The following is a 288,358-nucleotide window of genomic DNA, read 5'->3' as shown; positions in this document are numbered from 1 at the left end:
ATCTGTGCCGTAAAGGTGGCGCATTGCTGGAGTTGTATCGCAGGTGTGATGAAGCTCCAGCAAGGGTCGGGGGTGCCCCTGTCGCAGGGTTTCTGTTCTCACACAGAACTGTGGACAGAGGATTGGAACCTCGGCGAATTAGGGTGTCCCAAAACTCACCTTAGTAATCAAAAACCCCTTAGCAAGCTAGGTACAGTGTCACATTGGATATAACAAACTCTCAATGTTTAGCCAATCCAGAATATGAACTTATAGTACCTCAGGATACGTGGAACTCATGAACAGTCGGTCGTTATATATTTCTTAGAAACCAGAACATGGAGTTAAGAAGAACACATGTGTATTTGAAATGTTTATTTACTAATGCCGTCTTCTCAGGCGTAGTATCTTAGATAATACAAGTACACATATTATCAGTAGCAAAATTACCAGCATAGTTACTAGTACATAAAAAGCGAATGGTGACAGTATGTTAACATGCTGTAAATGAATAAGAGTTAGCAACACTTATAAGCAGCCGCGGGCCGTGGAGGGAGTTACGGTGGGGCAGGGAGGCGGGGAGGGGGAGGGGCAGGGTGGAGAGGGCTCCACCCTGCTTCTCCCCCTCCCCGCCTCCCTGCCTCACCGTAACTCCCTCCACGGCCCGCGGCTGCTTATATCTCACCCTCCCTAATACACATATTATATTATTTGCTAAGAAGGTCTCTTTGTGTTGGTTTAGGGCGTGCCCATACTTTAGTGTCTTAGATTTGAAGGAATCACATCAGCATACACCAGCTCTCTCTTCATGTGAACCGCATCAAGTGTTGTGTATGTGTGTTCGGCAAAGCAATATAAAACCCGCCTCATGCCCAGAATTGGCAGAAGTTGCACTTATGTTATGAGTATGAAGTCGTGGAGATCAGACCTCATAACAATTCTGTATCGTGTTGTTCTTGAAACTTTAGCACTCGCTGTACAGATATAGTTTAACAAGCAAAGCAGATAGTAGAGCAATAACATATTATTCTCATGTAAACCATGATGAACTACTAGGTTGAAAGCTAAAGCAACAACTAAGTGTCGTGTGCAGAAGTTGCAAAAAAGGAAAAATGGCGTTTAAACCGGTAATGAGCCCATGCTAACTTAACACGGTGTAAAGATATCCAGGACCTAGATGACACCTCCCCATGATCCGGAAACGAACTGAATAAGATAATAGAAGTGCCATCTCATGAGAGCAGATTGCAAGTTTATATGTGGACGGTCCGCAAGGTAAAGCATTAAAAACTAGGAAAATTTAATGCTAAAGAAAAATAAAACAGCCAAGTACTTTATCGAGTCTTAAGCCAATAGGCAAGGTAAATAATAAAAACTTGACAAATAAGTCAATGAATTGTCAATGAAATGCTAGTACTCAGCATATCAAACATGAAAAAGGTCTATGACATAACTGTGTATGCAAAATAAGCTGCAACAGCCTCCAATAGGAAGTCACCGTCTTCATCCGAAAACAGTTCAGCCATCCAATTTAAAAGCGGAAAAGAACATACGTGCTCTCCCAGCACCGGATCCTCTATCACCATCAGAGGACAGCTCAGTGGGTTTTCAAGAAAGCTCTGTTCCAAGAAAGACTGTGTTGCCGCCAGTAAATTCCAGGGACCAATTAGTCCATGCATCAATGCCACAGCCATAATCCTTTCGCCAGGACAAACCAACTCGTGAGTAATGATAGGAGTCATCAGCTGATTAAAGTCGACGTCAGGAGAAACCGGTCCGCAGAGACACAAATCAATGGCCCAATCGAAATCACAGGTCAGGCAGTGAAATACAGGCTGGACACAGGTGAAGTAGGAGAATCGAAAAGATAATCCATATGCCGTGCTTAATATCGCCAACGGCATTGTGCCATAATATTCTAGCATGCGATTGCGGAACAGTGACAGCAGCTGCAGGGCGGGAGGTTGCATAGGAGGGACATCCATATTTAAAAATGTAAAAAAGCACAAGAGCGTCCGCTGGTAATGCAAGTAAAAATGGCAATCCACGAAGCAGAGTGGAAAAAATAGAATGAAAGAAAGCAGGGATGACTCCAAAGATTTTCTCAAATGAAGTCACGAGACCACTGGTAACAACTTTAAAAAAGTGCGCCAGGGCCTTTGTGGAGGATGCGTTAAAGATAGTCCGAACCATCTTGCTGAAATGGAAAGGCAAATCTGAATTGAAAAGGGTCTGCACCTCTGTACGGGTGTTCGCTATGTGAAGCACGAAAGTTTCATGGGCCGAACTCAAGGCCACCTCTCTCTGAGACAAAAGAGCTCTTATTCTTGCCATGCCGTTGAAATCTGCTCCCAAGGTTGGTATTTGTGGCGAGATTGAAAACTCCCTATGTTCATGTGTGGGAGGAAATAGAACATTTCTGCAGCAAATAACCCGTTCACTTACTGTTACGATAAAAGGAATACTTTTAATTAACCCAGAACAATCTTCATTATTGAGCATCAAATAACTACCATTTTCCAACAACTTGAACGTGGGGATGATAGCAGGAACTGGCGTGCCTTGCAACACGCAAGCCATATTTGGTCGGTGTTTGTTGCATGAACCGTGTAACTGTATGTGCCTACACATTAGTGAATGATCTGGCGTCTCAGTGCATTCCTCTCCATTCAGATAAACTTCTTGATCATCTTTGAAACATCTGTATGTGTATGGAAGCGACCAGACCTCATGAAGAAAAGCACTACCTAAAGGTTCATAACAACCTATTGGTATATATTTCATACAATTTGAAAACTTATATAAAGCAAAAGGCAGCGTTATTAAACCGTGGATAAGGCACGTTGCCAAAAAACCCGCAATCCTCTGCTGATGATGTCACTGAGCATGTCATGAATGATGTAATATGTGACATCATCAGCAGTGGATTACGGGTAATAGTATCTCTAGTTTACTCCCCTATAGCTGTCTTTCTTTTAACATAAGTGTCTGTTTCCTTCCCTTATACTTACTGTTTTTGGTTCGCTTCCGGTTCGCGTACCGGCGAGCGAACTGGGAAGCGAACTAAGAGAAATAGAGGTTGGCACAGTTCCAAATATTGTACCAATTTTTTAATAACGGGGAGGTAGTTCTGAAAAGAACTTTTTTTTTTATTGTTTTTGTTGTTTTATATTTTTTTTATTATTTTTCGGAACATTTTTTTACTTTTTTTGAATTTTTCTGAACAGTTTTATATATTTTTGGGTTTTTCTTGGAGGGGGCAATGAAAACGATTCATTGTAAAGGGCTCAACAGGAGCAACAAAACAAAAAAAAAGTATTTATTATTTTGGGCGTTTCGTACAAACTTGCATATGATAGTCAATAGCTCTGTTGATCAGAGTGATGCTTCTTTCTCCGTAGCAAATGAATCCATCGCAAAATACGCAGATGTGTTTTACTTCACCAAATCTCATTTGTATATTTGGCACCATCTCCCTGCCCTCTGGTCCCGTTACTTCCGGTACAACAGATCTTCTGGCCATAATAGGGAGATTATCTAGGTCGTTCCGAAACTGTGCAGCACTGTAGTTGTTAGGATGCCACCTAGTCATATGGCGATGCATTGTGTAGTTTCCGAAACTGTATTTTTTCTCGGTTCCTCTGGACAGTCTATCTTGACATATAAGGCAAGTTACGTATCTTGCATTTACTTTTTTCTGACCTTTGGGAATTTTAAAAAATTGCCAAATGAAGTTTTCTTTCCGGTGAGACGTCCTGGGCTCCTCAGGCAAAAACTGCCTCTCTTCGTGCTCGTCGTTCTGTTCCTCTTCTTCCTCTTCTTGTTGAATTATAACTTGAGCAGGTGGTCCACTCTTCCTTGGATGTGGTGGAGGTGGTGGGGAAGCACCAGCTGAAGCTACTAAAGAAGCCATTGCTCAGTGATCACAAAGGGTCTTTCTCTCACAATGATGAAAGTCAGAGTGAGGAAAGAAGGAGGGATTTTCATCATTTGGGAAAAACAAGAGTTCTCAACCAATGAAAAGTGTTCATTTTAGATTATATGACCTAGTCTTACATCATTAGGAAACCAAAAGTGAAATGAACCAATGAAAAGTGTTATTACCAAGTCACATGACCTGCTGTGTTTACGTTAAGCGCTTTGCAGGGCCTCCCGGTTTGCTTCCAGAAACCTGCGCTTTGCGACTCGCTTCGCGTACCAGTTCGCTAACGTAGCACGTCATATGACGTATCACGCGACAACGCGAAACGTCATGCGGACGGGAGGCGTCACGATGTTGTTTTCTAACGCGGCAGTTGCTGTAAAGAAACGTTTACCGGCTCGCGGTCTATTTCGCGGCATCAAGGTCAGCTAACGGGAAGCTTCCCGATTCGCGAAGCGGGAACGAAGAAAAAAAAATATTTAAAAAAATAATTATTCATAAACATATAAAATATATTTTTGGATTTAAAGAAGAATACATTTTACAGCTACAGATATTAGCTGTTAAAAAAACAATGAAATTCACTGAAAAAACCATAGGTTATAGACCATATATAGTTAGGAATTAGCATTTACAAAACCTTGAAAATTCACTGAAAAAACCATAGGTTATAGACCATATATAGTTAGGAATTAGCATTTACAAAACCTTATTTTACTCACACAAAACCATTGAAATTCCATATATACTTAGTTGCACTAACTATATATCGCGCACCCGCAATCCACTGCTGATGATGTCACATATTACATCATTCATGACATGGTCAGTGACATCACTGATGACATCACTGATGACATCTCAAATGACATCACTGATGACATCACTGATGACATCTCAAATGACATCACTGATGACATCATGACACACCAATACCAGTTACTACATACGCACTCACTGATTCCTACGTCTACACACACATTCACTCATTCACCCATACAATCACTCATACATACAGTCACTCATTATTACAACACTATCATATGCACTCATACACCTATGCAGACACTCACACACTGCCACTCATCCATGGAGTTACTCACACACCTAGTCAGTCCTGTAAAGAATCAATCACACTTCCATTTCCTCATCTATACAGTTAAACACAGAACACCATACTTCAGTGACATCACTGATGACATCACTGATGACACCTCAAATGACATCACTGATGACATCTCAAATGACATCACTGATGACATCATGACACACCAATACCAGTTACTACATACGCACTCACTGATTCCTACGTCTACACACACATTCACTCATTCACCCATGCAATCACTCATACATACAGTCACTCATTATTACAACACTATCATATGCACTCATACACCTAGTCAGTCCTGTGAAGAATCAATCACACTTCGATTTCCTCATCTATACAGTTAAACACAGAACACCATACTTTTTCACACATATACTAACACATACTTACTCTCTTATACAATCACTGATACAAGTACACATTGATATGCACAGAGTCACACACCTCCCAGCCAGCCACACACACACTCAGTCTTCCATACATCCACTCATTCTTCAATATGTAAAACATATTTAAACTTTACAAAAACACACAGACAGTAGATGATGTCATTTGAGATGTCATCAGTGATGTCATCAGTGATGTCATTTGAGATGTCATCAGTGATGTCATCAGTGATGTCACTGACCATGTCATGAATGATGTAATATGTGACATCATCAGCAGTGGATTGCGGGTGCGCGATATATAGTTAGTGCAACTAACTATATATGGAATTTCAATGGTTTTGTGTGAGTAAAATAAGGTTTTGTAAATGCTAATTCCTAACTATATATGGTCTATAACCTATGGTTTTTTCAGTGAATTTTCAAGGTTTTGTAAATGCTAATTCCTAACTATATATGGTCTATAACCTATGGTTTTTTCAGTGAATATATATATATATATATATTCACTGAAAAAACCATAGGTTTCACACCAGTTATAGTTAGGAATTAGCATTTAAAAAACCTATTAAATTCACTGAAAAAAACCATAGGTTTCACACCAGTTATAGTTGGGTGGAAATTCTACTCGCATAAAACCATTGAAATTCCCACGTTATAGTTAGTTGGACTCACTATAACTTGCGCGTGCAATGCACTGCTGATGACGTCACATATTACATCACTCATGACATGGTCAGTGACATCACTGATGACATCTCAAATGACATCACTGATGACATCATCCAGTGAATGTGTATCTTTCTGAAAAATAAATATTTTTATATATGTATATCTAAAGGTTGATGGAAGAATAAATGGGTAAATAAATGTCTAAAATTGTGTAAAATTGATTGGTTAACTGACTTATTAAATGTATCTTAGTGAATACATATATTAGCGAGTAATGTTTAAATATTTAAATATCTGTATCTGTGTCTCACTTTGTGTATAAGTGGCTGCATGGGTTGGTGAGTACCTACATGAGAAAATGATTATCGTGCAGGGAGAGTCTATACCTATGCTAAGCGATTTGACTATTTGATGAGTAAACCCACTAAAACCAAACCAACAGGCAGTATCACACCCCCCAGTGAAATAGAAGCCTCTTCTAGCAATGTGTCAAGTGACGAAAATGAGGAAACACCAGTTACCACTGCAACATTAGAAAATAATTTTTTAGAAGAGGTTCAACGCCTGCGAAGGGGGAACCGAGACACAGAGAGAAATCGCATTACTACTGTAAGATGACAAGGAGGGGCAGGAGAGGAAGTAGGAGACCCAGGATCCAGAATAAAGAGGAGCCTGAGATCCTGGAAACAGCCCTAGATGATGATGCTAATGTAAGTGACATTGAAGTTATTAACTTATCTGACTTTCAACTTTCACATGACATGATTAATGTACTTAAAAAAGGTTTAGGTTTCTGTCCAGCAAGGAGGCAAGACTGGGTAATGACAAAAATAGACCTTTTCAAATTTATTAGAAGACTTAAACTTAAAAAATACTTTGCAAATATTCCAAATAAAGTGGCTGCTCCAACAAAAAGAGGGATCAGTAATCTCACGATACAAGAATTGAAATACACACAACTCCTTCTGTCTCTGACAGAGAGTGAAGAAGACCCTGTTACACTATCAAGACTACTTGAAGATCTAGAAGTAGAACGTTTTTTGACTAAAGGTAGTGGTCTGAAATTACGATCAAAATGGACCCCTAGATTGGCACTAGACAATACGATAGATGTGTTTTTTAAGGCAGTAAGTACCGATATAGACAAAGAACTAGATCGGCAATTACCTAGGTATCTTAAGTCAAGAGAAGATAACCTATCACCTGGAGAGAGGAAAGCTCTAATTGAACTTATGAATAATAAGGATGTTACAATACATAGAGCAGATAAAGGTGGTAACCTTGTTATTCAGAATACTATAGACTATAAAAGTGAGGTTCTCTCTCAACTTAATGACAGACATTATTACATTAAACTTGAGACTAACCCAATGAATGACCTTATAGAGACCATCAACACGAAAGTTAAGGAATGGTATAATTTATCCCTAATAGATCGTGACCAGTACCTATACCTTCAAACTACTTATCCAAGATCACCATGTCTTTACACGCTTCCCAAAGTCCACAAATGCCGAGACAGACCGCCAGGTAGGCCGATTGTCTCTGGCATTTGTGGACCTACAGAACATCTCTCTGAATATATAGATACATTTCTCAGAGAATATGTTTACAATTTGCCCTCTTTTGTTGAAGACAGCAAGTTTATATTGAATATACTAAATGACATGCCATGGGAGGAAGGGATGATATTAGCTACACTAGATGTAGTATCCCTATACTCAAATATAGATCATGATATGGGAATCAAGGCACTTGATTTTTTTCTGAGCAGAAGAACTGCTGAACTCTATGATCATACACAAATGTTACTTAAAATGACAGAGCTTGTACTCAAGAATAATGTCTTTTTATTTGATGGTAGCTGGTACCGGCAACAACTCGGGACCGCGATGGGAGCCAGATTCGCTCCGTCTTTCGCTAACCTATTCATGGGTTGGTTCGAAGCGGAGCGAATCTGGGGACCAAGCAACAATGAATGGATCCAGTATGTACACTACTGGGGTCGATTCATTGACGACTGCCTCTTAGTATGGACAGGATCAGTTGAGCAACTTAAAGGATTCTTCGATTACCTTAATGACAACTCTTACAATTTAAAATTCACCACCCAATATGACTACAACAAGATTACATTTCTAGATATAGAGCTTTTTGTAGAAGGAGGTCATCTCAAGAGTAAGATGTACAGGAAACCAACAAGCTGCAATGCAGTACTTCTCGCCGAAAGTTGTCATCCAAAAAGTCAACTGAAAGCTATACCATATGGAGAAATGGCAAGAGCCCGACGTAATTGCTCTCTAGACAAAGACTTTGAAACTAACCTTAGGGATATTTCAATGCGCTTTAAAAGGAGAGGTTATGAGAAACGACGAATAGAATCAGCAGTTACAAGAGTTAAGAAACTGAAACGTGAAAATACACTTACAGATAAATCTAAGAAACCCGCCCCAGATTCAGAAGCTAAAGTGAGACTAATCACACATTATAGCACAGAGAGTGCCAAATTGTACACAATTCTTAAGAAACATTGGTCTCTGTTACAATTAGACCATGATATTAAACCATTCATTTCTTGTAACCCTTCCATAACATTTAAAAAAGGGCTGACACTTGCTAACATGCTTAGCCCTAGTTACCCCAAGAAAACTGTAAACAAAGACTGGCTATCAAAATTCAAAGGGTTCCACAAATGTGGAAAATGCCCATCATGTAGGTGGGCTAAGAAAAAAGTAACTAGTTTTACTTACAATGATACGGGAGTTCACACAATTGAGAAATTTATAAACTGTGATACAACTTTTGTTGTGTATGTTATTGCATGCAGCTGTGGTAAAATATACGTTGGAAGTACCAAAAGAAGACTCAGAGACCGGATGTCTGAGCACTTTAGAGCAATCAAGCAGGGTGATACTCGGTACCCAACAGCATCTCATCTGATTAGAAACTCCTCTGATGGTACTAAACACAGTTTTAGTTATCATGGTATTGATTACATAGAACCAGACCCCAGAGGAGGGAACAGAATTCTGACACTCAGGAGGAAGGAAGTAACTTGGTTAATTAAACTTAAAGCGGTAGAAAAGGGCCTTAATGTGGATAATGAATATGAGTTCTTCCTGGGAAATGAATAAATGTATATTGATCAGATGATCTATTTAACTATGGCTCTTTAACTGTGAAGTAACGTAAGATATATGATAATCGTTTCAACGAATCAGAATTACTGTATAATGATCAGATGATGTTTTAGACTATGACCTTTTTACTCTGATGTCAACTTAGATTTATTAATACTGTGTATTCAGAATAATAACAAATGTATACTGATGAGATGACAAATTCTATTGTTAAGCCTGAGGAAGTCTTAGTCGAACCTTACTCTCTGGACTACTGTTAAAATCTTGCCAGCCACATATACTGTATATATGTTATATCTTGGTTGTTAATTAACTCTGACAAACTATGTCTTTTTTGAAACTCAGTATAACTTGACATATTATTGAGATACATGTACCCGCAACCTCTAACCTTAACCTCCTATCCTACTACAAATGTACTCTTATACTAATAATTCATAGACCAGATAGCAGGGCAAACTACTATTATCCCCCCTCTATGTTTTACATATGTACTCATCAATACAGGGTATGCAAGCGATGTAACCGCACAGACGATAGCAGATATTAGTATCCTGCACAATATTAATTACCACTCTAAGATGGCGACGAGATCTACTATGTATTTCATTTATATAAGTGCATGACAACACCACTAACATACAATCCTCCAACTGGTAATTTTCGGCAACAATTAAGTGGTAAAAAACTATAACTGATAAAACTTATGAGTTAGCGTGTACTATTACACCTTTACTCGGAGTTTACTATAAAGCGATACAAGTTCATAATAGTTAGCGTGTACTATTACACCTTTACTCGGAGTTTACTATAAAGCGATACAAGTTCATAATAACTAGAAACATACTGAATAATGACTGTTTCGCTATTTATTTATTAATGGAATTGATGAAAACTCGGGAACGAGTATCATCGATATAACCATACTACTTCGGTTTAACCAACATGGCGCTCTGTGATCTTATAGTTAGTATAAAAAGGATTACCAAGATGGCGCCCATACAGGACGCCACCGCAGAGACACGCGCTTCTAAGTGCAGGACATAGCACTAGAGGTAAGATCGACTAGCGTAACTTTAAAAAAACTACACAATTCTAATCTTAACATTATCGCTAATACGGTCCTCCGCTGTTTTAGGTGAAAGAGCAAGATATCACCTACACCATTACTTGATAAAGATGGGAAACCTGGACGATATATAAACCGACGAGTGTAAAAAGTCACGCGCCTCTGTATGTGAGGTGAGAATTCCCTCAACTACTATTTAGTATTAACGATTTGTTCTTCTTGCTTAGTACATTTATAGAACTGCCGGTAATATGGAATCTCGTCCTTACAGGTGATGGGACGGGATAGATCTATCGTTACGTGAAATAACAGGGAAACCTGGATGATAATTTGAGATATTCGTTTCTTAACGCAAGAACTCATATGAAAGGTGAGAAACCCCCTCAACTACTACACAGTATCGTAAAGTTGTGTCTCTCGCTTAGTACCCATATAGGACTGTTGCTAATATGGAATTTCGTCCCAACAGGTAATAGGACACGACAAAATCATAATATTATACGCTGTTTATGGGAGAGTTACAGAACACCAATAAATAGGTAAGATTACGCTATACCACAGGGATACTAACAATCAGCTGACTGTAACGTATAAGATTTGGAATTTAGAATGACAAACATATTATCTCTATAGGTCCGTGAGATATATTTAGGACCACCCACTACCTTACTTCGGAGGAATATAGGTATGAAACCCTGCGACATGGTCTCTTTACTCATACTAACTCACTATTAATTAACAAACTCTATCTTTTAACTCAATAATAATATCTTGATTAATGATATCCAACTTGGTTACTTATTAATTTTCACAAGGGTATCTCTAGCTTTTTCTTGGTGGTGAGCCTGTACAAACATTGTACTTACTCGCTATATATGTACACAAATTAGGGAGTCTTCCCTTCTAACTTTACTATTTAGTTGCAATTTATTATCTTAAATTGTTATAACATTAATATACTGGTTTGTTATATTCTGTTTGGGTTGCAGCCCTGAGGAAGTCATAGGTCATATATGACCAGACGAAACACGTGTTGGCTGCATGGAATTATGTTAACCGAAGATTATACTGAAAAATGGGATTGCTTCCAATGAAGAAGATAATTGGAAATTCATAAGAATAAAATCGCAATAATATAAAATTGATATGACATGTTATTGAGTGCTCGTTGAAAATATTATTTATGTCTGAGCTACATGTTAGCATTTATAATTGGTCGTGGTAACCGACTCAATCTCGACTGAGCACCACGTTTACTGTACTTAACTTGTTAATTTTGATATTCCTTTACCTGCAGTGCGCTCTTAGCTTAACAGTTACCGTAATTATTATTTAGCTACATGAGTGTGTATATGGGTTATTAGTTGTTTTTTTGAGTATCAGTATCAGGGTCTGTATGGTTCGGTGGGGGATATTACTTAGAGCACAGATGCATGAATGAGTGACTCACTATTTGCATGTATTTTGAAGACAGCATGTGTGCAAGACTGTATGGGTGGATGATTGTGTGTATGGGTGGGTTAGTGAGCATGTGTTTTTATAACTGATTGTTTAAGAGAGTAAATATGTTTCCGTTTCTGTAGAAGTATGTGTAGTGGTGTGTATATAGCAGTATAATCAAGTAAATGTTTTTTTGATAGTTTATTTGCATGTGTGAATTTGTGTGTGAGTAACTATATGGATGAGTATTAGTGTGTAACAGGATGTATAGGTGTATAAGTACATATGATGAGTAAGTACATGCATGAGTGACTATATAGAACTGTTGGTGAATGAGTGGATGTGTATGTAGATGTTGGAATTACCTAATAAGTTGTTGTAATTGGTATTGATTTCTCCTTTTTTAAGAAAATGTTAGTTTCTATTTTTGAATGTGTGTGTCAAAGGTTATTTTATGCTGATAGGAGGTCTGCCACTTTGTCACAAGGATGTTGTCATCAGTGATGTCATTTGAGATGTCATCAGTGATGTCATGAGTGATGTCACTGACCATGTCATGAGTGATGTAATATGTGACGTCATCAGCAGTGCATTGCACGCGCAAGTTATAGTGAGTCCAACTAACTATAACGTGGGAATTTCAATGGTTTTATGCGAGTAAAATTTCCACCTAACTATAACTGGTGTGAAACCTATGGTTTTTTCAGTGAATATATATATGTATATATATATATATTACCTACTGGCGGTCGCCAGTAGGTATATATAGTTAGGATTTTTTCCCTATGGGATTTTTGAAAATTCTATGTCTAATAACTTTGGCGTTTGTGGACGGAATTGGCTGAAATTTTCTGGAAAATGGAACATTTTGTTTCTGAGCAGCCCCTGAAAATTTGGGGGGGGTTCGTCAAGGGGGGGCCGAGAAAAAAGGGGGGTCCCAAAACGTGTTTTTAACATTGAGTTTTCCATAAGCGGTTGGCCTCACTTTTAGCCCGAACGGCTGAATGGATTTCCACGAAACTTGGCAAAATTGTAGGGACTGGTAGCCCGATGTGCCTTTGCTAGGTCTCAATATATGTGCTTCAGTGGATTTTGAGAAATTAACGTTCAAAAAAAGATATATATCTGTAACAGCGGACCGGGCAGCGCTCCGGTTCGCGGACTTTACGTGTAACGGAACTTCGCGTAGCGAAGCTGATTGGCTCTCCGGTGTCTGTCAACATTATAAACAGTCCGGAGCGGCCGCCATCTTGTCTCTCGGTAGGATTGAGAGATAAGAGGAGGCCAAAACAAAGGGGGAAATGACCATAAGGGGGCATAGTAGATCCTCCCTGACCCCCTAGGTTTAATGTGGAGGCTTTAAAAGGGCCCAGCGGGGCAAAAAAAATAAAACATTTTTTTTGTTTTTTTGCGTGGGTAGCGCCCGGTTCGCGAACCGGGAAGCGTTCTGGGCAGCGTACTATAAGGAAAAAAGAATGATAGACTTTTCAAATACTGTATGTTAATTGATTGTTGGTTTTGTTGATTATTTTTTAATTTTTTTATTTTTTAAGCAATTATTTATTATTGTGATTGTGTTTGAAAATTTAATAACATTTCTAACATTTAACTAGTTTATGAATTACATATAAAAATGATTAAAGACTCAAACAATTTTTTAATATTACATACAATTTTATTTTTCGGATTGTTTTTCAAAATTTAGTAGAACGTCTAGCATTTGACTGTCCAATATGTCCTCTTGTTGAGTGAACATAAGTTCCCACATTTGACCGTCATCATAATGAAGTAAATGATCCACAGATTCTACACATTGAACTAATTCATGGTCCCGTGATTCATCCATGAAATCTGAGTCATCATTGTCCTCAATATCTTTTTCTGTGTTGTTCTCCAGAAAAATTTCGAAGGAAACATTCTGCTCACCTTCCATTTTATTGCTGTAATTTGCATAAAAAATAAATATATCAGTAGAGATAGGGCACTGTTGGGTTTAAGTTCAGACAGGTACTTGTGAGTTTATAACAGAGAAGTATTCTATGGGCACTGTATGGTTTCAGGCGTGAAGTAGTACTATTAAAAAGTGCCTGTGAAGAAGCCTAAGTAAATTCATAATTATACCACAGAAACCTAAATCAATCCATAATTATAATAAAGAAGCCTTTCTCAATGTCTAACTCTTACAGAGGGATAGTATATAACTATCTGAAAATGTTTTCAAATTTATAAAATAATATCTCACCTTCTAAAAACAAGTTTAAGTTGTGAGTGAAAATGATCTTGCAATGTAGTTCAGGAAGTAGTAGTCAAAATGGCTGTGTTTCTCTCTCTTCCTTTATATATATTCAGGTACATAGCCAATCAAATGTCAGGTAAAAAAAGTAGAAAATGAAAGTAACATTTTAATTGGTTGTCAATTCCAACACTTCAGATGTGTTTTGTGAAGTAATTTACCTCAGGGTATTTAGAGAGGTCTACAGGCTAAATGGTTAAATGGAATTTCAATCAAATTTGTGAAAATGGTAGGCATTGGTATGTAGTATGAGCTAATCTATATTTGGTGAAATTGTCTCCAGTCGCTTTTCTGTAAACTACTTTCCCACCTTTTTTGATGGTGCGCTTCCCAGGGAGCGACCCGGTACGCGAACTGGCGAGCGCCCTGGTTCGCGAACCTTAAGCGTTACGGGAGTCCACCATTTTGTGTTTCGGTCGAATTAAGATACAAGATGGAGGGCAAATAATGTTCAGAATGGGTAGAAGGGGGCACGCTAGACTTATCTTGACCCCCTAGGTTTTCTGAGGGTGGCTGAGGAGGCCCATATGTGCGAAAAAAAAACATTTTTTAAAAAATTTAGCGAGGTTAGCTCCCGGTTCGCGTACCGGGTAGCGCCCCAGGGAGCGTACTTTGTTGAAAATTAGTGAAAAATGTTAGAGTAAAATAATAATTGTGAGTGATCAGATGTAGGGTAGCTCTGAGAAGAGCTTTTGGGTTTATGGTACATTTAGGTACTTATAAGTAGGTACCAATGCACAGTCTTAAATTCAGAATGAAAATTCTGTTGCCCTCATCTGAGAAGTGAACTCCATCTCCTCTGTAGATATCTTGCATGTAGTAACGCAAGTTATTGTTGTACAGGGAGCCCATTCCATGGTCTCTCATGTAAGCTGAAACAGATTTGTTTACATGCTTCCTCGACTTCTCAATTTGTGGACAAAATTGGTTTGACCACCTCCATTTCTGTCTTTGGCATATATTTGAATATACCAAGGCAGTCTGAGGAAAAAGTGCCATTAATTGCTCAAAGGTGTCCTTTAAAAGCATTTCCAGACCTACCCCAGTCAAAGTGCCCAAATCATTACCTCCACAGTGCACAATTAACAGGTCAGGTTTTGGCAAATGCATAAAGGTTTTCACCAATGGTATCAATTGGTGACATTTTAATCCTCTGTGGCCAAACCACTTAATTTCCACATCTTGTAAATTGAGGTTAGGTAAATTCCTGTTCTCAGCATACCTCTGAGCCCAATAGATGTAACTATGTCCAACAATCCAGACAGAAAACATGGTGAGAGAAGGTTCTCCTGCAGTCAGATGAAGTGTGGCAATGAAATGGCAGTTGAAAAAATAAGAGTTTAAAATGAAAAAAACTGTTGAGTTTCTTTGTTAATGAAGCAGTAACAGTGATTGGTGGATTTTGATTGCTGAAAACAGAAAGTTAGGGTGCATGGATGAGTTCTTTGAAAGATGTATTTTGAGTGGTCAAGAAAAAATCATTAAATGAAAGAATGCACTGGATATGAGGTGCACTGAGAGTTCAGAGTTCAATTGCAACATTGTTGTGTGAACTTGCAAACACCAGAGGCCTTCAAGGAGGTGGTTGCTATGCAAAAAAGGCAGAAAGGGCAGAGGGGGGAAGGGTTTTGATTTGAAAAAAAGTGAGGGAAGAGTTTTGATTGGGTGACATGAGAGATATGTGTGAAGAATTACAGCATTTCTGTGCTTTTGATAGCTGCAGACTCTGGAGTGCATACCTTTTGCTCTGCTGAAGACAAATTGGTGTGTTTCTGAGACTGTTTTGAAACTCAAAGTATTTGCTAAGGTGAGAAAAGATTTCTTTAATTTAGATAGAGAATAGTGTGCTTTAAGGAGAACATTATGAAGAAAGTTGTGTTTTTCAAATGTTGCTTTGTCTCAAGTGTTTTACAAATAGATTTTGTTTCTTTGAGAAAATGTAATTGGAGAAAATGTGAAGTATTAGTACTGACAGGGTGTTATTGTGCATAGGAGCTGTGGAGTCTTTTCAAATTATGACTTGAAAATCGTTTTTGAGGAAAATGAATGGTTATAATATTTATGACAAGGACATAATGGTGTATGCTTCTTTATAAGGCAATTGAGTGTCTCTGATGTTATTTTTCCCATTTTAATGTAAGACCTTTCTCTGTGGAGCAAATTGCTTGTAAATATGCTCCCACCTGTGCATGGCAAATTTAGATTTTGAATGTTTGCGTTACATAGCCATGTTAAAAGTGACACAACCATGCTGGAAAGGCAATCAAAAAACGCTTTCATGTGTCTTAAGGACATTTTAAGTCATTTCTTAATGTGCAGTGTTTTGAAATTATGATTTGAAAATCGTTTTTGGGGAAAAGGAATGGTTTTAAAATTTATGACAAGGACATAATGGTGTATGCTTCTTTATAAGGCATTTCAGTGTCTCTGATGTCATTTTTCCCATATTACATTAAAAGACCTTTCCCCGTGGGGCACATTCCTTGTAAATATGCTCCCACCTGTGCATGGCAAATTTAGATTTTGAATGTTTGTGTTACATAGCCATGTTAAAAGTGACCCAACCATGCTGGAAAGGCAATCAAAAAACGCTTTCATGTGTCTTAAGGACATTTTAAGTCATTTCCTCATGTGCAGTGTTTTCAAATTATGATTTGAAAATCGTTTTTGGGGAAAAGGAATGGTTTGTAAATTTATGACAAGGATATAATGGTGTATGCTTCTTTATAAGGCATTTCAGTGTCTCTGATGTCATTTTTCCCATATTACATTAAAAGACCTTTCCCCGTGGGGCACATTCCTTGTAAATATGGTCCCACCTGTGCATGGTAAATTTAGATTTTGACTGTTTGAGTTACATAGCCATGTTAAAAGTGACCCAAAAACTTGCAAAGGCTTTAAAAAAACACTTTCATGTGTCTTTAGGACATTTTAAGTCATTTCCCCGTGGGCAGTGTTTTCAAATTATGACTTGAAAATCGTTTTTGAGGTAAAGGAATGTTGTTAAAATTTATGTGCGCCATATGCCCCCAAATTTCTTTTTCAGGGGTGCAGCAGGGTGTTCTTGAGACACCCCTGCACCTTTGGAAAAATTCCTAATTTGCGATGAGCTAATTGCTAATCGCAAATTGCACCTTCATTCCTATGGGCCTCCTGGCCCATGGAAATGAATGGGTAATTTGCAATTAGCAATTTGCTCATCGCAAATTAGGAATGTTAAAGAATCGCTATTTATTCCTTAAAATTCGCTATTTTGGAAATGCAAAATAGTTTGATGATACATATGGCGGTTCATCTCTAACAAGATAAGAAGCTTAGGGATACATTTATGATGACTGGCGCAATGAAGTGGACATCACTTACTTCATTGGTAGAGCTTTACATGTATTATCTCCTCTGTATTCTTCATCAAGCGTAACTTTCATCTGCAATCCTGAGTAGGCCTCACCTTAAACAAACCTCTGGATAGGGCACACCTTATCGTCATCCTGAATTAATCATTTAAAATGCTAGGGACAGATTTATGATAGGTGTATGCCTCTTTTGCGCCACTGTGCGTCACTTTTGTGATGCAGCGGCGGTGCAAAAGATTTGCTATGAGGCGACAAAATTACAAATTGATGCATTTAGGCAGATGTGTCATGGTGTAAAAAACACCGTGCCACATGAAACCGATGCAGCAGTGATGCAAAAGATGCACCATGTTGCAAGACAGGCCTCACTTGGGGCCATATGTATGAAGCTAATTAGCATTTGCAAAGGCCGAAGTTCTGTGAATTTCGGCCTTTGCGAATGCTAATTAGACAAATGGTATGTATCAAACAAGTTTGATGCAAAATAAGGAATAGCAAAATTTGCTATTCTTTATTTTGCGATTGCACTGAAGGATTTGAAAATTTTGTGATTTCTTAAATGCAATGTATCAAACAAAAAATATGCAAAAAATGCCATTAAGGATTTGCAAATTACCACCAACTTCTAGTTGGTGGTAATTTGCGAATTCTTTTCAAAAAGCTTTTTTTCCAAAAAACAAAAGGTGACATATGACGCCCATACATGCCCTTAGGGCATGTATGTGCGCCATATGCCCCCAAATTTCTTTTTCAGGGGGTGCAGCAGGGTGTTCTTGAGACACCCATGCACCCTTGGAAAAATTCCTAATTTGCGATGAGCTAATTGCTAATCGCAAATTGCACCTTCATTCCTATGGGCCTCCTGGCCCATGGAAATGAATGAGTAATTTGCAATTAGCAATTTGCTCATTGCAAATTAGGAATGGTAAAGAATCGCTATTTATTCCTTAAAATTCGCTATTTAGGAAATGCAAAATAGTTTGATGATACATATGGCAGTTCATCTCTAACAAGATAAGAAGCATAGGGATAGATTTATGATGACTGGCACAATGAAGTGGACATAACTTACTTCATTGGTAGGCCTTTACATGTATATATATAAAATCTTTATTCGGCTTGTTCACAGTGGAAAAACCATAAAAGTACACAAAATAGCAAACACAGTAAAAATACACTTGTTACATATATTTCTGATAAAATTCATTTCATTGTTAAAAGCAGAAAAGTTGATCAAAAATGTGCAAAGTACCGCTTATTCTCACACTGACAAGATTTTTAAAGATTCATTCTGTGTTTCATGATACACTTTAAGAAACTACTAATAAAATAACAGACATTTGGTGTTTCCAACATTTGCAGTCTTAAAAGAGCAGGTCTGCATTGTCGCAATCCCCAAGATTTTAAAATCGGTAAAAGCCAGATCTTTCTGTGGGCTTGGTGGTATTTACAAAGCAAGATCACGTGCAAATTTGACTGCAGTGATATACCGTCACACGGACAAGGCGGGAGTATAGCCTCCCAGCAGTTTTGTGACGGAAAAGTGACCATCCTAAAGAATATATTTAGCCTGAATCTTGTAATGAGCATTCTCTCGTAAGTTGGCATTTGAAGTTCTAAGTACGGATGAATGACAAAGGCTACTTGGATCATATTTGAATGGATCACTGCCGTTTTTGTCGAGTTGGAAGCGAGTCTTAACGACTCCAAATGGCATAATGCTTGTCGTTTAAGAACTTTTTTTGGGATGTCCGTTATAGATGTCGGGTCTGAATAGTAGTTCTCAAGGCCTAAATCAGTAAAAAAGTTCCTAACATATAGGAGCCACTTTATTTTTACAGAATTGTCCATATTCATTGAATCTGTGATGATGGCTTGAGTCAAAGCGTTTTTGGTTGATTTCCAAATGCGGCGCCACAGCATCAGAGGTTCGATTTTAATTAAATCCTCTAGATATGGTATGGCTAATTCTAGGTGCATTGCATAAATTGAGGTGCCTTTGGGGGTGGCTAACAAGAATCTTAAAAAGGTGTTTTCCGCCCTCTGAATAGGGCTCACATCAGTATACCCCCAGACTCCTGCACCATATGTTGCTATTGCCTGACATTTGGCGTGGTAAATCTTAAGGAGCTCTACTGGAGGCCTCTTGCCTAATTTCTGGGAGAAAGTTATTAATGCTGCAATTGATCTCCTAAATAAAAGTGCCCTTGTGCTCACTGCTTGCTTCCAGCCGAGTTGGTCATCTATCATAACCCCCAAGTAGGGATAGTGTGAGGTAGGTTCAAGTTTTTGCTTATTGAGGATTATTGGATAAGTTCTTTTTTTGTGTCTGCCAACAGTCATTACGAACGTTTTTTTTACGTTCACTTTTAGATCTAAGTTGCCCATAAAGGACGTGTATCTGTTCACTGCGTTCTGCAGTTCTTTGGGTGTTCGCGCTAAGATGACAGCGTCATCCGCGTAGAGCAGGGCTGGGATCAGGCGGCGATTTATGCGTGGGAGGTCCTGGGCCCCCCTCAACATCTCCTCCTCCAAGCCGTTGGTATAGAGTGAGAAGAGGAAGGGGGCCAGGACGCATCCCTGCCTGACCCCACGCCCTACGCTAAACGGGGACGTCAGCTCACCATTGACGCCGAAGCGTACTCTGGCTGTGGCCCCAGTGTAAAGCTCTTTGAGAAAATCTAAAAGGGGTGGATCTACTCCCAATTCAGCCAAGACCCTCCACAGCTTTCTGTGCGAGACGCAGTCGAAAGCTGCGGAGAGGTCGACAAAGACCATATATATCTTAGTAGGGATGGCCTGTGTATATTTCCCCATTATTAAGGTAAGGTTAAGGACCTGCTCTAGGGTACCAAAACCTTCCCGGAAACCGAATTGGATATCCGAAATTATGCCCCGGTCCTCAGTCCACTGCTGGAGGTGCTCGAGAATCACTCTCCCCACCACTTTCCCGAGAGAATCCAGCAGTGAAATGGGCCGGTAGCATTTTGCATCTTGTCGGTCCCCCTTTTTAAAAATGGGGACCATTATTGATTTTGTCCAGGATGTTAGGATTCCCTCACTTGCTGCTGCTGTACATACTCTAGTTAAAATGGGGGCCCAGAGATCTTGATTACTTTTAAAAAGATCCACCGGGACCCCATCGGGTCCTGGTGCCTTGCCTGTTTTACTACTCTGCAGAGCGTCTAAAAGGTCTGAGATATCAAAAGGGACCAGGATTGGGTAATTTACCTTGGGAAGGGGGGATTCTGTTGGATGGGTATTCTTAAAAATTTCCTCAAAGTGGGAGACCCAGGTGTTTTCGTCGATAGCGACTTCTATTTTTGGGGTCTCTCTGTCTGTGAGGTATGGGGTTCTAACCGTGCGCCAGAAAAGCTCACTGTTTTGTGAGACTGCACCATGGTGAAGATCATCCCATAGCTTTTGCTTTAGTTGTGCAGTTCGCAGCTTTCTTTCCCTTGTATATTGGCGCCTGAGCAAGTGGATCTGAGCCGCATCACGTGGATTATTTTTGAGAGCGGTTTTCAGCTTTGATAGGGCCGCTGTGCAGTTATGATTAAACCACTTTGGTTTTGAGGGGCGGTTTATTTTAGGTTTTGTAGTAAGCAGATCTTTTATAGCTTCTAATATTAGATTAAAATTTCTCAAGACTTCTTTGTGGCTAGTTGTGAGATCCAGGCATTTCATTATGTTTGAGTAGGACTGCGTTACTAATTTTTTCATTATGTCAGATGGGTTAATTTTAGCCCATCTGATTGTTAGTCCATTACGTTTACCGACCTCTATCTTGTTCTGCCTGAGAGTGGTCGCCATCTCTGATTTACGTGAAAGGTTGGCAGGCATGGGCATGGTTAGTCTTAAAGCTGCGTGATCGCTAAGGGGGGTGACAATGACTTCAAAATTTTTAAATGTCGACATTAGGGTTTGGGAGAGAAATATGAAGTCTACTGTTGTCCTATGTCCTCTACCCACATAGGTCGGTATGAATTCGTTTGGATCTGCTTTTGCATGATTTGCAATCTGGAGATCCAGATCTGATAGGGCGATGTTAATTAAATTTCCCAGTTTAGAGTGTGCGAGGTGTGCTAGTGGAACATTAAAGTCGTCCACGATTCCACAACACAGTAAATTGGGGGCTGTGCAAGGATGAAGATTGAAATCGCCTCCCCACATTAAATGGGTTGCTTTATTTGCAGGGCTCTGATGGAGTACTTGTTTTAGTTTATCGGTTATGGTAGTAAGAAGAATTATAAAGTTTTCTTCCGATAGATTATTATATATGTTAGTCAGGATAATAGTGTCTTTGTTAGGAAAAGTGAGTGATAAGATTTGATGGTTAGTGCCCTGAGAAAGTGTGGCCACTTTATTAAGAGATAAGGAATTTGAGATATAGATGGCTAACCCACCTTTTGGTCTGCCCATTGTACTAGTTAGGGCTGGAACATTATAAGTTTTATAACCTTGTAGATGGAGTTCTTCTACGGACCATGTCTCCTGGAGACAAATTATTTGACATGGGGCTAAAAACTTCTGCGCAGAGCCATCCTCGATTTTATTTCGGAGGCCCGCGATGTTCCAATAAGAAGCTATGAGAAATGAAGGGTCATCGATAAATTCTGCTTCTGAAATTATTGTGTTATTGCTACTAGTAGGCAAGACGGTGAAATTGGGCTGCAAAGGGGGAGATAATTCGATATCAATGGGAGGAATTTCTATTAGTGGTCAGTCGACCATTTCAAGGCCGCTGAACCTATTGCTTAGTGGGATGTTTTGCCATGGGTCCCATCGTGTTTGATCTCTATGTGGGGGCCAATGTGTATAAGGTCTTCTGTCGTCCCACCTTCCTCCCTGGCGGCGCTGTCTCACTGGGTGCCAGGAGTAGTCTGGCTCGTATTGGTTATGGGGGCCATTATAAGTAGAATTTGGAAAGTCAACCTGCCTGGGAAATGGGACGGACCAAGGGGGTTCTTGCTCCTGTATATAGGTGTCTATTTGCCTGAAGGGATAGAAAAAGGGGAGGGACTTGATCTTGATTCCTCCATTTGGTGTGATGTCTTCCCAGGCACAGACATAATCCGCTGTTCGAGAGTCCTCGAAAGTGATTGTAATGCAGTCACCGGGAATGGTTTTTCGGGTATTGCCCACCCATGGTACCCTGGCTACGGATCTGATTCTACCGCGCCAGGAGGATGGAATTGGGCGGTTGGTCTGGAGCCAGTGCTGAACTTTATTTTTCAGGGACCAGACCGGTTCAGGGGTAAGATCTATTAGTTCTGGCACTCCAGCCATGACTGCCACATAGGGTGAGGCCTCTGGAGGGAAATCTGCTGAGAATCTTGGTGGACCAGGATTCCCCGCAGTGTTTCTCTTGGGCCTGCCCGCAGGTGTTTTTGGTGGTGCAGGCGGGGGGGGTATGGTTTTTGTTGTTGCATTATGCGTGGTTTTCCCTGAGGTTTGGTTGGCCATACTGCTCGGTACCTTTGGAGTAGCGGCAGTAATAGCAGGCACAGTTATCACAGGCACAGCTGGGGAAATCAAAACGGTGGTCTGCTGTAGGTTGCTAGTAGAGCTTTGAGCTACTACAGTTTTAGTTGTTTTGGTTGAGTTTGAGGTATTATTATTAGTCAACATATTTGAAGTAGTTATCCTGAGGGTCTTATGTTGTGGATTGGGTACAGGTGAATTGGTGATTGATGCATTGGAGCTTATTGGTTTTTTGCTATTGTTTTGTGATGGATTTTAGGGACATGATGGTAGAGATGACTGATTATTTTTTAGAAGCTTGGAAATTTGTAGTTCTAGGGTTGCTAACCGATGTTCTAAAGGTTGTAGCGCATGTTTTACTACATTAGCTATGCTGGAGAGTGTTAGTTCCTGAGCCTCAACAGCGTTCAGATCCACTGGGGTTTGTTTTGTGGCGTAAGGGTCCAAAACTATCAGGGAGGATGGGTCCTTCTCTACCTGATGGACTGACGCTAGGATCTCGACATGTGGCGGACTATCATCCTGGATTTGTGGGATACTTGATGTTATTACCAGGTTTTCTGGGGTAGTTGGATTTCTTAGTACCCTTTTCTTACTAATTGCTCCCTCCCTCCTACCCCTTTCTAATCTTTTTTCTGACGAAGAGATTTCTGGAGGAGTTGTTGGAAGCAGTTCGGGGGTTTTTTCTAGGTCGAAGCTGAGTTGGGAGTCCGCTAGCTGAGATACCGACAGATCTACTGTATTTGGTAGACTGCGTCTCTCTCTAGCTGGAACCAACTCAGCGTTTGGGGCTCCTCGCCTTGGAGATCTGGCTTCCGCCAGAGATCCTAATGAGGATCTTTTAGCGAATGCCAGATCTAAAGAGACCCTTTCTTCAATGAGTGTTATGCTTTCGTCTATGAGCGTGTTTGCCTTTGCTAGGAAGTCATCCATGGGACCAAGCAGTTTACCTGCAGCGCTGGGGACTTTAGCTTTAGATTTATTCCCTCTCGTAAGAACCATTGCTATTCGATTTAGGTTGTGGGGATAAGGCAAGTCATAAGAATATTACTATTAATAACAGTGGATCGAAGAATAATATTGGGGTCAAGGGGGATGGCCCAGTCCGGTCTCTACCAGCCTCTAACGGCCTAAAACGGCCCAGTCTTTGCCCGGGTCTTCGCCCCGGGCTGCGACCCGCGGCGCGACCCGCGGCGCGTTAGGGACTGGCTAGATATGGAGGACGGAAGGAGGGCGTGGCCGCCGGGGGAAGAGGCGCCGGCTTCAAGGAGCGGTGGTTTCTGGGCCTCGCAGTCCCCCGGTGGGCTGTTCGTGGACACAGCCAATGCACTGCTACCTGGGCGGGTCGCGCTGAGAGCGAGATGGTGAACTGCCGATTGCAGTAGCGCTCCCACCAGCCGACCTCAGCTCCAGGGAGTGCGGGTCAAGATTTGGGCAGATAAGCAGTTCCTCGTTTATGGCACAGAGAGCAGGTCAGTGAGCGGCACCCGCGCAGCGGGTGTCGCGAAAGGTTATAAGGCAGGGATCCAATCAGTGGGCGTGGCCGCCGGGGGAAGAGGCGCCGGCTTCAAGGAGCGGTGGTTTCTGGGCCTCGCAGTCCCCCGGTGGGCTGTTCGTGGACACAGCCAATGCACTGCTACCTGGGCGGGTCGCGCTGAGAGCGAGATGGTGAACTGCCGATTGCAGTAACGCTCCCACCAGCCGACCTCAGCTCCAGGGAGTGCGGGTCAAGATTTGGGCAGATAAGCAGTTCCTCGTTTATGGCACAGAGAGCAGGTCAGTGAGCGGCACCCGCGCAGCGGGTGTCGCGAAAGGTTATAAGGCAGGGATCCAATCAGTGGGCGTGGCCGCCGGGGGAAGAGGCGCCGGCTTCAAGGAGCGGTGGTTTCTGGGCCTCGCAGTCCCCCGGTGGGCTGTTCGTGGACACAGCCAATGCACTGCTACCTGGGCGGGTCGCGCTGAGAGCGAGATGGTGAACTGCCGATTGCAGTAACGCTCCCACCAGCCGACCTCAGCTCCAGGGAGTGCGGGTCAAGATTTGGGCAGATAAGCAGTTCCTCGTTTATGGCACAGAGAGCAGGTCAGTGAGCGGCACCCGCGCAGCGGGTGTCGCGAAAGGTTATAAGGCAGGGATCCAATCAGTGGGCGTGGCCGCCGGGGGAAGAGGCGCCGGCTTCAAGGAGCGGTGGTTTCTGGGCCTCGCAGTCCCCCGGTGGGCTGTTCGTGGACACAGCCAATGCACTGCTACCTGGGCGGGTCGCGCTGAGAGCGAGATGGTGAACTGCCGATTGCAGTAACGCTCCCACCAGCCGACCTCAGCTCCAGGGAGTGCGGGTCAAGATTTGGGCAGATAAGCAGTTCCTCGTTTATGGCACAGAGAGCAGGTCAGTGTATTATCTCCTCTGTATTGTTCATCAAGTGTAACTTTGATCTGCAATCCTGAGTAGGCCTCACCTTAAACAAACCTCTGGATAGGCCACACCTTATCGTCATCCTGAATTAATCATTTAAAATGCTAGGGACAGATTTATGATAGGTGTATGCCTCTTTTGCGCCACTGTGCGTCACTTTTCTGATGCAGCGGCGGTGCAAAAGATTTGCTATGAGGCGACAAAATTACAAATTGATGCATTTAGGCAGATGTGTCATGGTGTAAAAAACACCGTGCCACATGAAACTGATGCAGCAGTGATGCAAAAGATGCACCATGTTGCAAGACAGGCCTCACTTGGGGCCATATGTATGAAGCTAATTAGCATTTGCAAAGGCCGAAGTTCTGTGAATTTCGGCCTTTGCGAATGCTAATTAGACAAATGGTATGTATCAAACAAGTTTGATGCAAAATAAGGAATAGCAAAATTTGCTATTCTTTATTTTGCGATTGCATTGAAGGATTTGCAAATTTTGTGATTTCTTAAATGCAATGTATCAAACAAAAAATATGCAAAAAATGCCATTAAGGATTTGCAAATTACCACCAACTTCTAGTTGGTGGTAATTTGCGAATTCTTTTCAAAAAGCTTTTTTTCCAAAAAACAAAAGGTGACATATGACGCCCATACATGCCCTTAGGGCATGTATGTGCGCCATATGCCCCCAAATTTCTTTTTCAGGGGGTGCAGCAGGGTGTTCTTGAGACACCCATGCACCCTTGGAAAAATTCCTAATTTGCGATGAGCTAATTGCTAATCGGAAATTGCAATTTCATTCCTATGGGCCTCCTGGCCCATGGAAATGAATGAGTAATTTGCAATTAGCAATTTGCTCATTGCAAATTAGGAATGGTAAAGAATCGCTATTTATTCCTTAAAATTCGCTATTTAGGAAATGCAAAATAGTTTGATGATACATATGGCAGTTCATCTCTTACAAGATAAGAAGCATAGGGATAGATTTATGATGACTGGCACAATGAAGTGGACATAACTTACTTCATTGGTAGGCCTTTACATGTATTATCTCCTCTGTATTGTTCATCAAGTGTAACTTTGATCTGCAATCCTGAGTAGGCCTCACCTTAAACAAACCTCTGGATAGGCCACACCTTATCGTCATCCTGAATTAATCATTTAAAATGCTAGGGACAGATTTATGATAGGTGTATGCCTCTTTTGCGCCACTGTGCGTCACTTTTCTGATGCAGCGGCGGTGCAAAAGATTTGCTATGAGGCGACAAAATTACAAATTGATGCATTTAGGCAGATGTGTCATGGTGTAAAAAACACCGTGCCACATGAAACTGATGCAGCAGTGATGCAAAAGATGCACCATGTTGCAAGACAGGCCTCACTTGGGGCCATATGTATGAAGCTAATTAGCATTTGCAAAGGCCGAAGTTCTGTGAATTTCGGCCTTTGCGAATGCTAATTAGACAAATGGTATGTATCAAACAAGTTTGATGCAAAATAAGGAATAGCAAAATTTGCTATTCTTTATTTTGCGATTGCACTGAAGGATTTGCAAATTTTGTGATTTCTTAAATGCAATGTATCAAACAAAAAATATGCAAAAAATGCCATTAAGGATTTGCAAATTACCACCAACTTCTAGTTGGTGGTAATTTGCGAATTCTTTTCAAAAAGCTTTTTTTCCAAAAAACAAAAGGTGACATATGACGCCCATACATGCCCTTAGGGCATGTATGTGCGCCATATGCCCCCAAATTTCTTTTTCAGGGGGTGCAGCAGGGTGTTCTTGAGACACCCATGCACCCTTGGAAAAATTCCTAATTTGCGATGAGCTAATTGCTAATCGCAAATTGCAATTTCATTCCTATGGGCCTCCTGGCCCATGGAAATGAATGAGTAATTTGCAATTAGCAATTTGCTCATTGCAAATTAGGAATGGTAAAGAATCGCTATTTATTCCTTAAAATTCGCTATTTAGGAAATGCAAAATAGTTTGATGATACATATGGCAGTTCATCTCTTACAAGATAAGAAGCATAGGGATAGATTTATGATGACTGGCACAATGAAGTGGACATAACTTACTTCATTGGTAGGCCTTTACATGTATTATCTCCTCTGTATTGTTCATCAAGTGTAACTTTGATCTGCAATCCTGAGTAGGCCTCACCTTAAACAAACCTCTGGATAGGCCACACCTTATCGTCATCCTGAATTAATCATTTAAAATGCTAGGGACAGATTTATGATAGGTGTATGCCTCTTTTGCGCCACTGTGCGTCACTTTTCTGATGCAGCGGCGGTGCAAAAGATTTGCTATGAGGCGACAAAATTACAAATTGATGCATTTAGGCAGATGTGTCATGGTGTAAAAAACACCGTGCCACATGAAACTGATGCAGCAGTGATGCAAAAGATGCACCATGTTGCAAGACAGGCCTCACTTGGGGCCATATGTATGAAGCTAATTAGCATTTGCAAAGGCCGAAGTTCTGTGAATTTCGGCCTTTGCGAATGCTAATTAGACAAATGGTATGTATCAAACAAGTTTGATGCAAAATAAGGAATAGCAAAATTTGCTATTCTTTATTTTGCGATTGCACTGAAGGATTTGCAAATTTTGTGATTTCTTAAATGCAATGTATCAAACAAAAAATATGCAAAAAATGCCATTAAGGATTTGCAAATTACCACCAACTTCTAGTTGGTGGTAATTTGCGAATTCTTTTCAAAAAGCTTTTTTTCCAAAAAACAAAAGGTGACATATGACGCCCATACATGCCCTTAGGGCATGTATGTGCGCCATATGCCCCCAAATTTCTTTTTCAGGGGGTGCAGCAGGGTGTTCTTGAGACACCCATGCACCCTTGGAAAAATTCCTAATTTGCGATGAGCTAATTGCTAATCGCAAATTGCAATTTCATTCCTATGGGCCTCCTGGCCCATGGAAATGAATGAGTAATTTGCAATTAGCAATTTGCTCATTGCAAATTAGGAATGGTAAAGAATCGCTATTTATTCCTTAAAATTCGCTATTTAGGAAATGCAAAATAGTTTGATGATACATATGGCAGTTCATCTCTAACAAGATAAGAAGCATAGGGATAGATTTATGATGACTGGCACAATGAAGTGGACATAACTTACTTCATTGGTAGGCCTTTACATGTATTATCTCCTCTGTATTGTTCATCAAGTGTAACTTTGATCTGCAATCCTGAGTAGGCCTCACCTTAAACAAACCTCTGGATAGGCCACACCTTATCGTCATCCTGAATTAATCATTTAAAATGCTAGGGACAGATTTATGATAGGTGTATGCCTCTTTTGCGCCACTGTGCGTCACTTTTCTGATGCAGCGGCGGTGCAAAAGATTTGCTATGATGCGACAAAATTACAAATTGATGCATTTAGGCAGATGTGTCATGGTGTAAAAAAACCGTGCCACATGAAACCGATGCAGCAGTGATGCAAAAGATGCACCATGTTGCAAGACAGGCCTCACTTGGGGCCATATGTATCAAGCTAATTAGCATTCGCAAAGGCCAAAATTCTGTGAATTTCAGCCTTTGCGAATGCTAATTAGACAAATGGTATGTATCAAACAAGTTTGATGCAAAATAAGGAATAGCAAAATTTGCTATTCCTTATTTTGCGATTGCAATGAAGGATTTGCAAATTTTGCGATTCCTTAAATGCAATGTATCAAACAAAAAATATGCAAAAAATGCCATTAAGGATTTGCAAATTACCACCAACTTCTAGTTGGTGGTAATTTGCGAATTCTTTTCAAAAAGTTTTTTTTCCAAAAAACAAAAGGTGCCATATGACGCCCATACATGCCCTTAGGGCATGTATGTGCGCCATATGCCCCCAAATTTCTTTTTCAGGGGGTGCAGCAGGGTGTTCTTGAGACACCCCTGCACCTTTGGAAAAATTCCTAATTTGCGATGAGCTAATTGCTAATCGCAAATTGCACCTTCATTCCTATGGGCCTCCTGGCCCATGGACATGAATGGGTAATTTGCAATTAGCAATTTGCTCATCGCAAATTAGGAATGGTAAAGAATCGCTATTTATCCCTTAAAATTCGCTATTTAGGAAATGCAAAATAGTTTGATGATACATATGGCGGTTCATCTCTAACAAGATAAGAAGCTTAGGGATAGATTTATGATGACTGGCGCATCACCAGGGATGTGCCAGTCATCCTGCGCTGCTGTTCCGCCACCCATGGTGTGCTGCATTTACAATGCGGCGCAGCATGGGGCAAAAATGGCACAGATGCGTGACGCATCTGTGCCGTAAAGGTGGCGCATTGCTGGAGTTGTATTGCAAGTGTGATGCAGCTCCAGCAAGGCTCAGGGGTGCCCCATCTCCACAATGTTGCGTCAAGACCTATGCCTGCTTCAAGCAGGCGCAGGGTTTTGACGTAGCTTTCTCCTATCTGATTGTAAATGCGGCACACCATGGGTGGCAGAGCAGCGGTGCACGTTAACTGGTGCATGCCTGGGGATGTGCCATTTAACATAAATCTGCCCCTTTACATTTAAGTATGTGCAGGGGACACAGAGTCGGTGAGGCTTATCCAAGGTTAAGAAGAGATGAGTCCTGTTCACTGAAAAATTAGACATAGGCTTCACCTGCTCAGCATCGCTGGACATGGCTATATAATAGCTGCAAAATGTTACTCTTGTTAAACAATTTTACTATTATAATCTCTGCGATTTGTCTCTTACTCTGCAACATCTCATTGTTGTTATCTTTCTTTAAAGATAAAGACAACATCAACATGAGCGACAATCAGCAATCAGTTGATTTTGACCTCATCATTGAACTCGTAATTGAAACATCAGTGGATGTTGATCCCTTGGATGATTTAAATCCTGAGGATGAAGAAGAACGTGATGAGGATGCAGATTTGTCCGAATTATATGACATAGGATGGGAAGATGACGTGCTTGAGCCTATGGAACTATAAACATTTATTTTAAAAATTTATAATAAATAAAAAGTAAAAATGTAAACCGTTTAATTTAAAAATAAAGACACCTTCAAAAACAGGTTATGTGTAGTGTCTTCAATAAAATATTAAAATATGCTCATAAAATTAGATCAGATTCACATATAAAATAGCACAGGTAACATGAATATAAATTCCATTTCTTTTCTGCTATTTCTGTATTCTAAATTTGCCAAGCACTAAAAAATCTTCTATGTAAAAATGTCAAGTAGTGTTTTAAGTTTTTGATTACTGTTATTGATTTACTGTTGGGTAATAGTGGTTAATAACATTTTTTAATATATTTTACCACAGATTCAACTGCAGATCATTTCAAGATTTCACCATGCCAACGAAAGAAAGACTGAGAAAGGCTGCAAAACGTCAAAGACAGCAGGTGAATGAAAAAAAGCAGCAGTCCTCTAATAAAAATATTTGTCAAGTCACCAAGAAAGCACCGGGTAAGAGTACAAAAAAATTCATAAGAAATATTTGTAGTAAAAAAAATATTACTACAGAAAATGTTTCAGTCCAGAAAAAGAGAAGCAATTCAAACGGAAAGGAAAGGCCAATGAAAAATGTTACTGCTAGAGCAAGAGATAACTCTGTGCATGATATTAGAAGGAAACAACAGTTTAGGGACATTCGTAAACGAATGTTCCGCAACAGGATAATTGGCAATTTGTTAAAAAATATTAAGAAAGGTCAACAGAAAGTGGTTTTTTATAAGAGAAAAAAAAAAGTTGAGAAAGTTATTGATCAGGCATTTGAAATTAAACGTAAGTTATTTATTTTGATAATCAATAGAATTAGGAAGCTAAACAAGGCAATTTATGATTTCAAAAGAAATAGTAGATGGAAGAGAATAGTTAATCGTAGTAATTTTTGTGAAGTTTTTTCTGGAGAATGGATGCATAGTTCAAGCTGTGAGGCATTTTTTAATGGGGAGAGTTATTTCCAGGATAATGATTTGGTGCATGCAGTTGACACCAGTGGTCGTGCTTATGAAGTGAAAGATGGTTGTCCAGTTGAAAAAGAAAAACTTGTGACAACAGAGGCAGAAGAGGTGTTAGGTAATGAGGTTTTAGGAAGACGTGCTAAGGGTCCTGTGTACACCTGGAAGTGTAGTAGTATTTGCAGTGTGCGACAGGATTCCATCAATTTGCTTTGTGATTTTGTACGGTCATTTAATAAGAAAAGTTTGAAGCAGAAAATGAGGTTGTTGCAAGAATTAGATCCTTGCAGAGTGAGAGAAGTGACAGGTTTGTATGGTCATTCACTGGCTTGTCTTTCCAGGAGAGTATGCCAGAGTGTTTTTCATCATTTCAGGATGCTAGCAGTGCATCATAATAAAGTGAGGAAATTAGTTAGAATGTTGTATTATGCTAAGAGTCCAGCAATTATGCTTAAACAATTATGCGCTGCTCTTTTGCATGGTTCTGAAATAGATGTGAAGAATATATGTGAAGAAATTGAGTTTTGTTACTTTGGAAGTAAAGAGGAGAATGTTGAAATTGACCAAGAAGAAGCGGGTAATGTGGAAGATAGTGTACAGGTTTCCAGTACAGATAATTTCCAGAGGGAAATTGCGACGTTTCAGGTCAAATCAAGTGAGAGGCCAAATTTCACTTGTGTGTGTTGTCGACGCACTTATTATAAGAATCAGACTAAGTCAGTGGATTTATATGCAAAAAGTGAAAGGGAAAATAATAGTGAATGGAAGGATTTCACAACATACTTGATGGCAGAAAATTGTTTTGATTTGGGATTGGATCAACGTGTGTGTACTTATTGTTGTTGCAAATTAAATCAAAACCAGATGCCTGCTAGAGCAGTTCATAATAATCTGGAATTGGTTGAGATTCCTTCTGAATTGAAGGATTTAAATACTTATGAATCTATTTTGATTCAAAGTATCCATCCCTTTCAGGCTATTGTAAGAATGGAGCCAAAGACAGGGAAATTGCCTCCATCAGATTTGCAGAGAGGATTAAAGGGAAGAGTTGTTTATTTGCCTCTAGATTTGAAGAAAAACATTAACACAATTGGAGTAGAAAAAGTGGAAGAGGAACCTCTGGTTATCTTAGTTAATGGGGTTCCGACAAAGAATAAGAAAATATGGCAAGATTTAGTGGATGTTAGGAAAGTTAAAAAGGCAACATTGTATTTGAAAAAAAATAATAAATACTATAAGAATGTATATGTTGCAGAAGAGGAAGTAAGTGAGGAAGAGGATAGCGATTTGTGTGCTGGTCAAATTGAGAAAGTAGAAACCTCTACTAGTGAAGAAATTTATGAACATTATAGTGTTCATCCTTTGCATTCCAAGGAAGTCATGGGGAATGCTATTGAGTTGTTTCAAATGAAACAAGCCAAAGGGAGTCCCATTAGTGTTTGGGAGGAAAGTTTGGAAGCTCGGTGTTTCCCACAGCTTTTTCCAACAGGTCAGGGAGGAAGATATGATGAGCGACCTCATCAAATTCCTGCTTCTGAATACCGGACTTTGCGATTGTATGCAGGAGATGCTAGGTTTCGACAATGCATTCCTTATTTGTTTCATCTCCTGTTTGAAAGCGATCTGTCTGGACTGTCATATGCAGTGAACCACATCTTGAAAAGTGGTATACACATGCAAAACATCTCAGCAAGTGACTTTATGGATAAAGTCAATGTCCAAGACAGTATTTTGGATTCTCACCTGATTAATCTCATGGCGTGTCAGCGTGGTACTAATGAGTACTGGTACCGTCGTCATGGTGATTTAAAATGTATGCTGAGGAACTTAGGAACTCCCACATGGTTCCTCACTCTGAGCTGTGCCGAGTATGGCTGGGAAGACTTACTTGAATTTCTACGAGAGGCAAATGCTAACGTAGAAAACATCGAATTCAAGACACCCGGAGAACTGTGCTCTTTGGATCCAGTCAATGTATGTAGGTACTTCAATCATAGATTTGAAGCTATGATGTCTTTCATCATGAATAAGAAGAATCCACCTCTTGGAGAGGTGTTGGATTTCTTCTGGAGAAAGGAGTACCAAGCAAGAGGTGCTCCTCATATACATATGTTGCTGTGGATCAAGGATGCACCTAAATTTGGAACGGATCCAGAAGACTCAGTGATGAGTTTTATACAACAGTATTCTACGTGTGCTGTTCCAAACGCAAAGGAGAAGAAAAGCCTAAGAGAAAAAGTTCTGCGTTTCCAAAGCCATCGATGTGGAAAGTACTGTCGTCGTAAATTCCGAAACAAGGACAAGTTCTACACCAAATGTCGTTTTGGCTTTCCACGACCGGTGATTTCTAAAGGAAGAGTAAACAGTTTGATGTCTTCGCTGCGACATAATGTGATGAAGAAATCACCTAAAACACATACAATTTGAAGAGGAACGAAGAGTCCAAGTACATCAACGACTACAACCCGGTGATTTTGTCCATGTGGAATGCTAACATGGATATACAGTTTGTGGCTGATAACTGTATGGCTGTGGCTCGGTATGTGACATCTTACATCACCAAAAAAGAGAATACAGAATTGAAGGATATGTGGGAGGACATTTCCCATGAAAAGAGCCTCAGCAAGAAGTTGTACAGTTTCAGTCTGAAGATGTTGTCGCATCGAGAAATCGGAGCGTACGAATGTTCTGACCGGTTGTCTTCAGCAAGTCTCTATGCCAAGTCCAGGAGTATTGTTTGGGCGAGTCTTGGTCTTGCTGCAACGCGTAATCGAGTTCTCAAACCTGTGCGGGAAATTGAGTATTTGGCGGAAAAGGAGCCAAACAGTACCGACATTTTGAAGACCAACATGTTGGATACATATTATCCAAATCGAAGCATTCACCTCGAGAATGTTTGTCTGTATGAGGTTCTTCAAAATTACATATTCAAGAGGAACATCAAAGAAGATACTGAGAAAGGAGTGTATGCTGTAATAGGAAGTGAGGGATGTCTGGTCAAGCAAAGAAAATGCCACTTGGTAAACCATCGAAAATTGAGTGGCGAATCTCCTGAAAAGAAGGAGTTTTTCTATTTAGCACTTTTGCAACTTTTCAAGCCTTGGCGTGCAGAAGAGGAACTGCTTGGAGATTTTCTCTGTTACGAAGACTCTTTCAATGCCGCCAAGGAGACCATAGAATGTCCTGCTTTTCCCAAATATGTAGAAATGTTGAATGCGGAAATTGAGCAGGAAGCAATGATTGCAGCCGAGATTGCCAGAGACAGTTCTCAGGACAGTCAGAGTTCTGCTTCATTGAGTCAGGATCCACTAGGAGGACCTGTTATCGAAAATGAAGCTGCCACTGCTATGAATGAAGTGGAAAGAGCCATGGCACATGCTCAGGAGGATGCGGTTAACTTAGAAGAGTTGGAAAGACAACTCAACGTTGAGCAGAGGAAAATATATGACGAAGTTACCATGCAAATTGATCATGGATTAAGTCATGACAAGAAAGAGTGCTCATGTATGTCGTTGAAGCCTGTCCGACTGTACGTGAGTGGAGAAGCGGGAACTGGAAAAAGTTTCCTTATTAAAGCAATTTCATGTTATTTGCAGGAAAGGACAGAGTCATCGCTGTCTTGTGTTGTCACCGCTCCAACTGGACTGGCAGCACATAACATTAAAGGGATTACTTTACATCGTTTACTGATGCTGCCAGTGGAGCATGACAACAAATTACAATATCACAAGCTATCTGGAGATGCTTGTTTTGAAGTTTCAAGAATCTTGAGGAAAATGAAACTTCTTATCATTGACGAAGTAAGCATGGTTTCCAATGTCATGCTTGCCTTTGTGCATTTGAGAATGCAAGAAGTTCTCAAAACAGAGTATGATGTGTTATTTGGTGGCAAACACATCATTGTTTTCGGAGATCTTCTGCAGCTGACACCAGTGAAAGGGCAACCTGTGTTCAAAATGCTCACGCATGAAGATACCAGGAAGTGCCTAGGCAGCATTGGCAACGTCAATATATGGTTAAACTTCAATTATGCTGAACTGCATGAAAATATGCGTCAGGCGAAGGATGAAGTTTACAAGACTATTCTACAAGATGTTAGAATTGGAAAAGTGACCGAGCATGGGAAAGAAGCTTTACATGCACAATTACTGTCAAATTTATATGCAGAACAAGATGTTGTGCCTGAGAATATTTTTCAGAAAATTACTGAGAAGAAATCTGGAATATGTTTGATGCCAACTCTTGCAGAATGTGCCAAATTCAACAACAAAATGTTGCATTTAGAAAAGCAAGAGATTGTGAAACTGGAAGCTATTGACAGAGTAGAGCATATGGGATCAACAATTATTTTGTCTGAGAATCTGAAAACAAAATTGGATTCATTAGAGAAGAGTATATCTAAAACTGCAGGTTTTGAAAAGACTCTGAATGTGTGCTTGAACTGCCGTATAATTTTAAGAAGGAATTTACATGTTGAAAGAGGTCTGGTAAATGGATCAATGGGTAATGTTGTTGATTTTGTAAAATACAGAAATAGAGATGGAATTGAATTTTTAAAAATTACATTTGATGGCATTGAGGAAGTACAGCTAATTGGTCGTTGTTCTGCTAGATTTTTGCTTGTAAAAGACTTATATGTTCGCCGTAAGCAGTTTCCTGTTTGCTTGGCATATGCGGTGACAATCCATAAATCGCAAGGTTTAAGTGTAGACAGTGCATTGGTGAATATTGGCAGTTCTGTGTTCAAGGAGGGTATGGCATATGTGGCATTGTCACGAGTTAGAACTTTATCGGGATTGTACTTGATTGAGTGTGATGTCACAAGCATTTGTGCGGATCTAGATTGTGTTAAGGAATACAATAGGTTAAGAAGAGAGTATGCGCCACATTTGCCTCAATATCCTTTGTTTGAGAAACGTGTGGTAGGCCGGAAACGAAGAAATGTGACCAATACTGGGGAGGTTGTAGCAAAAAGACGAAAAGTCGATGAACCTGAAATTATAAGCAGAAACAAAAAGGATTCTGTTGAAGATGTTGTTGGTTTTCAATTTGAAAACAGTTCTGGTGTCAACTGCTATGCTAATGTAGTGGTTAATGTTTTGTTTTCTCTAGAAAATGTAAAAGAAGAGATTGTGGTCAATTCTGATCAAAGATTTTGCAGTTTGTTAAATTCTGTCTTAGAAAAATGTAGCACTGATAGAACAAACATAGAAAGTGTGTCTGAAATTCGAAATCTGTTAGACAGATGTTCAGGCCAAACACAATTCTCTCAAAATATTCAGCAAGATTGTCAGGAGTTTTTAATGTATATGATTGATGTATTGCATGCTGAAGGTGTAGATGTAGATCAGCTGTTTGGGCTTTCTTATCAATGGCAGCATGACTGCGAGAACTGTAGGGTATCAAGTACTACTAGTGTAGACTCAGAAAGATTTATATATTTAACTTTGCCAGACAGTAAATCAGTCTCCTTTAATAAGCTAGTAAAAGCAGCTGATCACAACATGGAGTGTAGCCAATGTAAATCTGAAATGATGTCCACATTATTTATACGAACATATGGCCAGTATGTCATTTTAATGTTCCAACGATGTAGGCCTGATGGAACAAAATTGACAACTTTAATTAAAAATGTTGTGGCTTCACAGTTGTCAATATCAGGAAGGACTTTTGTAACTGCAGCAATTATATATCATGACGGTCCTTCAATAACATCAGGACATTACACAGCTTATTTAAAGTTTAGAAATGGATGGTCATTCTGCAATGATTCTGTTTTAATTTTCAAAAAAAATTGCCGTATGACCTTAAAAACTCTTACCTGGTGTTTTTAAAACCAAAATTTTAGGGAAAGAATCTCGGGATGTGCTCTGAGGAATTTCAAGAAGTTCTAATGGCTCCTACACGATTTGGCCTTGAGGATAAGTGTAGTTCAGAGACATAACTTCTAACTATAAGACTGGACGTCATGGAGAAATAAGTGCACTTTTAATGAGTTCAGAAAAACTGTTTCTTTTTATAAGCTAATTGAAGCAGCCAATCAAAACATAGAGTAGAGGGAATGTAAGTCTGCAATGCTGTCTACTGTTTTACATTGCTTTGTGATTAAAAGTGATGTAGAGAATTAAATAATTGTAGTAGTCATAGAGGTAGTGTAAGTCTGCTTCATAGTAAGCAGTATCAGTGTCATAGGAAATGTAGAACATGACTGAGCAAGAAGGGGAAGATATTACTAGTCCAGGATTGTGAAAATGATCTTCAACATTTTAATTGTGAAAGTTGCGGAAATACAACATGACGGGATTGGCTTACAAGAATTCCAAGAGTTATAAATGGCTCTGACACGATTTGGCCTTGTGGAAACGTGTGGTAGAGAGCGAGAAGTCATTTATTGTATGTAACATGTTTTTCAAAACGATGGAGGTTTTCTTTCAGAAAGTGGTGGGCTGAAAGTAATAACAGCACAACAGAGTGTAAGCTGTTCATAGGACATCCTTCGCCGTCATGGAAAGTAAGTTAACTTTAAGGAGTTCTGAATTCTGATTTGTTATGTTGTATGGGTTTTTTAAACACAATCATTTTGATTGTGTTTTTTTTTCCCCGCTGTTATATGATGAATACCTTCAAGTCACTGTTTTTAGTGAAATTTGATACATTCTGAGAACAGCAAAAATAAACCATTTAACATGTATAATTAATTCTGTACTGTTTCCATTTATGATGTACATTTAGAACTGTGTAGGAGGCATGGAGAAGGAGAGGCTTCTGTAAGTGTCAAAGTTCTTGCATACAGTGCTCATATTCTAAGTAGTCTTTCATATGATAGACTACATTTCCACAATGAGATACCTAAGCAAAGGAAACACAGGTCATATGATTGTGGAATGAGCAAAAAAATGTGCATGTTTTTCAATTATATTACCTGTGTTTCCTAACATTACACACCACATTGTGTAGATGAGGTTTAGGCCTGTTCCTGGAGACAGAGGAGGTCTGACATTTGTTCAAGAGTGCAGTGGACATTACTCACTTCGTTGGTAGGCCTCCACATGTATTATCTTCTCTGTATTCTTCAACAAACCTAAATTCCATCTGCAACCCTGAGTAGGACTTACCTGAAACAAATCTGTGGATAGGTTACACCTTATTGGCATCTTGAAACAATCATTTAAAATGTTAGGGTCAGATTTATGGTGGCCGTGCGCCTCTTTTGCTCCATTGTGGGTCACTTTTGTGTAAAAGATGCACCATGTTGCAAGATAGGTTTCAGTTCATCTCCAGCAAGATACCATCAGTTTAAAATGTATATAATTAGCATTGTGTAGGGGGCATGCAGAAGCAAAAGCTTTTATAAGTGTCAAAGTTGTTGCATGCAGTGCTGCACTTCTAGGTACTGTTTAATATGCTGGACTACATCTGCACTATGAGATACCTAAGCAAAGGCAACACAGGTGATGTGATTGTGAAATGAGGAAAAGAAACTCCACATTTTTCAATTACATCACCTGTGTTTCCTAAGTTTATGAATGACATTGTGCAGATGAAGTTTAGGTCTGTCCACGGACACAGAGAGGTCTGGCCTTTGTTCAAGAGTGAAGTGGACATGACTTACTTCATTGGTAGGCCTTCACATGTATTATGTCCTCTGTTCTCTTCAAACAACTCGAAATTTCATTTGGAACCCTGAGTAGGTCTCACCTCAAACAAACCTCTGGATAGGACACATCTTATTGGCATCCTGAAGCAATCATTTAAAATGTTAGTGGATTGCGACACTTTTCTGAGACAACAGCAGTGCAAAAGATGCACCATGTTTTAAGATAGGCCTCACTTCATCTGCATCAAGATACTGTTAGTTTAAAATGTATATCTTTAGGACTGTGTAGGGGTCCTGGAGAAGCAGAAGCTTCTGTCAGTGTCAAAGTTGTTGAAAAACTGTTTGTCCTTCAATCTTTTCCCTTGTCTTTTGTAATTTTTAAATACATGTTTTAATATTTTTCAAATGTTTGTTCTCTCTTTCACAGATTGAAAGTATAAAAACAAAAAGTGAGTAATTTAACGACAATTATAAGGTAAATGTTTTGTATTCTTTTCGTTACATTTCTATCACATTCACCTACTATTAGTTCCACAGCTTCATTTCTTTAACCCTCAGTTTCCTGCCTTTGCTACTTTCCTCATTCCTTTCTCTATTTCCTACTTACTCAACTCCTTCCACTCTTTTTCTCAGTCCCTCTCTTCTCATAGTTCCTCACTCTTGTTCACTCACTCCGTCTCTATTACTCTTAGTGTCTTTGACTGATCACTCTTTCACTACTTGTTCATAATGCTTTCTCTGTGTAGTTGAAGCACACTAAGGGGCATATTATGAACACAGCCAATAAAATTATTGCTGTTTTTATTGGCAGAAAACTGGTGCAAAAGTGGTTTTAGCGGCAGTTTTCTGCTGCAAAAGCGGCTTTGGTGACATATTTCTGCCGATAAAAGATGCAAAATTTTTATTGCCTATGTTGATGATATGGCTCTATGTTATTTACATTTCTTTGCTGTTTCAATTAATCTTTTTCTGTTACTTCTTCTTTTCTGTTTTCTATTTTTTCTCTCTGTTATTCCCCATGTTTTAATCTTATTTTGAACATTCACTCACATTCTCCAAGAAAGTCTTCTTTGTTATTGTTCTACTCTCTTTTTTTTCTTTCACTGCCTTATCTATTTTGTTTTTCACAATTATACCCTCTTCCGTCTTTTCTTCGGTAAATAGATCTATTAAACAGTATCTCTGGTTTACTCCCTATAGCTGTCTTTCTTTTAACATCACTCTCTGTTTACTTTCCTTATACTTACTCTTCTTTTTTTTTTTTTTTGTTTTTTTTTGGGTTAGCTCCCGGTTCGCCAACCGGGAAGCGAACTGGGAAGCGAACTAAAAGAAATAGAGCTTGCCAGAGTGCTAAACATTCTAGCAATTTTTTTTGAAAGGGGAGGTAGTTCTGAAAATAACTTTTTTTTTAATGTTTTTGTTGTTTTATATTTTTTTTTATTTTTTGAATTTTTTTTGTTTTTTTTGTATTTTTTGAACAATTTTATATATTTTTTGGTTTTTTTGGGGGGGAAACAACAAAAAACAGGCATTGAAAAGGGCTCAACAGGAGCAAAAAAAAAATTACTGTCTGGGGCGGTTAGGACAATTGTGATTGTTATAAGCTAGGTTGATTGAATTAATGCTCATGTTACCACATGATATCAATGCACCGCAGTGCAGACAAGTATATTTCATATGCCCAAAATTCTCCTGGATGTTTAGCACGGTTTCCCGTGCCTCTGCTGCTGTCAATGATATTAACGATGTTGACCTGGCCACAGGAGTTGCTGTTGGGTTTTCTTCCATGTCACGTATCTCCGCCCGGCTGTAATTCAATGGATGCCACCTGTTCATGTGCCGATGCATGGTATAGTTCCCATAGCTATACTTTTTATCAGTCCCTCTTGATAATTTCTCTTTGCAAATGAGGCAGGTGACATACCTCGCATTTACTTTTTTCTGCCCTGGAGGGATTGAAAAAAACTGCCAAATGAAACTGGCTTTCCTATGGGAAACCCGGGGCACCTCTTCCAAGAACTGTGGTCCTTCTCTCTCCTCTTCCTCTAGTTCTTCCTCTTCCTCCTCTGTGTTGGTGATGACCTGGGGAGGTGGTCCTCTCTTCCCATGAGGAGGTGGAGGTGGTGGTGGGGGTGCACCAGCTGAAGCAACTACTGAAGCCATTGCTCTACTATGAATAAAGGTCTTCCTCTCACAATGATGAAAGTCAGAGTGAGGAAAGAAGGAGGGGTTTTCATCATTTGGGAAAAACAATAGTTCTAAACCAATGAAAAGTGTTATTTTTAGGTCACCTGACCTAGCCTTACATGATTATGAAACCAAAAGTTAAATGAACCAATGAAAAGTTTTATTAACAAGTCACATGACCTCTCACGCTTATGTTACGCGCTGCGGAACGCGCCCCGGATCGCTTCCGGTTCGCTGCGCTTCGCGCCTCGGTTTGCGCTCCGGAGCACTTCCGGGTGCGCTAACGCGGCGCGTCATAAGATGCATTACGCGGCAACGCGATACGTCGCGCTTTCGCGACGCGCCGCGGATCGCTTCCGGGGAGCTGCGCTTCGCGTCTCAGTTCGCGTACCGGAGCACTTCCGGGTGCGCTAACGCGGCGCGTCATAAGACGCATTACGCGACAACGTGATACGTCGCGCTTCCGCGACGCGTCACGATGTTGATTTCTAACGCGGCAGTTGCGCTAACGGAACGTTTACCGGTTCGCGGACCGGGTCGCGGCATCAAATTGAGCTAACGGAAAGCTTCCCGGTTCGCGAACCGGGAGCGAAACAAAAAAAATATAAAAAAAAAAAATTATTAATAAACATATAAAATATATTTTTGGATTTAAAGAAGAATACATTTTACAGCTATAGATATTAGCTTTTAAAAAACCAATGAAATTCACTGAAAAAACCATAGGTTATAGACCATATATAGTTAGGAATTAGCATTTAAAAAACCTTGAAAATTCACTGAAAAAACCATAGGTTATAGACCATATATAGTTAGGAATTCGCATTTAAAAAACCTTATTTTACTCACACAAAACCATTGAAATTCCATATATAGTTAGTTGTACTAACTATATATCGCGCACCCGCAATCCACTGCTGATCATGTCACATATTACATCATTCATGACATGGTCAGTGACATCACTGATGACATCACTGATGACATCTCAAATGACATCACTGATGACATCACTGATGACATCTCAAATGACATCACTGATGACATCACTGATGACATCATCCAGTGACTGTGTGTTTCTGTAAAGTTTAAATATGTTTTACATATTGAAGAATGAGTAGATGTAGAAGTGTCTGGATGAAGGATTTAGTAGGTGCGTGACTGACTGTATGAGTGAGTGATTAAATGTGTCTCACTGAATGCATGGGTTAGTGACTAAACTGTCTTAATTTGTGCATCATTATGTCTGTTGTTCTGTAAACTGCTTCATGTGTTGATCAGTAGCTATATGAGTAACTATATGGGTTATTGATTGGTTGCCCAAGCATTTGTATGGGAGACTGAGTGTGTGTGTGGGTGGCTGGGAGGTGTATGACTCTGTGCATATATGTGTGAGCAGTTGATTCACTAGATGTATGGGTTCAAAAGTGCATGTGGAAACAGCTGTATGGGCGGTTGACTGTGTGCATGAGTGTATTGGTGAGTGAATGGATATCTCAGTGCTACATGTCAAAGTAAGTACATATGTAAAATACAGTACATGTGAGAGTTGACATATATAAATAACTGTGCATAGGAGCCAGTGAATGTGTGAGTGGCTGTATGCATCATTGTGAACTTGTATCCAGGATTGTATAAGAGAGTAAATATGTTTTAGTATATGTTTGAATAAGTAAGGTGTGTATAACTGTATAGTTGAGAAAATGGAGGTGTGATTGATTCTTTGCATGACTGACTAGGTGTCTGAGTAACTCCATGGATGAGTGACAGTCTGTGAGTGTATGTTTACACTGAGTGTATCTAAGGTTATATTAGAGTCTGAAGAGGTTCATTGAATTATCACATGAATGATGTCATCAGTGATGTGATCAGTAATGTCAAATGAGATGTCATCAGTGATGTCATCAGTGATGTCATTTGAGATGTCATCAGTGATGTCATTTGAGATGTCATCAGTGATGTCATCAGTGATGTCATTTGAGATGTCATCAGTGATGTCATCAGTGATGTCACTGACCATGTCATGAATGATGTAATATGTGACATGATCAGCAGTGGATTGTGGGTGCGCGATATATAGTTAGTACAACTAACTATATATGGAATTTCAATGGTTTTGTGTGAGTAAAATAAGGTTTTTTAAATGCTAATTCCTAACTATATATGGTCTATAACCTATGGTTTTTTCAGTGAATATATATATATATATATATTCACTGAAAAAACCATAGGTTATAGACCATATATAGTTAGGAATTAGCATTTACAAAACCTTGAAAATTCACTGAAAAAACCATAGGTTATAGACCATATATAGTTAGGAATTAGCATTTAAAAAACCTTATTTTACTCACACAAAACCATTGAAATTCCATATATAGTTAGTTGCACTAACTATATATTGCGCACCCGCAATCCACTGCTGATGATGTCACATATTACATCATTCATGACATGGTCAGTGACATCACTGATGACATCACTGATGACATCTCAAATGACATCACTGATGACATCACTGATGACAACATCCAGTGACTATGTTTCTGTAAAGTTAAAATATGTCTTACATATTGAAGAATGAGTGGATGTATAAGTGTCTGGACGAAGGATTTAGTAGGTGCATGACTGAATGTATGAGTGAGTGATTAAATGTGTCTCACTGAGTGCATGGGTTAGTGACTAAACTGTCTTAATTTGTGCATCATTATGTCTGTTGTTCTGTAAACTGCTGCATGTGTTGATCAGTAGCTATATGAGTAACTATATGGGTTATTGATTGATTGCCCAAGTATTTGCATGGGAGACTGAGTGTGTGTGTGGCTGGATGGGAGGTGTGTGACTCTGTACAGATCAATGTGTACTTGTATCAATGATTGTATAAGAGAGTAAGTATGTGTTAGTATATGGTTGAAAACGTAAGGTGCTCTATGTTTAACTGTATAGAGTAGAAAATGGAAGTGTGATTGATTCTTTACAGGACTGACTAGGTGTGTGAGTAACTCCATGGATGAGTGGCAGAGTGTGAGTGTCTGTATAGGTGTATGAGTGCATATGATTGTGTTGTAAACATGAGTGATTGTATGTATGAATGATTGTATGGGTGAATGAGTGAATGTGTGTGTAGACGTAGGAATCAGTGAGTACGTATGTAGTAACTAGTATTGGTGTGTCAATGGTTTCAAAAATTATACTCTGTTTTTAACACTGGGTGAAACAGAGGTTATATTAAAATGTGAGGAGATACATTGTATTGTCACATGAATGATATCATCAGTGATGTGATCATTGATGTCAAGTGAGATGTCATCAGTGATGTCATTTGAGATGTCATCAGTGATGTCATCAGTGATGTCACTGACCATGTCATGAATGATGTAATATGTGACATCATCAGCAGTGGATTGCGGGTGCGCAATATATAGTTAGTGCAACTAACTATATATGGAATTTCAATGGTTTTGTGTGAGTAAAATAAGGTTTTTTAAATGCTAATTCCTAACTATATATGGTCTATAACCTATGGTTTTTTCAGTGAATTTTCAAGGTTTTGTAAATGCTAATTCCTAACTATATATGGTCTATAACCTATGGTTTTTTCAGTGAATTTCAATGGTTTTTTAATAGCAAATATCATAAGCTGTCGAATGTCAAGTACGTGGTAAGAATTTTTTTTTTCGTGTTTATGCACACTGATCTGCTTTGATTGCTGCCCCCCACCCCTCATTTCTATTAGGAGTACTCTCTCTTTGCAGATAGTGAAGGGTAGTTAACGCAGCCCTTTCCCCCTTTGTAATCCGTCGTGCCTGCTTCTCTCTCCATTTGATTGATTGTTCTCTTTGGTTCATTCTCTATTTACAAACAAGCACAGAGTCGCAATACTCTGTTTAGTCTTTGCAGATAGCGAAAAATCGTGTAAAAAAACAAAAGGAATCGAGCAAAATCAGTAGGCCACTAATGGGATCTCTTTTGACCTCGCTAAAATAGAAACATTAGGAACAACCTGTTGAAAATAGCAATGCGTATGTATATAAGCGGCGTTCATTTGTGTTCACAGTACCCCTTGTTGATTGTTTCAATCGAGCATTGAATTGTTCGAAGTTAATTCTCTTAACGATCTTCTCTACCTGCAAACGAGGAAGAATAGGAATATTCTATCTCCCTTTGCAGATAGTGAAGGGTAGGTAACGCAAGCCTTTAACACGTCGTACCTATTTCATTCCTCATTGATTGATTGATTGTCCGAACATTGACTGTTTGGGAATTAGTTCTTTTTGGAGGTATTCCCTGTTTGCAAATAAACGTAGGAAAATCTTTGCAAGTAGTGAAAGGGTACGTAATGCGGACCGTTCTCCCCCGTTGTAATCTGTCATGCCTATCTACTCCCCACTGATTGATGCACCTTTTTCACCCGGACCATTTACTAGAGATACGTCATCTGGCCCGACCAGAGAGCACCCCTAGTGAAAAGGACATATGCAATAATAACGAAGTGATCACTGTATCCTGTTAACAGAAACTTTACCATGAAACAACCTGGAAAGAAAAAAATAGGAAAACGAAAATCAGTAGGCCACTGATGAACATGAACTTTTATTAAACAACGAACAAAGAAACGATAACATAACGTAATGATAAAACCTATTAATGTCCTAGAAACAAGAAAACGTTAAAATATGCCAGTGGTGAGAGACCAGAAAAACAATAAGAGAAACCAAATCACCCCTCGCTGTCCCACCGCCTGCCACGCCAAAAAAATCGATAGACTAGGGAAAATGCAAGTCAGTAGAACATCCACCCCCACTCTGGAAACTTCCAAGGTGGGGCAGGGTTCCGGCTACGCCCAGCCGGGAGCAGCCCATATAAGGCAGGTCCTGCTGCCACGCCTCGGCCAGGAGATCCTAACGTAGGGTGTAGCCGGAGGAGAGGCCGAGACCAGCGGGACCCGGCCAGGGGATTGCCTTTACAACGCTGAACAGTTGCAGGGGGGGGGAATGTCTCCTCGACCCTCCCCTCTCTCTCCCAGTCCGGCCGCGGTGGCCCTTGAGAGTTGCAGGTAGTCCCGCCACATGCTCTTCCGGTCCGACCACCAACGGTCGGGGGGCCGAGGCCGACGGGATCCGGCTGCAGCCGATAAACCAAGAAACCCGTTCATGGGGCCAGAGCCAGGGGCGTCCGGCCGACATCCACCGGAAGCCCGGCCCGAAGACGGACGGGACACTTCTTTCTTTTATAATGGCTGCGACAACACTGGAGGGGGATGTCTTGCACATGCCTCCGACCCCCCCCTCGTCCTCATCGCCTGGTCCGGCCATAACAAATCTCAAGCGAGACGCCGTGGGGTGCACTGGGAGGGAGAGACGGTGCGAACAGGCCTCTCCCGCCTCCCCAGGTGGAGGCTTCCCAGCTGCACCCTCAGCGCTCCAGGCGGTGGCATCCTAACAACTACAGTGCTGCACAGTTTCGGAACGACCTAGATAACGGTTCTTCCACTGTGGCCATGCTGCAACGTCTCGCCCGGCAGGGTGGAGCCCGTCCACTCATGTGACCCCGCGATCGCCAGTAGCTGCCGAACTCTCAAAATGGCGGTCGACCTGGCAAGAGCGGGCCCAACATAAAGAAATGGCCCGGTCACTGGTTGACTCCACCACCGTAGTCCTCCACGACCTTGAAGATTCTAGAGGAGCCGCGGGAGTCTCCGACCCCCGATGGGGAATGACTGCCATGATCGCCCGTGGAGTGACGAAACTGTATCCGCGGGACGTCGGCGCTCCCATGCTGGCGCCAGCCTCACTTTGAATTACTAGAATCCTGCAGACCTCACTTCCGGTGAAAGCACAGTGTGACCCGGTAGGAAAAATTATTGCACCCCCTCCCCTTTTTGACTGATAGTTCAAACCACCGATCCTTTCCTTTGCCCTTTTAACGGAACTTTGGACTGCCTCCCCCTCTTTTACATTTTCTAGAGAAAACAAAACATTAACCACTACATTAGCATAGCAGTTGACACCAGAACTGTTTTCAAATTGAAAACCAACAACATCTTCAACAGAATCCTTTTTGTTTCTGCTGTGACCCTGCTACAGCACAGGCATTGTCCCCAGCAGTAATTCTGCAATGCCGGTAAGAATAGCTGTGGTGCCTACTGGACTCACTCACCCCCGCGGCGCCCCACGCCGTTTTTTGCTGGGCGGCAACTTACTAGACATCACTTTCGTGCCATCTAGATTTCAGCGCGTTCTGCTGCCTTGGAACTATTCGCACAACAGACCGCTACTGACAAGAATATTTCATTATTGGTGCTGTCAATTTCAATAAATCTATTGGATAATTAAAAAGAAATTGCCACGGTCTCTTCGTTGTTTAAATGTTTTTACTGTTTTTGTTTTGTTGTATATATTTATATGTTATTAAAGTTTTATATTCCTACTACTTTGTTGGAGTGCTATATATTTTTAATGTGACACATAATTGTAAAAACTTTGATGTACAAAGAGTCATTCCTGGAATCTTCCGCTTCAGGCTCGGTCCCCTCCCCAATCACAATACAGGATGGTTTTCAGATAGTAGGAACACGTGTGGTGTGACGGATCTCATCGGGTGTGGGCCTTGATCTACTATAACTCCTTTGAAGAGGGGTGATTCTTTACAGCTGGGGCCATAAACTACATCTGCAGGGCTAGCTGATAGCCTGGACAATCGGACACAGAGGAAGAGGAGTGTCAGAGGGTGCGGTAGTGAATAGGGCGAAAGGGAGGTGTCGGGCGGGCACAGAGTGTGATTCTCAGGGAAGAGCAGCGCAGATGGGGGAAGGTTTATTGCCCATGCATAAGACAGAGAGCGGTGGTGACCAGTGCCTGGGGGAGATGCTTACGAGGGTGAGGAGCCATGCTACGAATCGACAGCGTGCAGAGAGTGGGTCTGGTCAAGACATCTAAAATGGCTGCCGTGCACGACAAAAGTGTGGCATTTCAAAAAAGGCAAGATGGCGCAGACAATGTTTTTCAACACTTCCTCATTTCCTTCGAATCGAACGTTAACAGACGTTGGGGCATATTACCAAAGTTAAGCGATATTTATCGCTAACGATGCTTACCAACCAATTTTTTACCACTAAGCATCGTCAGAAATTATCGAAGATAAACCTTACTATTATCAAGGTTTATCGCAAATGCGATAATAAACGGCCGCAATGCATGAATATCGCTAAAAACTCAGCGATATTCATGCATTACCGAGCTAATACTCTTAGCCATGTTATCCACCTCCCATTGGATAACATGGCTAAGAACTGCTCAGGGCAGGTGTTACTTTTTGGAGATAGATATCTTGCATGTTGTAATGCAAGTTATTGTGGTATATGGAACTCATACCATAATCTCTCAGGAAAGCAGAAACTGATCCTTTTGGGACCGCCTAAAAAGGCCTAGGGGGTGAGGAGTACTCTACTTTGCCCCCTTTTCACGTTCCGAACTATTTTATTTTACTCTCTTCTGTAATTACACAAAATACCAGCGATAAGATGCATCGGAGACACACAGTGAGAGAAAGGAGGCCGGAGATGAAGAAGACATGTCAAATACACATTGGAGATAATATAGTGGCAGAAGGGAAGTAAATATGAGTAAACTTACCATGTAACATAAAAATGTTGCACTCTATACTATAAGTCTCATTTTATACTACAATCACTTCGCTACAACCTCATAAATTAAAAATAAAAATAAATAATGTCTCAAACAATTTTTGATTTCTAAATATAAATTTATTCTTCAGAATTTTCTAAATTTGAAACAACTAGTAACATGTCCTCATCAGTAATTTCCTCTTCAATCATCTCATCTGGAATCTCCTCATTAAAAGTCTGCAATGATGATTCTTGTAACTCTATGGTCTCCAAACACTCGATAAATTCGCCATCAAGAGATTGATCAAAAAAATCATTCAAGTCATCTCCTCCTTCTGACAATATTTCATTATTGGTGCTGTCCATTTCAATCAATGTAGTGGAATCATTCAAGTCATCTCCTCGTGACAATATTTCATTATTGGTGCTCTCAATTTCAATCAATGTAGTGGAATCATTCAAGTCATCTCCTCCTTGTGACAATATTTCATTATTGGTGCTGTCCATTTCAATCAATCTAATGGAATCATACAAGCCATCTCCTCCTTGTGACAATATTTCATTATTGGTGCTCTCAATTTCAATCAATGTAGTGGAATCATTCAAGTCATCTCCTTGTGACAATATTTCATTCTTGGTGCTGTCCATTTCAATCAATCTAATGGAATCATACAAGTCATGTCCTCCTTGTGACAATATTTCATTATTGGTGCTCTCAATTTCAATCAATGTAGTGGACAATTCAAAAGAAATTGCCACGGTCTCTTCATTGTGAGCCATTTTATTTTGAAATTGCTTGCTGTAAATTGCAGAAAAAAATAATCACTTTCATTTATCGTTTTTAGTAATACATAATATAAAACTAACTTCATCAAGTATTTAGTATAACAGAAGGACTGCAAATAAATAACAGAAAACATTTTTCAAATTATCTTCAAGTGTACAACATAGTTCCCCTTACAAATTAACAACTCACCTTTTTAAAAGTAGCAGAAGTGTTAGTACTGTGTAAATCAAACACCAGAAATTCACCACCAAAAATTCCTCACAAATGTACCTCAGACAGTAGTATCACAAAATGGCTGTGGTTTCCTCTCATTTGACATATATACATAACCAATTAACTTTCATCACACACAAATACAAAACCAAAGTAACATTTTAATTGGTTCTAAATTTCAACACTTTCAAATGTGTTTTCCCCATGCAATTTTCCATAGGACATTTACATACGTCTACAGCCTGAATGGCTGAACGGAATTACACCAAACTTGGCAAAATGGTACATCAAACCTAAGAGGTCAGGAAGGATCTACTATGCCCCCTTATGGTCATTTCCCCCTTCGCTTTGGCCTCCTCTTGTCTCTCAATCCTACCGAGGGACAAGATGGCGGCCGCTACGGACTGTTTGGAATGTTGACAGACGCCGGAGAACCAATCAGCTTCGCAAAGCTCCGTAACGCGAAAAGTACGCGAAGCGGAGCGCTGTTACAGATATATATCTTTTTTTCAACGTTAATTTCTCAAAATCCACTGGAGCACATATATTGAGACCTAGCAAAGGCACATCGGGCTACCAGTCCCTAATATTTTGCCAAGTTTCGTGCAAATCCATTCAGCCGTTCGATTATTATTATTTTGTTTTTTTTTTGCCCCGCGGGGCCCTTTTAAAACCTCCACATCAAACCTAGGGGGTCAGCGAGGATCTACTATGCCCCCTTATAGTTATTTCCCCCTTTGTTTTGACCTCCTCTTGTCTCTCGATCCTACCGAGAGACAAGATGGCGGCCGCTACGGACTGTTTGGAATGTTGACAGACGCCGGAGAACCAATCAGCTTCGCTTCACAAAGCTCCGTTGCGCGAAAAGTCCGCGAACCAGAGCGCTAACCGGTCCGCTGTTACAGATATATATCTTTTTTTAAACGTTAATTTCTCAAAATCCACTGGAGCACATATATTGAGACCTACAAAAGGCACATCGGGCTACCAGTCCCTACAATTTTGCCAAGTTTCGTGCAAATCCATTCAGCCGTTCGGGCTAAAAGTGAGGCCAACCGCCCTATGGAAAACTCAATGTTAAAAACACGTTTTGGGACCCCCCTTTTTTCTCGGCCCCCACTGGACGAACCCCCCCCAAATTTTCAAGGGCTGCTCAGAAACAAAATGTGCCATTTTCCTGAAAATTTCAGCCGATTCCGTCCACAAACGCCAAAGTTATTAGACATAGAATTTTCAAAAAACCCATAGAGAAAAAATCCTAACTATATATACCTACTGGCGACCGCCAGTAGGTAATATATATGTACACAAAGAGATAGCTGTTCCCAAGCCTCGGTATCGGCGGGCTCACGGCAGGGGTAGCCACCCCCTAAAATCAATCACGTCAACCACCAGCGTTCTCCTTCCCGATATGGAGGAAAGAAATACACAGGAGCCGCGGCCTCGGTTGCAGTGCAGGTTTATTTTCAGACACAACGTCCTACGCGTTTCGGAGTCAACAATACTCCTTCATCACGGGCAGAGAATGTGCATTTCAACAACACTAATAAAGTAAAGTAAAGTGTCACGTGGTAAAACAATATAGATAAAATGTTTACTCCTTGTACTTTTGTCACCGATGATGTTTGTAGATACATAGTATATTATACGTTTTTTAATGTTGCGACCAGAAATTAATTAAACATTCACAATGTCACAAACCTCAAAAATTACCGTCCGTAATTTTCAGGTTAGAATACATGTGCGCATCAGATACAATTGTTATATTTGCCCTGCGTTTTCTGCAAAATAAAGTAAATTAAAATGAGACCACCATGAGTAAATAAAAATTTCTTACTCAGATAACGTCAGACTCGAACCCTCAGTCCCAAAAGTCAAAAGACACCCTGACGGCCTGATAACCGCTTGTGCTACACCGTTCGGCACTGTTAAATGTCGAACTGTTGGGATAACTCATTGAGAATCTTATTCCCACAATTCAAAAAATAAAGCCCAAGTGGGCTAACGAATCATTTTCCACATTTCAAAATAAAGCCCAAGTGGGCTAACGTAACTCATAGGTCTGATCCAAACAACAGGTTCATATTTTTGGCAAAACAAAGCCCCCAATGTCCATTATCATATTGTGACACCGAACGGTGTAGCACAAGCGGTTATCAGGCCGTCAGGGTGTCTTTTGACTTTTGGGACTGAGGGTTCGAGTCTGACGTTATCTGAGTAAGAAATTTTTATTTACTCATGGTGGTCTCATTTTAATTTACTTTATTTTGCAGAAAACGCAGGGCAAATATAACAATTGTATCTGATGCGCACATGTATTCTAACCTGAAAATTACGGACGGTAATTTTTGAGGTTTGTGACATTTTGAATGTTTAATTAATTTCTGGTCGCAACATTAGAAAACGTATAATATACTATGTATCTACAAACATCATCGGTGACAAAAGTACAAGGAGTAAACATTTTATCTATATTGTTTTACCACGTGACACTTTACTTTACTTTATTAGTGTTGTTGAAATGCACATTCTCTGCCCGTGATGAAGGAGTATTGTTGACTCGGAAACGCGTAGGACGTTGTGTCTGAAAATAAACCTGCACTGCAACCGAGGCCGCGGCTCCTGTGTATTTCTTTCCTCTATATCGGGAAGGAGAACGCTGGTGGTGACGTGATTGATATATATATATATATATATTCACTGAAAAAACCATAGGTTATAGACCATATATAGTGTCTATAACCTATAGTTTTTTCAGTGAATATATATATATATATATATATATATTCACTGAAAAAACCATAGGTTATAGACCATATATAGTTAGGAATTAGCATTTACAAAACCTTGAAAATTCACTGAAAAAACCATAGGTTATAGACCATATATAGTTAGGAATTAGCATTTAAAAAACATTTTTTTACTCACACAAAACCATTATAATTCCATATATAGTTAGTACTACTAACTATATATCGCGCACCCGCAATCCAGACTCCCTACCGAAGAATGGGCCAGGATCCTAAAAACGACCACCCCGGTATACGCCGTAGACCCGGCTGTTGCAGACAAAAAATTTAGAGAATGGATCACCACCTCCCTGAACACAGTGCTCCCACTTAGAACTAGGGAGGACAAAAACGGTAAACCCGGCTCTGCCCCGTGGTACACCTCGGACCTCCGACTACTTCGCAAAAATTGCAAAAAGGCCGAACGGCTTTGGAGAAAAGACTGGCAGCACACCAGCAAGGAAGCATACCATAACACAGTCAAACTCTATAAAGAGGCCATCAGGCACGCCAAAGCCTCCCATTACGACACGCGGATAAAAGAGTCCTCCAATTCCGCCAGGGAATCCTTCTTAATTGTAAAAGAGCTGCTCAAAGTACCTGACACCCCTCCCTCCATCACCCCCCGGGTTGACCGAAGTAATGAACTAGCCTCTTATTTCAATGACAAAATCTCCCGCATCCTGGCTGCCCTCCCACCGCCGGGCCCCCCTAGCCACCTGGCCAGCCAGGCATCCCTCTGCCACACCGAAAGCAATTCCTGCCCCATATTTGCGACATTCCGGCCAGTAACCCGCATAGAGGTAGAGCGAACTCTGACTAAAATGAAAAGCGGATCTCCTCTGGACCCAGCACCCATCAGATTCCTCAAAACCGTGGCCCCTGTCATCATTCCCACGGCCACGGAGCTTATCAACAGCTCGCTCGCCCAGGGATCTGTCCCTGACAGCTGGAAAAGTGCGGTGGTAAAGGCACTTTTAAAAAAACCCCAGCTTGATCCAGCGGACATGTCAAACTATCGTCCAATATCACTACTCCCCGGAATCAGCAAGGTAGCCGAGAAATTGGTCAACGAACAATTATCTCAGTACTTTGAGACCAACAACATACTACGGCGATCCCAGACTGGATTCCGCCCGGGTCATGGCACAGACACCGCCCTTCTTGCCGTTATCGAGGAGGCAAGGCGCATCCTGGATTCAGGAGGGTCAGTGGCAGTGATCCTCCTGGATCTCAGCGCAGCCTTCGACACAGTCAACCACCGTGTCCTCCTCCATCGACTTGCAGCAGCAGGGCTCACCGGGACGGCACTCAGCTGGATTGAATCCTTCCTCACTGGGCGCACGTTCCAGGTATGGGACGACAATCACCATTCATCCACCCTTCCCCTCACAAGCGGGGTCCCTCAGGGTTCTTCCCTGAGCCCGACGCTTTTTAATGCATATATGGCCCCCCTTGAGGACGTGGTGACACCATTTGACATAAAAATGGTAAGCTACGCTGATGACACTCAACTGGTCGTCTCCTTATCCCAACTAGTCGACCACCCAGAGAACCTGACCAACTGCCTCACAGACATCCACAGTTGGATGAGTGACTCATCCTTAAAACTAAATGGGTCAAAGACGGAAGTGATGCTCCTGGGGAAACAATGGACGACCATCCCTCCAGCACTCTGGCCCGATGTATTCGGAGAAATCCCCCCCCCAAAGCGTGAAATCAAGACCCTCGGCGTATGGCTCGAACCAGAGCTTTCTATGAAGATGCAAGCAGCCAAAACCTCGGGTACCTGTTTCGGGCTCATGCGCACGACCCGCAAAATTCTCCCCTTACTACCACCTGCTTCCAGGAAATTGCTTATCCAGGGGCTAGTATTGTCTCGCCTGGACTATAGCAACATGGTCTACCTGGGAGCCCCTGAGGCCACCTTGACGAGACTGCAGCGTACACAGAACGCTGCAGCACGTCTGCTCACCAACCTTCCCCCTAGAGTGTCCGCCAGACCTGCCCTCAGGGATCTGCACTGGCTCCCTGTGCGCCAAAGGGTGCATTTCAAAGCCATGTGCACGACACACAAGCTGATCAACGGATCCGGTCCCGCGATACTCAGCAGCATGATCACTCACTACAAAGCACCCAGATCCCTACGATCCGAGAATGAGCACCTGGCTAACATCCCCAGATTCAAAAAGACACGCACAGGAGGACGACGCTTTTCTGTCCAAGCAGCCACTGGATGGAACGCCCTTCCACGTTCCCTCAGACTTGAACCCAACTACCTGGTATTCCGAAAAAAACTGAAAACACACCTATTTCCCAATTAATCGTCCTTCCTCCCTCCTTCTCCCTCAACTGGATTACAACTCCTATAGCGCGGGGATGCCCTTGGGTCACCAGGCGCTTTACAAATCGCTATTAAATTTAATTTTAAAAATTAAATTAATCCACTGCTGATCATGTCACATATTACATCATTCATGACATGGTCAGTGACATCACTGATGACATCACTGATGACATCTCAAATGACATCACTGATGACATCACTGATGACATCTCAAATGACATCACTGATGACATCACTGATGTAATCTCAAATGACATCACTGATGACATCACTGATGACAACATCCAGTGACTGTGTATTTCTGTAAAGTTAAAATATGTCTTACATATTGAAGAATGAGTGGATGTAGAATTGTCTGGATGAAGGATTTAGTAGGTGCATGACTGACTGTATGAGTGAGTGGTTAAATGTGTCTCACTGAGTGCATGGGTTAGTGACTGAACTGTGTTAATTTGTGCATCATTATGTTTGTTGTACTGTAAACTGCTGCATGTGTTGATCAGTAGCTATATGAGTAAGTATATGGGTTATTGATTGGTTGCTCAAGTATTTGTATGGGAGACTGAGTGTGTGTGTGGGTGGCTGGGAAGTGTATGACTCTGTGCATAGATGTGTGAGCAGTTGATTCACTAGATGTATGGGTTCAAAAGTGCACGTGGAAACCGCTGTATGGGTGGTTGACTGTGTGCATCAGTGTATTGGTGAGTGAATGGATATCTCAGTGCTACATGTCAAAGTAAGTACATATGTAAAACACAGTACATGTGAGAGTTGGCATATATAAATAACTGTGCATAAGAGCCAGTGAATGTGTGAGTGGCTGTATGGATGATTGTGAACTTGTATCAGGGATTGTAAAAGAGAGTAAATATGTGTTAGTATATGTTTGAATAAGTAAGGTGTGTATAACTGTATAGTTGAGGAAATGGAAGTGTGATTGATTCTTTGCATGACTGACTAGGTGTATAAGTAACTCCATGGATGAGTGACAGTCTGTGAGTGTCTGTTTACACTGAGTGTATCTAAGGTTATATTAGAGTCTGAAGAGGTTCATCGTATTATCACATGAATGATGTCATCAGTGATGTGATCAGTAATGTCAAATGAGATGTCATCAGTGATGTCATCAGTGATGTCATTTGAGATGTCATCAGTGATGTCATCAGTGATGTCATTTGAGATGTCATCAGTGATGTCATTTGAGATGTCATCAGTGATGTCATCAGTGATGTCACTGACCATGTCATGAATGATGTAATATGTGACATGATCAGCAGTGGATTGCGGGTGCGCGATATATAGTTAGTACTACTAACTATATATGGAATTTCAATGGTTTTGTGTGAGTAAAAAAAGGTTTTTTAAATGCTAATTCCTAACTATATATGGTCTATAACCTATGGTTTTTTCAGTGAATTTTCAAGGTTTTGTAAATGCTAATTCCTAACTATATATGGTCTATAACCTATGGTTTTTTCAGTGAATTTCAATGGTTTTTTAATAGCAAATATCATAAGCTGTCGAATGTCAAGTACGTGGTAAGAAAAAACATTTTCGTGTTTATGCACACTGATCTGCTTTGAATGCTGCCCCCCCCCCTCATTTCTATTAGGAGTACTCTCTCTTTGCAGATAGTGAAGGGTAGTTAACGCAGGCCTTTGCCCCCGTTGTAATCCGTCGTGCCTGCTTCTCTCTCCATTTGATTGATTGTTATCCAAGCATTTACTGTTTTAGAATTGGTTCTCTTTGGTTCATTCTCTATTTACAAACAAGCACAGAGTCGCAATACTCTGTTTAGTCTTTGCAGATAGCGAAAAATCGTGTAAAAAAACAAAAGGAATCGAGCAAAATCAGTAGGCCACTAATGGGATCTCTTTTTGACCTCGCTAAAATAGAAACATTAGGAACAACCCCTCATGAGAAATACGAAACTAGTGACATGAACTGAACTCCACACCATGATGGCTGCAAGACAGCTCGGCTCCGCCACCCACCCCGCCCAAAATAACGATAAACTCTATGCAAATATTACAAATATATACAACACACCAGCAAAGTAACAGGGTAAAACATTTTATTAAATAACTATTTACATAACTATTTTATACTTTTTGTTGCCCGATCCGGCTAGCTCAATCGATCGAGCATGAAACTCATGCACTCTGATGGTTCAAAGTTTTGAGGAGTGCTTGTAACACTGTCTGAAGCCTATTTGCACTTGCTTCAGCTTCACTATTCTTAATGTAAGTGGGGGTTGTTTGAGGACGTGACTGCATTTGAAAACAATGTGATGCGGTACCACCCTGAACCGCTTGACGGAGGCCCCCGAGGGACGGTGTCATGGCGCGGACTCGGAGGGGGCGCTTGGCTCCGGCCCCCTCCCCAAGTCGTGTTGCCCTGGTGTGGCCTGAGATCGCCCCCGACATAGGTGGCCGGCTCCCGGGGTCAAGCGGAACTTTTTGCCTTTTGGTGACTCTTCCATTCTTCACCTTGTCCCACAATCCGTTTCACCTAAAGACACGCTGTAGTGGGGCGCCCCTTTTCCGTTTCAGTTGCCATTCAGCCCGCTTTTGCTACACTGTGCCTCTTCCGCTATTCAGCTGTTTACCGCCCGCTCTTTCGACTACAGCGTCTCGCTCACCATGTACTTGAGTTGCTCCCGCTCTTGCGGTGCAGCGATAGGCGGCTGCCACAGGACTCTCAAAATGGCGGCCGGCTCTTCAGATTTGGGCGTGGTCCACTAAAATGGGCCTGCGACACCTTGGAACTCGGACGCTTGTCTGCTAGAGCTTGGGCTCCATTCTCGAAAGCGTTCCCTCAGCCTTGAAGATTCTACAAAAGTCTTGGGGGCCCCCGACTCCCGCAGGCTTCTGGTGGGGAGCGCCTAGCATGATTGCTCGTGGAATGGCCACGAAGGAGCTACGAAATGGTGGTGCTCTCATGCTAACGCCAGCTTCAGTCTGAAACATCCAGAAACACTGTAGACTACCAATTCGATCAGTTCCGGTAGCGCCCCAACGTGACCCGGTAGAGAAGAACTTGCCCTCCCCTCTTTGACTGATGGTTCTTGTTGCCTGTCCCTCCTGTTGTCATTTAACAGAACTATTTAGCCTGCTGAAAGGGGTTGTGTTCCGACCGCTGGTTGGTGGAGACATTTTGACTATATTCTGGACCTGCATTGTCGCGTAATGCGTCATATGACGCGCCGCGTTAGCGCACCCGGAAGTGCTCCGGTGCGCGAAGCGCAGCTTCCCGGAAGCGATCCGGGACGCGGCGCGCAGCGCGTAACGTAAGCATAACAGGTCATGTGACTTGTTAATAAAACTTTTCATTGGTTCATTTTACTTTTCTTATTCTAATGATGAAAGGCTTGGTCATATGACCTAAAAATCACGCTTTTTATTACTTTCGAACATTATTTTTTCTTAAACATATGTTATAATGTTCCAGGCTAATGTACTTTCCTGGAAAATTTACAACTGTCCTGCAAGTAAAATATATTCCTTTTTCGAGAAAAAGGGCGTTTCTTCGTCCCATGACGGAGCCGTTGAGCAAAAGAGGCTCGGCCTGCTGTCTTAGTCGCCGATACGCCTGAATATCAGATTCTTATCGATCACTTTATGTTGCAGGAGTAGAAAACACAACAGCCCTCGACCATTTATCTTTACTGCGTTCCTGCGTATTATACCTTTTACCCTTCATGTAATTGGACTGCTTTATTTCACTTGCCTTTTACTGATTCTAAAACAGTGACTATTATTAAAAACTTTACCAATGTAAAAACTACTACCATGTTTTCTTTTAAAAACCTTTATTGTGAAAACGTCAGTATACAAATACGGGCCTATAACCACGTGGGCCAGCCACGGAGCAAACTGTAATCGTATATGATGAGTAGACATTTACACTGTAGAGGAACGTAACGGGCGGGCCATTAGGTTGCAAGAACTAAGGTGTCTAACAGTTGCGGAATCGGTGGACGTACATTTAATAATTAAAATACGACAGAGCCAGTTACAATAAAATTATCTAGATATACATTTGCGGGCAAGTACCATGGGTGACGTTAATTCGAACTTTCAATAGTACAGTAATCAATAACACATCAGAACTTAATATCAATAGGGATGTCGAAATATTCAATCAATTCTCGTCCCCGCCCGCCATGTGCTTCAAAACTGCATACGTATCTCGTGATTTCAAGGTTCTGCAACCAGTACACAACAAGGAGTTACGAGTCCCATTTATTCCGGCGCCATTTTGGGCGAGGACGGGCAGGTCCAGGATATAGTCAAAATGTCTCTACCAACCATCGACTATGATGATGTTCATATGCTGTATTTATTAGAGTAACACTCATCTGTCCACATGAAATTAATTTGCCACAATCTAAACATGTCATTTTAATCTTTCCAAAGTTCTTCTAAATATTTGGGACCGTTTCCCTTGCCTCTGATGCTGTCAGTGCCACTTCTTTGGTGAATGTACTGGCAGATCGGGGGTTCTCCTCCAAATCTCTCTTTTATGCAGCACTATAATTAATCGGTGCCACCTCTCCATATGACGATGCATGGTATAGTTACCATAACTATATTTTTTTTCGGTTCCTCTGGAGAGTACATCGTGGCAGATGAGGCGTGTAACGTACCGGGCATTTACCTTTTTTTGCATGTAGAGGAAAGGAAAAAAAATTTGAGCGTCCGAGTTCTAAGGTGTCCCAGGGCCATTTTAGTGGACCAGGCCCAAATCCAAAGAACAGGCGGCCATTTTGAGAGTCCTGTTGCAGCCGCCTGTCGCTGTAGCATCAAGAGCGGCCGAAACTCAGCTGAATGGCAACTGAAACGGTAAAGGGGCGCCCCACTACAGCAGACGAGCCTCCACCTGGGAAGGCCCGTTCACGCCGCCTCCTCCTCCCCCCCCTTCGGGCACCCCACGCCGTTATTCGGAGCAGGATTGTAGGATGGCCACACCAGTGCGGCAACTTGCTAGACACCACCTCGGTGCCAACCGAATCTCAGCGCCTTGTGGTGTCTTCTATTCAGAAAATATTGTTGTGCTGCCTTCGACCTATTCGCCGCAAGTGCGCACGCAACTCAGCTGCATAGCGAGTGAAACACCAAGGGGCACCCCACTGCAGCCGAGGAACCTTCATCTTGGGGGCGACGCACAGCATCACATTGCTTTCCAATGCAGTCAGATCCTCAAACAACCCCCACTGACTGACGCGAACTCACAGGCCAACGGAGCGCCCCACGCCGACTTTCGGCGCAGCATTGTAGGATGGCCACACCAGTGCGGCAACTTGCTAGACACCACCTCGGTGCCATCCGGATCTTGGCGCGTTGCGCTGCCTTTGGCCCTATTCGCACATCGGTCCGCTACTGATGCCACCTCACAGGCCAACGGGGCACCCCACGCCGACTTTCAGCATTGTAGGATGGCCACACCAGTGCGGCAACTTGCTAGACACCACCTCGGTGCCATCCGGATCTTGGCGCGTTCTGCTGCCTTCGGCCTATTCGCACATCGGTCCGCTACTGACGCCGCCTCACGTGCCAACGGATTTTCTACGCTTTTTATACCCTATGCCGCATAACAGGTCATGTGACTTGTTTATAAAACTTTTCATTGGTTCATTTTACTTTTGGTTTCCTAATGATGGAAGGCTTGCTCATATGACCTAAAAACAACACTTTTCATTGGATGAAAACTTTTTTTTTTCCCAAACGATGAAAGCCCCACCTAGTTTCTGGATGTTTCAGACTGAAGCTGGCGTCAGCATGAGAGCACCACCATCTCGTGGCTCCGTCGTGATCATTCCGCGAGCAATCATGGCAGCCGCTCCCCACCGGAAGCCTGCAGGAGTCGGGGGCCCCCAAGACTTTTGTAGAATCCTCAAGGCTGAGGGGACGCTTTCGAGAATGGGGTCCAAGACCTAGCAGACAAGCATCCGATTTCCAAGGTGTCCCAGGGCCATTTCAGTGGACCAGGCCCAAAAAGGAAAGAGCCTGCCGCCATTTTGAGAGTCCTGTGGCAGCCGCCTATCGCTGCACCGCAAGAGTGGGCGCAACTCAGCTGAATGGCGGATTTTGACACAGTGTACCAAAAGCGGACGGAATGGCAACTGAAACGGTAAAGGGGCGCCCCACTACAGCAGACGAGCCTCCACCTGGGGAGGCCCGTTCACGCCGCCTCACCCCCCCGGGCGCCCCACGCCGTTATTCGGAGCAGCATTGTAGGATACCAAAACCAGTGCGGCAACTTACTGGACATCACCTGGGTGCCATCCACATCTCAGCGCGTTCTGCTGCCTTGGGACTATTCGCACAACAGACCGCTACTGACGACCCACCCCCGGGACGCCCCACGCCGTTATTCGGAGCAGCATTGTAGGATACCCAAAACCAGTGCGGCACCCAGGCAACATCACCTGGGTGCCATCCAGAACTCAGGACGTTGTGCTGCCTTGGGACTATTCGCACAACCGACCGCTACTGACCATTGTTCCTTCTTTTTTCCTAAAAATGTTTAAATGTTTTTACTGTTTTTGTTGCGTTGTATATATTTATAAGTTATTAAAGTTTTATAATCCTACTACTTTGTTGGAGTGCTATATATTTTTAATGTGACACATAATTGTAAAAACTTTGATGTACAAAGAGGCATCCCTGGAATCTTCCGCTTCAGGCTCGGTCCCCTCCCCAATCACAATGCAGGATGGTTTTCAGATAGTAGGAACGCGTGTGGTGTGACGGATCTCATCGGGTGTGTGCCTTGATCTACTATAACTCCTTTGAAGAGGGGTGATTCTTTACAGCTGGGGCCATAAACTACATCTGTAGGGCTACCTGATAGCCTGGGACCGGCCTGGACAATCGGACACAGAGGAAGAGGAGTGTCAGAGGGTGCGGTAGTGAATAGGGCGAAAGGGAGGTGTCGGGCGGGCACAGGGTGTGATTCTCAGGGAAGAACAGCGCAGATGGGGGGAGGTTTATTGCCCATGCATAAGACAGAGAGCGGGGGTGACCAGTGCCTGGGGGAGATGCTTGCGAGGGTGGGGAGCCATGCTAAGGATCGACAGCGTGCAGAGAGTGGGTCTGGTCAAGGCATCTAAAATGGCTGCCGTGCACGACAAAAGTGTGGCATTTGAAAAAAGGCAAGATGGCGCAGACAATGTTTTTCAACACTTCCTGATTTCCTTCGAATCGAACGTTAACAGACGTTATCTCTCCCACACTACCGGTCCCCCTGGGCTTAAACGCCGAGATGGTAGGGACTGCATCCCGTGGAGATAGGCCGAGACGTCCCTCAGCAGAAAAAAAAGAAAAAAAAAGTCTATAAACATACAATAAGTTAAAAGTCAATCATTCTTGTTTCCTTGTAGTACGCTCCCCAGTCCGCTTCCCGTTACGCTAACCGGGCGCACCCCACCAAAAAAAACGATTTTTTTTTTTTTTGCCCCACGGAGCCCTTTTAAAGCCTCCACATCAAACCTATAGGGTCAGGAAGGATCTACTATGCCCCCTTATGGTCATTTGCCCCTTCGCTTTGGCCTCCTCTTGTCTCTCGATCCTACCGAGAGACAAGATGGCGGCCGCTCCGTACTGTTTAGAATGTTTACAGACACCGGAGAGCCAATCAGCTTCGCTTCGCAAAGCTCCGTAACGCGAAAAGTACGCGAAACGGAGCGCTACCCGGGACACTGTCACAGATATATATCTTTTTTTGAACGTTATTTTCTCAAAATCCACTGCAGCACATATATTGAGACCCAGCAAAGGCACATCGGGCTACCGGTCCCTACAATTTTGCCAAGTTTCATGCAAATCCATTCACCCGTTCGTTTTTTTATTTTTTTTATTTTTTTGCCCCGCGGGGCCATTTTAAAACCTCCACATCAAACCTAGGGGGTCAGGGAGGATCTACTATGCCCCCTTATGGTCATTTGCCCCTTCGCTTTGGCCTCCTCTTGTCTCTCGATCCTACCGAGAGACAAGATGGCGGCCGCTACGGACTGTTTGGAATGTTTACAGACGCGGGAGAACCAATCAGCTTCGCTTCGCAAAGCTCCGTAACGCGAAAAGTACGCGAACCGGAGCGCTACCCGGAGCGCTGTTACAGATATATATCTTTTTTTGAACGTTAATTTCTCAAAATCCACTGGAGCACATATATTGAGACCTAGCAAAGGCACATAACAGTCCCTACAATTTTGCCAAGTTTCGTGCAAATCCATTCAGCCGTTCGGGCTAAAAGTGAGGCCAACCGCCCTATGGAAATTAACATGGGAAAAACGCGTTTTGGGACCCCCCTTTTTTCTCGGCCCCCCTTGACAAACCCCCCCCAAATTTTCAGGGGCTGCCCAGAAACAAAATGTTCCATTTTCCTGAAAATTTCAGCCAATTCCGTCCACAAACGCCAAAGTTATTAGACATAGAATTTTCAAAAATCCCATAGGGAAAAAATCCTAACTATATATACCTACTGGCGACCGCCAGTAGGTAATATATATATATATATATATATATGTATATATTTACATATCTATGTATGTTTATTGTTAAATATTAAATGTCTTGTAAATCTACACAGAACAACTGTATTTATATAATATATCTACTGAGTTTATGAGGCTTACCGTTGATTTACCATCTCCATTTGTCTTCAATTTAATATATAACTAACAGTATCTGTAAGTTAAAAGTTAGCTAGAATATTCAGCTCTTTATTATAATGAAATAGTTCTTACAAGAATTTTTATTTCTTCTTTTTCTTTTCTTTTTTCTCATTAATTTTAGGTAAATTGGACTAACTTTGAAACAAAACAAAAACGTTCTCAACAGGGCGCCAAAAAAACCTGCACCAAAAAAAAAAAAAACATTAAACAAAACTACAGGTTTTGGGGAGGACAGAGGTGACAATGACAAGTTCATGATGAATATGTAACTCACTCTCCCCTGCGACGATACCTGTTTGGCAGTATAAACAGCAAGTCACAGTCCCCACATAGGGCTCCACAATGTTCTGCTGGGGAGCCAGCTCACAGCAACTTGCAACCCAGCTGCTGGTATGGTAGGTGGAGCTGAAGTACGAGCTTGTGGTCTTGGTTCAGTGGGCACGCCAGAAGTAAAAGGCACAGCAGCAGTGAGGAAAATTGAATTTTGCCCTGTCATGTGTCCCTACGTGTTCCCCATTATATGTTATTTGTGCATGATCGACATGCATATGTTCCCCCTCTCCAGATTAAAGACGCAATTATAGTTGTGTCCAACGTTAGTATGCCAGTTATCCAGTTCTCGTGAAAGCAACGAGTATTAGGCCTATGTTGCCAACGTTTTACATTGTACACGTTAATTCATCGAGTTGTCCCCGTTTTTAGGCCTCATAGGGCCCGGACACCAGATTCAAGCTCCAGTCTCCTGAGATCACTCCGAGGAGCGATACAGCTCCGCCCGCATCCCTGACTCTTCACTTACTTTCTGCCAAGCAGCGCGGTGCCCGGCCTGGCCTGCCTGCCTGTCTGCCAAGAATATGTTATGCCTCTAGTTATCAGTTCAGCTCCCCGGCTTCACATTCCTAAGCTAACGAACCGTATAAACATCTTCAGCTATAGTCTAGTCTTTCTGTCTCCATGCAAGAGAATTACTGAATTAATATCCATAGAAGATTCATAGCACACGCAATACACTAAGAAATATATGCATGCACTAGCCTTAGTGACAAGTAGCCTTTGCCCCAATGACATTTAGATTCAAGCAACATGTTCTCCAAACACCAGATATCAGATATGCTATAGGTACATGTCGTCCTGACATCCCAGACTTTAGTCTCCTCTTCTAGTGCCAGAAGTCAGAGCCCCCAGCTCTCCCCAGTTACACGTCATGGCCCGTTTGCGCGCACCAGTAGGTTAAAGGTTCCAGCTGCCCAGGTAGCCCCCTCCATGTATCCACCCATTTATGACACTTCTGTGACGTTTACATCACATGTCTTTGTGCACGCCTTCTTTTTACGCCCATGTGTTCTTATCTTTCGTTTGTCACTTGTTACGCCTACTGTATTCAATGCAATTGTACTGTTTTACTATATATACTATGTAATGTTGATGAGACGTTGCAGCTGCCATTCCATTCCATTGCATGCCACATCATGGTCTTTAGGCTCGAGCCATCTGATTAAAGCCTATTCGACTCAGATACCACGGATCCTGCCTCTTATTTATTGAGCTATCTGTTTCAGTTAATGAATAGAAAAATAGTACCGGTAATTAATTATTTATTTACCACAAAATGGCGCCCGAATAGGGACGAGCCCCTTCCCCACACGCCGGCGATGTAACGCAGGCCCCCTGACCCTTCTACAGCCGTGACGGACCCCTACTGTGCACGTGCAGATATTTCTGCTTCAAGTCTCCCTCAGGCCCACGGAGGAGACGGAGACTGCGGTCCGGCATAAAGACGAGGCGGTGAGGAAGGCGGGTCGTCCCGACCAGAGCCCAAGCCGAGAGAGCAAGGTCCGAGGTATCCGGAGGCCCACCTGTAACCGAAGCCCGAAGCCCGAAGCGCATGCGTAGTGCGTAGCAGTAACCAGACGTCGTAGCAGTCCAGTCCAGTCCGAGGCCTTCAGTTTGCTTCCCGGTGAGTACCGTTACTGGGGGTATCTAGACGGGTTCATTAATTTGTCCCCGGTCCGACGGGTTTGGGTACACAGATCCGGTCCGACGTGTTCACCTAGGTGGATACGGTATGACGTGTCTCTTCAGGAGACCGGTATGTTCTGTACTGTTTTAGCAGTGCATCTAGTAATTCTAGTAAGTCTGTTCTCGAGAAATTCAAGCATTATGTTTTCAATGTATTAGGTGGTATTCTGTTCGAACTGTTATTAATGTGTTCTTGATGTCGTGGTATGAGTGATTGTTTTGCTATTTCATTACTGTGTTCATTGTGTATTGTGTTCAAGTTCAAGTACGGTTCAAATATGCCGCTGTTTTCGAAGTTACGTCAGATAAGAACCAGAAAAGGGTTACTCGAAGAATCAGTTCCTGTCCCTCCTAGGGACAGTCCTGGACATTTCATGTATCATAAGCATGGCTTAGATGCCATACTGTATCTAGATTTATGGGTGGACTACACCAAACATCTTGAAGAGAAATATAGATGGCCTGTTTCAGGAACATGGGATGCCGAGTGCATCATGAGAGTAGAAGAAGCATTATGGAAAAAGAAAGCCAGACAATCCCAGAAAGATGCCATAGAATTATGGCATAAAGAATCGCATAAAAGAACAGAAAAGGAATTCAGAAAAGCCGAATTAAGTAGGGAATTCTCCGAAAAAGCCCAAGAAAGGGAATTACTAGAAGAAGGTGAACGAGTTAGAGCAGAAAAATCAGACAGACAGAGAAATGCCCTTATTAAGGGTATGTATCCTCTTCTCGCCGAGGGTTTGCCTAAAGCGACCCCGGAAACGTCCTGTAATTTACCGCCACCCTTGGTCCCGACTAAGCTACGTCATAAACCGACTGCAGCTGAAATTTTTCTTTCTTCCTATTTAGACGACACTGTTCCAGAATATGCAAATACGAATCCTACCCCGCCTGTTCAACCTCAGCACCCTGTTAATAATGTAATTACTGTGCCTCCAGCCGTTGGTCCCGGGAATCCTGTCCATGTGCCAGTACCCCAGGACCAACCCACTTTACGTACGCCTGCTTTAGCAGTCACGTTACCAGTAGCCGCACATTCAGTATTAATTGACGATTCCAGTTCAGGAGGGGCAGGGGGAGGTATTCCTATCACCCCGCCCCAAACAAAACGCTTGACGCTGAGAGATGCAGCGTTACAACGTACCCCGAAAGTGACTACGTACGAAGCCCTCAGAAAGTATTTCAATGAGTGCGGATCTGATTGTAGATATGATCCAGTACCAGGTGAAGATAGTATGATAATATATTCCATACGCTTACGACGAGTTGCAAGCTTCTTGGTTACCATATCAAATATGAAAGAACATCTAGACAGAATATATCATTTCATCCGAACAGGGGAGAAACCAGAAAGTATTCACGAAGCTATGGTACACAGAAAAGTCGAGATTCAAGGTATGATTTTGCAATTTTTAATAAATTGTTTAATAAGAGAACAGGATCATCCTGATAAAAATCCAGAAGAGATGAGAGTCCTGACCAGATGGAGTGACAATATAGCAGAAGGAAAACACAAGACACAGAATAGTATAGAAACCATGTACAGAAAGATTCGTAAAGAAATTATAAGTATACACGAGAGGGAGAAAGCAAGAATAGTAGCCGAGAAAGAGAATGACTCTTCAGACGAAGAGGTAGACACCGAGAATCCCACCAGAATAGCGTATGTAGGTAGGACGAGACCTTCTGATAGACACACACGCCTAGACTACAAGAAAGCTTTTCCTCCTCCCGTGCCGGAACAGTGTTCTCTTGAACAATTATTCCAGGCTACCGATAAAGTTCTGAAACTACGAATAGGTTACAGTGAGCTTAGTACCATGCATGAACAAGAACTCGCCCGATCAGCAGTCCGATGGACTAATGATTCTACCACGTTTCCAGACGAAGTAGTGGCTCAAATGTTTCTGAAACTACCGCCAGCCGAGCAGCGACTGGTGGGTATGTACATGATCCAGCACCTTATTACACTGTACGAGAATCAGCACTCTGATCCAGGTCCCTTATATAATGTACTGAACGAGTTACTCCTAAACAGATGGAAAGGTCTAGGTACCGATTTGATTTGCGTCATTTTAGAACAACGCCACAAATACAGAACGTTCCTGACTCCGCATTTTGTTTCTGTTTCACCCCCATTCTACATAGATAGACAGAATCCGTTGCGAGAAGTAAATCCTGTTAAAGGAACGGGGGGTGAGCTCGAACGAGTATTTGTTTACACCCCTATAACGAAAATAGAACTACTAGAAATTAAAAAGTTAGTGCCCTGTCACGATAAAGATCCAGCAGGGTTCCAACGAGAGTTAAAAGACATGCTCCGTATGGGAGAATACACGTATCCTGATATCTTCAAAATGTTAAAGGTCCTGTTGCCTGCGGGCATATATGAAAAACTTAAAGAAAAAGAATGGGAGGTGGGAGAGAAAAAGATTGATTGGACAGCGTTAGAGAACGAAGATAATACACGAGTCCCAGGTACTGGTCTTGGGGATAAAGCCAAAGAATTGCCCGAACTGTTAATACAAGTCTTGCCAAGATTACTAGCCACGAAAAAGGAAGACTGGGACGCCATCTCAGCCTGTAAACAGAAGCAAGACGAAGACACTAGTGATTTCTATTCCAGATTTGAGAAATGTTTCATTATTAATAGCGGTCTGAAAACAAGTAGTGAGTCGTATCCACATCTTTTTGTTACCAAACTAGTTGAGAATTCTTTACCACAAGTTAAGAATCGAGTATTGAAAGTCGAGAGTACATGGCAAGCTAATACCCCGTCCCAAATGCTACAGATGTTACAGTATCACCAGAACAGAATCAGGGAAGAGCAAGAACACGAAAGAAGACGTATGAAAGACACGAAAATGAAAGTACTAGTTGCACAGTCCGTTCCACAAGATAGTCAGAAGAGGGGTACGAATCAAACTAGTCATTCTGCAGCTCCCGTTAAAGGGACATGCAATTACTGTAAACAGCCAGGTCATTATATAAACGAATGTGCAGTTCTGAAACATAACATAGCTACAGGTAAGACGAAAGAGAGACCGCGCCCTCCTAGACAAGAACATGTTCCGCAAAATACACAACCACCGCAGAACGCACAACAGACAGTTACAGTACCGCAGCCTATAGCTGCCACACAACACGTTACACAACAAATGTACCAGTACGCACAGTCTGATTATCCAGAATATCAGCAGTATTCATGAAACAGCCTAGAGAGGGAGGTTGGCTTGCCTCTCATCGAGATTCCTGTAGATCAAGAGGGTCCCTATGTACACAGTCAAGTATTAGGGAAAGACAGAAAGTTTCTGATTGATACAGGGGCAAGTAGGACTACCATCAGTCATGACGAGGTTCCAGGGGCTCCACTCTCAGGCTCAAGAAATGTTTCCCTGGGATTTTCAGGAAAGCCGATTGTTAATGAAATATCGAAACCAGTTTCCCTAGAAGTTGGTCCATTGTCCCGAACTACAGACTTGTTACTCACGAAATCCTGTCCTGAAAATTTACTTGGTATTAAAACATTGAAAGAATTAGGAGCCGTAATATGCTGCTCTCCGGAAGGAGTGAGATTGTTTTTACGTGATTTTAAAGGACATTATGTGTTACGAGATTTTGACCCAAGATTATTGAATGTACCACAGCATTTATGGGCGCAAGGTCCAACTGATGTAGGTTGTATGCACATTACACCATATCGTGTTACTCTGAAACAAGGTGTTGTATTACCACGAATCCGACAGTACAAGTTGCCACCTGAGGCTGTAGCAGCCTTATCGAAAATTATTGACGAGCTCATTGCTCAAGGAGTAGTTGTAGAAACTGACTCCAATGTATGTAATTCTCCTATCATTCCGATTCTTAAACGTACTGATCCAAATGCACCTCCAGTTTATCGATTAGTGATTGACCTTCGAGAACTTAATAAATGTATCATACCCCAGTACCCTGTGGTTCCAGATATCTCTTCCCTATTGACTGCCATTGATTCTGAAGCTATGTTCTTTACTGTTATTGATCTGAAGAACGCATTCTTTAGTGTCCCCATTCATCCAGACAGCCAGTTCCTTTTCGGATTCTGTTTAAATGGAAGAAGCTATAAATTCACACGAGCACCTCAAGGTTTCACAGAAAGTCCTAGTATTTACAGTCAAGCACTTAAAAGACAACTAGACAGTATTCACATGCCAACTGACACTGCCCTGCTCCAGTATATCGATGATCTATTGATCACAGCCCGTACAGAACGTGACTGCGAACGTGCGTCACTGACGGTCTTGTATTTCCTGGCAGACATGGGGCACAAGGTGTCCCCTTCCAAACTGCAATTCTGTGTCCAGCAAGTGGTATACCTTGGACACTTACTGTCCAAGAGGGGTAGACAGTTGACACCAGACCGTATCCAGTTAATAGCACATCTTCCACAGCCCAAGACACAGAAGGAGGTACGAGCTTTCATCGGCCTCACTTCTTACTGCAGACAATGGATTCCTCAGTACGCATATCTAGCCAAACCACTGATACAGTTAACGACACAGGAGGCAGCCACATCGACTGTCCTCCCTTGGACCCAGGAACATACACTTGTTTTCAATGAGTTAAAGCAAGCTTTATGTAATGCACCTGTTTTAGCGACACCAAACTACAGTAAGCCTTTTACACTTTTTATTACTGAACGTGATGGTACAGCATTGTCTGTTCTCACACAAGATCAAGCAGGACAACACAAGCCTTGTGCTTATTTTTCTAGCACATTAGATCCAGTAGCCCAGGCTTTGCCTGCGTGCCTCAAGTCAGTTGCAGCCACAGCTTTAGCTATCAGACAAAGTGATTCCATAGTGTTAGGACACTCCCTGACAGTACAAGTTCCACACTCCGTGGAAGTTCTTTTAAACCGAACACAGACTCAGCACTTGACAATTGCACGTTTAACAGGATATGAATTGACACTATTTCAGCCACACATAGAAATCAGACGCTGCAACATTTTAAATCCTGCTACACTGTTACCCTCGAATACATCAAATCCTGCCACACATGACTGTGTGGAAGTTATCAACACCATGACAAAGCCAAGACAAGACTTGACGGACATTGCATTACCTGATCCAGACCTGACACTTTACGTGGATGGTTCATGTATGAGAACAAGTACAGGAGAGTTAGTAGCCGCGTATGCAGTGACTACTGAAACTGAAGTTACAGAAACAAATCGTATTGACACCCTGTCTGCTCAAGCAGCAGAGCTTATCGCTCTGACCCAAGCCTGCATACGAGCCAAGAACCTGAAAGTAAACATATATACAGATTCACGTTATGCATTCGGAGTCGTTCACGACTTTGGAGTCCTTTGGCAAGAAAGAGGTTTCATGACCTCTCATGGAGCCAAGATTCAGCATGGCCCCCTCATTCAAGCTCTTTTAGAAGCAGTACATTTACCGAAAGCCATTGCCATTATGAAGTGCAAAGCACATACGAAAGCCACTGACACCATTTCCCAGGGTAACGATCTAGCGGACCGAACAGCCAAGCTTACAGCTCAGATTCCAGTCATTCCAGTTAACATGACAAAGACAGACGTTTCAGTTCTGACAACTTGCATGACAGTTAAGGACCCTACACAAGACGTACTAGACATACAGTCACATGCTACCCCAGACGAAATCAAGAAATGGTCTGAACAAGGAGGGGTCCCGACAGATCAGGGATGGTTGACGAAGGGAAAAGCCACATGGTTTCTCCCCGACTCTATGGTTCAAGTCATTATTAATACAGCACATAGTCCAGCACATTTAGGAGAAAAAGCCATGTTAGACAGCATCCAGAACCTTTGGTTTAACAAGCATTTACGAGCAGCAGCCAAACAGAAAGTACGTACCTGCATGATCTGTTGTCAGTTCAATCCAGGTAAAGGTGTTCTGGTGGAACAAGGTGGATTTCATCCTCCTGACCACCCTTTTGAAGTCCTCCAGATGGATTATATTCAGATGGATCGATGTCGAGGTTTCAAGTATGTCCTCGTAGTTGTATGCGCCTTGTCCAGATGGACAGAAGCTTATCCAATTCCAGATTACACTGCCGCGACCACTGCCAGGCAGTTGGTTCGTGAGTTTTTCCCACGCTATGGTTTGCCCAGGTCGTGTATTCAGACAACGGTCAGCCATTCTCATCCGAACTCATGAAACAAGTATCTCTACTGTTAGGGTACCAGTGGAAGTTCCACTGTGTGCGACATCCCGAGGCAGCTGGCCTCGTCGAGAGACATAATCAAACTCTGAAAATCCGCATTGCAAAAGTTTGCGCAGAGAAAGGCGTCGATTGGATGGTAGCCCTGCCAGTCGCCCTTTTTTACATGAGAATGGTCGCTCACTCCCGTTCAGGTCTGTCCCCTTTCGAGGTTGTATTCGGTCGTCCCCCAAACATGTGGGGTACACCTATGCCAGGTAAAATTACTGATGTTGACAGTAATATGCTGACAGATTACCTAGCTTCCTTGATGTCTGCACTACTCTCTTGTCGTTCACAGGTCGCGGCTGCTTTTCCAGACAACACCCAGGTGAAACCGCACGAGGTCATTCCAGGTGACCTCGTTCTAGTGAGGAACTTTGATCGTTCAAGTCCGCTGGAGCCCCGCTGGAAAGAGCCGAAGCTTGTTCTGATGACCACAAGGACTGCCGTCAAAGTGGAGGGCCGCAAGGGATGGCTCCACTCCAGTCACGTTAAGCGTTTTCATGGACTCCATCCAAAGACTTTTTTCAAGGACTGCCCAGATACTGACTTTAAACTCCCCCTGTTAGAGAAAACTCCGCAGCAGGAGTATAAAATGAAATTGAGGTCTAGCAAGTCAGACAGTTTAATTGTTTAAGTCCCTCTCGGGTGAAGCGGTTAGACAGGTTCCTGACATGTATGAGATAGACCCCCATAGTGAGAGAGTTAGACGAAACTCCAAGAAAACACGTTATTGTAAAAACCTGCGAAGCAGATGTATTATTACGTTATTGTTTATGTTATTTCTGAGTCTTACGATCACATGTATAAGTTACGTTTTACATGTATTTTTTCCCCCTCTTGATTCGCATGTACACACTTCTTCTAATGATACAGTAGAGCACACTTTTAGTGAACTACCTCCACACGAGTTATCCTATCGACTTGCCATGCGCAACAATACTTTTATCCGAATGTTACGCTATTCACACCAGACTAACAATGCCACTAATTGTTGGGGGTGTGGTCGACTCCCCCCTTTCCAGACACCGAAGGGAGTTCTGCCACTCTTTCCCTATCCGTTTTCACACAATGGTTCGTGTGGAGCATGGTTTACGTTAACATCATCCCTAGACGATAAGTCCCTTTTGAATAGAACATGTTTCCCAGACAAGGAAGGTCTTTCCCATAGGACAGGGTTAGATCTAGAAAATGAAGTATATGATCTAGGTAATTATTCCTCCAATTTCATGGTTTTGAATGTTCAGTCCGAGACTACTCCAGATTTGCCTGCTATAACAGTTCTACCAGTGGAAGGCGAATTATGTGTTAGACAGAATGGTTCAGTACATCTAGGACACAGTGATTGTACTACTGTGGTCGAGTATAGTGACAGTGGGAAATCTACTTTCAAAGCCTCACGTCATTCATATTTTGTATGTGGTCAAACCGCATATGTACGTCTGCCCCTAGATTGGGATGGAACATGTTACATTGCCTTCCTACTGCCACCAGTTTTTCTAGCCCCATCCGATTATCACAGAAATACACATCTAGTACACATCAGACATAGAAGGGAGATTGAGTCCCCAATTGTCGATCAAACTGAAACTGCCTTAGAACAGTATACAGATTTCAATAAAGGTTTCTTTTTCTTCATAGGACCTATCCAGAATAGTAAGCTAATACGTAGGTTAACCAGAACCCTTGAAGCAGTAGTGAATGAGACTACTTCCGCTCTAGGTAACTTAACAGAAGAGCAATCTGCTATGAGATTTGTTGTTCTTCAGAACCGCCTTGTTCTTGACGTCATACTGGCCGATAGGGGCGGAGCTTGTAGAGTCATCGGATCTAGTTGTTGCATTTTCATTCCTAATAACGCACCGTCTGTTTATTCAGCTATAACCAGACTTCACAAGATAGCCCATCAGTTGCACCAGAATCCAGGCACCTGGACATGGTCCGATTGGCTCTGGAGTATAATATCTGCATGGGGATGGAAAGTACTGTCATTCCTGGGAATAGTAGTAATGATCATATTCAGTTGTTGTCTCTGTTTACAATGTGGCCCTGCGATTTGCGGCTTGTGCGCTACCTCTTGTATTCCGAATCCTAAGTCCCATTCCAAGAAGATTCGAGACGAGCAAATGATGCTGTATGAACAGATAGAGGGTATCATGAATATTGATGTTTCCTGAAGGAAACGTAGGGCACAAGGAGGGAATGAGGAAAATTGAATTTTGCCCTGTCATGTGTCCCTACGTGTTCCCCATTATATGTTATTTGTGCATGATCGACATGCATATGTTCCCCCTCTCCAGATTAAAGACGCAATTATAGTTGTGTCCAACGTTAGTATGCCAGTTATCCAGTTCTCGTGAAAGCAACGAGTATTAGGCCTATGTTGCCAACGTTTTACATTGTACACGTTAATTCATCGAGTTGTCCCCGTTTTTAGGCCTCATAGGGCCCGGACACCAGATTCAAGCTCCAGTCTCCTGAGATCACTCCGAGGAGCGATACAGCTCCGCCCGCATCCCTGACTCTTCACTTACTTTCTGCCAAGCAGCGCGGTGCCCGGCCTGGCCTGCCTGCCTGTCTGCCAAGAATATGTTATGCCTCTAGTTATCAGTTCAGCTCCCCGGCTTCACATTCCTAAGCTAACGAACCGTATAAACATCTTCAGCTATAGTCTAGTTTTTCTGTCTCCATGCAAGAGAATTACTGAATTAATATCCATAGAAGATTCATAGCACACGCAATACACTAAGAAATATATGCATGCACTAGCCTTAGTGACAAGTAGCCATGGAGAAAGTCACACTCAGAGGACAACAAGAAGGCACATCGTGCAGCCCAAACCAATTATTACAAACATATCAAAGCTGCCCGCAAAAATAACATTGCCCAACAGCTCGCGGAAGCCGGCAATTCCGCCAAAGAACTCTATAGAATCCTTGAAACTTTTGTCAAGCCTACAGCCTGCGTAAGTCCAGATGACTTCTCACAAAGTCTGTGCGAAGAAGTCTCTCTATACTTCGAAAATAAAATAGATTCCATTTATGACAAAATCTTAGCTTCCCAAATAGGCAATGATACTCTGACTGTTGTCCCCTCCACCGACAGCACTAACCTCACGTTGACCACATTCCCTCCTATCAATATTGAAGAGCTATCCACACTAAAGACCCATGTAAAATCTGGGTCTCCGGACGACCTCATCCCTGTTAAAACCCTAACTTCCCTCAGCACCTTGCTAGGTCCATACATCCAAGATGTAATTAATCAGTCTCTGAAGAAGGGATATGTTCCAACTGAATGGAAAAGAGCGGTGGTGAACCCCATCCGCAAGAATGCGGCCCTCCCCTGGACGGAGCTTTCCAACCTCCGGCCCATCTCCCTCCTACCGTACATCAGCAAGCTGGCTGAGAAACATGTCAACGCACACCTTTCCAACTACATCGAGACAGCGGGCGGCCTAGACCATTCACAATCTGGTTTTAGGCCCAACCATAGCACCGAATCAGCCCTCCTGTCAGTGACAGATAACATCAGAATGTCACTTGACAGGGGGAGCTCAGTGATTCTGGTGCTATTGGATTTGTCCGCTGCCTTCGACACGGTGTCGCACAAAATTCTTCTCGACCACTTGAAAGGAGTGGGGGTAAAAGGGACCGCCCTTGCATGGCTTGATAGCTTTCTTACAGATAGACAACAGGGTGTCAAATTAGGCTCCCACAAATCTATCTGTAGGCAGCTCACTAAGGGAGTGCCACAGGGCTCATGCCTGAGCCCCACGTTATTCAACGTATATGTGGCCCCCTTAGCGGAAATCATAAGATCTTACGGGTTCTCCCCAATCTCCTACGCTGACGATACTCAGCTGTTATTTCCCTTCCAAACTATTACACCTGCAGTCATGCAATCTTTTCAAAATGGCATGAGAGCCGTGGCAGGTTGGATGGCCCAGAACTTCCTCCAATGCAACGTGACTAAAACCGAAGTCATGTTGTTTGGAGGGGCCACCCTGCTCTGGTCTCCGGATTGGTGGCCACTTGAGCTAGGACCTGTTCCTGTGCCCAAACAGACCATCAAAAATTTGGGAGTACGCCTGGACCAAACACTGATTTTAAAAGACCATGTCAGTCAAGTCACGGGAACATGTTTCCGAATAATTGGTCTCGTACGGCGCATTTTCCCCTTCCTGCCAGACATCCACAGGAAAACGCTGGTACAGGCACTAGTACTCGGGCGGATAGACTATTGCAATGGTCTACTCATCTCCGCTAATCAAGAACAACTTTGTAAACTGCAGGTGGTACAGAACACCGCTGCTAGACTCATCTTGAATGCTCCCCCCCGTACCCCGTCACGCCCCCTCCTTTCGTACCTTCACTGGCTTCCAGTGCAAAAACGGGTCAATTTCAAACTTTGCTGCATAATGCATAAATGCATCTATGGGTCCGGTCCTAAATACTTAAAAGACATTTTTGCTCTCTACTCTCCTGGACGTGCTTTGCGCTCCAGTAATACCATGTTGATGCATGTACCCAAAATCACCAGAGCGAGACAAGGTGGCCGAGCACCATCTTTCAAAGGCCCCCTACTATGGAACTCCCTCCCTCCACAACTGAGATACATCTCCAATTTACTCTCTTTTAGGAAAAAATTAAAAACATTCCTATTTACCCAAGATTAACTCACTTTGCCCCTCACTTTGCCTGCCCTTTCAATAAGCATTCGACTCATTCAGAAGCTACGCGCGGAGATACCCCTTCGGGGCTGATTCAGGCGCGCTACAAGAATATAAATAAATAAATAGCCTTTGCCCCGATGACATTTAGATTCAAGCAACATGTTCTCCAAACACCAGATATCAGATATGCTATAGGTACATGTCGTCCTGACATCCCAGACTTTAGTCTCCTCTTCTAGTGCCAGAAGTCAGAGCCCCCAGCTCTCCCCAGTTACACGTCATGGCCCGTTTGCGCGCACCAGTAGGTTAAAGGTTCCAGCTGCCCAGGTAGCCCCCTCCATGTATCCACCCATTTATGACACTTCTGTGACGTTTACATCACATGTCTTTGTGCACGCCTTCTTTTTACGCCCATGTGTTCTTATCTTTCGTTTGTCACTTGTTACGCCTACTGTATTCAATGCAATTGTACTGTTTTACTATATATACTATGTAATGTTGATGAGACGTTGCAGCTGCCATTCCATTCCATTGCATGCCACATCATGGTCTTTAGGCTCGAGCCATCTGATTAAAGCCTATTCGACTCGGATACCACGGATCCTGCCTCTTATTTATTGAGCTATCTGTTTCAGTTAATGAATAGAAAAATAGTACCGGTAATTAATTATTTATTTACCACAGCAGGTGGAACATCACCAAGTGCAGCAGAGGTTCCCTGTTCCAGTGGACCAAATCCAAAGTGTGCCTCCTTTCTGCAGGCACCAATGGTTGGCCTGCATGGCGCTCAGGTGCTTTCTCATTCCCATTGTTCCTAGGCAGTACTGCTGATCAGTTACACACAAGATGACTTTACTACACAAACAACAAGTCACCTGGCAGGCACTGACTTTTTTCCCTGGTGTAATAGTGAAGAGTTGCCAAAAGACAGACTCCATTAGTTTTTTACGGCACTCCAACTCCTGCTCCTCCATAGCAATGTCCTCCTCTTCATCCTCCAATGTGTGCTGAGCAGCAACAGCTGGTTGACCTCCTTCAGCTTTGTCAGCAAAATCTCCACCAACAAGGCAGAAGCAGCAGCAGGCTTATTTGAGTCCCGAACAGCTCGAAACTACAACAGAAACGGGCCAAAATATAAACAACTTTTCTATTGGCTGGAAATATATGTTTCCTGCCCTGCCTATCAGATTCTTTATTACTATCACAGAGTACCATGGTACTCCCAAGATACTACATCAGTACCGGCAGAAACCCTGAAAAAAAGATATTGCTGCCTAATGTCACTAAACAATATATACCCTGCTTACTAGTACTACTTTTTACTTACAAAATCCAAGATTATTATAGCTATAGAGTGTAAACACAGAGAGTAATGTGGGTTACACAACTATAGGGTCAGTTCTACCTCAAAAGAAAAATCCTGAATTACAGTAAAATTTTAAAATAACATTGAACACAATGTATTACATAGACACATAACTTTACAAATTTGTCACTTCTAAAACACAAGTAAATGGAAAAAACAAAGGATACATATTAGTTATAGTTAAGGATTATTACATTATAAAACAAGACATTTAAACTACAAAATATTATAACTACCATAATAATAGTTTTCTTTTTAAGGCTTTCATTAAAACTTTATCTATACAAATGATACTATGGTCCATAATCAAACATTACATCTATACATCACTGATACAGTTGAACAACTATAACTCCAAATATATATAGCTATTGAAAATTAAATGTGTGCATCTCCTTATTGGAGGACAAGGCGAGCTTATCGAAAAGAGCTCATGCCTGGATGACCCTTAACTCCTACAAAGCACTCGCCCCACAATCGTACTTTAACCAGGGCTATCCTAGGGCCATAAAAATGAACTTCCTAAGGTACAGACTGGAGATTGTTCCATGCACCCAGCATCTACCACCATGGCTGAGGACATAAGGACAAAATACTTGCAGACTGTGTAACATCAACAATGGCGACATTCTTCATTTAATCTGCTTATGCGAAGAACTGCACCAAGTACGGCAACAGTTCCTAAAAGAACCCCTTAAAAAGAAAGGCATCCACACCAGAAGGCAAGCAGTGCTGGCCTGCTTAAACCCAGCAAATATCCAACTAAATTGCAGATTGGTAAAATTCCTGACGGTGGCTAAACAAAAAGTGCCAAAAAAAAAAAACGCTCCACAAAGCCCGCTGCCGCAAGCTGACCAGCAGACGGGTAAAAAGGACTAAGCGGAACCTTATTAAGGATGCCTGCTAGCAGCAGAGGGACAAATCTCGCAATAAGCAGAGTCCATTTGAAAGATGCGTCAAATGGGCAAGCAGGGCTGGAATAGGGAAACTCTAAGAGAAGCACCTTACTGCAGCCAGCGACTCAATGACTTTCTTTAACTAGCACAACCGAACTGTGATTTTAAATTGTAATGAATTTTCTTTCTTTGGCTTTTTATTGGTTTTAAACAAGGATGTTTTAGTAATTTTGTAGTGTTATTATTACAACGGTTTTAATTAACTATGCAAAAATAAATAAACATGGGGCGAAACTTGATATCACAATGTGTAGATGATTGCTACATTAATATATGTATTAAGAAGCCATTATTTAATGGTGTAAAGAATGCATATACAATTGGAGAGTTATAGTTTTCGACTGTTTCAGTGACATATATATGTTATGTTCTAATATGGACCGTAGTATAATTTGCATAAGTAATGTTTTAATGTGAAGCCTTAAAAACAAAACTATAATTATGGTATTTCTAATGTTTGTGTAGTTTAAATGTCTTCTTGTTGTAATGTAAGAACCCCTAATATAACTAAGTTATATATATATATATATATATATATATATATATATATATATTCACAGAAAAAACAAAACATTACAGGGACGGTATAGTTAGACTGTCATTTTGCTGATACAAAACCAGAGAAATTCAACAGTTATAGTTAGCTGATCTAACATCTCAAATTACATCACTGATGACATCAGCCACAGAATCTCTGACGCCTCCACTCACATCCCAACATAACCTTTCATACACCCACTCCAAATGTTACACTATCATCAAAAACATTGACTCACCCATGCCATTTCTTGCACACCCACTCACTGATTCATAGGTGTAAACACAAATACACTCAGTTACCCATGCAGCCACTCATACAACAACTCGCTCACTAATGCATTGACTGATATATCTTTATTTTAATTTATTTTATTTATTTTGAAGGTTTTATATAGCGCGAACAAGACCCTTGCGAGTATCAGAGCGCTTTTAAAGTCATATGTAGAAAACAAGACATAGCACACAAAGATATAGGTTAAACAGCTATACAAAGCTCACAAACATAAGAATAAGCTAGCGCAAAAACAAAAGGACACTATGGAGCACAAAAACAGAAATAGTAATAAAATACAGTAATAAGACAGAGAGTTCACGTGAATTTAGCCATGAGGATCGCTTTCACTTCTTTTTTGAAGGAGGCAGTGGAAGAGTTCATTCTTGTTTCAATGGGCAAAGTGTTCCAGATCCTAGGAACCATACCATAGAAGGATCGGTTATAGGTTTTTCTCTTGGCAAATCGTTGTCGTTTTAGAAGAAGAGTCTTGGCACACCTGGAGGCTCTGAGAGCACCAGTTTCTGAGCTAGGTAGGGCGGGGAGTTGTGGTGTAGGGCCTTGTGCGTCAAACAAGTGATTTTCAAATGAATTCTTGCCTCCAACGGTAGCCAGTTGAGGGCTCTCAGGTCTGAGGATATTTGAGAGTTTCTCTTTGAACCCGTGATGAGTCTTGCAGCTGAGTTGATAGTGGCTCTTAGCGGGGATGTCGATGAACTTGGGAGGCCGCATAAGGTTACCGCCCCATATTCCACTCTAGGGATTACTAGGGCTTAGCCTGCTTGTTTGAAATCGTAGGCTGGCAGAAAGGGTTTCAGTTTCCGCAGGGTCTTCATGTGGAAGTTAGCTCCTTTTGTGGAGGCACTGATATGCTTCTGCATCTTTAGGTTACTGTCCAGAGTTACACCTAGCAATTTCGCTCTGTCGACGATGAGAGGTTGTCCTTTGAGAGCTGTTAAGTGCTTCAGCCAATCCAGGATAGTGGGTGTTTTGTTAGGGGGAGCAATTAAGAGGAATTCCGTTTTGAGGGAGTTTAGTTTCAAATGGTTTTCGGCCAGCCAGGTTTGGGTTTTTTGTAGTGTGGTGTTGAGCGATTTGATGTCATCAAGAGAGTGCATCTTGATGTAGATTTGGGTGTCCTCTGCATACATATGGAAGTGATTCTTGGCGAGGCTGAGAAGTTCGGTAAGCGGTTCCATAAAAAAGTTGAAAAGGGTGGGTGAGAGGGAGGAGCCTTGCAGAACTCCTAACGTGACTGGAATGGGGTTGGACAGGGATTGGTTGCCCTTGAATCTTTGGGATCTATTTTGGAGGAAAGAGGCGAACCAGTTAAATACAGTTCCAGACATTCCCATTCTGTGTTTCAGGAGTTCAAGCAGGTTGCCGTGTTTGACGGTGTCAAATGCTGATGACAGGTCGAGTAGGATTAGTAAACAGGCTTCGTTTTAGTCCAGGATTTTTAGAGCATCGTCTATTACATGTGTCATGGCTGATTCTGTACTGTGACCTGCTCGGAAGCCTGATTGAAATTGGTTAAGCAGGTTGAATTGATCAATGTGACTGTTCAGCTGCACGTTAACACATTTTTCCAGGTGTTTGGCTAGCATAGGTATGTTAGAAATCGGAAGATAGTTATTTAGGTCTGAAGGATCAGCTGTTGCTTTCTTTAGGATAGGCGATAACTGGCCTGTTTTCAGGATGTCTAAAATGGATCCTTGAAGGAGGGAAGTGTTAGACCTGTCAGCTTTTGGGTGGTCTCCCACTATTTTTTTCTCTCTTTCTGCCTCAATTTTTTTGCACCAATTTTTTCCATGTGGCCTTAGGTCTCCAAGTGCCTCACCACTGCCAATCAGTGCTGAGGCACAGGTGCGCATTCCTAAAATGGTGGGATGGGAGAGTTTCCTAAGATGGACGCCTGCAAGAAATTACCTCAGAGCTCTGGGCCATTGGATAGCTTTAGGGGGTTCCAGAACCTTCCAGTCCACTCTAGTGACCTGGGCACAGGCAATATAAGGGAGGACACAGGGCGGCCATTTTGTCACTGCTGGGATGTCTGGAGTGCAGACTACAGCGTCAGGGGGATTGTGTCTCAGGCTAATCTGACTGCTCCTAGGGGCTGTGAGTTAGTTTGTGGGTGCTGCCCTCCTTCCTGTTGATCTGGCCCTGCCTGTGAGAAGTTCTGCGAGCACCACGTCCCAGTGTGGCCACCCATCAAGAAGACTAATTCATCGTTGACAGCTGGTGAGAGTGACTTTGCCCCACCCCCAGGAACCTTGGAGGGTGGTGCTGTGGGCTAATAAGGCAACGTGGAACAAGGGACCTTCAACACGACCCCTGGAGTGAAGCTTGGTCTTAACCTTTGCCATTGCCCTGTTTGGCCTTGTTGAGGCGCGCTGCTTTTGCCTGCTCTGAATGCTGCCTAGTTCTCCCAGCGCTGTATCAATCAGAGCCCCCCCATTTTGCCTTTTCGCCCTCTCCAGAGCGATGTGTGTCCGAGGTTGCCAGGTGATTCTACGTCGCTGGCCTGGGTGCTGAGTAGGGCTGAGCGGTTCCAGCGCCAGACGTGAGGAAAAAACCACAAGGAGCGAAGCGAGGCTCCGAGAGAGACGCTGGGCGGGGTCGCTGAGCAACCGGACTCCCGCCTAGCGCGTCACCTCTCTCAGACGAGCCGGAGCTCCTCACAGTAGCGGAAGCTGCTGCGGCCCCTCAGAAGGCCAAGTTGACCCTCAGTTTGACTCTCCCGAGGGTCGGGAGAGGGCGCACAAGGAGGCCGACACGCTTTGGGGCCTCGAGGTGTTCACGTCGTGGCTTGGCTGCGGCCCTTGTCCCGCCTCAGAAGAAGTCTCAAAAGACCTGAGTGGGAGGACGGGGAAAGTTCAGCCTCGTAACTCGCTCCAGAGAAGGTGGAACAGAGGCGCCGGACGGGCGCAGAGGTATCTGGGGACAATACAATGGAGAAAGGGGCTGAAGGGAAGAAGCCATTCAGGGAGGGGGGACTGTAATGATCGGGGGTGCCAAGAACCAAGCCCCTAAGATAATCTGCTCTCTGGTAACAACGTGACTGACCTAAATTAAGAGAGTGGGTTCCAGATTTCACTTTCCCCCTCTGAAGTAAAGTCTCCTTAAGCTCTTTCTTGCACAGGAGTGAGGAAGAAACAGCGCACTCAGAATAAGAAACCATTGCTGTTCTAATCTTAATGTATTTACCAGCTTAATTTAAATTAATGCCAAAACCTGCTAAATCAAAATTTCATTTATTTACATGCTTGCTCCAAATGGATATTTATATCTACTAGACCAGTATTCAAAGTACCTACCCGATATGCTTAAACTGTAACATGATCCTATTTATCTATGTGTGATATGCTTACCTGCTGATTACCTAGCTAAATGTATTTAGGAACCTGGTGCTTTGACAACTGTGAAGAATGCAATGTACTGTTTAATTAATGTAATTAATCCCAAAATGAAATGGCCAAAGTCCTAATTGATTCAACATTGGAACCTTTATTCCCCCTTTTCAATACAAAGAGATAAAGTCTCCCTATTTTGTATTTAACCAAGATGGTGTGGTGTCATTTTTGGTGGGTTTGCGATGGGGTGTTGTAGTGAGTGTTGCGCAAGTACGTCACAATTGCCTTCTGGATCTAGCCTTCCCACTCTGTGCCATGCTACCCTAAATGGGCCGGTAGTCCCGGTTCCAACATTTGGTGCTCAGCGGTGGGATAGGATTTGTGCTTGCGTACACCCTACAGCAACTTAGTGTGCTCCAGGCACCCTAAACCTAATTGTTGTTCTTTCTCTGTCTGGCAATATTGTTTTCCTAGGGTTAGTCTCTTCACTTGACATTTTTGGTTTTTCCGAAATTCTCCTTGAAGTGGTGGTTATAGGTAGCTCCTATTTAACGCCTTTCTATTAAGTGTCCCATCAGTCTCATGCTAATGTCTGAGGGCCCATCTGGCAAGGTGGAGTTTGAGCCGGCTGAGATGGAAACTTACTCAGTGACGCAGCTTAGAGAATTTTGCCAGGAAAAAGGGATGTTCTTTAAGCGTGGTGCAAAGAAGGCGGAACTTCAAACCAGCGTGAGGGCATGGGTAGCAGCTCACCCGGATGGGGGGAAGGACGGGGAAAGAATGGAGCCTAACACCACTGAAGAATTACACCCACTGTTTCAAACTGAAGGCGGCAACCTGCTAGCAGTGCCTGGGACACCTTCTAGGGCGGGCAGTAGTGTTTCTGGAAGGAGCCTGTCCTCAGTAGAATTAACTGACAGGAGGGAGAAGAGACAACTAAAATTGGGGATAGTACGGTTGGAGAAAGAGCGGGAGGAGAGGGGGTTTATCCATGAGCTTACTTTAAGGGAACTGGATCTTAAAGCATTGCAGATAGGGACCCCCAGCAATCCCATTGGTGGCAGCGTACCTAAGGAAGTTACCAGGGAGCCCAGAATCTACCTGCCCAAAGATGTAGTAGCCAGTTTTAGCGTAGGGGATGACATTGGCAAGTGGTTGGCTGCCTATGAGGTCTCATTGAGAGCCCATGGGGTTCCTGAAAGTCATTGGGGGGTGACCTGTATAAGTACATGCCCCCGGTGGGGAGGGATGCCCTTCTAGCTCTAGAACAGGAGGAACAGACCAATTACCCCACAATGAAGATTGCCTTAGTTAGGAAATCGGGCTGACCCCTGAAAAATAAGTCACAAGCTTCCCACGCAAAACTGGGTAGATTTCTTGGACTACGCTGGTAAGGCATTAGAGGGCTGGGTGCGGGGCAGTGAGGTTACTGATTACGAGGGGTTGTACAATCAGTTCCTAAGGGAGCACCTCCTCAAGAAATGTTTTCTGTAGCTGCGCCAACACCTGGTGGACAGCCAGCTGACTAGACCTAGGAAGCTTGCAGAGGAGGTGGACACCTGGGTTAGTACCAGGGTGTCTTCTAAGGGATCTGGGGAGACTCCCAAAAAGCTGGTCAGGCTTCTTCCCAGAAGAAAGAGGGGGGAGATAAAAAGAAGGAGTTCCACAGAGGCCCCCAAAAATAGCTCGCAAGGGCAGGAGTCAGGTTCCCCAGCCAAATCTGGAAACCAAAAACCCATTTAACCTGACCGTAGTCAGCAGCCCAGAATTGACCGGTGCTACGAGTGCGGCGAAGTTGGACTCTATAAAGGAGATCCCAAGTGTCCAAAGAGAGCGCACCCTCCCACTGGAGGAAAAACACTCGGAGTGGCAAGTGTAGTGCTTGGGGAGGAGCTGCCCCTAGACAAGGGGGGTGAGTGGGCAGGGCAGACCCTAGTGTCCCTGGGAGACAGTGAGATGGTTCCTAAGATCCATGTGCCCCAAATACCACAAAGTATAGGCAATGGGTCACCATCAACGGCCAGAGGGGGGAGGCTCTGAGGGACACAGGTGCCAGTATGACGATGGTAAGAAGACAGCTGGTGTCCCCAGAGCAGGTGATTCCCAACGTACTCCACCCAGGTGTGATGGCTGATGGCAGCGTGGGTCACTAGCCAGTGGCTGAAATTCCCTTTGAGTGGGGACGAGTCACAGGCCTTCTACGAGTTGCGGTGAGCCCTGCCGTGCCAGTCGACTGTTTGTTGGGAAATGACCTTGAGCACAATGCCTGGAAAGAGGTAGAGTTCAAGACACATACGGAAATGTTGGGATCACCTGACTGGACCTGTGCGAGCACGCGGTCTGTGACTGCCCGGAGAGGAAGTTCACAAGGGCTAGAGCCTGGAACAAAGACCCAGCCAGCTACCAGAAAGGGGAAGATCCAGGGACGGGGGAAACCTGTCCCGGCATCCACACCCCGTGAGATGGATGGGGCATCTGAGGTGGTGGTCCCGGAGTCCACGTAGGGGCATGTTGTCTCACTGGAGGACTTACCTACCCCTGCGGAGTGGCAGGTGGAGGGAGGACCTACCAGGGAGGAGTTTTTTCGGGCGCAGAAGGAGTGCCCTACCCTTGAGGGCCTGAGGTGACAGGCTGAAGTAGGGGCAGCAGGTAATACTTCAGGGAGCTTTCATATCTACTGGGTGGATGGCCTCCTCTACAGTGAGCCCTAGGCTCCGGTGCACGGTTCCTCCCGGGCCTTGGTAGTACCCCAGTCTTACCGAGCCTTCATTTTGGAGTTGGCTCACGAAATTCCGTTGGCAGGACACCTGGGCCAGGACAAGACCTTTGCCTGGCTTGTTCCACACTTTTATTGGCCTCAGTTGAGGGTCGCGTCCGACACTTTTAGTAGGACGTGTGTGTCCTGTCAAGGCAGTGGGAAAACAGGGGTTAAGCTGAAGGCTCCCCCGGAACCACTAGCCATCGTTAGCACCCCCTTTGAAAGGGTGGGCATCGACATCGTTGGGCCATTGGATCCACCAACTTCTGCCGGTCACAGGTTTATCCTGGTTCTGGTGGATCATCCCACCCGGTACCAAGAGGATATTCCTCTGAGGACCATCACTGCAACTGCGGTGGCCCGGGCCCTGATGGGGATTTTTACCCGAGTGGGTTTCCCCAAAAAAGTTGTGTCCGACAGGGGTGCCAACTTCATGTCGGCATACATGCTGGCTATGTGGAAAGAGTGTGGAGTTACTTACAGGTACTCCACCCCTTACCACCCCCAGACCAATGGTCTGGTGGAAAGGTTTAACAAAACCCTGAAGGGCATCAGAAGTCTGCCTGAGAGCCTGTTGAGGAAATGGGACATCCTCCTACCCTGCTTGTTGTTCTCCTACAGGGAAGTGCCGCAGAAGGGGGTGGGCTTCAGCCCCTTCGAGCTTCTGTATGGGCACCCTGTTAGAGGACCTCTTAGCCTGGTGAAAGACGGATGGGAAAAGACTCCCAGGAGGCTTCCCCAGGATGTGGTGAGTTACATGCTGGCCTTCCGTAGACAAATGGCTAAGTTGTAGGAGCAAGCTTCTGACAACCTCGAAGCCAGCCAGGCAGTCATGAAAGAGTGGCATGACCACAACGCTCACCCAGTGGAGCTGGAGCCTGGACAGAAGGTGTGGGTCATGGAGCCTGGAGAGCTTAATGCCCTCCAGGATCGTTGGACAGGTCCCTTTGAAGTGGTTGAGAAGAAGGGCAAGGTCACTTATTTGATAGACCTTAAGACCCCCAGGCAGCCCCACCGGGTGCTCCATGTCAACCGCCTCAAGCCCTACCATGAGAGGTCCGAAGTCACTTTGATGAGGGTGACTGATGGGGCAGAGAAAGAGGAAAGCGAGCCTCTCCCTGACCTGTTTGTGTCCCAGGAGAAGGATGGTTCAGTGGAAGGAGTGTTCCTCTCACAATCCCTGACTTCCGAGCAGCAGAAGGACTGCTGCCACATCTTGGAGCAGTACTCCTCGCTGTTCTCCCTTATCCCGGGGAGGACCCACCTGTGCACCCACGATGTGGACACAGGGGACAGCCCACCTGTGAAGTCCAAGTCCTACCGGCTGTCAGATAAGTTGAAGGCTAGCATCCACAGTGAGGTAACCAAGATGCTGGAGTTGGGAGTTATTTAACCTTCCGACAGCCCCTGGTCCAGTCCGGTGGTACTGGTACCAAAAGCTGCCCCACCGGGCACCATACCGGAATTGAGGTTCTGTGTGGATTACAGGGGGCTGAACTCAGTGACAAAGACTGACACTCATCCCATCCCAAGGGCGGATGAGCTCATTGACCGGCTGGGAGCTGCCCGATACCTGAGTACCTTCGACCTCACGTCGGGGTACTGGCGGATCTCTCTGACAGATGGGGTGAAGGAAAGGTCTGTCTTCTCCACCCCTGAGGGCCACTACCAGTTCCGAGTGATGCCCTTTGGGCTCAAGAACGCCCCTGCTACCTTCCATCTGCTGGTGAACCAGGTCCTCTCCGGTTTGGAGGCCTTTTCTGCTGCCTACCTTGATGACATCGCTGTCTTCAGCAGCAGCTGGGAGGACCATCTGTGTCACCTTCGGGAAGTACTTCAGGCCCTACAGCAGGCAGGCCTGACGATCAAGGCCAGCAAGTGCCAGATCGGGCAGGGGTCGGTAGTGTACCTAGGCCACTTGGTGGGTCGGGGTAAGGTGCAACCCCTCCAGGTCAAGATTGAAACCATCATGGCCTGGAAACGCCCCGAGACACAGACTGAGGTCCGAGCTTTTCTGGGCCTCACCGGCTACTACCCCAGGTTTGTCAAGGGATATGCTACCATCGTGGCTCCCTTGACTGAGCTTACATCCAAGAAACACCATCGACAGGTAGTCTGGACCGAGGCGTGCCAACGAGCCTTTGACACCTTAAAGCAAGCCATGTGCATGGCTCCTGTGCTCAGGGCACCAGACTTTTCCAAAGAATTCATCGTCCAAACAGACGCGTCTGAACATGGCATTAGGGCGGTGCTATCGCAACTCAACGAAGAGGGTCTGGAACAACCTGTGGTTTTCCTTTCGTTTGGGCCCTGAAAAAGTTGCGGCCATACCTGTTTGGTTCGCACTTCCTTGTTCAAACCGACCACCGACCCCTCCGGTGGCTTATGCAAATGAGGGGCGAGAATTCCAAGTTGCTAAAGAGGTCCATCTCCCTACAGGGAATGGACTATAGGGTGGAACACCGGCCTGGAGTGGACCACGCCAATGCTGATGGTCTCTCGAGGTTTTTCCGCCTTAGTGACGAGAACTCCCAAGGGATTGGGTAGCTCTCCCCACTTTCAGCCGGGGGGGGGGGGACGCGTGTTAGACCTGTCAGCTTTTGGGTGGTCTCCCCCTATTTTTTCTCTCTTTCTGCCTCACATTTTTACCACAATTTTTTTTCGTGTGGCCTTAGGTCTCGGAGTGCCTCACCACTGCCAATCATTGCTGAGGCACAGGTGCGCCTTCCTAAAATGGTGGGATGTGAGAGTTTCCTAAGATGGACACCTGCTAGGAATTACCTCAGAGCTCTGGGCCATTGGATAGCATTAGGGGGTTCCAGAACCTTCCGGTCCACTCTAGTGACCTGGGCCCAGGCTATATAAGGGAGGACACTGGGCCGCCATTTTGTCACTGTTGGGCTGGCTGGAGTGCAGACGACAGCGTCACGGGGATTGTGTCTCAGGCTAATTTCACTGCTCCTAGGGGCCGGCGAGTTAGTTAGTGGGTGCTGCCCTCCTTCCTAATGATCTGGCCCTGCCTGTGAGAAGTTCTGCGAGCACCACGTCCCAGTGTGTTCACCCATCAAGAAGACTAATTCATCGTTGATAGCTGGTGAGAGTGACTTTGCCCCACCCCTAGGAACCTTGGAGGGTGGCGCTGTGGGCTATTAAGGCAATGTGGAACAAGGGACCTTCAACACGACCCCTGGAGTGAAGCTGGGTCTTAAACCTTTGCCCTTGCCCTGTTTGGCCTTGTTGAGGCGCGCTGCTTTTTCCTGCGCTAAATGCTGCCTAGTTATCCCAGCGCTGTATCAATCAGAGCTCCCCCCTTTTCCCCTTTTCGCCCTCTCTGGAGCGCTGTGTGGCAGAGGCTGCCAGGCGATTCTACGTCGCTGGCCTGGGTGCTTGGTAGGGCTGAGCAGTTCCAGCGCCAGGCGTGAGGAAAAAACCACAAGGAGCGAAGCGAGGCTCCAGAGAGACGCTGGGTGGGGTCGCTGTGCAACCGGACTCCCGCCTAGTGCGTCACCTCTCTCAGACAAGCCGGGGCTCCTCACAGTAGCGGAAGCTGCCGCAGCCCTTCAGAAGGCCAAGTTGACCCTCAGTTTGACTCTCTCGAGGGTCGGGAGAGGGTGCACAAGGAGGCCAACATGTTTTGGGGCCTTGGGGGTGTTCACGTCGTGGCTTGGCTGCAGCCCCCGCCCCGCCTCAGGAGAAGTGTCAAAAGACCTGAGCGGGAGGATGGGGAAAGTTCAGCCTTGTAACTCGCTCCAGAGAAGGTGGAACAGAGGCGCCGGACGGGCGCAGAGGTATCTGGGGACAATACAATATAGAAAGGGGCTGACGGGAAGAAGCCATTCAGGGAGGAGGCACTGTAATGATCGGGGTGCCAAGAACCAAGCCCCTAAGGTAATCTACTCTCTGGTAACAACATGACTGACCTAAATTAAGAGAGTGGGTTCCAGATTTCACTTTCCCCCTCTGAAGTAAAGTCTCCTTAAGCGCTTTCTTGCACAGGAGTGAGAAAGAGACAGCGCACTCTGAGTAGTAAACCATTGCTGTTCTAATCTTAATGTATTTACCAGCTTAATTTAAATGAATGCCAAAACCTGCTAAATCAAAATTTCATTTATTTACATGCTTGCTCAAAATGGATATTTATATCTACTAGACCAGTATTTAAAGTACCTACCCGATTGGTTTAAACTGCGACATGATCCTATTTATCTATGTGTGACATGCTTACCTGCTGATTACCTAGCTAAATGTATTTAGGAACCTGGTGCTTTGACAACTGTGAAGAATGCACTGTACTGTTTAATTAATGTAATTAATCCCAAAATGAAATGTCCAAAATCCTAATTGATTCAACATTGGAACCGTCATTCCCCCTTTTCAATACAAAGAAATAAAGTCTCCCTATTTTCTATTTAACCAAGATGGTGTGGTGTCATTTTTGGTGGGTTTGTGCTGGGGTGTTGTAGTGTGTGTTGCGCAAGTACGTCAGAATTGCCTTCTGGATCTAGCCTTCCCACTCTGTGCCATGCTATCCTAAGTGGGCCGGTAGTCCAGGTTCCAACAGGAAGTATTTATTATCTTGGTCCAGAGAGGTAGTAACAGATAGATGGAGTCTTTTAAGTAATTATCCGGGAGCAGGTCTGTGAAATGGTTGGAGGGTTTCAGATCGATTAGCGTATTTAATATGGTATCTTCACTGTAAGTGTTGAAGTGGGACCAAGTTACGTTGTTTTTGAGTTTGAATTTTGGGAGGTCATTAGATTGGGCACCAGCCTAGGGCATTGATGAATACTTTTTCAGGTCTGAGAGGGATAAGAGGTCCTTGAGTAGATCTGATTTCATGGATTCTGTTTTAGAAGCGAAGAAGTAGGCAAATTCATCACAATTGGGTAGAGTAAGTGGGATAGCCTTAGGGAGAATGGGTGCACTCTTGGTTTGGGCTTTGATAAGATCGAATAGCTTTTTGGCGCGGTTCTTGGCTTGGTCTAGTTGAGTCCTGACAAAGTCGGTTTTAGATTTTATGATCTTTCTAAAATAGAAGTTTCTGGAGGTTCTTAGAAGCTGAGGGTGCGGCTCTCCAACCTCGTTCAATTACTCTAAGAGAGCGTCTGTCTTCATTTAGCCTCTGATCATACCAAGGTTTTGAGTCTTTAGTGGAAGTTCTTTTCAGTTGAAACGGGGCTATTTTGTCTAGTAGGTTGTTCATGGAGTGAAAGTAGTGATTGGTCAGCCCCTGGACATCGGCTTGGTCTACCGGGGGACATAGAAGGTTTGAATTAGATGATGCTAGAAGGTCAGAGCTGATGTTTTTCAGGTTTCTGTTCCAGATCTTAGTTCTCAGGGGTTGTGTTGGGAGTTGTTTAACCATTTCCAAAACTTGGAATGTAATGATGTGATGGTCAGACCAGTCGCAGGGGAGGATCGAGTCGAGCTGTGTGGAGTGCACTTTAGAGATTACTAGGTCGAGAATTGCGCCTTTGTCGTGTGTTGAGCTGTTACATATTTGGTTAAGATTAAGGTCAGCGAGGAAAGCTTTGAGGCTGTTTACCCCTGGGTCGTTCTTGTCATCCCAGTGAAGGTTGAAGTCCCCCAGGAATATTTGCTTATTTTGTTGGTTGTCATTTGACGCTAGAATATCCATGAAGTGTTCTATGAATGTGAGGTTATCTCCAGGAGGGTGGCAGAAAGTGTGTAAAGAACATATTTGTTTGTTATTACTGCCGATGTTTAAGCAGACGTATTCACATGAGGATAAAGCGGGGTCATTGGAGTTGGTCACTGTTAGGCTGATCAGATGTATGCAGGCTATCCCACCACCTGGCCTGTCCATTCTGTCTAGTCTGGTGATGTAATAGTTTGGGGGGTAGCAAGATGTCCATGATGGGGGTAGATGCTTCATTTAACCAAGTTTCCGTCAGGATCAGAATGTCTGGTTTGTTAGTGAGTAGTAGGTCAGCTATATCGGCTGCAGATCTTCAGTTTAGGAGAATACAATTTAGCTGCATCTTGTCGGATACTGTGGTGGGTTCGATTATGAGGGGATTCTACTGAGGTTATTTTCAACTATGCCTCTGGAGTTGTGCCTGGTGGCTCTGTATGTGTTGATCGGGATAGATTGTATTCAGAAGTCTGTATGTGAGTTAACTGGATGCCCAGCGTTATTTGGAGGGTGAGGTGGCTCGTAAGAATGAAGGAGGGCCCCTAATTCTTTAGCAGATAGAGGGTTTATCATCCTGATAGGGCGGGATATGGCATTATGGTGAGGAACTGTGCTCCAACGTGAAGACCCCTGAGCTTGGGAGCTTGCAAGTAGACTAGAGTTCTTGGAGTGTGGGAAAGATATGTATTCCTGTTTAGTGTGAGTGAACTTGGGTTGCTGTAAAATAAGGTAGTGTAGGGTTCGGATGTCAGTTTTGACTTGCTGAAGGGCTGATAATATCTGTTCAAGTCTGGGGTCAGGCGCGAGAGTAACCTCATTGGAAGGATGGACTGAGGGAGTAGGCAGGGTAGTAGCATCTTTAGTGTCGGTTGAGGGGGAGTCATGGTCGGGGACAATGCAAAGATCTCTTTCTGTGTGTGTGTCAATGGAGTGGGGAGGTGAGGAAGCAGGATGGGGAGGGGACTGAGAGATGGCTATGTGGGGGTGTAGGTGTGGCTGATGGGCTGATGGGAGGTGGTGGCTATAAGTGGGGTTAGAGCTGAATGATTAGTGATGGAGTTGGGGAGAGGTAGGCGAAAGGGAGGTGAGTGGCTTTGAGAGCTAGGCTAAGGGGGGTGAGTGGGGTGCTGGGAGTAATGGTGAGGGGGAGGGGGAGGGAGGTAGTGCAGGGTGAGGGGGATAGTGAGTGTATTGATAGTGTTAAGGAGTGAGGCGGTTATTAGGTGGAATGAGTTGTTAGGTGGAGTGTCGTTGAGGTCTAGAGTTAGTGACGGAGCAGGTGGGGACCGCTGGGAATCCTGAATTACTTCAGGATCTGGATGGGAGTTGAAAATTTCGGAGCGATTGGATGGAGAGGAGGGGTGTGTTAAAGTGACTCTTTCCTTGATGAGCGGAAATATGTGATCTATCATATTTAGGTTGTGGTTGGTTGATTGGATGAGGATGATTCCATTATGCTAGATATTAATGGTGGCTGCTGCATTGAAGAATAGGGATGGTAGGATAGATAGCGTGAATCCATGGACTGCTTTCTTCATAAGAGAGACCTTAAAGAGAGCGAGAAAGGCTTTTCTCCATTGAGCTCTTCTTTTAGTATAGAAGATTATGCCATTCTTAATGAGCCCTTTGTTCATTGAGAAGTTAGGGTCAGAGATTGGGGTTTCAGGATGAGATTTTAATAGGTTGTGTTTAAAACCTTTAGCTGCTTTTTTTTTTACGGTTTGGGGGGTAAGGGATGGAATAAGTGAAGTTACCGGTGCTCTCCATAGTGTAGGTAACACTTGATTAGCTGGGGGTCGACAGATGGGAAGATGTATATGCAAAGTGCTGCCCTTTAGGGGGAAAGTATAACAAGGTTGTGGGTGATGTCAGTCCAAGATGGCTGCTCTGTTAACTGACTAGAACAGTGCTAGCAAGGAAGTCCTCTGTCTATTTCGGTTAAAGGGAAGCAGTCCTTTTTCTATGTTAATCTACTGATCTATTGCGGCCATTTTGTGTGAGCTGTAGAGGCAGCTGAGTTTTTCCCCTTTCCAGGAATTCGAGTTCTTGGGAGGGATTCCTAGATTATAGCTATCTGGTTGAGATGATCTGCTTGCCTTAGTCAGGAGTAGACCAAGTGGCCCCTAGAGTGAACGTGGCAATGTGGCAAGCCTGTGGCAAGGGAGTGGAGAAAGAGGGTAAAGCCTGGGATGCCATGCAGACCCCAGCTGAAGTGATAAGGGCTGGGGGTCCCGCCTGGGCCCCTCAATCACACTCAGGCTGAGTACATGACAAGTTTTAAGATTTGAAAGTATACTTTTAGCATGAGTCCCGGTGTGTCTCGGTATGTGCCTGCCTCCTTCAGCAATACCTAGGGGTGGAGGTGAGCTCAGACTATGCCTGCTATGTCTACTCAGACACCTATACAGCCACTCACACACAGTCAGTCACTCATAGAGCTACTCACACACCTATAGAGTCAATAACACAACCATTTACTCACCTGTACAATTCTACACATACTCACCCACCTATACAGTCACTGACACAAGAAGACTCTCACCCATATGGCCACTCTTACAATCAGTCAGTCACACATACATTCCCTCATATACTCCAACATTCACCTATACTGCCTTTCACATATGCACATTCTGCTTTTGTCTCCTCATGCACAACCCTATTTTGTCAAGAGTCTCCATTCTGTTTAGAACCAAAATGAAAAGCTTTCTCTTCCAAGCAAAACCCTATCAACTACTCTCTCAACTCATTCTTTCTGTTTAACTGCATCTCTCCTTCTTTTTAAAATTTCTCACTAAATTTACAACCACTCTAAAACAAAAAATCCTGGCTCTGATTACCTTAAACTGCTTCTGTCTCCTGGTTATGTTGCACCCATCTTTAGTACAATCTTTTTTGTTCTTCCATAGTAGACTTTGTCCAATCTTGTTGTTACTCATAGTCATAATTGTATTTTCTTTATTTTGTAATCTTTGCAAACGTCCACATATATTTTAAAGAAATGACTTTGTCCTCTTACCAGCACCTCTTTTTCTGCATTTTGTCTCTTTTGTAACTCAATTCTGCAGAGATACTGTAGTTGCATCTGTTGTTTTTTCCTCTGAGCTTTTGTAGGCATTTTAACTGTATGTTGTTATGAATATATTGGTCTGTAAAAATAAGTATATTTTATTTATATCCCCACCTGACCTACAAACTACTTTACTACTGACTTACACATAATACAAAAACAGTTTTTATGGTATGTTGTGGTTTTAAATCTACAGATGAACCTAGCTATATTACTACATACACTTACTTCAATATAGCAATCCCAAAGCAAAACACAAAACTTTATTTATTAGTTACCTTTTAACATTTTAGCACCCTGTGCAACAACATAGCTGCACAATATCTCACTTCTAACTTATACATGGTGAAAGACCAGTTTATCCCTTCTCTAGTACATTTTAAAAATCAAGCCAAGGGAGCATATTTAGAAGCCCCATGCACCACAAAAGCCTCACTTTTTTGACACAACATTGTCATAGTGTGGTGCTCGGTATTTACAAGGCCACGTAAAGCCATTCTGTATGGCTCTTTGTGGTCTAGCACATACGGGCCCTTTTCACATGGCACTTAACATGAAAGGAGCATGCCATGGGTGTTGCTGTAGGTGTTCCCAAACAAAACCCCTGCATTTTGCCACATTTCCAGATTTATAACGATTTGTACACCTGGGAATGTGTCAAAATTCTAAGCCTCCCAGGGGATGTGTAGGGAGGTACAACAAGGAGAAATACTTTTATTTATCCTCGTTTTTCCTCTTTCTATGCCTGCTGCAGCACACATCAAAAGAGAAAACACCTCTCATGATTGTTTTTTGTGCAGGAAGGTATGCTATCCTGCACAAAAACAATCATCCCCGCAACACAGGCATCCTTACACCATGGTGCAAGAGTGCCTCCATTGAAGCATGTCAGTCAGTTGTGCACCAACGCAGAGGAGAGCACAGGGATCCATCATATTGTTGTTAATATGATGCACCCCTGAGCTTTGAAAGTACTGCAGCACATGCAGCCAAATGGCTTACCCAAGTGTAGAAGTACATACAGTGTCTCAACACTGTAAATCCAAAAACCCACCATAAGAGCTTTTTGCGTGCCTCTCTACCACTGCATCACTGGGGTATTTAGTATCTTAGTACTTTTCTACTTAAATGTATCAGATTTACATTTTGGGAAACGGTGCATATAAAATTCTGCACATTAATCTATATCCAAACACATAGCTTACTAATTCTTCCCCGTACCTGCAAAGAGTGTGGGACGGATTGTTGATATCATTCTCCACATGGTTCTAAAAGACTACATATTTCTCAGTAAAACTTGTAAATACAAGGGTTTGTGGTTGAACACATCAATACTCCCTGGATGATTGAGTGCATAACTAGTGCCTCGGTGATTCCCTGAGGATACAGGTAGTGGCTAGATGATTCCCTGATTGTGTCATAACTCTATGGGTCACTCCATATCTGCATAGTTACTGCCTGCATGTTTGCATGAGTATACGTTACTATCTGGGTGTTTGGATGAGTGCATGAGTAGAGCCTGAATGCTTAGACAAGTGTGTGACTACTGCTTCAATAATTCACTAGATGCATAGATACTGGTGGGATGATTAAATGAGGGCAACTCTAGTTGTTGGATGATTGCAGGAGTGCATACATTGTATTTGGTGATTTATAGAGTCCATCGATAGTGCATACATGATTGTTTAAGTCCATGCAAAGCACCTAGCCTATTGAATGAGTGCATGAATAGAGTTTCAGCGATTGGATGCAGCATATTTGTTTTTGGTTGAATGAACATGTAGTAGCTAGATGTTCAGATACCTACAGGGGTAGTACCTGGATAATTGAAGAGGTGGAACAGAAGTGCCTGGCTAATTAGATGAGTGCATGACTCGTGTCTGAGTGACTGCATGAGTCCATTGTTAAAGCTTGAGAGATTGGATGAAAGGTTACTGCTGGTGTGAATGTATTAGTGGAAGAGTATTGCCACAGTACTTAACCCCTTCGACGCTGATGACGAGCTGGGCTCGTCATGAGGTAGCCTCCTGCTACGCTGATGACGAGCCCAGCTCGTCACGTAACATGCGCTTTTAAATATCTCAGCGTGCGAGCGGAATTCCGCCCGCACGCATGCGGTTAAATGACTGCATAGGTACTGGATGGGTAATGGGTTTTCTATAATGGTACTCTCTATGTAATTAAATGAGATCATGAGTAGTACCTGAGTGTTTCATGAGTGCAGGAGTGTGCCAAAGTATTTCAATGACTGCATGGGTTATACGTGGGAGTTTAGGTGACTGCATACGTTCTGTGCACATTTTATAATGATTGCATGGGTACAGCCTTGTTAATTTCAAAAGTAAATAGTTAGTACCTAGGTTATTAGTAGACTACATAATTTCTGCCTGCCTGATTGTAAGAGTACATGCGTAGTGCCTGGGTAATTAAATAATTCCATGGATAGTAAACCACTGATTTGATGTCTGCCTGACTAGCGGCTGGGTGATTGCATGAGTTCCTGAATACTACCCGACTGACTGTGAAAGCATCTTCATTGCTTTTAGATGCATTACAGTTGTGACTATATCTCTGACTCCTTTGTTATCTCCTTCTGTCAGTATCAAACTTCCTGTTTTACTGTATATATGCGTTTATTTTGAGCTATGAGTGAGTGAAGCCTAGATATCACACTTGATATAAAAAGTGCCTACATGTCTCTCTAGAAACATACATTGCTTTGTTAATGAGAGTACACATGCATCAGTAAGTGTAATGGAAAACAACATTTTGAAAGTTTTCAAAGCACAAAACCTTTTGTGAATGACATGCCTACATCATTTCTCAAATACTTCTGCTTCTAAAACATATATTCAGCATATTTCAAGAGCAAGTTACACTTGAGATGAATCTAGCACAAGAACTCCTGAGTCATTCTGCAATATTAATTCTCCTCAATTTTAAACAATTATTAAAGAAAAACACTACCCTCAGTATATACATTAAATTTTCATCAGCCTTATTGAACATAGATCACTGTTTAAACATATATGCAAACTCTTAATAGATGTACACCTTCATACCATCTTTCCAAAAATATATACCTCTCTGCATCTTTAAGTAAACTCAAAAGTCCCACTGTGTATATAGCTGTGATAAAAACCACATTGACAAATACTTCCAAATACATACCTTACAAGTATTACTTCTTTCTAATTCATATAGAGGCGGACAACATATTCTCATCTTTTATTGCTGACTACACTATTCCTGTTTAATAATGTTACTAAAATTACTACAACTCCCAGAATGCAAATAACAACTGTATCTATTCTGCACATGATGTTTAGACATTTAAAACATTCTCAGTGCCTCATTTCAACTTTCCACAGTACTATGCTGTTTTTTTCAATAATATACACAATTTAATAAAGAGGCACTAATTCATTTTTCTCTTACTTCTGAAAGCATTCACCACTAACCTCTTAAACACATACACTCTAGTAGATACAGTTCATCTCATATATTTTTTCACATCACAGTGATACTCTTTTTTTTATCAAACTCGTATATACATCTTCATAACTAATGTTGTTTTTTAAAGGATTAAAAAGTTATGTACATACCAGTAAATTGAGTTCGTAGATTATATTGTTATTGTAGTTCTCTGTGGATACTTTTGACACTGTTAGGGTTTGTAGAAACTAAGCACAAGAACAGTACACCACTCTCTCACAAAGCAACTCCAAAATGGAAACCTCTTCAACTTTCCACTCGATCATCATGAGAAAGGCAGCAAATGAAATGATGTCTTTAATTTTAGACTACTGCATCTCCACTTGTGAATGGTTAGCATGTGTTAACCCTTTCCCTCTCATTCAAAACGAGGTTCCTGTTGGCACATTTTCCCGATGTTTTTGCGATCATCGCTGAGTAATCGTCAGAAAAAAATGGAAGTTCAAACCTCTAGCTAGCTTCAATTATTTTTTATTTAAATACTACACAACAGTTTATTACATAGTCCTGAGTTGGAAATTAAAACTTGCCACTACTTAAATTGTGTCATCACTCCTCAACTTTTAAAGAAATGGTCCATCTCTTTACAACCCCCTAATACACTCTTAGCTCAGTGTACCTAGCAACCCAGTGGAACCAGTAGCTCACAAGTTCATAGCACATTCTAAAAGGAACATGCTACTTCCAAATAAGATACTGTTGTGTGCTTTACTCCACAGATTCAAAAGCATATCCATGTCTTTATTACATTTAGTTTTTTAAACCATAGCCAATAATTAGACTTCTTACTAAGGCATCCAACACACTACCTAATTGTATTCACTTTCATGCTGACAACATCCAATAATATATATATATATTTTTTAAACACCTATATTTTAACTGTTTTTCCTTAGGACATTCAGCTCCAGTCTTCTCCTGACTACTATTGCTCCTTGACTTCAAAATGCTTAGAGTATGGATTGTGGGCCACAGCTATATCTATTGGGCTTAATAGGCTGCAAAAAAGAGAGGTATTGACAGAGACTTGGGTTTGCCAAATGTGCAGATTACTTGGTTTGGCCAGAGAGGGGTGAAGTTCCATCAGTTGCTATTTTGGTTAAATCCATTGTGGATTCCCAAGCTCCTCACCTCATTAACTCCTCGCCAGACCTCACTGTCACAGTCCAAACCACATGAGAATAGCTCCTCCCCCCAGAACTTCCAAGCAAAACTCTTTAGCCCATCCCTTCCCTCCAGGCTACTCCCACATCCTATGGCATTTAACCTATGACCCCCCATCCACATCTTGTTGTTTTTTCTGCTGGAACTATTGCAGGCAAGACTCACCAAGGGGGTGCCTGATGCCTCCGCATGGTAAGTGTGCGGCAGTCTAAGTTAGTAGCCGCTGGAATACCTGGGTTCCTGCCTGGGGGTGTTTTCAAGTCCCTGCTATAGCTAGACTGGGGTTTATGGGCCGGAATATGTAGCTGATTGGGGTAGTGGTGGGCCTGCTGCGGGTTCCTCTCTTCCAGGTTCATCCCCTGCTCTAGTGGGAATACCCAGGAAAGGGAGGGGAGGTTGATCAGCACGGCATTGTCTATCTCAGCACGCCAGGGTCGTGGGGGACGGCTCCTCTTAGGAGGTCTACTGCACGGGGGCTCTGAGGTCGAGTTGCGAGATGGCGTTGCCCTCTGTCTTGTTCAGAGCCGGTCAGAGTGGCGTATACTCCGTCGGACCCTCGGCATGGTATGTGCATTTGTTTATTTATTACGGCCGTGCTGGGGTGCCGGTTAGCACTGCGTTCTACTGACGCGTTCTCTTTGACTTTGGTCTCTGGTGCGGGGGCGGGGTGTGAGCCCGCTTGTTAAGGATCATGCAGGCTGGTCTCCCCTCTCTATGGCATCATACTGTTTGGGGTAGTGCTAGGGTTCCTGTTCTCCCCGCTCAGTGATGTGGGTCCCTGTGGCCTAGTGGTAGCATTCTCTGGCTCCATAGATGCGAGGTGACGGGAGTTGCTTGGGAGCCTTACCTGGGCGTTCTCTGGTTCATGGTTGGGGAGACTTTGGTGGCTCAGATGGGAACCCTTGAAGCAGGAGCCTGGTCCGGGCGTTGGTGTTATTGGGTTGGCGAAGTCTCTGATTGGACTGTTTTTAAGCCGGCCTTCGGTCCTGTTGGTAATTGGCTGTGGGTCCTGGAGGCTTTGGGGGTATTGGTTGATTGGTCAGGGGTATTTTCTGAGGGTGTGGGTACTCTTCTGTCCTGATCCATCATGGAGGGTAGACATTCTGAGATTAGTGAGGTCAGATGTGAGGAGGACGTGGTGGTTGCTCGGTCTTCCACTGCTCCTTCCCTGGCTGATGTGCAGAAGATGAATGAAGCCGCAGTGGCTGCGGCCTTTTTGGCTAGAGAGTACATGGGCATAAGAGGCAGAAGTTGAATGTCTCGGCAGACGTTGATCCAGACTGGGAGTTGAATGAGGAGGTTAAGGGCTGTTTTGTCCAAGGGTGAAGTGCCATTGCAGTGTTCTGCAACATGTTCGGGACAATTTGTGGTTCCCTTGTCTTTTGGAGGGTGTGTAGTCGAAAGACTTTTTTGCAAATTACCAGAAAAGGGAGCCTTAGTGCCGTCCTCTTCATAAGTCTGCAAGCAATGTGCTGGGAGGGGGATGGAAGAATATTGACAAACATACCTTTCCCCAATTTCTGGCTAAAAGATATCCTTTACAGAAGTTCGCTGAGGAATTTCCATCTGTGGTAAAGGTGGATTCCCTGCTGGCAGGTATGGCGTCTCAGAGCCTGGTGCTGTCCGAGGATGCAGTTCCCTCTGATCCTGCGGACAAACGGGCTCAAGTGGCATTGAAGCGATCCTTTGCTGCCACTTACCTTACAGTTTGGTCTGCAGCTTACACTAGCTACCTGGTTTAGTCGCTTCTGAAAGACTCAGGGTATTTCTGAGCAGTTCTTTCAGGATGAAGAGCCCTCTGAATCTTTGTCAATGTTAGAGCAGCAGTTGCGCTTCCTGGTGGATTTTTCCTCTGATTCCCTTGGTGCTGCAGCGGCGGCTGCTGGGGCCTCGGTTGCTGCCAGGAGACAGTGTGGCTTAAGCCTTGGAAGCCGGACACGGCTCAGAAGGCTGCAGTAATTCAGCTTCCTTTCACAGGCTCTAAACTGTTTGTGGAACTGTTGGAGACCTTGATTAAGAAAATGTCAGAAGACAAAAAATTGTCGGCTCCATTCCGCTCTTCGCCGAGAGGGAAGTTTACTGGTTAGAAGAGGGCTTTTGGGCAGGCATTTCAATCCAAAATGGCAGGCCAGTCCTTTCATGGTAGGGGACCTGGCTGGGGTACCCCTCCTTCCAAAAATTCTGGGTTCAACAGGGTGCCTCCTCTTTTTCAGGACCCTCGAAGTCGTGACTATGGGAGGGGTTCAATGATGACGCTGGTTGGAGGTTGCCTGATGTTTTTTTCCCAGTCTGGGAGCACTTTGTTCGAGATCAATGGGTCCTGCGGGTTGTCATACTGGGATACAGGATTGAATTTGGGGTTCCTCCAGTGGATGTGTTCAGAGCTACCACTGTTCCCAGATCTCGGGTCAAGTGTCGGGCTCTATTGGATGGGGTTCAGGACCTGGTTTCCAAAGAGGCTGTGGTGAGGGTGCCTGTGAGTCAACAGGGTAGGGGGTTTACTCAATCCTGTTTCTGATCCAGAAACCAAATGGAGACTTCCGTCCAATCCTGGATCTAAAGGCTGTAAACTTGTGTAGCCCTAATTGGTCCTTCAAAATGGTATCTCTGCAGTTGATTCTACCCTTCCTGTCAGTGGGGGATTTCCTGGCTTCTCTGGATCTCTGGGACACCTACTTTCATGTGCCAGTACACCAAGTTGGGGAAGGTTTTCCTGTCGGAACCCCGCAAACTGACTCTGTTGCGCGAACTGGGGAAGGTATTGGGGGCTCAGTCTTCCACGGCTCTGCAGTGGTTGTGTGTTCAAGCACTAATGTCTGCTACTGCAATGATTGTTCCTTGGGCCCGTTTGCACTTGTACCTCCTGGTGAATCATGTTCTGGGGTATTGGAATCCGGGGTCTCAGGATTACAAGCTGTTGAATCCGGGGGGTGTGGCCATCGCCCAGGAGTTGTCCTGGTGGCTGAAGGAGCAGAACCTCTTGCAGGGCTCACCCTTTGTCCCAGGAGAGGTTGGTATTGATGACCGAATTCAGCAAACTGTTTTAGGGGGGAAGTGTTGGCTCAGGAGTCTTTTCAGGAGATTTGGTCTGTTCAGGGTGTAGGGATGTCTTCGAATTGGAGGGAGTTGAAGGTAGTTCAGTTGTCCTTGACTCATTGGTGCGGTCAGAAAACAAGGTGGTGTTGTCTTATGTCAACCGTCAAGGGAGTGCGAAGTTGGCTTCCCTCAATTTGTTGGCTCAGCAGATCTGAAAGTGGGCAGAGTTGAACTTGTTATCTCTGAGGGCTTTGATCGCCCTGTCCGTATGTGTCTGATGCAGGAGGTGTTTGGGTGCCTGATGGACCAGTTCGGAGTCCCGGTGGTGGACCTGTTAGCGGCCCCGGGAAATGCCTTGCAGGAGAAGATTTGTTCTCTGGTTTTGTCGGGCTCAGTTTGGAGGGTGGATGTGCTGTCCTTCAGGTGGGAGGGGGACCTGATGTATGCACTGATTCGGCTGGTCCTGCTGATGGTCAAGTTGGATAGGGCCTCAGTTGTCCTGGTGCCTCCTGCTTGGTCCTGGAGGCCTTGGTTCCCTTTGTTGTTGAGGTTGGTGTTGGGTCCTTGCTGGCAGTTGCTGGTTGTTCCTTGTCCCCTGTCATTTTCCCCTCTGTCCCGGGATTGTCTGATCCACTTGTGGCTGGCTGATTGGATGTTGAGAGGCTAAATCTGGTGGCTTTGGGGTGTTCTACTTCTGTGGCTGAGTTTCTTCAGAGGTCCAGGCGCCATCCGACTCCCAAGTCCTATGCCAGACATTGGGTGTCATTTCTGGGTTGGTGTACGGTTTGGGGTTGTTCTGCTTTGGAGATGGATCCCATGCATATCTTGGATTTCCTGAAGGATGGCTTCGACTTAGGGCTGGCTGTGTCCTCCCCGAGGGCTCAGTGGGTGGCTGTAAGGACTTTTAAGGGTTAGGACTACAAGCCTGTGGTTCCCTTGGTGTCCTGGTTGTTGAGGAGTTGTTTTCTCCAAAAACCCGTCATTAAGTCCTTTGCTCCTAGTTGGGATCTTCCTTTGGTTTTGAGGGCCTTGCAGGGGGCTCCTTTCTGAGACTTTGAGTGAGGTGTCTTTGCAATTTTCGACAATCACAGTGCTTTTCCTTGTCACTATTACCTCGGCTCAGAGGATTTGGGAGTTGAGTTCCTTGCTTTGTTCAGAGCCCTTTTTGCGCCTTTTTCCGGATTGGGTTGTTCTGCTGCCTGATCCTTCCTTTGTCGCCAAGGTCCCATCCTCGTTTCACCGCTCGGAGGATCTGGTTTTACATGTTCTGTCCGGATCCTCTTTCAGAGGTTGAGGTGCGGCTGCCCTGTATGGGCACTAGGCGGGCTCTGGAGGTGTACTTGCTGCGCACTAAACCTTTTCGTAAGGTGGATTAGCTTTTTATGACCTTTGGGCTTGCTGGTCAAGGCCTGAAGCCTTCTGGGGCTACTCTCAGTCGGTGGCTGAGGTGGGCTGTGGGGGCTGCGTATGGTGCTTTTGGTGTTATGGCACCTGGTTCCGTTCAGGGGAGATGGACTCAGGTGGCTGCTTCCTGGGCTTGTTTTCAAGGGGCTTCCATGGCCCAGATTTGCAGGGCTGCTACTTGGAGTTCTCCTCACACCTTCATGTCCCATTATAGTATTGTGGTGGGTGGGACTGAGCCTGCTGGGTTTGGGGACGTAGTGATGCATTCTGTTCAAGTGGTGTGACTTTCTCCTTGTGCTAATAAAGTCTTGTTGCTACTGAGTGAAGCTGATTATTGATTTGGTATCTGCTCATGTGGATTGGGAGGTCTGACAAGGAGGTATTGTCCGGTTACTTACCGGTAATATTCATTACTCCTAGTCATAGACCTCCCCATCACAGTCCTGATTTCCATCTCTCCCTTCTTGTGCCTGGGGCTACAGGATGTGGATAGGGTGGGTCATAGGTTATATGCCACAGGATGTGGGAGTAGCCTGGAGGGAAAGGATGGACTAAAGAGTTTTACTTGGAGGTTCTGGGGGAGGGAGCTATGCTCATGTGGTTTGGACTGTGACGGGGAGGTCTACGACCCGGAGTAATGAATATTACCATAAGTAAACAGACATGATTGTGCATGGTTATGGTAATGACCTAGGCACATTGACTGGAGTAGGGCTGCATATCCTAATGAAAGAAATCTTTGCAGAACTGATATCGCTTTTCCCTTACACTGTCTTAGTGTACTCTAATATAATCCAAAAACAGAAATGGAAGTGGTCAAATCAATTCTTTCCACAGATTGACAAAGCCAGGAAACATTTTAATAAAACTATTTCTTCATTCCTCAGAGACCTTCGCATAGGCTGTTTCTATAATGTTTTGAAATGCATGGAACTTATAGAAATGATGGAGTGCACTTTACAGATGAAGGCAACAGGGTGTTTCTAAGTAACCTGAAACTCTGCATCTGGTCTTATGTGTAGCAGCCATATACACACAACCAACAAAACAGCTCTTGTCAGAGCCACCCTAGTACTCAAAATAATAAGAATATTTCTTGAACGTTTTTTTTTATTTGGACAATCTTCGCAACGACGTTGCAATCATCCAAAACACATCACGAAAACAAAAGCAGACATTCAATGACCACCAACACATCTAAAAATAATGTGTAAAATAATCCATTATGAACATTGCACTACACATATTGCTACATGCATACTTCTTTCAAAGCATGTTTAAACTATTTTTTCACTAACTTTCTTTAAAAAACATCTTTCAGACCTATTTTTCATTTTTGTAGTTATTTGAGACGTCGTGATGATGCCATTAACAGTGATAGCCGCACCTATTCCATAAAGTCTAAAACACATATATCCACACATACTACAGTATTTTACACACCAAGGGTGTCATACACCATTCTCTAAAGTCATGTATTTCTAGAGAGTTTCTATAAAAATCATCTCCATAACCTATTTCATATTTTCGCAGTGAATCCTCAGACAGCGATGACGTTGGTCATCGCGATCGCCCCGGACATGTCACGAAAGCGGAAAACAAAAGCAGACATTCAATGGCCACCAACATATCCCAAAAAAAATTAAGAATTTAAACTATATAATTAATTCTAACCATCACAGTAGATAACTCACTATATAAATAACTCTTTAAAAACATTTATCAGAATCTCACTATCTCCACAACAATGTGTCTTAATGATTCACTGATATATTTTTTAATATTTCCACCAATATTCGCTACAACGTTGGTAGTCGTGACATACACGCAACAGTACATGGGGGCTGCACTGGCGGTTGTGTCGGTGTCGCAAATGTCACAAGTGTTTAAAAAAAACAATTTTGTACTCATAACTTGTGTCACTAACACCCTCATTTCCCAACCATTGGGTTAGAGTATCTAAAATGGCAGCTGCAACTTTCTGTTCAGGTTGTGTCCAGCCTATCAGAGCATTCCCATTGGCATGTGCATGCCCAATTAATATCCTCAGCCAGAGATTTTGCTATGATTTTCAGTTTAAATTTCTCAAAAAGTTTCCTATGGGAATTAACATTACAAACACACCCTTATTTAATGTCCAAAATTCTCAGTACCCGCTGCACGGATCACCCTCAAACTGACCATGACAACCAGAACCTACCTTGACACTTTTTTTGGTAAATTTAATGAAGATTGGTTAAATGACGGTGATGTTATAGGCAAGTCAAAAAATACTATTCCTATGGAAACTTTGTCCTAACTATAAGTACCTACTGGTGACCGCCAGTAGCTAATATATTTATCTTCAAACCAAGAAGTGTTGCAAGCCATCTGGGGACCCAGCTTGAGCTGAGTCCCACAAAAAAACATAAAAAAATAAATGAGGAGGGGGTAAGGTAGGAATACCGGTGCAAGAAGCATTTTTTTTTTAAATGTTGAAAAGTTGCACTGGATCCATGGCTTTTTCTACAACATAAAAAGAAGTTTGGGCTCACGTAATTTGGAGCCCTCGGGTGGGCGAGTCCTTGGGACATGAGCAAATATATAAAGTAGAGGGCACATAGAGCTCCCTCCTACAGCTTATAAAAGCCACAGTGACTTCCACCTTCCTGAGGCAACCACCTCTCAGGGAGAAAGGAAGTTAAATTAATCCAGGGGGCCCGCCGAAACCTCACCACAGCCCTGAGAACCGTCACCTCACTGGGTCACTATGAAAATATATATGCGGGCCCACCGACACCCTGGGGACTGACAACTCCTCGGAGCAAAACATAAAACCAATGCGGGGGGCCACACTGACCCCCCCACTCCCCCGAGGGCTGCCACCACCCCAGAGAAATGTATTGAATTTAAAGGTAAGCCACATGCCCCTCCTCTCAGTCCCGGGGACCACCACCTCTGCGAGGCAAAGATTTATGATGTAGGGGGACCAAACAGCCATTCTCATTTATTTATTTATTTATTTATGCGATTTTCTATAGCACGAACTTTACCCGAAGGTGTCAGAGCGCTTTACATAAGCACCAGTTGAAAAACATAAGGACTTAGGATTACATGCGTTACAAAGAGGATACACACAGAAAAAATTGCAAATGTACAAGATATAAAGTCACACAAGGAGGAGATACAAGTGGATATACTCTAACAGTCACATATGAATGGTAGATAGTATAAAGGTCTACTGCATATACTAGTGATTAGAGTTATCTCTATATACATAGGGAAGGGATACGAGTGGATATACTCTAAGAGTCACATAGAAATGGAAGAGAGCACAACGGTCTACTACATATTCTAGTGATTAGAGTGATCTCTATATACATAGGGAAGGGATATGACTGGATATGCTATAAGAATCACATAGGAACGGTAGATGGTACAAAGGTCTACTGCATATACTAGTGATTAGAGTTATCCCTATATACATATATATACACACATAGTAGATTTCCTCAGGCAGAGTACCCTTAAGTGGGGTCGTAGGGGGGACGTGGTCTCATGGAGCAGTGCCCCTCCTCTCAGTCCCAGGAACCACCACCTCTGTGTAGCAAAGATTTATGATGGAGGGTGACCGCACATCCCTCCTCATGGAGCCATTTCTTGCCCTGGGGACTGCTACCACCCAGAGCCGGCTCCTGCTTCGTCCCGAGGTACCCACCCTCAGGAGGTAGCTGTTTGCTGTTTCTTGGTGGGAGCTAAACATAACTCTGCGTTCTGCAAGCCAGAGAGGTCAATCAGCTCCAGCTTGCAGAAAGCAGAGTTCTAATCTTCCTCCCATGTGTCCTCCCCTAATAAAAATGAGAAAATAAAGGTCAGAAGGGAGCAGAAAGAGGCACAATAAAGGACAGCAAATGAGCAGAAAGAGGGAAGATAAAGGAGAGAAACGAGCGGAAAGAGGTAAAATAGAGGCAAGAAATGAGTAGAAGGAGACAAAGTAAAATTGAGACACGAGCAGTAAGAGGCAAACTAGATGTCAGAAATTAGCAAAATGAGGCAAAATAAAAGTCAGAAACAAGGACAAAGAGGCAAAATAGGGGTCAGAAGTAAGCAGAAAGAGGCAAGATAAAGGTCAGAAATGAGCAGAGAGAGGCAAAATAGAGGTCAGAAAGGAGCAGAAAAAGGGCAAATAAAGGTCAGAAACAAGTAGAAAAAGGCAAAATAAAGGCCAGCAATCAGCAAATATCAGCAAAATAGAGATCAGAAAAGAGAAGAATTGGCAAAATAAAGCCCAGCAAGAAGCACAACAAGGTAAAATAGAGATCAGAAATGTGTTGAAAGAGAAACAATAATGGTTAGAAACAAGCAGAAGGAGGCAAAATAGAAGTCAGAAATGAAAAGAAAGAGGCAATATAAAGGTCACAAACAGGCAGAAATAAGCCAGAGAATTAGCTGATAATGAGCAAAAAACCACTCAGGCACTCGTAACCACTCACAGAGCAACTCAGGCACTTTCACAGCCACTCACAGACCTATTCAAACACCCATGTATCCACTCACAAATGAACTGAGATGCGTACACCAACTCACAAACCCAGGCAGACACTCACGTACCCACTTACTCATGCACAGACTTGCACACCCACTCACAGAGCCACTCAGAGGCTCATGCACCCACTCACAGACTCACTCAAAAACTCACACACCCACTCACACTCACTCAGACGCACACTTACCGACTCACTTAGACACAAACACATCTAATAAAAGACCCACTCATACACTCACACATCTAGCCAGCTACCCATTAAGACACTCACAAACTCAGTCACACACTGCTGCACTCATTCACACACTTAGTTTCAAAGGTTACAATTAGGAAATAGAATTTGAAAAAACGTAGAAATTCACTGAAAAAAACAAAGGTTACAGGAACTTTATAGTTACGAAATTGAATTTAGAAAACCTTAGAAATTCATTGAAAAAAACAAAGGCTACAGAGACATTATAGTTAGTCTAAAATATCACACACAACAAGTGAAATTCAGCAGTTATATAGTTACCTGCGCTAACTATAACTTAGGCCCCCGCAATGCACTGCTTATGACTTCACATATTACATCACTTATTACATGGTCAGTAACATCACTGGTGACATCCAGATGCTACAGTAACCCCAGGTCTCAGCTGGCTGAAAGGTTCACTGCTGACTGGATGTTGTAGTGGGGGAGCAAGATGTACGTACTAGACATTGAAATAGGACTGTGACTAGCATAGAGACATGAGATAAGGACAAGATGAGAAAAGGACAGCTGGGCTCTTGGTCGCCACTGACATAAAGCTCTCCTGTTGCTAGCTAAACCTCGACACTAGATGCAATCTTACCAAAAGAAGCCAACTTATCTTTAGTCATCACTCTAATTATATTTGAAGTATACAGTCATTCTGAAGACGAGTTGTCATAGATATGCAAAATATTCTTCTTGACCCCCGTGCGCCCCCACATTCCTGTGCGTGCCTTCTCGCCCGCCTGCACTCCCGTTTCCAATGCAATAGGTCTCGCGTAAAGGCGAGTCCTATTAAATTGCAAATGCTTGTTTTCTTTTGCCTCAGCTTTCCTGTTCCAAGCACTGCTGCTATCATGGAGGCCATCTGTGTTGACTTTGTGGCTGCCACCCTCCCGCTGTAGATTGTGTTGTCTTTAGTCCCAGAACCGTTGTCAGTGCAACTTTCTTCGTTGTCCGTGTTAACTTTTTTCTTGACCCCTCCCGTTGTCGTGTTACCTTTTTTCCCGCCTCACTTTCATTGTCTGTGTTAACTTTTTTCCTGTCCCCCGTCTCGTTGTCCTTGTTAATTTTTTTCCCGTCCTCCTCCCGTTGTCCGTGTTAACTCCCCTCCTCCTGTTGTCTGTGTTAACTTTGTTCCCGCCCCCCTCCTGTCCTCCATATTAAGTCCTGGGCTTCAATGGGGCTACCAAATTCTTGCCACCCTGCGCAGCTGGCTACCTGGAAGATGCAGAAGCAATGCTGCAGGGCAAAAGCGAGAGAGACCTACTAAACAACACCAACATTTATGGCATCAGCGCACGTCATCAGGTAAGGGACGTCATGGCCTGAAAAACTAAGTGACAGTCCACCACAGATGCAAAATCATTCCCTGAGCAACCATTTTCCTGTTCTCCTGCACATATGGATGTATAATAAAGTTATCAAAAAACAATGGGAGAGTAAGGGTTTCTCCACAGGAGTGGAGGGGGGTACTCCTGGTCCCCTAGACCAATTCTATATAAACAAAAGGGAGGAGTATCACCACAGGACCGGGAGGTGGCCCTACTGGAGATGGGGAAATTTATGAAGACTCAAGGAAAATTGTTCCTTGTTTTTAGAAACCCCTCACTCACCAACCTGGTTGGTGACATGCTTCATCATTGGGGCCCACCCGGATTGCCGAGGGCCGTCCGGGTGTGCTGCGACACCTGAATTACAGTGGAGCTGGTAATTTTTTTTTTTTTGTGTGGGGGGGGGTTTAAAGAAACAGAAAAAAGTGATTTAAAAATTGGCACAGTATACCTTCAATGAAACTTTAATCTGAAGGTACTGGACAATAATAAAAACAAAGTGTAAGATATTAAAGAGGGTTACAATGGCCGACTATATCTATGTGAAAAAGGGGGTCTACATGTTTCAACCTCTGAGCGGGATTGCCAGGTTTTCGTCAGGACCATAAAAAGCCTGGGCGGTCTGCGCACGCTAAGGCGCACCCAACCCTCGGCTAAGTGAAAGAAAAATTATTTGAATGTAAAATCACAATCAAATATGGGCTGACTCACAAAAATGTTTGGTCAGAAAAAACACTCGAAGTCGAGTGAGCAATGAATTATAGGAAATCGGGGAAAGGTTTCGTTCCAGAATCTGTTGCGACCTGGTTAGGAAAAGGGAGTTATGCTTAGACCCGTCCGCCGACTCCTCGAAGATGCAGCCGGGTCGGCGTTTCCATTAAGAACAGCTTGCTTCCGGGCACTCGGCAATCCGGGTGGGCCCCGATGATGAAGCATGTCACCAACCAGGTTGGTGAGTGAGGGGTTTCTAAAAACAAGGAACAATTTTCCTTGAGTCTTCATAAATTTCCCCATCTCCAGTAGGGCCACCTCCCGGTCCTGTGGTGATACTCCTCCCTTTTATTTATATGTATAATAAAGTTATCAAGAACCATCCTCGCACCCCTTATGTTCTCTGGTCTTTACTGTCTTGCAGGCAAGCATTTTAGTTTCAGGGTCCAAGTGACGTGGCCAAGTCCCTGGTCTCCCTGTTTATTTACCAACACTTGTGAGCGCGGAAGAGGCACAGGTAAATGAAATTATGTGCTTCATCGATCTTTCGAACTGGGGATACTTTTTGATTATTTTTTATCCTTTTGTTATTTTGATGCACACAATTTGTCCTGAGAAGTGCATTGTACCATTTCGCAGGGAAATATAAATAAACTAAGCTACTACTTATTTTACTCTTTTAACAAAAATACTCTCGGTGTGTATGTGCAGAGAATCCACAACCATTTTACTGTCCCAACAGGCTCAGTCTCTGCATGGGTTGATCGCATTCCAAATTAAGCTGCCACGCATCATGCCATTGATAAATTATTTTTTTCTAAAAGGTACTACAGAAAGCTTTTATCTAGGAACAATAGTCATTCCTATTACTTTCTTTTGATCCTTGAATGTTTTTGAGGATCTGAATACCGAATCTCCTTAGGCGTAGCGCCCAGAGTGTTAATGTTTTATCAGGCACCTCGACTTGTTCAGGCTTTTCTATTATTTTTTTCTCTTTGTTTTCAGTTTAATTTCTGAAGACGTCTGGACGCCATTGATGACATCCCAGCAGCAAATGTGCGCACAATTTAAATGCAATACCGTTTCTAAAACAGTGTAATGAAACCTTTATTTCCTTGGTATTGTAATATAACTTCCATTGTTTTACCATTCGTGCACTGCGGCAAGGCCCTCTGTTATCTGTCCTGGTACAAATAAAGCTAGATGGTGGAAAAAAGCAAGCATGATTTCAGGGAAATATGGTTCTCCATTACTCTTTTATTGTTCAGTTGTAAATTCCAGTGGGATATTCTAGGCTACAGGCTAGAGCATTGGAGTTATGTAGCAGGAGATGACCACATTATGCGGGAAGGTTAACTATATCATGCAGCAAGAAAAGCTAATATTCCTCAGATTTCGTTAGTATTACTTAGTTTTATTATTTTTGCACATGTTAACACTTTCTGAGTAAAGCTTTCACCTAACTAATACCAGTTTAACACCCAAGTACATGAACAAGTTATGGAATGGTGACCAGTAAACCTTTGTGAAGGGCCTTCCACTGTACAGAAACACTATGTTTGCACTAGAAACAAAACATTTCTTGTCAAAATCTGCAGATGATGGTTTAAGTGGCAAATACAGCAAATATATAATTGTGCTGGAAAACACACTGGCTGCAGAATTGCTACAGGTAATGAGTGAAGACATTCTCACTATTCTGAAGAAAATAGCCCAAGGGTAGACCTGCAACCTCAATCACATTTTTGGGCTTTCTATTTGCTCACTCTATTTGTATTCCTAAATCAGACTACATGATCCAGTGTAAAGTAATGGTAGAGCTATTCAAACCCTGGAGGCACATCACCCAGGATAGTGCGCTGCATGGCTAAAAGCTTATAAGGTCCCAAAGGCGAAAGCTATTGGCTATGCCAATGCTTGTTTTTTCAGTTAGGTGTAAAATGTATTAAGCATAGCTTTCCAGTGACTCTCATTGTGAAAGTGTTACCTTTATTTTTAATGCTAACGAAAAACAGATTGTTTGTGGCAGTTACAAACAATGACGTAATTAATTTTAATACCCCGTTCTGCAGACCAATCACCCCATAGCTTGTGTGGTTTTTATAACCATGACTTTTCAGCCACCAGACCAAAGCGTCTAGTTTGTATACCTGTTCCTGCATTTAAACTTTGAAACCTCCCTGCATGCTTAGTGCAGTGTATTGCAACCCAGGAGTAAAAGCCACCATTATCACATGGGGCGCGTTGGCAGCTATACTTTTATTTTTTTATTTTTTGTTACGTAATTTATTTGCATTTTGTAAAACAAACATACAGATTATCTAATCAATAAACAATTGAATGGATACTTGGACAGTCCCAAGTCCCAACTGGAGCTGAATAGTTCTACTCAATTCAATATGGTGAATACTTGTCATTTTAGGGTTTGTTGGTGAGGCACCATCTTGTCGGTCCATGATCACTGTAAAATCATGTTATCATGCATATAAAAGAAGATCCAGAGTAGGAGAACGAGTAAGTTTATTCCCAGTACAAAGGTCCCATCCATCCAGCAGGCTGTGTAAGCTCAACTAATCTCCATACCAAGATGAGAGAACCAGGTTCCATCACATTGTGCTACTCAAAAGAATACACAGTATGTAATGCCCACGAAGATACAGGGAAATAAAGCACATTACTACACACCTTCCCTATTTATACTAAAAGTACAAACTACAAAAACAAGAAAATAAAGTTAAATACGTTGATAAAGATGAGGGTCTCATCTCCAAGATTGCTTCATGACAAAGTCTTTGAATCTTGAGGGTTGTCTTGCCAACCTTTTTTCTCTTTCTGGTGTCACATTTTTGCTTCCTTCGCGTGGAGCTGAAACTGTTGGACGTGATGAGGTTGAGTCCGAGGACTGACCATTACACTCATTATGTACTAACACATTGTTCTTAATAACAACCACTCTATTGAGATTCCATATGTGTGAATCTTCAATTTTTATGGCATTGTTTAACAGTATAATTACTTTATGCGGTTTCTGAAACAAACTGGACGTCTTTCTACCAAAAGGAGCTCTGATCAAAACCCAATCAACAACTTTCACGGGAGTACCGTAACAGCTTTTCTAGAGTCAAAAGTTAACTTCTGTGCATCAATTCTTTCAGCCTCTTTGAGCTTCCACTGACCATCAGAAACTGTTAGACCTTTTTTAGATTGAGCTTTGTTAACTCAATAAGGTGCAATCAATGTGTTAGGGTATCTTCCCTTAAACAACTCAAAGGGAGTTCACCCAGTGGTGGCATGAGGCGAAGCTCAATGAATTTCCACCTTTTTGTTTATTTCTTCTTTCCAATTTAACTTATTGTGTTTGGCCATGGCAATGGTTTCTTTTAAGACACGGTTAAAGCGTTCCACCATACCATTCGTCTCGGGATGATATAAGGAAAATGTTTTGTGTTCGATGGAACAACTTTGTAAAAACCCTTCCCTGTTATTGAGACCAATTGGACTCCATTATCTGTTAGCAAAACCCCAGGTAGTCCTTCTCTTCCAAAAACCTCTTTAAGAAATGAGATGAAATGTCTTGTGTCAATCCCCTTGGTGAGTTTAATTTCTGGCCACCTGGAATACATGTCAATGAGCCCAAACACATAACTATCACATCCATTGACTTGTATAGGTCCCAAAATATCAAGCGCTTTCTTTTACCATGGTCCTTTAGGACGCTCTCGGAGGACCATAGGTTGTACTATGGGCTTACGGCACTTTTCACTCATGGCACAAGGTACACATTCTCTTACTAGGCGTTCGACCTGCAGATCCATTCCAGACCCCAGTAGTTAAGCCTAAACCTTTCCTTTGTTTTTGACATCCCTTGATGTCCTTGATGGGCTAATTCCAACAACTCTTGATGAAGCAATACAGAGGAACCAGCCTGGTCCCTCTAAATATAAGTTCCTCACACTCAGAAAGTTCATGCCTTACATTCCAATACTTGTTCCACCGTTCCTTGAGGAACGAAGACACCTCTTCAAATTCTTTGTCTGAGGCGCACTCTTGACGCCACCTGCTTTTTTTCATGCCGTCAATCTCAGCACCTCGAGTAAACGAGAACGAGCCATCGGAATCGCTTTGTAGCAGAGAGCTCACCAAGGAAAGACTGCCGTACTACGCCAGCAGCCTTTAAGCCTTCCATGAAGCCTGCCCACAAACAACAAGTCCCAGGCATCCTTTTCTTGAATGGTTTCATGTGGAGTCACACACCATAATGTTAAGCGTCGAGTTCTACAATAAGAGTTCGAAACGCGTAGACCCGTTTTTGTTGAAATCATAAGACTATATGAGTGGTGATTTGTAAAAAAAAACGCTCCAAATTTCAAAACATATTGTATTGATTAAGAGTCTATGGTATTATATGAATATTTGTAAATGAAAAGTTCTATGTAAATAGATTGTATAAGTTGTTTTGTTTGTGTGTGATTGGATGTAAGATGAGTGTAATCACTGTCAGTATGGTATGTAAATGTATGAGTGGAGGCGTTGTTTTGATATGTGAATAGTTTTTTGTATTATATGTAAAGATATTTATATAAAATGTGTTGAATACAAAATTGTTGAAAATTAACCAAATAAGAAATACAAAATTAAGCAATAAAAAAACAGATTGACTCTGTCCAAACAAGTGTGGTTCTACTTGTTGTTAAAATCACAAGTATTCAAAAATAGGTTTTAGAAAGCAATTGTGCAGTATTGGCTTTTTGTTTCATTTTCTATTGATTAGTGGCTTGGCCTTACTGTGGAGAGCCCAAACCCTGTGGCGGCTTTCAGTCACTCTCAACACTGCACACCCATTTGTTTAGTTTGTCCTCCTCATGACTCAAATTATCTTCACTATGTGAAATTAGTCTTGAAAGAGTATCTGCTATTTTATTACGGGCTCCAGGTAGGTATTTCACTTCAAAATCATATCCCTGAAGCGCAACCACCCACTTGGATATTCTTCCTGAAATCGCAACAATGCCTTTTTTCTTAAAGACCTCATATAAAGGTTTGTGGCCCTTGCGTACAACGAACACAGGAGGTTTTGAAGTTTCTATACGGCCCAGTCTACAGCAAGGGCCTCCCTCTCTATGACCGAATAACCTAATTCAGCCGTTCGGAGACTCCGCGAGAGGAACAGAATAACATTTTCAGTATCACTATCTTGCCCCAGAACGGCACCCAAACCCTTCATGCTAGCATCAGTGATTAGTACTGATTTCTTGGAGGGGTCACACCTCCTCAAGTTAGGGGTCCTTTTTAGCGTTTCCTTGATTTCCTTAAACTCAGCCTCACACTTATCAGATCATACAAAATCCACACCTTTACGCAAAAGCATTTGCATGTTGACACACTTTTCAGCAAAGCCCTTCACAAATTTGCTGTAGTATTTCGCCATGCCAAGAAACTTCATGAATTCCTCTCTGTTTGTGGGAGAGGCTAACTTTTGTATGGCATCAACCAAATCACTCTTGGGTTCTACATCTTGACCAGATATGGTGTGGCCTAGGTAATCAATCGCAGGTTTCTTGAACTTGTACTTGTCTAATCTAACTGCGAGGTTGAGTTGATGAAACTTCTCTAGTACTTGTCTAAGTCTCATGTCATGTTCTTGCTCATCTCTCCCATAAATCAGAACATCATCCTGATAGATATTAACCCCAAACTGTCCTCTCAAAACGTTTTCTAAAGCTCTTTGGAATACTGAGGCTGCCAACAACAATCCAAAGGGCAACCTTATGAATCTGTACGTCCCAAAAGGCGTTATGAAGGCGGTGAGGTCTTTGGACTCTTCATCAAACATTATTTGGTGATACGCAGATTTAAGATCCACACTGGAAAATACTTTAGCCCCCTGTAACAGCATAAGCATGTCTGAGATTTTGGGAAGGGGATATTTGTCCACTATGACCTGTTTATTGAGCTCCCTCAAGTCAATGCATAAGCGTAGACTTCCATTGGCGCTCCTGGCGGGTACCACAGGTGCCAACCATTGGGTACCTTCCACTTCCTCAATAATCCCTTCAGCCTTGAGCATTTGTAATTCTGATTTAATTCGGTCTCTCTCCGCAAGAGACACACCACACACTTTGCCTGCAACAGGCACAGCCCCAGAAATCAGTCGTATTTCATGCACATAATCACGCAGACAACCCAACTCATTTCCAAATACATTGGGGAATTCCCTTCTTAAAATTGGTGTGCATTCGTTGCTACTGTCTTGTGTGCTGACTTCACTTATGGGAAAATGTACCTTTAAAATTATATGGGGGTCATTATTTTGATCTAATATCACCCCTAAATCTCTCTGGTGGAACCAGCTTAGGATACTATCTCCTTTTTGTGAAACATAAATTTTACCTGAAAGATACCTTCCTTTGTATTCTATCAAACACCAAAAATATCCTAAAAGCTTTATGGGAACTCCACCGTAGGCACTGAGCTTGATGCCAGCCCTCAGAATTTTTGCTCTATTTTACAAATTAATTTACAACAAGGGGTGGTGATGGACAGAGTCTCTGAATTAAGCAGAGTACTCTCACCCAGTCAAGAGATCAGGGCTAGATCCAACACCGTTTTTTAGCTCATTGCACCATCCCAGTTTCAGAACCTGGCTGTATGCAAATTAGTCTGTCCCTGGCCCAGTGCATTATGGGAACAGGGCAGACCAGACTACAAAAGCCAATTCTTACACTGGGAAGGAAACAAGCTTCCGGGGACCGGTTTCTGCCATTTCAGGCGTCTTCGGCCCAGCTTGCTTGAATCCTGATGGTGCAATGAGCAAGGAACTCACATCTGAGTATACCCTTCCACGCTTAGGGTGGACAAAATAATTTACAACAAGGGGTGGTGATGGACAGAGTCTCTGAATTAAGCAGAGTACTCTCACCCAGTCAAGAGATCAGGGCTAGATCCAACACCGTTTTTTAGCTCATTGCACCATCCCAGTTTCAGAACCTGGCTGTATGCAAATTAGTCTGTCCCTGGCCCAGTGCATTATGGGAACAGGGCAGACCAGACTACAAAAGCCAATTCTTACACTGGGAAGGAAACAAGCTTCCGGGGACCGGTTTCTGCCATTTCAGGCGTCTTCGGCCCAGCTTGCTTGAATCCTGATGGTGCAATGAGCAAGGAACTCACATCTGAGTATACCCTTCCACGCTTAGGGTGGACAAAATAATTTACAACAAGGGGTGGTGATGGACAGAGTCTCTGAATTAAGCAGAGTACTCTCACCCAGTCAAGAGATCAGGGCTAGATCCAACACCGTTTTTTAGCTCATTGCACCATCCCAGTTTCAGAACCTGGCTGTATGCAAATTAGTCTGTCCCTGGCCCAGTGCATTATGGGAACAGGGCAGACCAGACTACAAAAGCCAATTCTTACACTGGGAAGGAAACAAGCTTCCGGGGACCGGTTTCTGCCATTTCAGGCGTCTTCGGCCCAGCTTGCTTGAATCCTGATGGTGCAATGAGCAAGGAACTCACATCTGAGTATACCCTTCCACGCTTAGGGTGGACAAAATAATTTACAACAAGGGGTGGTGATGGACAGAGTCTCTGAATTAAGCAGAGTACTCTCACCCAGTCAAGAGATCAGGGCTAGATCCAACACCGTTTTTTAGCTCATTGCACCATCCCAGTTTCAGAACCTGGCTGTATGCAAATTAGTCTGTCCCTGGCCCAGTGCATTATGGGAACAGGGCAGACCAGACTACAAAAGCCAATTCTTACACTGGGAAGGAAACAAGCTTCCGGGGACCGGTTTCTGCCATTTCAGGCGTCTTCGGCCCAGCTTGCTTGAATCCTGATGGTGCAATGAGCAAGGAACTCACATCTGAGTATACCCTTCCACGCTTAGGGTGGACAAAATAATTTACAACAAGGGGTGGTGATGGACAGAGTCTCTGAATTAAGCAGAGTACTCTCACCCAGTCAAGAGATCAGGGCTAGATCCAACACCGTTTTTTAGCTCATTGCACCATCCCAGTTTCAGAACCTGGCTGTATGCAAATTAGTCTGTCCCTGGCCCAGTGCATTATGGGAACAGGGCAGACCAGACTACAAAAGCCAATTCTTACACTGGGAAGGAAACAAGCTTCCGGGGACCGGTTTCTGCCATTTCAGGCGTCTTCGGCCCAGCTTGCTTGAATCCTGATGGTGCAATGAGCAAGGAACTCACATCTGAGTATACCCTTCCACGCTTAGGGTGGACAAAATAATTTACAACAAGGGGTGGTGATGGACAGAGTCTCTGAATTAAGCAGAGTACTCTCACCCAGTCAAGAGATCAGGGCTAGATCCAACACCGTTTTTTAGCTCATTGCACCATCCCAGTTTCAGAACCTGGCTGTATGCAAATTAGTCTGTCCCTGGCCCAGTGCATTATGGGAACAGGGCAGACCAGACTACAAAAGCCAATTCTTACACTGGGAAGGAAACAAGCTTCCGGGGACCGGTTTCTGCCATTTCAGGCGTCTTCGGCCCAGCTTGCTTGAATCCTGATGGTGCAATGAGCAAGGAACTCACATCTGAGTATACCCTTCCACGCTTAGGGTGGACAAAATAATTTACAACAAGGGGTGGTGATGGACAGAGTCTCTGAATTAAGCAGAGTACTCTCACCCAGTCAAGAGATCAGGGCTAGATCCAACACCGTTTTTTGGCTCATTGCACCATCCCAGTTTCAGAACCTGGCTGTATGCAAATTAGTCTGTCCCTGGCCCAGTGCATTATGGGAACAGGGCAGACCAGACTACAAAAGCCAATTCTTACACTGGGAAGGAAACAAGCTTCCGGGGACCGGTTTCTGCCATTTCAGGCGTCTTCGGCCCAGCTTGCTTGAATCCTGATGGTGCAATGAGCAAGGAACTCACATCTGAGTATACCCTTCCACGCTTAGGGTGGACAAAATAATTTACAACAAGGGGTGGTGATGGACAGAGTCTCTGAATTAAGCAGAGTACTCTCACCCAGTCAAGAGATCAGGGCTAGATCCAACACCGTTTTTTAGCTCATTGCACCATCCCAGTTTCAGAACCTGGCTGTATGCAAATTAGTCTGTCCCTGGCCCAGTGCATTATGGGAACAGGGCAGACCAGACTACAAAAGCCAATTCTTACACTGGGAAGGAAACAAGCTTCCGGGGACCGGTTTCTGCCATTTCAGGCGTCTTCGGCCCAGCTTGCTTGAATCCTGATGGTGCAATGAGCAAGGAACTCACATCTGAGTATACCCTTCCACGCTTAGGGTGGACAAAATAATTTACAACAAGGGGTGGTGATGGACAGAGTCTCTGAATTAAGCAGAGTACTCTCACCCAGTCAAGAGATCAGGGCTAGATCCAACACCGTTTTTTAGCTCATTGCACCATCCCAGTTTCAGAACCTGGCTGTATGCAAATTAGTCTGTCCCTGGCCCAGTGCATTATGGGAACAGGGCAGACCAGACTACAAAAGCCAATTCTTACACTGGGAAGGAAACAAGCTTCCGGGGACCGGTTTCTGCCATTTCAGGCGTCTTCGGCCCAGCTTGCTTGAATCCTGATGGTGCAATGAGCAAGGAACTCACATCTGAGTATACCCTTCCACGCTTAGGGTGGACAAAATAATTTACAACAAGGGGTGGTGATGGACAGAGTCTCTGAATTAAGCAGAGTACTCTCACCCAGTCAAGAGATCAGGGCTAGATCCAACACCGTTTTTTAGCTCATTGCACCATCCCAGTTTCAGAACCTGGCTGTATGCAAATTAGTCTGTCCCTGGCCCAGTGCATTATGGGAACAGGGCAGACCAGACTACAAAAGCCAATTCTTACACTGGGAAGGAAACAAGCTTCCGGGGACCGGTTTCTGCCATTTCAGGCGTCTTCGGCCCAGCTTGCTTGAATCCTGATGGTGCAATGAGCAAGGAACTCACATCTGAGTATACCCTTCCACGCTTAGGGTGGACAAAATAATTTACAACAAGGGGTGGTGATGGACAGAGTCTCTGAATTAAGCAGAGTACTCTCACCCAGTCAAGAGATCAGGGCTAGATCCAACACCGTTTTTTAGCTCATTGCACCATCCCAGTTTCAGAACCTGGCTGTATGCAAATTAGTCTGTCCCTGGCCCAGTGCATTATGGGAACAGGGCAGACCAGACTACAAAAGCCAATTCTTACACTGGGAAGGAAACAAGCTTCCGGGGACCGGTTTCTGCCATTTCAGGCGTCTTCGGCCCAGCTTGCTTGAATCCTGATGGTGCAATGAGCAAGGAACTCACATCTGAGTATACCCTTCCACGCTTAGGGTGGACAAAATAATTTACAACAAGGGGTGGTGATGGACAGAGTCTCTGAATTAAGCAGAGTACTCTCACCCAGTCAAGAGATCAGGGCTAGATCCAACACCGTTTTTTAGCTCATTGCACCATCCCAGTTTCAGAACCTGGCTGTATGCAAATTAGTCTGTCCCTGGCCCAGTGCATTATGGGAACAGGGCAGACCAGACTACAAAAGCCAATTCTTACACTGGGAAGGAAACAAGCTTCCGGGGACCGGTTTCTGCCATTTCAGGCGTCTTCGGCCCAGCTTGCTTGAATCCTGATGGTGCAATGAGCAAGGAACTCACATCTGAGTATACCCTTCCACGCTTAGGGTGGACAAAATAATTTACAACAAGGGGTGGTGATGGACAGAGTCTCTGAATTAAGCAGAGTACTCTCACCCAGTCAAGAGATCAGGGCTAGATCCAACACCGTTTTTTAGCTCATTGCACCATCCCAGTTTCAGAACCTGGCTGTATGCAAATTAGTCTGTCCCTGGCCCAGTGCATTATGGGAACAGGGCAGACCAGACTACAAAAGCCAATTCTTACACTGGGAAGGAAACAAGCTTCCGGGGACCGGTTTCTGCCATTTCAGGCGTCTTCGGCCCAGCTTGCTTGAATCCTGATGGTGCAATGAGCAAGGAACTCACATCTGAGTATACCCTTCCACGCTTAGGGTGGACAAAATAATTTACAACAAGGGGTGGTGATGGACAGAGTCTCTGAATTAAGCAGAGTACTCTCACCCAGTCAAGAGATCAGGGCTAGATCCAACACCGTTTTTTAGCTCATTGCACCATCCCAGTTTCAGAACCTGGCTGTATGCAAATTAGTCTGTCCCTGGCCCAGTGCATTATGGGAACAGGGCAGACCAGACTACAAAAGCCAATTCTTACACTGGGAAGGAAACAAGCTTCCGGGGACCGGTTTCTGCCATTTCAGGCGTCTTCGGCCCAGCTTGCTTGAATCCTGATGGTGCAATGAGCAAGGAACTCACATCTGAGTATACCCTTCCACGCTTAGGGTGGACAAAATAATGGATAAATAAATAAAGATAAATAACGGTGATGGATCAAGCCCTGATCTTTGGACTGGGTAAGAGTGGTCTGCTTAATTCAGACACTCTGTTCATCACCACCCCCTTTTCTGTATCGTTTTTGGCCACTATAGGTGTGGCAGGGTATACTCAGACATGAGTCCCTTTCTCACTGCTCCATCAGGATTCAAGCAAGCCGGGCCGAAGAGGCTGAAATGCCAGAAACCGGTCCCCGGTAGCTTGTCTCCTTTCTGGTGAAGAATTGGCTTTGTAGTTTGGTCTGCCCTGTTCCCATGATGCACTGGGCCAGGGACATACTAATTTGCATACAGCCAGGTTCTGAGCTGGGATGGGGCAGTGAGATAAATAACGGTGATGGATCAAGCCCTGATCTTTGGACTGGGTAAGAGTGGTCTGCTTAATTCAGACACTCTGTTCATCACCACCCCCCTTTTCTGTATCGTTTTTGGCCACTATAGGTGTGGCAGGGTATACTCAGACATGAGTCCCTTTCTCACTGCTCCATCAGGATTCAAGCAAGCCGGGCCGAAGAGGCTGAAATGCCAGAAACCGGTCCCCGGTAGCTTGTCTCCTTTCTGGTGAAGAATTGGCTTTGTAGTTTGGTCTGCCCTGTTCCCATGATGCACTGGGCCAGGGACATACTAATTTGCATACAGCCAGGTTCTGAGCTGGGATGGGGCAGTGAGATAAATAACGGTGATGGATCAAGCCCTGATCTTTGGACTGGGTAAGAGTGGTCTGCTTAATTCAGACACTCTGTTCATCACCACCCCCTTTTCTGTATCGTTTTTGGCCACTATAGGTGTGGCAGGGTATACTCAGACATGAGTCCCTTTCTCACTGCTCCATCAGGATTCAAGCAAGCCGGGCCGAAGAGGCTGAAATGCCAGAAACCGGTCCCCGGTAGCTTGTCTCCTTTCTGGTGAAGAATTGGCTTTGTAGTTTGGTCTGCCCTGTTCCCATGATGCACTGGGCCAGGGACATACTAATTTGCATACAGCCAGGTTCTGAGCTGGGATGGGGCAGTGAGATAAATAACGGTGATGGATCAAGCCCTGATCTTTGGACTGGGTAAGAGTGGTCTGCTTAATTCAGACACTCTGTTCATCACCACCCCCTTTTCTGTATCGTTTTTGGCCACTATAGGTGTGGCAGGGTATACTCAGACATGAGTCCCTTTCTCACTGCTCCATCAGGATTCAAGCAAGCCGGGCCGAAGAGGCTGAAATGCCAGAAACCGGTCCCCGGTAGCTTGTCTCCTTTCTGGTGAAGAATTGGCTTTGTAGTTTGGTCTGCCCTGTTCCCATGATGCACTGGGCCAGGGACATACTAATTTGCATACAGCCAGGTTCTGAGCTGGGATGGGGCAGTGAGATAAATAACGGTGATGGATCAAGCCCTGATCTTTGGACTGGGTAAGAGTGGTCTGCTTAATTCAGACACTCTGTTCATCACCACCCCCTTTTCTGTATCGTTTTTGGCCACTATAGGTGTGGCAGGGTATACTCAGACATGAGTCCCTTTCTCACTGCTCCATCAGGATTCAAGCAAGCCGGGCCGAAGAGGCTGAAATGCCAGAAACCGGTCCCCGGTAGCTTGTCTCCTTTCTGGTGAAGAATTGGCTTTGTAGTTTGGTCTGCCCTGTTCCCATGATGCACTGGGCCAGGGACATACTAATTTGCATACAGCCAGGTTCTGAGCTGGGATGGGGCAGTGAGATAAATAACGGTGATGGATCAAGCCCTGATCTTTGGACTGGGTAAGAGTGGTCTGCTTAATTCAGACACTCTGTTCATCACCACCCCCTTTTCTGTATCGTTTTTGGCCACTATAGGTGTGGCAGGGTATACTCAGACATGAGTCCCTTTCTCACTGCTCCATCAGGATTCAAGCAAGCCGGGCCGAAGAGGCTGAAATGCCAGAAACCGGTCCCCGGTAGCTTGTCTCCTTTCTGGTGAAGAATTGGCTTTGTAGTTTGGTCTGCCCTGTTCCCATGATGCACTGGGCCAGGGACATACTAATTTGCATACAGCCAGGTTCTGAGCTGGGATGGGGCAGTGAGATAAATAACGGTGATGGATCAAGCCCTGATCTTTGGACTGGGTAAGAGTGGTCTGCTTAATTCAGACACTCTGTTCATCACCACCCCCTTTTCTGTATCGTTTTTGGCCACTATAGGTGTGGCAGGGTATACTCAGACATGAGTCCCTTTCTCACTGCTCCATCAGGATTCAAGCAAGCCGGGCCGAAGAGGCTGAAATGCCAGAAACCGGTCCCCGGTAGCTTGTCTCCTTTCTGGTGAAGAATTGGCTTTGTAGTTTGGTCTGCCCTGTTCCCATGATGCACTGGGCCAGGGACATACTAATTTGCATACAGCCAGGTTCTGAGCTGGGATGGGGCAGTGAGATAAATAACGGTGATGGATCAAGCCCTGATCTTTGGACTGGGTAAGAGTGGTCTGCTTAATTCAGACACTCTGTTCATCACCACCCCCTTTTCTGTATCGTTTTTGGCCACTATAGGTGTGGCAGGGTATACTCAGACATGAGTCCCTTTCTCACTGCTCCATCAGGATTCAAGCAAGCCGGGCCGAAGAGGCTGAAATGCCAGAAACCGGTCCCCGGTAGCTTGTCTCCTTTCTGGTGAAGAATTGGCTTTGTAGTTTGGTCTGCCCTGTTCCCATGATGCACTGGGCCAGGGACATACTAATTTGCATACAGCCAGGTTCTGAGCTGGGATGGGGCAGTGAGATAAATAACGGTGATGGATCAAGCCCTGATCTTTGGACTGGGTAAGAGTGGTCTGCTTAATTCAGACACTCTGTTCATCACCACCCCCTTTTCTGTATCGTTTTTGGCCACTATAGGTGTGGCAGGGTATACTCAGACATGAGTCCCTTTCTCACTGCTCCATCAGGATTCAAGCAAGCCGGGCCGAAGAGGCTGAAATGCCAGAAACCGGTCCCCGGTAGCTTGTCTCCTTTCTGGTGAAGAATTGGCTTTGTAGTTTGGTCTGCCCTGTTCCCATGATGCACTGGGCCAGGGACATACTAATTTGCATACAGCCAGGTTCTGAGCTGGGATGGGGCAGTGAGATAAATAACGGTGATGGATCAAGCCCTGATCTTTGGACTGGGTAAGAGTGGTCTGCTTAATTCAGACACTCTGTTCATCACCACCCCCTTTTCTGTATCGTTTTTGGCCACTATAGGTGTGGCAGGGTATACTCAGACATGAGTCCCTTTCTCACTGCTCCATCAGGATTCAAGCAAGCCGGGCCGAAGAGGCTGAAATGCCAGAAACCGGTCCCCGGTAGCTTGTCTCCTTTCTGGTGAAGAATTGGCTTTGTAGTTTGGTCTGCCCTGTTCCCATGATGCACTGGGCCAGGGACATACTAATTTGCATACAGCCAGGTTCTGAGCTGGGATGGGGCAGTGAGATAAATAACGGTGATGGATCAAGCCCTGATCTTTGGACTGGGTAAGAGTGGTCTGCTTAATTCAGACACTCTGTTCATCACCACCCCCTTTTCTGTATCGTTTTTGGCCACTATAGGTGTGGCAGGGTATACTCAGACATGAGTCCCTTTCTCACTGCTCCATCAGGATTCAAGCAAGCCGGGCCGAAGAGGCTGAAATGCCAGAAACCGGTCCCCGGTAGCTTGTCTCCTTTCTGGTGAAGAATTGGCTTTGTAGTTTGGTCTGCCCTGTTCCCATGATGCACTGGGCCAGGGACATACTAATTTGCATACAGCCAGGTTCTGAGCTGGGATGGGGCAGTGAGATAAATAACGGTGATGGATCAAGCCCTGATCTTTGGACTGGGTAAGAGTGGTCTGCTTAATTCAGACACTCTGTTCATCACCACCCCCTTTTCTGTATCGTTTTTGGCCACTATAGGTGTGGCAGGGTATACTCAGACATGAGTCCCTTTCTCACTGCTCCATCAGGATTCAAGCAAGCCGGGCCGAAGAGGCTGAAATGCCAGAAACCGGTCCCCGGTAGCTTGTCTCCTTTCTGGTGAAGAATTGGCTTTGTAGTTTGGTCTGCCCTGTTCCCATGATGCACTGGGCCAGGGACATACTAATTTGCATACAGCCAGGTTCTGAGCTGGGATGGGGCAGTGAGATAAATAACGGTGATGGATCAAGCCCTGATCTTTGGACTGGGTAAGAGTGGTCTGCTTAATTCAGACACTCTGTTCATCACCACCCCCTTTTCTGTATCGTTTTTGGCCACTATAGGTGTGGCAGGGTATACTCAGACATGAGTCCCTTTCTCACTGCTCCATCAGGATTCAAGCAAGCCGGGCCGAAGAGGCTGAAATGCCAGAAACCGGTCCCCGGTAGCTTGTCTCCTTTCTGGTGAAGAATTGGCTTTGTAGTTTGGTCTGCCCTGTTCCCATGATGCACTGGGCCAGGGACATACTAATTTGCATACAGCCAGGTTCTGAGCTGGGATGGGGCAGTGAGATAAATAACGGTGATGGATCAAGCCCTGATCTTTGGACTGGGTAAGAGTGGTCTGCTTAATTCAGACACTCTGTTCATCACCACCCCCTTTTCTGTATCGTTTTTGGCCACTATAGGTGTGGCAGGGTATACTCAGACATGAGTCCCTTTCTCACTGCTCCATCAGGATTCAAGCAAGCCGGGCCGAAGAGGCTGAAATGCCAGAAACCGGTCCCCGGTAGCTTGTCTCCTTTCTGGTGAAGAATTGGCTTTGTAGTTTGGTCTGCCCTGTTCCCATGATGCACTGGGCCAGGGACATACTAATTTGCATACAGCCAGGTTCTGAGCTGGGATGGGGCAGTGAGATAAATAACGGTGATGGATCAAGCCCTGATCTTTGGACTGGGTAAGAGTGGTCTGCTTAATTCAGACACTCTGTTCATCACCACCCCCTTTTCTGTATCGTTTTTGGCCACTATAGGTGTGGCAGGGTATACTCAGACATGAGTCCCTTTCTCACTGCTCCATCAGGATTCAAGCAAGCCGGGCCGAAGAGGCTGAAATGCCAGAAACCGGTCCCCGGTAGCTTGTCTCCTTTCTGGTGAAGAATTGGCTTTGTAGTTTGGTCTGCCCTGTTCCCATGATGCACTGGGCCAGGGACATACTAATTTGCATACAGCCAGGTTCTGAGCTGGGATGGGGCAGTGAGATAAATAACGGTGATGGATCAAGCCCTGATCTTTGGACTGGGTAAGAGTGGTCTGCTTAATTCAGACACTCTGTTCATCACCACCCCCTTTTCTGTATCGTTTTTGGCCACTATAGGTGTGGCAGGGTATACTCAGACATGAGTCCCTTTCTCACTGCTCCATCAGGATTCAAGCAAGCCGGGCCGAAGAGGCTGAAATGCCAGAAACCGGTCCCCGGTAGCTTGTCTCCTTTCTGGTGAAGAATTGGCTTTGTAGTTTGGTCTGCCCTGTTCCCATGATGCACTGGGCCAGGGACATACTAATTTGCATACAGCCAGGTTCTGAGCTGGGATGGGGCAGTGAGATAAATAACGGTGATGGATCAAGCCCTGATCTTTGGACTGGGTAAGAGTGGTCTGCTTAATTCAGACACTCTGTTCATCACCACCCCCTTTTCTGTATCGTTTTTGGCCACTATAGGTGTGGCAGGGTATACTCAGACATGAGTCCCTTTCTCACTGCTCCATCAGGATTCAAGCAAGCCGGGCCGAAGAGGCTGAAATGCCAGAAACCGGTCCCCGGTAGCTTGTCTCCTTTCTGGTGAAGAATTGGCTTTGTAGTTTGGTCTGCCCTGTTCCCATGATGCACTGGGCCAGGGACATACTAATTTGCATACAGCCAGGTTCTGAGCTGGGATGGGGCAGTGAGATAAATAACGGTGATGGATCAAGCCCTGATCTTTGGACTGGGTAAGAGTGGTCTGCTTAATTCAGACACTCTGTTCATCACCACCCCCTTTTCTGTATCGTTTTTGGCCACTATAGGTGTGGCAGGGTATACTCAGACATGAGTCCCTTTCTCACTGCTCCATCAGGATTCAAGCAAGCCGGGCCGAAGAGGCTGAAATGCCAGAAACCGGTCCCCGGTAGCTTGTCTCCTTTCTGGTGAAGAATTGGCTTTGTAGTTTGGTCTGCCCTGTTCCCATGATGCACTGGGCCAGGGACATACTAATTTGCATACAGCCAGGTTCTGAGCTGGGATGGGGCAGTGAGATAAATAACGGTGATGGATCAAGCCCTGATCTTTGGACTGGGTAAGAGTGGTCTGCTTAATTCAGACACTCTGTTCATCACCACCCCCTTTTCTGTATCGTTTTTGGCCACTATAGGTGTGGCAGGGTATACTCAGACATGAGTCCCTTTCTCACTGCTCCATCAGGATTCAAGCAAGCCGGGCCGAAGAGGCTGAAATGCCAGAAACCGGTCCCCGGTAGCTTGTCTCCTTTCTGGTGAAGAATTGGCTTTGTAGTTTGGTCTGCCCTGTTCCCATGATGCACTGGGCCAGGGACATACTAATTTGCATACAGCCAGGTTCTGAGCTGGGATGGGGCAGTGAGATAAATAACGGTGATGGATCAAGCCCTGATCTTTGGACTGGGTAAGAGTGGTCTGCTTAATTCAGACACTCTGTTCATCACCACCCCCTTTTCTGTATCGTTTTTGGCCACTATAGGTGTGGCAGGGTATACTCAGACATGAGTCCCTTTCTCACTGCTCCATCAGGATTCAAGCAAGCCGGGCCGAAGAGGCTGAAATGCCAGAAACCGGTCCCCGGTAGCTTGTCTCCTTTCTGGTGAAGAATTGGCTTTGTAGTTTGGTCTGCCCTGTTCCCATGATGCACTGGGCCAGGGACATACTAATTTGCATACAGCCAGGTTCTGAGCTGGGATGGGGCAGTGAGATAAATAACGGTGATGGATCAAGCCCTGATCTTTGGACTGGGTAAGAGTGGTCTGCTTAATTCAGACACTCTGTTCATCACCACCCCCTTTTCTGTATCGTTTTTGGCCACTATAGGTGTGGCAGGGTATACTCAGACATGAGTCCCTTTCTCACTGCTCCATCAGGATTCAAGCAAGCCGGGCCGAAGAGGCTGAAATGCCAGAAACCGGTCCCCGGTAGCTTGTCTCCTTTCTGGTGAAGAATTGGCTTTGTAGTTTGGTCTGCCCTGTTCCCATGATGCACTGGGCCAGGGACATACTAATTTGCATACAGCCAGGTTCTGAGCTGGGATGGGGCAGTGAGATAAATAACGGTGATGGATCAAGCCCTGATCTTTGGACTGGGTAAGAGTGGTCTGCTTAATTCAGACACTCTGTTCATCACCACCCCCTTTTCTGTATCGTTTTTGGCCACTATAGGTGTGGCAGGGTATACTCAGACATGAGTCCCTTTCTCACTGCTCCATCAGGATTCAAGCAAGCCGGGCCGAAGAGGCTGAAATGCCAGAAACCGGTCCCCGGTAGCTTGTCTCCTTTCTGGTGAAGAATTGGCTTTGTAGTTTGGTCTGCCCTGTTCCCATGATGCACTGGGCCAGGGACATACTAATTTGCATACAGCCAGGTTCTGAGCTGGGATGGGGCAGTGAGATAAATAACGGTGATGGATCAAGCCCTGATCTTTGGACTGGGTAAGAGTGGTCTGCTTAATTCAGACACTCTGTTCATCACCACCCCCTTTTCTGTATCGTTTTTGGCCACTATAGGTGTGGCAGGGTATACTCAGACATGAGTCCCTTTCTCACTGCTCCATCAGGATTCAAGCAAGCCGGGCCGAAGAGGCTGAAATGCCAGAAACCGGTCCCCGGTAGCTTGTCTCCTTTCTGGTGAAGAATTGGCTTTGTAGTTTGGTCTGCCCTGTTCCCATGATGCACTGGGCCAGGGACATACTAATTTGCATACAGCCAGGTTCTGAGCTGGGATGGGGCAGTGAGATAAATAACGGTGATGGATCAAGCCCTGATCTTTGGACTGGGTAAGAGTGGTCTGCTTAATTCAGACACTCTGTTCATCACCACCCCCTTTTCTGTATCGTTTTTGGCCACTATAGGTGTGGCAGGGTATACTCAGACATGAGTCCCTTTCTCACTGCTCCATCAGGATTCAAGCAAGCCGGGCCGAAGAGGCTGAAATGCCAGAAACCGGTCCCCGGTAGCTTGTCTCCTTTCTGGTGAAGAATTGGCTTTGTAGTTTGGTCTGCCCTGTTCCCATGATGCACTGGGCCAGGGACATACTAATTTGCATACAGCCAGGTTCTGAGCTGGGATGGGGCAGTGAGATAAATAACGGTGATGGATCAAGCCCTGATCTTTGGACTGGGTAAGAGTGGTCTGCTTAATTCAGACACTCTGTTCATCACCACCCCCTTTTCTGTATCGTTTTTGGCCACTATAGGTGTGGCAGGGTATACTCAGACATGAGTCCCTTTCTCACTGCTCCATCAGGATTCAAGCAAGCCGGGCCGAAGAGGCTGAAATGCCAGAAACCGGTCCCCGGTAGCTTGTCTCCTTTCTGGTGAAGAATTGGCTTTGTAGTTTGGTCTGCCCTGTTCCCATGATGCACTGGGCCAGGGACATACTAATTTGCATACAGCCAGGTTCTGAGCTGGGATGGGGCAGTGAGATAAATAACGGTGATGGATCAAGCCCTGATCTTTGGACTGGGTAAGAGTGGTCTGCTTAATTCAGACACTCTGTTCATCACCACCCCCTTTTCTGTATCGTTTTTGGCCACTATAGGTGTGGCAGGGTATACTCAGACATGAGTCCCTTTCTCACTGCTCCATCAGGATTCAAGCAAGCCGGGCCGAAGAGGCTGAAATGCCAGAAACCGGTCCCCGGTAGCTTGTCTCCTTTCTGGTGAAGAATTGGCTTTGTAGTTTGGTCTGCCCTGTTCCCATGATGCACTGGGCCAGGGACATACTAATTTGCATACAGCCAGGTTCTGAGCTGGGATGGGGCAGTGAGATAAATAACGGTGATGGATCAAGCCCTGATCTTTGGACTGGGTAAGAGTGGTCTGCTTAATTCAGACACTCTGTTCATCACCACCCCCTTTTCTGTATCGTTTTTGGCCACTATAGGTGTGGCAGGGTATACTCAGACATGAGTCCCTTTCTCACTGCTCCATCAGGATTCAAGCAAGCCGGGCCGAAGAGGCTGAAATGCCAGAAACCGGTCCCCGGTAGCTTGTCTCCTTTCTGGTGAAGAATTGGCTTTGTAGTTTGGTCTGCCCTGTTCCCATGATGCACTGGGCCAGGGACATACTAATTTGCATACAGCCAGGTTCTGAGCTGGGATGGGGCAGTGAGATAAATAACGGTGATGGATCAAGCCCTGATCTTTGGACTGGGTAAGAGTGGTCTGCTTAATTCAGACACTCTGTTCATCACCACCCCCTTTTCTGTATCGTTTTTGGCCACTATAGGTGTGGCAGGGTATACTCAGACATGAGTCCCTTTCTCACTGCTCCATCAGGATTCAAGCAAGCCGGGCCGAAGAGGCTGAAATGCCAGAAACCGGTCCCCGGTAGCTTGTCTCCTTTCTGGTGAAGAATTGGCTTTGTAGTTTGGTCTGCCCTGTTCCCATGATGCACTGGGCCAGGGACATACTAATTTGCATACAGCCAGGTTCTGAGCTGGGATGGGGCAGTGAGATAAATAACGGTGATGGATCAAGCCCTGATCTTTGGACTGGGTAAGAGTGGTCTGCTTAATTCAGACACTCTGTTCATCACCACCCCCTTTTCTGTATCGTTTTTGGCCACTATAGGTGTGGCAGGGTATACTCAGACATGAGTCCCTTTCTCACTGCTCCATCAGGATTCAAGCAAGCCGGGCCGAAGAGGCTGAAATGCCAGAAACCGGTCCCCGGTAGCTTGTCTCCTTTCTGGTGAAGAATTGGCTTTGTAGTTTGGTCTGCCCTGTTCCCATGATGCACTGGGCCAGGGACATACTAATTTGCATACAGCCAGGTTCTGAGCTGGGATGGGGCAGTGAGATAAATAACGGTGATGGATCAAGCCCTGATCTTTGGACTGGGTAAGAGTGGTCTGCTTAATTCAGACACTCTGTTCATCACCACCCCCTTTTCTGTATCGTTTTTGGCCACTATAGGTGTGGCAGGGTATACTCAGACATGAGTCCCTTTCTCACTGCTCCATCAGGATTCAAGCAAGCCGGGCCGAAGAGGCTGAAATGCCAGAAACCGGTCCCCGGTAGCTTGTCTCCTTTCTGGTGAAGAATTGGCTTTGTAGTTTGGTCTGCCCTGTTCCCATGATGCACTGGGCCAGGGACATACTAATTTGCATACAGCCAGGTTCTGAGCTGGGATGGGGCAGTGAGATAAATAACGGTGATGGATCAAGCCCTGATCTTTGGACTGGGTAAGAGTGGTCTGCTTAATTCAGACACTCTGTTCATCACCACCCCCTTTTCTGTATCGTTTTTGGCCACTATAGGTGTGGCAGGGTATACTCAGACATGAGTCCCTTTCTCACTGCTCCATCAGGATTCAAGCAAGCCGGGCCGAAGAGGCTGAAATGCCAGAAACCGGTCCCCGGTAGCTTGTCTCCTTTCTGGTGAAGAATTGGCTTTGTAGTTTGGTCTGCCCTGTTCCCATGATGCACTGGGCCAGGGACATACTAATTTGCATACAGCCAGGTTCTGAGCTGGGATGGGGCAGTGAGATAAATAACGGTGATGGATCAAGCCCTGATCTTTGGACTGGGTAAGAGTGGTCTGCTTAATTCAGACACTCTGTTCATCACCACCCCCTTTTCTGTATCGTTTTTGGCCACTATAGGTGTGGCAGGGTATACTCAGACATGAGTCCCTTTCTCACTGCTCCATCAGGATTCAAGCAAGCCGGGCCGAAGAGGCTGAAATGCCAGAAACCGGTCCCCGGTAGCTTGTCTCCTTTCTGGTGAAGAATTGGCTTTGTAGTTTGGTCTGCCCTGTTCCCATGATGCACTGGGCCAGGGACATACTAATTTGCATACAGCCAGGTTCTGAGCTGGGATGGGGCAGTGAGATAAATAACGGTGATGGATCAAGCCCTGATCTTTGGACTGGGTAAGAGTGGTCTGCTTAATTCAGACACTCTGTTCATCACCACCCCCTTTTCTGTATCGTTTTTGGCCACTATAGGTGTGGCAGGGTATACTCAGACATGAGTCCCTTTCTCACTGCTCCATCAGGATTCAAGCAAGCCGGGCCGAAGAGGCTGAAATGCCAGAAACCGGTCCCCGGTAGCTTGTCTCCTTTCTGGTGAAGAATTGGCTTTGTAGTTTGGTCTGCCCTGTTCCCATGATGCACTGGGCCAGGGACATACTAATTTGCATACAGCCAGGTTCTGAGCTGGGATGGGGCAGTGAGATAAATAACGGTGATGGATCAAGCCCTGATCTTTGGACTGGGTAAGAGTGGTCTGCTTAATTCAGACACTCTGTTCATCACCACCCCCTTTTCTGTATCGTTTTTGGCCACTATAGGTGTGGCAGGGTATACTCAGACATGAGTCCCTTTCTCACTGCTCCATCAGGATTCAAGCAAGCCGGGCCGAAGAGGCTGAAATGCCAGAAACCGGTCCCCGGTAGCTTGTCTCCTTTCTGGTGAAGAATTGGCTTTGTAGTTTGGTCTGCCCTGTTCCCATGATGCACTGGGCCAGGGACATACTAATTTGCATACAGCCAGGTTCTGAGCTGGGATGGGGCAGTGAGATAAATAACGGTGATGGATCAAGCCCTGATCTTTGGACTGGGTAAGAGTGGTCTGCTTAATTCAGACACTCTGTTCATCACCACCCCCTTTTCTGTATCGTTTTTGGCCACTATAGGTGTGGCAGGGTATACTCAGACATGAGTCCCTTTCTCACTGCTCCATCAGGATTCAAGCAAGCCGGGCCGAAGAGGCTGAAATGCCAGAAACCGGTCCCCGGTAGCTTGTCTCCTTTCTGGTGAAGAATTGGCTTTGTAGTTTGGTCTGCCCTGTTCCCATGATGCACTGGGCCAGGGACATACTAATTTGCATACAGCCAGGTTCTGAGCTGGGATGGGGCAGTGAGATAAATAACGGTGATGGATCAAGCCCTGATCTTTGGACTGGGTAAGAGTGGTCTGCTTAATTCAGACACTCTGTTCATCACCACCCCCTTTTCTGTATCGTTTTTGGCCACTATAGGTGTGGCAGGGTATACTCAGACATGAGTCCCTTTCTCACTGCTCCATCAGGATTCAAGCAAGCCGGGCCGAAGAGGCTGAAATGCCAGAAACCGGTCCCCGGTAGCTTGTCTCCTTTCTGGTGAAGAATTGGCTTTGTAGTTTGGTCTGCCCTGTTCCCATGATGCACTGGGCCAGGGACATACTAATTTGCATACAGCCAGGTTCTGAGCTGGGATGGGGCAGTGAGATAAATAACGGTGATGGATCAAGCCCTGATCTTTGGACTGGGTAAGAGTGGTCTGCTTAATTCAGACACTCTGTTCATCACCACCCCCTTTTCTGTACTATTTTACAAATGGCACATGTAAAACTGTTTGGAGATTATGGTGATTTTTGCTCCTGAATCAAAAAGTACTCTAGTACTTCTACCTTCAACAAACACTTCATCTAAAGGACCTTTCTTGCTAATGTCTGTCACCTGTGACACAATTTGACCACAGTTAAACCCGGAGCAGTCATCACTATCGCTATTGCTGTCATGTGAGATAGTGTTTACCTTCCCTTGGTTTCACTTAGCCTTACACATAGCAATAAAGTGTCCAACTTTTTTACAATTTGAGCAAGTCATCTTTAGTGCAGGTCACCTCTTGTCATTAGCAAGATGTCCTACATTCCCAAACCTGTAACACTTGGGTTGGAAAGTGCGAGAATTTCTCATTTCAGCATTTTTCATTTGAGGTTTAACATTATACCCTTTCTTCACATATTTCTCTTTGGAAGAACCTTTTACCAAGTGGACAAAATTGACCTTATCCTCGTGCTTAGTTATAATTTCCACACACTTTTGTGAATGTTCTATTTGTTTAGCAATAGTGAGAACTTCATCCAAAAAGGGATCATCTTTCTGCCATAAATCATCTCGGACCTTCTCTACATTGCAACCCAACATGAACTGATCCCTTATTCTTTCTTCCAATAATGCTCCAAACTTACACGACGACCCCCAACTTCCTTAGAGCAGTAACGTAATTCTCCACAGACTCGCCTTCATTCTGCGTCCTGCAACCAAGATGATAGTGTTCCAGGATTGTGCTTACTTTGGGTAAATAATGCCTGTCGAAGTCTCTAGGCCGAGTTACGGTTACACAAAAATGGCCGTCACGTTACAGACGTAACTTGTAGAGATCAGCATTGTAATGTCAGGTTGGATGTCAGAGAAGACAGAGAGAAGTGTGCGCAGTCACATGCGCAGAGCACCTCAGAATTCCTTGAGAGCTTGGGAAGCCGATGAGAAGAAACAACGTCGGAAGCGTAATGCTAGGAAACAAAGGTGAGAGAGTGCACGCCAGTGAATGACGGTGAGATGAAACAGCGGGTGATGTTATCTTTTAAAATGTAGTGGCTCGCAGAGAAGCGCGTGTTGTTGACCTTTGATATGGTAGTGGCTCACACAGCGGCACATGTTAAGACTCCCAGTTGAATTACAAAAATGGTTAGGAAGACGCCACTTGGGTAAAGAGATTTTCCAGTAGCCAATTAATGTATGAAACAGTTAATAAGGGTGCACTTAGGTGGAGTGTGCTCCAAACAAAGCAACAAGAATGAGCCTTTGGGTGCTGAGTTCAAACTACCGCTTCTCCAAAGTAGCAAACAAGAGGGTGTCAAAGACTCAAGAAGACACACTGTCCAACATGTGAATGAGCCCGCACTAAAACCTCCCAGCCCAAAAGCCTCAAGAGTGCGACGTGCAGCACATGCTCCCAAAACACAACAGGACAGGCCTTGCCAAAATTAACATTCAGGAGAACAGAGCATGTGGATGAGCTTGTGCTGAAATCTCCCAACACAACCAGGCTTGAATAAGGGAGAGATGTGCGCCGAAAGCTCCCAATCCACGGTGGGAAATAATAGCCCCATAGAAAAAGAAAACGAAGAGGTTTAAAACAAAACAACTCATGTGGCACTTGAGAACTACTAGAATAGAGATGATGCTCCTTGAAAGAGATCTTGAAGGAAATCTTGAAGATGTTGGGACCACACTTCTTCTCTCTTAAAATAGTTAAATGTTCAAATCCATGTAGATGCACTGGGGTTGGTCTTCTTTGCTCGTCGCCAGAAATCATGTTATCATAAATAAAAGAAGATCCAGAGTAGGAGAAGGAGTATGTTTATTCCAAGTACATAGGTCCCATCCATACAGCAGCCTGTGTAAGCTCAACTCGTCTCCACAACAATCTGAGAGCACCAGGTTCCATCACCATGGTTCTACTCAAAGGAATACACAGTGTGTATTGCCCACGAGGATACAGGTAAATAAAGCACATTACTACAATCACCCTTGGCACAGCTCCATCACCTTCCTTATTCTGGGCCTGCTTGTCACCCCAGCAACCCAGGGTTGTTGTTAGCTCTTTCTTCATTGGACACTCTCTTCCCTTGAATACCAACCTTTCCCTGATGTAGCACATGTTCACTTTCCTTACACAGTTCCACAATCACGGATTAGTAGTGCTCCCCCATTGAAGTGCAATCTCTTTTTCTGCCAGCAGACAGCCTAGGTTACCAGCAATTTTCTTAAGTTGGGCCTAGCAGGTACATGATGCTCTGCGAGTTGTGCTGTATTCATTTCTACGGGCTTTGGCCACACCCTTGCTGCCAATTGGTTAAGAGGAGCGTCACTCACAAACGATTGCTTCTCAATGTTTAATTTGCCTTCTATGACCCACCTTCTTGTATCGTGCTCCTCCCCTGGTGTATTGGCCTATTATGGTATCCTTTCACGAAGGGATTTTTCCCTTTGTGTTTCCGCACTCTTTGCACAGGTTTTCCTGTCTCAGCACGGTGCTCCCATAATGGACGATGCCCACTTCATGGACAGAAAGCGACCCCTTACTCGCACGCACCATTGTTCTCCCTCCCCTGTCCATACCCCTTGTGTTGCTTGGCCACGCATTATTTTAATTTCATTAAGGGGCTTTGCTCATTCTTCTTCCCATGCATCACGCCAATCAAACACAGCCGTGCAGCAGCTCACTCGCACGCACCATTGTTTCCCCATCATACCCTTCCCGTTGCCCCACCCATGTTATTTTATTTATTCATCACCACAGCTTCCTATGTGTTAATGGTGATTAAAGTGTTATGGCATTAAACAAACGTGTATCATTTTTATACAAGGCCGCTTTCTGCTTCAGTTTTTCTAAGAGCTGCAAAGTTATTAGTGGAGGGATGCCTGTGCTGCACGCTCATAACTAGGATCAAAGTGGTGATCAGTGGACCAGGAGTTAAAATCAAACAGCGCCGACTCTGCCATTCTCCTGAACCTCAATAAACCAAGTACCTGCGTAAGGATGATATATACAGAACATGAAGCGCAGGGACTCTGCTGTATTTTTCTAAAGGATGTAAAACTATCTGTTGGCATACACTAGGGCTGGATTGATGACTTGAATGCTCGTTACTTCGACCAAACTGCCTGAGTAGCTCTGTGAGTGGTTACATGAGTGCCTGAGTGGTTCTGGTTATGAACAGATCACAAGTTCAAATCCCTGTAGCACCAACTTTGTCATCCTCTAGATAAATTAGGTACACATTGTTTGCTTGCTCCTAGTGACTCTAGCTCATATGTTAAGGAGCACATTAGAAATGCAAAACATAAGCACACATGAAATAATATCATCTAATATTTGCAGTGTGTGAAATGCTAAATATAAAGACAAGTTACCATTGGTATAAATAAATTGTTCAGAGGTACAACTGTCAATCTGGATAAATTTATATGCTTTAAGTATCAGACCAACACTCCTTTCTTTTAGCCTCGGAGAGACCAATTGGCATTGATAATGTTTGTTTAAAATAGATTTTATGTACAGATTAAGGATACCTGTATAGTAGCTTTCTTTGCTTCAAATGTAGTTGTGCTCCACGTGAACAATTTAGAAAAACAATTCAGTGCAAGCAAAAACGTGGTAGCAGGTGCAAGGAACGAAGTGGTTGCATTCCATCGAAAGAATATATTTGAAAATACAAACACACAAATATATTCCTTGATGTTCCTTGCACCTGCTACCACGTCTTTGCTGGCATTGCTATCTTGGTAAAAAAGGAAATAAGTGTATATTTCTGTGTCTCCCTATGCCGCACGCCTCACCCCAACACTTGCCCGTCCCCACCACCCCTCTGAGATCGCTGCTTGTCATTCTTATGCTGTCCTTCCTGATATGGTATGTGTAGGAAGCTGACTCTGTATATACAATACCAAAATAAGGTAAAGTGTGCACAGAGTCCAGTGGAACCCCGAAGGTAGGCAGGGGTAAAAGTAGATAGCACCTTACTCTCTATTTGTGGTAGTGTGGGCGAGCAGTAAGGCTGTATCAGAGGGTAGTGGTATGCATTTGCTGTACGCACTCAAACAGCAAATGATGTCACACACTCAAAGACTATACTCAGACCAATTTTGTTTGTGTAAAAATATTGTTTAGTTATTTTATTTCTAGAACCAAGCCAAGCCTGGCACAGGCAAGTTAAATAAATGCTTTGCAATATATTATGCAATATTTACAATTGAATGCAAGTTCAAATGCAGTTGTTTGAAATACAGGTAAGTCAAGGTATTGACATTATTACACAGATTACTTTTTAGATTACTTTTTCTACTCAGTGTGAAGTGCCTCGATATCTCACTGTGACATTTCCTAGAGAAAAGGTAAGTTAATCAGTTTTTCACAATTGTAACGTTTCAGGTTTTCTATACAAACCAACTCCAACAGTCAATAGGTTCTATAATTTCACACTACCTTTCTCAGCCATATGAGAATGAGGTCTGACATTCCCAGTAAAATATGTACTTCCAATAGGAGCAGCCTGTCAGTAGACTCTGTTCTATTGGAGCCTCCCACAGTGTTGTAAAGAACAACTAGAGCACTAAGGGCCCGATGTAGGTAGGCTTTTACCGGTCGGTAACGGCCGAAATCGGCCATTACCGACCGGTAAAAGCCTTTTCCTATGTAGGAGGCTATTTTACCGATTCGGTAAATAACGAATCGGTATTTACCGATTCGGTATTTACCGAATCATCATTTACCAATTCGGTATATCGGTAAAAGAGTTGCAGGAAGTACTGTAAACAGTGCTTCTGGGCTTTAAGAATTCGTTATTTACCACCAACTATTAGTTGGTGGTAAATAAGGAATTCCTATGTAAATTCCTAAATGTGCATTTACACCTGTGCCATGTGACAGACATACATACCCTTAGGGTATGTATGTGCGCCACATGTGCACACCAGCTCTAATCAGGGGTGCAACAGGGTGTCAAAGTGACACCCTGCCACCCTTGAATTTTTCCCAATTTTACCGAATCGGTAATTACCGATACGGTAATTGACATTCAATCCTACGGGCCTCCAGGCCCATAGGAATGAATGGCAAATACTGAATCGGTAATTACTGATTCGGTAAATACCGAATCTTAACGATTCGGTATTTTTTACCGATTCATTACCTACATAGGATTTACCGATTCTAAAATACCGAATCAGTAAAATTCGGTATTTTAAAATCGGTAAAACCTATTTACCTACATCTAGCCCTAAAAGTCTTAATTATGATAAAAGTATGGCACAACTGAAGCCATCTTGAGTGAATCAAACTGGTAAAACTTGAAAGCTTTAATTTAGATGGGAACAAAATGAGGGGATTCCTTTTGTCATAAAATTATGGTTAGTGCTGTCAAAAGAAACATTGGGTCACATTTTATTTGACTACTCAAATATCTTCCTCTTCTGTTTCATTAAAGCATTCTGACATGCAGACTGAAATATGCCCTTTCAACATCAGCAGCAGACTGCCAGTTACCTCCCTGGTAATCAGCAGCTTTACTACAGTGTTCTAATGAGCAACTAATGTGCTAACATTCTGAATTTATGCCAAAAGTGTGACACATTTTCTACTGAGTATTCTGCAGTTAATAAGGAAAGTAGGGAGCTTCATAACAAATAAGTCTCCCAAGATGGCCACCGAGTGAAAAAGGAGCCCAATATAGCACTAATATGAAGCAAATGTAGTACAAGTATACTCAATAACAGAGAAGTGCAAAACACTCATTTTGTTTTTTGCAGTTTTATATAGAGCAGACTAAGCAGACAAAGATTCTGGAGGGCTTTACATTAGTATCTGTTACATTACACAAGGACACATTCATTTTGGTTTAAGGCATGGGGAGATTAAGTGATTTGCCCAATATCACCGGATGTCGATCTGACGCTGAAACTAAAACCTGGTATCCCCAGTCATAAAGTCTGCAGCTCCGGCCGCAACGCCACAGCCTCTCCCCTACATGTAGAAGATCAAATAGATAAAAAAAAAAAGATAGCAAATAATTTAAAAGTGCTTTGTCGCTATTTGAGAACTCCGAAAATATGTCCTCATTTTTATAGGAACAATGCCCTCTCATTTTTATAATTTCTAAAGCAAATGCTTTGGGCATTACAGTTTTGATTACATCAAGATGACGTCAGGCGTGCCACACTTTTAATACATATGCAGGCACATGCATCAATAAATGAGTTTGCGATTCCTTATCTGCGATTTTAAGGAATCGCAAATAAGGAATCGCAAAACGCGATGCATCACAAATTCTGCGAATAAATAAGGAATCAGTAAAAATCGCAGAAAATATTGCGATTTCTTGTGTTTGCGAACTCGCAAATTGCGATTTCGCAAATTGCGATTTCGCAATTTCCAGGGCCGCACAATGATGCATGTTGATGACATCAGAACCAGGAAGTGTGCACTCCAAGCCTCATTTTCAGTGCTGAGGCTCAGGGAGAGGAGGGAGCTGGCTCTGGGAGCAGAGGAGTCTGAGAGTGAGAGATTGAGAACACCTGCAAACAACTGAAAATGGAACCTGCAAAAACAGCAGTGAACAGCCAAAGTTCCAGGAAAAGAAAAGTTAAATTCTCAGAAAAAAAAATTGAAACTTTGATTGAGGGAGTAGTGCACAGCAACGATAAGCTGTTTGGAAAAGCTTCCCTGAAGGTACCTGAGCAGGAGAAAAGGAAGATATGGATCCGGATTCAGAACAGAGTCAATGCCATTGGGGTGACTCACCGTACCATTGAAGAACTAAAAAAGAGATGGTACGATCTGCGCAGTCGGGCCAAGGCACGCATTGCAGACCGGTTGAAGGAGGCACATAAAACAGGAGGGTGTACACCACCAGACACTGGAAACACTCCCATGGAGGATTTGGTGGAGTCAACAATCCAGCCTGAAGCTGTTGTTGGTGTGACGCAGCTGGACACCTCAGGAGCTGCACACACGTCTGAAGGTAAGAGGGATGCATGTTTACATTGTCCCAATTACTGAAGTCAGAATGTCAGCTCAGCACAGCGTAAGCGCACACTGTAAAGCATGTACTACAATTCCATTACTATGGGAAGTGCATCATGGGAGATGTAGTCAGGGCAAGCACTTACAATGACAAACACACACATATGTCAAAAACGATTTCAAATAGTGTAGCAGATGTTCAAAAGAATATGAAATTTAATAATTGTCAACTGTGACATAACCTCCCAAGCATACATTAATGCTGTTTTGCACCGTTTAACCTCACAGATGCAGAACGTGATGAGGCCGGGGATAGTGAGGTTCTGGAAATGCAACACAGCAGCGCTTCAGAACCTGAGGACACACCAGCTCTGCCAACTACATAGTCATGTGTACCTCATTCCCGTAGGTCACCTGTTCCAACACTGGTTCCCATGGCGTCAGATGATGAGGCCAATGCAGCACCTGCGGTCAGCATTCATCAAAGTATTAGCGCCACAACTACACCAACACAGACCCGGAGAGGCAATCGCAGAGTGCAACGGAGAAGACACAGAGCACGCAGACCACAGCAGGTGGAGCAGACAAATCCGGTCTGGGGTGGCTTGGAGGGACAGATGCCCCGTTCACATCGCCTGCAGGGCAAGAACACTCGATTAGTCAAGGAGGAAATAGCAAAGATGTCTGGCAACATAGCCGTACTGGCCAGTAGTGTGCAGGAACTGACAAAGGTCATGCTGGAGGGGCATGCATCACACAATAGACAGCATTGGCAACTCATGCAGCAGCTCAAACTGCAAGGAAAGTCTAACAATAGGCTGGCCACAGCAACAGCACTGCTGGTTCGTACATCTGTGACAATGCAGACCCAAATGTGCCATTGGAGCGGAGATGTTGCCAAAGCACTAGATCAAGTAACAAATGCGGTTGAGCTGATGAATGCATCTACTAGTGGAGGCAACATGTCTGCACAGGAAGAAAGTAGTGAGTGTGCCTCAAGCATGAGCAGTACAACAATGCCAGTTGCAAGTGCAGTGAGACGTAATACACGCAGCGCCACCTCATCCACTACCAACGTAAGGCAAGAAGATGCTGCCGCAGACAGGCATTTGGGGGTTCGTGGGAAAAAGTGCTAGGCTCCCATGCACAATATTTGCCTGAGATGGTGATTTAACCATTGTTACGATGTGACCTAATCACTGACTTTCAAGTAATAGTTATTTTCAATCTTCAAATGTTTTTGGGCAAGACTCTTGTGCCACTAGTCACTTTGGAAGTGTGCTTCAGTTTCCTGGTCACAATTCCTTTACATAAAGCTTACTTTTCATTTCATGTACTGTGTTTGTGTCATCATTATTCACCTTATAAGTAATTCTGTGTAATCTCCAATCTGCGCCTGCACCCTTCTGCTGCGCCTGATCCTTGTAGGGCAGGGTGGTGTTGCACTTGCTGGTTCCCATCCTCCGAGTCACTGTCAGACAGCTCCATTTCCAAACCTCCCTTTGTCGCAATGTTGTGCAGCATGGCACATGCTGCCACTATCTTGCAGCATTGTTCAGGCTTGTATTTCATTGCTTCTCCGGTCTTATGAAGGCGTCTAAATCGGCTCTTCAGCAGCCCAAATGTTCGCTCTATCACGTTCCTTGTTGAGATATGTGCTGCATTGTAGCTCCTTTGGGCAGCAGTCGTAGGATTCAGATAAGGTGTCATCAGGTAATTTCGCAAGGTGTATGCGCTGTCACCTACATGTGAGGGATCAAAGGCTGTTAGTTGTTGTTTGACATCAACATTTGAACAATGAATGGAATGCTGTATTGCACATATTTACCTAGCAAATGTCCCTCTCCAAAATCTCCCCTTGCCAGACGGGTCTGAATGCCACTTTGCCTGAAGATATATGAATCATGTGCACTGCCAGGAAATTGTGAAACAATGTCCGTTATGATGTTTTTGGCATTACACACAACCTGAATATTGAGGGAATGATAACATTTCCTATTCCTATACAAATATTCCTGTGCTGCAGGGGGACATATTGCCACATCGGTGCAATCAATACAACCCAGTACTTGGGGGAAGCTTGCAATTTGGTAAAACTCCTGCTTGCTCTTAGCAATTTCATGGGCTGTGGTAGGGAAACTTATGTGTGAGTGTATCCGGACCATCATGGCATCAAGGAACGCTTTGAATATTCGTGACAATGCTCTTTGCGACACACCTCCTGCTACTGAAATTACTCCCTGAAAACTGCCCGACGCCTGTAGATGTAGGCAACATAAAATCTGTACATGCGTTGGAATTGCATTGGTCCTAGGAGTCTGTCGTTGCAGGATGGGGTCCAATTCATTGATTAGATAATGTATCATTTGGGCATTCAGCCTATACTTATCATATATCTCGTCCTCCTGCTGTCCTAGCACAGTTTTGCGGACTCTGAAGATGCGCTCATTGATTCGCCTCCCTCTCTGTCGAGCAGCTTGCAGCCTCATCCTCCTCGCCATCAGGTACAGCCCTGCCATTTTGACTTCTGGGACCTCATTGTGGGTGTGTTTAAATCAATTTCTGTTGCTTTTCAGCTGTTTCAGATTTGCACTCATGATTACCACCTGGTTGTGTCCCTTCTTAAATTGCGATAGCAATTTTGCGATTTCTATGAAAATCACTATTTGCCATTTTTTATGCATTTCAGTTGCGATTCCTTATTTGCGGTTCTGTATTTGAGAATCGCAAATAAGCAATCACAAGTGTTTTCTCAGAATTATTTTGCGATTCCTTATTTTTGCGAAAAATAAAAAAAATTCGCAAAAATAAGGTTAATGCATTGGGACACTGTTATTTGCGATCGCAATTGCTCTTTTTTAGCGATTCGCACGGTTTGCGATTTCTTAATCGCTTGATGCATGTGCTTGTTAGGGTCTTATTTATGAGCCCTTGCGTCACTTTTTCGCCGCTGGTGCGTCACTTTTTGTGACACACCAGCGGCATAAAAAATGCACCATGTTGTGTCATATTTACAAGGTGACGCATCTAGGTAGATGCGTCACTTTGCAAACATCTGCGCCACATTATACCTGTGCCAGGTATAATGTTTGCAGGGTGGGCATTCCGACGCAAGTACGCCTCGTAGAAGTGACGCACCACTTCTAGGACACAAATGTGTCAATATCTTACGCCTGCCTCACAGCAGGCATACGACTGACGCAGGCACATTTGAAATGGGACTTGGCCATGTGAAATGACCCATTGCTGAAGTTGCGTCACTTTTGTGACACATTCCAGCAATGCGTCATTTTTTGCCCCTACAGATACGTCAGAAATACTGCTGTATCTGTAACTCGTTCCGACATGATGCGTCATACTGTAAATATGAGCATGTCGCAAAGAGGGTGCAATAAAAAGTGCTACATCGCTGTTTTCATGCAGCGATGCGTCACTTTTCATAAATTAGACCCATAGAACATTTGCACTCTAGTTGTTCATTAGAATACTGTGCGAGGCTGGGGTACGGACTCAGATAGTTGAGGGCATTGAGTACGGTGCAGAGGCAACAAGTTGATGAGACTGGGTAGGCGGAAGGGGCAGTGGCTCCCTTTCTGATTTAACAGAAAGAGTGTTCTATAATCATGAGTAGTCTGCACTCACATATATTCTGTGTAACTAATATGTGAACAAGCAGAAAGAGTAGTATCAGATGTTAAAGTATCCTCATGATTAACATAATCACATGTGTACTCTAGAAATGTAACTGACAGGATTTTGCATTAATAGTTAGTTAAGGGATAACAAACTAAACATGTTTGCTAATGTGGTTTAATATCATATTCATGCTACTGATATTGTAAGATTTGTCCTTTGTAACTTTTAGAGTCTATATCGAAAGTATGGCTTATTTGCTTGTAGAATGACGCACATAATGTAACCTGTGCGTTTGTTAACTTAGCTAAACTATAGGCCTAAAATGTCTTTCCAATTTATTTTCGTTCTAACGTTTGAATTCACATTTTGCTGGCATTGTGGAATATATCTTGATTTCCCACTGCAGGTGGGCAAGGTTTTATTAGTTGAGGGAAAGAGTTATTGTTCACGGTAGATAGAGAGGTGAGAAGAAGAAATGTGATAACGGATGAGTGACGAGTTCTCCTTCTGGAATGAGATGGCACCAAGTATGTCTGAAATATTTCAATGTGTGAACGGGGAGGCGGAGAAAGGAAGCTGGAGGATGCTGGAATAATGGGAAAATGCTAGTAGAATAGTGGGAGGTGCCTTAATTCAGCATTTGGTTATATTGTAACGTAGTTAGGGACAGCTGACACTTTTGCTTTCGGATGCCCTGAGGTATAGACCTCTTCTATGGCTTGACTGACTTTATGCTACATGATTGTGGTTGGTGTTATTTCTCTGGATGGCTCTGACGGATGACACCTTTTCCCATCTTTACTGAAACTTGTCTTAGACTAGGATTTCCACTTTAGGGTGGTGTAGGGACAGTTAGAGACTTGTAGGGATCTGATACCGGTTCAGGAGATTCAGCTTCATCCTATTTACTTTGTACTTCTATACTATTATGCTTAGATTGGTGAACAGTAATCTGTTTCAGAGTTTGCAATACACAAACTAAAATGAGTTTAGTTGTTGACCTGAGTTATTGCATAGCAGTTTGTACACTCTGAAATGTGGATATTGTGGAAAGGAGTTTTTACTTTACCCCTTTAGCTACAGAACAAGAACCACTGACCAAGTTGCTGAAGGGACGGGTTCCAGCTTTCTCAGCAGTGGCAGCACAACGAACCACGGAGGGCAGAGGAAAGGGAGGCAGGGGCAACAAACCAACCATGCAGGACGGGCAAGACAGGCTGTGGCAATATAACAGAACATTGGGTGCAGAAGGAATAGGCAGTGGCACTACAACCATACATGCGAACAGACCTGATTCAGGCAGTAGGCTCCTGATGTTTTTAAGCCCAAAGGGGCTTCATATTATCTGTCTCCTGCCTGAAATCAATGTAAGTCAATGAGAAAAATCAATTCCCCAGGTTTTATTGATCAAAATCTCCCTCTTACCAAGTTTTAAATGTTGCCAAGAATGGCGCATTGAATCACAGAGGGCGGGAGAAATGGGGTAGGGACACAGACTTGGATAACAGACAGCAGGAGGGATATGGGCAGGTGCACCAAACTGACCTTACAAAGCAGGTGTCAGGGGTTGCAGCAGCACAATACATGACACAGGGCAAGTGGGACAGCTGTGCAGCACAACAGACCATGGAAGTAATGGGCAGGAGTCAGAGCCATGCACAAGGACAACAGAGAGAAGAAGGAAAAGGGCCAAGGGCAGCAAGTTGACCATACCAGTCAGACAGGAGGGTCAGTTGCAGTGTAATGTACTATGAAGGGCATGAGCAAGGGGAAAGGGGCACGCATATGGAAATCAGAGGGCCGGGACAAGGGGGCAGGGCAGCAGCAGCAAACTGACTATGGAGGACAGTCACGATGGGCACTGGAAGCCCAACACACCATCAAGAGCAATAGTGAGACTATAATGGAATACACATAGAGGAAAGGTGGGAAGGGGTCAGGGGCAGCAAGCTGAACACACAGGGCTGGTGAGAGGGACTGTGGCAGCACAAAGTACCAGGCATGGCAAGTGGTAGATTTAGTGGCAGCACAACAGCTGTGGTGGGCAAGAGGGATAGGGCAGAGGACCATGAAAGAGGTGGGCAAGAGGGATAGGGCAGAGGACCATGAAAGACTCCTGCAAGATAGGGAGCTTCTCAATGGAGCAAGCAGGGCAGGCATGAGGACCAGTTACAGCACAACAGAGCATGGAGGGCAGAAGGGAGTGGCAGCAAAATGGACCATGGGGCAGGGGCCATAGGATAGGGGCATGGAATTGGAACAGGCAGGGTGGAAGTGGCAGAGACAGGCAGTAGCCATCTGACCATGGTAGACAGGCTGTAGGAGCTGCGTCCGCTCAACAGAACAGAGTCAATTGGAGGGGCAGTGGCATGTCCATGGAACATGGCTGGCAAAAAGTAGGGAGCAGGGGCATGCACACAGACATCGTAGGGCAGGGGGGAGGAGGGGAGGGGCAGCAATCTAATCACAGAGGCAAAGCAAGAAGGAAATGATGGGGCATAGAATTGGGCAATGGAGAGCAGGAGGAGTGGGCAGGTATATCAAGATAAAAGGAGGGCAGTGGCAGCACAACGTACCATGCTGGGCAGGAGAGAGGGGCCTGGTGCATTAACTTAGTAACAAAGGGTAGGGAGGAGGTGTACGTGGCAGAAAGCTAACTGTTCAGACCAGGCAGGAATGGGAGTGGCAGAACAACGGCCACGCTGGTCTGTAATGAGTGAGCAGGGGCATGAATTTCGACAATGTATGGCAAGAAGGAGGGGGCAAGAGCAGCAAGCTTTGGTGTGGCCAGCACAATGCCAGGCCAGGCCTTGTGTCTAACCCCCCTTCACTGTGCATTGCAATGGCATCTTACTTAACATTCAAAAACCCTAGAAATTCTCTGAAAAAAGCTAAGGTTACTGGGACGTTACAGTTAGGAAACAGAACTTTTAAAAAACTTACAGGGACATTAGAGTTAGGTTCAGATTTTACATGCACAAAACCATAGAAATTCAGCTGTTATAGTTATTTCAGGTAACTACAACTCGTGCCCTAAGGTAGCTATAACTCGTGCCCTTGTCATGCAGTGCTAATTACCCCCGATATTACATCACTCATGACATCTTCTATGACATCATTTACAATATCAGTGTAATATTTGCAGTAAATTAATTGATAAAAAAACTGTGCATGCTTCGAGCACGAATTATAATTACCTTGGAGCACAAGTTATAGTTACTTGAATAATTCTAAGTATAACATAAGTGAATTTCTATGGTATTGTGCATGTAAAATCTGAACCAAGCTGTAAAAATTTAAAGTAGTTAAAAGTGAACTTCACAGAGTCAGGACACATTCATATTCATTTATAAACATGAATAAAGTTCTTAGTCATTGTTCATTTTCTGTGGGAAAATTGAACCAGGGGGTAATCGGCTATCTGCTTTATGCAGGCTGGAATCACAGTTGATTCAACAGATCAACTGTGATTCCAGCCTGCATAAAGCAGATAGCCGATTACCCCCTCTTTTGTGTCTGGGAACCATGTCCAGGCCAAAATATTTACTCAGTGTCCAGTCACTTCAATGGGTTTCCTTGAAATGTTTAGCCATACTATAACTGAAATCTGTATCTGCTATAGCTCTCCAGTGTTCGAGAATGCGTTTTTTTTTACTGGAAATGTAGTGGAACCTATATACCATCTATCACATGGGCATATTATGGTGCAAACAACAAATTCAGTTCTGCAGGTGATCACTTTGGGAATTCTCCATTTCTTATGGATCCTCTGAAGAGTGACTTCATTACCATTCTTACTAAATTTGCATACCTTACAGTGTCCCCTATTGCAAAAGTGTTGTAAATAACTTTATTGTGTTCAGTCTGCTTTCTCTGTCTACCACTTAGAATTCCTAGTGGGTTCCAATGTTATGATTCCTGGAGGAAATGCTGCAAGGAGGGATTATTGAGCCGGTTGAAGCATCCCCGTGGATTTCTCCTGTGGTCATTTCCCAGAAGCCCGATAACAAAATTAGATTTTGTGTGGACCTTAGGTCACTAAATAAATGTGTAGTGGCAGATGTTTTTCCTTTGCCAAATATTGGGGAACTAGTTTCTACCCTGAAAGGAGCTAAATATTTCAGCAAACTTGATTTGAAGCATGCTTATCACCAGATTCGACTGGAGGAAGAGTCTAAACATTTAACTGCTTTTATTACAGGAGAAGGAACATTTCAGTTCACAAGATTACCCTTTGGGCTGATTTCAGCCGCGAGCGTCTTTCAGAGAATGGTCTCTGAAGTATTTAAAGGTTTGGAAAAAGTAATCTATTTCCAAGATGATATTTTGATTTTTGGAGACTCGATTGATGAACATAACAATGTTCTTCAAAAGGTCCTACGCAGGATAGATGAAGCTGGTCTCACCTTGCGGAAGGAGAAATGTGCATTTTTTGTTTCTGAGATTGAATATTTAGGTTTTTCTCTTTCAGCTGAAGGCGTTAAACCTAAAAGAAATTTGTTAGAGGCAATAGATCTTGCTCCCCCACCTGTAGACAAGGACCAATTACGATCCTTCATGGGTTTAATTGAATTTTATTCCAAATCTGTGAGGGACTTTTCTAGTAAGACTGCTCCCTTAAGAAGCTTACTTAAGAAGGGAGTAAAGTTCTCGTTGTCCAGTGAGCAAGAAGTGTGTTTTAAAACAATCAAGAGAGAACTCTCTTCTGCCAATGTTCTCACTCCTTTCGATACCAAGCGTTCGTCAATCTTAATGGTTGACGCTAGTGGAATTGGGCTGGGTGCTGTACTTTTACAAAGACATGGGAATGATGAAAAGACTATTGCATTTGCCTCCAGACTGTTAACTGAGTCAGAATCCAATTATTCAGTTATTGAACGCAAGGCTTTAGCTGCTGTGTGGGGCATTTATTATTTCAGGACGTACTTATGGGGTTCTAGGTTTGTATTGCGCTCTAACCATAAACCTCTAGTGAATATCCTGGCTCCTGGTGGCACTGGCAAAGGATCACCCAGATTGGCAAGGTTGGCTTCACGCCTACAAGACTTTCAGTTTGATGTACAATTTGTTCAAGGGTGGAAGAACATTCAGGCCGATTGCTTGTCACGTTTACCCATAAAATCCAGTGAATGTGGGAAGTCTTTAGCGATACCCCAGGATGACTCTGCGATTGCTTTTACACAAGACGTTTTGTTTCTATGTGCAGAGTCGTTTACGCTCGATGAGTGGTCTACGGGTATGGAAATGGATGTCGTCTTGAGTCAGGTTGTAAATCTTATTGTCAAGGGGTCAAGAAGGGAGAGTACCGTTGAACCCTCTGTCAGACCTTACATTAGAGTTCTGGATGAATTGTCCGTGTCTGACAACAACGTGTTGATGCGTGGTGACAGGTTTATTCCTCCTTTTTCTCTTAGGAAAAAATTACTTGAGTTAGCACATGAGGGTCACTTAGGCCAGACTCTCACCCAATGAAGAGTTAAAGAGAATTTTTGGTGGCCTTCCATTGACGCTGATGCTGTGGACTGTGTGGTGCAATGTTGTTTTTGCAAAGAGGGTGAAAAACGCTTGAAAGTGATTGGTTCTCAGAAGGAGAATAATATTTTATTTGAGGATTTTCCATGGCACACTGTGTCACTAGACTTTATTGGACCCATGAATGAGTTGCCGTTCAACCAACGCTTTGCCATCGTAATCATTGATTGTTTTTCTAAGTGGCTTACAGTTCGGTTTGTTAGGGATATTAATACTGACTCTACCATCAACTTTTTGAATAGTGTGTTCTTAGAAGAGGGTTTTCCCTCTGTGTTAATAACCGATAACGGCACACAGCTGACTTCTGAAAAAATTATTTCATTTTTAAAAGAGTGTGGGATTCGTCATCACCGAACCAGTTTATATAACCCACCGGGTAATGGGATGTGTGAGAGGGTCAACAGATTGATTAAAGGGATCATACAAATGTCTGTTAAGTTTGGGTGTTTTTCTAATGATAAAGTTCAAGAACTTGTTTGGGCGTACCGTTCAACTCCACACAAGCAAGGGTGTAAGTCCCCTTTTGAGTTGATGCGTGGTCGTCCTCCTGTATCTAAACTGACACCTTCTTGGTTAAAAAATCTGGACAAAGTTTCCCCAATGAAACCTCCTTTAGGTGGCACTTCTGTGTCAATAAGTGTAGGAGATTTAGTCAAAGTTAAACCAGGGAGGTTCTCTAAGGGTCTCTCAAAATTTAGGGGTCCTTTTTCTGTCAAATGTGTTTGCCCTCACAGTGTTCTTCTTGACAATGGCGAATGGTGGAATTTTAGGAGGGTAGCTTTGTACAAGAAACTTTGTGAAATCGACATGAAAACCACTCTACCTTCTCCTGTTCCTTCCAACAATGGTTACATGTTGTCTGCTCATTGTGATGGGATTTCTAGTTCACTAACCAATATAAGGGGGGAGGTAGGTAGTGGTGATTCTTCCTTTTCTTCGTTTACTGTCAATGATGTGGCTGTTCCCATTTCTACACCTTCTTGCTCTGGAGACTCTCTTTCTTCTTCTACAACTTTGCTTTCCAATGAATCTGTTTCTACAAGTGAGACTACATCCAGAAATGTTAGATTTCGTCGCCCGCCTACTTATCTTAGTGATTATATTCAATAGCTGTTTTATTTGTTATCTTTATGGGTTTTGGGAGGGGATTTCTTTTGGGTTTAAGGGAGGGAGATATGTTGTAAATAGCTTTATTGTGTTCAGTCTGCTTTCTCTGTCTATCACTTAGAATTCCTAGTGGGTTCCAATGTTATGATTCCAGTTAAGAATCATAGGTACATCAGTTGATGCTTGGCCAGATGGTGTAAAGCTGTTTATCCTGTGCTGCGAATAAACCTCCTACATACAAGCTTCATCTTGCTTCAGTCATCATTGCAACAAAAAGCCTTTACCCTGCTTTAACCATGTAATCTCTTATGGAGTAAGGTGACTTTGGACCAGGATGTCCTTTAGTGAGAGCTTTCTTTGGTATGTGATCGACCCCTACTTTGTATCTAAGGATCAGGTCTTGTCTCAATATGCTCCATCTTTGTTTTAAGATCTTCCTCAATATCCATGCTTGACTATTGTGCTTAGTTACAAATATGATGGGACCTCTTTCCCCTTCGTCCCTTCTCTTTGCGGTGAGGGGGTTGAATTAGGACATCCTCGCTCTTCACAGACTTCACTCTTATTGGTTTATTGTAGGGCTCTATGAGGGTAATTTTGTGCTTTCATCTTCTAATCATCTTGCTTTCGGTTTTCTGGTATGTTTCATCCGAGTTGCAGTTACGTTTGGCTCGTATGAACTCACTGAACGGGATACTCTACTCGGATGGCAGCTAGCAGCATGTAGTATGGAGTTTCCCGCTGTTCCTTTCCTGTAATGTTCAGTGGTTAGGGTCCCATTGACTATTGTTAATCTCAAATCAAGGAAATGTATTGCTTGCTGGCTATGTTGCATTGTGACTTAGATTAATGTTATGATCGTTCAATGCTGTCACAAATGTTTTCAGGTCAAGTTGAGTGCCTTCCACACAAAAATAGACATCATCAATATATCTGTGCAAGATATTGACTTTGCTAGTCCAAAATTCCATCTCAGCACTCCAGGGCACCCGCTTCTCCCACCAGCCAACCGTAAGATTGGCGTAGCTCAGTGCAAATCAGGTGCCCATGGAGGTCCCCTCTATCTGTTTGAAACATTCATTTTCAAACATAAACACATTTTCAGTGAAACAAGTCGCAATCATTTTCAAGATCATGTGTGTGTGCTCTAACATGTGGATACAATTTGTATTATTTTTTTTTACATGCTTCTACACCATTAGAGTGTCATATACATCTTATACTCCACATCACGGCATACCATCCAGTGTTCGCTGCCCAAATATAGATTCTATATTGTTTTTAGAAAATCTTTAGTGTCCCTCAAAAAGAGTTCATGTCTTTCACATAGGCAAAAAAGGAAGTGGGCAACAAAGATTTAAGTTTTTTCAAATAAGCTGTTCTTAGAGGAGACTATAGGGCGACCAGTGGGATCTAGAGGATTTTTATGTACCTTCGGTAGGAGGTAAAATGTGGGTGCCATGGGTGTTTCATTCCAGAAAAAGGGTTGTTTATCCCAGTTCCAAGTTGTCTATTGAACCAACCCTGTACCAGAATGAAGTATTATCCTTGTAGACTGGTAAGATGTGTTTTCGCTACTCTCCTGCAGAATGACAATGTCGATGGGCTTCTCTGATTATATCCCTACTTATCAGGACTGCATTGCCTCCTTTGTCTGAAGGTTTAATGATGAGATTAGTGCCCCTATGTAATATATTCACTGCCTCCCATGAGTTTGAGCAGATCGTGTGCTACAGTATCACAGAAAATATCTATGTGATCTTTAGCTATTTGTGGTATGAATCTTGGAGGTGCCCTGAATCTGGTCTCTACAGATTCTCCTACATTTACCGCAAATGTATCTGGAAGTTCACTTAAGTGGGCCTGATCAAAGAGATCCTGCTGCTGATTGCTGATATCAACAAGTAAGCGTACTGTGACAATATCTTCAATGGATAAATGTGACCTGTCTTTAGCAAGTCTGTTCAGGATGTGACATGGTGTATTGCCTTCTCGTAATGTGTTTACCTTGTACAATTTCAGTTTACGTGCAAACTAGTACAGATCAATACATGTTTGCACATAATCAAGTGGTTTATCAGGACAAAATGACAAACCCAATTTTAACACTTTCTCTTCACTGTCGGATATTATTCTATCAGATAAATGTATTACATTTAGTTGATGTGTTGTGTCTTCCATTATTGTTTCTTCATTCCCTGGCTGCATGTTCCCATACCAATGTTGTTTTTTTCTTCGTTATCATCTTCTTTGGTTTTGCCTTTTCCTCCTATTCCCCTTCCTCTCAGTTTTCTTCTGAGGGAATGTTTGTTGTTTCTTTGGAGGAGGCGTAAATCCTCGGAAAAAGACATCTTTTCTTCTGGATTTGAGGACACAATATCAATGAGTTCCTGGTCTGAGCTTAGATCTGTGCCGGATTCCCATCTGCCTTTGTTCATACGCCCAATGATCCTAACTTTTGCTAATTCTGTCCTTGCTTTATCAAACTTCCCTGTGAAAGTTAATATTCGACCTGTTGCATAGTCTCACTCATCATGTAAGAACTTATATTGTTTTAATGCAATTACTTCTTTCTTGTGTATCTTAATCTTATTGTCCACTTATTTTAACACTTTGTTGGTCTCATCCTGGTCTTCTTCTTTCTTGAACTCTTCCATTATGTTCTGGATTTGGAGCATGAGTTCTTTATGCTCTTCTCATGCGTTTGTTATGAGGATGTGGAACATCTTCTTAGAACAGGCATTTGTATTCTCTGCAAACACAAGGAGATGATAGACAGAGCGCTGAATCTTTTCAGACACTCATTCCCAGTCAAAGATCTGGGTTGAATCCATCATCGTTCTTTAGCTCACTTTGCCACCCCTGTCCAGACCCAGCCATATGCAAATCAGTCTTGACCCTGTGCCTCATGGCTTACACAGCCACTCACTGATTCATAGATGCTTAACATATACATCCACTCACTCACCCATACAGCCATTCATACACCCACTCTCTCACTAATACAGCCATTTACATATTCACTCATACACCCAGAAAGCCAGTTACATATGGAGTTAGTCACCCATGAAGCTGCCAGCACATCTATTCACTCACCCATACAGTTAATCACACAGCCACCTACTCACCCTTACAGTTACACACACACTCACTCACATATAGATACAAACGTGTGCTCACTCACCTATACAGTCACTGACACAGGCAAATACTCACCCATACATCCACTCTCACATTCAATCACTCACCCATACAGTCACTTATATATTCCATTACTCACCTATACTGCTTTTAACATACCCAATTACTCACCCATATATTTTATTTTATTTAAATTGTATTTAATGCAATTTTACATAGCGCGAACAATACCCGAAGGTGTCAGAGCGCTTTAGAACCAGTTGCGTTACTTAAGGACTTTGGATTACATGACTTACATAAGATATACAAACAGAAAAAAAGCAAATGTACAAGTTGTAAAGTCACTCAAGTAAAAGATTCAAACAGATAAACTCTAAGATCACATAGGAGTGGTAGTAAGTACAAAGGTCTAATACATATACTAGTGGTTAGAGTTATATATATACAAATTGCAAATTCACTCAGGATTACATTTTAACAGTGATTAAGCTTGGACAATTATATATTACATATTTATACCAACATATCCCACTGACACATGCATTCACTCACTAACACAGCCATACGTACACTCACTCACCCATACAGCCCCACACACATGCACTCAGTAACTCATACAGCCACTGACTCACTCAGTCACTTATTACCCACCCTCCCAGACACTATATATATATATATATATTACCTACTGGCGGTCGCCAGTAGGTAGTTATAGTTAGGATTGATTTCCATAGGGAAATCGCAACATTCTATTTGGAATAACTTTGGCGCCGGTTGAGGAATCAGCCTGAATTTTTCAGCAACTTTGCCTCGCGGCTCTCCGCTCCTTCCCTGAAAGTGGGGGGGATTCGTGAAGCGGGGGCCGAGATAAAAGGGGGGTCCCAAAACGTGTTTTCCCCATGTTAATTTCCATAGGGCGGTCGGTCGCACTTTTAGCTCGAACGGCTGAATGGATTTTCACCAAACTTGGCAAAATTGTAGGGACTGGTAGCCCGATGTGCCTTTGCTATGTCTCAAGATATGTGCTCCAGAGGATTTTGAGTAATTTAGGTTAAAAAAATGTATATATCTATAAGCGCGCCCCGGTACGCGTACCGGGGAGCGCTCCGGGCGCGCCACGCGACTTGCGCACGGGAAGCTGATTGGCTCTCGGGTGTCTGTAAACATTCGAAACAGTCCGGAGCGGCCGCCATCTTGTGTCTCGGTAGGATCGAGACACAAGAGGTGGCAAAAATCAAAGGGGGAAATGACCAAAAGGGGGCAGGGTAGACCCCCCCCCCCCGACCCCCTAGGTTTGATGTGGGGGCCATAAAAGAGGCCCGCGGGGCGACCATTTTTTTATTTGTTTTTCGATTTTCGCGGGGGGAGCGCCCGGTACGCACACCGGGGTGCGTACCGGGGAGCGTACCCTGGAGAAAAAAGAATGAGTTTTAAAAAAAAAGTAGCATTTTTTTATAAATTAGAGGTAGTTCTGAAAAGAACTGTTTTTTTATTCTTTTTGTTGTTTTATATTTTTTTATTGTTTTTTGAAATTATTTTACTTTTTTTTGCTTTTCTTAACAATTTTATATTTTTTTTGTATTTTTTCTGGGGGGCAAACAAAACACAGGGAATTGCAAACAGCTCAACTGGAGCAAAAAAAAAATAGAAAAAAATTAAGGTCGCTTGCTGCAGTGATGGTTGTCTGCAGCTCGATTGAGTAAAGTGATGCTTTGCTCACCATATGAAATTGATTTGTTGCAATATTTGCAAACAAATGTATAATCCCCAAACTTAGTTTGTACATTAGGGACCATCTGCCTAGCCTCTGCATCCAATAGAGTGGGTTGATTGGAGGCGCTTGAAGAAGAAGGATGGGAAGGGTTCTTGGTCAGTTCCCTGACCTCTGCTGCTGAATAATTGTTTGGGTGCTTCCTCTGCATATGCCTAATCATCGTGTGGTTCCCAAAAGAATACTTCTTCTTTGGGTTCCCTCTTGACAGTTCTTGGCCACAGATGAGGCAAGTCACCTTAGCTGCATTCACCTTTTTAGCACCCCTTGGCATCTTGAAAAAGTTCCAAATAAAATGTTCCTTGGGTCTGTATGGGGGATTGTCCTCAGGCAAAAAGTCCCTCTCCACCTCCTCCTCTCCGTCCTCCTCTTCTTGTTGACCACCAATGTGGTCTTGTGGTGGTCCTTGTGGTGGTGGTGGAGGTGGTGGTGGTGCAGATGCACCTGCAGCTGCTACTAGTGAAGCCATTTCTCACAGAATGAATGCAGGTCTTCTTCACTCAAACAAGAAAGTGAAAATGAGGAAAAAAGGTGGGGTCTTTCATCATTTATTAAACAAAACTGTTGTGAACCAATCAAAAGTGTTATTTTCAGGTCACATGACCCGACGCGCTTACGCTACGCGCCCGGGGGCGCGCCCGTAGTCGCGCACCGGGGCGCGCCCCGGGGCGCATTGCGTAAGCGTGTCAAGACGTTGCTCGATCGTATGCGCTCGCGTGCTTCCGGGTGCGCTTACGCAGTGCGTGATATGACGCATCACGCGGCTACGCGATATGTTGTTTTCGTTCGCGGCAATAGCGCTAACAGGACGCTCACCGGTACGCGCCCCGGGGCGCGCCGAAACACTGCGCTTACCGGTGAGCGCATCGGTACGCGCCCCGGGAGCGCTCCAGCAAAAAATTTAAATAAATAAATAAATAAAAAATAAAAAAACTATTACATAATTATACAATATAAAATTTGTTATAAAAAAATATTACTTTTCATACCTATAGAGATTTGCTATTAAAAAACCATTGAAATTCACTGAAAAAACCATAGGTTTCACACCAGTTATAGTTAGGAATTAGCCTCTAAAAAACCTATTAAATTCACTGAAAAAACCATAGGTTTCACACCTGTTATAGTTAGCTGGAAGTTTTACTCGCATAAAACCATTGAAATTCCCACGTTATAGTTAGTTGGACTCACCATAACTTGCGCGTGCAATGCACTGCTGATGACGTCACATATTACATCACTCATGACATGGTCAGTGACATCACACACACACGCACACACAGATACCTCGGAGACACACCCCACACATCCCACACACACACCTCCCTCCCCCCACACACACACACACCTCACAGACACACCCACACATCCCACACATACACACACATCCTACACACATACCCCCCACACTCACACACCTCCCACACAAACCTCACACACCCACACCTCCACCTACACTCAAACACCCCACACACCCACACCCACACAGACACCTTACACACCTACACCTACACCGCCACCCACATACCCCACACACCTACACACACCTATACACCTCACCCCCCCAGACACACACACACTTCACAGAGACACCCCACCATCCCCCACACACACACCCCCCACACATGGGGAAAACTCAGTGAAACAGTACAATAATAATTTAAAGTGCTTAGAGGTAGGGTAGCTCTGAATAGAGTTTGTTGTGTTGTGTGGGTGATTTAAGTACCCACATGTAGGTACCAATGCAAAGTCTTAAATTCAATGTACATCTTTTTATCTGTAGATGTCTTGTAAGTTGTTACAGAAGTTATTGTGGTATATGGAATCCATATTATAGTCTGTCAGGAAAGCAGAAAGAACATGGAGGCAGGAGATGAAAAAGAGATGTTAAATACACATTGGAGATAATATAGTGGGAGAAAGGAAGTAACTATGAGCAAAATTACTATGTAACATAAAAAAGTTGCATAGTATACTATAAGTCTGAATTTACATTATAATCAATTTGGTACTAGTTTATGAATTACATATAAAAATGCATAATGTCTTGAACAATTTTATAAATTTATTTTTCTGATTCTTCTTCCAAATTTAACTTCTAACAACACATTGTCGGAAATGTCCTCATTTTCAATCAGAGGATCTACTGCTTCTACACATTGAACTAATTCATAGTCCCGTGATTCATCCATGAAATCTAAGTCATCATTGTCTTCAATAACTTTTTCAGCGTTGTTCTCCAGAACAATTTTGAAGGAAATATTCTGCTCTCCTTCCATTTTCTTGCTGTAATTTGCATAAAAAATAAATATATCAGTAGAGATAGGGCACTGTTGGGTTTAAGTTCAGACAGGTAGTTCTGATTTTTTAACAGTGAAGTTATCTTTGGGCAGTGTATGGTATCAGGCTGGAAGTAGAAATATAAAAAAGTGTATATCATAAAGCCTAAGTAAATGCATAATTATAGAAGACAAGCCTAACTCCATCCATAACTATCTCAATCTATAACTATTACAGAGGGATAGTATATAACTATCAGAAAATGTTTTCCAAATCAACTTAAAGTGCACAACATACTTCAGTTTTCAAAATAACATCTTACCTTTGAAAAAGAAGTTTAAGTTCTCAGTGAAAATCCTTTTGAAATGTACTTCAGGAAGTAGTAGTCAAAATGGCTGTGTTTCCCTCACTTTCTTTATATATATTCATGTACATAACCAATCAAATGTCATGAAATAATAGTAGAAAATGGAAGTAACATTTTAATTGGTTGTAAATTCTAGCACTTCAGATGTGTTTTTGTCAAGTAATTCACCTCAGGATATTTAGAGAGGGCTACAGGCCAAATGGCTCAATGGAATTCCACCAAATTTGGGAAAATGGTAGGGACTGGTATGTAGTATGGCCTATTCTATATTTGGTGAAAGTGTCTCCAGTGGTTTTTATGTAAATTAACTTTTAAAATTTTTGGGAGCGCTTCCCGGTGCGCGCCCCGGTACGCTTACCGGCAGCGCTACGGGAGTCCTCCATTTTGTGTTTCGGTAGATTTGAGACAGAAAATGGAGGACAAACAACGTTGGGAATGGGTATAAGGGGGCATGGTAGGCACTCCCTGACCCTCTAGGTTTTCTGAGGGGGTCTTAGGAGGCCCATATAGGCGAAAAAAAATAATAATAATTTTTCGCAGGGGGAGCGCCCGGTACGCGCACCGGGAAGCATACCGGGGAGCGTACTTTGGTGAAAAATAGTGAAAAAAGTTAGAAAAAGAAAATCATTTAGAGTGATCAGAGGTAGGGTAGCCCTGAAAAGAGCTTTTGGGTTCTGGGGCTGAATTAGGTACCTACAAGTAGGTTCCAATGCACAATCTTAAATTCAGGAGGAATATTCTATTCCCCTCATCTGAGAAGTGCACACCATCTCCTTTGTAGATATATTGCATGTTGTAACGCAAGTTGTTGTTGTATATTGAACCCATTCCATAGTCTCTCATGTAAGCAGAAACAGATTTATTCACATGTTTCCTTGCTTTCTCAATCTGTGGACAAAATTGGTTGGACCACTTCCATTTCTGCCTTTGGCATATATTGGAATATACCAAGGCAGTTCGTGGAAAAAGTGTCATCAATTGCCCAAAGGTGTCCTTTAAAACCATTTCCAGACCTACCCCAGTCAAAGTGCCTAGGTCATTTCCACCACAGTGCTAAATTATAAGGTCAGGGTGTGGCAGATGGTGAAAGGTTTTCACCAATGGTATCAATTGATGACATCTCAATCCTCTTTGGCCAATCCATTTTATGTGCACATTTGGTAAATCAAGGTTGTGAAAATTTCTGGTAGCTGCATACCTTTGAGCCCAGTGAATGTAGCTATGTCCAATAATCCAGGCAGAGTACATGGTGGTAGGAGGTTCTGGTGCAGTCAGATGAAGTGTAGGAATGAAATGGCAGTTGGAACAATAGGAGTTTGCACAAAAAAAACTGTGGAGTTTCAGTGCTCTTGAATCACAAGCAATAATTGGTGGATTCAGATAGTTGAAAAATGAAAGTTAGGGTGCATGGTTCTGTTATGTGAAAGAAGTAATTTGAATGGTTAAGAAAAAGTCATTTAAAGAAAGATTGCAGTGGATAAGCTGGTGTATTGAGAGGTCAAACATGCTTGCTGATTTGATTTGCACCATTGTAGAATAAACTTTTAACCCTGGGAGCTCAGTGAGGAGGGAGTTGCTATGGTAACAGGTAGAAAGGGCTGAGGGGGGGAAGGGTGTTGATTTGAAAATAGAGAGGGAAGAGTTTTGATTGGTTACCAGGAGGAATATGTGTGTAGAATTAGAGGTTTTCTGTGCCATTAATGGTTGCAGTGCTGGGAGAACATACCTTTTGATCTGCTAAAGAAATATTGGTGTGTGTATCTGACACTGTTCTGAATCTCCTAAAGCATTTGTAAAGGTGAGTTATGATTCATTTAATATAGATAGAGACTTGTATACTCTATGGAGAAGATTTGGAAGCAAAATGTGGTTTTTTAATGTGACTTTCTTCATGTTTTTTGAACATGCTTGATAAAAAGTTGTTGCTGGAAAGAGGAATTGTAGATTGTAAAAATGTGAAGTTTCAGTAGTGACCTGGAATGCTTGTACATATGACCTGCGCTTTGTTTCTAAAATGTTATTCAAAAAACGATTTTGGGGCAAATCAATGGCTTTCAGTAGTGAACATGAATGCTTGTACATAGGACCTATGTTCTGTTCCTAAAATGGTAATTGAAAAACGATTTTAGTGCAAATCCATGGCTTTAACATTTTTAAGAAGGAATAAATAGTGTGTGCATAATTATATAAAAATATTTGATTCTTTTACAAACATGTTACCTGTTTTACCTCAGATTGGGAAGCAGACTGAGTTTCTTTGCTGTTGGTTTGTTTCATTTTTTGGGTACTGCTTGGTAGGAATGTTTGCAAGAGATAGGAAATGTATTTTGTAAAATAGTGACTTTTCAGTACTGAAATGGAATGATTGTACATAGGACCTGCACTGTGTTTCTAAAATGTTATTGAAAAATCGATTTTGGGGCAAATTAATAGCTTTTACATTTTTGAGAAAGAATAAAAAGTGTGTGCATGATTAAATAAAATAATTTGAAGCTTTCACAATCATGTTACCTGTGTTACCTCAGATTAGGAAGCACACTGAGAGCGTTATTTATGAAAACAGCGATGCGTCACTTTTAACTGTGCACTCCTTGTGACACCAATGATGCATTATATTTAATGTATGATGCATCATGTTTCTAGGACTGATAGATAAGTCAGTATTTCTGATGTATCTGTAAGCGCAAAAGTGATAAATTGCTGGAGTGTGTCACAAAAATGATGCAACTCCAGCAATGCATCCTTTCACATGGGGAAAGCCCCATGTGAAAGCGTTTGCCTCAGTCTTACGCCTGCTGTGAGGCAGGTGCAAGATTTTGACGTAACAGTGTCCTAAAAGTGACGCAGTGAAATCTCATAGATTTCACTGCGTCACTATTACGAGGCTTTTTGCGGGGGAATGCCCCCTCTGTGTACATTACACCTGACAGAGGTATAATGTGGTGCAGAGGTTTAAAAAGTGACGCATCTACCTACATGTGTCACTTTTTAAATATGGCGCAAAAAGGCACATGTTTTATGCCGCCGATGCGTCAAAAAAAGTGACGCATCAGCAGTGCAAAACTGACACAGGGCCTCATAAATGAGGTTCATCTTTTTTTGCACACTACTCCAGTTTAGTCCTGTCCACTGCACTCTTGGACACAAGCCTCACCTTTTGTGCTCCCCTGGACAGGCTTCATCACATCTGCACTCTTGCTTAGGCCTCATAATCTTTTTTTAGTATAAAATTTAAAAAACAGAGAAATGGTCATATGTATAAACTTTTCATTGCACTACTGAAACATTTTTGGGGCAAATTAATGTCTTTTACATTTTTGAGAAAGAATAAATAGTGTGTGCATGATTTCATTAAAAAATTTGAACTTTTCACAATCATGTCACCTGTGTTACTTCAGATTAGGAAGCACACTGAGCTTCTTTGCTGTTGGTTTGTGTCATTTTTTTGGTAATGCTTGGTAGGATTGTTTGCAAGAGAGAGGAAATGTATTTTGTAAAATAGTGAGTTTTCAGTACTGAAATGGAATGCTTGTACTCCAGCAATGCATCCTTTCACATGGGGAAGGCTCCATGTGAAAGCGTTTGCCTCAGTCTTATGTCTGCTGTGAGGCAGGCGCAAGATTTTGACGTAACAGTGTCTTAAAAGTGACGCAGTGAAATCTGATAGATTTCACTGCGTCACTATTACGAGGCTTTCTGCGGAGAAATGACCTCTCTGTGTACATTACACCTGACAGAGGTATAATGTGGCACAGAGGTTTAAAAAGTGACGCATCTACCTACATGCGTCACTTTTTAAATATGGCGCAACAAGGCACATGTTTTATGCCGCCGATGCGTCACAAAAAGTGACGCATCAGCAGTGGAAAACTGATGCAGGGCTTTATAAATGAGGCTCATCTTTTTTTTTGCACACTACTCCAGTTTAGTCCTGCCCACTGCACTCTTGGACACAAGCCTCACCTTTTGTGCTCCGTTGGACAGGCTTCATCACATCTGCACTCTTGCTTAGGCCTCATAATCTTTTTTTAGATTAAAATTTGAAAAACAGAGAAAAGGTCATATGTATAAGCTTTTCATTGCACTACTGAAACATTTTTGGGGCAAATTAATGTTGTTTACATTTTTGAGAAGGAATAAATAGTGTGTGCATGATTATATAAACAAAATTGACCTTTTCACAATCATGTAACCTGTGTTACCTCACATTAGGAAGTAGATTGTGCAGATGAAGTGAGGCATGTCCAGAGGGACAGAGGAGGTGAGGCCTGTGTTCAAGACTGTAGTGGGAGAGAGGCTTTTCTTGGAGAGCGTAGGTGGTGAGACCTGTGTCTAAGAGTGCAGTGGATTAGGCTTCATGAAGCTTATCTCCTACTGCACTCTTAGACACAGGTCTCACTTTCTTTGTACCTGTGGACATACCTCTCTTCCACTATACTCTTCAATACAGGTCTCACCTCTTCTGCACCCTTGGAGAATCCTCACTTGATCTGTAACCCTGAATAGACCGTTTGCTTTTTGTCATTGGTTTGTTGTTTGATAATAGTGGTCTATAATGTGCTATTTTCTTCTTTAACACAGATTGAATTCAAGATTTCAAGAGTATGGAAAGATGCCCTCAAGGCAAAGAAGAAGGAAAAATGAAATACGGTTACAAACAAAAACAGCAACGGAATTACAGCACTCTTCAACAACAAATACTTCAAAAAACAGGAACAAAGCTCCTGGTAAGACAACTAAGTCTTTCTTACGGAACATATGTAGATAAAAAAAAAATGTTGGACAGCATGTAGAAAAAGAGAATGAGAGAGTAAATTTGAAAAGGAAGGAGAGACCCTCAAAGAATCCTACAACTGGAGCAGGAGAGAATAATATGTATAGGAATAGAAGGCAGAATCAGTTTAGAGACATTCGTAAACGAATGTTTCGCAATAGGGTGGTTTTAAATTTGTTAAAAAACATTAGGAAAGGTAAACAGAGAGCTGCTTTTTATAAGAAAAAGAAAAGTGTAGAGAAGATTGTTGATCAGGCTTTTGAAGTTAAGAAAAAATTATTTATTTAAATAAAAAATAGAATTAGGACACTTAACAAAACAATTGATATTTTCAAATCAAACAGTAGATGGAAAAGAGTAATTAATCGGACTAATTTTTGTAAAGTTTTTTCAGGAGAATGGATGCACAGTTCAAGTTGTGAGCCATTTTTTAATGAGGAGAGTTACTTCCAGGAGAATTATTTAGTGCATGCAGTTGACACCAGCGGTCGAGCGTATGAAGTGAAAGATGGTTGTCCGATTGAAAAAGAGAAACTTGTGCCTAGAGAACCAGAAGAGGTATTAACTGATGAAGTTTTAGGGAGACGTACTAAGGGTCCAGTGTACACTTGGAAGTGTAGTCGTGTTTGTAGTGTGCGACAGGAATCAATTGATTTGTTTTGTAATTTCTTAAGTACATATAGTAAGAAAAGTCTAAAGCAGAAAGTGAAGTTGTTGCAAGACTTAGATACTTGCAGAGTGAGAGAAAACACAGGTTTGCAAGGGCATTCACTGGCTTGTCTTTCTAGAAAAGTCTGTCAAAATGTTTTTCATCATTTTAGGATGTTAGCAGTGCATCATACCAAAATGAGGAAATTAGTGAGAATGTTGTATTATGCAAAAAGTCCAGCACTTAAGCTTAAACAATTAAACAGTGCTTTTTTTGCATGGAACTGAATTAGATGTGAAGAAGATTTGTGAAGAAATTGAGATTTGTTATTTTGGTGAAAAAGAGGACAGTGTAGAAATTGACACAGCAATTCAAGGTAATGTGGAAGACAATGTACAGATTTCAAGTACAGAAAAGTTTGAGCAGGAAATAATCAGGTTTAAGGTGAAATCAAGTGAAAGGCCGAATTTTACTTGTGTGTGTTGTCGACGAAGTCATTAAAAGCATCAAACTAGATTACTTGATTTATACGTAAAAAGTGAAAAGATAAATAATTATGAGTGGAAGGATTTTGCAACTTATTTGTGGGTGGAGAATTGTTTTGATTTGAGTTCTGATCAGCGTATTTGTAAATATTGTTATGATAAATTAAATCAAAACAGAATGCCTGCTAGAGCTGTTCATAATAATCTGGAGTTGGTAGACATTCCCCGTGAATTGATGGATTTAAATACATATGTGTCTATTTTGATTCAATGTGTCCATCCTTTTCAGGCAATTGTTCGCATGGAGCCTAAGATAGGGAAATTGCCTCCTACAGATTTGCAGAGAGGATTAAAGGGAAGAGTTGTTTATTTGCCTCTAGATTTCAAAAAAAATATTGATACAATTGGTATAGAAAAAGTAGAAGAGGAACCTTTAGTTATTCTAGTTAATGGGGTTCCGACAAAGAGTAAGAAAATCTGGCAAGATTTAGTGGATGTTAGGAAAGTCAAAAAGGCAACGTTGTATTTAGTCAAAAACAATGAGTATTACAAAGATGTATGTGTTGCAGCAGAGGAAACAGCTGCAGATGAAGACAGTGATTGTTCAGGCAGCCAAATTGAAAAAGTTGATGTGTCTAGAAGTGAAGAAATATATGAACATTATACTGTTCATCCTTTGCATTCCAAAGAAGTAATGGGAATGCAATTGAATTGTTTCAAACGAAAGCAGCAAAAGGAAGTCCCATTAGTGTATGGGAAGAAAGTTTGGAAGCTCGTTGTTTTCCACAGCTATTTCCAACAGGTCGAGGTGGACGATATGACGATCGACCATTTCAAATTCCTGCATTTGAATATCGAACTGTAAGATTATATGCTGAAGATCCAAGGTTTCGTCAATGCATTCCCTATTTGTTTCATCTACTGTATGAAAGTGAATTGTCTGGGCTTTCTTATGCAGTAAACCATATACTGAAAAGTGGAGCACATTCGCAAAATGTTTCGGCGAGGGACTTTATGGAGAAAGTGAATCTGCAAGATAATATTTTGGAATCTCATTTAATCAATCTCATGGCATGTCAGCGTGGTACAAATGAGTATTGGTTCCGTCGTCATGGGGAATTGAAATGTATGCTAAGAAACTTAGGAACTCCTACATGGTTCCTCACTCTTAGCTGTGCTGAGTATGCATGGGACGACTTACTTCAATTTCTACGAGAGGCAAATGCAAATATTCAAAATATAGAATTCAAAACTGCTGGAGAACTGTGTTCTTTGGATCCAGTGAATGTGTGCAGATATTTCAATCATAGATTTGAAGCTATGATGTCTTTTATTACCAACAAAAAAAATCCTCCCCTTGGAGAGGTTTTGGATTTCTTTTGGAGAAAGGAGTATCAAGCAAGAGGTGCTCCTCATATACATATGTTGTTGTGGATTAAAGATGCACCCAAATTTGGAACAGATTCGGTTGAGACAGTGATGAGCTTCATTGAAGAGTATTCAACATGTGCTGTTCCGAAAACTACCGAAGAAAACAGTTTAAGGCAACAAGTTTTACGCTTTCAATCCCATCGTTGTGGAAAGTACTGTCGTCGAAAATTCAGAAACAAGGACAAGTTCTACACAAAATGTCGTTTCAGCTTTCCACGACCAGTGATTTCTAAAGGAAGAGTAAATAATTTGATGTCTTATCTGCGACATACTGTGACGAGGAAATCACCAAAAAATACATACAATTTAAAAAGAAACGAAGAGTCCAAGTGCATCAACGACTACAACCCAGTGATTTTGTCCATGTGGAATGCTAACATGGATATTCAATTCGTTACTGACAACTCTATTGCTGTGGCTCGATATGTGACGTCTTACATCACAAAAAAAGAAAAGACAGAACTGAAGGAAATGTGGGAGGACATTTCACATGAAAAGAGTCTAAGCAAGAAATTATACAGTTACAGTCTGAAGATTTTGTCACATCGAGAAATTGGAGCATATGAATGTTCTGATCGATTGTCATCAGCAAGTCTCTATGCCAAATCTAGAACCATCATTTGGGTGAATCTAGGTCTTGCTGCAACACGAAATCGAGTTTTGAAATCTGTACAAGAAATAGAGTATTTGGCAGAAAAAGAACCAGAAAGTACAGATATTTTGAAGACAAACATGTTGGATACATACTATCCAAATAGAAGTAGTCATCTTGAGAACAGTTGTTTGTATGAAGTTCTGCAAAACTATATTTATAAGAGAACCATCAGAGAAGATATCAACAATGGAATATATGCTATCATTGGGTGTGAAGGATGTCTAGTGAGACAGAAAAAAGGCCATTTGATTAATCATCGAAAATTGAGTTGCAAAAATCCAGAGAAAAGGGAATTTTACTATTTAGCTCTTTTGCAACTCTTTAAGCCATGGCGTACAGAAGAGGAACTACTTGGTGATTTTCTCTGTTACGAAGATTCTTTTCATGCAACCAAGGATACCCTAGAATGTCCTGTTTTTCCAAATTATCTGCAAATGTTGAACGAAGAAATAGAGCAAGAAGCCACAATTGCTGCAGAGATTGCTAGAGACAGTTCTCAAGACAGTCAGAGTTCTGCTTCATTGAGTCAGGATCCACTTGGAGGACCAATTATTCAAAATGAAGCTGCCACTGCCATGGATGAGGTGGAAAGAGCTATGGAACAAGCTCAAGATGATGTAGTTAACTTAGAAGATTTGGTGAAACAACTAAACCTTGAGCAGAAACAGATATATGACGAAGTCACAGAACAGATTGAACATGGATTCAGTCATGAGAAAAAAGAGTGCTCATGTACATCATTTAAACCAGTCCAACTGTACGTAAGTGGAGAAGCGGGAACTGGAAAAAGTTTTCTGATTAAAGCAATTGCAACTTATCTGCAGAAAAGGACTGAATCACCGCTATCTTGTGTTGTTACCGCTCCAACTGGGCTGGCAGCACATAATATTAAAGGGATTACTTTACATCGTTTACTGATGCTGCCAGTGGAGCATGATAACAAATTGCAATATCACAAGCTATCTGGAGATGCGTGTTCCGAAGTTTCGAGAGTCCTGAAGAAAATGAAACTTCTTATCATTGATGAAGTAAGCATGGTGTCAAATATAATGCTTGCTTTTGTGCATTTGAGAATGCAAGAAATTCTTAGAACAGGCTATGATGTCTTATTTGGAGGAAAACATATTATTGTTTTTCGATGCTCTACTGCAGTTGACTCCAGTGAAAGGACAACCTGTGTTCAAAATGCTCACGCATGAAGATACCAGGAAGTGCCTAGGAAGCATTGGAAACATTAATATATGGTTAAACTTCAAATATGCAGAACTGCTTCAAAATATGCGGCAGGCAAAGGATGAAGATTATAAAAATATTCTACAAGATGTAAGAATCGGAAAAGTAAGTCAGCAAGGGAAAGAAGCTTTACATGGACGATTAATTCCAAATTTGTACCCAAATGAAAACCTTCTTCCAGAGAATATTTTTAAGAAAATTAATGAGAAGAAATCTGGCATTTGTTTGATGCCAACTCTGAAAGAATGTTCCATGTTCAACAACAAAATGTTAAAGTTAGAAAATGAAGAGATAGTGAAACTGGAAGCTATAGATAAAATTGAACATATGGGAGCAACAATTATTTTGTCTGAAAATTTGAAATCAAAATTGGATTCATTAGAGAAGACTATATCTAAAACTGCTGGTTTTGAAAAGACTCTGAATGTGTGTTTAAATTGTCGTATCATTTTGAGAAGGAATTTAAATGTTGAAAGAGGTCTGGTAAATGGAGCAATGGGTCATGTTGTTGGTTTTGTAAATTACAAAAATAGAGATGGAATTGAAATTTTAAAAATTAAATTTGATGGCATTGACGAAATAGAACAAATTTGTCGTTGTTCAGCTAGATTTTTGCTTGTGAAAGACTTATATGTTCGCCGAAAACAGTTTCCTATTTGTTTGGCATATGCGGTGACAATTCATAAATCTCAAGGTTTAAGTGTAGATAGTGCTTTGGTGAACATTGGAAGTTCTGTGTTTAAAGAGGGTATGGCATATGTGGCATTATCACGAGTCAGAAGTTTATCAGGATTGTACTTGATTGAGTGTGATGAAACAACGATTTGTGCAGATCTAGATTGTGTTAAAGAATACAATAGGTTAAGAAGAGAGTATGCTCCACATTTGCCTCAACATCCTCTGTTTGAAAAACGTGTGGTAGGCTGAAAAAGAAGAAATGAGAATAATTGCAGTGAGGTAGTAGCAAAAAGACAAAAAGTAGATAAAACTGTAATTGTAAGGAGAAAGAAAAAGGATTCTGTTGAAGATGTTGTTGGATTTCAGTTTGAAAACAGTTCTGGTGTCAACTGCTATGCTAATGTAGTGGTTAATGTTGCTTTTTTTCTTCAAAATATACAAGAACAGATTGTTGAAAATCGGGATCAAAGACTCTGTTGTTTGTTGAATTCCGTGTTTGAGAAATGTACAAGTGATAGAGCAAAAATAGAAAGTGTTTCAGAAATTCGAAATCTTTTAGACATATGTTCTGGTCAAAATCAATTTTCACAGAATATTCAGCAGGATTGTCAGGAATTTTTAATGTATATGTTTGATGTATTGGAAGATGAAGGTGTAGATATAAAAAATCTTTTTAGCCTTTCTTATCAATGGCAGCATGACTGCGACAACTGTACTTCATGAAGTACTACTAGAATAGAGAGTGAAAGATTTATATATTTGACTTTACCAGACTGCAAATCAGTGCCTTTAAATAATCTAGTTAAAGCAGCGGATCACAATATGGTGTGTACCCAATGTAAGTCTGCAATGCTGTCCACATTATTTCTACAAAATTATGGTCAGTATGTCATCTTAATGTTCCAACGATGTAGACCTGATGGAACTAAATTGACAACTTCTATTAAAAATTTCGTGGCATCTCAGTTATCAATATCAGGAAGAACCTTTGCAACTGTAGCTATTATTTTTCATGACGGTCCTTCTACAGCATCAGGGCATTACACATGCTATTTAAAAAGTTGTAAAGGATGGACCCACTGTAACGACACTCATTTAACTTTCAAACAACGTTTGCCTTTTGGCTTAAAAAATTCATACCTAGTGTTTTTACAACCAAAATTTAAGTAAAGGTAATTGGCCTATGAAGACGGGAGCAGTTAATAAAGGTTATTTTGCTGTTTAAAAATATATTCTGAGTAAAAGTGATCCAGGTAATATAAAAAATTGACTTGTTATATAGGTACTGTAAGTGCATCTCATAGTAAGTGATATTAGTATTATACAAAATGATGAACATGAGTGAGTCAGAGATGGTTTTACAAATACTTAAATATTGTGAAAATGTTGTAGAGCCTTTCTTTCAGAACGTCGGAAAAAAGGTAATTTCAGAGTTATTTAGAATTAATTTGAAAATATACTCATACATCTGACACTATTTGGCCAAAAGGAAAGGTACAGGAATGAGTAAAGAGTCATGACTGAAAAAAGGAGTATATGAAAATAATGAAAATATTTCAGATGTTCTTGGAGCTTTTCTTCTAGAAAGTCGATGAAATTGATTTTTTAGTGAAAAGCAGAGTACTTTGCAACGAGAAAAGGACCTCCATGATATACTATTTGGCCTCAAGGAAAAGTAAGTCAATCAAAGATTAGTGTACATTTGTCATTTGTAGGTATCTAAGTTTTTTTTTAAAACACAATCTTTTAGATTGTGGTTTTTTCCCCCCGCCGTCATATGATGAGTAATTTGAACTCACTGTTTTAAGTGAAATTCAATATATTCTGGGAACAGCAAAAATAAACTATGTAACATGTTGTACAAGTTATTCTATACTTTGGATTCTTTAAATTAAATTGTATTCCCATTCTCTGACACTCACTTTCCTTTTTCCATCCTCTTTCAGCTCTTTTTACTCACTTATAATGTCTTTCTCTCACTCTCTGTAACCCCTGTTCCTTTACTCCACTTCTTTGACAACCCCTCATTCTCATTTCAACTGTCTGCATTGCCTCTCTCCCTTGCATAACTTTTCAGCTTTCAGTCTCTCTGCTTTACTTTCCTTTTCCGTATTTTCCTCCTTTGTTCTTTTAGTAATTCCTGTTTACTCACTCAGCAGTATTATCGCACTCTATCACTACAAATCACCCACTCTCCCTCGCTTATCTTTGTTTGCTCCTTTCTTTTGACCTCTTCTCTCTATTTTTCGTTCACTACCTCTATGTCCTCAGTGCGTCACTCTCCTTGTGTTATGTTCACTTGTGTTTATCTACCTTACATCATTTCTTTTACAACAACTTCACTGCTCCTCTCTCATCGTTCTTCATCCCATTTCTTTTACTCTGGTTCCATTACTATCCCTCATTTCCTTTCTTTCAATGTCCTTCTCTTTACTTTCATCACCAAATTATTTTCTCTCAGTACCACTGTTTTACTCATCTTCTCCTCTCTTTCCTTTTTTTGCTCCCTTACTCATTTCCTTTTCTCACTCATTGTACTCCACCTCACTCAGTTTTTCTCTTAGTGTGTCTGTCTACTAACTTCCTCACTCTATTTCCCTCAATCGTTGTATATTATCCTCTCTCCCTTCATCCCTTCACTCTATGACTGTTCTTCACTTACTCTCAGTTATCTTCTATTCCTCATTCTTCTAAATGCATCCTTAATTAGACTCTTTTCTGTCTTAGTCATTATCTTTATACTTACTACTGTTTCCTGATTTAGTTTTGCTAACTCGCATTGTTTTAGTATCTTTCTTACCTTCAGTTCATTTCTCTGTGCTCCTCTTCCTCTCTGTCAGTGAATCTATATTCCTTACTCTTACTAATTTGCTTTCCTTCTATTTCTTTTTCTCTCTTTTTGTCCTTCTACCTTACTTTATTTCCCTTTCTATGTCCTTCACTCTTACTTTATTTCTAAATACACTGTTATGCGTTTTAACCTCTTCATTTGTATCTTTTAATTTAAAATACATATTTTACTAATTATAACTTATTTTTTCTTCTCTATTTCACAGATACAAAGTGTAGTAAAACAATGTAAATAAAGTTACATTTATTATATGGTAAGTGTGACTAAAAAAATGTAGTTTGTCATCACCCTTTGTTTTAACCTCACTAATATTTTCTCAACGAACCTCACTCCTGTTTCTTTACTCTGCTTCCCTCACTTATTCTCCATATTTACTCCCCTTTCCCTATTTCCCCTCTCATATTCAACTTGTTTCAGTTCCCATTCTTTACTTCACTTACCCTCTGTTCCCTTCCTTTACTTATTCACTCATTCTCTTTTTCTTAATTATTTACTTCACTCCTACACACACACACCTCATCTCCCTCCCAACACATACACACACTTCTGACATACACCCCACACACACACTACACACACACACCTCATACCCACACACACCCCCACACACACTCTTCACACACACACACACATTCCATACACACACATACATCCCACACACATACCCCCCACACCCATACACCCCTCACAGATATCTCACACACCCTCACCTCCACCCACACCGAAACACCCCACACACCCACACCCACAGACACACCTTAGACACCCATATCCCGACCTACACCCACTGAATCCCTATAAGTCACACACACTGCATTACTTACCTTTCTTTGCTGTTTCACTCAAACCCATTCAGGCACTGTTTCCTTTACTCTCTTTGTCCTTTCTCTTTGTCACTCCTCATGTCTTATCCTAATTCAATTTTTCACCCTCTTTCACCCCTCTTTACTTACACTAACTGGTCTTTTCTCACCCTCCTTCACCGTTCTTCATTTATCCCGGTTCCGCCACTACCCTTCATTCTCCATTTTTTACTGTCCTTTCTTTTTCTTTCAACACCCATTCACATTCTCCTACTATCTCTACTTTAGTCTTCTTCCTCTCTCTTCCTTTCTTTCGCTCCTTTAGTCATTTTACTTTTCTCACTTTCACCCTATTACACCTTCTCTGTTTTTTACTATGTAATAAACAATCCCTCTGTGTTTCTCCCTCTAGCTCTCTTTTTCTTAACATTACTCTCTTTGTGTTCTTCTCTCATGCTAACTCCTTCATTACATTTTTTTTTCTTTTTTTTTTTGGTGCGCGCCTCGGTGCGCGCCCCGGTGCACGTACCGGTACGCGTACCTTGCAGAAAAAAGATTGACAGAGATTCTTTAAAAATATAGTTTTATTTTTATAAAGTAAAGGTAGTTCTAAAAGAACTGTATTTTTTCTTCTTTTTGTTGTTTTATATTTTTTTTAATGTTTTTTTGAACATTTTGTACTTTTTTTGGCTTTTCTGAACACTTTTATATTTTTTTTGTATTTTTTATGGGGAGAAACAAAAAACAGGGAATTGTAAATGACTCAACTGGAGCAAAAAAAAAATCAGGAAAAATGAGGGTTTTCTTGTACACTTATGGTTATCACCAGCAACCATGATAAGTTCGATACTTTGCTCACCATAGCAAAGTGTCTTGTTACAATATTTGCACACGATTTTGTAATCGGCAAACTTAGGTTGAATAGTAGCCAATGTGTCTCTTGCCCCCGGACCCGATGGAATGGGTTGTTTTGATGTTGAGGGTCTAGACGTTGATGGGGGTAGTTTACTGCAGAGGTCCCTTAACTCTGCATTAGAGTAATTGTTTGGATGCCAACGCATCATGTGGCGAATCCTTGTATGATTCCCGAAGGAATATTTTTTGTTAGGGTTCCCCCTAGACAGCTCAGCACCACAAATCAAGAAAGTTACCTTTGCAGCGTTGACTTTTTTAAAACCCCTAGGGATTTTGTAGAACTCCCATACAAAGTGCTCTTTAGTTTTGTAGGGCTGTTTATCTTCAGGCAGGAACTGCCTTGTCTGTGCCTCCTCTTCATCATCCTCCTCCTCTTCCTCTTGACCACCAATGTAATCTTCTCGTGGTCTTTTAGATGGTGGTGGTGGGGCAGATGCTCCAGTTGTTGCTGCTACTGTAGCCATTTTATACTAGTAAAGAGTAGAGATAGAACTCAAAACAGGTCTTCCTCAGTCAAAGGACAAAGTCAGAATAAAGAAAAAAGGTGGGGTCTTTCATCATTTGAAAAACAAAACTGTTCTGGACCAATGAAAAGTGTTATTTTCAAGTCACATGATCCAGGCTTTCATCATTTGGAAACCAAAACTGATCTGCACCAATGAAAAGTGTTATTTTCAAGTCACATGATCCAGGCTTTCATCATTTGGAAACCAAAACTGATCTGCACCAATGAAAAGTGTTATTTTCAAGTCACATGATCCAGGCTTTCATCATTTGGAAACCAAAACTGATCTGCACCAATGAAAAGTGTTATTTTCAGATCACATGACCCGATGCACTTACGCTACGCGCCCCGGGGCGCGCCCCGGGGCGTGAGCGAGTCGAGACGTTGCGCGATCGTATGCGATTGCGTGTTTCCGGGTGCGCTTGCGCAGTACGTCATATGACGCATCACGCGGCTGCGCGATACGTCACGATGTTGTTTTCGTTCGCGGCAATAGCGCTATCGGGACGCTCACCGGTACGCGCCCCAGGGAGCGCCAGAACATTGCGCTTACCCGTGCGTTCACCGGTACGCGCCCCGGGAGCGCTCCGGGCAAAAAATATTTTAAAAAATGTCAATTTTTTTTTTTACATAATTATACAATATAAAATCAGTTATAAAAAATATTACTTTTCATACCTATAGAGATTTGCTATTAAAAACTATAGGTTTCACACCAGTTATAGTTAGGAATTAGCATTTAAAAAACCTATTAAATTCACTAAAAAAACCATAGGTTTCACACCAGTTATAGTTAGCTGGAAGTTTTACTCGCATACAACCATTGAAATTCCCACGTTATAGTTAGTTGGACTCACTATAACTTGCGCGTGCAATGCACTGCTGATGACGTCACATATTACATCACTCATGACATGGTCAGTGACATCACTCATGACATCACTGATGACACCACCCTTGTGACAGAGTGACAGACCTCCTTTCACTGTAATGTAACCCTTGAAACACATATTAAAAAATAAAAAATAAATTTTTTAAAAACAACCAATTCAGTAATTCCACCATCTATATACACATCCACTCATTCACAAACAGTTCTATATAGTCACTCATACATATACTTACTCATCATATGTAGTGATACACCTATACATCCTGTTACACACCGATAGTCATCCAAAAGATACTCTCACACATACTCACACATGCAAATAAACTATTAAACATCCATTTATTTGCATATACAACTATACACACACTACCACCTCACTTCTAAGGAAACTTACACATACTTACTCTCTTAAACAATCAAACAATCACTTATAGAAACACATAATTATTTAAACAGGAACTCTTACAATCCCTCACTCTCACATATACTCACTTATATACATCAATATTCACATATACTAGATAAAAACATATGTAGTTACTGATAAAGACACTAGTGAGACAGTCATTCAATCACTAACAGACACATATACACACTCATCCACCCATACTGTCCTGCACATATGCTGTCTTCAAAACACATACAAAGAGAGAGTCAGTTATTCATGCATCTATGTGCTAAGTAATACCCCCACCAAACCATACAAACACTCATACTGATACCAAGAAAAACATCTAATAACCCATATACATTCACATGTAGCTACTCACCAACCCATGCAGCCACTTATACACAAAGTGAAACACTAATACATATATTTAAATATTTAAACATTACTCACTAATATTTATTTTTCACAAAGACACTCATTCACTGGATGGTGTCATGAGTGATGTCATGAGTGACGTCACTGACCATGTCATGAGTGATGTAATATGTGACGTCATCAGCAGTGCATTGCACGTGCAAGTTATAGTGAGCCCAACTAACTATAACGTGGGAATTTCAATGGTTTTATGCGAGTAAAACTTCCAGCTAACTATAACTGGTGTGAAACCTATGTTTTTTTCAGTGAATATATATATATATATATATATATACATATATATATATATATATATATATATATATATATATATATATATATATATATATATATATATATATATATATATATATATATATATATATATATATATATATTACCTACTGGCGGTCGCCAGTAGGTATATATAGTTAGGATTTTTTCTCTATGGGATTTTTGAAAATTCTATGTCTAATAACTTTGGCGTTTGTGGACGGAATTGGCTGAAATTTTCAGGAAAATGGCACATTTTGTTTCTGAGCAGCCCTTGAAAATTTGGGGGGGGGTTCGTCAAGGGGGGGCCGAGAAAAAAGGGGGGTCCCAAAACGTGCCTTTGCTAGGTCTCAATATATGTGCTTCAGTGGATTTTGAGAAATTAACGTTCAAAAAAAGATATATATCTGTAACAGCGCACCGCTTCGCGTACTTTTCGCGTTACGGAGCTTTGCGAAGCGAAGCTGATTGGCTCTCCGGTGTCTGTAAACATTCCAAACAGTACGTAGCGGCCGCCATCTTGTCTCTCGGTAGGATCGAGAGACAAGAGGAGGCCAAAGCGAAGGGGCAAATGACCATAAGGGGGCATAGTAGATCCTCGCTGACCCCCTAGGTTTGATGTGGAGGTTTAAAAAGGGCCCCGCGGGGCAAAAAAAAAAATAATAATAATAATCGAACGGCTGAATGGATTTGCACGAAACTTGGTAAAATATTAGGGACTGGTAGCCCGATGTGCCTTTGCTAGGTCTCAATATATGTGCTTCAGTGCATTTTGAGAAATTAACGTTCAAAAACAAGATATATATCTGTAACAGCGCTCCACTTCGCGGAGATAAAATTATATCTGTATTACCTTGCTGTTGCTAACACCAGTTAGCGACGGCTAGTAGGAGATAGCGACCATCTTGGGCCCCACTTTGCATGTGAGTGATATTTATCACTAATGACATGCAAAGTGGGCATGCCAAGATGTTAGCGACTGGAAACAGTCGCTAACATCGCTATCTCCTATTATCAACTTTTGGAAATATTCGAGATAAGCGCGAATATCTCCAAAAAGTAACAGCTGCCCTGAGCAGTTCTTAGCCATGTTATGCAATGGGAGGTGGATAACATGGCTAAGAGCATTAGCTCGGTAATGCATGAATATCGCTGAGTTTTCAGCGATATTAATGCATTGCGGTCGTTTTTTATCGTATTTGCGATAAACCTTGATAATAGCAAGGTTTATCTGCGATAATTTCTGACGATGCTTAGCGGTAAAAAATTCGTTGCTAAGCATCGTTAGGGATAAATATCGCTTAACTTTGGTAATATGCCCCAACGTCTGTTAACGTTCGATTCGAAGGAAATCAGGAAGTGTTGAAAAACATTGTCTGCGCCATCTTGTCTTTTTTCAAATGCCACACTTTTGTCGTGCACGGCAGCCATTTTAGATGCCTTGACCAGACCCACTCTGTGCACGCTGTCGATCCTTAGCATGGCTCCCCACCCTCGCAAGCATCTCACCCAGGCAGTGGTCACCCCCGCTCTCTGTCTTATGCATGGGTAATAAACCTCCCCCCATCTGCGCTGCTCTTCCCTGAGAATCACACCCTGTGCCCGCCCGACACCTCCCTTTCGCCCTATTCACTACCGCACCCTCTGACACTCTTTTTCCTCTGTGTCCGATTGTCCAGGCCGGTCCTAGGCTATCAGCTAGCCCTGCAGATGTAGTTTATGGCCACAGCTGTAAAGAATCACCCCTCTTCAAAGGAGTTATAGTAGATCAAGGCCCACACTCGATGAGATCCGTCACAGCAGAAGCGTTGCTATTATCTGAAAACCATCCTGTATTGTGATTGGGGAGGGGACCGAGCGTGAAGCGGAAGATTCCAGGGATGACTCTTTGTACATCAAAGTTTTTACAATTATGTGTCACATTAAAAATATATAGCACTCCGACAAAGTAGTAAGATTATAAAACTTTAATAATTTATAAATATATACAAGAAAACAAAAATAGTAATAACATATAAACATTTTTAGGGAAAAACGACGAAGTAGCGGTCGGCTGTGCGAATAGTCCCAATGCAGCACAACGTCCAGATTTCCGGCGTGGGGCGTCGCGGGGGGTGGGTCATCAGTAGCAAACTGTTGTGCGAATAGTTCCAAGGCAGCAGAACGCGCCGAAATCTAGATGACACGAAAGTGATGTCTAGTAAGTTGCCACCCAGCAAATAACGGCGTGGGGCGTCGCGGGGGGTGGGTCATCAGTAGCAAACTGTTGTGCGAATAGTTCCAAGGCAGCAGAACGATGGCACCAAGGTGATGTCCAGTAAGTTGCCGCACTGGTTTTGGTATCCTACAATGCTGCTCCGAATAACGGCGTGGGGCGCCCCGGGGGAGGCGGCGTGAACGGGCCTCTCCAGGTGGAGTGTCATCTGTTGTAGTGGGGCGCCCCTTTACCGTTTCAGTTGCCATTCCGTCCGTTTTTGGTCCACTGTGTCAAAAGCCGCAATTCAGCTGAGTTGCGCCCACTCTTGCGGTGCAGCGATAGGCGGCTGTCACAGGACTCTCAAAATGGCGGCAGGCTCTTTCCTTTTTGGGCCTGGTCCACTGAAATGGCCCTGGGACACCTTGGAAATCGGACGCTTGTCTGCTAGGTCTTGGACCCCATTCTCGAAAGCGTCCCCTCCGCCTTGAGAATTCATCAAAAGTTTTGGGGGCCCCGACTCCTGCAGGCTTCTGGTGGGGAGCGGCTGCCATGATTGCTCGCGAATGACCACGACGGAGCTACGAGATGGTGGTGCTCTCATGCTGACGCCAGTTTAGTCTGAAACATCCAGAAACAAGGTGGGGCTTTCATCGTTTGGGAAAAAAAAAAAGTTTTCATCCAATGAAAAGTGTTGTTTTTAGGTCATATGATCAAGCCTTCCATCATTAGGAAACCAAAAGTAAAATGAACCAATGAAAAGTTTTATAAACAAGTCACATGACCTGTTATGCGGCATAGGGTATAAAATGCGGAGAAAATACGTTGGCACGTGAGGCGGCGTCAGTAGCGGACCGATGTGCGAATAGGCCGAAGGCAATACAACGCGCCAAGATCCGGATGGCACCGAGGTGGTGTCCAGCAAGTTGCAGCACTGGTGTGGCCATCCTACAATGCTGAAAGTCGGCGTGGGGCGCCCCGTTGGCCTGTGAGTTTGCGTCAGTAGCGGACCGATGTGCGAATAGGCCGAAGGCAGCACAACGCGCCAAGATCCGGATGGCACCGAGGTGGTGTCTAGTAAGTTGCCGCACTGGTGTGGCCATCCAACAATGCTGAAAGTCGGCGTGGGGCACCCCGTTGGCCTGTGAGATGGCGTCAGTAGCGGACCGATGTGCGAATAGGCCGAAGGCAGCACAACGCGCCAAGATCCGGATGGCACCGAGGTGGTGTCTAGTAAGTTGTCGCACTTCTGTGGCCATCCTACAATGTTGAAAGTCGGCGTGGGGCGCCCCGTTGGCCTGTGAGATGGCGTCAGTAGCGGACCGATGTGCGAATGGGGCCAAAGGCAGCGCAACAATATTTTCTGACTGACACCACAAGGCGCTGAGATGCCAAGATCCGGATGGCACCGAGGTGATGTCTAGCAAGTTGCTGTACTGGTGTGGTCATCCTACAATGCTGAAACTCGGCGTGGGTCGCCCCATTAGCCTGTGAGATGGCGTCAGTAGCGGACCGATGTGCGAATAGGCCGAAGGCAGCACAACGCGCCAAGATCCGGATGTCACCGTGGTGGTTTCATAGTTGAGAGGCACTTCATCTGCAGTGGGGCGCCGAGATCCGGATGGCACCGAGGTGATGTCTAGCAAGTTGCTGTACTGGTGTGGTCATTCTACAATGCTGAAAGTCGGCGTGGGGCGCCCCATTAGCCTGTGAGATGGCGTCAGTAGCGGACTGATGTGCGAATGGGGCCAAAGGCAGCGCAACAATATTTTCTGAAGAGCAGACACCAAAAGGTGCTGAGATTCCAAGATCCGGATGGCACCGAGGTGGTGTCTAGCAAGCTATGCAGTTGAGTTGTGTGCGCACTTGCGGCGAATAGGTCGAAGGCAGCATAACAATGTTTTTTGAATAGAAGACACCACAAGGCGTTGAGATTCGGTTACCACCGAGGTGATGTCTAGCAAGTTGCCGCACTGGTGTGGCCATCCTACAATACTGCTCCGAATAACGGCGTGGGGTGCCCGAAGGGGGGGGGAGCCGGCGTGAATGGGCCTTCCTAGGTGGAGGCTCATCTGCTGTAGTAGGGGGCCCCTTTACCGTTTCAGTTGCCATTCAGCTGAGTTTCGGCTGCTCTTGATGCTACAGCGACAGGCGGCTGCAAGAGGACTCTCAAAATGGCGGCCTGTTCTTTGGATTTGGGCCTGGTCCACTAAAATGGCCCTGGGACACCTTAGAACTCGGACGCTCGATTTTTTTTTCCTTTCCTGTACATGCAAAAAAAGGTAAATGCCCGGTACGTTACACGCTTCATCTGCCACGATGAACTCTCCAGAGGAACCGAAAAAAAATATAGTTGTGGTAACTATACCATGCATCGTCATATGGAGAGGTGGCACCAATTAATTATAGTGCTGCATAAAAGAGAGATTTGGAGGAGAACCCCTGACCTGCTAGTACATTCATCAAAGAAGTGGCACTGAGAGCTTCAGAGGCAAGGGAAACGGTCCCAAATATTTAGAAGAACTTTGGAAAGATTAAAATGACATGTTTAGATTGTGGCAAATTAATTTCATGTGGACAGATGAGTGTTACTCTAATAAATACAGCATATAAACATCATCATAGTCGATGGTTGGTAGAGACATTTTGACTATATCCTGGACCTGCCCGTCCACGCCCAAAATGGCGCCGGAATAAATGGGACTCGTAACTCCTTGTTGTGTACTGGTTGCAGAACCTTGAAATCACGAGATACGTATGCAGTTTTGAAGCACATGGCGGGCGGGGACGAGAATTGATTGACTATTTCGACATCCCTATTGATATTAAGTTCTGATGTGTTATTGATTACTGTACTGTTGAAAGTTCGAATTAACGTCACCCATGGTACTTGCCCGCAAATGTATATCTAGATAATTTTATTGTAACTGGCCCTGTCGTATTTTAATTATAAAATGTACGTCCACCGATTCCGTAACTGTTAGACACCTTAGTTCTTGCAACCTAATGGCCCGCCCGTTACGTTCCTCTACAGTGTAAATGTCTATTCATCATATACGATTACAGTTTGCTCTGTGGCAGGCCCACGTGGTTATAGGCTCGTATTTGTATAATGACATTTTCACAATAAAGGTTTTTAAAAGAAAACATGGTAGTAGTATATACATTGGTAAAGTTTTTAATAATAGTGACTGTTTTAGAATCATTAAAAGGCAAGTGAAATAAAGCAGACCAATTACATGAAGGGTAAAAGGTATAATACGAAGGAACGCAGTAAAGATAAATGGTCAAGGGCTGTTGTGTTTTCTATTCCTGCAACATAAAGTGATCGATAAGAATCTCATATTCAGGCGTATCGGCGACTAAGACAGCAGGTCGACCCTCTTTTGCTCAACGGCTCCGTCATGGGACGAAGAAACGCTCTTTTTCTCGAAAAAAGAATATATTTTACTTGCAGGACAGTTGTAAAATTTCCGGGAAAGTACATTAGCCTGGAACATTATAACATATATTTAAGAAAAAATAATGTTCGGAAGTAATGAAAAGCGTAATTTTTAGGTCATATGACCAAGCCTTTCATCATTACAATAAGAAAAGTAAAATGAACCAATGAAAAGTTTTATTAACAAGTCACATGACTTGTTATGCTTACGTTACGCGCTGCGCGCCCCGGATGACTTCCGGATGCGCTAACGCGGCGCGTCATATGACGCATTACGCGACAACGCAGGTCCAGAATATAGTCAAAATGTCTCCACCAACCAGCGGTCGGAACACAACCCCTTTCAGCAGGCTAAATAGTTCTGTTAAATGACAACAGAAGGGACAGGCAACAAGAACCATCAGTCAAAGAGGGGAGGGCTAGTTCTTCTCTACCGGGTTACATTGGGGCGCTACCGGAACTGATCGAATTGGTAGTCTACAGTGTTTCTGGATGTTTCAGACTGAAGCTGGGGTTAGCATGAGAGCAGCACCATTTCGTAGCTCCGTCGTGGTCATTCCGCAACCAATCATGGCAGCCGTTCTTTATCGTTATTTTGGGCGGGGTGGGTGGCGGAGCCGAGCTGTTTTGCAGCCATCATTGTGTGGAGTTCAGTTCATCTCACTAGTTTTGTATTTGTCATGAGGGGTTGTTCCTAATGTTTCTATTTTAGCGAGGTCAAAAAGAGATCCCATTAGTGGCCTACTGATTTTGCTCGATTCCTTTTCTTTTTTTTTACACAATTTTTCGTTATCTGCAAAGACTAAACAGAGTATTGCGACTCTGTGTTTGTTTGTAAATAGAGAATGAACCAAAGAGAACTAATTCTAAAACAGTAAATACTTGGATAACAATCAATCAAATGGAGAGAGAAGCAGGCACGACAGATTACAACGGGGGCAAAGGCCTGCGTTAACTACCTTTCACTATCTGCAAAGAGAGAGTACTCCTAATAGAAATGAGGGGGGGGGGCACCATTCAAAGCAGATCAGTGTGCATAAACACGAAAATGTTTTCACTTACCACGTACTTGACATTCGACAGCTTATGATATTTGCTATTAAAAAACCATTGAAATTCACTGAAAAAACCATAGGTTATAGACCATATATAGTTAGGAATTAGCATTTACAAAACCTTGAAAATTCACTGAAAAAACCATAGGTTATAGACCATATATAGTTAGGAATTAGCATTTAAAAAACCTTATTTTACTCACACAAAACCATTGAAATTCCATATATAGTTAGTTGCACTAACTATATATTGCGCACCCGCAATCCACTGCTGATCATGTCACATATTACATCATTCATGACATGGTCAGTGACATCACTGATGACATCACTGATGACATCTCAAATGACATCACTGATGACATCACTGATGACATCTCATTTGACATCATTCTTGTGCTAATACGATAAACCTCTTCAGACTCTAATATAACCTTAGATACACTCAGTGTATACAGACACTCACACACTGCCACTCATCCATGGAGTTACTCACACACCCAGTCAGTCATGCAAAGAAACAATCTCACCTCCATTTCTTCAACTATACAGTTAAACACACCTTACTTATTGAAACATATACTAACACATATTTACTCTCTTATACAATCCCTGATACAAGTTCACAATGATCGATACAACCACTCACTCATTCAGTGGCTCTCATGCACAGTTATTTATATATGCCAACTCTCACATGTACTGTGTTTTACATATGTACTTACTATGACATGTAGCATTGAGATATCCATTCACTCATCAATACACTCATGCACACAGTCAACTGCCCATGTAGCTGTTTCCACATGCACTCTTGAACTCATACACCTAGTGAATAAACTGCTCACACATCTATGCATAGAGTCACACACCTTCCAGCCACCCCCACAGAAACTCAATCTCCCATAGAAATACTTGGGCAACCAATTAATAACACATATAGCCTCTCGTATAGCTAATGATCAACACATGCAGCAGTTTACAGAACAACAGACATAATGATGCACAAATTAAGACAGTTTAGTTACTAACCCATGCATTCAGTGAGACACATTTAATCACTCACTCATACAGTCAGTCACGCACCTACTAAATCCTTCATCCAGACACTTATACATCCACTCATTCTTCAATATGTAAGACATATTTTAACTTTACAGAAACATACAGTCACTGGATGTTGTCATCAGTGATGTCATCAGTGATGTCATTTGAGATGTCATCAGTGATGTCATCAGTGATGTCACTGACCATGTCATGAATGATGTAATATGTGACATGATCAGCAGTGGATTGCGGGTGCGCAATATATAGTTAGTGCAACTAACTATATATGGAATTTCAATGGTTTTGTGTGAGTAAAATAAGGTTTTTTAAATGCTAATTCCTAACTATATATGGTCTATAACCTATGGTTTTTTCAGTGAATTTTCAAGGTTTTGTAAATGCTAATTCCTAACTATATATGGTCTATAACCTATGGTTTTTTCAGTGAATATATATATATATATATATATATATTACCTACTGGCGGTCGCCAGTAGGTATATATAGTTAGGATTTTTTCTCTATGGGATTTTTGAAAATTCTATGTCTAATAACTTTGGCGTTTGTGGACGGAATTGGCTGAAATTTTCAGGAAAATGGAACATTTTGTTTCTGAGCAGCCCCTGAAAATGTGGGGGGGGTTCGTCAAGGGGGGGCCGAGAAAAAAGGGGGGTCCCAAAACATGTTTTTAACATTGAGTTTTCCATAGGGCGGTTGGCCTCACTTTTAGCCCGAACGGCTGAATGGATTTGCACGAAACTTGGCAAAATTGTAGGGACTGGTAGCCCGATGTGCCTTTGCTAGGTCTCAATATATGTGCTCCAGTAGATTTTGAGAAATTAACGTTCAAAAAAAGATATATATCTGTAACAGCGGACCAGGCAGCGCTCCGGTTCGCGGACTTTACGCGTTACGGAGCTTTGTGAAGCGAAGCTGATTGGTTCTCCGGCGTCTGTAAACATTCCAAACAGTCCGTAGCGGCCGCCATCTTGTCTCTCAGTAGGATCGAGAGACAAGAGGAGGCCAAAGCGAAGGGGCAAATGACCATAAGGGGGCATAGTAGATCCTCCCTGACCCTCTAGGTTTGATGTGGAGGTTTTAAAAGGGCCCCGCGGGGCAAAAAAAAATAAATAATAATAATCGAACGGCTGAATGGATTTGCATGAAACTTGGCAAAATTGTAGGGACTGGTAGCCCGATGTGCCTTTGCTAGGTCTCAATATATGTGCTCCAGTGGATTTTGAGAAATTAACGTTCAAAAAAAGATATATATCTGTAACAGCGCTCCGCTTCGCGTACTTTTCGCGTAACGGAGCTTTGCGAAGCTGATTGGTTCTCCGGCGTCTGTAAACATTTCAAACAGTCCGTAGCGGCCGCCATCTTGTCTCTCGGTAGGATCGAGAGACAAGAGGAGGCCAAAGCGAAGGGGCAAATGACCATAAGGGGGCATAGTAGATCCTCCCTGACCCCCTAGGTTTGATGTGGAGGTTTTAAAAGGGCCCCGCGGGGCAAAAAAAAAAAATAATAATAATAATCGAACGGCTGAATGGATTTGCACGAAACTTGGCAAAATTATAGGGACTGGTAGCTCGATGTGCCTTTGCTAGGTCTCAATATATGTGCTTCAGTGGATTTTGAGAAATTAACGTTCAAAAAAAGATATATATCTGTAACAGCGCTCCGCTTCGCGGAGATAAAATTATCTCTGTATTACCTAGCTGTTGCTAACACCAGTTAGCGACCGCTAGTAGGAGATAGTGACCATCTTGGGCCCCACTTTGCATGTCAGTGATATTTATCACTAATGACATGCAAAGTGGGCATGCCAAGATGTTAGCGACTGGAAACAGTCGCTAACATCGCTATCTCCTATTACCAACTTTTGGAGATATTCGCGCTAAGCGCGAATATCTCCAAAAGCTACCACCTGGCCTGACCAGTTCTTAGCCATGTTATCCAATGGGAGTTGGATAACATGGCTAAGAGCATTAGCTCGGTAATGCATGAATATCGGTGAGTTTTCAGCGATATTAATGCATTGTGGTCGTTTTTTATGGCATTTGCGATAAACCTTGATAATAGCAAGGTTTATCTGCGATAATTTCTGACGATGCTTAGCGGTAAAAAATTCGTTGCTAAGCATCGTTAGGGATAAATATCGCTTAACTTTGGTAATATGCCCCAACGTCTGTTAACGTTCGATTCGAAGGAAATCAGGAAGTGTTGAAAAACATTGTCTGCGCCATCTTGCCTTTTTTCAAATGCCACACTTTTGTTGTGCACGGCAGCCATTTTAGATGACTTGACCAGACCCACTCTCTGCACGCTGTCGATCCTTAGCATGGCTCCCCACCCTCGCAAGCATCTCCCCCAGGCACTGGTCAACCTCGTTCTCTGTCTTATGCATGGGTAATAAACCTCCCCCCATCTGCGCTGCTCTTCCCTGAGAATCACACCCTGTGCCCGCCCGACACCTCCCTTTCGCCCTATTCACTACCGCACCCTCTGACACTCCTTTTCCTCTGTGTCCAATTGTCCAGGCCGGTCCTAGGCTATCAGCTAGCCCTGCAGATGTAGTTTATGGCCCCAGCTGTAAAGAATCACCCCTCTTCAAAGGAGTTATAGTAGATCAAGGCCCACACTCGATGAGATCCGTCACAGCACACGCGTTCCTACTATCTGAAAACCATCCTGTATTGTGATTGGGGAGGGGACCGAGCCTGAAGCGGAAGATTCCAGGGATGACTCTTTGTACATCAAAGTTTTTACAATTATGTGTCACATTAAAAATATATAGCACTCCAACAAAGTAGTAAGATTATAAAACTTTAATAACTTATAAATATATACAACAAAACAAAAACAATAAAAACATATAAACATTTTTAGGGAAAAACAACGAAGTAGCGGTCGGCTGTGCGAATAGTCCCAACGCAGCACAACGTCCAGATTTCTGGACGGCACCCAGGTGATGTTGCCTGGGTGCCGCACTGATTTCGGCATCCGGCGTGGGGCGTCGCGGGGGGTGGGTCATCAGTAGCAAACTGTTGTGCGAATAGTTCCAAGGCAGCAGAACGATGGCACCAAGGTGATGTCCAGTAAGTTGCCGCACTGGTTTTGGTATCCTACAATGCTGCTCCGAAGAACGGCGTGGGGCGCCAGGGGGGGGGGGGGGGGGAGGCGGCGTGAACGGGCCTCTCCAGGTGGAGTCTCGTCTGTTGTAGTGGGGCGCCCCTTTACCGTTTCAGTTGCCATTCCGTCCGCTTTTGGTCCACTGTGTCAAAAGCCGCAATTCAGCTGAGTTGCGCCCACTCTTGCGGTGCAGCGATAGGCGGCTGCCACAGGACTCTCAAAATGGCGGCAGGCTCTTTTCTTTTTGGGCCTGGTCCACTGAAATGGCCCTGGGACACCTTGCAAATCGGACGCTTGTCTGCTAGGTCTTGGACCCCATTCTCGAAAGCGTCCCCTCCGCCTTGAGGATTCAACAAAAGTTTTGGGGGCCCCCGACTCCTGCAGGCTTCTGGTGGGGAGCGGCTGCCATGATTGCTCGCGAAATGACCACGACGGAGCCACGAGATGGTGGTGCTTTCATGGTGACGCCAGCTTCAGTGTGAAACATCCAGAAACAAGGTGGGGCTTTCATCGTTTGGGAAAAAAAAAAGTTTTCATCCAATGAAAAGTGTTATTTTTAGGTCATATGATCAAGCCTTCCATCATTAGGAAACCAAAAGTAAAATGAACCAATGAAAAGTTTTATAAACAAGTCACATGACCTGTTATGCGGCATAGGGTATAAAAAGCGTAGAAAATCCGTTGGCACGTGAGGCGGCGTCAGTAGCGGACCGATGTGCGAATAGGCCGAAGGCAACACAACGCGCCAAGATCCGGATGGCACCGAGGTGGTGTCCAGCAAGTTGCAGCACTGGTGTGGCCATCCTACAATGCTGAAAGTCGGTGTGGGGCGCCCCGTTGGCCTGTGGGTTCGCGTCAGTAGCGGACCGATGTGCGAATAGGCCGAAGGCAGCACAACGCGCCAAGATCCGGATGGCACCGAGGTGGTGTCTAGTAAGTTGCCGCACTGGTGTGGCCATCCTACAATGTTGAAAGTCGGCGTGGGGCGCCCCGTTGGCCTGTGAGATGGCTTCAGTAGCGGACCGATGTGCGAATGGGGCCAAAGGCAGCGCAACAATATTTTCGGAATAGAAGACACCACAAGGCGCTGAGATGCCAAGATCCGGATGGCACCGAGGTGGTGTCTAGCAAGTTGTGGCACTGGTGTGGCCATCCTACAAAGGTAAAAGTCGGCGTGGGGCACCCTGTTGGCCTGTGAGATGGTGTCAGTAGCGGACCGATGTGCGAATGGGGCCAAAGGCAGCGCAACAATATTTTCTGACTAGAAGACACCACAAGGCGCTGAGATGCCAAGATCCGGATGGCACCGAGGTGATGTCTAGCAAGTTGCTGTACTGGTGTGGCCATCCTACAATGCTGAAACTCGGCGTGGGGCTCCCCATTAGCCTGTGAGATGGCGTCAGTAGCGGACCGATGTGCGAATGGGGCCAAAGGCAGTGCAACAATATTTTCTGAATAGAAGACACCACAAGGCGCTGAGATTCCAAGATCCGGATGGCACCGAGGTGGTGTCTAGTAAGGTGCACTGGTGTGGCCATCCTACAAGGCTGAAAGTCGGCGTGGGGCGCCCCGTTGGCCTGTGAGATGGCGGCGGTAGCGGACCGATGTGCGAATGGGGCCAAAGGCAGCGCAACAATATTTTTGGAATAGAAGACACCACAAGGCGCTGAGATTCGGTTAGCACCGAGGTGGTGTCTAGCAAGCTATGCAGCTGAGTTGCGTGCGCACTTGCGGCGAATAGGTCGAAGGCAGCACAACAATGTTTTCTGAATAGAAGACACCACAAGGCGCTGAGATTCGGTTACCACCGAGGTGGTGTCTAGCAAGTTGCTGCACTGGTGTGGCCATCCTACAATACTGCTCCGAATAACGGCGTGGGGTGCCCGAAGGGGGGGGGGGGAGGAGGCGGCGTGAACGGGCCTTCCTAGGTGGAGGCTCGTCTGCTGTAGTGGGGCGCCCCTTTACCGTTTCAGTTGCCATTCAGCTGAGTTTTGGCCGCTCTTGATGCTACAGCGACAGGCGGCTGCAACAGGACTCTCAAAATGGCGGCCTGTTCTTTGGATTTGGGCCTGGTCCACTAAAATGGCCCTGGGACACCTTAGAACTCGGACGCTCGATTTTTTTTTCCTTTCCTCTACATGCAAAAAAAGGTAAATGCCCGGTACGTTATACGCTTCATCTGCCACGATGTACTCTCCAGAGGAACCGAAAAAAAATATAGTTATGGTAACTATACCATGCATCGTCATATGGAGAGGTGGCACCAATTAATTATAGTGCTGCATAAAAGAGAGATTTGGAGGAGAACCCCCGACCTGCCAGTACATTCATCAAAGAAGTGGCACTGACAGCATCAGAGGCAAGGGAAACGGTCCCAAATATTTAGAAGAACTTTGGAAAGATTAAAATGACATGTTTAGATTGTGGCAAATTAATTTCATGTGGACAGATGAGTGTTACTCTATAAATACAGCATATGAACATCATCATAGTCGATGGTTGGTACAGACATTTTGACTATATCCTGGACCTGCCCGTCCTCGCCCAAAATGGCGCCGGAATAAATGGGACTCGTAACTCCTTGTTGTGTACTGGTTGCAGAACCTTGAAATCACGAGATACGTATGCAGTTTTGAAGCACATGGCGGGCGGGGACGAGAATTGATTGAGTATTTCGACATCCCTATTGATATTAAGTTCTGATGTGTTATTGATTACTGTACTATTGAAAGTTCGAATTAACGTCGCGCATGGTACTTGCCCGCAAATGTATATCTAGATAATTTTATTGTAACTGGCCCTGTCGTATTTTAATTATAAAATGTACGTCCACCGATTCCGCAACTGTTAGACACCTTAGTTCTTGCAACCTAATGGCCCGCCTATTGCGTTCCTCTACAGTGTAAATGTCTACTCATCATATACGATTACAGTTTGCTCTGTGGCCGGCCCACGTGGTTATAGGCTCGTATTTGTATAATGAAATTTTCACAATAAAGGTTTTTAAAAGAAAACATGGTAGTAGTATATACATTGGTAAAGTTTTTAATAATAGTCACTGTTTTAGAATCATTAAAAGGCAAGTGAAATAAAGCAGACCAATTACATGAAGGGTAAAAGGTATAATACGCAGGAACGCAGTAAAGATAAATGGTCAAGGGCTGTTGTGTTTTCTACTCCTGCAACATAAAGTGATCGATAAGAATCTCATATTCAGGCGTATCGGCGACTAAGACAGCAGGTCGACCCTCTTTTGCTCAACGGCTCCGTCATGGGACGAAGAAACGCCCTTTTTCTCGAAAAAAGAATATATTTTACTTGCAGGACAGTTGTAAATTTTCCGGGAAAGTACATTAGCCTGGAACATTATAACATATATTTAAGAAAAAATAATGTTCGGAAGTAATAAAAAGCGTAATTTTTAGGTCATATGACCAAGCCTTTCATCATTAGAATAAGAAAAGTAAAATGAACCAATGAAAAGTTTTATTAACAAGTCACATGACCTGTTATGCTTACGTTACGCGCTGCGCGTCGCGCCCCGGATGACTTCCGGATGCGCTAACGCGGCGCGTCATATGACGCATTACGCGACAACGCAGGTCCAGAATATAGTCAAAATGTCTCCACCAACCAGCGGTCGGAACACAACCCCTTTCAGCAGACTAAATAGTTCTGTTAAATGACAACAGAAGGGACAGGCAACAAGAACCATCAGTCAAAGAGGGGAGGGCTAGTTCTTCTCTACCGGGTTACATTGGGGCGCTACCGGAACTGATCGAATTGGTAGTCTACAGTGTTTCTGGATGTTTCAGACTGAAGCTGGCGTTAGCATGAGAGCACCACCATTTCGTAGCTCCGTCGTGGCCATTCCGCGAGCAATCATGGCAGCCGCTCTTTATCGTTATTTTGGGCGGGGTGGGTGGCGGAGCCGAGCTGTATTGCAGCCATCATGGTGTGGAGTTCAGTTCATCTCACTAGTTTCGTATTTGTCATGAGGGGTTGTTCTTAATGTTTCTATTTTAGCGAGGTCAAAAAGAGATCCCATTAGTGGCCTACTGATTTTGCTCGATTCCTTTTGTTTTTTTTACACGATTTTTCGCTATCTGCAAAGACTAAACAGAGTATTGCGACTCTGTGCTTGTTTGTAAATAGAGAATGAACCAAAGAGAACAATCAATCAAATGGAGAGAGAAGCAGGCACGACGGATTACAACGGGGGCAAAGGCCTGCGTTAACTACCCTTCACTATCTGCAAAGAGAGAGTACTCCTAATAGAAATGAGGGGGGGGGGGGCCAGCATTCAAAGCAGATCAGTGTGCATAAACACGAAAATGTTTTTACTTACCACGTACTTGACATTCGACAGCTTATGATATTTGCTATTAAAAAACCATTGAAATTCACTGAAAAAACCATAGGTTATAGACCATATATAGTTAGGAATTAGCATTTACAAAACCTTGAAAATTCACTGAAAAAACCATAGGTTATAGACCATATATCGTTAGGAATTAGCATTTAAAAAACCTTATTTTACTCACACAAAACCATTGAAATTCCATATATAGTTAGTTGCACTAACTATATATCGCGCACCCGCAATCCACTGCTGATGATGTCACATATTACATCATTCATGACATGGTCAGTGACATCACTGATGACATCACTGATGACATCTCAAATGACATCACTGATGACATCACTGATGACATCTCATTTGACATCAATGACCACATCACTGATGATATCATTCATGTGACAATACAATGCATCTCCTCACACTTTAATATAACCTCTGTTACACCCAGTGTTAAATACAGAGTATAATTTTTGAAACCATTGACACACCAATACTAGTTACTACATACGCACTCACTGATTCCTACGTCTACACACACATTCACTCATTCACCCATACAATCATTCATACATACAATCACTCATCTTTACAACACTATCATATGCACTCATACACCTATACAGACACTCACACTCTGCCACTCATCCATGGAGTTACTCACACACCTAGTCAGTCCTGTAAAGAATCAATCACACTTCCATTTTCTATTTTTTCCATTTTCCATTTAAACATAGAGTACCTTACATTTTCAAACATATACTAACACATACTTACTCTCTTATACAATCATTGATACAAGTACACATTGATCTGCACAGAGTCACACATCTCCCAGCCAGCCACACACACACTCAGTCTCCCATACAAATACTTGGACAATCAATCAATAACCCATATAGTTACTCATATAGCTACTGATCAACACATGCAGCAGTTTACAGAACAACAGACATAATGATGCACAAATTAAGACAGTTTAGTCACTAACCCATGCACTCAGTGAGACACATTTAATCACTCACTCATACAGTCAGTCACGCACCTAAATCCTTCATCCAGACACTTATACATCTACTCATTCTTCAATATGTAAAACATATTTAAACTTTACAGAAACACACAGTCAATGGATGATGTCATCAGTGATGTCATCAGTGATGTCACTGACCATGTCATGAATGATGTAATATGTGACATCATCAGCAGTGGATTGCGGGTGCGCGATATATAGTTAGTGCAACTAACTATATATGGAATTTCAATGGTTTTGTGTGAGTAAAATAAGGTTTTTAAAATGCTAATTCCTAACGATATAAGGTCTATAACCTATGGTTTTTTCAGTGAATTTTCAAGGTTTTGTAAATGCTAATTCCTAACTATATATGGTCTATAACCTATGGTTTTTTCAGTGAATATATATATGTATGTATGTATATATATATATTTCTTTTGACAGTATAGGTGAGTGAGTACATATTAGTATCTATATGAATAAGTGGGTGAGTTTGTGTTTATCTGTATGAGTGAGTGGCTATATGATTGACTATATGGGTGACTGACTCATTTATTCATTCATTCAAGATACTTTATTTGGTTTACTTATATGAAACCATAAACGTTCATAGGACAAGATACAATTCGGACTTACAAATAAAATACATAATACAAAATACACCAGATAAAAACATTTTTTTTAGATTTGAGCTCCAACTATTGCACATTGAGGTGACTGACTCATTGTGTGAGTGGGTGTACCAGTAGATATGTCAGTGGCTGTATTAGTGATTGAGTGGGTGTGTGAGTGGCTATATGGGTAAGCACATGGATGTGTGTGTAGATCTATGAATCAGTGAGTGGGTGTGTAAGTACTTGTATGGGTCTGTGAATGGGTATGTGAATGGTTGTGTGGGAGTGGGTGTATAAAAAAGTAAGTGATATATCTATCTATCTATCTATCTATCTATCTATCTATCTATCTATCTATCTATCTATCTATCTATCTATCTATCTATCTATCTATCTATCTATCTATCTATCTATCTATCTATCTATCTATCTATCTATCTATCTATCTATCTATCTATCTAACTATCTATCTATCTATCTATCTATCTATCTATCTATCTATCTATCTATCTATCTATCTATCTATCTATCTATCTTTCTTTGCAACCTTATCTGTCTGTCTGTCTATCGAATTACCGGACAAGGATATTTCAGCGTGGCGCGCATACGCTTATCTGTCAAAGACAATTTCTCATTTAAAGAAAGGTTTAAGTTACAAAAACACTACGGGAAATCTGTAGGGTCTGTGAATGGGTATGTGAATAGTTGTGTGGGAGTGGGTATTTACTCCATAATGCCCATGCGTGTTGCATCACATCAGAGGAAGGTTATTTAGCTATTTACAGATATTCAGCATCGTCCTATTTAGGCTGGATAATGTACAACATTCCAGATCAGGGCCAGTCGTGGCATTGTACACCTTGTCTGGGACTAATAAACATTGCGCATGAGCTTTCCGCATTTTTTAACATGGATCACCAGCGCGCATGTGTGCCTTGCCGCAGCCACAGCAGTAGATCAGCATGGCGCATGGAAAACCAACGCCGGTTTTTCCTTTTTCTTCACCACTATACCGGAGCGTGATGACACGCCTTCTCCAGATATGTCCTACATGGCGTTGTACTCAACTTACCGAATATACCTTACATGGATTTTAAAGCTTTTTGGAACTGCTACCAGCTTTGGCCAATTATCCAATTAGCCAGCATACTTAAACCGACCTCTCCACACTCCGCATTCATCCACGGAGCCGCGGAGAGGAAGGTTTTAGAGACAGAGGGTTCTCTACAACTTTTAAGTACGGCATAACCGATGCAGCCGTTATTACCCTACCTACAGGATCCCTCCTGTTGTAAGTACAACTGCCATGTATAAAAGACCTCAGAACCTATAAGTTCTTTTCTTTCTTTTATCCCAACAATTCTATAGGATGCTATTGAGCACCTGGTCCCTCCGTTTCAAGGCTCATGTCACTAGTCAGCAATTTGGTAAAAAGTATGCAACTTTTTTTTACCTCTGTTCTTCAGACTATCATGAATATTTGGACTACAGGACTACTTTCTTAATCATAGGATGTGTGTTTTATGTTCAGTGCATGTGTGTCATGTATTGTCATTTTTTTCAAGTCACTGCACCAGATTAGAGTAACCTTCAGTGTCTAGAGAGTGTTATTTTAACTTTTTAATGTCACTATATTTTCCATGCCGGAGTTTCCAATTGAAGTACCGCATTATTTCCTTGTGTTCTTCTTTTCTTTTCTCTTAGGTACTCATTGCAGGTACTTCTCATTCTAGATCCTCATTTACAAAAGATTTATGAGAGATTTTTTTGATATTATAGGTTCACAGTTTAGGTACACATAATGTCTATATTACCGGTAATTTGACCGTGGTAATTAGGTTTGTCCCTGACATGAGTAAGATGGGGATCTGTGCACCCCGTCCTGAAGAAGAAGCCTAGATTCGAAACATGTCGACCCAAGAATGAGGTAGTGTACATTAAATACAATACCTCTACCACCCTTTTAATAATACCAGCATGGAGGCCGAATAAAAGCTTTGTAGACCTTACATGCCAGGTATTTTTTAATACTCACTCTTTCATCCACTCCTGACCCCACTACTCACCTAACACCATACACCCTCACGCACCACACATAGAGTTACCAACAAGTGCTCCCACGTAGTCGCTGGTTAGTAACACGCCACATTCCGTAGAGGGATGTGAAGACCCCTATGATGAAGCATGACACCAAGGGTCCTTTTGGTGTGTGAGGGGTATTTAAAGAACACAATGTGCTCCCCACCATTGTAGGGACCACATTCCTAATATCCCCTGCGGATTCTTTCTGTTTATGTATAATGCAGGAAACAAAAGAGAACCAGAAGCTTCTCTGGGAAGGAATCGTTGTGCACAATGGAACCCCTGCTGTACGATTGCTGGTATGGTAAGCACACCCCGCCCCCGCCACCAAAGTGAAACCCTAGCACTGTAAACAACCTGAGGAGTGACGACAAGCATTGGCATAGCCAATAGGTCTTGCATTTGGGACCTTAAAAGTATTTAGTTATGCAGCACATTATCCTTGGTGCTACAACATCAACTTTTGCATGGCTAAACAGTTATAAGGTCCCAAAGTTGAGACCTATTGGCTATGCCAATGCTTGTTTGTGGGTGTGTGGGGGGTGAATGCAAGTCTCAGTCAATGGATGCATGAGTGCAAAGATAGGTGACAGAGTGCATGTATAAAGACTTACTAACTGCCTAAACTAACCAAAGACACAAATGTGCACTTCTTTTCATAAGCTAGTCCTATTGGCACTGCCAATTAATGTTATTCCCTTTAGTACACCGAGCTGCAGCTTCCTGGCTGTAGACTCCAACAGGCACAGATGTGTTTACAGTAGGTCGGTCTCCGATAATTGTTTCCATACTGCCGAGAAACTAATTAGCATTCTTAACATTTGCTTAGACAGCAGCAAAAGCAATTAAAGGCCCTTATTTATTGCTGCTACGAGCTCATGTTTGGTGCTTTCAAAAAATATATTTCCAAATAGCACTGCTGGTTGAACAGTCCTGTCTTTTTCTAACCTGAAATGGGGAGCGCTGGCCTGTGAGGTTTTACTGTATTAATTCAGTAGAGGTTTCATTATTTGCACCCCAAAGTATATAGAGCTTTCAAGTGTACAGAAACATAAGTACGAGGCCCGTGTGAAAGTTCTAGGCACGCAATTTCGTAGCATGAAAATACATTTTGCTTGTAAGCAGGTAGCTAATCACAGCACATGTGTGTGGCGAGGATGTAGGGCCAGATTAACAAACATTTTGCACTGGGGTTTGCGTCACTTTTGCGCAAAATGTTTTTTTTTAATTTACTTTCCAGTGTAAATCTTGTTTTGCACTGGAAAATTAACTGAAAGTAACGCAAACCAGCACAACACGCTAATTTGCGTTATTCTGCTTCAAGGGGGCGTACATTGGATGGTACATGGGTGTTCCCATGAAACCATACCATACATGGTTTTTGAAGCAAAACGTAATCTACTCATAATAGTAGACAGGGTTTTATTCCAAAATGTAACGCCACTTGAAAGCAGGTGTTAACAAGCATTGGCAAAGCCAATCGGTCTCTCCTATGCTAGAGCTATTGTCTTTGGCATGATGTTTTCCCCATGTTGTACACCATTGTAGCTGCTGTTCAGCATGGTTAGAATTTACTGGTGTGGCATGGTATGTTGTGGTGTGACGTGGGGTAGGGTGGGTTTGATTAGAGTGAGGTGATTGGGGCAGAGTGGAATGGGTAGCTTGTGGAAGATTGGAACAAGGTAGATTAGAGTAGAGTAAATTAGAGTGGGGTAGACTGGAGTGGGAAAAGTGGGTAGATTAGCATGGTAGATTGGGGTGGGGTAGATTGAATTGGGGTAGATTGGGATGGCATGGGGTAGATTGGGGTGGAGTGGGGTAGACTGGAGTGAAGTAGACTGGGGTAGATTGGAGTGGAGCAGATAGAGGTAGGGTGGACTGGGTAGATTGGGATATAATGGAGTGGTAGAGTGCAGTGGGATATATTGGGGTAGATTGGAGTGGAGTGGGATATATTGGGGAAGAGTAGAGGGGGGTAGATTGGGGAAGAGTGGAGTGGAGTGGGGTATATTTGGTTGTTTATAGTAGAGTGGAATAGAAGGGAGTGGGTTACATTGGGATCGTTTGGAGTGGGGTAACTGGGAGCAGAGTAGTTTGGGGTGGAGTGGGGTGGTAGATTGGAGGGGGTGTATTGGGATTAAGTGAGTTAGATTGGACTGGATTAATTAAGGTATATTTGAGTTGTGTGTGGTAAATTAGAGCTAAGTGGAGAGCGGTACATTGAATAGAGTGGAATGGAGTGTGGTAAATTGGGGTAAAGTGAAGTGAGGTAGATTTGTTGGATTGAGTGGGTAGATTGGAGTGGGGTAGATTGGTGTCGAGAAGGGTGGGGTAAATTGGAGTGGAGTCGAGTCTGCAATGGGGTGAGATAGATTGGAAAAGAGAGTGGATTGGGATAGATAGGAGTGAAGTGGGGTAGATTATGGTGTAGTGGAGTGGGGTAGATTGGGTGGATTAGGGTAGGGTAAATTGGAATGGAGTGGGGTAGATTGAAGAGGGATGATGGGAGTGGGGCAGACTGGAGCAGAGTGGAGGTAGATTGGAGTGGAGTAGATTGGAGTGTGGTGGGGTAGGATAGATTGCTGTGGGGTGGAGTAGGATAAAGGGAGTGAAGTAGATTGGAGTGGAGTAGAAAGGGTTAGATTGAAGTGAAGTGGGGTAGATTAGAGTGGGAAGGAGTTGGATAGATTTCAGTGGAGTTTGAAGTGGAGTGGGGTAAATTGGAATGTAGTGGGGTACATTGGACTAAGGTAGATTAAGTGGAAAAGAGTGGAGTGGGGTGGATTGGAATGGAGTCTGGAAGATTGAAATGAAGTGGTTCAAATTGGGATACATAGGAGCTGGGAGGGCATGGATAGATTGGAGTGAAGAGGGGTAGACTGGAGCAGAGAGGGGTGGATTTGAGTGAAGTGCAGTAGAATGGGGTGGAGTGGGGTAGATTGGAGTGGAGTGGGGTTGACTGGATTGGATTGAGTGGAGTAGGGTAGACTGGAGCAGGGCCCACTTTAGCGCTGGTGACCCCTGGTGCGACAATGTTTGTAGGCGCCCCCCCATCCGTGGTGGTGGTCGTGACCACCTCCATCACTGATTCCCTCACCACCACCCTTTAACAGTGCCCCTCAAGTTTCCACAACCACTCTCTTTCAGATGCATTTCATTAATAATATAGTGTCACTCTTACCAGTGTAGGGCGTCATAGCACTTTGCATCTCACACACATACACATTACACAGAGACAATCAATCATATGTGTGTAAATCAGTGTATAGGAAATGTTACATATGCCAGAGTATGACAAGGTGTAGGAGTGTTTAGTCATCCATACTGGTAGGCAGTATAGTTTAAGAGTGCTTGATCTGGAGAAGCACAAACTAAGATTTGAAAACGGAACACCATAGTTGGGGGGTTCTCTTTAATAATAAGAATAATAGATTTCTATGCTCTAATCTATACCTCGCAGTTTTCATGCAGTTCTTTGATGATAATTGTTGGACCTGGCCCTTTTGGCAGGTTCACCCCGAAACTTTTTGCTTTTTCCTAGACTGTTTCTGTGACCTGGTGTTGGTGATTTTAGGCCTCTGCGCACTTTTTCACTGTGGTACAGTGTAAAGTGCGTGTGCTCTCTGTGTATGTATGGTGAGTGACCTGCCCTCCCATAGGAATGAATGGGGAATATGTATGCCCATGGTAGTTCCTGATGTTTCGGGAGTGCAGGGTCGAGTTTGATATGTGCCAACTCGTGAGATTGAATGCTGTGTAATGGTGTATTCAGCATGATTGTGTCTAGTCTAGAAGTGCCACTTTGAGAAGTTGGCATATTTGTGTAATTTGTGCCTGGCGCGTGATTGGCTGGTGAGCCTGGCCCAGAGTGCCTGGGCCTGCTTGTGGATTGACTGTCTGGTTTGAGGGTGACAGGGGCTGCAGAGCCCCCAGAAGGTTGTCTGAGTCAGCCCGTGGATGAAAGGCAGCATCTGCTGCCAAGGAAGTGGGTGGAGATAGCACCTGAGTGTGAATGAGGCTGTGCCTGCCTGCCACAATGCTGACTCCACCTCCCCGCTGGGCGACTGTCACCTCTGTCCCTGATACTGACAGGACTTCCCTATAACCAGTTCTAGCTGGTTCTCACACTGCCTGCACAAAGACTTCAAAGACTTTTCTGTGTATAAGAAGGGGCTGTGTCCCCTTCCAAAATGTTCTTGTTTCTAACTTGAATCTGCCAGGGGCGTGCTGCTGCTTGGGCCCAGGGGAATCCCTGGGCCCTGCCCAGCCCCTGAACACCTGATGGACTTTCCTGCTCTGGGAGCTGCTGGGCTCCACCTTATGGACTATTGAGGTCCTGGACCCCTGAAGGACTTTGCAGGACTTTGTGTGCCTTTAGCGCTGGGAGCGCTTTATCCATGCACTAAGCGCCTGGGAGCGCTTTTATTTCCACTGGGACCTTGTTTGTCCTCTAGCGCTTGGTAGCGCTTTTATTTTCGTTTATTTAGTTAAATTTACGGGTGCCACCCCGTTTTTATTTAATTATTTGGAGCCGGTGCCCACCCGGCATTTGCTTCCCATTCACCGCCGCTGCCCGGGGCTTGAATTCGCCGAGAACCGAAGGAGCAGAGCCCTGATTGGTCAGAGCGACGAGCCCCCCTCAGCAAATGCCGCGCTGTGATTGGCGGGCCGCGGGAGGCTCGCCCTGAAGGCCGCGCTGTGGTTGGTGCAGCGCTGGAGGCTGCACCGACTAGCCGCGCTGGGATTGGCCAGCGCCCGGTGATAGAGGAAGAAGATGGCGGCCGTTGCGGGGCTCCCGTGACCGAGAGGGAGCCCCGAGAGAAGAAGCGTGGCCGGCTGCAGGGGCTCCCGTGTGCTAAGGGAGCCCCAAGTGAGGAGAGCGCGAGCCAGTGAAGGCCCGGTCCCGAGATGGGGGACCGGGTGTAGAGCGAAGCGGGCGTTCGTAGAAGGCGGGGCTCCCATGAGGAGAGAGAGCCCCGCCGAGGAGAGATGCCTGCCTGACTGCCCACCTGCACCGAGGAGCCCCCGGTGAGTGACGCCCGTAGTTGGGCATCGGTGAGGAGGGCGTCGGGGCACATTGCCGGTGCCCGCCCCTCCTCTACAGTGTGGAAAGCCTGGTGAGGCTCAGGGGGGGCAGTGTGGTGATCGAGTCCCGAGAGGCTCGGGGCACAGATTGTGTTTAGAGCCACGGAGGCTCTAGGGGGCATTATTTGAATTTGGAAGCCCCAAGAGGCTCCCTGGGCACAATTGTTTTCAAGCCGTAAAGGCTCCCCGGGGGCACCATTGCTTTAGATGTGTTCGGAGAGCCCAGAGAGGCTCGTGGGCATATGTGATGGTTTAAGGAGCCCGTGGGCTCCTGGGGCACAGCGGATTTTAGAGCCTGGTGGCTCCAACGCCCCTAAGTTGTTTTCAGAGCCTGTGTGGCTCCGTGTGGCGCAGTTTTATGTTCAAGGGCTACTGAGAGCCCATGCCACAGATTTGACTTCTCAGCTGCCCAGCAATTAGTGGGCAGCTGCACCGTTTAGGTCTTGGGATGTTCCCAGGTGCCCAGCAAGTAGTGGGCACCTGCACCGTTTAGGCCCCTGACATTGAGACACAGGGCGTCTTAGCCCCAACAAGGCCAGTTGGCCTAGGGACTGCCACAGGTGGTGGCTTATGTAGGTTTTGCACAATTGTGTGATTATTCATGCACCTCTGAATGTTTTAGGCATCATGTGTCTTCTTGCGCTGCACCTCTGAATGTGTTTTATTGCATCATGTGCTTTGTTCTTAACACCGCTGAATGGGTAGGTTTATGCATCATGTGTTTTCCTTTACTACTCCTCTGAATGTGTTTCATGCATCATGGGTAATGTGTTCTTGTTTATACCCCTAAATGTATTTTATTCTTAGGTGGTTGTTCTTTCTAATACAGGTGGTCCTAGTGAGGTCCTGGTCCCCTGCGTGACATTCTCCTAAGGTGGTTAGGGTTGCGTAGGTGGTACTTACCTGTTCCCAGTAGTTACTGGATGTGATTTATAACTGTTATTTTGTTTTATATCTTATTTTCTATGATCTACAAAGTACTATTTCTAAAAGTGTTGATTCTGACAGTGGCCCATGTGGCCCTGTCTTGTATATAATCCCTTATGAATATTGCCCGTGCCAGTTGGCACAATGTACATGTGTGATTTCTATGTGATGTGTTTTGACAATACAAAAGTTATATATAACCTTGTGTGGAGTTCCTTTTGTGGTGTGCCTAGTATGTTGTTGCTGTTGTGCGCAAATGCTTTACACATTGTCTCCGAGTTTAGCCTCACTGCTCGTGCCAAGCTACCAGGGGGGTGAGCAGGGGTTATCTTGGCGTGTGACTCCCTCGCCCTGACTAAAATGGTGGTTTCTGCCTGGCTTTGGCGTCAGCCTTAGCCTACCAGAAATAGCCAGTTCTAACAATAATTAATAATTCACCTTTCTATATTAGGAGTTTAAGTTATAAACTGCAAGTACCAAAAGGATGTCTCTTAGAAAAGCAGTAACTGACCTATTTACTTTTTATGCACTTTGTGATCTGTATGATACATGTTCATTGCAGCAGGCAAATTAACCCTCTGTGCTATTTTATGATCGGTCAGAACCTCAATGGGACAAAACTCCAATCACTGTCCAGGAAGAGCATTATTCACAGGAGTTATCTTGACATTTTTATTGTGGCCTGGCAATTGCTGGAGGCAAGGAATGCGGCAGCAGGTGCTTTTAAAACCAAAACAAACTTACAAACACGGCGCTCCCTGAAGTTAGCACCGCCCTAGAGCCGGCCAGGGATTGGAGTGGAGTAGATTGAAGTGGGGCAGATTGGGGTAGATTGGAGTGAAGTAGATTGAGGTTGAGTGGGATAGATTGGATCACAGTAGAAGGGATTGGGACAGATTGAGGTGGAGTGGTGCAGATTGAAGTGGGGTAGATTGGAGTGGGATGCGATAGATTGGAGTGGGGTAAATCCGAGTTGAGTGGAGGGGGGTAGAATGGAGGGGCGTGGGGTAGATTGGGTGGAGTGGGGTAGATTGGTGTGGAGTAGATTGAGGTAGATTGTAGCAAAGTAGAGGGGGTAGATTAGGGTACATTTCAATGGAGTGAATTGTGCTAGAGTGAAGTGGGGTAAGTGGTTTGGAGTGGAGGAACGCAGAGTGGAGTGGCATATTGAGGAGTGAGTGGCGTAGATTAAAGTGGCATGCTATTGAGTGGCATGGCATGTCATAGAATGGAGTGTTGTGACGTAGAGTGAAGTGTTGTGTCGTAGAATGGAGTGGAAGGGCATAGAGTGAAATGGCATGGTGTAGGATGAAGTATAAATGGTGTAGTAGTGCACTATCATTGCAGACAACACATTTTTAATTGCAATGGCAATAACATTTTCACCGAAATACGATTTAACTGCACACAAAAGGTCATATGTGCAAATGTCATCACCTGGTGTATTGATGTGATGTGATCGTATTCAAATATTTGCTTCCATCACACTTGAGAATTACAAAAAAAGATTGTTTCATTTGTACTAATTCTGAAATATTCTGAAACATCAGCACAGTTCTGTTCTCCTTCCATGCATACTGATCCTATCCTTAGCTGTTTCCCTTCCCCCTACTTCCCTTACTCCCCCCCTAGCAAGCTAGCATGTGTGCAGTATTCAAAGTAAGGCCATTTTATGCCATGGCTACCAAAATCACTAGAAAGCAGCCAATATACCAAAAAGGGGCTATCACACTATGGGGCCTATTTCCAATCCCTATTACCACCGGAATGTCACTTTTTTGACCGTCCTGTGGTATAGTGGCATTCCCCCTATTTACAAAGTGGCGCTAAGCCACTTAATGTGGCTTAAAGCCACCTTGTAAATATGCCGCTTTCCACCAGGAGCAGCTTCAGGGGCCTGGTTCCTCCAGAGCCCTGATGTGCTGCATGGATGATGGGCTCCTTTCCATGGGCCCATCAATGTATTTTGTGCCCTGTGTGTCACCATCTCCACCATGCCCAGGGATAGCTGTGCAATCACCCCTTGCTTTCGTGTTCAGACTCTTGTCCCACGGTATTCCCAACGCCTCATTGTGTCTATGTGTCTGTTATGGGGGAGCCGCAGGGTGCCTGGCAAGTGTTAGTGCAAGCTCTGGTTGCTGGCTATATGTACTCAGTGTGTTTGTGGGGCGGATGCTAGATGGTCGTAGATGCCCGCTCTCGTGGTGTTTGCTGGGAGACACCGTAAGAGGGGGATCCCCAATTTCTTTTACTATTGGAGTGACATTGCAGCTTATTGGGGCCAGTTCTTTATCACCCCGCGCCTGGTAGTGCAGGATCATGCCTCACTATCGCCCTCACACTCCCGTTCGTCGCTCCTCACCACGGGGGTTGGGGCGTAGCATTAGGTGGATGCCCCTCGGGTTTCTGTGTGCTGTGTGCTGGTCTTCCCCGTGCACTACCACTCACTGTTGCCTGGTCCATGGCGGATCATCTCTTGTCCGGGGTCTAGCTGCAGAGGTGTTTCTTGTTGCTCCCGGGGGTGAGCACCAAACCCGGGGTCACCGATGCTGTATGTTGCCCGCCATCTTAACTCCAGGTGTGCCTGGACTCGGTGCTGTCTCCATGCTGCGCTATTCTGTCGGGAGGTTCCCATTGTAAACCGGTGTAGTGTTGTGGGCTTCTCGTGCCCCGGGTTGTTCCTCTGCAGCACGTGGCTATCAACTCATCCTCCCATGTTGTTGCTTGATATGGGGGAGAGGTGGAGCGATGGGCGAGCACCAGTATATGTCCGCTACTCATTTTGTAGCATTGCGCTAACCTTCATTGTCTCCACATCTGCGGCAGCAGAGTCGTTGCCTGTTTAGGGCTTAGCAGTGGAAGCCGGCAGAGGCAAGAGCCATCCCTGCAGCCCGGTGGCTGCCATCTTGTTTCAGGGTCTGTCCCAGCTCGGGGCTTGTTTTTGCAATGAGTCACAGTGTCTTCCAGGTGGAAAACCCAGTGTCAGCCTCCTGCGACGTTCCGGTGGCTGTGAGTTTGTTTCCTGCCAGTTAGGCCCGGTGTGGTTGGTGAAGTTTGTGCCCGATGTCGGAGCCTCAGCTCGGCATGTCCGCTATCGTAGCGAGCTTGGCCACGCCCCGTAGGTGTCTCCAGATGCACATAAAAAGACACATACAGTTACATATACAAAGACAAAATGCACATGCATAAAGACGCAGGTGTGCAAAGACATAAAACGTGCTCACATTTGTTAAGAACCTCGGAAGAGGAGCACAGCAATGCTAGTGGCCCAAACAGAAAAAGTTTTAATTCCCCATCCTCCCCTTCTACTGCATAACCTGCTCTCACACACTAGTGTGATTGACAGCATAGTGCCGACAATACTTGACTGAGCAGCTTGTGGCTTCCATAAAATCAGCAAATCCCTGCCTTGCCTTACTCTGCGGCCGGGAGGCGTTCCATGGGTGGAGCTTGGGTGTTCCCACTCATCCACCTATGGTTTTGGCGCATTCCCAAATTTGCTATTGGTGGTAGACCTGGGAATGTGTCAAATTACTACGCCTACCCAGGTGAGGCATAACGGGGAGAAATATCTTTATTTCTTCTTGTTTTTTTCTCTTTCTACCTGTGCAGCATTCTGCAGCACACATAGAAAGAGGACAATGCCTCTCAAAATTGGTTATGTACAGGAAGGTGCCCCTTCCTGCCAAAAAACAGTCCTGGCTACAGCACAGACACCTTGCAACATGACGCAAGGGTGCCTGCGTTGGCGCTAGGCAGTCAAATGAGAGCCAGTGCTAGCAAAAGACACAAATGTGCCGTATAATGGTAAATACGGTGCACTCTGCCCTTGACCTTTCACGCCAGCGCAATGCGGTGGCTTGCTGCATTGAGCTGCATGAAATAATGATAAATATGTCCCTGAGTGTGCTAGCATGAGTACTCTCCTGGCTCACAATGCATCATCGGTTGCAGCAGGGCTTGCATGAAACACAATGTTCTGTAGAGGATGGCGAGCCATTTAAGTCCTTTTGGACCTTCAACCCCCAAAACAAGCCGGTCTTGATTGAGGCTTCTGACTGCCACCCATTCTCTAGAATACTGCGCCAAGAATTAACAACAAAGTTTAAACATTGGTGTTGAAAGGAGAGAAGGTGATAGTCATCTAGTTTTTGAATTGCGTACTGTACACCCAGAAAACCTGGACCAGTCCTGGCTTCCTCGCTTGAGCAAATTGTGAGAACCTAGGCAACTATTTTATTTTTATAAAGCCTCCTTTTTCTTTGTTATCACATATGAGAGCACAGTCGAAAATGAGAGCTGAAGGTGTGCAATGCACAACAATACTCGGATGTACTAAGGTGAAACACTTCTTCATATTAAAGTAATAGCTTTTATAATTTTAAAGAGACTATCATATTTTCGAAAGATGTTTGTTGCATGATTTAGATTACACCATATTTTCAGGGCTAGGCTTGTGCACTGGCTCATAGAGCCCAACTAGACCCTTGACTCGGTTCGGGCTTGGCTCAATGTGTTAATCTGTCGGTTTACCCGCCTCTAATGCTCTGAAGGCCACAGTGCTAGCGCAGTGCTGTTTGCAGCTCTCTAACAGATGAAATGAGTGAGTGCTGCTGCTCCCCAAAAAGCTTCAAACTTGATCACACCAGAACATGGGCTTCTATGGGAATTCACAAGGGCATATTATCAATCCAATTATTGCCGCTTTAGTGGCAGTTTCTTGCCGCTAAATCGGCGATAATTTTAACACCGTTTCTTGATAATATGCCCCGTGGTGCGTCGCTAAGCCCCACTACTCAGGTGCTTCTACCCCTGACTGCCTGCTGCCAGGAAGAGATACTGCAACTTTTTTGCCACATTCTGCTGTCTGCAGGTGATTGTTCTATGTGTCCAGACCTTCTGACTAACAGCTCAAGGACACCTAGAGGGGGTATAATTCCTCATCCCGAATGACAGGTGTGGCTTGTCTTTGCATAGTTTCACGGCAGGCATTGCGGTTCTAAACAGTCTCCCCCGAAAGAATGGAGTAAGTTGTTCCCACCTGATAGGCTCTTTCAGCATCTTTCAATACATTGATGGAGGAAGTAAACAAGATGATGTCATCACTCACCATAGCTATGGCTGAGAAAGAGGAATGGCATTAACAAGGCAAAGGAAGGCCCATAAATGTGATTTATGTTTCTCTTGGCTAGACAGTAAGAACCTCAATATACTTTTAAACACAGAACAAGGAATGTCAAGCACATATTTATGAAGTGCCAAGTTTTGCAGGAAAAAGCAGTTTGAGAACTTGGAATGCAATAATAAACCATTCTTCTCGGGGGTTTCTTAGCAACACTTTAATTTCAAAAGGCATTTGCTCACAAGACTGGATTGCCTTTACAGGCGAATCCTGGCAAAAGATCAGACCAGGACTTTGTGGAACTTACAAACCTGAATATCAGCTGAATCTGCCCTGCAGCCTTAAGTACTATTTTGCCAAAGTCATGCCTTAAGAAATGTACTAACAGGCATTGGCAACGTGAATAGGTCTGGTGTTAGCTGCCAGACTTTTGTTTTGGCTTTTGTTTTGTCATGGTTTTTACAATACTTTTTTTCGGTGAAGCTGCCAGAAACTTACAACGGCTGAAATAAAATAAAAATTGGTCTAAAAAAACACATTATGCTATAATAGTCAATTGCTCTCTGGGGAACTACTTTGTATGTGGATGTTTTCCTTGTGAAAGGGTTGACTGTTGTCAATCATAGTGCTGTTAGCCAATGGCTGAAGTTGGCAGATACATTGCCCCATGCTGTAAGCTGTTGTGGGTGGAAGAAAAAAGCGAATTGCATATTAGCAGGCAAATGGATGAAGAGGGCTTGTGAAAGCCCCTATAAATAAGTATATTATACTCATAAGTTTAGTAAAATCGAAAAGTCTTCGCTTACGCTGTATCTTACAAGTGTTGGTAAAGCCAAGAGGTCTGGCCGTGGCATGCTGGTGCACTGGTTATTTTGTTTAGAGCAAGCACGTCTCTCTAAGCAGAACCGGAGCCAGACGGTTGATTCAAGATTCATCTGAATTCTGACAGCGACCTGTCGATCTTCAGTTTTCCTTTACACGTACGTGCCCGGATGGCCGTACCCCCACCCGTTTCCTGAGATCTCAGCTGAGCCGCTTTTCAACACTATTTTCCAGCCCTTAAGGAACACGATGGATGCCTAATTAGGTGCTCCTTACCTCGCTAGTCCTGATGAAGACCCCACCCTAAGGCTGTACTTAACTAGTTTACTAGATAGGGGTCGAAACTTTGACTTCAACCTGAACACAAGCCAGAACAATTGTAATCCACGTGCTGTGTTTTCTTTGGAACAATTGACCTTTATTAAGGCCGGATCAGTATCACCATATGAACATGATGAATATATGTCATACTACCCTGTCCTTATCCACTACCCCCACGTTTTCATATTAATCACAATCACTTCTCATTCCCCATTTTCCAACCCTGAGCACCGAATATTGTAAATGTTTGAATTCTTTGAAGATGACTGAGCAACTGTGCTGCCACGTTAAGAATCTCTACTCACATGCAAATAAACTGCATAAACTTGCAAGTTTGACGCCTAGAATTGGTATTGTGGATGCAATTTACTGTTGGTTTTGCTATAAGCATTTTGTGCTACTGGACCATTTCTTTGTTGTACTGTAGAGCAAGCATGTGGCACAAAAAAAGAAAAGAAAATATGCCATCCCCATAACATTTCTGCTATATGCTTAAAATGCACATTTTAGATTGAAAAAAAAACATTCACTCATGTGGCTGTTTCACTTTTAAATAATAACTCTTTTAGTTGTGCCATGCATTTTTTGATGATGATGATAATGATTATTATTTTTGTTGTTGTTTTTATTATCATTTGTGAAGGAGACAAGAATACATTGCCATAACAGGGAGAGGATCTAGCCTTACAGCTAGAGCGGTTGTCCTCGAAGCTGGGTTTGAGTCTCAGCAATGACGCCAAACATCCTGTGATTCTGGGCAAATCACTTACAGCCAGATTCATCATTGTCCCGTTTTGCGAGTCCTTAATAGCGATTATTAAGGAATCGCTATTAAGGACTTGCAAAACGGAATTCATGTAGAAATCGCAAAAAAAAATTGCGATTCCTACAGCTTCCTTATTTGCGATTAGCAAATTGCTAATCGCAAATAAGGATGCGATTTCAAGGGTGCCAGTGGTGTCCAAGGACACCCTGTAGCACCCCTGAAATGAAAATGTAGACTGATGTTGCGCTCACACATGTCCAAAGGACATGTGTGTGTGTAACATACAACTTAGAAAAATGCACTGCATTTTTCTAAGTTTTCGCTATTTACCACGAAGTCAGACTTCGCGGTAAATAGCGGCCAAAAATTGCGAATTCGCAAATTAAAAATAGTCAATGAATTGCATTTAAGGAATCTCAAATAGAGATTCCTTAAATGCAATTCCTTGCAATTTAGCGATTTTGCTATTAGCGATTTTTGTATTCTGGATGATGAATCCCAAATGCAAAAATTGTGCTCGCAAAGGGCCAGATTCTCAGAATCTGGCCCTTTGCGAGCGCAATTTTCAATGATGAATCTGGCTGATAATCTCCCTGTGCCTAACAAAAATGAATGTGCCCATCTGTAACGAAACTGGTGCTCATGTAAAGTGCTTTATTACCCGATGTCTCAGGTCTAGTTTGTGCTATATGGAACTGTAAAAAAAAAAATAATCATAATAAAGCACTCAAATCACAGATAACTACAAAGTTTCTGTCACTTTATAACACCAGGTTTGCAAAGGAGTTGGAAAATAAATAACCTACTAACAGGCATCCGAAATGCAGACTTAGAGCCAGTCTTTAAGAATAATATTAAAGGTAAATATTTAAGAACACCTTGAACCAGTATTGTCAACGAATAGTCAAGAATTAGTTTTAGGATTTATTCAGTCACTCAAAATGAAGGGATTTGATGGATAAAAAGGGCTAAGCCATTGCCCTGCAGTATGCTATGGTGGACAGAAGCAACTGTAAATGGTAATTAAAAAGAGCACTTGGGGAAGTCCACAGACCAAAGCCCATCTGTGCAAATACATTATGTACGAGTTTTTTGGAAAACAATCCTACAACCAATATATCTAAACATTAAGAAAAATTATAATTAAACAATTACACTAAAATGATCAAAATCCAATAAGGGGAACCTGAGATATGAATTTTTAAAGTCGTAGGGCAAAAACGACCAATAAACTTGAAGTGTAAATCAGAAGTTGTTGAACAGGATCTAGGTGCAGTGGTCAACTTCAATGGAAAGGAGGTCAGAACCACTGAGCGGGTCGTTTTGGTTAAAGATGTTACCTTTTTGACTTGATCTCCCAAAAGAAAGTCAAAATCTTCCAGTGTGGCAAAGTTGCAGGCTGAAGCCAGTGAAGTCCTCTCGAAGTCAAATAGCTGTTGGCCAAGTTCCCACTGAAACTGTTGATTTTGGCAGGAATAGCTCTCAGCAGGAAAATTCAAATTTTGCGTCTGCAATAGTCCTCTCACCAGTCAGATACTTTTCGGGCCTTTGTGCAGTCAAGATTTCTACCTTCGAACTTAGGACCTCATGAAGAGTTTAGTAGATGGGATACTCTGTCAAAACGTGATGATATTCCAAAGGCTGTATTACATGTGCCATAGGCTATAGTCCACTGCTAGTATGAATAGCCACCACATTTGTGACTAAGTATCCCATCTGCCAAATTGTAAATAAGTCCCTTAGTCTCTTTTGGAGCTTCAAATCCTCCAGCGGAGAAGTGTGGCTCAATGGTTAGAGCAGCAGACCCTGATGCAGCGGTCTAGCCCGGGACCAGGGTTCAATTCCCCGCCTTGGCGGGTCTTGGGCTCAAAAATTCCACGGACCTGATAATTCTCGCCTCAGTGCCTATTCCAATAATGGAGTCCCACTCAGCAACTCTGGGCAATAGCTTGCTTAATCTCCACAACGGCCCCCACAATGCTAAGGATGCCTGGCCTCCACCTTGGGGGTGCCCAGGAGTGGACACCTCACAGGGAAAGCCAGGATGGGTTCCACAGCGGTATTCGTACAAGCGCCTTGAGACCATTGCGGGTGAGTAGTGCGCTATACAAGTATCAATTTGCAATTTTACATTTACAGCGCAGCAAGTTTGAAAACTGTATCTAACAAAGTTGTCTCAAAATCGGACACCTTTGCTGTGATTTTCTGTGAAGCGCTGGAAGTCCTTATTTTCCAAACTTTCTAGAGTAGTTCCTCTTGGTTACTTCTAAGTCCTCTGGGACATCAGAGGCAGCACTTACAACCCAGAGCTCACTCCAACAGACAGAGGCCACCAGCAGGGTTCAGTCTAGGTCAAACCATTACTGGTCAACTGGTCACTTCAGGAACAAGGTCCCTTGCAGCTTGCTGTGTCCCTGGAGCCACAAAGGAGGTCAGTCAACTCATCCTTGTTTTCGCTTGTTAGTCATGGATAAAGGGAAGCAGGTCCAGCCCCTCAGGTCTTCACAGATGTCACACAGAGCAGTCTAAGGCTCTTGTATTTTTTCATAGGTCTAGAAACTGTTTTGATGAGCTGGAAGTGTGGTGTTACATTTGTAGGATTCACCTACCAGTGGGTGGGGATGACTCCTAGGCACTTTCTAACCACTCCACCTGAAGAAACCAGCCAATATCCTATTCGGCCCACCCTCCCTCGGCATCCAACTGGCAGGTTCAGTGCACAGCTTTTAGCCAGTCTGATGCAGAGGCGGGTAGTGGATCAGTCAAGAGCTAGCAGATCTCCCTTCTGACTAGGAGTACAAGGTAGAACAATAGACCTCTCTGTGGTCTACTCAAAACATTACGCAAGACCATGTCCACACCCAGCAGGACCAGCACAGAAGTTAGATTTATGCTGGCTCCCAAAATGTTCTTAACAACTTCACCAATATCCTCCCAGAACCCTCCGAACACAGTGCAGGTGAAGAGCGTATGTTCATCATTAGCTTTCAAATAACCACACCGCCTACATATGGGAATCGGATCTTGCATACACTTTGCAATCTCTGGAGAGATCCAATACAGTCTGTTGAGGGTAAAAAAAATGATTTAGCTTCAGACTGGTTGGCTTAAACACAAAGTGCTACAAAAGGGGGTGGCTGAGTGGGCTAAAGAATGGTGATGGATTAAACCCAGATCAGTTGACTGGGGGTGAATGTTTGATTTGCTCAAACGCTCCGTCCATCATCCCCTTTTGTATCACTTAAACACAAAGTGCATCATCTTAAGACTATTTCCCAAGTTGCAAAGGCAAGCCAAGTTTGAGAGCTGCATGTATTTGAACCTCGATAAGGAGCCTCCAGTCCCAGCTTTTAATACATCTAGGGTAACATGCCCGCCACCTAAGACAACTCCCCCCAGATAGCTATTCCAGCCCTCAAGGGAAGGCTCAACCTATCCCACAAACAATCTGGGGGACCCGGGGAGACCCACATGGGTGATAAGTCTGAATATTGGCCAATGCCCAGGATCTTCCTAACTCTAAACCATATAGTCAACGCAGCCTTAAGAACCTTTAGGCTCACCTTTTTTTTTCATTCGGGCACCAACATTATGTAGAAAACCTTTAGATCCTAGCTTCCTAGTCATCTCAGCTAAGATCACCCCCCAAGTGGAACAGACCGGTGCTCCCAGAAGCATCCTACGGTTTTTAATTGATGGCCATACAATACAGATTCAGGTCCAACAGGGCAATACCCCCCTTCACCAGCTTATGCCTCCATTTTTTTCAATGCAAGCCTTGCCCCTCCAATGCCCATATGAAGATCGTTATTTTACCCTGAATCTTATTTATAGCTGATTTTGGATACGTAAGCGGGATGCAGTTAATGAGATATATCAGCTTGGGGAGCATTGACATTTTTATCAGGGTCACTCACCCATAGATTGTTAATGGCAAGTGCCTCCATCTAGCAAGTAAGACATTGACCTCCTCCCCCACCGTCCCTAGGTTATGCAAAGGAACTGCCTGCAAGGGATTGACAATAACTATGCCCAGATACTTGATCTCTGCCCGTACCTCCCCAGTCCAATCTACCATATTCCAGCACATACATTTTGACTTGGAGTTGTTCACTAGGCACCCTGATAATGCCCCGAACTCCTCCGTCAACCTTTCCACCCTGGAAATAGTCCAGACAGGGTCCAGTGTTTATACTACAAGATCGTGTGCATGTAGTTCGATCTTATTGCTATAATGCAGGGAATGGAAGGGAAATACCTGAGCATCCCTTCTAAGTATCTGGGCAAAAAGCTCAATATAAAACAACACACCAGCAACAGTGGAAGCTCAGTAGGAAAAAGGGGAGGAGCTGCGTAAGCTGGGGGTTAAGATGCAATGAAATTTTCCAGAAATGGCTCACACAATGTGTGGTTCAACGTTGGTGCCTTAGAGGATGTAGATGCATTGATTAAATCTATCAAAGTGGTGGGGGGCAAACTATTGATATTTAATGCTAGGTGCGTCAAGATTTGGGGGGACGGAGGGGTGGTACATTGTGGTTTTTTATTTAGTGTGTGTGTTTGTTGGTGACACCCAGGGATGCTCTTATTCATTCAATATGCCTATAATTACTGGGATGGATCCCCAGGGTGGGGTGTTAGGGGGTGTGTGGGAACAGGTGCAGGGTGGGGAGCAGTGGGGGAAGATGTAAAAAGAAAACCATCCTCTGCTTCACTAAGTAGTAGTTCTTCTGGGTACAAGCCTCAAATATTCTACCGGAAGAGGGGCTGGAATCATGTTGGACTCAATGGGAGGTGATAAGGAGATACGCCTCTTAATCTGGAATGTTAATGGCCTTAGGAGCGGGTGTAGGCAGAGGTTGGCGATGCGTTTTCTCGAAGAGTGTCAGGCCCATATCATCATTTTACAGGGGACCCATTTAACTTCAATTGAAAGTAGAGTCCTCTTTTCTAAATGTCGATGGTTGGAGACCCACAAGGGCTCTGATCAAGCAGGATATTATAAGGGGGTTGCAATTCTGCTAATGAAGGGAGCAGGGGTAGAGGTCACTTTTTCAAAAACAGATAGCTCTGGTAGGTGGGACCTTGCAGGAATGAGATGTGGTGTGTTTGAGTTTGTCTGTGTAGGGATCTATGACCCGACTTCGGATGACCCCCCAATTCATATCATGCCTGGAGTGGAATCTGGTTGAGTTGATGGCCCTGTTGACACTTAGGGGCGATTTTAACACCTTTCTGGACACCACTCGAGACAGATACCACTCAGACACCTAGGACTAGGCAGGCTCTCAGAAACATGTTGCAGGATCTGGGGTTGGTGGACATATGGAGACAAAATAAAGGGCCCGACGAGAGGGTATACTTTCCATAGCAAAAAATGTGGCTGCTACCCTAGGCTCAACTACTTTTTTGTCGATAGGTATCTAGATGTTAAAATAAAAGAAGTCAATCATTTTCCTGAGCATATTTCAGGTCACTCTGCTGTCGCTATTCTTCTCCAATGCCCAGGTAGTAGACAGGGCTCAAGGTAGATCGTAAACCGTGCTCTCCTGTTGGATGGAGGGGTTTGTATCTGCCATGAAAAAAGACAGCACTGATTTCTTTCTTGATAATGCCAGATCAGCCCCCAGCCCCTTGGGATGATCCTGAATGCTTTTAATGCCTTCATTCGAGGGGTTTTGCGAAGTCAGTCTTCCTTCAAAAACAAGTCAGAACAAGTAGAACTTGCTGGGTTGGAGCAGGAAGTGGGGGTATTGAAGGTTGTTTTGCAGATGCAAAATACTGCACTAGACAGGGAAAGAGCATTGAAGCAGCTAGAACAGGAGCAGTTAAACTTTAAACTTAAACTGAATACAAAGTATGACGAAAGATGTCAGGATAGGTGTATGAGACCGTTTGTGAATGGGGAACAAGCCAGTGCATTAGTGCTGTGGAAGGCAAAGGTTGAGAGTACCAGAAATATTATCAAGGGACTGGTTATTAATTCTCCGGGAGATGAGTAGAACAGGGTTGAGCAAATGCAAGGGCATCTGGCACTTTGTTATCCACACTGTACCCAGAAGAGGTATTTTGGGACCTGGAGAGGCTCAGGGAATGGTTACAGGGCAGGGATCTTCCCAGGATTGCATAGGGGGGAAGAGTGCTTGAAGGCAAAGATTACCCAGGAGGAAATCAGGGAGCATTAGTTACACATCAGGAGTGCAGAGGTGGCGGGTAACAACACCATCCCCTCTGAGCTCTATAAGCTCAAAAAGGAAGAGATCATTCCAGTGTGGGAGGTGCTGTTCAACTTAATATATCATGGGAATGTGCAGAGCCCTGACTCATGGAAGGAAGCCACGATCTTCTTGATTTTAAAGCCTTCTAAAAACCCTAGAAGAGCGGATTCTAATCAGCCTTATTGAATGCAGACTATAAGGTTTTTACGAGTACTTTGGTCAGCGGATTATCCAGATTAACCCCCCAGCAAATACATTCAGATCAGAAAGGTTTTGTCCCTAAGAGACAGATACATGAGCTTTCCCAGCAGTTGATCGGGTCTATTGATCTCACCATTACACAGGGGATTCCCTTGGCAGTGGTCACAATAGATGCCGCCAAGACATTTGATCAAGTATGTTGGGCCTACTTGTGGGAGGTGCTAGTATTATTGGGTTTTAGTTCTTGTTTTATCACAAATCTTCAGAGGCTGTATGAAAATTCTTCAGCCTGAATTTAGTTTAATGGGTCACTGACTAGGAGTTTCAATATCTGTAGAGGCCCCCTGTAATCCTTTCATCCTTCGCCTGAGTTTTTTGTCCTGTTTTCAATCAACAAAACCTAGTTTCACATATCTAAACTGGTATAATATTCACTATCATCCCCTCAGTTATTCACATACCTAAATTTTTTATAGTGTGAATATTCACTCACAAAATCATTATATCATACCGTATTAAAAAATATCACAGATTCCACAATTGTATCAGGGGTTCGAGAGGTTATCACTCCTTATTTCTACACACTCCATAATAAAAATCGAGTGAGCTGACAATTCCTCTTCCCCATCCCTAATATACCTCTGATCAGCTCTACAATATTGTCTTGAGGTATATTAGAGTTCAGGGCCTCCATATCTAGAGTGACTAACCAAATTTCAATGCTATAATAAGAGATAACAGGATCAAATACAATGAAATCTCCCACTATGTGAAGAATATGGTAAATTGCAAAACAAAAAAGCTGTCTATTTGGTTATTTGTCCTAGTGACAAATGCTACTTTGGCGAAACTGACAGAGAAATGAGATTGCAACTCAATGAACACAGGTCAGATATTAGGACAAAGTGGAAAAATGCTCCACTAGCAGGACATTGGATTCAGAATAACGATAGAGACGATGAACTACAATGGTTCATCCTGGAATGCATTACTGGCTCCGAGAGATGTGGTGACCTTGAGGGGAAAAAGACAACAATAAAGCAGTTTTACATGTCAAAAATCTGTACGTAGAAAGATGGATTAAATAATAGAGAGGAATGGGAAAGGCTGGTTAAGTATTGAAGGACCCAACATTTAAATAAATAAAAAAATCTTTGAACTGAATTGTACCTTTAAAAAGATCAAATAATTATTTTTAGGGTTACATCTAACATTGGAAGGACGCATTCTAAATTTGAGTTGCTCAATTTTTACAGTATTTGCCATCGACATGCAGGACGATTTGGGTTTGATTATTCTTGAAGAGCCTTGTACATAGGAATATGCAGCGCCCGTTGTTTCAAAATGGTGATTGTTTGAATATAGGAATAAGTATATTTGAAGGAGGAAGGTATATATTTTTCCCAGAGTGAATAGTCTGTTCCCAAGATGGCTGCAATTAGGGACTTTATCTACTAATAGATACATGTTAACAATCGAATAAAGTCATTTGAACTTGATACATGTAGGCCTTACATAGAAGAAACCAAACCAAGTGTAAATGGGCTGGAACATGAAAATATAATATTTAATTCAATGGAACAGTTTAATTTATATAATGTTGATATACTATCAATATGCAAGATCAGATTGGGTTTGACTATTCTTTCTGAGCACAACTTATAGGAAGAAGTAGCTCCCGTTAATTTTAGAATGGCGGTTGGAAGAGTATAGGAATAAGTATATATGTAGTGAGAAGGTATTTGCGGTTTCTCCCGAGTGAGTAGTCTGATTCTAAAATGGCCATCATTAGGGACTTGGGGCCAGATGTAGGTAGCCAATACCGGTCGGTAACGAATTTACCGAATTTCGGCCGTTACCGACCGGTATTGGGCATTCGGGATGTAGGTGATCCAAAAACATCCGAATCGGTAAATTTACCGAATCGGTAAAGTTTCCGATTCGGAAACCTTACCAAATCGGAAAATATACCGAATCGGTAAATTTACCGAATCTGTAAAGTTTCCGATTCGGAAAATGTACCGAATCGGAAAAATTACAGATTCGGTATATTTTCCGAATCGGAAACTTTACCGATTCGGTAAATTTACCGATTCGGTAATTAAGAAATGGTAAAATTGAATTTTGAGATGTAGGTAACCTTTTAAATACCGAATTTGCATGAAATTCAGTATTTAAGAGTCGGTATTTACCATGGATTGAAATCAGGTGGTAACCAGGTGCAGGCTATAAAAAAGGCCCCAAAATGCAACAGTTTCACCAGAATGGCGGCATTCTATGTCATTGCGAGGCGGCTACGGCTACAGGCAGAAGAAGAGAGGGTCTGGAGGAGGGAGGAGCAGGTGTACAGGCAGAGGATCACTCTATTCCAGCTAACTGAGCCAGAGATCCTACAAAGGTACAGATTGGCTCCCCAAACTATCCTGGACCTTATCAGGGACCTCCACCCACTGTTGGACCATCCAACCCCCAAGGGCACACGCCATACCACCGCATGTGCAGGTGCTGTGCAGCCTACACCTGTTTGCATCTGGGAGTTACCAGAGTGTGGTTGCTGCGGTAGGTGGGGTGTCCCAGATCTGTCTGTCCCGTTTCTTTAAAACATTCCTTGATGCCATGTTGCAGAGAATGCATCACTATATCAGCTTCCCTGCAACGCATGCTGAACTGCTCAGGACAAAGACAGACTTTTATCAGATGGCACATTTCCCAAACATCATTGGCTGTATTGATGGTACCCACATACCAATATGCCCACCTGCTGCCACAGAGTACATGTATCTGAACAGGAAGTCCACCCACACCATAAATGTACAGGTGATCTGTGATTCCAAGTACATGATCACTGACATAGTAGCCAAATTTCCCGGGAGTACCCACGACTCCTACATCTTCCAAAACAGTGGGATCAATGCACGCCTGACAGCGGGGGAATTCGGCGAAGGATACTTGCTAGGTAACACATTGTGTGAAACTCCCTTGATACATATTGCAGATGGATGTGTGTGTGTGCATGTGAGTAATGTTTTTTCTTCTTACAATTAGGGGACAGTGCATATGCCCTCTGGTCCTTCATCCTCACACCCTACCTCAATCCTACAACACAAAGCCAGAGGAGGTACAACAGGGCACACAAGACGACCCGAAACATTGTGGAGCGCACCTTTGGTATGTGGAAGAGCAGGTTTCGCTGCCTACATAAGAGCGGAGGGGCCCGCCAGTACACACCAATCACCTGCTGCAAGATGATTGCACCCTTTGGAATGCTGCTTGCGGTTAAGAAGGGCACCAAAGTGGATATCTCTGATTTTGAGGACCATGATGACGAGCAAGCACTGCCTGAACCACACACATCTGAAGTTGCAACATCAACTGATGGCAGAAACAGATGGGAAGAGGTCACACGCAACTTCTTTTAAGTAAGTAAAGAGACACAGACAGGTGGAGTATGCACCCAATGTATTTTAATTGTGTCATGAAATAGGTTTTTAAAGCACAAATGTGCAACAACAAGTAGTTAACTTCAATGATGTCAGTCCTGGTTTACTTCATCATGAACTGTAATAGTCATTTACATCCTCGCTTCCCAGTGCCACTTGTCTGGTGCTCACTCTGCTCTCTCTCTTGCTAGCCTGTGGCCTCAGCGTGGCACCTGCTGCTCCTCCTTGTCTCTGGGACAAGGGAGCTTGCAATGCTGCTCCTGCTTGAGCTCTCCTCACTCACAGGCACATCCAGAGCAGCTGTCTGTGCAGTTTGGGCATTTAACAGCGCCTCAAGAGCACTGGTCATCCTTCCCATGTCCCTAGTGACCTTATTGGTGTTTTGGGTCATAGCCTCCTGCATGTTACTGCTCCTCCTGCATAGTAGGGATGTGGCTGTGGTCAGGCGGTTGATAGCTTTATTTTGGCCATGAGCACGCTGCCTTTCCTTGCGCCTTGCCGCAGATTCAGTGTCCAGTTTGGTGCATAGCAGCTGCACCGGTTGGCTCATTTCGCGCATCCCTGCTGCCATCTCTTTGTTCACTTCTGCAAGCTCCCTGATGCCCTTTCCTATGTCTCCTATGTTACTATTCAGGGACCTCATTTGGCGTTGGCATGCCTGGATGGCTCTTCCCTGCATCCTCTGGATTCTCACCATGCTCCCCTCCAGACCACGGAACACACTTGGACCCTCCACAGGTGCATCTGCGGGCCTTTCGAGGACTCTGCGGCGTCTTGCACCACTATGGCCCACCCCTGCACTGGAGTGCAGTGCGCCAGAGCTGACATCCACAGGCAAATTGTGCCTTTCTTCACCCTCCATGTCAGCTGCTGCTGACTCCAATTCTAGAAGTGGGGCCACAACATGCCTCCTGCTTGGTTGTGATGCAGGTGTTGTGTCATGCTGTGATGCAGGCATTTCTGGTGATGACAGCAACAGAGGGGATTGAGATCTGTGAGGGGACGCCTGCAACTCTGGAGCCATTTCTGAGTCTTGTGCCGGAGGATGGCTACTTGGTGCACCTGTGTCCTGTTGTACGTCTTGGGTAGATGGACCTGGCTCCTGACTCTCCTCCCTCGCTGGTGGTGTGCCTTCAGTCTCCTGTGAACGCCTGCGAGACGTTTCACCTGTGGACATATGAGCGTACATTAGCTAAGCGCTACTGTCTCACAGTCACTACAATTAAATATTTCTCACTTTAGCTTTGTTCTCTCTGCAATTATTTCCCTAACTTGGTGGTTGCTGTGCTGTATGACATGTTCTTACATTTCCTGACTACATGTACCATGATGCATTGCTCCTGTATAGTGCTAGCAGTACTGGACTGGGTTCACTTGGCCACAAAGGGTACAGGTAAGGATGATGGTATGGGGGGAATGCTGTGCATGTCTCTTACCTTTATTTCTTGCAGCTCTGTGAGCTGTCTACTTCTCCCAGTCTGCAGACGCTGTCTGGTTCAATGGTTGAGGCCACCATCTCCTCCAGGTCAGTAAGGGGGGGTGCTGGGTTCTTGCCTCTGCCAGTTTTTGTTGCCTGCTTGTGGTGTTCAGCCAATTTTTTCTTGTTTTGGCTCCTGAGGTCGTAGAATCGCTTTTTAAGGTCCTCTGTGTCTCTGGTAGTCACCCCCACTGCATTAACTTTGTCCAATATGTCCAGCCAGAGTTTCCTTTTGGCAGATTCTGCCACAGTGAGGGACTGTCTGCCAAACAGTTTTTGGTGCACCTTCACCACCTCCTCAACAAGGACCTGCAGCTCCATGCTGCTGAATTTGAGTTTCCTTTTCTTCTCTGCCTGCTCTTTTTCTTTGCTGCTTGCCATTTTGCAGTTTTAAAAGTGCTCCAAACCCTTTCTGCTGCTCAGGGACTCAGCTCACCTCCAACTGCCTTTCCAGAAGCTTCTAATTAGTTGCAGCTGCCTCTGTAGCCACTTCCTGGTAGGGAGGGTGGTAGCACCTGATCGGCTGCCTACTTAAGTTTCACTTTTGTTTGCTTTCCGAATCGGATTTTACCGAATCGGTATTTACCGAATCGGTATTTACCGATTCGGTATTCCCCATTCATTCCTATGGGCCTCGGTAAAATCTGATTGTCCGATTCCGAATTTTACCGAATCTGTATTTTTTACCGATTTTTTATCTACATACCATTTACTGATTCTAAAATACCGAATCGGTAAAATTCAGTATTTTAGAATCGGTAAAATCATATTACCTACATCTGGCCCTTGATGCAGTAGGAAGGGATGATTGAACTAATTGACACAAGTAGGCCTGACGTAGTAGAAACCACGCATAAATGGCCGTTAACATGAAATAATGGCTTGCCAGATCGTAAGATGACTTTCACAAACATAGAGGTGAGATAGCGGGAGGGAGCCTTACAAGCTCCAACAGGCTTTGTTCAATCTGTAGTGCATGTAACTAAACAATGAATTCTCTTGCTCATTATAGATTCCATCAGAATGAGGGAAGGGTACAACAGTACCAGCTTAGCACAATTTCCTCAACAATAGTGGGAAATTGAGGATTCCGCTCTTTGTTAATTCCTTTTAAGCAACATTTTGGAACATATTGTGGTTCTGATAAATCCGGTAATGCGAGTGAGTAGATGGATGATACTACTTTTCACTGATATGCAAGCTATAATGTGTGTCACTGAGAGGGATTCCTGATTGAGAGATATATTTTATGGTACTCTAAGGAGTCCTGGCATTCCAGAAGGAAAGTTGATGATCTGGTTGCAGTACTAATAAAGATACATTGTTTGTAGAACTTCACAGTGGAGTTGTACAAGTAAGTAATACTCAGAGCAATTCAGGCCAGACACAGAGAAATAACGATTACACCATTGAGGGGAGATGTACAGCACTGGGTGCTATATTCTATATATCTTAGAGGCCCCTGATGCAGTAGTATTATGACACTGAGGATCCTGCTCATGATGTAATCTATATTGAAGAAACTGGCCGCAGTTAAATAAGTGAATGCACTAGATTGACGTACAGACAGGAAGGATCTGTGATAATGTTCAATAAGGTATGATATAATGATTTTGTGACTGAATATGCACAGTATAAAAACCTTAGGTATAGCTTTGATGATAATTAATATTTTACCATTTTAGACATCTGAAACTAGGGGCCTGGTTATGATGTCAGTGGGACCGAAAGTCCGTCGGTGGTGCTCCTACGGACATCCAGCATAGGGGTCTGACTATCGCATTACAATGCAGTCAGACCACAGTGGGTGGAGAGACCGACCAACACCTCTGACAGACTCAAGGAGCAGGGTATGCTCAGACGGGAGTCCTTTGCTCACTTTGCCACTGGATTCAAGCAAGCCTGGCTGAAGACGGCTGTAATGCCAGAAACCGGTCCTAGGAAGCTTGAACCCGGTCCAGGGAAGGCATGGCTTGGCAGTTCGGCTGGACTGTTCCCATGAGGCACAGGGTCAGACTGATTTGCATATGGCCATGTCTGAACTGGGGTGGCAGAGTGGGCTAAAGAACGGTGATGGAATAAACCCAGAACTGTTGACTGGGTGTGAGTGTTTGTTTGGTTCCGATGCTCCGTCCATCACCACCCCCTTTTGTACCGCTTAGAGCGTCGGTAGGACCATGATCCCTACAATGGGGGTGGTGCCTGATTGCAGTAGGGATTATGGTGTCCCTTTTCCCTCTGCCTTTAATGTAAAGGTGGAAAATGAGACTTTTTGGGCACCTAGCTGGGCCCCTTTTTCCCGTGACCCTACACTGTGGCCCCGGGGGGCACATGTGGTCCCCCCAAACATCCATGTACCTTGTGTGAGGCACCAGGCGGTGCCTGGCACACAGTGTACGGTTGTTTGTAAACTGATGTTTTCCACTACAGGCTGTGCTGCAGCCATTTTTATGGATGCAGCACTATTTGTAATGAAAAACAACAGACACATTGTAATTGTACAGGTGGAACCAGCAACAGTTAGTCGGTTGGACCCCTGCTTGATACGATGGAGTCAGACGCATGTCCGACCGCCATCATAATGAGGCCCTAGGTATTGTTGAATGAAAACATGCTAAAAAACTCTTGAGGTAAAGGATGAAATGATTATAGAGGGCACTTTGCCGTGGGAGTGTGAGTGTCTGTGTGGGTCTGTGAGTCTCCGTGGTTTTGTTAGTGGGTCTGTGAGCAGGTGTGTGAGTGTCTCCGTGGACCAGTGACTGGGTGTGTGAGAGGATCTGTGAGTGAGTGCTTTAGTCTATGTGTGTGTCTGTGACTGGGATTGTGAGTGTCTGTGAATGGGTCTGTGAGAGACTGTGTCGGTGTGTGAGTGGGCTGTGAATTGGTGTGTGAGTGTCTCTGAGGGACTTGGAGTGACTGTGTGACTGTGTGTATATGTGTGAGTGTCTCTGTGGATCTGTGACTAAGGGGCCGATTAGGATCGCGGACGGACTTGAGTCCGTCCGCGACCCCTGAGGAGGAGGGAACGTCTACAGGGGCAGCGGCGTTCCCTCCGAGCAGATTAGGATGTGACCGCCAGGGTGGCGGTCACATCCTCTATCTTTAACATTGTGGCGGATGCAGCTTCAAGCTGCACCCGCCGCAAGGTTAAAAATGCATGCATCGCATTTGCATGCACAAAGCAGCAGGCACTGCGCAGTGCCTGCCACTTTGTGCATGCAAATGCAGGGGGGTACCATAGGTACCCCCCATGTGCACCTCCCACCCCCCTTTCACCAAGGGGGCCCGCAACGAAGTGAAAGTCCGTATGCTTTTCCACGGCGGAAAAGCCGCCGTGGAAAAGCATGTACTCACCACCATCCTAATATGGCTGGCGGTGTCTGATAGACACCGCCAGCCATGTTAGAGCTTTTCCGCCGCGGTCGGAAGGCGACCGCGGCGGAAAAGCTGCGGACGGAATTCCAGACCCACCAGCCATCCTAATTTGGCGGTGGGTCTTTGGAGGCTCCGCAGCGGTTTTTCCTCATCCTCCGGGCCGGCGGTGGCTTCCGCCGGCCCGGAGGATGCGGAAAAACCGCAATCATAACAGGCCCCTAAGTGTCTTAGCTAGCATCTGAATGGGTGTGTGAGTGGGTCTGTGACTGAGTATCTCACTGCCTGAATGTGTGTGTGTGTGTGTCTGAGTGGATCTGGATGTGTGAGTGTCTGTGTCTGTGTGGGTCTGTGAGTAGATGTTTCAGTGTCTGAATTGGTGTGTGAGTGGGTGTTCGAGTATCTAAGTGGGTCTGTGACAGGGTGTCTAAGTGTCTGAATGGGTCTGAAAGCGGGTGTGTGGGTGTCTGAGTTGGTCTGTGAATGGGTGTGTAACTGTCGGTGTGGGTCTGTGAGTGGGTGTCTCAGTGTCTGAATGGGTCAGTGACTGGTTGTCTCAGTGTCTGAATGGGTCTGTGAGTGGGTTAATGAATGTATGAGTGGGTCTGTGAGTGTCTATGTTAGTCAGTGATTGGGTTTTGAGTGTTTCAGCGTGTCTGTGAGAAAGTGTGTGAGCGTGTCTGTGAATGCATATATTTTTTTTATGTCCAAATTTGCAGATCAGCTGCGATTTTACACAGGAGTTGCACTGAGCCTTGCAGCTGATCCACAAATTCGGGCACATAGAAAATAATATTTTTTGGGCAATATCCTCAAAAATGGGTCCCTTACAGGCTCATATATTTATTGCACTCATAGGGTCAGGGTACCTATACTCTTTTTTTGTGTTTAAGAAATTTTTATTAGCATTTTAGAATAAAGGCATTACATATGTCATAAACAAATGGAAATGAAAATATTAAGAAGGATTACAAAACATATGCATTGGTGAAAAAATAAAAATAAAAATAAATAAATGGAGGGGAAAGGAGATGCAGAGAGATGGAAAGAGGAAAGAGAGAAATGTGAAATAGAAAAGAAGGAGAGAAGAGTGAAAGAGAGGAAAGAAAAGGTCAAAGATGGAAGGGGAAAATAGAGAGAGGGGAAGATAAAGAATAAGTGGGAATACTGAAAAGTCCTTCAAGGAGGAGAGTTGGAAGAAAGATATGAGGTAAAAGGGAGCCAAAGGAGATCAGATTTAATTTTAAGGGAAACAGAAGAGGATGAGGCGATAGAAATCCTATGTTCATCGCAAATAAAATTCCACCAAGTGTGAACCGAAAGTTTAGAGTTATCTTTCCAACATAATAAAATGACTTTAAATGCAAGAGCAATAAACAAGTCCAATAATTTAGCAGAAGAAGAGATAATATCAACATCAGACGACAACGATCCCAGGAAAATAGTCTGTAAAGATAACTGAACAGAGCAGGAAAATATTCGCATACATAACTTCCAAACTTCTTTCCAAAATGATAAAACAGGGAGACATTCGTATAATAGGTGCTTAAGGGACCCAGTTTCTCTAGAACATGACCAACATAGGGAAGAAGATGTTGGGGAAAACTTATGAACCCTGACAGGGGTGAGAAGGACTCTATGATAAATGAAAAATAAATATTGGGTAATACGAGCAGCAGAGATACTTTAAACAATTTGGACCATATTCGATCCCACAAAAGAACAGAGAAAGAAATATCACGGTCAGTTTCCCATGCAATCTCAACAGGTGTTTTAGGGCGATCTGTACTATTGGACATTAACATTGTATAAACAAGGGCAGCTTTAGGTTGTTGAGTGGAAAATAAGGGATAGAGTGGACAGGTAGGAGAAAAAGAGGGTAAAACATCAGGCACAGAGAAGGAATCTAAGTGTGATTGAATAGCAGACGTAATAATGATATATTCATTAACATAAGATGCAGGCAAATTATACAAATTTTGCAATTCTGGAAACGAAATGATAGAGGTATTATCAAAAAATTGATGAACAAATAAAACAGTCTTTTCTTTCCAATGCTTAAAATAAAATGATTTGCCCTTATATCGTAGAAATTTGTTATACCAAACAACAGACAATAAGAAACACTGTATAGGAGAAAGGTTGGAGGAAAAGACATTATATAACACTGTCTGGGAGTATTTTAAAATAGGAAATTTGGTTATAAAAGAGCAATTTGACATAAAAACAATATGTTGAAAGGAAAAACCTTGGAGAAGAGAGCGTTCAAGGAGAACCCAGGAAGGTGTAGGAGTTTCAGCAAAGTCATAGGCCAAAGAAAAGGATTGCTTAATCAAAAAATCAGAGTGATAAGTTTTAAAGTTGGGAAAGCGAACACCTCCTTCAAATTTCGGGTGAATCAGCTTATTCAATGCTATTCGAGGATGTTTATCATTCCATAAAAATTTAGTACAAATAGTGTTTATGCGGGAGAAATAGGAAAAGGGAATTTTGAAGGGAAGCATAGAGACGACATAGAGAACATGTGGGGCAACCATCATTTTAATAGTATCCAATCTACCTCACCAAGAAAGAAAAAGTGGGGACCAGAGTTAAAGTAGGGAGTTGAGTTTCAGTATGAGAGAACCAAAAGTAAATTTAAGGGTATCTCTCAAGGAGGGTGCGAACCAAATACCAAGGTACTTAATTTTAGAGGGACACCAAGCAAAATCAGTATGAGAAAACATGAATTGATAACAAAGCGAGTTAAGTGGGAGGACTTCCGTTTTGGACAGATTCAACTTATATCCCGATATAGAGGAATATAACTGGACCTCATCTAAAAAATGTGGAAGGGAGGATTCAGGATTAGACATGTACACCAGCACATCATCCGCGTAAGCAGATAATTTAATTTCAGTGGAATTCAATTTAAAACCAGTGATGTTGGGATTAGAGCGAATTCTTTCTAAAAAGGGTTCGAGACAAAGGATAAATAAAAGGGGGGAAAGGGGACAACCTTGATGAGTGCCTCTAGATAATGAGAAGGGCTTGGAAAACTGGTTGTTAACAAAAATACTGGCACGAGGAGATGAATAAAGGAGTTTGACCAATTGAATGAAAGAGGGACCAAAACCAAACCAGTGCAGGGTACGAAATAAGAACTGCCAGTTAATACGATCAAAAGCTTTTTCAGCATCTAGGGAGAGTGCCGCTAAAGGAACTTTAAGATGCTAGCTGTGGGTAAAAACATTGGAAAACATACGTGCATTGTCCGCGGCAAGTCTACCCTTCACAAAACCCACCTGGTTCGTGTTGATTAAATGGGGAATAAGGGAATCCAGGCGTGAAGCAAGAATTTTAGCAAAACATTTGCAATCGTAATTAATTAGGGATATAGGGCGGTAATTTTTACATTGGGTATGATCTTTATCAGGTTTGGGGATTATGATAATTAATGCGTCCAAAAAGGATCCAGAAGCCTTTGCGTCAGATATAAATGAATTAAAGAGTTGAAGGAGTTTAGGAGCAAAAAATGAATGAAACGTGGAGTAAAATTCTACAGGTAGGCCGTCCGGGCCAGGAGCCTTAGATCGTTTGAGTGCATTAATGGCTCGAGTCACCTCTGGTAGAGTAATTTGTTCTTCCAGGAGGGCAAAATCATCCGGTAAGGATGGGGGGGGGGTGGGAGACCTTCAAAAAAGGATGAGAAGTTGTCGTCAGTGGGGTGAGTGTCGTCAGTGTATAAGGAGTGATAATAGGAATGGAAAACCTCTGCGATATCTTCATCAGCCGAGACCAATGTATTGAGAGAATCATTAAAAATTGGGCCTACGTTTTTACGCTCAGATTTAATTTTCAGATAGTTTGCCAACATTTTTCCCGCCTTGTTTTGGCCACCATGAAATTTGGATTTAATTTTAAGGAGAGTGTTACATGCCTCATTAGTAACAATCTTATTAAGTTCTGTTTTGGCCAAAATTAAATCTTGAAGGGAGGTGGAGGACTTAGAGGAGAAATACACATGTTCTAGGCTTTTAATGTTTCGAAGTTGGTCTGCATAACGAAGCCTGTTAAGTTTCTTTTTCTTAGCAACATAGGATATGGTGAAAGCGCGGAAAGCAGCCTTAAAAGCGTCCCAGTTATTTGGAATGGATGTATCAGAAGGATTATTAAATGTAAAGAATTCATGGAAAAATTCCGTACTTTCTTTAAAAAAAACAGGATCAGATAAAAGAAATGTGTTAAATTTCCAACTACTAAATTGAGAGAAAATCCGGGAAAGATCAAGTGAGGTATACACAGGAGCATGGTCAGAGAGAAATATGGAACCTATTGTAGAGTGTTGAATGGAGGGGAGTACAGATTTACTAACCATAATGTAATCAATTCTGGAACGGGTGTGGTGAACATTAGAAAAAAAGGTATATTCCAACACATCAGGGTTACACAATTCCCACGAGTCATGTAAAGGACGTGAGTCAATGGCAGATTGGAAGCTCTTATGAGATTTGTCAGGTTGAAATTTACTGGAGGATAATCTATCAGAGAAAGGATCTAACCAGTGGTTAAAATCACCAGCAACAATAAAATCAGGGCAATCAATGGAAGAAATTAGGGTTTTAATAGCATTCCAAAACTTAGGGTCAGGACGTACTGGACCATAAATATTTAACAGAACCAGTGTCTTATTCTGGATAATAACCTTAGCCATTGCCCAACGTCCTTCATCATCATGTTGAGCGGAGATAATTTGTACATTCAAAGCTTTGTGAAACAAAATAGCAACCCCTCCTTTTTTAAGCACAGCAGGAGAAAATACAACCTGACCCACCCATTGTCTCTTGAACTTGAGTGATTCAACATCAGAACAATGCGTTTCTTGAAGAAAAACGACTTGAGAACCAAGTTTGGATAAATGTGACAATACCTTTTGACGCTTGACAGGGTGACCAAGACCTCGTACATTCCATGAGACAAAATTACACACCATTACGGAAAGGGATGATGGATGACACGGGGAGAGAACGCACTGCAATAGAGGCACTACAGAAAAGGAAATAACCAAGACATAAAATACGTAAGAAGAGAGTTCTCAAAAAACTCATACAAAAAACGGAAACAAATAAGGTGAAGATAATGGAATACAGCATGAGGGAGAACAAACTTGAGAGAGATTGCAAAGGGAAAGAAGAATGTAGAACAAAGGAGAAAAGGAAGAAAAATTCAGTGAGGAGAAGGGAAAAGAAGACAGAAAGATAAGAAAGGAGATAAGAAGAAGAGGAGAGAATAAAGAAAAGGAAGAAAAAAGTAAACAGATCAAGGCAAATAAGCCTGATCAGTAGAGCACCGGACAACAAAAACATCAGGGGCAAGGATACACCAGGCAGGTAACAGATCCCCACGAGCTACCGAGAAAAGGACGTAAAAAACAAGAACACGAAGATATAGAAAATTGTAAGAGCAAAAAATAGGAGAAAAACAGAAAAGACGAAAGAGAGGAATCAAAGATAGGCAGAGGAGAGATGCAGATAACCACAGTGAGAAGGAAAAAAGTTACATGGAAGAGTAATACGAGAAGTAACAATAAGTAAGATTAGGCAACAGTGTCCATCGTTGAAGGAGTGACACTCTGTAGATAGGTGTGAAGTTGTTGAGGGTCATCAAATGATCGGGTGCGACCATTATGCGTGATCTTGCAAAAGCACGGATGAAGGATGTCATATTCAATGTTGAGTTGTCGCATAAGAGGTCGGAGATTCAAGAATTCTTTCCGTCGGGCATTAGTCGCAGTCGAGAGATCCTGTGAGATGAAGATGTTCTGTCCGGACCACTGGAGACGTCGTTTAATCCTGGCAGCTTTTAAAACAGTCATTAACTCCGTAAATTCTAGAAAGAGCATGATAACACCCAGAGGTTTGCTAGAGTTAGAGTTAATACGGCCAAGACGGTGGGCCCTTTGAATGTTAAGGGGGTGTGACGTGGGTTGGAGGTCCAAAAGTTCCTGTAGACATTTTTGTAAAAAATACACCATATCAGACCCTTCCACATTTTCTGGAATGCCATAAACGCGTAGGTTGTTTCTGCGATTACGATTTTCCAAATCCTCCGTGTGTAACTTGAGTTGGTGGATTTCCTTTTCTAAAAGAGGGATTTTATTCGAGGCATCCTGAATATCACTAACCCTTTGCTCCAAATTTAAAACTTTGCCCTCCATAAGGACCCATCTATCTTCAATCTGTTTGAGCCGCTCATTAGTAGCAACCATAAACGGTTGGAGGCCACGAACCTCTTCAAGGATGGAGTCAAGAACAGGATTTGATGAAGACTTAATGGGAGAGGGCGGATCATTCTTGAGTCGCTTAGGTTTGGTACCAGTTTGAGATAGTTTGGAGTCGCTCGCCATGTTACTGATGTGAGCAGGGAGCAAAAGGTAAAGTAGGACACTTCCCAGGAGGTATCAATGAGGAATAATATCAGTCACTCTCAACAAGCTGAATGAAAAAAGTCTAACACGCAGGAAGCAGGCGATGATGGCGCTGAAGTGAGGTGAAATACGACAACAAGATGATGCTTTTTAGGGCTTGAAAAGTAGAAAAACCATCTTCACATGGGACATTGATAATATTCAGCACATGAAGGGCATGGAGCAGTATGGCCAAGACTGCAACTGGTAATACGCTATGTCATATGAGGCTAAATCAACCCAAATTCGGCATTTTTAAAATGGCAGCACTTCTTCCTGACATAGCAGAACGATTGAGACATGCAAGCCGTGGAAGGGCAAAATAAACAGCAGAACACCAGCAGGAGAACGCACTATAATAGCGTAAAGTGAACGTGTGGTAAGGTATGTACCTAACACACTGCCTGGGAGTCAGAGCGGTGAGGAAAATAGCGACGCGGGCTCAGCGGTCAAAATGGCGGCCGCCCGCGTCGCAGTGAATGGAAAGGATTAACACTCTATAAAGAAGACTCCACAAACAACAAAAGCCATGTCCGCTGACAGCATCCAGGTGTATGAAGAATGGGCCAATACTGCAACTAGTAACTTCCTGCGGCATATATAGCACATGAGAAAGAGAAAGTCAATCCAAAATCGGCATTCTTAAAGTGACGGCACCTCTTTCTGTCAAAGCAGTTCAAATTAAGCATGAAAACGGCGGAAAGGCAGAAAAAATGACAGAACACCAGCAGTAAAGTGCCATTATAATAGTGAAAACTGACCGTGTGGTAAGGAAGTTACCAAGCACGCTGCCTGGAAGTCAGAGCAGTAGGGAAAAACACCGACGCGGGCACGGCGGCCAAAATGGCGGCCGTCCACGTCGCGGTGAAGAGATATAATTACCGCTCCAAAAATAGGGCTCAACCAACAACGAAAGCCTCGTCCGGTGGCAGCATCAGGGTCACGGAGCTTTCCGCCGTCTCTGGATACGACTCAATCGTCCAGGAATCTTGAAGGAGTGCTCTAACGGCATCCGCAGAGAATGTCCAACGCGGAGCTCACGGAGAAGCCGTCTACACCTGCCGGCGTGCAAGCCACGCCCCCTCAGGGTACCTATACTCTGACCACTTCAATTTCTTTCTGTGTGTATTTCCATACACAGTGACTGTTCCCCAATATTAAGCATGGGCGTAAAATCCGCTCCGCTCGCGGATTTTTTGGATTTTCGGCAAATTCGCAATCCGCGAACTCTCGCGAATTTGTCGAAAATCCATGAATCCGCTCGCGGCGGATTTTTTGCTTGGTTGCGGCGCGCGGCGTGGTGCACGGTGTTCACTTTCCGTCATTAAGCGTTTGCCGAGTTGTTTTTCTCGATCATATTTTGCGAGTGCTGCGCCATTTTGGATCTTGCTGCGTGATCCCGCAGGAGTTTGGCGCCCGCGAATACGTAATCGTGGCTTGCCACCTTGCACAGCACACCTCGCGAGAGTTCGCAATTGTGAACACGTAGTTGCGGCTGAAAGGAACAATCTCGCACTCGCGAAATAGAGATTTTGCAATTCTGCACAAGAAATCCACCAGCAAACAGGATAAACCTTCAGAAAATGATGATTTTTATTAGAATCACTCCTCAGGTTGACATTTGCATGGGCTTTTTTCTTTCAAGGACTCCATTTTTGGGGGGGGGAGGGAAGGAAGTGCCCCACAGTCTCCAACTTCCTGTTCCTGTCCAGCAGGCTCCTCCCAGTGCTTTGTCCATCTCCTGGTCACTTTCATTTGGATCTGGAGCTGGAAGGATTACTTTTTGTGGGTGCTGCTGGATATTTGGATTGGAGGCCTTTTTGACTTTCTTTGGATCACTTTTGGATTAGAAATCAACTTTCACAAGTAAGTTTGTTTGGGGCATTACAGTTGCTGCAACTACAATTTTGGAACTTTTTCAGAACATTAAATAAATTATATTGTGGGTAGCCACAGTATCCAGTAGGACCAGGGTTGGTTATGGGTGCATGATACAACTGTTTTGTTGAATTTAAACACCATTGAGGCCATGGATGGGCTGGGATTGTGCTTATTTTATTGTTTTTTGTCGTTTTTTGGGGGCTGCTGGTGTGGCCTTTTGCCCAGGGGTGGTGGTGCATGGACTGAGTGTGCCTGTGGGGTCTCACTCTCTTTAATGTAAACATCCTGGATGGCATTGGATTGTGGTGATTTTTGGCTGTTTTTCTGTTTTTTTGGGGTGTACTGTTGATGTGGACTGGCCATGTGGGTGGTGGTGGTGGTGGCCATCTTGAGTGCTGGCTGGTACAGGCAACATGTGCTTGGGGTGCAAGGGGCCATTTTGAAGAGAGGCAGTGTCTGAGGCCTGCACTTATTTTGCCTACTTTTCATCCATTATGCCCAGGGGTAGTGAGTGTTGCATGGGCCTAGTATTTCTGAGGGGTGTCTTCTTGAATGTAAACACCATTGAGGCCATGGATGTGCTGGGATTGTGCTGAATTTTGTGTTTTTTGTCGTTTTTTTGGGCTGCTGGTGGGGCCTTTGCCCAGGGGTGGTGAGTGTTGCATGGGCCTAGTCTTTCTGTGGGGTGTCTTCTTGAATGTAAACACCATTGAGGCCATGGATGTGCTGGGATTGTGCTGTTTTTTGTGTTTTTGGTCTTTTTTTGGGGCTGCTGGTGTGGCCTTTTGCCAAGGGGTAGTGATGCATGGACTGAGTGTGCCTGTGGGGTCTCACTCTCTTTAATGTAAACATCCTGGATGGCATTGGATTGTGGTGATTTTTGGCTGTTTTTCTGTTTTTTTGGGGTGTACTGTTGATGTGGACTGGCCATGTGGGTGGTGGTGGTGGTGGCCATCTTGAGTGCTGGCTGGTACAGGCAACATGTGCTTGGGGTGCAAGGGGCCATTTTGAAGAGAGGCAGTGTCTGAGGCCTGCACTTATTTTGCCTACTTTTCATCCATTATGCCCAGGGGTGGTGAGTGTTGCATGGGCCTAGTCTTTCTGTGGGGTGTCCTCTTGAATTTACACACCATTGAGGCCATGGATGGGCTGGGATTGTGCTGTTTTTTGTGGTTTTTGTCGTTTCTTTGGGACTGCTGGTGTGGCCTTTTGCCCAGGGGTAGTGGTGCATGGACTGAGTGTGCCTGTAGTGTGGTCTCACTCTCTTTAATGTAAACATCCTGGATGGCATTGGATTGTGGTGATTTGTGGGTGTTTTTCTGTTTTTTTGGGGTGTACTGTTGATGTGGACTGGCTTGGGGTGTAAGGGGCCATTTTGAAGAGAGGCAGTGTCTGAGGCCTGCACTTATTTTGCCTACTTTTCATCCATTATGCCCAGGGGTAGTGAGTGTTGCATACTTGCATGGCCCTAGTCTTTCTGTGGGGTGTCTTCAATGTAAACATCATGGATGGCATGGGATTGTGCTGATTTTTCTGTGTTTTGTCGATTTTTTGGGGTGTATAACTGAACTGATGTTCCTCTGTCTTCCATTGCTTTTAGGTGCACAAGTCTCAAGAGAACCACCAGTGCCAGGAAGAAGTCCTGCAGCGGTGTGTGTGTGCAGCATAACGTCATGCGACGTCACGTCTGGACACAGACAACTCTGCAACTCGTGCAACTGCTGCCTGCTGTTCTGACCTGCTCTGAAGAAGATGGCCCCAAAAAAAGTTACCCGTAGCTCCTCTAGCAAGAAAGGTGCCAGTAAGGAGCAGAAGAAGCAAGTTACCAAGGAGACTGGTGTGCCGGCCGCCCCTTTTTTGGGAGTAAAAAAAAAAGTATGCCTGCAGCAGCAGCGGGATCTGCTGGGGACCAAGCTGGGAGCAGCACCCCCGCTCCATTGGGCTCAGTGCCACCACCACCACCACGCCAACTTAAGTCCAAGCCCTTGAGTGCTGCAGAGGCAGCCAGTATAGTTGTTCAATCACCATCGACCAGTGATGTTGGCTCATCGCAAGAAAGCAGCAGCAATGTCCCTCAATCAACACAGGTTGTTGTAGCTCATCTGATGAGTGTTGAACAACCACAGCCGCAACAACTATCACATGTGCAAGAACAAGCCCAAGTACATGTGGAAGGAGAGGCAGCGCAAGGAGATGCGCAAGCTGAGGTGCATGGAGGGTCACAAGTGCCCACAATAGTTGTTCCTCCCGAAGTAGGGGCACATCAGGAAATCGACAATCAAGGCGAGGTATCATTTGAGGAAGACACTCCTCCTGATGATCATTCATTGTCTTCCACACCCCTAGCAAGGAAGAGATCAAGGGTGGTGTCTACATCTTCTTCAAGCACACCTCCTTCTGATGATACGGATCAAAATTGGGAACCAGCACCACTGCCGTCTGAGAGTGAGGCACACCATGATCTGACAAAGGTAGTTAAGCGTAAAAGGAAGCTCGTCCAAAGTCTCAGAGTTATGGAGTGTGATGATGAGGCTCAGCAAGAAGTGGCGGATACTGCTGCTGATGAAGACTCTGACAACGACGACCCAGTCATCATAAAGGTAACTGCAGCCCCAGCGGGCATGCAGCAAACAGACATTTTGACCCTAGCCCGAAAAGCTGCTGAGCGTGATGATGATGATGTTGTCGACGAGGAGGCAGTGGAAATACCACCACAATCATTGGAGTTAAGTAGTACACCAAATCGTACCGCTTCCATATTTCTTTCTGGCAAGAAGGGACCTCCATCCACCTTGACCTTAATTAGTGGCGGTGAAAGTGCACAACGTACAAAAGTTGGGCAATCCAGATCCTCCACTTCATCTGGCATTAGCAGCATGACCACCACCACCAGTATCGCCGCCTCCTCCAGGCCCCACAGACACTTCAAGTCACCAGTTTGGGACTTCTTTACTGTTTGCCCAAAAAGGGAAAAGTTCGCCATTTGTACCCTTTGTAAGGTTGCAGTTAGTCGTGGTAAGTCAGGTACCAACTATGGTACCGGAGGCCAGAGAGGTCATCTTAAGAGACAGCACACTGTCCAATGGTTTGCGCACCTAAAGGCGATCAAGGAAGCCCGAATTGGAAGTCAAGAAAACGTTGATGTTTCATCTGATGATGACGAGGAGGAAGAAGACGTGTCAAACACTTCACTTACACCCAGTACCCCTGTCAGCAGCACACCCCATGAGAGGCACACTAAGAGTGTTGGAGCGAGTGAGACACCAACGCGCAAAAGTTCACCAGCGAGCATAATTGCGTCAACGAAGTCATTATCATCCCGTAAATGCTTGGTCCAGGGCAACATTAGAACCATGTTTTCTTCAGACGCGCCATATGAACGCAACCACCCACTGACGCGTCTGTATAACACTAAGCTGGCTAAAATGCTAGCTGTGGACCTTCTCCCTTTTTCTTTTGTAGAAGCGGTAGGTTTTCTAGAATTAGTGGCAACGCTCTGCCCTAAATGGAAGGTTCCTAGCCGGTTCTATTTTGCCAGAGTTGCGGTTCCAGCACTACATGAAGATGTGCTGGAGGCGATTGGGGCAGCTTTGCAGAAGAGTGCTGTTCACACTATACATCTGACAACAGACATGTGGACCAGTGGCGCAGGCGCTGATTACATGTGCATCACTGCACACTGGGTCTCTTTTTCAGGTGTTAAAGCAAAGCTAAACGCAGGTGTTGACCCGGACCAAGTTTTTAAAGCTGCTCGGAAACATGCAACACTAGCCATGTTTGGCTTGGAGAAAAGTCACACAGCACAAAACATTTTGGACGAGTTTAACAAAAAGGTCTTTCACTGGCTGTCCCCAAAAAAACGCCGGATTGGTTATGTTTCCACGGATAATGGCGCCAATGTAGTTAAGGCCATGGCGCTGGGTGACTATTTCAGAGTGCCGTGTTTGGCGCACTGTATCAACCTGGTAGTTCAAAAATTCTTGAGTGATAGAGACAGTACAGCGTTCGAGGTAATGGCCACCTGCCGCAAAATGTGCAACCATTTCAGCCATTCTTTTAAGGCCCGAAAGCATCTGAGGAGGCTGCTACTTGAAGGTCGAATGCCAGTGAAAGCACTCATCCAGGAAGTGGCAACACGTTGGAACTCAACCTTCTACATGCTTGAGCGTCTGTATGAGCAGTATACGGTACTCGATCACTATTTCTTAACAGAGGGTACAGCTCAGATGGACCTGCGGATGGGTGCGGCGCAATGGGACATAGGTAAAAGCCTGACAGACATGCTTCGTCCTTTTGAGTTCTTCACGCGTGCAGTCAGCCAGGAGGACTGTAATTTGGGAAAAGCTATCCCATTGTTGTGCATGCTGGAGCACCAACTGAAGGCGGTGTCTTCTGAGTTTGAAAAAGATGCCAAAAAAAAAGACCCTTTTATTTTGTCGGAGAAATTATTAGAGCGCCTACGTGGTGATGAACGTCTTAAAAAGATCAACTCAGAACAGCATTACATTTGTGCTACTATTCTGGATCCACGCTACAAAAAGGCGCTGGCAGGCCAAGCATTCTTTCCTTTTGCTGATCAAGATGTTAAAAAGTACAAACGTTGGCTAGCCTGGTCAGCCAAGAGGTTTGAAAAAGAACGGCAGGATATTGAAGGAGAAGAAGGCAGTACATCAGCATCAGCATCAGCAGGCCATCCCCAGTCAAAAAAATCCACTTCTGCACCTGTGGCTGTGACACAAGTGACCTCTCAGCCGTTAAAGACACCGGCAACCGGATCATCTGCACCAGACACAACAGTAACAGTGGCTGCTGTAGAGGATTGGCTAACTTTGCTTGGGTATGGTTCTCGAAAAAATGTCACAGGCACAGCAAAAAGTAAGCAAAGTGGAGGAACCGCTGAGGACCTTGAGTCGATGGTGCAGGACTATCTGAATGACTCAACAGAGGTCTTTCTTAATGATGAGCCATTGCAGTATTGGCATGGGAAAAAACAATTGTGGCCACAGCTCTCCAACCTGGCTATAAACTATTTGTCTTGCCCACTCGCAAGTGTGTCTTCTGAACGGGTTTTCAGTGCTGCTGGTGGCATTGTAACTCCCAAACGGAGCCGCCTCTCGCCCAAAAATGTGGAGCGGCTGACAATGATCAAGATGAATCAGCACCTCATATCACCAGATTACAAAGTACGAGAAAGCACGCCGCATGAAGACCAGGAGGACGGCAACGTAGATGAGGGGATTTGTTCTCTGTTCGGTCACACTGACCTCATCCTGCCTGAATTCGCAGAGTATGATGACGAAATCTTCTTCTTATTCCCTGACACCGAGCCCTGAAAATGAGACAATGAATCAATAACTTTCTTTTTCGTCCTTATTCACTTTTATTCCTGTGTGTCTGTCTTTCTTTGTTTTGCACAGTTAATTTAATTCAAACTTTAATCACCTAATCCCAAAAACAAGCCCATCAGCAGAACTGTCTTCACTTGTTTGCTTATTGATTTGAAGGTGCCGCAGTCTACATTCCTCAGGTTCACAAGTTCTGAAGAACATGCTCCTCTATCCTCCTCCTCCAGACTCCTATTTCCCTCAAAGCAGAGGGCTGGATTACGCCCAATGAAGAAAGACTCAGCACTTTTGGAGATGTTCTACTTCTTTGCGGGTGAGTTGACGGCTCTGGGCCCATTGCTGTGAAGCTCTAATAACGGATAAAAGTGTTTTGGACCAAATATGACGCGGAAATTTCTTGCCGTTTCTGCTGACTTGCTTGCCTTTGAGGTGCTCTTTGGCGGGGTTCCGGGTGTTTGTGGGTGAGTTTTGGGGTCTGGGAGCACTGCTGCGACAGTCTAATCTTGATTGCATTTGCTTTTCAGGAAATCCGTGGTGGAAAACAGGAGTTATGATGATGACCTAGCTGCACAGCGCGTTTGGACCGAAGGCCGAGAGATATTGTAAGTATGAGATTTTGCTTTTTGGCTGTTTGGGGGTGTTGTCGTGTGCTTTTTGGCGGGTGGGTTGGCGGGTCTCTTGGAGCATTCCTGTGAAGGTCTAATAACGGATAGAAGTGTCTAGGACAAAATCCATGCAGATTTTTTTTTTGCTATTTCTTCTGACATCTTGCTCAATGTAGCGTTTCCGGGGGCCTGTTTGAGGGGCTTCCTAGTGTTTGTTGGTGGGTTTTGGTGTCTCTGTCGGAGCACTGCTGCGACAGTCTAAACTTGATTGCATTTGCTTTTCAGGAAATCCGTGGTGGAAAACAGGAGTTATGATGATGACCTAGCTGCACAGCGCGTTTGGACCGAAGGCCGAGAGATATTGTAAGTATGAGATTTTGCTTTTTGGCTGTTTGGGGGTGTTGTCGTGTGCTTTTTGGCGGGTGGGTTGGCGGGTCTCTTGGGGCATTCCTGTGAAGGTCTAATAACGGATAGAAGTGTTTAGGACAAAATCCATAAGGAAAAACCTTTTGGCACTTTTTGTAACTTAGGGTTCATTAGGGTTAGCTAACTATTATTTTGCCCATACTTATTTATCCTTAAAAAGGTGACTCAGACAGAGTACGCAATTTCAACAATATTGTACTGTCTTAGGGAAATCAAAGTGTGACTTTTTGCACCACACAGCGTACATACCTTATATTTATTTATCAGTGGTATTGTAATAGCACTTCCTGTTTTACGTTCAATAATTACAGGCCGGGTTTCAGTCAACATCCGCCAGGCAGGCAGTGGACAGGGTGTCTTCTGTCAGTGGTCACCAACATTGATGGACGAAGCATCAGCTGGAATGGAGGAGTGCCGCTAATAAGAGGAATTGTTTGCTGCATGCAACTTACTTACCAAATTCAACAGGACAACTCCAACAACATACAGAATACAGATACAGTATCCATTGTTTTCTTCTATGAGTGTGACTGCATGTGGTTAGCTTTAGTTTGTACCCAAAGATTTCTTTATCTTCAATTATTGTTTGTCCATGCTGTGCTTTTTTTTTCTTCTCTCAACAAAACCTACCCAAAAAGAAACCCCCATTCCCATCCATTTTCCAAACCCTAACCCTCTTCCCCCGGGCTGTGTGGTTTTGCTTGATGACTGACTAAATGACATCAATAATTCCACACACTTGCTGGGGAGGATAAGGTCATAGCAACAGGCTGGTGAAGGAATACGAGGATATATTCTAGCCTTACTCAGCTTCAGTACTATTTCTTGTAGTAGTAGGAGCCAATGTCAAATAAATTCAACGCAAGTACTAGTTATACTTGCAATACTTTACCATTTGTTAGGCTACATTGTGGCACTGTTCTAGTGTACTGTCACCTGCTATATTCTCGATCGTGCCGTAACCGTTGTAATGCTACAGTAAGGACAAACCAGGTTTCGTTTTATTTTTTTCCATAGGCATGCAACTGCCACTGTGTCACATCACTAGTACCACCGCAATGAGGAAATTTCATCCGCCCAGGATTGCCAACCTTAATCCCCATTTCACGTGGAGCCAGCCCTGGGCCTAGCCCTAATTTCTAACACAAATTACAGGTAAGATAAGCGTTTGGTGGGAGGTAGTATAATGGAGTATTAGGACTAGACGAGAGATTGACGGAAGTACTACTAAAGTCCCAGGACTCTTCAGGAAAACAAACTTACTGTTACACCCCCACCCACCAGACTGAAAAGCAGTAAAAAACAGGTATGGTCAGATAAAGTTTAAAAAAGTATATTTATGTAGCCCTAACAAAATAATCTCCCTCAAGACCTTCCCTAACCCCAACGATTGTCTTTGAAAAGTCCCAAAAAGCACCCAACTCCCAAATCCCACCCCCCAAAAGTCTCTAAAAAAAGGGCAAGGGACACTCCACTACTGGAGGGTGCTGGTGAATTTTGCGGCCAGGGCATCATACTCCTTGCGGAGGGTGGCATGCTCGAAGCGGAGGCCCTCCACCAAGTTCTTGTACCTATGGACCTCCTGCTCCAGGTAGGACATTCTCACTCCTAGGCGGCGCTGGCGTGCCTTGCAGCTCCTGTGGGGGGCAGCTGGTCTTTTTGCTGCTTGGCGGTGGCGGTTGGCTTTGTTAGCCCGGCTCCGTACCGCTGGAGCACTGCGCTGGCTGGCAGCCCGTGGGTTCACGGAGGAGGATGCAGCTGTCCCAGTCGAGGATGTTGTGGTTGCACCGGTCGACTGCGTGTCCTCCGACTCCTCCAGGGCCACCAGCCGCCGATATTCCGCGACAGTGGCATCCAGCCTCCGTTGCCGGGCCATTCGAGCCTGCTCCCTCCGTGATGTCGATTTGGAAGGAGCAACTATATGAAGAAAGAAAGACATAGTCTGTAACCATTGCTCCTTAACATTAATAACACAAAGTGATTGAGCCGAAAGTTGTGTCACAGTACAAGTAGCAAATTGAAAGCACAGTACATAACTATTGAGGACAGTATCTATCTAACCTCCCACTTCTGCATCCTTGCTCTAACATTAGTGGTAGTTTAATGAACAAATTCTACGACCACTATGGACTTCCATTACAGTCGACTATGACAGGACACCAGTCTTATTCTTCTTCTTCTCTCTTGTTTCGGAAAATTGGTACGTTATCTTATGCAAGCCGGCAGAATGCCAGCGCAGTGAACTTGCACCAGAGAAAAACAGACGCACACCATGATGAGTGAGACAGACTTGCGTTACTGTACCGGTCCAGTACATGCAGGTGGTGAAGCTATTACTTTTCTATTACGGGTGGCACTGAGAATACTCTGTTACAAGGGCTACTGCTTAATTAATTTACCTTTCACCCTACAGTGCAAATAAGTACTAGAAAAGGAAAATGAAGAAGCTAAATAATTAGATTATCTATCACTTCACATGGGATGTATTTGATGACATATGGGATGACTTTAGGTGCTTTGCTTAGTGAACAGTGATACACCCACACATGAATGACGTACTACTACTAAACTAAAGTTATTAAGAGAGGTACGGAGTGTCCACCATAATAACCGGATATATGCTGTGCTTGCAGTTGCAATACAAACTATTGCTACTATTCATGGTAGTATTGGACAAATTTACAATTTCTTTTCCTTGCCTTCCCTACACTGGAATGGACGTGCGGGTGCGGTGTTACATGCTCTTCAAGGTAACACTTAGTTCATCCAGTGACCATCTACTCTCTCTAGATACACATGTGCTATCTAAGAGTCAGATAATACCATGCTCCAGGCATCCATCCATTCAAAGTATATGCACACATACAGTTTATGTTTCACCCACCCAGGCTGTTGTCCTTCCACCCATCCTTGCTTCATCATTGACCCAGCCATGCACCATACCATATTCTTTCCTTCCCAGCCACCTCAGGGGCCAAGCAAACACATATCATTCTTCTTTGCCAGCCATCATAAAATTTCTCGACCTTCCACACTTACTTACACCCTTCTTTCGCTTTTCGAATATATAGCTTACCTGTGCCCGCCACCACCGTGTCAACCCTCACAGGCACATTGGTGTTGTCCAGCACTCGCACCGCCTCCTCCCCAGAAGAGTTGTCCTCCTCATCCACCACCTCCGCGCTGGCCCCGCCACCAGATGTTCCACCTACAAAGTAAATTTTTAGAATGTTAGAATACACCACTCACTACTGTATAATATTTGGTCGAGGAGGAATAAAGAAAGTTAAAAAAAACGAAATACAATGTAATAATTTGTAACTGTATACTCTACAGTAAAAATGTCCCTTTTTCCAGGGAAGGCTGTTGTCTTGCTGCACTTTTTGTCACAACTGATGAATGCTTGCTTTTTATTTTTAACACACAACACTTTTTCTCCTAACAGAAGCTTGACTTCTAAGAACACGATCAGGGTCAAGCTCAAGTTCAAACCAGGTGAGAGCTCAGCTCGACCACAAGAAATGTGTCCAATTAATCGTTAGCACTAAGCACTTTTCCATTTTCAGTTAAACGTTTACTTTTATGACAAAGTTGATTTTAATAAATGTGTTTAGTTTTAATAAAGCTTTTAAACTTAAATAGACTCTGTGGTTTTTGGTCCTCCAGACTAGAGTGGATGAGCTAAAGGTTTTGGAATTTTTGCAAGCATGAGTGCCTCTGACACTTCTTGACTGTGACTCCGTACTCTTGCCCTGCCTAGGATAATCTAATGATCATTGGGGATCAATCATCGGTGACTTAGGGAGCTAAATGACTCTGCCACACTATCTAGTCAGTAAGGAGATTGGGGGTTCTTCAAAGTCTGATATCACTGAGGTATGTGGAAAGAAAGTCTACCTGCGCCTATTATAATTGATAAACAATGCACTATTTAGTGTTCATAGTTCGGTTTGTGCAGATTTGTCCCTGCAACAGTGGTAGAATGGATTGTCCTTCTATCCAAAACAAAAGTAAAGTAGTATCTTATTCTTTCTTGGTGGTCATTCACCTTTTTATTGTTGGCAATTGTCAAAGCATAAACATTTAGAAGACTTGAAAATACATTATGGACAATCCAGGAGGACTGCACTCAGTGCATAGAGCTATTGCTGACTAGAATGGGAGTCCAATGGAATTGCCAAATGTGCAATCTTAGTTAGCTACACAGACAGACTAATAAGAATAATCTAGTAATACCACAGGGAGTCATAGTCGAGGCAGGATAAGAATTTAGATCCAGTCTACAAGAAGATCAAAGACGATTTAGAAAAAATCGAATGAGGAACGCTAGGAAAAAATAGGTACTCTTTATTAAAATTAAAACTTACTGGGGCCAGCAAAGGAGCCCTTGCCTGCCCGATCCTGGCCTGCATCCTCCTGAACAGCACCCTCCTCCTGTGTCCTCTTGCCCTTGGGGGGAGCTGATGTACAACATGAAAGAAAGAAAGACCAGAAAACATGGGTGAGATTTGTCAACCAAATCAAACATTTCAAAAGAACTATAACAAAATATTTTGGAGAAATAGCAAATAGATAGGTCAATATATCCCGTGGAATAGTTGTCTATCTCATGTGGTATACTACGTTATTCGTATTGCCTGATTTGCGGACCGTTGACTTTCAAAGTTCCTATGTAACTCAATAAACAGACTACTAAAAAGGTTTGCCTAGGCCTGGCAGGCAGAAGTCCGCAGCACGCCAAGTGACAGACAAAGTCCATCCTGCTTGCAAACTCAAACTATCAATCCACCGACCACCACCACTATTTCTTCTTATAGCCATGTGTCTAAAGGAAGGACTGGACTTCAGTCTGTTGGGGCTGATTTAGAAGTCCCTTGCGGCTCATTTTCCTCCATTGTTGCGTGACTTTTGTGACGCAGCGGCAGAACAAAAGAGTCGCCATGGTGCGACGTATATATTTTAAAAAAAACGCATATGGGACATGCATCACGTTGTAAAGCCCAGCACCATCAGGGGGCGTTCCGGCGCAAGGGAGGGCGTTCCTGCGCAGGAACGAATCCTAAAAGTGGCTGAGGGAAATCTACAAGATGTCAATCAGTCAATTTTAGGACAATGATGCGTGACTCAAACCCTGCGCCTGCTTGAAGCCGACGTACGGCGTGATGCAGCATTGGGGAGATAGGGCACCCCAGAGCATTGCTGGAGCTGCGCCATCGTTGGCACGCAACTCCAGCAATGCGCCGCCTTTACGCCACAGATGCGTAAGGCTTCTGTGACGTTTTGGGCCAATGGGTGGTGGTGGCATGGCGCACAATTACTGCCGCATCCCTGCTACTTTGCAGGGATGCGCCGGTAATTGAAAATATGACCCTTAGTGTCTAGCATTACGCAGTTCTTTACACTACACTCATACATAATTTCTCAGGCCAATGAAATGAACACAAAATACAAAACAAATAGGCATAGTAGCAAGCAAGGCTACTGAGAAGGAGAGCAGTGCACCTGAAATGCATAGAAGATTTTGAAATATAATTTACCTAATGTAATCGGCAGCATTATTGCTCTTGGTAAAGAACAAAGATTTGCAAATAACAGAGCCGGATAAAACAGATTAGTGATGAAATAGCTAGAAATGGCTAGGCTACTACTACTCACCAAGCCCGGGGACCTCTACGCCGAGCGCGTCCAGCAAGTCCCGTTCCCGGTCCATGACATCCGTCCAGCGGTGGGTGGCCTGGTTATAGGTGCGCCGGACCCCAGAGAGCTTAAACATGGCCCGGCACACCTTCTCCCACCGCTTCCGGCGCTCCCGGATGCCATAGCCGGTTGCGATCTTGCCGCCTCCCAGGATCGTCTTGGGGAGGCGGCGCTAGACGTGGAAGATGAGTGCGGCCACCTCCTCCGCGCTAAAGATCTCCCGTGGCATCACTTGCTCCCCCCTCAAACGCCCGCACGGGAGCCGGGCACGAGGTGCGGGACCCTTTCCCTTCTCAGGGTGCTTCCCGGCTCCCTTTACCATGGTCTGGGCAGAAATGAGTGAAATAATAAAGAAGAAATAGAATAGGGAAGAAGAAAAGAAAAGAGTTTAAAAAAGTAGTTTAAAATTAACAAAAAGTAGCAGAAAACACAAAAATATAGAGCTAGAAAAATAGAGGGATAGATAATAAGTAAAATAGATCAAATAAACTTCAAAAAAGCAAAGGATGGCAGAGATTCAGAGAGGATACAGAAAGCATGCCCAGAACCATAGCAATGAATGAGAAACAAGATGGCCGCGCCCATTCACGACCGCGTGGGTAAGTTCGCGCGAGATTTTCCTCGCGATCACGAGCGAAATTGTACTAGCGAGCAGCACACTTTGCGAGATTACACATAGCGGCCGGAAACGGAATTACGTCACGCAAACAAGATGACGCGAACATACACGCCGCAAAAAAAAAATTGTATTCGCACGGATTCGCGTCCCGCAAATCGCGCGAGATTGCAGAAAAACGATTTTTGCTAAACTGAAAGCAATCAGCAGGTGCAAAAGTTCAAACTTAACATTAGTAACCATTCACTCTAGTGCTTCCTGAGGGGCCCCTCCAGAGTTCAGTTGCCTATTTGCAACTATTCCATGACCCTGCTATGACCCAAACAGCAGGCTCATAGAATAGCTACAAGCAGACCATAAAGGTCCTGTGACAAAAAAATTGCACTGCAACAGAAAGCAAATTACAGATAAGGAAGGAAGCAGGTGCCAGCCAGACTGGAAGTTTCAAAATTACTGACACATTAATCACCCCCAAATTAATTCATGGCAGTTGAAGAAGGGCAGGTGTGCTTGCTTTCACTGCAACAGAAAGCAAATTACAGATAAGGAAGGAAGCAGGTGCCAGCCAGACTGGAATTTTCAAAATCACTGACACATTAATCAACCCCAAATTAATTCATGGCAGTTGAAGCAGGGCAGGTGTGCTTTCTGTTTTTCACCCCCATAATCTACAGTGATAAACAAACCTAATGGGTGGCAGTGAGGATGTACCAGTGGGTCGCATGGGTGTACCAGAGGGTGGCAGTGGTGAAACAGAGGGTGCTGTGAACCTGTGATCATAAACCAGACGTAGAAACAACATAGTCGCGGCCGTTGCGAGCTGAAAAGTAAGTTCGCAATTGCGAAATGGTCCACAAATCCTCGCGAACGCTCGCCAACACAAAAAACTTAAAAATCCGTAAATCCGCGAGAGTTCGCGTATTTTTGCGGATTGCGAATCCGTAAATTCGCAAATTCGCATACGCGAGATCCGCTAGATCCGCCCATACTTACCCAATATCTAATATGGCAGCCGCAACTTTCTACTCAGGTTGGGGCCAGCCAATCATAGCATTGCTAGTGGCTCGCGCAGCCACTGCGGGGCTCCGCGATAAATCCACACTGCTAGATATTTAAATGTTTTTTCCTTTAATATCTCAAAACCTGCTGAATGGGTTTACACCAAATCACAAAAAGCACTCTTTCTGGACCAAAATCTAGCTTTCTGCCAAATTTGGTACAATTCCATTCAGCGATTTGGGCTGTAGTCATGTCTAAAATATCTATGGGAAATACCAATGAAAACGCACACTTTTGACCCCTCCCTTTTCTTTGGCCCCTGCTTGATGGATTACTCCGAAGCTTTCCTTGCACAACTAGAAACAGGAGTGCACTTTTTGGGAAAACTTTGCGAAGATTTGTCAAACAGCACCAAAGTTATAAGCAAACAAAACATGCTTTTCCTAGGGAAACTAGGTCTTAAGTAGGTCCCAGTAGGTTATATATATATATATATATATATATATATATATATATATATATATATATATATATATATATATATATATATATATATATATATATATATATATATATATATATATATATATATATATATATATAAAAATGGAACATACCAATTGAAAGATCTGTACAAATGGATAACCATAGGAAAACATAAATACAATAATCAAACGCATCAATATGAGCAATTGGTGGCCAAGTTGAGTAAGGACAAAAATATTGTCGTTCAAGCAAGTGACAAAGGTGGGAATGTTGTTCTTTTAACGCAAGCCAACTATGATGAGGAAGCCTATCTTCAACTGAATGATAGGGAAAACTATGAAAGGGTCAATATGCTACATTGAAAGCGACGCAATTGGAGTACCATCAGAAACTGGCTAAGTGGAGAAGTAACAAATTATTGTCTGAGGATGAATACAAGTATTTGAAAATTGACAATCCAATCACCCCCTTGATCTATTTTGATACCGAAAGTACACAAAGATCTGTCAAACCCCCTGGCAGACCAATTATCTCAGCCAGAGGAGGTTTGCTGGAAAGGACATTGGTATATATTGACTACTTCCTACAGGAATATGTTAGATCATTGGACTCATATGTTCAGGATACGGGGGATTTTCTAATGAAATTGCAAAAGGTCACGTGGATGGAAAATTACTGGATGCTAGCATTAGATGTGACATCACTATATACTAGCATCATACACACAGATGGGATTGCTGCTGTGAGTTTTTATCTATCATGTAGAATGACGCAGTTTAAGGACCATAACAAAATGCTTGAACAAATGCTTGTGTTTTGCCTTGAAAATAATGTCTTTATGTATAATAATCTCCTCTACAGACAATTGCGGGGAGTGGCAATGGGGGCCAGTTTCTCACCAAGCTATGCCTGTCTGCACATGGGCGCTTGGGAGTAACTGGTCCTCAGAGCCAAACATAAGGCAGTCTTTGACACAAAAGTGGTAGCTTGGTACGGTTTTCTTGATGACCTTTATGTTGTGTGGAGGGGTGATCGAGAGGAACCAGTAGAATTTATATCTATGATTAACAACAATGAGCAAAATATGAACTTCACGGCAACCATTTATTTATTTATTTATGTATTTGAAAGTTTATAGAGCGCGGACAAGACCCTTGCGGGTATCAGAGCGCTTTACAGTAGATGACTTTAGTTATATCATACATTAACAGATCATAGAGCACAGCATTATACATGAAGACAAAAGTAAAACAACATGATGCAGAACAGGAACGGCCTGGTGAATCATAGTAGTATAATGATACTGAGGTATATGTCCATCACAACAAATTAGAGACACAGCTATTTAGGAAGGCCACGGCTGGCAATACCATCCTTCATGCAGGCAGGGCGCACCCTTTTCATTTGATCACCAGTATACCCTATGGTGAGATGCTGCGCCTGAGAAGGATTTGCAGCAATGACAATGATCTGCACTTAGTTCAGGAAGCTACCAAAAACAGGTTTTTAGAAAGGGGATACACCGAACGGGTCATCAATGCAGCTATAACTAGATCAATGCAGGTCAATAGACAAGATTTGCTTGACAAATATGACACCACTACAATATCGTCTGTGTTTTCCACATCTGATGTTATAGAAACCAATGGTCAGCCAATAACTCGAATTGATACCTTCAGGATCATATCTGGCTATAATAGGCAACATAAAGAGCTGCGTCAGATTATCAATCAGAACTGGTCAACTACTCTTAGTGACCCAGTCAAAGGCCTAACACTACCCAAGCAAGCCTCTGTTACCTTTAGTCGGGCGCCCTCTATGAGGGATAGGCTGGTTAATACCAACCCAGAGGTTATTGAGAAGACAACCGGGCTTCAAATCAATAGTGTTTTTTTTAAATGCAAGACTTGTAAATCTTGCACCCATGGCACCAATAGAAAGACCTTTACTCATGGATTCAGCAATAAGGAACACCGGATAAGTAAAGTACTTACGTGCAAAACTGAATATGCCATTTATGTCCTGCAATGTCCCTGCTCACTCACATACGCAGGAAGCACAAAACATGTAGTTCACAAACGTATCTTACAACATTTAAGGGCTATTGTTAACCAAGATAATACATATCCTGTAGACAGGCATTTCAGAGAATTCCATCAGAGCGATTGCAAAGGACTCAAGTATTATGTTATTGATGCCGTTAGCGCCAGTAGGCAGGGTGGCAACAGGGAATCTAAACTACGCAAACTGGAAACTAAATATATACTCCAGTTAGATACTAAACAGCCTGACCTTAACGGAGGACTTACACACTAGTCTATATTAGTAATCAATAGGCCCTTCTCAACCATTTTTTTACAGTGATTTTATATCTTAGTAGGTAGGTTCCTTCAGTGGTCTTAACTTTTTGATAATTATTTATTGTTTTAATATGGATAAGTACATTTTACTGTTTAGTATCAATTAGCAATATGGTAACAACTTTGTATTAGTTTCCTGGAGTCATCTTTTGAGACATAACCTCTGAATTAGAGCATTAGTGTTCAACTCTCCATGGTTGCCTCTGTACTAATATTGTGATTCCTATATGAAACCTGTGCTAGCTGTCTAAAATAGAAGTTCTTTACATGAGTTTCCCACTCATAGTAACATTAAGATATTATTGGTTATATCAACGATGTTTGTTTTCCATTTATGTAGTCCTATTAATATTTAATAGTTCCAGACATGATGGAGGATATGGCTGGGCTCAGTCTACCCATGTAAATGAGATTTGCAGTTATATAATATTTTGCACAATTTGTTTTAGCACTTTATCAGCACTAGTTTTGCACATTTATTTTAGGATCTATTTGATCGTGACAATAAGGCATCTTACTATTTATGAGGAAGACCGCTACATGTTATAACTATGGGATTTATCCCAGTATTATACTAATCAATAGCAACATTGGTAAACAACATAGAATTCGACAGGATTGTTTTGCTATGATGTATGCTAGATGGAGGGGTACACATACACATTACAGGAACAAAAATGAATTGTTTAAATGTGATGTAGTTATTTTACTACAACTCAACAGGCATCTAATTAGTATGTTGGATTCATCCCAGTATTTATGTGCTGCTATTTTCTCATATTTGGATTCTAGCATTACGATGTGTATTGTACACATGAGTCATTTAATTGTATGTCCCGTCTCCCTTTGGCAGCTTGTAGCGATATTTTGCACTAAATTGCATATTTTGCACGAATTCTGTAATTTCGCACAATGTATGAATTGCTAATTTTATGTATCTCTCGTTGGAGTACATTTAAATTATATGAGAAAGGGTGTATATCACTTGTATTGCTTGTACTATATACATAGCGGCATTTGAGTATTTCTTTTATATTCATGTCACATGATCATTCAGTTTCTTTGCACTGTCACTTTAAATATGGGTGGTGAATATTATCACATTGTCATGTGAGCAAGGCTCTTCGGAGCTGAAACGTTATGGCGGCAGAGAAGCACTAATAAATTATTCTGCATCAGAATCCTGAGGTCCATGTCTGTACAAGTTTACTGTAGGCGTTGATGCAGCTACCAAGAGCGACGTACATAGTACTACATATATATATATACTGCTTGATTCATAGAGCAGAGAGCAACATTGAATATACTTTACCCATTCAAAGATGGCGACCATGTTTTCCTCGGATGGTCCTATCTTTGTGTCATGTAGAATTACCACGTGATGATTTTAAAAGCATTGAGATTTTGCGGTGCTTAGTTGTTTTGAACACTGACGAAGGCCGAGTGCCGAAAGCGCGTTGTGAACGAATAAAAACCTAACTGTGTATTTACCCCTGAGTGCTGCTACCTGATTCCCGGAATTGACGGGGAGGGATTGTTGAGCCGATATATATATATATATATATATATATATATATTTATATATATATATATATATTCACTGAAAAAACCATAGGTTTCACACCAGTTATAGTTAGCTGGAAATTTTACTCGCATAAAACCATTGAAATTCCCACGTTATAGTTAGTTGGACTCACTATAACTTGCACGTCTGCAATGCACTGCTGATGACGTCACATATTACATCACTCATGACAGTGTTTTTAAAAAAAAAATTGATTGGTTAACTGGCTTATTAAGTGTATCTTAGTGAATACATATATTAGCGAGTAATGTTTAAATATTTAAATATATGCATGAGTGATGTAATATGTGACGTCATCAGCAGTGCATTGCAGACGTGCAAGTTATAGTGAGTCCAACTAACTATAACGTGGGAATTTCAATGGTTTTATGCGAGTAAAATTTCCAGCTAACTATAACTGGTGTGAAACCTATGGTTTTTTCAGTGAATTTCAAAGGTTTTTTAAATGCTAATTCCTAACTATAACTGGTGTGTAACCTATGGTTTTTTCAGTGAATATATATATATATATAAAATTTCCATGGCAAAATGAAACCCCTCATTTTGTTCCTTTTCAAATTAAATGTATTAAGTGTTACCACTTTATTCCAATCAAGATGACTTCAGGTGTGCCATACTTTTGTCATAAGTAAGACTGTTAGCGTTCTAGTTGTTCTTTAGAACACTCTGGGACATTCTGTCATTGGCCTATAGTTGGGCTACGTCTGGCTGATATTTGGGCTACATTTGGGCTCTTTTGTCTCTGGTGGCCATCTTGGGAGACTGCATATCAGAATTTTTTTAATGAAATATAAGAGGATTTGAGAAGTCACTCAAAATGTGCCCTAATTTTTCTTTCTTCAGCACTAATCATAATTTCTATGGCAAAATGAACCCCCTCATTTTGTTCCTTTGCAAATTAAATGTTTTAAGTGTTAACACTTTATTCCTATCAAGATGACTTCAGGTGTGCCATACTTTTGTCATAAGTAAGACTGTTAGCGCTCTAGTTGTTCTTTAGAACACTCTGGGACATTCTGCCATTGGGCTATAGTTGGGCTACATCTGGCTGATATTTGGGCTACATTTGTTTTTTTTTGTCTCTGGTGGCCATCTTTGGGCTACATTGGGCTACATTGGGCTACATTGGGCTACATTTGGGCTCTAACATATATATAGCCCAATGTAGCCCAATATATATTTTTTCAAAGTTAATTTTCGTAAAAACCACTGGAGCATATATCTTGAGACATAGCAAAGGCACATCGGGGTACCAGTCCCTACAATTTTGCCAAGTTTGGTGGAAATCCATTCAGCCGTTCGGGCTAAAAGTGAGTCCAACCGCCCTATGGAAATGAACATGGGGAAAACACGTTTTGGGACCCCCCTTTTATCTCGGCCCCCGCTTGACGGATCCCCCCGAAACTTTCAGGAAAGGAGCGGAGCGCAGCGAGGCAAAGTTAATGAAAATTACAGGCAGATCCCTCATTCGGCGCCAAAGTTATTCCCAATAGCATGTTGCGGATTTCCTATGGAAAACGATCCTAACTGTAACTACCTACTGCCGACCGCCAGTAGGTAATATATATATATATATATATATATATATATATATATATATATATATATATATATATATATATATTCATTGAAAAACCATTCCTTTCAGGAACGTTATAGTCAGTTGGACATTTCACTCGTACAAAACCATGGAAATTCCCGTTATAGTTAGTTCACCTAACTATAACTTGTGCCCTCACAATGCATTGCTGACGACATCACATATTACATCATTCATGACATGGTCAGTGACATTGTGATGTATTCCTATAGGTTCTGAATCGATCCCCCTATTCCTGACCCTATTCTGGTTAAACAACGTGTTATCTGATTAGGTCATAACGCTTGCGATCTAATTAGACAAGCGATATTCCTCCAGCCCCTGATAAGGCATACGGAGTTCTCATAACAAATCAAACCTATGACAACCTGGGCAAAACCCTGCAGCCATTGTTTTGATTTCACAGAGAACTTCAGCAAAAGAATGTGCTAACGAGCAAGTCGTATGACATCCTTATTGACGTATCTATGTCCATCCTTACGTCAATCTCGGCACCTTAAAGGTATAAATATTACCGATATTGCCCTATGCAAACACACGCGGTGGTGACGAGATGGAGCAGCCATACTTGCCGAAGCGAAGAGCAGAGCAGACCCCGCTGGCGCAGCCCCGCCTTCCTGACGCGCTGAGAACGAGACGCGCTGCTTTCTCCTGCCGAGAAATCCAGCACCGGCGCTTCCGGGTAGCCCTCGCAGGCAGCCTGGAATATCGAGACCAGAGAGAAAGATACCATCCCTCATTCATCCTTAATTCCAGGTACAGAACTGAATAACCCCTCGCAGAGAATTCTTTAGGTATTCACTTGGCAAAAACAAACTTAACTTAAACTGTAACTTTCTATTCCCGCCCACGTATTAGGCTTAGGTCAGGTACACGGGGTAGGCGTATTTAGAAACACCAGTTGAGTACGTTTAGTCAAATGTATATGTGTATGTAATATATTTTATTCATTTTAAAACATCTTATGGCTTAGAAACCATATCAATGTTTTTACAGTATTATTTTATACTTCTGCTTTTAATGTATGCACTTTACTTAGCTATAAGTATTGCAATAATATCGATCCATTTCTCTTGTATGAGAAAAGAGACTGATCAATAAATAACACCTTTTTATTGAACACGCCCGTCTCTTCCTTTTTCTCTACAATCTGATGAGACTAAGAATGCACGTACTGACTGAGTAAAATAAATTGCCTTTTGTTCACACGACTTTCGAGATACACTCTTGATTAGGGGAGAGCAAAGTTGTCATGTTCTATGGTTGTCAGAAACTAAATCCCTTCTTGTCTAATCAGGGAAGTTAATTCCTTCCTGAACATTCGAGAAAGTTTCTAGTGAACTCTGAGCTAGCTGGCAAACCCAAAACTTTAAGTCTAATATCGTCAGTAGTAGACCTAGTTAACGTCTGGTCTAGGCCTTTACTATTGAAGGTATTATTCCAATGCGCAGAGCCTATTGGGATAATAGGAACTACACTACATGGCGCCCAACGCGTTTGGAAAGGGCGATAAAACTAACGTAAGACATTTAAAGTAACTCAGTCGTGCTTTCTCACTCAGACCCCTTTCTCCCATAATACTCCAAAGACGTCTGGAGTGGGTAAAAGGTTATATCCGCCAGACCTCGCAGGAGGGAACTCCTATGTATGGTTCTTGGTATAGTCAACGTTGAAGGATACACTGTTCCAAAATATTGTGCATCTAATCTTTGTTTCCATAAGAAACCTGATCTGCAAACAAAAGAAATAACCATCCTGTCGGTAAAATGGTAGACAGTGATGATGAAAGAGAGGCAGTTAGATTAGCAACTGAACTCGCAGCAGCTGATGCTACCATGCAGGAAGCTGACCCGGATATAATACTCATCCCGGTCATTAAAAGAAAATCTATAACCATAAAACTTATAGAAAATGGACTGACACCTAGAGGTGGTACAGTCATATTCGTAATTGAGGCACACGAATATCGGCAGACAGAGGTATACTATTCATGGATAAATTTTCCAGCAGCAAATGCTGTAACAAAGTACTTCCACTATTACAAAATAGAGGAACCTCCTGAAACGTACACTCCTTTCGAGGAGGTGGAAGTACCACTCAAATTTCAAGAGCATTTGCTCTTATTTGATGGCGCCCTAAAACATAATAATCACATCACCAGGCTCGGTCCGTTAGGTAGACCAGGAGCAACGTGGCCGGTCCTAGCCGGATACACACCACATCCAGACATCGACATCGACGGGATGTCTGCAGCTAACCTGTTAACACAGCTAAAACAATTATTAAAAATACATAGACAATTAGTCCAGTATGTGATGCGGACTTCAACAATTCAGCCAGCGATTAAACTCCCACAGCGGACCCCTCACCAGGGGAACACAAATAAAATTACACCACAGAACATCCAGTCCTGCCTAGGTAAAGTACCGGCTAAACGGGAACAAATACCATTCTGGCTAGCGCAGAAAATCACCCAAATAGAGGCGGTGTTTCCAGACACCACCCCGCTAGAAAAGCACAGGATCCTGACTATCTGTCTTCCAATGGGAATCGCACCACACATTGAGGACTGTGACACTTGGGGTACAGTCTTTGCTTCCATCTACACAAAAACGCACGGTGTTCCATCCATTTCGGTAATACCAGATGTGCTAAAACAAATTCAAGACGAATACGGTCCAGAACCCGCTTTAACTCTTGGTATGAAATTACTAAAAGACTTCAAGCAGGTCTCGGCTATATTATTAGACAACCTTTGCAGTGCAAAACTCACACAGTGCTGCACTAATGAATAACATAGTGCGCAAAAAATACAAAACAACATTAGACATCTCTAATGGATTCTTTTGTCAAAACATAGCACCAGAGAGCAGATATTTGTCTGCGTTCTCAATAAATGGCACTCAAAAACAATTCTGTCGGTTAGCCCAGGGGTACAAGAACAGCCCGGGAGTATTCTCAGCGAGAGTAACAGAATTACTACAAATATATGATGATGAAGCATTATCTTATGTCGACGACATTTACTTAACAGATGATGACTTGGAGACTCACTTGAAGAGAGTGAACACCATAATACTTGGGTTCGCAGCAGAGGGTTACAAATTCAACTTTAAAAAATCCAGAATTGCCCATCTGACAGTCCTGTTCTTAGGATATGAATTATCAAGTGAAGGCAAAAGCCTGGCTGACAATTTCCTAGAGAAATGTGCCGTAATCCAAGCACCTAGAACACTAAAAAACCTACAGTCGATTCTAGGCTTCCTAAATTTCGGAAGAACATACATTGCAAATTGCGCAGAAAGGGTCAAACCCCTTTATGATCTGATAAAACCAGATTTTAAAAGATCCAATTGGACTCAAATACACACAGAAATTTTGAGATCCTTACAAACAGACATGCTAATTAAAACAAAATTAGAAACACGTGATAACACACGCAATCTTGTGATTCGAGTCATCCCAGGGAGATGCGGATTCACATACCTGACCTCTAATGAGGGAGAAAAGGTACCAATTGCATTCAAATCACACTTGTACACTAAGGCTGAAATGAAATTTAGCCCTACGGAAAAAATTCTAACTGCAACACAGACAGCTATAGCAAAAGAACGAGCCCTGGCACAAGGTAAACGAATAATAATCGTGACACCGATACCAGCCCTAGAGGCGGTAACAAAGGCAAGCATTCCAAATGCTAAAGCGCTCCATCCGAGATGGATACAATGGGCTAATTCTCTTGCTGCAACTGACGTGGCATACGAATTTGATCCTAACTTAAAAACACAAGAATTTCTCCAATATGAATTTGAATGTCCTCCGCCGACCGAAATTCTGCCTCTAGATCATTACGGCTGTATAATATATACAGACGGATCAACACAACCCGCAGTCGGGGGTAAACAAGCTTATAGTGCTGCGTGCGCAATTGTTAAAGGTCGCTGGCACAAAGGGAAATTTAAACCAACCCTCACTAAAACGCAATCTCTAGGAGATTGCACAGCTCAGCGAGCTGAACTACTGGCATTCAAGATGGCGCTTGAAAATACCGATCGAGAATTCCCCACGCTCATAGTGTGCGATTCGTATTATTGCGTTCAGTCTTATAATGAATACTTGCAGATCTGGCTTCAAAATGGTTTTAAGGATGCAAAAGGAGGCACAATCAAGCATAAAATGCTCTGGGAACAAGTAGTTCTTTTACAAAAAGAACTACCAAAGACTCACGTGATACACACACTGAGTCATCAACGTGATGGCGTTCACGTTGCAGGGAATTCATTGGCTGATGAGGCCGCGAAGGCAGCTGTGCAAACGGCTTCCGTACCTGCCATCACCCGGTCAAAAACAAAAATAGACAGCGAAATATTACAAGCTGTCAGCGCTTCAGAAAAGGATTCGATAGAAACACTCCCGAAAGGCTTTCCAGTAAAATACTCATACATAACTGATGCAAACAATGTTCCTTTTGCTCGAATCCCTGGAGTGGGGGATAGGGCAATTCCAAACATGGAACATAGGTTAGGACTAATAACAGCGGCACACGAAGGGCTTGCTTCCATCCATGCTGGCGTCTCAGCCACAGTATCATTATTAAAACAGAGATACTGGTGGCCACAAATGAGAAGACAAACAAGGAACTATGTTCTAGAATGTGAAATATGTCAAAAAATCAAAGTATCAACGGTGAGACGTCCAGCTCAGACGCCCCTTCTAATCTCGGATAAACCATTAGCCTGTGTTTATCTAGATCACTGCGGTCCCTTACAAAGGGACGGTAACTATAAATATATCTTGGTCGCAGTGGATTCATGCACGAGATTCATATGGATGTGGCCCCAGCGAACGGCTGACGCCAGAACTGTTATAAAAGATTTGCGAGTCTTTATCGGCACATACGCAATTGGCATGCTGCATTCGGACCACGGTCCTGCTTTTAGCTCTAGAGCTTATAAGGAGGCCATGGTCAGCATGGGCGTGGCATTGCGGTACTCTTGTCCATTTCACCCTGAGGGGAACGGAATTGTTGAAAGAAAAAACCGTGATATAAAGCAATCTATAACGGCAAAGGTATTAGGTTCGGGAGCTGGGTGGGTCAAACATCTAATAAGTGTCCAACGTAGTCTAAATAACTTGCCAAGAAATTCTCTGAAGGGATTCAGTGCGTACGAATTATTATTTGGAACTAGGATGTTGATCTCTGACATTGATAGTCAGACTTCAGTGGTGAAAGAAAAAAGCTTTGATATCAAAGACCGTTTGGCTATTTTGCAGGACTTAAACAAAACAAGAAAAGACCTGAGCAACATAAAGTTGAAACAACAGCCAACAACCACTGAAGAACCACCACCTGTCCCAGCAAGACCTGTCTGGATTCCAAAAGTCGGGGATCTAGTCAGGGAAAAGATCGCGGTAAAGAAGGAATTTGGGCCTTCTTACAGAAAAGCAGTTCCTGTCTTGTCTATCAACGGGACAAGATCAGTTGTACTACCGCCACTTGCTGGTAAAAAGGAGAACCGAGTTGTATCAATCGACCTGGTAAAACCACAATCATGTGGCCGATAACAAACAGTAGGCCAAGTGGACTCCCAATAAGTAGCCGAACACCAAGGTTTGCTACCAGTACAGAGGTCCTAACGAAGAGGCTCATCACATTCGAAACGCCTAAAGAAGAACAACAAGGTCTATGCAACAATGCAATAGAACTTAGACCTCTGAAAACCCAAATAAAAACTTTTAGCAGAGACACACCAATCTACAATGAAGTACCAAGCGAAAATGCAGGAAACAGTAATCCTATAGCAATTGGAACAATTGACAGAACTGCATCCGGCTACTTCATAAACTTCGATGATTCCTCTGAAGGCTTCAGTGAATCGAAGACACAGCCATCATCAAAAACTTTTAAAGGTAAAGCTAAAGAACTTTTGAAACAACTGAAAGAAACATATCTGATTTCTCCATGGATCGAATTTTGGGTGGGTTTTGGTGCATTTATCCTCATACTTTGGCTCATCATGGTACTTACTTTGGGACGCTTCATTGAGGGAAAATATGCTAAAATGGACACAGCAAGTCAGAAAATCAACTTGATCCTCTAACCACACACATATTCACACGTCGAGAAAAGAGAACTTTCTACAGTCAACTTCACAGCCAATCCGATACCGGGTGGGGTAGCCTGGGACAACACTGACTATGAAATTTATGGTCCGGTCAAAATCCTGAAATATCCACACCAAATTAAGATCTCATTGAGTGACTTTGCAAAACCAAGCTCATTTGCTGATGATTGGGACTTCGAAAGCATTAATAATATGATGTCTGACTTAGTAATGTCTGCTAAATTTACCAAACATGATTATTTGCAGGGTTCTACAAATTATGATAGTATGTACTGTTATAACCACTATGGTAACCATTTTTTACATAGATCTGCACAACCTAGAAATGTTTTAAATTATAATCAATGGGAACATTGTGCAACCCCTCCAAAAGGAAGCTCAAGAACCTTCTATGACAAATATTCATACTTTTCAGGTTTTAACACAAGTAATGCTGAAGCATTTTATTTCAAATTGTCAAACAAGACAGGAACTAAGACCATGATAACAAACACAAAATTGATATATTCAGACTCATTCTTTGAAAAAATGAATACTTTTGGTTTTGATTATTGGGACAAAAATGTTGAATTGAAAAGTGTTTGGGGTACAAAAGAATGGCAAGTACAGGGTATAGAATCTTTGTTTAGAGCCTGCATGATCCCAGAACAAATGATATTTTTAAATGACACTGTTCAACAAACTACCTGTCTTGGCCTAGCCAAAATCAAAGACTTAAATAAACCGTCTATTCCAAAACCAACAATGTACAGCAATAGCTCTATAGATGAAGAGATAGACGTAAATTATGTATTAAACCAAAACAGAACACATCCAGATTGGAAACAGTGGTTGATCTGGCCCACAGATACTAATAACTGTCAAGACAGATTCCTGAACAAAACACAGGGGTTCAAAATGACCAGGCCAGACCCTAGATATCCTCAAAGACATCACCCAGGGATAATAACCACCTACAGTGTGGGCAAATTATGCCTTCAGTGGCTACAAACTTCCACACTGACAGAAATTAAGCAACACCTAACTTTACTTACTGATGGTGCTGACTTGCGTGATTTCATTATGGGACCGCGCAAACAGCGTCAAAAACGTTTCATAGCAGCCTCTGTATATGCAGCATACAATGAGGCCTGGAAGGTTACTCAAATTGAAACAGCAGAGAGAATACGGGAAATTGACCGTATTAATTTGGAAAAATCACTTTCTGTAGTGGACAATGGGTTAATGACTCTGTCCTCCAGAATTTTTTCTTTGGACAGCATTGTGTCTTCAGCAATCGACATATTATCGCAAGACTTACTGTTATTACAACATGGTCAGTCTCAATTGCGTTCTATTGTACAGCTTGGCTGGACGTTACAAAATCTACATTCAGGCTATGTGCCTTGGCGTTTAATCAACACAACGTCACTATTCCAAATCTTTAACCTTACTGATAGACAAATCAGTATGGCACAAAAGGGTGCTGATTATACAATCTTGAGCATTGAAAAACTCGAAAGATTACCAGTGACAATGTCAGAACGACCTGTCAGTGAATGGATAATACATGGGATAATAAATATTCCAATCTCAACCTTCAGGTTTCAATACTGCCAAAAATATATACAGGCTGGCATGTACGAGAAATTGGGAAAGGGGTACATTAAAACAACATGGAACCTGCCCTATTCACATGCATGTGTCAGTAATAAAGGACAGAAAGTGTTTCTTAGTGGCAATAATTGTGCGATGTCACTAAGCGGCACGCTTCTGTGTAACGGAATTAGTTTGCATGGAGCCTGTGAAGGGAATTCATACAACCTTTCATGTCACCAGCAAGGCGCACCTGCAACAGAGATAGAACCATTCTTTCAAAGACTCTATAATGGGAGTTACATTCTAATTGTAGATCGCAGATGTTGTAGTCTTATGCCCGGGACACCTTATCTCGTAACTACGACTGCGAAGGTCAAGTGCTGTGGACGCTCATTGTTCCCCAGCTCCTTTCCAGACAGGGAGGCAAGGGCATGGCCCAATTTGAAAATTACTTCTATTCGAATAGATACTTTAAGCAGAATGAAAACAGTGCTTCTTCAGACGCCTACAAGGCTCACGTCATCAAAAGAAACGTATGATCTACAAGTCGCAAGGACGACTGCAGAGATACATTCATTGTTATCAACTAATTCCCCCATACATTTCGCAGAAATCCTGAATGAAATCTTAAATATTTCTGATACCAATGGGGTCTCAAAGGTATTTAAGACAGTATTTTCGATGGCATTAACACCATTCAAAGCCATACTGGGTATTTTTCCAGATTTCGTCCATTCGATTTTTGGCGGACTTCCCCTGATCTTGGGACTAATTACAGGAATCCTGTTCTTAGTCCTTATTTTTCGTTATGGCAACCCATGTCACAGACCAAACTCTTGCGACAAGGGAAGAAACAATCCTAGCCATTGGATACCGGGACCGGATATCAAAAATCCTGGGACTCTCCCGGCTTAGAGACCTGAATATGACTTGGTTTCTATCATTTCGACCAATGTGGCAAAGATGTGTTTTACCTGTATTAAGGTGTCTGCTATGCGGAGAAGAATGCGTGTTAGACACCTGTCTAACGCTACAATCGGATGCGCCAATGGATGCAGAAACATTGTTGAGCCCGATCAAGGTTCACGCTTTGTGCTGCCCTCAAAGGCTACCAATCCTGATGACGGCATTCGTGGAAGCTTCACCACTACGATTAAGGGGTAGTGAAGTTCAAGATGAAAGCAGCATCGATCAGGTACGACCTTCTGTCAGCAATGCGAATCAGAATGTCAATGGAGACAATCATGCGCACGAATGCATGGTTACACCTTTTTCTGAGTTAGTGGAACTTTCCCAGGAAGCTGTTGACAACTTTTTCGAAAGCCTAAATGATATGATGTTCTCACCAGAGCAGAAATAGAGACTTTTGAGCAAGCTCGTACACGGCGTTCCCTGAATTCGGCCTTCAACTTTAAAAATAAAGTCACATGAACAATTTTACCTCCAGTTCACGGACAGCAAATTTTCAGCAGCCCCAAACTATTTTTGCATATTTTTCGGGACACTATATTCTGCTTAAAGTAAGAACTATTCTTAGAGAACTAAGGTTTCTAAAAATTTAGATAGCTTATAGACATTAGCTGCCCGCTGGTACGTTCATAAATATTTTATTGTGTGATGGAATGGTCTCGAACTTTTTTTTCTGTATTAAGAGCCATTTCATGTGTAAATTCTCATATACCAAATAGCAATAATGTATATAATGTATACAAATGCGTGATTACTTTGGCATTATTCTACAGCTTGAGTGCATACAATACATATGATTGCAATTTTTTCCGTATATTTGAAAAATTTCAAAATGCATTTATGTATTTTGGGGTGGTAAGGTATACACTATACTCTATAGTATGTTTTACTATGCATAGATTAGTAAATATGTCCATAGGTAGCGTGGAGTGGGTGTGATGTATTCCTATAGGTTCTGAATCGATCCCCCTATTCCTGACCCTATTCTGGTTAAACAAACCAACAAGTTAACTAGCAGTCAGCCCATGAGGCAGAAAACCCCCATGATGCAGATACCGTTATCTGACGCAGTCACACTACGGCACAGGAACGTGTTATCTGATTAGGTCATAACGCTTGCGATCTAATTAGACAAGCGATATTCCTCCAGCCCCTGATAAGGCATACGGAGTTCTCATAACAAATCAAACCTATGACAACCTGGGCAAAACCCTGCGGCCATTGTTTTGATTTCACCGAGAACTTCAGCAAAAGAATGTGCTAACGAGCAAGTCGTATGACATCCTTATTGACGTATCTATGTCCATCCTTACGTCAATCTCGGCACCTTAAAGGTATAAATATTACCGATATTGCCCTATGCAAACACACGCGGTGGTGACGAGACGGAGCAGCCATACTTGCCGAAGCGAAGAGCAGAGCAGACCCCGCTGGCGCAGCCCCGCCTTCCTGACGCGCTGAGAACGAGACGCGCTGCTTTCTCCTGCCGAGAAATCCAGCACCGGCGCTTCCGGGTAGCCCTCGCAGGCAGCCTGGAATATCGAGACCAGAGAGAGAGATACCATCCCTCATTCATCCTTAATTCCAGGTACAGAACTGAATAACCCCTCGCAGAGAATTCTTTAGGTATTCACTTGGCAAAAACAAACTTAACTTAAACTGTAACTTTCTATTCCCGCCCACGTATTAGGCTTAGGTCAGGTACACGGGGTAGGCGTATTTAGAAACACCAGTTGAGTACGTTTAGTCAAATGTATATGTGTATGTAATATATTTTATTCATTTTAAAACATCTTATGGCTTAGAAACCATATCAATGTTTTTACAGTATTATTTTATACTTCTGCTTTTAATGTATGCACTATACTTAGCTATAAGTATTGCAATAATATCGATCCATTTCTCTTGTATGAGAAAAGAGACTGATCAATAAATAACACCTTTTTATTGAACACGCCCGTCTCTTCCTTTTTCTCTACAATCTGATGAGACTAAGAATGCACGTACTGACTGAGTAAAATAAATTGCCTTTTGTTCACACGACTCTCGAGATACACTCTTGATTAGGGGAGAGCAAAGTTGTCATGTTCTATGGTTGTCAGAAACTAAATCCCTTCTTGTCTAATCAGGGAAGTTAATTCCTTCCTGAACATTCGAGAAAGTTTCTAGTGAACTCTGAGCTAGCTGGCAAACCCAAAACTTTAAGTCTAATATCGTCAGTAGTAGACCTAGTTAACGTCTGGTCTAGGCCTTTACTATTGAAGGTATTATTCCAATGCGCAGAGCCTATTGGGATAATAGGAACTACACTACAACATCACTGATGACATCTGAAATGACATCACTGATGACACCATCCAGTGACTGTGTTTTTATCTAAAATTTAAATATGTATTATATATATATATATATATATGCCAAGCTGTATTGAAGAATGAGAGGGTGTATAAGTGTCTGAATGAAGGATTTAGTAGGTACGTTACTGACTGTTTAAGTGAGTGATTACACATTTCTTACTGAATGCATGAGTTAGTGACTAAACTGTGTGAATGTCTCTATCAGTCTGTTTGTTGTTGTATAAGCTGCTGCATGGGTTGGTTAGTAGCTATATGAGTGTCTATACAGGTTATCAATTGGTTGCCTGAGTATTTGTATGGGTGCCTGTGTGTATGTGTGGGTGGGTGGGAAGTGTGTGACTCTGTGCATAGATGTTTAAGTGGTTGATTCACTGTGTGTATGGGTTCAAGAGTGCATGTGGGAACAGGACTGTATGGGTGGGTGAGTCTTTGTATGGGTGTGTTGGTGAGTGAATGGATGACTCAATGGTACATGTCGAAGTAACTACATATGTAAAAGGCAGTGTGTGTGAGAGTTGAAGTATATAAATGACTTTACATGAGAGTTAGTGATTGTGAGAGTGGTTGTATGGATGAGTGTGTACTTGTATCAGTAATTGTATAAGAGAGTAAGTATGCATTTGTTTCTGTTTGAATAAGTGATGTGGTGTGTATAAGTATAGGTATACTGCATAGGTTAGTAAATGGAAGTGTGATTAATTCTTTGCATGACTGACTAGGTGTGTGAGTTACTCTGGATGAGTGGTGGTGTGTGAGTGTCAGTATAGGTGTATGAGTGCTTATGATAGTGGTGTATTGATGAGTGACTGCATATATGAGTGATTGTATGGGTCAATGAGTGGATGCGTGTGTAGACCTAGGAATCAGTGAGTGCGAATGTAGTAACTGGTATTGGTGTGTTGATGGTTTCGAAAATGGTAGTCTGCATTTTACAGTGGGTGCATCAAAGGTTATATTAGAGTGTGAGGAGGTGGATCAGATTTTCACGTGGATGATGTCATCAATGACGTCATCAGTGCTGTCATTTGAGATGTCATCAGTGATGTCATTAGTGATGTCTCTGACCATGTCATGAATGATGTAATATGTGACATCATCAGCAGTGCATTGCGGGGGCGCGAGTTATAGTTAGGTGAACTAACTATAACGGGGGAATTTCTATGGTTTTGCACAAGAGAAATGTTCAACTAACTAGAACGTCCCTGAAACCTATGGTTTTTTCACTGAATTTCTGAGGTTTTTTAAAAGCTACTTTCTAACTATAACATGCCTGAAACCTATGTTTTTTCAGTGAATTTCAAAGGTTTTTTAAATGCTAATTTCGAATTATAATGTTCATTAAACCTATGGTTCTTTCAGTAATTTTGAAAAAAAAGTGTGATATTTTGTATCTTTAATATCCTAAAACTAGCTTTTGCACATTTTTTTGTTTGTTATTAAAATAATATGTCTTATGTTTTCTTAAATATTAATATATATATTATTTTATTGTTGAGAAAAAAGTGGAGTTGTGCACCCATCGTGCACCTATCTCAGTGGGTGTGTGGATTCAAACCGCCATATTGCTAAAGTTGTGAAGGATGTGCGTTTCAGCCAGCCCACTCCGCTTATGCTTACAGGGAGGGAACTACAATGCTACATGTCCCAGGTCTTCCCTGTAGTGATCTGCTGATCACAGGTCTAATTGTCAGCCTGCCACAGCCACTCCCTCATGGATGGTTTACACCAACACCACACCCATGCAGCACATGCGTCACAGGACATGTGACCCTGCCAATAAAAAGGGCCAGGTGCATGTGTCCGACGCCATTTCCACTCTCTATCTGAGCGTATCCGTGTGCTTATTATGTTGGTGGCAGCCGAGGCACTTTGGCAAACACTGGCCTTCTGCCACGTGGCGATGACTTGAGGTGCTCAGAGTTGATGGAAGCCGATGCATTTTGGCTGGCACGGGCCTCCTGCCGTGTGGCGATGACTTGAGCTGCACTGAGTTAGTGGCACCAGAGCTGAGCAGGTGTGCATCCTGCAATGATGCGTTGGCCTCATTACATCATCCTGGCAATCAAGACCCGATTTAAATTGTGAGCTCGACTGGACCGCATGTACACCAAAGGCAGCTGGCTGTACAGACATGATTCCTGGGCACGGTGCAGCAGAATGCGCTGGGGTCCTGTGCTGTGGAACCCCGCGATGAATGAGGAGGTTGCTCCAGCTCATGGTGGGCCCTCTTGGAGACACGCCAGTAGCAGGAGATGAGCATTGAGGTCTGGGTGCGCAGAACTGGGATGTTTGTGAAAGACATAGGAATCATGCACACTGCCTGATAAGTTTGACATGACATTAGTGTACAGGCCCCGGTGGTCCAGTTTTGAATGCACATTGTTGGAATAAGTGTGGATTCTGTTGTGGTAATTGTGTGCAGTGTCGGCAGGGGGGGTCAAGTAGTACATGTGTGCAGTCAATTGCCCCCAACACATGCAGGAAGCTTGCTATGGCATGGTTCCTTTGCTTGGTCTCCAGCTGTTTCTACGCAGTGTGGGTGAAGTGAACATGCAGGTGAATCAAGCTGAAACAAACCGTGATGCTTACAGGTGTGATAAATTATGCATAATGAGACCATTACAGAAGTTTGTGTGGTTGTAACGTTCCTTTTGTTTCTTCCAAAGGTTACGACCACACAAACTTCTGTTACGATCATTTTGTGCAGGATTGATCATACCCGTCCAAGTGCAATACATTGTTCCATATTACGTTTGTGACCATACTAACGCTTGACCATTGTCTTCATTAATCCAACAGGTTTCTGAATACAGAGTTTTCGGATTTCCAGGGCGATCTACAGTTATTTTGATCCACAAGTTGATGTTCCCTGTTGGCAATTGTACTCCTTGTTTGATATGTTTGTGTTGTTAATTTATATTTTTTCTAATAAAGTACTGTTTTCCCACTACTATTGACTACTAGACTTCATGACCTGGCGTACCCCCATTTCAGTGACTACAATCTTGGATCTGGAGCACAGAGGCATCAAGCAACGGCTGGGGTTGGGGTTGGTAGTGCAGGAATACTATGAATTGGGACTATCGGGTGGTGCGTATACAGGGGCCCTACTTTGCTTTTGTAGACATGCATCCAAGACGTGTAAGGAAGTTTAATAGAGCTGGCTGTGAGATTCCTTCCACTCCCGCAGTTGTTAGTTGGAAGGTACTAGAGGTCAACAGGTGCAGCACAACAAGCAGCTTTGTCTGCGGATGGATGTTGATTGTCCGCTTTGTTGGTACCATCAGTCTGTTGGCAATGTTGCAGTGTGCACCAACTTGAGAATGGGGCGATAATTCTTTTGCCATTTTTGCTGCGATAAAGTGCTGATAACTCGGCGATAACACCCCACTGTTGGGTTATAGGGTGACTCTAAAATGAGCCCTCTGTTTATTAGGACTTTGTTGTAGCAATATGCGGAAAGTGGGCAGGGTACAAACACCCTCACCCTCTAGGCCTGCTCAGGAGATCTCACAAAAAGTCCAAGGGCCAAAAAATGATTACTATTTCTTTTTTTTAAGAAGCTGGGTGCATGAATCTGGACAAAAAAAAAAAAAAGATGGGGCCTATTCTCGAGGACGAATCACTTATCAGTTATCGTCGCTTTAGCGCAGCAATAGTGGGGAAAGAATTATGTTCAAGTTAAACATTTATATAGCGCACTACATACCCAGAGGGTCTCAAGGCGCTTGAGGAAGGGGGGGGAGGCTTACTTATCGAATATCCAGGTTTTAAGCTGTTTTCTGAAGGCTAGGTGGTTTTGAGTAAGGCGGAGGTGGATGGGAAGGGAGTTCCAGGTTTTGGCCGCTAAGTAGGAGAAGGATCTTCCCCCCATGGTGGCTTTGTGGATGCGCGGAACAGCGGCGAGGGCTTGGTTGGACGAACGTAGCTGGCGGGTGGGGGTGTAAAAGGAAAGGCGCGTGTTGAGACAATCAGGCCCAAGTTCGTATAGGGCTTTGTGTGCGTTTGTGAGGAGACGGAACAATATCCTCTTGTTGACGGGGAGCCAGTGAAGGTCTTTCAGGTGAACAGAGATGTGGTCTGTGCGGGGGATGTCTAGTATGAGTCTGGCTGAAGCATTTTGGATGCGTTGGAGTTTTTTTCTGCAGTTTTGCGGTGGTACCGGCGTAAAGGGTGTTTCCGTAGTCCAGACGGCTTGTAACCAGTGCGTGGGTGACCGTTTTTCTTGTTTCGGTGGGGAACCAGCGAAATGTTTTTTTGAGCATGCGAAGGATGTTGAAGCATGATGATGCGACGGCGTTGACTTGTTTGGTCATCGAGAGTGAGGAGTTCAGGATGATGCCCAGGTTCCGTGCGTGGTCCGTCGGTATGGGGGCTTTTCCTAGGGCCGTTGGCCACCAAGAGTCGTCCCAGGCGGAATGGGATGCACCTAAGATGAGGACTTCCGTTTTGTCCGAGTTCAGTTTCAGACGGCTGTGCTTTCATCCCTTCATGTAGGTTGGTTTTGGCGGTGCTTGGGTATTTGGTGAGTGAGAGGATCAGCTGAGTGTCATCAGCATAGGAGATGATGTTGAGGTTGTGTTGATGTGCGATGGTTGCGAGGGGGCTCATGTAGACGTTGAATAGGGTGGGGCTGAGTGATGATCCTTGCGGGACGCCGCAGATGACTTCGGTGGCCTCTGACTTAAAAGGGGGGAGGCGAACTCTCTGAGTTCTTCCAGCGAGGAACGAGATGATCCAGTCCAATGCTTTTCCTTGAATTCCGATGTTTCCGAGGCGTTGTATGAGGGTGCTATGGCAGACTGTGTCGAAGTCTGCAGAGAGGTCAAGGAGGATGAGGGGGACTGTGTCTCCATTGTCCAGTAGTGTTCGAATGTCGTCTGTTGCTGCGATGAGGGCGGTCTCGGTGCTGTGTTTGGCTCGGAAGCCAGATTGTGAGGAGCCGAGAGATTTGTTGGTTTCGAGGAAGGCGGCGAGCTGATTGTTGATGGCTTTCTCAATGACTTTGGCAGGGAATGGGAGGAGCGAGATGGGGCGGTAGTTTTTGAGTTCGGTGGGGTCAGCAGTGGGTTTCTTCAGAAGGGCGCTGAGTTCGGCGTGTTTCCAGCTTTCTGGGAATGTGGCGGAGTTGAGGGAACAGTTGATGACGTCTCGGAGATGGGGTGCGATGATGGAGTCTGCTTTGTTGAAGATGTGTTGGGGGCATGGGTCTGTAGGGGATCCTGAGTGGATGGAGTTCATCAGGCGAATGGTGTCTTCTGTGGTGATTGGGTTCCAGTCGAAAAGGTTATTCGGAGGAGGTACAGGTTCGGAGGTGAGTGGGGTGGACTGGTTTGCAGGTTGGTTTTCAAAGCTGTTATGAATGTCGGCGATTTTGTCATGGAAAAATTAGGCGAGGGAGTCGCAGAGGACTTGAGAGGGGGTGATGTTGTTTGAGCTGGCGGTGGGGTTGGTGAATTCTTTGATGATGTTGAAGATTCCTTGCTGTTGTGGGCGTTGTTGTCTAGTCGGTCTTTGAGTGCTGATTTCTTAGCTGTCCGGATTAGTTGGTGGTGTTTGCGGGTGGCGTTTTTGAAGGTAGCTTGGGTGATAGTGTTTGGGTCTTTTTTCCAAGTTTTCTCAAGGGAACGATAGAGCTTCTTGGATTTCTTAAGGTCATAGTTAAACCAAGGGGCGTTCTTACTTCCTTGCTTGATTTGATGTTTTTTCAAGGGTGCTAGTTGGTCGGCGGTTTGGGTTAACCATTGTGTGAGGTTGATGGCGGCTTGGTTAGGGTTCGTTGAATAGGCGGGGGGTTTTTGAAGAAGCGATGTAGAGATCTGGTCGATGGTGATTTTGTTCCAATTTCTTCGCAGAGTTGGTTGAGGGTAGTTGTGGATCGTGGTCTTATTGTAAATGAAGTGGATGCAACTGTGGTCCGTCCAGTGGAGGGGTGTGGTGTGAGTGAAGGAGATATGCTTGCTGGAGGTGAAGATAGGGTCGAGTGTGTGTCCTGCATAGTGTGTGGGGGTGTTGACAAGTTGTTTGAGTCCGAGATTGGCGAGATTGTCCAGAAAGGGTGGTAGTGTTACTGTCGTTGCTTTTTTCCAGGTGGAAATTGAGGTCTCCCAGTAGAATGTATTCTTCTGAGGGGAGGGCGTGTGGGGTGATGAAGTCAGTGATGTCTTCGCTGAATTTTGTACGGGGTCCTGGTGGCCTGTAGAGGAGGGTGCCTCTGATTGTGGTCTTGGGGTCGGTGTGGATCTGGAAGTGAAGGTGTTCGGCGGTAGCGAAGTTGTCTCCTGAGCTGGTTGAGACGCGGATGGTGTTCTTGTGGACGATGGCGATGCCTCCACCTGTTTGGATGGTGCGGTCCTTACGGATGATCTTGTAACCGTCCGGGATGGCTATGGTGATGTCTGGGGCTGAGGAGGTGTTCATCCAGGTTTCTGTTAGGAAGGCGATGTCTGGAGAAATGGTGTCGAGTAGATTCCAGAGGTCGATGGCGTGTTTGTGAACCGAGCGGGTGTTGAGAAGGATGCATTTAAGGTGGTTGGTGTTGGATCTCTCTTTGTTGTTTGTGGGTTTGGTGTGGGTCTTGATGCAGGTGAATTTGCAGGAGTGGCAGGTGAAGGGTCCATGGATGTGTCCTGGTGCTGCTTGGGCGCATTCTCAACCTGGTGAAAACTGCGATATCTCTAGTTTTCCAGCGATAGCTTCCACAAAATACATCGCCACGAGCGAAAGCGACAACTAACGCTAATGATATGCAGAGTAGGAATTCCCGTGCAAAACAGGCGATAAGCTGCGTTAGCAGTAAGAATGTAACATCTGCCTTTTACGGGTGTAAAGCAGGATGACTACCTACAGTATGAAAGGGAGCCCAGGTCAGAGCCACATCTGAAGACCAACACATGTCAAAGAGCTACTGATCATGCAACTCTGACACCCAAGAAGGCCACAAAACCCACCGCCACCACCCCCAGGACCTCCCCCCGGACCCCCCCCCACTACTACCACCGAGGCAGCAAAGAACAGGACAGCGGACTTTCCCAAAACGGCATGGCCCCTCACCCACACAATAGTTGAATGTTGGGAGAGGTGGAAACCAAGTATGTGTGCAGGAGGCAAGTCACCAATCAATAACAATGCACACAATGCCAAATGTGGTGGTGATGTGATGGACAAGCCTCACTATGCAGAGCACAGAGCTCTCCATATGTACATATACTGCTGGTGCTTGTAGTGTTGTGGACAGTGGACGCAACCATGTTACCTCAGGCAGTGGGGAAGATCTCGTTCATGTAGCTGTGTCGTCGCCCCCAGTAAGCGGAAGCAGAGTGGGCAGGTCCAATGTACGCCACTCCAGCGTAGGAGTGTGAATAAATAGGTCAGGGTTCTGGGAGTGATTCACTTCTGGGAAGGCCAACGCATCTGCCAGAGTGGCGGCCCTCACCCTGCCACGAGGCCACTGCCATGATTGCCGGCCTCCTCGACACAGGCCACCTGTGAACCCAGTGGCACTGCACCGCAGTGTTATGTCTGTACAGACTACTGCCTTAGATGTACACTGCGGATAGCAGGGCTCACAATTCAGATTGAGTCGCGATTGAAGATCACGCAGTCCAGTAGGCAACAGACATTGCTACCAGTGGGGCCTGCCCAGAGCACGCATCATTGCAGGCTGCGTTCAAGTGGAGTGCTGCAGGTGCCACTAACTCAGTGCACCACAAGTCATCTCCACGTAGCCTTATCAAGGCAGAATTCATTAGACAAAAGACATTACTACGAGTGTGGCATGCCTGGACCACGCATCATCACAGGCTGCGCACACGCTGAATGCTTCTGGTGCCACTAACTGTGCAGCTGAACTCAACGCCACGTGGCTGTGGGCCCTTGCTGACCGCTGCCTCCGGCCTATACTGCGGACAGCAAGGTTCACAATTCAGATTGAGTCGTGATTGCAAATGACGCTGTCCAGTAGGCAACAGACATTGCTACCAGTGCAGCCCGCATGGACCTCGCATCATCACAGGCTGCTCACACGCTGAATGCTCCTGGTGCCACTAACTCTGAGCAACACAAGTCATCACCAAGTGGCCTTATTGAGGCAGAATTAATTAGGCAAAATTAATTGCTCCCAGTGTGGCCCTCCTAAGCCACTGATCATGGCTGGCTGAGCACATGCTGAGCGCCACTGTTGCCACTAACTTAGTGCACCACAAGTCAACACCACATTGTTGTGGGCCCTTGCTGACCGCTGCCTCTGGCCAACACTGCAGTCAGCAGGGCTCACACATATCCAATCCAATCCTGAACTGCAAGGACACACCATAATTGCGGGCTGTGCGCATGCTGAGCTCTTCTGGTACCATTATCTCTGTGCATCACAACTCATGGATCCTTTATGATTGAATTTCGTGCTGTAGATACCGGATGCACCAATGTCACCTCAGGCAGCAGGAATATCCTGAAGGGATATTAACAATTTCTTCACATGATAGAGCGCGCAGGTCACCCGACTATAATTTTTACTATATGCACATTTGGGCCCATAAGTTTCAATTCACCGTATTTATTAATCAGGTAACCTTGCACTCTACTACCAGTAACCCTGTTCCTTCCTATTGTATTTCAATTGTACCCGACTTACCACTCCACTGCTACGGGTACCTAATGACCACAATGGATCAGGGAGCTAGCTGTAAAAGAAAGGCAGACACCAAAATACTCTATTTACTCAATTTACACTCATATAAAAACCACAGACTCAGGAAGTTTTTTTAACCTTTATCTAAAATTCGTCAGTGTCATTAAGCATAAGGTTCACAGTAAGAAAACTGTCTATAACTAGAATTATAAAGAGCACGTATCCATATAGGAAATAAATCAGACCAACCATTTAGAACTCTAAAGGAAGGTAAGAACAGGGAACATGCTAGTAAGAATTTCAGGAATTTAGGCAAAACGAAGAGTGACTAAAGGACGGGGGAAAAATAAGGAACATGCTAGAATGTATACCCTTCAAAAGTGGGCACAGTATAAGAATTTAGTCAGTCTATGTAAACTTGAGGGTACCATGTAACTATAGGGAAGGTAAGAGTGGAACACGCTAATATTTCAGAGCAATCATTTCATTTAGCTATAGGAAGGTAAAGAAAAAGGAACATCTATATTTCATAAGCTGTATGCAGGAATGTACTTAAAGGATAGGGAAAAATTAGAACATGCTAGTATAATAACTATAATGTATGGCTTTTTCATTTGGCAGTGCAAAAGGAAAGCATGGAAAATCAATATGCAAGATCACGTCTTTATTAAAGCCAAGAAAAAGAATGAAGGATGCAGAATAGATTCCCCCAGCGTTATATTTACCTAGAACGGTGTGAAGACCAACCCTGGCCACGGGTCAGTTTAGGACAGGAGAAACCCCAAGGAAGGACAGTCGCCAGTAGGCCAGCAGGTGCGGAATGGACACCCCAGGACAGGACAGGAAAAACCAGATTAGGATCAGGACAGGACCATCAAGGAAAGACCAGCACCCGCAGTTTGGTAGCAACGCCTGCGCTACACCCTCTCTGCAGCTGTCAGTCAAAACCCCGATTGGGTTTTCGAATTCCCCAGCAAAGTGCTCCGCTAGCACTTAAGGTTCTTAAAACCCCGCTTGGGTCTATGGAAATTACGGACAGAGTGCTCCGCAGCTCTCTGTATCAGTCACCTATTGAGTGCGTTGGGTCAGTGACAGGTCAGCTATTCGGACAAGTCGGACAAGTTCTCTAGGTAAGTCTAGGCTAGTTATACTGTTTTTTGGGTCAATGTACCACCCAAATGTTGCAAGTGTAAGAATCCCCAATTTCGATTGGTCCTCAAGTAGGACAGGTCAACACACCAACCAGGACTAATACAATTTTATATACAATTGTTACAACTGCAGTACAATTCAGCTTCGTCCTGCTGGGTCACAGGTCGTTTCTCATGAACATCTTGACTGTGACTGCCAGCTGGCTGAATTCCACTGGTACAAGGTTTTCTTCCCTCTGCCAGGATGACATGCGCAGTAGGGACTTCTAAGATGGAGTTTCATGTACTTCCCCGGCCCAAAAAGACTCGCCATATGAAAAGTAAGGGAAACCAATTCAGAACATAGAAATAAATGAATACACTGTATACCAGTAATCTCTATATGACTCCCCTTACTTTATTTTTACTATAGCATTAATGTTAGTGCAATACTAACAGCATTGCAGAAAGCGGCAGAGCAAGCTTCAGCATGTGAGAACACAAAGCGGCCATTTTGAAGCTAGTGCGCAAGCTCAAAGATTCCCACCAGAACTGCGAGTACATCACGTCACATGAGTGTGACGGAGGCATGCGCAGATGAAATTCCCACCAAGCAGCGGCCATTTTAGTGGCAAGCGTATTATGGTTAATAAACACATATGCGAGCTTCTCTGGGACACCCCGTGTAATGTAAAATGTGTAACATTAGTAACACGAACACGTTGATTACATTTCATTAATGCTATTTGAGGTTCTTGATCCAAGCAAGTCGCTTTACGTGCGAATCCTTGCTCCATCAATCCCCTCTTTGATGATATTTTATATCATCACAAATTCATGGAACCAGATGCCAACTTCTCACAATTTGCCCAATTCAATTTCTTCAAACATTCGATTCAGTTTCTCTTTTGTCTCTTTATTAGGGTGAGAGTTTTTCACCCTTTTATAAATCTGATTATTCATTTCCTCTAATTCAAGTTCATCCACATTTCTTTTCACTCCTCTCTGGTCACAGTGTACTTCTTTTGGTGCTTTCGACATTTACAACAGATAAATATAATGAATACTACTAAACCTATTCCTGCAATTGGCATTAGTACTTTAATCAAAAAACTTTTACCTATGTTAGCAAACCAATGACCTACGGCAGAGAGACCATCAGTAAGTCTGTTCCAGGCACTGTCAACCTCAAGTGGTTTGAGCTCCTTTCCCAAATTTGTAATGTTCCTCACATACCTTTTGATTTCTACACTTTTATCAGGTATGTAGGTGCAACAATGTTGCGCTTTAAGCTTTCTGCAGACTCCGCCCTCTTTTGCCAATAGAGTATCAAGAGCAAGTTTGTTCTGTAAAACCACTGATCTGACCGCAACCATTTCGGTATTGACCATCAGGAAACCTCCAGCAGTGTCGGTAGATAACCGATCTACTACTGTTAACAATTTGCAAATTCTGTGTGTATTCAGAACCACTCCTACTGTAGGTATCAGTGCACTAAAAATATCTCCTACAATTTCACCAGCACTTTCTCTTTTAGTGCGTACTAATTGGTTAGTTTCTTCAGTGCTTCCAGTGATTTTCCCCACATGGTATATCTTTGGGAAGACAATACCAAAGTAACAACTCCCGTACCAATGGTCGGGCAATTTGAAGTAAGCCTTGTTCCCACAAATAAAATAAATTCCAGGAAACACAGGCTCTGTCCCATCTTTGAAACCCCAACCTCCAATTACCTTGTAATTATGTTCGCATTCACTGGAACCAATGAAAATATTGTTATAATAACTAGTCATTTCTCTTTTAAGACAGAGTTTCCCCTTCTTTTCGAAATCCAGAAGCATCGCAGCATTAGCTCCACCATTTGAGGTGCTCCCTATACTCTCTGCCCATTTAGGAACTTTATGGTTCTTGTCTTTGGCCTTCTTTTGGAAACTCTCTCTTCTCTTTTCTACCATGTCCAGAAATTCCTTTTCCTTTTCATGTAAGGAACAGGTCAGGTTATTTTTATGTGCATCATCTATGTTAATTTTTCCTACAGTTAGAAAATAATCACTCATGTACTTAGCTACATCTCTAGTCGTATGTACAGGGTTCAGGTTTCTTCGAACAGGAAGTTCAGAAAATGTTACGTCAGAGTTTGAATAGTAATACTGTAACGGTCCTCTTTTGTAAAATAAACTAGTCAGTATACTACAGGAGATTCCATAGGTTAAGGGCAGGTGATGATAAGTCACGCCTTCAGCCACAGAAGTAGGTAGCTTCATACAGACATAACAGTCGTCTATTTCCATAGTTTCTACATAATGTACTAACAGGTTTGCGAAAACATTTAAATGAGTCTTATTCTTAATTTTGTTAAAGTGTAATCCTTCCTCATCTGTTGCTTCTAATTCTAACTGTCTCCGTTTCAGGATAAATGGTTTGTCCAATGCATCTACTCTTCGTGGTGTACTTCTAGTATGTGATTCTACAGTGTCGTCAGGTAAATTATTATTTGGGTAAAGACTCTGGTTTTTACTCATCATAGAAGGAATAATTATTGTTAGTCCTATCCACAGTTTAAGTACTATTGCTACACTACATAAACATACTTGGCAGCATGTTTTACAGCAACTTCGTCTCGGTCTCCCATTCTCAGAAGAATCAGCCATTTCGGCTCAAAAGAAGCTTCAACTCCTCTTTGTAACTCTGCACAACTTGCTTACTCGAGTAACTTTTTCAGGGTGGTTCTGCTTCTTCTTCGGTCTGTTCAGCAATCAATTCTCCGTCACTTTCAGTACTTTCGTCACTTATTTCCAGATTCTCAAATTCTTCCAGTACATAGTAAGTCCATTCAGGGCTCGAATACTTGTTATTCAGCTTTTTAATGCAAGCACTTCTTCTTTTTGGCTTTGTCACCACTGGTTCAGTTTGACTCGAGACCTCATTTGTTTGTTCAGGCTCCTCGTCTATCGTCTTCAGACGCAATCTCAGCCTTTTCACAAATCTGGGTACTGAGTCACCTTTCTTCAGCCTTTTAACTGGCACTGTGTCTTGGCCTTCTTCAAACACCCTTTTGTTTTCGTTCAATTGTGGCACATTTGGATCAAGTTTGTCTTCAGTATTGTTACCTAACTGACTAGGTCCAGGTCTTTCATCTGTTTCTTCTGCCTGGTCCCTAAACTGGCCTTGTTCAGGTGTGTGCTGATTTTGGCTTTGATCTGTTTCGATCTCTTCTTCCTGAACACAATCGTCTAATTCTACCTGTTCTTGTTCAAGCTCTTCAAACTCTTGATTTTCTTCCGCATGAACTTCCGCCCTAATTTCTATCTGTCCCTTTTCTGGTGCAGGTGTTCTTGGAGGAGTGTCTATTACCTGTTCTCTCCCTACCTGGTCCTCCTCAGAATCAGATTTTACATGGATTTCGATGATCTGAGTAGCTTCTTCTTCACCTGTCTCGTCCTCACTATCCCACTGTCTATCTAGTTGGGCTTGACTTCTAGTTCGTATAGGGTGGATTGTCAGATCGATAAATGGAATCCAATCTTCTTGACTGGAGCTCGGTTGTTCTTCAGCTACTTCAGGACCGATGTCTTGGGATCCCTCAGCTGCGCAACCTTCAGCCTCAGTGTCGTCAGGTTCAGTCACTTTCTTCGTATGGCTAGCAAGGATCCAGCGAGGTACTCCTGCACACTTTACAGCTGTGGTGGTTACCAGGATCACCTGTTGTGGATTTCCCTACCTGGGTTCGAGGCAACTTTTCCGAGTGTGCTTCTTTATTACGACCCAGTCACCTGGATTCAGGGCATGTGCTGGAGTCGTTGGCCTGGCGACATCTTCTCCCCCAACCTGGTGATAGATAGAACCTACTTGGTCAGCCAGTTCCTTACAGTATTCCAGTACCAAATCATCAGATATGCTTATTATTTTGTATCCTGGCACCCATGCTTGCCGCATTGCTCTTCCCATCAGGATTTCATGGGGACTCAAGCCCGTGTTCCGATCTGGAATACTTCTGAGTCCCATTAACACAAGAGGCAGAGCATCTGGCCATTCCAGTTGAGTGTATTCACACATCTTTCCCAATCTTGATTTGATTGTACCTTTGATCTGTTCTACCACTCCAGAAGCCTCTGGACGATATGCACAGTGCAGTTTTTGCGTGATTTTGAATGCTTCACAGATTTGACTTATTATTTCATTCTGGAAATGACTTCCTCTGTCAGATTCAATTAAGACTGGGAAACCGTAACGAGGTATTAGTTCCCTAAGTAACAATTTTGCTACTGTGATGCTGTCATTTCTTCATGCAGGGAAAGCTTCCACCCATTTTGAAAACAGGCAGACAATGACAAGTAGGTATTTCATTCCTCGACAAGGGGGCAACTGAATGAAATCAAGTTGTAATCTAATAAAAGGGCCTTCTGCCTTTCCAATTTTCCCTGGTAGCACTATGGTTTTCTTTCCAGGGTTAAATTGTTGGCAGGTCAAACACCTCTGGCAGAGTGCCTCTGCTACGCTTCTGAATTTCGAATTGAACCATGTTTGGGGGAACATGCGTATCATCGCATCTCTGCCTACATGTGTATTTCCATGTATCAGCCTAGCCATAGGAGCAAGCATACAGTCTGGCAACACAGGCATATCATCAAGGTAAACAATGACACCATCTGCATTCCTCCTACAACAACCAAAGTTTCTCCATCTCTGTTTCTCTTGTGGGTCTGCTGCTTCTTGTAAGTCTCTCACTTCTTCCCATGTATTCACTCCCTCTAGCATCAAAAGTTGGCAGCTGTTTCCGTTTCCCCCGACCTTCATATTGATTGCCATTTTGTATTTTGCACAATGTTGGGCTAACTGGTCAGTATATCGATTACCTGCTGTCACATCGTCATCGCCAGATTTGTGAGCAGCGCACTTGACCACAGCCAATTCTTTTGGTAACTGGATTGATTCCAGTAAATCCTGCACATATTTTCCATTTCGGATAGGGGTGCCTGAAGAAGTCAGGAACTCCCTCTGTAGCCATAATTGGCCAAAGTCATGCACGACCCCATAACCATACTGGCTATCAGTATATATGGTTATTCTCAAATTTCTCCCAAATTTACAGGCTTTTGTCAATGCAATTAATTCGGCTATTTGTGCAGACTTTACTCCATATAAATAGGATGCTTCTACTGGACGCTCTAGAGTGCACACTGAGTAGGCAGCGCTCAGGCCACCGTCCTCATGTCTCATGCATGAGCTGTCTACAAACAGCCCATAATCTTCACTGTACAGAGGGCTCTCTTTGATGTCTGGGCGTGGTTTGGTACTGAACTCGGTCAAATCAATGCAATTATGTGCAAATTCCTCCCTCACTTCCTCTGCAAATGAGCTGGGTAGTAAGGTAGCTGGATTCAAAATATTACATCGTTCAAGGGTCACATTTCCTGCACCTACAAGGATTCTCTCGAACTTAGTCAGCCGACTAGGTGTGAGGTACTGAGTTTTTGTCCTTGTCAGTAAAATCACAACAGAATGTGGAACATACACAGTTACTGGATGTCCCATAACAATGGACTCACTTTGTTCAAGACTCATGCAAGTTGCAGCTACAGCTTTCAGACATCCAGGTAATCCAGCTGCTACTGGGTCCAATGTGGATGAAAAGTATGCCACTGGATGTCGAGTCAAACCATGAATTTGGGTCAAGACTGAAAGTGCACAATTATCTCGGGTGTCACAGAACAGTGCAAAGTCTTTTGAGTAATCGGGCATTCCTAAAGCAGGAGCAGTACAGAGAAAATCTCGTAATTTTGTAAAAGCTGTCATGCTTTCGTCATCCCACTCTACAGGGTCACTTGCTCCTTTCTTTGTCATTTTTATTAATGGCTCTGCTAGGACTGCAAATCCCACAATCCACTGCCTACAGTAACCTACAACTCCAAGGAACATTTTGATTTCCTTCTAGGTATGTGGTAACTCCATGTTTCGAATTATCCTGATTCTTTCTGAGGTGACTTTTCTGATACCTCTCTCTATCTGGTGCCCCAGATATTTCACTGATGTGGTACAGAATTGCAGTTTTTCAGGTGATACTTTATGCCCTCCTTCCCCTAAATGGTTCAGCAAGGCAATTGTGTCAGTGACACAGTCTTTTCGACTTTTAGACGCCACCAAGAGGTCATCTATGTATTGCACCAAAACTGACTTTCCGGGCAGAATTAGGGTCTCAAGGCACCTTTTCAGAATCTGATTAAAGATTGAGGGGCTTTCTGTATACCCCTGAGGGACGCGATTCCAGACATACACGTGACTGTCGAATTAAAATGAGAAAAGAAATTTGCTGTGTGGATGCAATGGAATTGAAAAGAATGCATGACATAAGTCAATGACGGTAAACCATCCAGTATTCCATGGAATTTGGTATAGTATCACTGCAGGGTTTGGCACAACAGGACAACAAGGAATCACAATTTTGTTAACCTTGCGCAGGTCCCGTACTACCCTGTACTTCCCACTAGGTTTCTTAATTCCAATTATGGGCGAATTACATGGGCTGCTCATTACTTCTTGTATGATTTTTGCTTCTAACAAACTTTTTATTTCAATGGCAACTCCTGCTTTTACTTCTGCACTCATTTTGTACTGTTTAACATTTGGGTATACTGCATTTTCTTTTATGGCTATTTTAATTTGGTCAACATTTTCCATTAATCCTACATCTTTTCCAGTAAAATCCCATACTTCTGGTTTCACTGTTTCTTGGAGCTCTTCAGGTAAGTCCTTTATTGTCAGTCTTTGAATTTCTGAGTCGGGTCTTGCTAACATTAATTTGTAAATTCCGTCTTCATCTGGGGTCTGAATTTCGACGCCATTTGGTGTGCAAAAGATAGTACAGTCCATTTTACACAACAAATCTCGTCCTAGCAGGTTTACAGGACTGGAATCACAGACAACAAATCTATGCATTTCTTTAAAATTCCCAATTTTGTTTTCTATAGGTTCAGTAACTGGGGTACTAATTAGCTGATTAGAAACGCCCACTACTTGGATCGCTTCTCCTGAGAGGGGTAGGTTTGGAACGTCTGCTGTTCTTACAGTAGAACGGGTGGCACCAGTATCCAACAGAAAGGTGACGTCATTTCCTTCAACCTTTCCTTCAATGTATGGCCCTGTCTGGTCCACCGGCAAGGAGGCGACAAGTGCGCACTCCTCGTCCTCCCCCCTAAGGCACCGTCAGTAGGTGTCATCACAGAGAATTGTATCATTTAATAAAAATTGTGAGGTTGCTGCATTCTTATTTTCCCTTACTTCCCACACTTCGGTGTCTTCACCCTGCTGTGCTTTGCTCCTAAAATTTTGTCTAGGTGCACGAGGCAACTGATTCTGTTTTACCTGTTGCTGGGTCTTTCGTGGTTTCTCATTCTGCGTCTGTGAATTTAAATCAGTTATTTGTACATTACTATTCTGTACATGTGGACACTCGTCTCTCCAGTGACCTATCTGTCCACACCCGTGACAGGGAAACTTCTTTTTGGCCTCTTCTCTGCTCATTTTTACTCTTGGCTTTCCCCCACCCCCGGGCCCTGATTCTGATTACTGGTCAATTTATTTAGCTGTTGTTCCTGTTGTTCTGCCAATTTTACCTGTGCCCACATAACCTTTTCCTTTAATGCCTTTCGTTTGTCTGCCATCTCATCCTCACAATATTTGGCGTACTTCAGGACCTCATCAATTGGTTTAGACTGCCAACATATTTTATTGTCTTTGATCCATTGTGAAATGTCAGGCCTTAACCCTAGCACAAATCTATAAATGAAATGGGTCATGTCCTTCATTTCTATATTATCGAGGCCACTGAACGTCTTGAACACCTGTAACAGTCGTTCATAGTAGGAATGCACAGTTTCATCTCTATTCTGGGTAGTTCTATCTATTCGGGTCCAATCAGTTTCCTTTGCAGGCACTTTTCCCTTGAGATGCAACATTACCTGGTTGTACTTTTTCATTACCTCAGGTGAAGGAGCCCCTGTGTTAGGGTCCCTCGGGAATTCCTCACTAGGCCAATCAATAGCAATTTTGCATTCTGTCCACAAATCTACGGGAACTACAATGTCAAAGAAACCATCCAAATCTTTCCAGAGGCATTTCTGTACCTTCACAAACCTTTCTACCTGCCTGTACCAATCTACAGGTTTTTCTCGTCATTTTGGGAAATCATTGGTAAAGGACACAATATCCTGTCGGGACCATGGAACATGTACATATTTTCCACCTGGCATTTCTGCCTTGTCTGCTTCTTTCAAGACATATTCGGAGGTCATTTGTTTTGATCTAATCTCCTCCTTTTTCTTCGCCCACCTGGCTTTCCATTTTTCTAATTCTCCCCACTTCTGCAACAGGTTCAACAATTCTCTGATCTGTACCTTCTTCCCTGACACATTCATGTTTTCCAAATCTTTGTCTGAGAACTCTGCTCTGTAGGGTTTTTGCAACACTTTAGATTTCCCAATATCTATTCCCATACTAGCCGCGGTGTCCATTAATTTCTCATGGAACACCCTGGTATTACGGGTGATACTTTTGCAAATAAACAGCAATTCTTCCTCAGTAAAGGTATTTAGTCTGTCTAACCCCACATTTCCAGCTATCAGTTCTTCCAATTCTATTCTTAGTTTGTAAATATCTAATGGTTTCGACTGAGGATTTTGTTTCTCTAATTCTCGACTCGATCTCTCAATTTCTTCAGGAGTCACTACTGTGGCACTTCTAGTACCAGAAGCTGATTCAATCTGCACTTCTCCTGCATTGAAAGGAGTGTTCTTCCTCCGTGAACCCCTTTCTGGTTCCCTTATCGATAAATCCATCAAAGAAACCTCAGATTCACATTCACTTGCCTGATCATCTACAATTAAAGGCTCTTTTCTCGGTTGTACTACAGATGGGGTAATCATTGGAGGTTTTGGGTTATTCTGCTTATCCCCGTACAAAGGAACAACTGGTCCAATAGTTACTGGGATTGTCAAGGCTTCAGGACTTGTATTTCGTTGGGAGATTTTCTAAATTAATTCTGTTCTTTGTTTAGCTATGGCCTCTCGTTCTCTTTCTTGTAGCATTTTGTCCAGGCTTGTTTCATGCACTATTTGCGGAGTTAGGGTAGGAACACAATTCGGGGCAGTTGGATGTGTTATACCTGGTCCCTCACCATAGTTAGGTTTCAAGAATGGATTCCCTGTACCTAAAGGTCTCAACTCCTCCTGATAAGGAGGTATCAGACAGGCGTCTCTTGCACTTACTGGTCTTGATCCTTCATTATAAGGAGGTGGCTTCTTCATTAACAATTCCTCCAAAAATTTGTCATCTGAATTCCCACCAGCCATCAAATGCTTGGTCTTTTCTGTCCTTTTCCCTCCCATGGGTTCTTCTAATGCTATCATAGGGTACAGTCCTTCTACTATCATATTCTGTCTCCATTCTTTCATTCTCTTCTCTCGGGTTTCTTTTTTCACTTTTGGATACTATTTGGTTAACCCTTTGTCCATTCTGGGCCTGTCTCGCTCAAAAGCCTCTATCTCCCATTCTTCTAATGCCTCGTACTGTGTTAATCTAGGTCTGGAATGTAAATCATTCATTCGGGTTCTCAAATTGAACAGAATCCTGCTATTAAATATACCATCTAACGGAAATGCCAAAATTCCGTTATTCTTCGTGTATTCCACCCAATTTTCCAACCATACACAAGAATGGTAGCCTCTATCAAACATCATGAATGATGCAGGAGTATTAGGTGGAGGAATGACAACTCCTTCTCTAGTTTTGATAGGCTTGTCTTTCTTGAAATAATTCTTCACCTTGTTTACTAAAGTCATTTTCCTCTTGTTTCCGTACATAATGTTGTATCTACGACCTTTCCACTTCTCTTTTACAAACCCTAAATATTTTGGATCAGGTCTGGTCTCTGGGTTAGACGTATGCCACATATACTTTTTCCGCAAATTTACTTTGTTTACAAAAATCACCTTCCAATCAAAACGCGTCTTTTATTTTCGTGCAACCAATCACATGCACAAATTCAAAATAATTCAACCAATGGGTGCGTGGCGTTTCTCGCAAACGAGTTCTCACGCTCCTGTGCTCACCCCTCCTTTACAATTCAGCCTTAGCTATACACCCGCTGTCTTGACCAATACCAGCGCGGCACTGAGTGATGTCAGTGCAGCTCCGCAACTGACTCCCTCCTTCACAAGGTAAGAAACACTTCGATTTCTACCTTTTAAAGTGCAAGTGCTTAGTTTAATTTACAACGAAAACACATTTGCCACTGTACTCGAGTGTCTAAAAAGAAAAGATTTGTTTCACTGCAAGTAAACTTCTTTTGTTTACTTTTCAAATACTGCGAGTAGATCCCTTCTGCCTACTCTTCATACAAGCATTAGTGAACCTGCTACTCCTTCGACTCATCCACTTAGGGATATATACTAAGCCAAAAGTTTCACTAGTGAACTCCTTTGCTATCAATCAAGCTTAGACGAATCTGCTACTCCTCCCGTGTGACCCTTACTAGGTTATATCACAATAGAAGTTTTGCCAGCGAACTCTTTGCTACCATCTATTCATACATTTATACAGAAAACCCTAATTAGTGCTTCCAGTTCTGCCTAACCTGCACCAATTTTCCTCTAGTAAGTGACCTCACTTGCGCGATGGATTCTCCTCACCACCCGCTATTCTTTCCCCGGGGATTCCAAACAAACATATAACAATCACTAACGAGTGTATTAGTACATTTATCAATATAACAGCAAAAAAAACAATCTAAAACATTTTATAATTTTTCAAAGCAGTAAAACAACAATTGTACATTCGATCGAACAATTAGCAGCGAAATTTTCACAATTAGCAGCAAATAACCTACCTACCTATCCTAACTAGACCTGCCTATCTTTAACTAGTCCCTAACCATAGCTCTGCTACCAGAAAAATTACTGATAGAGCGCGCAGGTCACCTGACTATAATTTTTACTATATGCAGATTTGGGCCCATAAATTTCAATTCACCATATTTATTAATCAGGTAACCTTGCACTCTACTACCAGTAACCCTGTTCCTTCCTATTGTATTTCAATTGTACCCGACTTACCACTCCACTGCTACGGGTACCTAATGACCACAATGGATCAGGGAGCTAGCTGTAAAAGAAAGGCAGACACCAAAATACTCTATTTACTCAATTTACACTCATATAATAACCACAGACTCGGGAAGTTTTTTTAACCTTTATCTAAAATTCGTCAGTTTCATTAAGCATAAGATTTACAGTAAGTAAACTGTCTATAACTAGAATTATAAAGAGCACGTATCCATATAGGAAATAAATCAGACCAACCATTTAGAACTCTAAAGGAAGGTAAGAACAGGGAACATGCTAGTAAGAATTTTAGGAATTTAGGCTAAACGAAGACTGACTAAAGGACGTGGGAAAAATAAGGAACATGCTAGAATGTATACCCTTCAAAAGTGGGCACAGTATAAGAATTTAGTCAGTCTATGTAAACTCGAGGGTACCATGTAACTATAGGGAAGGTAAGAGTGGAACACGCTAATATTTCAGAGCAATCATTTCATTTGGCTAAAGGAAGGTAAAGAAAAAGGAACATCTATATGTTATAAGCTGTATGCAGGAATGTACTTAAAGGATAGGGAAAAATTAGAACATGCAAGTATAATAACTATAATGTATGACTTTTTCATTTGGCAGTGCAAAAGGAAAGCACGGAAAATCAATATGCAAGATCAAGTCTTTATTAAAGCCAAGAAAAAGAATGAAGGATGCAGAATAGATTCCCCCAGCGTTATATTTACCCAGAACTGTGTGAAGACCAACCCTGGCCACGGGTCAGTTTAGGACAGGAGAAACCCCAAGGAAGGACAGTCGCCAGTAGGCCAGCAGGTGCAGAATGGACACCCCAGGACAGGACAGGAAAAACCAGATTAGGATCAGAACAGGACCATCAAGGAAAGACCAGCACCCGCAGTTTGGTAGCAACGCCTGCGCTACACCCTCTCTGCAGCTGTCAGTCAGAACCCCGATTGGGTTTTCGAATTCCCCAGCAAAGTGCTCCGCTAGCACTTAAGGTTCTTAAAACCCCGCTTGGGTCTATGGAAATTACGGACAGAGTGCTCCGCAGCTCTCTGTTTCAGTCACCTATTGAGTGCGTTGGGTCAGTGACAGGTCAGCTATTCGGACAAGTTGGACAATTTCTCTAGCTAAGCCTAGGCTAGTTATACTGTTTTTTGGGTCAATGTACCACCCCCCAAATGTTGCAAGTGTAAGAATCCCCAATTTCGATTGGTCCTCAAGTAGGACAGGTCAACGCACCAACCAGGACTAAACTTCTACAAGCCCTAATTTGCATCTTTTGGGACCGCCTATTGAATTTGGGGTTCCCAGACATGTGCTCTCCTCCTAACAATGCCTAATACAATTTTATATACAATTGTTACAACTGCAGTACAGTTCAGCTTCGTCCTGCTGGGTCACAGGTCGTTTCTCATGAACATCTTGACTGTGGCTGCCAGCTGGCTGAGTTCCACTGGTACAAGGTTTTCTTCCCTCTGCCAGGATGACATGCGCAGTAGGGCTTCTAAGATGGAGTTTCATGTACTTCCCCGGCCCAAAAAGACTCGCCATATGAAAAGTAAAGGAAACCAATTTAGAACATAGAAATAAATGAATACACTGTATACCAGGAATCCCTCTATGACTCCCCTTACTTTATTTTTACTATAGCATTAATGTTAGTGCAAGACGAACAGCATTCCAGAAAGCGGCAGAGCAAGCTTCAGCATGTGAGAACACAAAGCGGCCATTTTGAAGCTAGTGCGCAAGCGCAAAGATTCCCACCAGAACTGCGAGTACGTCACGTCACGTGAGTGTGACCGACGCATGCGCAGATGAAATTCCCTCCAAGCAGCGACCATTTTAGTGGCAAGAGTATTATGGTTAATAAACACATATGCGAGCTTCTCTGGGACACCCCGGGTAATGTAAAATGTGCAATATTAGTAACACGAACAGGTTGATTACATTTCATTAATGCTATTTGAGGTTCTTGATCCAAGCAAGTCGCTTTACGTGCGAATCCTTGCTCCATCACACATGAGCAAACTCATCTCTGGTGCCCCTACCTCAGTGCACCACAAGTCATGGACCCTTTACGATGCAAACTTTTTTGTGTGATTTAAGATCTGGTGCCCCTACATTAGTGCACTTCAAGTCATGGACCCTTTATGATTGAATCTGTATGTGTGATCCGATGATCACTGTTGTAGTTGTTGGCAGCACCAACCATTCCCTTAGGGCTGGCTACCTCACCCCATACGCATCCAGCACGGGCGTCACTGGGCATGTGACCCTGGTAATAAAAAGGGGCTGGGTGCACATGCACATAGCCAGTTTTACTATCTATCTAACTTTGTCTGTGTGATCATTATGTATGCATGATGGCCCTGGGCCCTACTACATTACATTGTGCTGTTGACTGCGCATGCAACCATGTTACCTCTGGCAGTGGGGAAGACCTCGGTTATGTAACTTTGGGTCATTCTATGAGAACATGGGAAGAGACTGGGTGATTAGAGCATTCAAAGGAGAGTGTATGGTGAATTTATAAGTGCTTGGGGATTGGCGGAGTGATTGGATAAGTACATATGTTGGCGGAGCCTAACCCCCGAGCACGAGCTTGGCTCTAATTGGCTCCCAACCAGTGGCAGCCCCGGCAGAGTATTTAACACGAAAAAGGGGCGAGGGTCAAGTCAGTTTATACTCTAACACCCCAGACCCCCAATAAACTCTAATATGCGCACATAGGGGGTGTATAGAGTGGATAACATATACAAAATATACAAACAGAGAAGGCCCCAATAAGGCAAATCGCTCTATTTGAAAAAACTGCCCTCACTCACATACCAAGGTATGTGACATGCTTCATCATCGGGCCTGCTTACAATACGCCCTGGTGTAGCCACACACAGGGCGGAGCATAAGGGAGGGGAAAAAATAATACATTTCTCTTAACAAGACATACAATCAGGATAAATGGACATAGACGACACGTAACACAGATATTGGTGAAATCCGTGCAAACACCAAGTGACAACAACTGAAAAGTGCGACGAAAGGTGCAGTTTGAAGAGTGATTAAAACTGATTAAGGGTGTCAACCAGAACACAACCTTTATTAAGCCTTTCTTGACACCCCTATCAGGATTAAAAAGATGCAAGAGGGTGGGAAAAAGCCTCAAAGAGATAATTAGGAACCTCAAAGCTTTCCTCCTACCACTGCCAGTGAACATGTTTCGACTGCTCTGTGTGTGCCTATAAGGTCACTCCGGTCTTCTTCAGGACCGTCGCATTCAGTGCCACTCTGGGTTCCTCCGTACTTCGGATAATGGTACCCCAAGGGTGATGTAGGTCTACTAGATCCGTACCTCTCCCGTGTTGAGTGTGGAGACTGTTCCCTCAGGTGCGGGAAAACATTCACTATAGCAATAAAAGAGAAGATAGTGCAACCAACCTATTAGTAGTCGCATGTCCTATCTATCATCATATCTATTTAGAACCCATTAGAACCCATCGTCTAATGTTGAGCCAAATTCCGATTACATCTTGTGCCCAGAATCCTGCTCATACTTTACTTATCGCTCGCCCATGTATGACCTGATATATGCAAGATACAAGCCCTTACAACAGTCCATATCCTCACATTTTGCGTGATCACTCGTACCCTGTACCTTGCCCCCTTGATGTTCATGGGACCATCGTTATGCTACAACCTACTTCTCTTACTATCTAAGTGCCCCCGTTCATAAAGATTGTCTGTTTTGTTGTGCACTTACCGAGTTTATAGATACTACAAACTCGAACTGGTGTCCGGTATGAAGGACGCCAAAGAACACAATCTGAAATAAAATTAAATAAATGTGGGAGGAAATGTTAGCTTCAACGCCTCCACCTCCTGATGCACACCTCTGTTTAAAAACGCTAAGACTGCGTATAGCGTTATGGTGCCTTCATCGGGTCTGTGCAGCCACAAGCGCTATATGTGCTCACCCCCCAGAGCCCTCTCCTTACCGTTCTGTAGGCAAGTCCCGGTTCAGTCACCTGCAAACCGTGACACAGCTCAGATGATACGCGCAGTGTCTATCAGAGCTTAAAATGTCCGATCCCGGCTAGAGCGTCCCACGTGCCCGTGCCATCGGCGTCGTCATGTGGTGCGCTATCACTCCCACACGTACTCCGTGTCATGGGAAATGTAGTCCCGTACATGTGTGTCACCTCGCGTTACCAGTTCGAGACTCCTGTGGCACTACAAAATATTTTAAATCACATCTTCCCCGCAGTATGTTACATAGCATCTTCCCCGCAGTAAACCCCCTGGTGTCGGAGTGATGTTTAGTCGGGTATCCCTAACACTGACGGCCATGGGAAATTATTAGTTAAGCCGGTCAGTAGATGTGGAACACCCACTCAGGGGCAGGGCGTCCCCCGTCACCATGTTGTCCTTTTCGTGCATGGTGTTGCCATAGCTCCAATATGTGCTCTATGACATAGGGATTGTATTACCTAAGCTTAAAACTGAATCACTGCCGTTCTAGCCTGATACAGACCCCTATGAACCATCATTGTTCTCTCTCTCCAGTTAATTACTAACTCCCAAAGGCCTGAGGGTGAATGTTCGGGGTAGGTGTCATATGTACAAAAAATCTACCGGAAAAAGGGGGATTAATATGTGGATACTAGTGTACCATGGAGCTATCCAAACGACAGTAGGGGCTTCTCATTATTCTTAACGGAGTTTACTAGGTGATAGAAGTAACCCGCCATGTTTGTTCAAAGCAATCTACTGTCTGCTCAATGCCTGCCATGGGATGTCATCATTGAGTCCCACCAAATGGCTCCTCAATCGATACACCCATCTCTGCTCCCGCCGGAGTAAAAGACTTTGGTCATCTGCTTGATGTCTGCCTAGTTGGATTTTTTCAATTACAGTCCACTTCAGGTCATCTATACCATGTCCTTCTTCTTGAAAGTGAGCTGTGAGCCTTGTGTTGGTCTTTCCACACCTTATCGTGCTCCGATGTTCCGAAATTCTCACGCGCACTTTTCTACTTGTCATCCCCACATATCTTTGTTGGCAGAGTGTCAGGATTGCAAACCAAGCCTCGGAAGAGCCGACGCTATGCACGGAGTGTGAGTAGGCACCGTGCCGGCTCCTGAGGCACCCTCCTTCTTTTGTGCGGGATCCCACAGCCTTTGCTCTAGTACCCTGAGTTCCCACCCACTAAAATCTGGGCCACTGGCTAGAGGGAATACCGCACGGATGCCTGGAAAACCAAGTCTAGGAGTTTGCAATTCTCATTGTGGTGTACTGCATTCTCATTCAGTGGAGACCCTCCCAGGTCGTTGATCTGTGGATCAAGGAATTCTGACTGTTGGATCCCCGGAGTCACTTCCACGGGATCCCTAAAGCAAGCTGCTTTGTCCATGGAGCACCAGTAATAAAAGGCCCAGAATCCTGTCTGCAAGATATTCCCAGCCCCACAGCTGGATCATTGACATATGGCTGATACACATTGGGGATGGGAGGCTAATTCTTCCAGTCATAGGCAGAGTGGAGATACAGGGGCTCTAAGAAGGGCTGAGAACACTACAAAGCCTCATTAGCAGGTAAATGGTCTTTTCAAGACCTGTGAAGTACTTGGTGCCGCGCTGAGAGCTGTGCACCCAGCGTGTTCACACTAGGGGACCTTGCGGGACCCCCTGAGCAGGACTAGGGGGTCAGTGTGTTTCTAACCTGTCCCCTTTTCTTCTTTTTAATCTTTTTTGACTGTTTTCTTCTGACTCGGTTCTACCGAGTCACAAGATGGCTGCCAACACTTCCTAGTTTGGAGTGTTAGCAGCCAATCCCAGTGAAGCTC

The sequence above is a fragment of the Lissotriton helveticus genome, chromosome 6, assembly GCF_964261635.1.
Source record: "Lissotriton helveticus chromosome 6, aLisHel1.1, whole genome shotgun sequence".
In the NCBI taxonomy this organism is placed as follows: Eukaryota; Metazoa; Chordata; class Amphibia; order Caudata; family Salamandridae; genus Lissotriton; species Lissotriton helveticus.
The sequence above is the reverse complement of the archived record's forward strand: the minus strand, read 5'-3'. Positions refer to the sequence as shown.